The 288,358-nt window shown below is 37.2% G+C and overlaps 2 protein-coding genes, 1 long non-coding RNA gene and 2 pseudogenes across 16 annotated transcripts; all 5 read right to left on the bottom strand.

Moving 5' to 3' along the window:
* Positions 1-15,753: 15,753 nt before the first annotated feature.
* On the bottom strand, positions 15,754-39,374 carry LOC18427392 (uncharacterized). Of its 4 annotated transcripts, none has more exons than XR_002279834.2 (5): positions 39,213-39,374; positions 39,008-39,054; positions 20,927-21,065; positions 16,332-16,452; positions 15,754-16,228 (listed from the first exon to the last, which is right to left on the bottom strand). It is a non-coding gene; the product is annotated as an uncharacterized LOC18427392 (long non-coding RNA). The 4 variants fall into 4 exon arrangements; XR_002279837.2 differs by having other exon boundaries at positions 16,337-16,452; XR_002279836.2 differs by having other exon boundaries at positions 16,332-16,428.
* A 65,627-nt stretch (positions 39,375-105,001) lies between these two features.
* Positions 105,002-212,592, bottom strand: LOC18427388 (uncharacterized). 9 transcript variants are annotated; one of them, XR_016061459.1, is made up of 8 exons: positions 212,393-212,592; positions 208,973-209,098; positions 205,379-205,429; positions 195,145-195,215; positions 107,160-107,233; positions 106,426-107,064; positions 106,204-106,341; positions 105,002-106,095 (listed from the first exon to the last, which is right to left on the bottom strand). XR_016061459.1 is itself a non-coding variant. In XM_088874711.1 (5 exons), exons 1-4 carry the CDS (start codon positions 212,426-212,428, stop codon positions 195,189-195,191), a joined length of 240 nt encoding a protein of 79 aa, XP_088730837.1. In that variant the 5' UTR covers positions 212,429-212,592; the 3' UTR covers positions 191,406-191,540; positions 195,145-195,188. The 9 variants fall into 9 exon arrangements, 1 of the variants encoding a protein (XP_088730837.1); XR_002279820.2 differs by lacking the exons at positions 105,002-106,095; positions 106,204-106,341; positions 106,426-107,064; positions 107,160-107,233 and adding exons at positions 155,894-155,916; positions 193,171-193,294; positions 202,374-202,435; positions 205,672-205,898; XR_016061463.1 differs by lacking the exons at positions 105,002-106,095; positions 106,204-106,341; positions 106,426-107,064; positions 107,160-107,233 and adding exons at positions 155,894-155,916; positions 193,171-193,294; positions 202,374-202,435; positions 205,672-205,898 and having other exon boundaries at positions 208,973-209,088.
* Positions 147,986-151,284, bottom strand: LOC148780972 (protein FAR1-RELATED SEQUENCE 5 pseudogene; annotated as a pseudogene). The gene is made up of 4 exons (XR_002279809.2): positions 151,149-151,284; positions 148,735-151,003; positions 148,535-148,609; positions 147,986-148,399 (listed from the first exon to the last, which is right to left on the bottom strand). The product of XR_002279809.2 is annotated as a protein FAR1-RELATED SEQUENCE 5 pseudogene (transcript).
* On the bottom strand, positions 155,478-155,822 carry LOC148780971 (ras-related protein RABA1f pseudogene; annotated as a pseudogene).
* Positions 212,593-224,717: 12,125 nt separating the features above from the next.
* LOC18427386 (ras-related protein RABA1f) lies at positions 224,718-245,910 on the bottom strand. 2 transcript variants are annotated; one of them, XM_020663106.2, is made up of 3 exons: positions 245,477-245,910; positions 225,473-225,932; positions 224,718-225,077 (listed from the first exon to the last, which is right to left on the bottom strand). In XM_020663106.2, the coding sequence occupies exons 1-2, from the start codon at positions 245,692-245,694 to the stop codon at positions 225,494-225,496; spliced, it is 657 nt and encodes a 218-aa protein (XP_020518765.1). In that variant the 5' UTR covers positions 245,695-245,910; the 3' UTR covers positions 224,718-225,077; positions 225,473-225,493. The 2 variants fall into 2 exon arrangements, with proteins under 2 accessions (XP_020518765.1, XP_011620840.1); XM_011622538.3 differs by lacking the exon at positions 224,718-225,077 and adding an exon at positions 225,150-225,397.
* Between the last annotated feature and the right edge of the window lie 42,448 nt (positions 245,911-288,358).

Raw genomic sequence — 288,358 nt, 5'->3', positions numbered from 1 at the left:
AAAGAGGATGAGGTCTCATCGTCCCAGCATGTCCCTGTGGGCTAGTGACCTCACTTATTTCATGATTTTTTTTCTTTTTAATAGTTATGGCCCTATGCACCATATATGTATGCATATTTTGACTGTATTTCAAGCGTTTGTATGCTCTAATGACTTGGACTGATGTTATACTTGCAGTGGTTGATCTTTCTTTTGCTTGTGATAACATGCCCTCCTATTCCTTTTCATGCGATTGCTTGTAGGATTTGATGGGTGGCCACCAAATGCGCGCACACATAAAATCGAACACGGCATGGGTTTGATGGGTGCCCATCAAACGTACACACATGCACATGAGATTGAGTGACGTAAAAATTGGATGGGTGCCCACTGATCGCACGTTCATGGACATGAGATTCGGTGATGTGTGCACATGAGATTTACAGATGTGAGAATCCAATGGGTGCCAACTGATCACAAGCATGCACATGAGATCGAGTGACTTGCGAAAAGGATGGGTGCCCATCAATCACGCACAAATGCACATGAGATCGAGTGACATGTGAATCGGATGGGTGTCCACGGATTGCACATACACGCACAAGGTCGAGTTATATATGGATCAAATGGGTGCCCACTGATCGCACACACCATATGGATATGAATATATGCCACCCATGTATACAGATCAAACATTTATCCACTAAACACATAAATGCCATAGGGTTGAGCGTTAGAGCTTGACCCCCCTTACGGGTCATTTGCGATCTTATTTATAGGAAAGCACACATACACGAAGAACAAATAGCCCTTTTTTTTATTTTGCCTCATAACTTCCATGTGATATATGACGAAAGATTTTCATGACAGACGGTAGTTCTTGTCATCGGCAGGGAAACCATGTTTTCATAATGTGGTGGTTAACAATTTAGACTCATGCAATCATGAAGTATAGATCGATATGATAGGAAATCACGTACGTTTTATTAGGTTTGAGGGTTGATTTTCAGCATGTACACAGGGAAGGAAATCACGTAGCTGACTTTTTAACAAAGCATGGAGTTAATAGTTTGCAGTTAGTGATTAGTGATTCACTATCATTGTAATTGTAATGATACGTTATCTGTTATCAATAAAGGCTGAATGATCTTGTAAAAAAAAAAATCATGGAGTATAGATCTTCTTTATGAAAAAAGTCATTTTGAAGATGCTGGAAACGGTGTTGAACAAAGTTTTCAAAATTTCGGTGTTCAACCTATCCAAATATCAGTTGGAAACCTAATTTTGGAAAGAATTTTAAATTGTTAAAAGTTTTGCAAATCTTTTGTAAAGAAAGAGTTTTAGAAAAGAGATTTTTTCCATTAGGGACTTCGAATTCTCGAGCACCCCTCCCTTGCATCTAAGTCTCGTTCCAACTCTTCATAATCTGTTGGCTTCTCGTAGGTTCCTGACGTCGATGGATGTCACCCCTAGCATTTCAGATTTCCTTTAGGTTACCAAGCGGGATTTGAAATGTGCGGCGATGTGGAAGCCAAAGGTATGAAATTAAAAAAAAAAAAAAAACTTTTATTACAAATATATGTAGGGCATACCTGAATTCCACTTATATAAGGCACAATCTATTGCTGAAAAATTAATACACTTCCCTAAATACAACCTAGGATTTATAAGTTTACTGTTAAGAGAAATAGAAAATATCCAAGAACATTAAACTAATTTTTATTATAATTTTTAATACATTATAAGTGGAAATTTATAAAAAATAGAAAATAAAATAGAAAATAAAACTGAAAATAAATAAAAACTAATGGAAATAATTACTTGAAGATACCTGAAATAACCCAACCAAGACTTGGTGCACTCCACACCAGAGCGCATTTTTGCTTCTTAAAGTGTTGCTGAAAAGTCTAAGATAAGGAAGCTTTGTATGCAATCCGTCTTTTTCTAGGGTTTTAGAGCGCTCAAAATATATATTAGGATTTATAGGAACCTTATGGGATCAAATTAGGGTCAATCTTGAAAATTAATACCTCTCTAAGATAAGCTTCTCTCTTCTTTCTTAAAAAATTACGGAAGATCCTAGTCTTGGGTTTCTCCAAGAAAAGGCCACCTCTATTTTTCTTTTATGGTAAAAATATAGAGGAGAGAAAGAGAGATGGCTTACCAAAGTTGGGCTTTTTTTGGGGTAGAAAGTTTTGAATCAGCCCAACAGAGATGGGAATTTTTTTGCAACGATCACGGTTCATTTAGATGGACGGTCAACGGGCATAAGCAATTCTCCCTTTTCCTATGCTAGGAGCTTAAGAACTCTTATATATATATATATATATATATATATATATATATATATATATATATATATATATATATATATATATATATATATATATATATATATATATATATATATATATATATATATATAAATAAAATGATCACGGGTGTTCGATAGTGTTTGAACTTTTAATGTTTTTTCTATACACACCTAAAATTTCAAGTGGCTTGAATTTGTAGAAAAAAATTAAAATTCAAATACTATTGGGCATTCGTGATCGTTTGGGACGTTGGGCTCATTTTTACTTGTAAGCTCATTGACTCACGGGATCATTTTCTTATATATATATATGAAAATGTTATATATATGAAAATGTTAAGATTAGGTCGATTTGACGGTCACGACCTCATTTCATATTTGAATTTTAATTTTTTTTCTACAAATCTAAATAATTTGAAATTTTAGATGTATATTCTTAAAAAATAAGAGAATCTAATAAAAATATCAAAAACAATAATTTTAAAGAAATAAAATAACCAAAATACCCCTAAAACATTACAGAGGTATTCTGGTCAATTTATTTTTTATGAATTATTTTTAAAATATTTTTATTAGGTGTGCCTTAATGCGAATAATACATACCTAAAATTGAAATTTATTTAGATTTATAAGCCAAAATATTAAAATTAAAATATAAAATAAGGTCGTAACCATCAGGTCGACGACGGTCACAGTTGTCCGGTAGTATTTCAATTTTCATTTTTTTTCTACAAATTAGAATGATCTGAAATTTGAAGCGTGTGTACATAATTCACAAAATATAAATAGATCAAAATACGTCATAAATTTTCAGACGTATTTTGGCCAATTTATATTTTACAAATCATTTTTTTATATATTTTTATTAGATTAACCTATTTTTGATGAATAGATGCTTCAAATTTCAGATCATTTTGATTTATAGAAAAAAATGAAAATTAAAAGACTATTGGGTAACTGCGACCGTGCGATGAACTTTGGATGGTGATGAACATAGGCGAAATCACTATTCATTTTCGCCTATAGGTGTTGTGTAGTGTTTTCCATATATATATATATATGAGAAATGATCCTATAAGACCCTCTCCCACCCATGTGTGTAGGACCTCAAACGATCACCATTAAATTTGGCACGGATATAAAAAAAAGTCAAGTCCCATACATATAAGATAACTTTTCTAGAGATCCGTACCAAAAATAATGATGATCCTTTGGGGTCTTACACACATGGGTAGGGGAGGGTCATAGATGATTATTACTATATATATATATATGTCAATGATTTCATACAATCGTTGCATAGTAATATGATGCAACAACCTTAAAAGACCATCTTATAACCATTTGTTTGATCCAAAATATGATATATACACTCTTTTCATTCTAATGAACAATCACAAAAAAAAGAAAAAATTGAAAACATAACCTAGAAAGTATTTTTTAGCCAAATTAATATAGGTCATTCATTTTGGTGAGATGCTTAGATCTAGGCCTTAGAAATATTTTTTCATTTCTAATTTTTTTGGATGGCATTATTATCATTAGATGAACAATGTTAAAAAATAAAAAAATGATTTTGAGTTTATAAAGCCTAAGATCTTGAAATTCACAAAATGAATGGTCTAGATTCATTTTTGGAGGGGACTCATTTTGACCATATCTAGGTTTAAATTGAACCTTTTTTGGGGGAGATTGATTATTGAGATGAAGAGAGTATGTATGAAAAATTTGGGGTCATACAAATACCACAAACATGATTTTCTAAAAGTGTCGTCGTATTATACTATGATACAATCGTTGCATTGGATTATTGGTCATATATATATCGTCTCTCTAGTGGTCTCTCTATTATTCACCGTCTATTTCAATTTAATGAAATGTAGGGCATTGAACAAAAAAATATTGGCTCAAAAGCTTCAAACCCAAATTTCTTTCAACATGTATCCCTCTCTTTTGCTCGCTCTCTTCCTGCCATAGACACCCCTCTTCTCTCCTACTGCCAAAGACGCCCCAGAAACCCTCTTGATCTTCATGGCTGCCAAAGACGGCACCAAAGCCCTCTCGACCTTCCTGGCTGCCACAAAAGTTGGAGCTCCACCACGAGACATCAATTCAAGTAAATGCACCTCAAATCTTATCGTATTTGTGTGTTTTTTTTTTTGCTTAAATTGAACCCACAATTTCTAAATAAATTCCAACCCTAAATCAATAATAAAATCCAATTTGTTTTCCAAAAACCAACCCAAATTTTTTTGATAGATCCCAAAATAATATAAGCAAATAAAACCCTAAAATTATTTTTAGAATAAATCACCAAAAACGGAAGAATAAATCACAGTCACAGAAAATGAAAATGGAATACAAAACAATATATGGGATAAGAAATTTTGGGTTTGGTTAAAAAGATAAATAGGTGATTGCAGTTTATCATAGTTTAAATGACATCTTTATCACTAATAAACACCAATAATGTTATTTGATGTCTAAAACAAAGCTAAAATTTATGATTATATCCAAAAATGAAATTTGTGAATAAAGCCCTTTCTTTTGTTCTTCGTTCTTGTTGATAGATATTGAATTTTTTTCTTCTGGTATTATTTTTTTAATTTTAGTTTGATTTTTGGATTTTTTACTTATCGTTTATTGGGTCAAATGGGTGGTTTTAGTTCCTTTCTCTTTTGTTTGATATAGTCCTGAAGTGATTGTAGAGAAAAATTTTGGAGTGTTTTTTTGTTTTCCTTTTGCAAATCGATGGCTTGCTTTATTTTTTTGTTTAGAAAATTTGAAGTACCATTCTAATGTAAGTCTTTTGTTTTTTGTTTTAGGAACGTTCGCTTTGGGTTGGGTTCACAATAACCGGCAAGTTGGTTGGTCATCACGATCATGTCATCAAAGTATTCTAACAATAATTGATTTTTTCGTATGCTTCTTAGTGAGTTGTGTACAGGGACGTGCCTCTCAACTCCATAAGAGCCCTATAGTGATCATAGGATAGTCACATTACCATGTTTCTATTGTTCTTTTTTTCTCTTTTTACCATATCTCCTAACTTGAGTTTGCAGCAAGCTTCTCTTCTCTTACACACTGCATTCAAGGTAGCAACAAAACATGCATGCAAGCCTCTACAAAATCAGTGTGTTTCTTCTATGATTTGATTCCATTTTTTTTATGGGAAAGGTTTCCATACTTCTCCTACGTCATAGAAGTTCTATCCTTCCCCTAACATCCAGCCGTCCGATTTTGATCAAGAGAGCCACTCACTGTTTGATTTAGATCCGACGTCTCAAAGTATTTTATTTTTAGTTTTGTAATACAAATTGTCTAAATATGAAATTTGGTACGTGCCATCTTCTCATTGGGATGCACCTATAAAAATTATTAACAATAATTTTTCGATAAAAAATAAAGACCAAAATACCCCTTGAATGGTATTTTGGTCATTTTATTTTATTTAAAATATTTTTTTATATTTTTTGCTAGTTTGAGTTTAATAGAGGGATGGATGTCCAAAGTTTTGTGTCAAAATAGTTTATAGTAAAAAATTAAAAATAAAATAGGTTAGAGATGTGACATTGTGAATGGGGCAATCTTAGCCTTTCATTCAAAATAGACGATGGATAAGGGGAAGTATATAAGTTTTATGCTGCAGGGTAAGCATAGAAAGCTTGCCCTTTTTTTATCGCAAATATCATTTGAAATTTGGAAAATATTCCATGAGCAAGGAGAGAACCGGGGTCATCTCATTTGGCTCGAATCCCTTTGATAAAAGAGTTCTTTGGCTTTATGGGGTTGTTTGTTTTGTGCATAACGAGACAACATTGAATTCCATGAGCGTAGATTTCTTTGATTAAAGATACTACCAAATATAAGCTCTGCACTTTTGATATCCTTGCATTTGCAGTACATAGATAGTAATGCATCGATGAGATAGAGATTGAATTCCAGTCCAGTTTTGAGTACATATACATGAATCCATATGCCTAGGTTTAGAAGTTTGAGCTCAACACAAGCACTAGAAACACTCACAAGGGTAATAGGGTCAAGATTTACAGGTATAAGAAGCATTTGGTCAAAGGTCTCCAAGGCTTCTTTGCAAAATGCATTTTGTGGAAATCCAACTTTAATCGTGTTACATGAAACCACATCTCGTGCAAAAATGTCCTTGAACACTGAGAGCCTAGATTCTAAATCTCCACATTTTATGTACATGAAGATGGTGGCATTTTGGGCCGCTACATTTTGTGAAAGACCCGATTTGATTTCCCAAGAGTGGATTAATCTCCCAAATGCAAGTGACTCTAGACAGTCACAAGAGGAAGAACATCTATTATACTAGCTAGGTTACATCTCTGACTAGAATTAAAAAAATCTCGAAAAAGTGTAAAGTTCGCAATAAGAGTGGGCATGATAGGCGAAATTGTCCGGTGATAGCGCTTGGGATGTAAGTGCTTGTTTACTTTGTCTTGAACATAATAAGTATACTTGTCTTTATTTAGTTTTAGTTTTCATTTATCTTCTGCTTTAGTATGGGATTGATAATACATATTTCTCTTACAGAGCCATTGAGGATCTCGAATCGAGTTGAGGCATGACAAACGAAAGGGCTGTAATTGCATGGAGGATATGACAAATTGCAGGACTACATTCGCATGGAGGATACGGCAACTTGCAGGGCTTCATTTACACATATACCTAAAGGACTTTTTATATTGACTACTTTTTAAAATTTTGGATATATGTAAATACCTTTTTTGTAATCGACTTTCGGGGTTATGTGAATATTGAATAGTCATATAATTTTCGAGACATGTAAAGGACCTATTTATAGGGGCATGTAAAGGAGCTAATTATGGAGACATGTAAAGGATCTATTTTGGGATCATGTAAAGGACCTATTTATGGATAGTGGAATCCATTTATAATGAAATGTGGGTTTACTTGGATGTGACCTATTTATAAGGCATGTAAAGTACACTTTTTTGTAAAGGCATTTTTTTGTAAAAGCCTTATTTTTTTTTTATGACATTTATGAATGCAATGTGGGTTTACACAGATAGTGAAATGAATTTATATCCAGATAATTCCCACTTCACTTTATTTGTTATGTTGAGTGTTTGATAGTAGGTTTGTGACAGTGCGCCACGGCTCTACTAGAACTGTGACGGACTTTGCCCTCTCTTCGACAATATAGGCATTGACCAGAACCCTCCTCGACGGTTTCTAGCTGTCACAGACATAGCAGGTCCGTGACGACCTTTTCCCTCTCTTTGGCACTCGGCACTGATCAGAACCCTCCTGGAGGGTTTCCAGACATCACAGACATAGAGCAACCAAGCATATTTCTAAAACTTTGCTAGCCAGATAGGTTGTAGGTATAATGCATCTCACACAATAAAGCAAAAAGGAAAAAGCATCACTGAAAACTCTCTACCTTCTTAGGGCCATACCCATATCAAGACATGAAACGTGAGTAACACCAAAACATGATATGGTATCAATGTAACCACCCAACCTAATACCATATAGAAATAAGCAAATATCGAACCTAAAGATCCAGTACTCATTGCGTTCACAAACAAATAAAAGGTCAAAAGTAATACAAAAATGGCCACTCTTTCATTATCAAAAGAACCATCAAACACCATATACACATTAGATTGCTTCAAAAATATAGTTACTAGTTTATAAAAACTTGCCAAATTTACCATTAGTTCCAAAAATCAGTAACACTGCTCAACATGTACAATGCTCCACTAATTGTGGCCCTACGTATTGGCTTAAGTTTATGCTCCCTGCTTCCCCTTGCCTTTCTCCATCCACCATCTGGATTGCTGCTCTCAACTCCATGATCTAGGGATCTTCGAAGGTGCAACACCCATTCAACCTCCTCCGTTAAAGCAGACATAGGAACTGGCTGTGTCGGGATCTGATCCTCCGATCAGGAGCTACTCTCTCCAATGTCCCCAAGTACATCATCATTTGCATAGGAATGGGCAGAGTCGGGATCTGATCCTCCGATCGGGAGCCACTCTCTCCAATGTCCCCAAGTACATCATCATTCGCATTGTCATCTTGGGGTTCCTCTAATGGAATTGGACAATACTTTGATAGGTAGCCGAATGCCTCAATATTCAAATCCCAGTCTTTGGAACTGATACCATCTCTCAAGAGTTTTGTGCCACGACATTATAAAACCAAATGTTAATTGGCAAAAATAACACAATAATGAATACTACAACAATTCACCATTAATGATGGGATGTGGTGTGGGTGGTCTATCACATTGTTTTCACCTTGGTAACATCGATGATTGTATTTTGGAGCTCTTAGTTGGTCCTGCCCACCCCTGCCAAACTCATGAGTAAGAGTCTTGTCCAACCCTGCTAATCTCACCAGAAGATAATAGAGCTCCTCTATATTAGGAGGTTGCACTTCAAAAAGTGCAACATTCAAAAGACAAGTTCATTTTACTTTTATACATAAAATGAGGCCAGAAAATCATGTTATTCTAAATCCAAGTTAATTTGCCTAAGAAATTTTTTTAAGAAAGTTTGTAATATACATTAGAAACAAATCCATGATCATATGTTCAAAAAGTAGCCAAAAGCTTACAAATGAAACTAATTATAGCAATGAAAACCTAGAAACTATTTATTGAAGTCAAAATTTCTAAATTTAGGGAGAGAAAAAAGTATCATATGCATACCAACAAAGAGTGTTTTGTTTTTAGGAACCAACAAAGAGAGTACTATTTGCAAGAGAGAGAGAGAGAGAGAGAGAGAGAGAGAGAGAGAGAGAGAGGAACAAAATAGTACTAATGATAGTAATAATAACATCAACTCAGAATCACAAACGTTCCACATCGATGCATTTTAGAGAAATTGATGCTTGAAATACGATGATTTGGGGGTGCTTGCGTTGCCAAAATCCTGAAAATTCCATTGGGTATTTTAGAAAAATAGTATTATCCAATGCCATGCCAGATTCAATAACTCTATCAGTCACAATTTCAGCCTGCCATGATTTAGGGAACCCGAACATTGGAAAGTGTGTTCATTGTTGGGGATTCAAAAGAGCATTTGGGAATGCTCATATTTCTCAGTGTAATTCGTTCATTTTATTTTACTCGAAAATCAATGATATTGAATATGCTTGTAAGGTCTTTGAAGGATTGGTTGTTAGGGACTTGGTCTCTTGGAATTCAATGACCAATGCTTTCATATAGAATGAAAGACTTTCAAAAGCTTTTGACCTTTTGGAAGAGATGGAATTAGATGGTTTCAAACCTGATTCGGTTATTATGATGACTCTAATTTCATTTTGCTCAAAATCAAAACTGTTGGAACATGGCCAGTTTATACATGGATTTGTGATTCGAAGAGAATTGGATTTGGATTTGACTGTGATTAACAGTTTGATAGACATATACACAAAATGCTCTGATATAAGATCAGCAAGGTTGCTTCTTGAAAAGATGGCTGAGAGACATTTGATCACATGGAACACCATGATTGCGGGGTATTCAGATAATGGCTTTTCAAGATATACCATGATTCTTTTTCGAGATTTGCTGAATTCTAGACAAAGATGTAACCTAGCTACTCTAATAGTTGTTCTTTCCTCTTGTGATTGTTTCTGAGTCACTTGCATTTGGGAGATTAATCCACTATTGAGAAATCAAATCGGGTTTTTCACAATGTGTAGCTGCACAAAATGCCACTGTCTTGGTGTACATAAACTGTGGAGATTTAGAATCTGGGCTATCAATGTTTGAGGATATTTCTGTGCGAGATGTGGTTTCACAAAACACAGTTATAGTTAGATGTGCATAAATTGGATTTTGCAAATAAGCCTTGGAGACCTTTGACCAAATGCTTCTTATACCTGTAAATCCTGACCATGTGTGAGTGTTTCTAGTGCTTGTGTGAGCTCAAACTTCTAAACTGAGGCATTTGGGTTCATTTATATGCACTCAAAACTGGATTGGAATTCAATCTCCATCTAATCAATGCATTATTATCTATGTACTGCAAATGCAAGGACATCAAAAGTGCAAAGCTTATATTTGGTAGTATCCCTAATCAAAGAAATCTATGCTCATGGAATTCAATGATATCTGGTTATGCATGGAAAAAACAACCCCATTAAGGCAGAGAACTCTTTTAACAAACGGATTTCGAACCAAATAAGATGACCCTGGTTCTCTCCTTGCTCATGGAACATTTTCTGAATTTCAAATAATATTTACAATTAAAAAATGGAATAAAATCATAGAAGAAACACACTGATTTTGTAGAGGCTTGTATGCATGTTTTGTTGCTACCTAGAGACCATGAATGGAGTGTGTAAGATAAGAGAAGCTTGTTGCAAACTCAAGTTAGGAGATACGGTAAACAGAAAAAAAAAAAGAACAATAGAAACATGATATTGTGACTATCCTATGATCACTATAGGGCTCTTATAGAGTTGAGAAACACGTCCCTGTACTCAACTCACTACGAAACATAAGAGAGAATCAATCGTTGATAGAATAATTTGATGATACGATCGTGATAACAAACCAACTTGCCGGTTATTGAGACCCCAACCCGAAGCGACATCAAATCATAGAACTCATTGTGAATGTTCCAAAAACAAAAAATAAAAAACGGTATTTCTAATTTTCTAAAAAAATACAAAAAACAAGCAATCGATCGGTAAAAGAAAAACAAGAAAACCACTTCAAAATTTTGTGCTACTCTCCCTGTATGGAATAATCGGCTCATGGGACATAAGCTCGTATCTTAACATGAAATCGTTTCATGGCATGTGCACCCACAATCGTATGGGGAAGTCACTTTTCTATAGTATTATCCGACTTAGAAGAGCTAGTGCACGTGTGCTTTGAGAGGACCCATGTATTTGAGTAGGAACATGTCCCACAGGGGTGCACCAGTAATCCATTGAACCCCTCGTGACAGGAATTTCTGGCTCAACGATTTTGATGTGACCAACTGTGTCCCTTCCATAGACTGTGGAGCATAAGTCTACTGGGTTGGCTTGAGACACCAGTGGAATGCATTCGGGTTAGCGCAATAGAAGACTCCGACTAGTGTTATATGTCTAGAGATCTCATTTACCTTTGGTACAAATTAATCTAAAATTTATGATAAAAGATTTTATATTGATGATAAATTATGTAACAATGTTGAGAAATCATTTAGAAATTTGTTTTGGATTTTTGAAGAATTTTTCAGATTTTTTTAAACAATAAAAATATGATTTTCAAATTTATTTGACATAAATACCAATCAAAGACATTCTATGGGGATGCCACATGAATCCCAAGTGGCCATAGAGATGCCACGTGGCACCCCCATCTCCCCACTCATGGATGACATCATGCTAATGTCATATCCATGTGGGGACCTATTTGTCATTAATTATTTTGTTGGTATTATGTTATAACATGTTATCCTGTTTTTTAAAGTGTTATATATTGTTATGACTTAAGTTTGATTTAGGTCACATGTTTTTTTTGCTCATATGTATCATTTTTGGCATGTATAAAATCATGAGATTATGAGAATTAATTTAATTCATATTATCATCCATATATGATTTTATAGCATATGGGTATATCTTATGTGGCACCACCTTATGGGCTTTATCCATGTGAAAGTTTAGTGTTGTTAAAATCCTATTGATGGTGTCATAAGATATTTTATTCACATGTGTGGATATCTCATATTACCTTTATGTCTATGTCCTTATATTTTATTGACTCTTACAAATTATTCAAAAATTATGGGCATAAGTGTAAACATGAATTTAGGCTTAATGGGAAATAAAACATGGAGCTAAGAGCTTCAAGGTAAAATGACTATAAACCTAGGTTTTAACGAGTGAAGGGAGTCAAAAGCTCATCCATTGTTCTTAGTGATAAGATATGGATGAGTGGCTTGAATAAAAGCTTCTCATGTGCCAATGATCTAAAATATCAAGGATCAAGATCAAATCTGTTTTTATGATCAAAGTATAAAAATAACTTATGAGATTAATTATAACTCCAACTTGAGTATTCACTTTAAAGAGAGAGAGCCCCCGTGACAAAAATGTGGCCACCCATGAGACTATCTTCTTCCTTGAGCTTTCATTTTGAAACCCTTCCATAGAGTAGTCCATCATTTATGTGATCAAACCCATACTATTGCTTAATTAAGGTATTGATTTTTCTTCGTATATTTTTAATTCTTACCTCATTTCCATTATCACAGATTGCTGTCACCCTTTATTTACAGTAGCTTCTTTATTTTTTGGTCATGAAAACTTGATATTTGAAGAATCCCAAAGCAATAGTATAGTCCATACACATAATATGTGTAGACTAGCTTGCTTACTCCATGATCTTGAGTCGTTTCAATTTGATTTTCTTGATCTTATTTTTTTTTACTAAGAATATACAACTGATGAGAGGTTTATTTCATCATATTTGAGCATAAGAAATAGTCCATTGTGTTGTTAAAAAGTTCGTGCGGTCTTTTATAGACCACATGATATAGTTTCACCATAACTTCCTTATTTTGTGTAGTATCTCTCTAACTTTGAAGGGCTATTTTGATACATGTATCTCTCATTATTTGATCATCATTAAGTGAAATAAAAGTGATAATTTGCTTCCCATTGGATTGATCTCCTTGAGTTATTATTATTACCTGTGTCTTAGACAATGAGACAAAATTAAATCCTCAAAAGGCCTTTTCATGGCTCGGGCACAAGGGGTTCGAACCATGGTTTTCCTATGCATGTTTACATATTAATTTGATATATTTACAATTATTAAATTGATTTATGATTGGTTAAATTAAATATGTTGTGTGTATATTGAGATTGTTCTTTAACCTTGCGATATAAACTTTAATGCTATGCATTATTGTTTATGCGAATTGAAATCTTATCGAATTATTATGATCTAGTGTATGATGTGTATGAAACATTATGATATACGATGAGGATGAAGAATGAAGATGAAATTATCTTAATTTTGATATAATGAGGAATTGCGAGTGCAAGTCATGCAATATGTTGTAGAGATATACAATGTAAATATTTGAATATTGTATTAAGCTAATTGTATGTTTGAGTAAGGGATCTGTAGGGGACATATTAGGGTTGAATTTTACTATTCAAATGTGTATAAACCATGTTTGTAAGCTGAAATATATGTATTATGGTTTTGTATTGACAAACTCATACATTAAACCCCTGAGTTTTTATACAATGGAAAATTTTAAAAGATTGCATTTCTAGCCCATTGGTCTTATACCACCAACAAAATCATTATTCCCTATTGCCTATAGACATTGGGAAGACTTATATATATATATATGGTGATTTCATTCAACGGCTTCAAAAACCATGTTAGAGCCATTTGTTTGATTCAAATTTTGAAATATACACACTTTTCATATATATATATATATATATATACTTTTTATGTTCTCCCTACAATATAGAAGTTCTATCCTCCACCTTGTCCAACAGTCCATTTTTTAATGGAGGGCTAAGATTGCCCCAATCACAATGTCACGTCTCTATATTGTTTTTTTTTTTAATTGTTTTTCTATAAACTAATTTGAAACTAAATTTTGGATGTCCATTCCTCTATTAAAATCCCAATAACGAAAAATATAAAAAAGTATTTTCAATAAAATAAAATAACCAAAATACTCCTGAAAAATTCAAAGTGTATTTATTTTTTATCGAAAAATTATTGTTAATATTTTTTGTAGATGCACCCCAATGAGAAGATGGTACATACCAAATTTTATATTCAGAAAAATTTTATTAAAAAAACTAAAAATAAAATACTTTCAGATGTCGAATCTAAGATCAAATGGTGAGTGGCTTTCTTGATAAAAAATGGACAGTTGGATGGTATGGGGAGGATAGAACTTCTATGTTATAGGGGGAACATAGAAAACTTTCCCATTTCTGTATATATATATATATATATATATAAAACAGTGATTTTGTTCAACGGCTTCAAAAACCTTGTTAGAGTCATTTGTTTGATTCAAATTTTGAAATATAAAGTCTTTTCATTGTAATGAACAATCACAAAAAAGAAAATTTTGAAACTGAAATTTAGAAAGTATTTTTTAAAGCCAATTAACATAAGCCGTCCATTTTGATAAGATGCTTCGATCTAGGTCTTAGAAGGATTTTTTCTTTTCCAATTTTTTTAGATGGCTTTATTAGCATTAGATGAATAATGTTAAAAAAGAAAAAAAATAATTTTCAGTTTGTAAAGGCTAAGATTTTGAAATTCACCAAATGAATGGTCTTGATTCATTGTTGGGGAGGATTCATTTTAACCATATCTATGGTTCAAATCGAATGGTTATTCAAATTGAATGGTTATTACTAAAGTATTAGACAAGCCTGAAACAAGAATGCAAATCAGATAACTGAAAGTTACATCATGGTTATTACTAGATTGCATGTACTTGCAATGCGTTTTGATATTTTCTATAGAAGAAACAATGAATATTACCCAATTTTCAAAATAAAATTAAATAATCGGTGCAAGTTATCCTCTAGGAAACTTACTGTAATATTTGAGTTTCATCTCTCAACTAAGTCCCTTATAATCTGCAAAGCACCTTACATAAATGGCAACTCCCATCCCTCACGTGACTATTTGAATTTTGTTTTGCTCATCAATCATGATCTCATAGGCTGATAAAATATCAACAAAATTTTCTTGATTAGAAGAACAGAAAATAGAGAAATAACTAAAACCAACCACCAGTAGAATAAAGACTATCATGAGAATGAGATGGAATAGTTCCTTCTCCCAGTGTACATATTCAGCAGCTGTAGAGAAAGGAAGAGACCCACTCCTCAGCACCTTAAGAGAGATGCTAAAAAGAGGTAAGCCCGTTAAAATTGCAAGAATTCATTGATCTTTTAAGCAAATAAAATATGAAATTTACATTTATAAATTTGCACTATTTGTTACGTAGGTGTTCCTTGTCCTATAAAGGCAAGACACTAACCGGACCAAATATTCAGAATCAATCAAAAAACAAACAGGGAGAGTTCTTGAGAAAGCAAATCCAGAAGAGACAAAATTGACGTAGGTTTGGAAGATTGGGTGTTCTAGATTCTCATTGGCAAAATAGTGTGGCAAGTTGAAGCATTTCCCTCGAAACTAGGTTTCTAATTTTCCAGGAGATTATGTGCCTTCACAACATAAGCATGCAAACATTTTTGACACTGCAGGTCAACGCATAGACAGCAATCAGTAAATACTCTTCTAAATTTGAGTCTGAAGTTTCAAAGAGTGACCACCGAACAAATGCAAATAAATTAGTGATCTAGGTGCCAGCTTAGTATTCGAGTGTTACCAAATCAAATGCTGCTCTTGCTATGCACTTTAGTTAATTTAGATAGATGGTTTCATTCCATCAGCATGATGACCACCTAAATCAATATTTCAATATAAGGTAAATCAGTTAATATATGCTTTAATACCCTGTAAACAGAGTTCATATCCAATTTATAGTAAGTGCATTCTGTAAATCAGTTAATAAATATACTGAAGTGTTAAGCTATACAAGAAATTTTGAATACATGTAAATAAACGACCAATATGCTTGAGAGATATTCAATCTTCCCAAGCGATGGTAGTTTGGCTATTCCTCAAGAAGCAACGGCCTCTGCTACTCCCCATTCCATTGCCAATACAAATGGGTGCGAAGTTGGAGGTGTTAAGATTCAAAATGCACAACTGCTCAAGAGAGAAGGTCTAAAATGTTCACTGGCCAGACCCAAAGCTTTCTGATAAGCAAGATGGACATGGTATGCAGTATGATTTGGGTCCAGCGCAAGTGCTCCTTTAAAGTCCTCTACTGCTAATCGCAACTTACCCTTAGCTAAATTATCTTCAACCTGAGGAAAACAAATGAACCACACTGTTAATTCCAGAACATGTATGGCAGACTTAAACTCTGCGACCAGCTCTTAGAATGCATCTAGAAAAATAATTATGAACCTTACACTTTGTCTTCATTATAAGATTTTTCAATCCAAAATATGCTTTCTTCAGTCCACTGTGTTTCGCGTCAAGACGAACACCCTTTTGGTAGCGCCTTCACAAAGAATTATTTATGCAACTATTCAAGAAAGACATTGTGGAGCGTATATCACTTCCCAGAAACCCCTAGAATGTTGCAGATGATAACAAAAAAACTTTCTACCCATTATATTTGAAAGAGTGAACTAGCTGACACATAAAGAACTTCACCAATATAAATCAGAGTCTTTCCAGTAACTTTTTCAAAGAATAAGAAATTTGTTGATGGTCATTTAAATCAAGAAATGAAGAACCAGCATGTGGTACAATCATGTTTCCCATTGTAGCCTTAGTGATCCAAAAGAATTGACCTCACAGGACAAAGATCTGATCAAGAGGAAAATTACAGACGAGTGGGAGGCTGTGAGTTGAGTTATATTGGCCCCAGCCCATTGCATTTTGTGAACCACATGTTCCCAAATGGCAGCCCGCAAAGAGCTAGCCTTAAGAACAAGTGATGCGCTAATACTCGTGTCCCATGAATGTATTCACTCTAGATACTTAGCCGGTGTCCTTGGTATTGTAATCAAACTCGACCTGGGAAAAGGCTTATGACCATGTACACTGGGACATCCTTGAAGAAACTCAATCTAGGATGGGTTTTGGTATTAGGTGGAGAACTTGGATGAGAGCGTGTTACTCTCAGCCTCACTTCTCCATCCTCATTAATGGAACGCCCAAAGGATATTTTCCTTCTACAAGAGGCATTAGACAGGGCGATCCCTTTCTCCCTTTCTCTTCGCAATTGCAGCCAAGGTATTCAGTAGGTTCATTTCCAAGATGTACTCTGCTGGACCAGGATGTACTCCGCTGGACACCTGCATGGTTTTTCCGTCGGTCCTCAGGCCCCCACAATTTCCCACCTACAATACGCAGATGACGCCTTGATATTCTACAATGCCAACCCTGAAGATTTTTGCAACTTCTTTCTGTTTCTAAGGTGCTTCTGCAATGCTAACCCCGAAGAAATTCGCAACCCCTTTCTATTTCAAAGGTGCTTCGCAACCCCAAAATGGTGGGGGTCAATGTAGACTCAACCACTCTCTTGAACTTTGCTAATAGTTGGGGCTGCGGCGTCGAAATCCTGCCATCAAAGTACCTGGGGCTTCCTCTTTGCATAGGCAAACCTAAACAAAGACTTTGGTCTCATATTGTAGACAAAGTGGATCGCAAACTTGCCGGTTGGAAAGGGCGTTTTCTCTCTCCAGGAGGAAGGTTAACTCTAATCAAAGGCACGCGCTCTTGTTAATACCCTGGTCTATCAAATGTCCATTTTCCACATGCTCGCAGCGGTCAGCTCTAGAATCGAACAGTTAATGAGAAGGTTCTTCTGGTCAAGAGATGATTCAAGTAACAAATTCCATTTGATTGCTTGGGACAAACTTTACCAGACCAAAAAAAGGGGAGGTCTAGGAATTAAGAACCTCAGAACTCAAAAATTTGGCGCTGCTAGGTGAATGGAGTTGGCCAATGTCGACATTAAGTAACCAGCAGTGGATTGACATACTTAAACAAAAATGTCGTCTCCCGACCTCTCCTTGGCCACAGAATTGCAAGTCCAACCAGAGGTCCTTCGGTACTTGGAGGTCAATCTGCTCAACATTCAATACCTTCAAATTCCACATCAGATTTCATCCGAGGGTGGGAAATCGCATCCTCTTCTGGCATGACCTTTGGCTAGGTCACACTCCTTTCAGAGACAAATTCCCTGATCTCTTCTCTCTAGCTAGAGATCAAGGGGCTACAGTAGCTCAAGAAATGCTCTCGGCTGGACCTATCTATTCGTGAAGTCCCACTTTCAGAAGGGCTATTACGGAAATAGAAATTGAAAATTTTGCCACCTTAGCGGTAGAACTTCAAGCTTGTTTCCTACCCCCCTCAGGTCATGATCATATTATTTGGTCTCCGTCACCAATGGGGACCTTCTCAGTTTTCCTCATTCTTTCGTAGTTTATCTCTTCCCCCAACCTTCCCTCTAGCTCCTACTGCTGTCGCCGCTTAGGCCTGGGCGTCCTTTGCCCCCCCTCCCAAAATCAAGATCTTCATGTGGTTGGCCCTCTCCTAGAGAGTACTCACATCCCGAGAGTGATACTTAAGACTTAAAACATATGCCAAACATAGTTGAGAATCTCGATATCAGAACAAGAGGAACCTTGTTGTATGACATACTTAAACCACGATTCTTTAACCAAGGAAACTCATACTACTAGACAAACACATTTTTATGTATAGTGGAGCTTAGATTCCTGCTAGTCAAAACATCGAACCCATTGACATGGGATCACACTCCCACAAACCCAAGGATCTTGTTACTTGTCTTGATCATTGCACAGACGCCGATCCTAACCCCAGGGAGCTTCCACTATAGGGTGGTTCGACGAATCCCGAACTGATCCCGCTACCGTCTCCAACAACTATGTTCTCAACAATGCCAACAGATGCCAATAGAGTATACAATTGGCAGCATTGTCTTTAAAAATTTGTACCACATACTCTTCCCCAACTTCATCAACAATCTAATCCAACAAGTTGAATAAGTAATTTGCATCATGTGAATGGTCCGATATATAAACAAATTTCAAGAAAAATTCTAATTGCTGCCCAAATAATTAATAATTGAGCTCGTCCTTCTATCGAAGCAAATCATCATGCATAATTGTGATGCCATACTTGTTCCACACCACTATGGGAATTCAAAATCTTTTTAATGTCCTTCACTATGTCTCTCAATAAGGGATCCCTAAGCTTCTTAGATGTAAGACCACTGTGACAAAACTGTCCAATTGCCTATTATAAACTTCAAGTTATCAACACAAATGATATTGAGTTGAACACAGGTTTGGTAAAACTGTTTGGCAATGTGCTTAAAAACATTGTTCCTTTCTTCCTTTTTTATCGATTTTTAATTGTAGCATGTACAATTACTTTTCCTTCCACAACAACCACAGGGTACTAGGTGAAAAATGCAACCAAATGCAAGCCCCTTCTAATGGGGTCGCTTTTGCCCAGTACTGCCAATGTCAGTCATCCTCTGTCTCTCTTATAACTCCTACAACCAGATGCAACTTCATCATCATCTTATTTTAACAAAATATATTCAGACTTCATACAACTCTTGATGCTTCATTGCTCTCTTTTGTTTGTTTTTTTATCTTTCTTTGAATGGGGTCGCTTTTGCCCAATACTGCCAATGTCAGTCATCCTCTCCCTCTTAACTCCTACGACCAAGATGCAACTTCATCATCATCTTTATTTTCACAAAAAATATTCAGACTTCATACAACTCATATTCAGACTTTATACAACTCATATTCAGACTTCATACAACTCTTGATGCTTCATTGCTCTCTTTTGTTTGTTTTTGGATTTTTCTTCTAATTTCATCACTCGCTTTAGGCATGCATATACTAGCAAGACGTTCCATTTGCCAATAAATTCCCACGTATAAGGTTTTCCACAGTGTATAATAAACTCTATTTCGGTCTCCACAATAGGGAAGTTTCACATGTGTTTGTGTCAGATCTTTGTTACTCGAAGAATATGAAGACATTGTTCGTAAATAAGTAGTAATGAGACATACCAAGAAAATTGATTTTGGTTTCAATCTCAATCCCAAAACCGGAAGAAATTTTGATTTCTTGATTTGTTCTTCTTGCCTCTTAGTACCCTCGATGAACCGAAAAATATTTGTCCAAAATACTTTAAAAGATAGCACAAAATCAACTGGATGTTTTGCACTAAAAACCTAAAAGGTCTGTAATTTTCAAAATAAAAAGAAAATTTTCAGTTTTCAAATGACTAGAGGCCACATATGGGGCGCATCACATGGCATTATGTGCCCACATATGAGAGCTATGCACCACCTCGGCTGGCGAATCTTGCAAAATCTAGTCAGCTATATATGGTGCAGCGAAGGGCCGCACCACTTTGATGCAACCACATAGAATTATGCAGCTGCAACTGAAAATAAACGACACTCCAATATTGACATAAGTAATAATAATAAAATAAAATAAAAACTAGAATATCCTTTTTGTTATCCCAATCCAGCATCTTGTACAAACTAAAATTAAACTTCTATTTAGGTAAAAAAAAAATCACTTCAAAAGAGTTTATCAACAACACAAACATTTAACTCTGGTCATCATCTTCATGAGAAATTGAGTAGGCTGATCCAAGATGCTAGGTTACATTAACACAAAAACGACATGGCAAGCCACTCGCATCTCTTAGGAAATTGTGATTCCTTGAAATATCATTAGATCAGATTCCCACAACAAATCCTAGTAAATGTATATATCATTTGATTCTCTTGCCCTCACCACAATTGGGGGAGCTATGGAATAAAAATTTGGGTTGAACAGATAAAACAAACACAGCAGGAATCAGTCATCGGAAACATGGAAAACTATAAGTATGATACAAGAAAAATTTTGGAGACATACTAGATTCCGCCTAGGAGATGGTAAATATACAAGATGTAAACACACAAGCAAACTGGCAACATAGCTGACCTTGCCTCCAATGTTAATCCACCATTCGAGACATCCTCCAAAAGCCAAGGCATAATGGGTTGGTCCAATGAGATTTGAAAGATGAGGACCTCAATGAGGCATCCATATTGCCATCTTCTTTGCAGGAAAACACTAGCAACTAACAACGACGAGAACATAATAATTTAGAGAACCCAAATAGTGATGGTGACTTATTGTAAAATCAATCTACCTCAGCCTACTAGCATGTCCCTCATTAGCTGCAATATCAAGTGGAGCTTGGATTTGATCAGCCCCACCTAAGGCCCATGCCTTTGGTGGATAAATGAAAACAAATAAAATAAAGAATGAAGACAAAGACTAGAATGCAGAATAATATTAATACATACTAAAACTAATACAGATTACAATTTTCGAAATAAAGTACTTACATCAGATAGAAACCACACTAGCACACGCGCACAATCAGATAAAAACCACACCAGCACACTAGCACACTAATCTTCCAAACCCTATACACACTCTTACAATCTTAGAAAGAAGGACAAGAAGGTAGGGTAGAGGAGAGAAGAAAACTAAATGAGCTCTGAGGACTGAGGCCCTTCAAGGAGGGGGAGATCCTCATTTTATAGCTTTAGACTTCAAATTTCTTTAGTCTAGTTTTCTTCATTTGGGAATGTCGGTCCATCCATAATCTTCCATGTGGAAAGGTGAAGGATAATAGTTGTCGGTAGTGTCTGTGGTGCTTACCACTTGGAAAAGTAAGGAAATAGTGATAGTTGTCCCTTTTATTTCTGTCGGCAAGGTCTTAGCCGTAGGATAAAAGTTTTTCACTTTAGTAAAGAGTATTTTAGAGGACCACGTGTCCTGGAGTTTGGTGGAGTCGTACCGGCCCATTGATTAAGTGTTGGCAGGATTCCAGCACTATCATCTTCATTTTGATCTCGATCGTCGTCGCTTATTGACATGAAATCTTCCTCATCGTCAAACATGGATAGTAGCTTTTTCGAAGTTCTTCCTTTGATAATTTAGGATTTTCGGATTCTAGGAGCCTTAAGTATGAGGCAGTTCCAGCTGGTTGACCAAGTCTTGGAGTATTATTAACCTTAATCTTAATAATTTTGATGGTTTCAGGGGTCAAGTCTTTGGTATTAAAGTTGTCACACCATTTTATTTGTACATTTCTTTTAAGATGGGGAATATAGTCCCAATTTTCGTCGTTTTTAGAAATAGAATAGGTTCACCTGAGTATCCATGGGATTTCATATAAGGTGGTAAAACAGATTAATATTTCGAGTTTCGACCAGTTTCTATTGGCTGCCTGGAATTTAGACAAGGAACATTGTAATGGTTGAGGATATATATCTGGGGTAAGACCCCAATATAAAATCCATTTTTTAAACCATGAAGGAATTTCTTGAAGGGCTTCATTAAGCAGGAACATGATAAACCAGCTATGGGTATTCTGCTTTTTTTGAAGTAATAGAGTCTTTTCCCATGCTTCAATATAATCGTAATAATTGTAATAATTGTAACTCTTGATTTTAGAGTAGCTTTGTTTAAAATATCGAGGTTTAAAGGGATCAAATCCCCAGTCCTTTTAGGCCAAGACTTTCTTTATTCTAAAATTAGAATGAGCAATAATATCATGTCCCCTGTATTTCCGGATGATTTCTACTGATCATATTTCCTTTAGGTTCGTTTCGTAAAAGAGTTGTGGTTTAAACTCATCTCTTGGATGCATATGATTGACTTGATAAATTTTTACGATTTCATCTGGATTGAGATGAAGGTGAATATTATCGATTGGCATAATAGGGAGATATGATTTTTTCCAATATTCTGAATTTTCATTAGACTGTATTAAGTCTTCAGAGGTATTAGGACTATTTTCTTTAAGGTTGACCTGCCTTGAGGTCTCGTCTGGAATTTTCGTCTTATCTTTTTCCTTGGCTGCCCTGCAGGAATTCTCGTGTTAAAAAATCAAGTAGCGAGTTAGTATTTCCAGCAATATGTTGGATATCAAAATCGAAGGTGGCTAGTATGGCCTGCCATCTTGCAAATATCTGTTTTGAGACGAAGATTTTAACATCTTTTTCAATAACATCTTTGGCTGCTTTGCAGTCTGTTATGATTAAGAACTTTTGATTAAAAATATCGTCTTCGAATTTTAAAACACAACAAACAATAGAGATGATTTCTCTTTTTATTGTAGAATAATTTTTTTGAGTATCATTCCACGTTTTAGACATAAATCTTAATAACTGTTCATTTTTTGAATCAGGCATTTTTTGCTTTAGGATACCTCCAAAACCAATTTCAGATGCATCGGTTTCTATAATTTTGAAAGCTTTGGGATGTGGAATTGCAAGACATGGTAATTCTTTTGCTTTAAGTTTTATTTTACGAACAACAAAAGTATGTTCTTCCCCCCATTCTGGAGAGGTCTTTTTTCGGCGGTCATAGAGCATAGCACAGTCGTTTGCAAGATTTTTATAAAAGTCAGAAATATAATTAAGACTTCCCAGAAATCGTTGTAATTGGGTTCTATCATTGATTTCATTAGGAAAATGTTGTGCAAAACTTATTGCCTTCTCTATGGGAATGATAGAATGGTTATGGATATTGTGTCCTAAAAATCGAATTTTTGTTTGGAATAACTGGATTTTCTTTCAGGACAAAACTAGTCCTGAACTTTTAATTGCCTGCAAAAAGATTCTGAGATGTTTCCAATGTTGTTCTATTGAATCAGAATAAACTAACGCATCATCAATATAGAAAATCATAAATTGAGTGAATGGTGTAAATATATCGTTCATGATGTGTTGGAAGTCAGAGGGAGTATTCTTTAATCCAAATGGCATTACATTCTATTCATAGTGTCCAAATGGTACAGTAAATGCAGTTTTATATTTATCTTTTTTCACAATTTGAATTTGTCATAATACAGATTTCATATCAAATTTTGAAAATATTTGTGCTTCATAAAGTTGATTAAGTAAATCCCTCTTATTAGGGATTGGATATCTAATCCATTTCAAGGCTTTATTTAAAGGCTTATAATTAATAACAAGCCTTGGAACTCCTCTCTTTTTCAGAGGCTTTTTCAACATAAAAAGCTAGACAACTTCAAGGTGAATAAGAACTTCTAATTAGTTTCTTATTAAGAAGATCTTGGATTCCTTTTTTACAAATTTCTAAGAGGAGGCTATTCATTTGAATAGGCCTAGATTTGTTAGGTATGAATTTTTCATTGAAATCAGGTTCATAGGGTAATTCAACAATATGTTTTTTTCCTTCCCAAAAAGCATTTGGGATTTCAGCACAAACTTGCTTTTCAAGTTTATTTTTAAATTGTACAATTTTCTCTTGGATCAAGGGGCCGTTAACTTTTTCTTGTATCGTCTGGTTAAAATCTCTTGTTTAAGCGTATGGAGTAAAGATTCTTTATTTCTTTTTAAAACCATAAGTTGATTGATTTCTTTTAATTTTTGTTTGTCAATAAATTCAAACTTAACTTTATGACCTTGGATCTCAGATTCAATTCCTAAGGAGTCTAAAGATTTTATGGGAGAAGACTCAGAAAAGGAGTTCCTAAAATTATTTCTTGAGCTAGACCTTTAATAATAATAAATGGCATTAAGAAACAAGCTCCGTTGTTGCAAACGACAACTTCAGAAAGCTAATAATTGATTAAAAGTCTTTTGCCATTAGCAGTATTTAAGACTTGGGTGGTCTTATCGAAGAATCATGACTGGACAAGTCCTTCATTAATACAATTGAGATCCGCACTTGAATCAATGAGGGCTATGGCTGAAAAACTGTATTCTTTGGAGACAACAATTGTATCCTTGGTATGTCATTTTTGAGTAATAACTTTATTTATCATGTTAATATCATTTAGTTGTTTAAGATCAATTTTCTCAATTAGGCTAACAGTCTCATCTTGATTTTGGGCATTCTCGAATTCATTTATTAAACTCTCAAGTGATTGGAGATTTTCTAAACCAGAAGTCTCAAGAACAGTAATTCTATTGTAAAGCGCTTGTAATTCTTTTTTTAAATTTCTTATTTCAAACCTCAGCTCAGAAATAGTAGTCTCCCTTTCAGAGATTATTTGTTTTTTGTTGACCTTATCAATTATTTGTTTGAAGTCATAAGTAGGTTTAAATACTTGACTCTTTGTCTTTTCTTTAGCAAGGTATTTAACAAGAGCATCCATTTTCTCAAGGGGGTCAATAATTTTGTCAATAATATCTAAAACCAAATTTTGTTCTTCAGAGAGTACATTGAGGCTAAGACCTTGCATTTCTAATAGGGCTTAGTAATGGTCACATTTACAGTCCTCTTCAGCCTCATTACTATTAGAAGTTTCAATGTTGATTTCTAAAACTTCATCTTCTGAGTCTGTCTCATAAATGGATAATTCTTCATCAGAAGAGTCTCCTATTAGGAGAATTTGCCCTAAATGTCTCGAGTCCTTCATCAGAAATTTCATCGATTTTCTATTTTGTTTTACACCTATTTGCAAAATGTCCATAATGCCCACGTTTCTTACAAATAGGTATTTTCCCTTTTGGCTTCCTATTTCTGAGTTCAAAATCATCTTTATTTGATTTGAACATTTTTCTTTTTTGTTTTCTATAATATTTTTTGTTTTTCTTATAGTCACCTCTTTTAGAGTCACCCTTATATTTTTTGGAGTGGGTTTTTTCAGGAAAGGGGTAATAACCGAATTGTTCACAAAAGTCTCCCATTTCTCTTTTGCCAGTGATCTTTTGTTTTTCAAACTCTCTTAAGCTTGAGGTCAGTACAAAGCCGGTGGCACAAATCTCATTGTCTAGCTGGGCCTAGAGTATAATTCTCATAAGGGATTTATTTCCCTCCATTAGCATTTTTGAGCTTGGTTTTAACCTTTTCTCCGAATAGAGCTGGGAGTCCATTTAAGAATTGAGACTTCCAATGTATATCTCTGGCATCATTTCTGGTGAGTAACTGAGTATGAAAAACATCTTTGTACCATCTATAATGAGAGAGATCAGAACATTTGAGATTCTTTAAAAGTTCTCTGGTTCTTTCATTCCAGACAGAAATATCTCCTATGAAGTGTAGAGCAATGGTATAAACTAGTGTGTTGACACATTCATCATCGTGTGAAGGTATTTCTTGTTTGACACCTTGGTTATAGATGGGGGTAAGGGTCTGTTTTTTAGCACTTAGAACAATATTTCTCTCATCATCCTCAGGTAGAAGTCCCACCATCCTTTTAGTTGCCCTGTAAACCCATTGATTATAGATCTAGCAATGTCAAGGTCTCTATTTCCATGGTTAGCGGATGCTTGAGAATACATAGTTATATGCTTGATGAAATTCATCTTCTGATATTCTGACAGAGCATCATCACTTATTTTAAGAGTAGCAAGTCTGTCAACTAATTCATCAAAGAATTCATTTTCTTCTATGAGAGTTGGTCCAAGTTTAAAAGTTTTATTAGAAAGAGGAATAGCAGGTTTAAAGACGGGTTTAAGTTTCTCCTTTTCTTCAGGAGGTTGGATTTGTATTGAGGTAAGGGTCTATTATTTAGGCTTTCTTCTTTCCTTGTAGTCTGTTGGCCTATACTTTGTAGGAATAGGTTAGTATAATTATTTTGTTTAAATCAGGTGACTAAGGCTTTCTAAATTTACAGGCCTTTGTAATATTCCCTCTTCTTTAAGGGTATAGGTCTGATTATAAGGAACAACCATAGATTTAGGTAAATCCACAGCTGCTTCAGAAGGATGAATACTTTCTTGATCTCCATTTAGAGTCTTGCAAGTCTTATATATTTTTGTAAGGACAGCAATAGCTCCAAAATTCCTCTTTTTAAGAACATACAAGTTATCAGAAAATTTTTTATTTTTTGAGTCCATATAATATTTTAACCAGATAAAGAACCTTATATTAATTTTGTTCTTTATCATTGTTCTGATGTATTCGTCATCAAGGAATTTCTTAAGGGGCTTACTATGTTTAAGAAACCACTCTCTTATTTCTCTATTTTCCTTGGAGTAATTTCGAATTTTTCAATTCAAGCATATTAACAAATCCTTCAGGGATATTGGAACCGTATCCCATGTCAGAAAAAGTTGGTCCTTGGGAGCCATCAGAATCTTTATCATTCTGTGTTGAAAGGTTTTCTACCTTATAAGTAGGTTGAACAATTTGTTGATTCTTAAGCTGATCAAGTCCTTCTATGACCACATCCTTCCTATTTTTATTTTTTTCTTTTTCAGTTTCTGTTTGTGGTATAGAAGAGAAAGAAACTCTAGGAGAGGTTCAGCCATCCTAGATGATTCAGATCTAAAGGACAATCTTGGAGGCTGCCTAGGAATCCTATTTTGATTAAGGAAAGTCCCAAGGAGAGGAGAGAATTGAATTTCTACCTTTCCTTCAACGTACTTGGTTATTTGGCTGATTTCTTGTTTTTGTACAGGCTTAGGAGGGACAACACAAGGTAAGGTCCATCTTTCAGGTAGATTCACTTGATCCCATGAAATAGTTCTAAGGATAATCAAATTAGACTTTTCAACATTAGTTTGGAAAAGAGTACTCTGGCCCTTAGAGTCAATTCTCCTAACATTAGGACAGATAGAGGTCATGGCTTCAGCAATATTTTGTGACCCAGCATCCATGTCAAAACCATTAGTTAAAAGGTTAAGAGTAAGGACTTTCAAAAAATGAGGGTCAGTCAAAGAAACAGAGAAACCTGGGAAGCAGTTGAAATAAACTGGTCCCTCATAGAGGCTAGATTCAATAGCTCCTAATAAGGAGTCCATAAATTGTCTATGTCTACTATCTCTCAAGCACAAGAGGATAGCAGTTTGAAGCCCAGCCTTGGTTAAAGGCCTAATATCAACTTGAACAAGACCAATATGAAGATAATTATATTTTTTTCTCCTAAATTCTTCAATACGGTCTTTGTTTAACAAATTTATGGTAGTCTCAGTATTTAAGACAGATTTGGTTTCTTCTTCAGTTTTGATTACATAATCACTTCTGAATTCAAAAGTTCCTTTACTATATATTTCAGAAGTAGAGACCTTAGGGATATTCCAATTGTTTAGATCTTTTTCAATATTAGCAATAACAATTTCTTCAGAATTTCTTACTGATCTACCAAACGACCTAGCTTCAACATCAGACCTCTGAGAGCTGAGTCTGAAAAGTCCTGCCATCGAGTCAATAATGTAATTACGCACTCGAGTCAACCTAGTCAACGAATTAATAGCCTATCTTCGGCACAGTTCACGACTTTGGCGACTTATGATGGCTTATTACTATTATGACTGTGATGAACAACATTTTATCAGGACTTGGAAAGAGTGCTGATACAAAAATTGTTTATTCAAATAGGATCAGTGGCTCTGATACCATTTACAAGTACGTCAAGCGGATAAATGAAAACAAATAAAATAAAGAATGAAGACAAAGACTAAAATCCAGAATAATATTATAAAGACTAAAACTAATACAGCTTACAATTTTAGAAATAAAATACTTACATCAGATAGAAACCACACCTGCACACCTACACAATCAGATAAAAACCACACCGGCACACTAATCTTCCCAACCCTATACACACTCTTACAATCTTAGAGAGAAGAAAAAGAAGGTGGACAGAGGAGAGAAGAAAACAAAATTAGCTCTGAGAAGTGATGCCCTTCAAGGATGGTGAGATCCTCCTTTTAGAGCTTCGAACTTCAAATTTCTTTTAGGCTAGTGTTCTTCATTTGGGAATGTCGGTCCATGCATAATTTTCCATGTGGAAAGGTGAAGGATAGTAGTTGTCGATAGTGTCGGTGGTGCTTACCACTTGGAAAAGTAAGGAAATAGTGACAGCTGTCCCTTTTATTTCTATCGGCAAGATCTTAGCCGTAGAATAAAAGTTTTTCACTTTAGTAAAGAGTATTTTAGTGGGCCACGTGTCCTGGAGTTTGGTGGAGTCGTACTGGCCCATTAATTAAGTGGTGGCAGGATTCCAACACTATCATCTTCATTTTCATCTCGATCGTCTTCGCTTATTGACATGAAATCTTCCTCATCGTCAAACATGGATAGTAGCTTTTTCCAAAGTTCTTCCTTTGATAATTTGGGATTTTCGAATTGTAGGAGCCTTAAGTATGAGGCAGTTCCAGTTGGTTGACCAAGTCTTGGAGTATTATTAACCATGATCTTAATAATTTTGATGGTTTCAGGGGTCAAGTCTTTGGTATTAAAGTTGTCCCACCATGTTATTTGTACATTTCTTTCAAGATGGGGAATATAGTCCCAATTTTCGTCATCATTAGTAATATAATAGGTCCACCTGAGTAGCCATGGGATTTCATATAAGGTGGTAAAACGGATTAATATTTCGAGTTTTGACGAGTTTCTATTGGCTGCCTGGAATTTAGATAAGGAACATTGTAATGGTTGAGGATAAATATCTGGGGCAGGACCCCAGTATAGCATCCATTTTTTAAACCATGAAAGAATTTCTTGAAGGGCTTCATTAAGCCTGAACATGATAAACCAGCTATGGCTATTCTGCTTATTTTGAAGTAATAGAGTCTTTTTCCACGCTTCAATATAATCGTAATAATTGTAACTCTTGATTTTAGAGTAGCTTTGTTTAAAATATCGAGGTTTAAAGGGATCAAATCCCCAGTCTTGGTAGGCCAGAACTTTCTTTATTTTAAATTTAGAATAAGCAACAATACCATGTCCCTTGTATTTCCAGATGATTTCTATTGACCCTGTTTCCTTTAGGATCGTTTCGTAAAAGAGTTGTGGTTTAAACTCATCTCTTGGATGGGAAAAGACTCTATTACTTCAATCAAACGGGTATCAGAGGAACCCCAAATCAATCATGGAAGATCACGCAAGTTCTCGGACAGCAACAGGAACTGTTCTGGAATTTCACACATTGTTAGGCAAGGGCAAAATAGTCCTTTTGCACCCATTTTTAGAATATCTTTTAATTCAATTAAATTGTAATTATCTTCAATTTAGGTAGTTTTTGGGCATCCACCCATGTTTGGGGCCAATTCTATATAAACATGCTAAACCTAATTGTAAAGGGACCTTCAATCATTCAATAAAATTTCATTTTCTGGCTTAAGTTTGTGGGTACGTCTTGGAGAGAGAGAGAGGACAGAGAAGAAAAGAGCCAGTACCCCTCTGTAAGGTGATTTTCTCTCCTCTCTTATTTCTTTCCCTCTTATCTCTTTCTCTATCTTTTATTTCTCTCTTCTCTTTCTCTCTCTCTCTTTTCCTTCTCATGACTGCGATGATGGTCTGAGCCCTTCCCAGACGGTGGGCCCTGTATTCCGCACGAGTGGTAGGGTCAGCCATCACCTCTGTCTTTCTCATCTCTCTCCTCTCTCTTTCTCTCTCTTCTTTCAAAGACGGAGAACCCCCATCACCATCTGTATTTTTCTCCTTCTCTTCTTTCATATTTCCTTCCCTTGTGGTCTCACATGACCACGACCCTCCTCTTCTCTCATCCATGTGTCCCTCACGACCACAACTTTCTCCTCTCTTTCCTTGTGGTCTAGCAAGACCACAATTCCCCTCTGTTCTCATTCTTTTATCCCCTGCAAGTCCACCAGCTCCATGTACACCCTCGGGTCTACCTCCTCTATCTTTTCCTGGTGGTCCCTCGCGTCTACCTCTCTTTCTCTTTTTTTGCTATGATCCTTCACATTACCCTTCTTGGTGCACCTTCGCGTCCCTTCTTTCCCTCTCAAGTTTCGTGGTCCCGCGAGACTACCATTTCTAAAAACTATTTAACTCAACGCCATTTGTGCAAACATACCTTAGCGCCGCCTATGCAAAATATAACCTAGCGTCGTTTGTGCAATTTTCTTCTCAATGCCGTCCGTGCTAACCAAAACCTATTGCCACCAGTGTTAACCAAAATCTATTGCCGCCTGTGAAAACTCTATCCTATTGCCGTCTCACCTCACCCCACTTCATTCTCTTCCACATTTTGTCTTATTATCCAACACACTCCTCTTTCATTTATATAAAATCCAATGATTCATCTTTTTAATACTATTTTTATGTTATCCTATTCCAAGTGTCAAATCCTCCATCTCTTCCTCTTAACCAAATTATTACCCTTTGTTTTTATTATTATTATACTTCCTTCAACTCATTCCAATAACCAACCCATTTGTTTATTTTATTCTATTAAAACACTCCCTCTCTCTCTCCTAACTAATTAATTCACTAGTCTCATTTTATTAAAACATCATTCTCTCTCTTAACAACTTTACCCATTTCTTTCATCTCACATTATCCTCTTGCATACACGTAAAACTCAATACCCTTCCCTCTTTCTCTCTCATCCATTAACCCAACAAAAAGCTCCCTCTCTTTAAATTTTAAAAACCCATTAACCCAACACAAGCTTGCTCTCTCAACTATCCACTTCATTCTCTTCCACATTTTGTCTAATTATCCAACACACTCCTCTTTCATTTATATAAAACCCAATGATTTCCCTTTTTAATACTATTATTACTATTATACATCCTTCAACCCATTCCAATAACCCATTTGTTTATTTTATTCTATTAAAACATTGTCTCTCTCTCCTAACTAACTAATTCACTAGTCTTATTTTATTAGAACATCCTTCTCTCTCTTAACAACTTTACCCATTTCTTTCATCTCACATTATCCTCTTTCATACACGTAAAACTCAATACACTTCCCTCTTTCTCTCTCACCCATTAACCCAAGAAAAAGCTCTCTCTCTCTGTTTAAATTTTAAAAACCCATTAACCCAATTTTAAAAACCCATTAACCCAACACAAGCTTTCTCTCTCTCGACTAACCTACCCCTTTATTCTATCAAACGTAATCCCTCTTTACTTATATAATACCCAAATAGTTTAATAGTAAACCTTCCCTCCCCCTTTATTAATTTATCGTTTTTTTTTAATAATTTATTTTTCCTTAATCTCATCTATTCCATCATGTTAGTTTATTTTATTATGTATTTACATTCATTTTATTTATTTTCTGTCACCATATTTTATTTTTACTTACTTTATTTTATTTTACTTTATTCAATTTATCTCTTTTTATATTATTTCCGTCACCCCATTTTATTTTATTCATTTCATTTATTCTATCTTACCTTATTCCATTTACCCCACTTATTTTATTTTAACTTATCTTTATCTTCTTTATTTTATTTACCTTATTTATTTTATTTTATTTTTCTCACCTCATCACTTTATTTCATTTTCCTTTATTCCATTTTATTTTACTTTATTTATTTTATTCCACTTATTTTATCCTAGTATCCCTTACTCTATTTTTGTTCATTTATTTTATTTTAATTATTATTCAATTTATCTCTTTTTATATCATTTCCAACACCCCATTTTATTTTATTCATTTCATTTATTCTATCATACCTTACTTCATTTTAATTTATTCCCTTACCTTATTCCATTTACCCCACTTAATTTATTTTAATTTATCTTTATCTTTTTTATTGTATTTACCTTATTTATTTTAATTTATTTTATTTTTCTCACCTCATTCACTTTATTTCAATTCCTTTATTCCATTTTATTTTACTTTTTTTATTTTATTCCATGTATTTTATCCTACTATCCCTTCCTCTATTTTTGTTCATTTATTTTATTTTAATTATCTCATCTTATTTTATTTTCTTCCTTCTTTTTTATTTTATTTTACTTCATTTTATTTATTGCAATTCACTTCATTCCATTTTACTCCTAATTCCCTCTTCTAATTTTATTTCATTTTTTTTTTAATTCATCTCTCTTATTTTTATTTCATTCTGTAACAAGGTGGGGACCTTGCCCCACTTGTCGGTACTTCTAATGTGTGTGTGTGTTTGTAGGAAAGGAAAAATAGGTCAAGGGAGGTGATTCCAAACCGGCCATAAGCCTGGGGCGCATTCCAAAGTGATCTAAGAGGGCGCCCACTCGAGCTAGCCCGAGCGTGTCACGGATCCACGTGAGGTAAGTCCCGTCTCATGACCCTAATTCCTCTCTCGCCGGCCCATGTCTTCTTTGTGTGGTTCCCGAGAGAGCGATCTCAGGTCCCGAATCTATCTCGAACCTGGAACCACGCCAACAGGTCAATCCGACCAAAAGGGCGAGATCGAGGCACCAATGGTGAGGGAAAATGAAATAAAATGAATGTAAAAAAGTAATAAAATAAACTAAGATGATGGGATAGGTGAGATTAAGGAAAAAATAAAATAAAATAAAAAATGGTAAATTAATAAAGGAAGAGGGAAGGTTTACTATTAAACTATTTGGGTATTATATGAGTAAAGAGGGATAAGAGAGAAAGAAAGAAGGGTATTGAGTTTTACGTGTATGAAAGAGGATAATGTGAGATGAAAGAAATGGGTAAAGTTGTTAAGAGAGAGAAGGACGTTCTAATAAAATAAGACTAGTGAATTAGCTAGTTAGGAGAGAGAGAATAAACAAATGGGTTGGTTATTGGAATGGGTTGAAGGAACTATAATAATAATAAAAACAAAGGGTAATGATTTGGTTAAGAGGAAGAGATGGAGGATTTGACACTTCGAAGAGGGTAACATAAAATAGTATTAAAATGGGGAATAATTGGGTTTTACATAAATGAAAGAGGAGTGTCTTGGATAATAAGACAAAACGTGGAAGAGAATGAAATGAGGTGAGGTGAAACGGCAATAAGATAGAGTTTTCACAAGAAGCAATAGATTTTGGTTAACACGGACGGCAATAGGTTTTGGTTAATACGGGCGGCAATGGAAGAAAATTGCACAAACGGCACTAGGTTATATTTTGCATAGGCGGTGGCGCTAAGGTATGTTTTGCACAGATGGCACTGAGTTAAGGAGTTTTTGGAAATGATGGTCTCGCGGGCGTGAGAGGGAAAGAAGGGACGTGAAGGTGCACCAAGAGGGGTAATGTGAAGAATCACAAAAAAAGAAGAGAAAGGGAGGTAGACGCGAGGGACCACCAGGAAAAGATAGAGGAGGTAGACCCAAGAGTGCACATGGAGCTAGGGGACTTGCAGAGTATAAAAGAATGAGAAAAGAGGGGAATTGAGATCTTGCTAGACCACAACGAAGGAAAGGAGAAAGTTGCGGTTGTGAGGGACCACAGGGACGAGAGAAGAGGAGGGTCGTGGTCATGCGACCACAAGGGAAAGAAATATGAAAGAAGAGAAGGAGAAAAACATAGACAGCGATGGGGGTCCGCCGTCTGTGAAAGAGGAGAGAGAAAGAGAGAGGAGAGAGATGAGGAAGCCAGAAGTGATGGTTTAACCTACCACTCGTGCGGACTACGGGGCCCACCGCTTGAGAGGGGCTTGGACCATCATCAAAATCATGAGAAGGAAGAGAGAGAGAAAGAGAAGAGAGAAGAGAGATGAGAGAAATAGAAGAGAGAGAAAGAGATAAGAGAGATGAGAGGAGGAAAGAGAAAATCACCTTACGGATGGGTACCGACTCTTTTCTTTTCTCTCTTCTGTCTCTCTCCAAGACGTACCCACGAACTTAAGCTAGAAATTGAAATTTTATTGAATGATCGAAGGTCCATTTACAATTAAGTTTAGTATGTTTATATAGAATTAGGCCCAAACATGGGTGGATGGCCAAAAACTACCTAAATTGAAGATAATTACAATTTAATTGAATTAAAAGATATTCTAAAAATGGGTGCAAAAAAGACTATTTTGCCCCTGTCTAACAATGTGTGAAATTCCAGAACAGTCTCTGCTGCTGCTCGAGAACTTGCGTGATTGTCCATGACTGATCTGGGGTTCCTCTGACGCCCGTTTGATCGAAAGATGATTGTTTTCTTGGAGGGCTCAGCATGGCGATTGATTCGATACCAACTTCGAGCCATAAATCGTGTTTTTAAGCCACGATCATGCGACTTAAAATTTGGATGAATTTTAAAAATTTTGGAGCGATAGTGAGCTCGTTCCTTGAGGTTTTTCTGTGATTTCTTCGTCGTAGTACACTGAGCATGCCGTCACGATCGCGTGGCAACAAACGGGACACGATTTGGAGCCCGAACGAAGATTTCGTGACCTTTGGGTTTTAGCTGGAATCTAAAATCTAGCAGCCGGAATTTACAGTCACTTTATCAGCCTCATGTGCGAAATCCGACTGTTCATCATGTACAAGGGGTTTAGACCAGAAGCCCTAGACCTTACGCACACGATGGAACTGTTCTCGCATCAATCCGATGCTCGAACATCGTGATTTGGCCGCTAGAGCGAGGCATATCGCTGCTGATTTTCCTGCATCTTTCTTCACGGTTCAACAACTTCTCTCTAGCTCTTCTCCTTACTCGGGTGTCATTACGGGGCGTGCCATATATCGAACTCGTCTCGACGAGACGAACACACTCACAAATTTTGAGCGCAATCTGACTCGAAACGAGTGAGATATGGGTTTCTGAAGTTACTGCCCGAAATTGTGAAAATATTCATCATTAATGGTGATTTGGTGCAGTGAGGCCGCACGAGAATTAGTGTGCGGCCTACTTCTTTTCAGTATTTTGCTCATAACTTTGTCTTGAAGCACCCGATTAAGCCGAAACTTGACCCATAGAGGTTTTCGACTGTGCCAAATCCAATGGCAGTGGTCCCACACCAATTTGACGCACTAAAAATATAATAGGGTGCTAGGGGCCGATTTTTCTGAAATTGTTTCTTTGTGTCCACTGCCTTAGATATGTCGGATTGCGAGGAAACTTTGGCAAGTGACCTTTTGGAGTTCTTATGGAGATCTTGATCAGTTCTGGGGTCATTATGAGACTATTGAAATTTTCACTGTTTTGTCAGGATTTATTTTGCATCAGGGACCAAGGTGCTAAGAAATGTATTCAAACAGCCCTAAATAACTAATTCTTATATTATATACAATATACAGTTATATTTATCTTATTAGAGACTATATAGTCCTTTTTTGTTTCTACTATAGAACCTAGGCTCTAGGTGAGCTGGAGCCCCCAGGCCACCTAGGATCCGCCTAATGCTTTTTGAAACACTGTGATGGCATTGACCAGATAAAAAGGAAAGTGTCATCTACTCAAAGCTGAAAAAGATTAGGTTATAAAAAATCTTCCCGCCCAAAAATGGTTATGTAAAGAACTTCAGACAGTAGGGCTGGGGTAGGAGGATCACTCTTGAGTCTTACATCACTGTGACAAGTGTCCAATTACAGCAAGGAAAAAGAGTGAAACTTCTACTCTGGATTGTCCACAATGACAATCTACTCTTCCATATGTCATGAGAAGGGTCCTCATACACTAAATTGTCCCATGCATATATATATCATCTCTTTCTTTCTTGTCGAGCTAGTTGATCTAGGGTGTTCTCTGTAACTGAACTTTGATAATCATCTAGGCATCTGGAACTCTACCCGAACCCCAATTCATGTTCTAATAAAATTTGGAGTTATTTTCCCATTTGTATCCTTGTGCTCTTGTTTTGGTTGGAGTTATTTTGTTTTGTCATCTTTCTATTCTTGTCTTTATCATTCTCATAGGAACACATTTGGGCCAAAACAATAACCTTACCAAAAAAAATCTATACAATAAAAAAAAAAAAAAATGTATACCACTAGAATTTAACTAGAACTTATGAAAAATTGACCTAAAAAATAAACATGTTTTCCTTGTAATTCATAACATGTTTTCCTTGTAATTCGTAGCATGCCCTAATGTTGTATATGTTTGGTGATAAAACCTGAAAAACTGTCATAAGGTTTTATTCCCAATTTGAGAATAACCTCATGATAACCTCTCTCTCTCTCTCTCTCTCTCTCTCTCTCTCTCTCTCTCTATATATATATATATATATATATATATAAATTTATTATGAATTCCATCAATTTGTTATATATTCTAGTACCATGTGGCAAGAAGAAACAACTTCCAAGACTCAAATGCAAAAAAGCATATTTCATGGCCAACAACTTACTATAAGAGAATGACAAACGAAGACAACTGACACAAGCAAACCTTGACAACCTGATAATAATGTAAAAGTCCATTTTGCATATCAGCCATCCACCAAAAGTTAGCTTGAAGCAAAAGAAAATTGGAACAAACATTCAACCCTTACAAGGATGGAACAAGAGCAACTGTAACTTCAAAGAGATTATCTGAGAGGATGGAAAAAGCAAAGCTCTTGATTTTGTCCAAGTAATCTATGTGTTCATATTTCTTCTTCGCTTCCTCCAACCGAGTCAAGTATTCCCACATGAGATTATTTTCAGCATTAGAAAAACTAATATCGCCAACAACTTGACATAGACTACAAGAACAAATAAGGATAACAGGATAGAAAATTGAAGTTCCTAACTCAATCGTAGATTGAAGTTAGGAGGAAATGATTCAATGATTACTCCCAATATCTGTAAGAAAATGGTTCTCATCAGTACCATTCCACTTTTTGTATGTAACCTCCAGAAAATCAATTCCATTCATTTATTTATGTCGCTCTTAAATGATGGGTTTATGTCTGTTGTAATCTTTAAAAGAAAAAAATAGAAACCCACTTCTCAACCTTTCCCTTTGTATTTTCTTTGGAAGTAAAATGCCTAGTCTGGTCCTCTCTAATTTACATCAAAAACATTATACTAGATAACTCGAACAGAGAAACTTTACTGTACATCCTCACAACCTTCCAAATCACTACATTTTCATAAATTATCTGGTTCCTAACCATTGGAATTCAAATCTTATTTTCACCTTCTTCAAATGGGCTGCAGACCGTTGTCTTATTACTCTTTAAGTACCATTTTTGTCATAATTCTTGGAGAAAACTTTTGATCTTTCCTTAGTCCCTGAGAATGTCATGGTCTACTTCACTAATATAACTTTCATCATGGAAGACATGATCTATTGATAGAGTTGTGACAGAAAATGGATCGTTATTGTTTTGATAAGCAAAATTTGTACTACTGTGTGAAATTTTGTACAATTGCATATGGGCACATAAACAATTAACTAACAAGATTGAAAAGAAAAAAAAATACAATGTGAGTTTGCAAAAATTTGTGTGATAGGAAACTTGCCCCATCCTTAGTGTAATTTATGAGGTTGAGAAGGAGATGAAGAGAGATACGCATGATTATTAGGCCATACGATTTACTGGGGATTTTTTTAATTTTTATGCTTGATCATGTCTTATGCACAGAGATTACACTTGCGGGGCCATGCTTTTCAAGGGACATGGATTCTCCAATGTGGATTTCCAATGGCTTTTCGCTTATATTGTTTTGCCAATGGAGAGAAGGATTATATGCATGGTGAAAAGCAAATTTGTAATAGAAGAAAGCTCAAAATGATACCCTTTTTTGACAAATAGACAGTACACAAATTTTAAAACTTCAATTATTTTAAAAAATATGACTTATAGCTAGACAGTTAAAATGTTAAATAGATGCAAACATAACATGTTGCAATAACATATAATCATAAAATGTGGAAAGCCTATATAACATTCATAGCATTTTTCAAATTTCATGGTACTCTACATTTTATTTTGTCAACAGACTTTAAATTGTCCATGTAATACCGCTAGATGTATATTCTAAGAAATAAGATTTAGTAGCACTATGGAAGAAACAGTCATATCCATTACCTCCCTATAATGCAGCATTTTGAGTTCACTGTTCAGCTCAAGGAAACTAATTTGGAGAAAAGTATAACGGCAAATATGAGAAAAGCTAAATTTTCATAAAAGGAACCCATCTTTCCTGACAGTTCAGTAAGCCTTTAAACATTCAGAAAAACCTCACAAATTAGGTCTTGCCAACATAAATATCTAAAACCTCACAAATTAGGTCCTGCCAACATAAATAATCCTCTTAAATCCCATATAAAACATTTCAACCATTTGGTTCCCATATGCAAACTAAACCACCCAACTCACTAGACAAGAACTAGACATTCATTCTCATTCACTCAAATGCATTCTCTATCGCTCAAACACAACAAAAACCCACAGAGTTAACAGGAAAACATATGAAAGATAGTTGATCGCCAAATAATGGTATTATCGAAGAAACCTGCTTACCAGAGTACTCATGTACTAATAAATTACTTTGGCAATCCCCTATAACACTGCATAGCAAGACAATAATTTCGTATCATCTTAAAACCATAAGAAATAAAAAAATAAAATAAAATAAAAGAAACAAAGTAAATCCGATAACCAAGCAACTAAAATTTCAGAGAAGCATTCATCATAAAATAAAATAAACCCTAAAATTGTTTATTACCTCTGGTTTGGGAAAATCAATTGTGGCTGCTGCCATCTCCTCTTCCCGATTTTGCACAAAAACAACAACTCTAAGACTCTCAAGTGGGATCCAAAATTGGAAGCTCACCACAGTGAGAAGAGAGGCTCTCCTCTCTCTCTCTCTCACTCTCCCTCTGAGCCCGCAGACTTTTTGGGTTCCAAATGAGATAAAGATCTCGTTAAACGGTCATCTATTTTGGCCGTTGGATTTGTTTCATCCAACGGTCGACAAGGGGTAATGCTGAAACTATTTCGAACGTGACGATAACCGTTGGAGACGCAAAACCAAGTGACATATTGTCTCTAAGGTTTGTATTCCTCACACTCTCTACGTAACTTCTTTCAAAACTCTCTCGCTCTCCTTATCATTCATAGAATTAGAAAAGATGGTGATATACCAAAACAATTTGAAAGGTGGTGGTATCTCAAACAAAAATAAATTTGAGAAAGGAAAACGAATAGAAAGCCCAAACGATCAGGGTGCTTAGAATGGTACTCCTGTGGCAGTATAATGTACTTGTATTTCTTAGAGCACAAGATTGATTTTTTAGACATTTAGGATTTCACAATTCAAAAGTGGATGAAGTTGAAGGCTCAAACTATATATTCTCCTCTCTTTTTTCCTTTAAGGATCGAATTGTATTTTTTTTTATTTTAATTGCTTCAATTAAAGGGCCAAATTTAACCCTTATAAGTCGAACTATGCTAAACGAACCTTCAAGGATCAAACTAACATCGGTCAAGCCGCAAGCATTGAACCCACTTCTAGTTTGACCACATGTAGTTGAACTAAGCTTCTAGTTCGTTCCTTGGTCGAACTACCCTGTCAGAAGCAAATTCGACCATTGAAGGATCAAACTAGTTTTTGGTTTCTCCTGGTTTGACCGACGCTAGTTAGCTTGGCCCTTGAAGGGTTAACTTCAAACTATATGTGAAAGTGAAGAAATGTAGTTCTGGCATTAAGGTGTTGAACTACTTCTTAAGAAAAAAGAGGAAATTCACGCGCATGTATAGAATTCTTCATATTAAAAAGTAGGTGAGGTTTGTATAGAACCTAGGCTCTAAACAATCAAATTAGAGCCTACTTTCAAATAATATTGAGAAATGTAGTTTCAATACTGGAAATCTTTATTATCGTCGTAAAATATATTTTCATCTTTATTTATAAAGTTCAAAGCTTCAAAAAAGGGTAGATCGATAGATCTATGAAAACACGAAAAATCTTGAAAATTGACGGTCCAAAAATGCATTATAAAATACAAGCTTTCCAAAAATTGAAATCCATTTTTTCTATTGTCCATACATCTTGATGTCGAGATGATCAATTTGAGGATATTTGAGCATAAAAAAACAACCTCTTCTATTTTTGTGGTAGGCTCCAATTTGATAGTTTAGATCCTCTCTATATAAACTTTTCCTTTAAAAAATACCCTCTTTTTTAAAAATTCTTACCAAATTATCCTACTTTGAACATTGAAGGCCCAAAGTTTAATTTCCCAAAAAATTAGCAGAAAAAAAAAGAGAAAATAAAAAAATTGCCCTGCTTTGGACATTGGGATAGAGTTAATTTAGGAACTTCAGAAAAGTTTGGTTTTGAGAGCTAAATTTGAAACATTTAAGGTCTAAAGTAAGAGCAATTTAATTAAAAAATAAAAATAAAAAATGGGCGTGAACATAAAAAATTGAAATTTGGAAGGGATACTTTAAATAACAGGAATTTGAAGGGATCTGCGCTTAAATTTGTCCAAGAAAAGAAGCTAAAATTTAGTTCGACCCTTCAAAGGGAGCAAGCAAAAGAAAGAAAACGTGAAATAATTGTAATTCGATAGTTGAAGGTCGAACTAAGGGCAATTTTGAAAATAATAAGAAAATAAAAAATAAACCTTCGTGTAAATTTAAAAATTTCTATAGGTTTGGTCCCAATGGGAAAGTGTCACACCAGTGGAAGTGCCCAATCACAGAGTGGGAAAAAGACGAACAGGCGGACAAGAACAAAAAGACACGCAGCGAGAAAAAAAAAACAAGAAGCAAGCAAGCCAGTGCACCACTCCATTGGACCAACAATTCATAATCTAATTGTACATAAAATCCCTAAAAACTCCGAGAAAACCTACGCAATAGTCCAAACTAATCATCCTAGACCCTTGATCATAATAAGGGAAAATATCGTACCCCTAATTCACCATCTTATTTCACATTAGACCTTCTTTCTTTTTTTCTTTCAAGCGGCATAAAAACACTTTTGTGTATTTCACCATACCCCCTCATCCCTTATCTCCCACATTTATTAAATTTTGGCCACAAAAACTAACCCTAACAAATTATTTTATTTCATCTCAATTCGAAAGCCTTTTTAACCCTATTTTGTATTTTTTAAAAAGCTTTTGGATTGAGATAGAATAAAAGAATTTGTTTGAACTAGTTTTTGTGGCCAAAAGTGAATAAACATGAGAGAAAAAAAGATGATGGGGTACGGTGAAATACCTGAGGGTTTTTTTTATGCCTCTTGAAAGAAAAATAGAAGGAGGGTCAACCGTTTTTATACGATGGGAATTAGGTCTGTAAGAAATTCTCCCTCATAATAAATATAGAAATTAACTCAAATTTTAGTTTAACACCTAGAAACATAAAAACCGACATCCTATAGTCCTAGTGACCTGTCAAAACTTACTCAAATTGGATCAAATTTGATTCCAAATTGTTGAGGAGATCACAAACTTTCTAACAATTTAAGAATCTCTCAAATCCAACATGTCGTTTGAAAGTTATTAAGAAAAAATGATTTCTGTCCACCAAGAATTATCTGTGAATGTATCGCATGGCCCTCGAGACATCGCAAAATGTGTTGCATTGCCCTTTTTGACCTGTCATCTTTAGTTTTACGGGATAAAAACATGGGTTGATTCCAATGACGTATTTAGACACGTAGAAATGTCTATAAAAGGCCTAATTCGGGCTCTTTTGAACAGGAAGAAGCCATTTAGGGCCTCAAAAGATCAAGAGAGCGTAAAGCCCAATCCATCCCTAGTCTCCAGCCCAATCCAAAAAATCTTGAGAAAACCCTAGAAATCCACAATAAGCTTTAAACCCACTACAACTTAGAAATTTCAAAGAACCCTAGATCCAGTTAAACCCAAAATCTACTACAAATTTGATAAAAAGATCCCTACTAGCCTGTAATCCCTAGAGGAACATTCTTAGGTACAAATCTCTCCTCGGACTTCGAAAAAATTTTATAGATTAGAATTCTTGAATGAGAAAGGGATAAAGACTTGCCCCATCAGTCTAATCCAAGCCGCAACTTTGGGTGCTAGGCCTGAGTGCCCCGCCTCCAATTACATTTCTTTGTTGCATTTGTTTTTAGTTCTTGTTATTTGTCTTCTCTATTTCAAAATCTCATTCAAAACTTGCTCTCTTATTTTCCCTACCTTTCACTATTTCAAAAACCTTTTTCAAAACTTGCTCTCTTATTGTCCCTACTCTTTTGATATCTTCTTTGAGTTGTACACAAATCTGAGCCAATCTTTGGTCGACAATCTATGAGAGAGCGGCTCTTTCATGATCGATTTCTCATATATCAAAATTTGACAATAACCGTCTCTACAAAGTATTAAGTAACAAGTTTTCATGCAAAGCGGGTTGGGTTGGACTGTAAGTAGTCTACTTCATCTTAGATTTCATGTGTGGATAGTTTGGAACCACCATATGGCCCGCTAAGCTCAAATTTCTGTAAACAGATTAGCATGGCATTGGAGTAATTGCTTCCTATGATGAAATAGTCGTCATCGTAGTCTTCCAACCTCGAGAGTTCTCTAATCCAAGGTTCAGAGACCTACATGTGTCTGATCTCGATCTTTTGTTTTCGTTTGGTTGATTTGTATACTTGTTTCGCCGGTCACCAGCAATCTTATTTCAAGGGCAATCGAAAAGCATCTGTGTTTGGCATGTCCCAAACCCTTGATTCTAGGTCTTTGTGAGGCCTAAGCCTACAACTAGCTTTCTGGCACAATTCTGAAACCTACTTAAGAGTGGCTTACGAAAGCAAGTCAAGACCTCAAAGTCCATTGGAAATGTTCAAGCTTTGCGCTCTGCCTAGAGGCAGCAGCGCAAAGCGCAGTTCACCTCTTTGGGGCAAGTTGCTCTTGCAATGCACGTCGTTGTTAGTAGGAAACCCTAAATTCTCCAGTGGGCCATGTAGTATCCAATTGGCAGCTCCTTTTCTATTTTTGCTTTTTATTTTTTTGAAATATTAAAAAAATGTAAAAAAAAAAAATCCTCACTTTCCTCTTTATTTTGTTGTATAATTTCTTTATATATTTGGATTTCATTAAAAAATAAAAAATATAAAAAATTAGGTAGAAAATTCTTGTTTTCATTTTCTATTATAATTGCTTGTTTTGTGCTTACTGTTATATTTTTATTTTTAGTAGAAATTTTGACTTGTTATATTTTAGTTGAATAAGATATCTCTTGCATGTTTTATTGTGTTGCCACAACTCTTAGCACCCACTTCAGTGTGCTTCTTTCCACACTCCATTCACACACCTGTTGGGAAACCTCAAAAACCATTTCAGTTTTTCTAAAGCCCCCCCAAAATCGACGTTCATGCCATTAGTGTACATTTGAGTTACCCTAATTTCAGAGAGAAAACCTAAAATACCCTAAATTAGGTTTATTCTCACCAAATGTGTGGAAATTTTTTTAAAATAAGACAAAATACTGTAAATGTGTGGACGCTTTTTTTTTTACTTTTTTTTTTTAAGATCCTAGTTTCTAACTTTGTAAAAACCTAGAAAACCGTAATTTCAAAGAAAAAACTAAACGGATATTTTCTTAGGACAAAATATTGCAAGTTTTAGAATCGCAAAAAAAATCCCAGAAAAATTTATAAATGTTTAAAGGTTCGTTCTGTAAAATCCTAATGTCTAACTCGATAAAAACTTAATTTCATAAAAAACCATTATTTCATAGGAGAAACCTAACAAAAACTTAATTCAAAGCAAACTCTAACTTTAAGGAAAAACCATAATCTCTAATATTACCTTGATTTCACAAAAGGTGATTTCGGAGTGAACCACTAATTTGAGATAAATTAAGATTTTGTTTAACAAAAGCCTCTCTATAAAAGCCCTACTTTACATTGAAGAAAGGACGATCCTGACATGATGTTTTTACATCAATGGCAACAACACAATGCTTGGCCTCTCTAGAGAGTAAGATAGTATCAATATAAACTTTTATGGTGAGAGTTTATTTTTTTTTTAGCAAATTATGGTGATACAGTTTAGGGAGAGTCGGATTTGCTGGAAAAAGGAGAGAGAGAGAGAGAGAGAGAGAGAGAGCAGATAGTTGGATTCACTAGAAGATAACTGACAAAAAGAAAGAAAGAGTGGGTCACGCAATATAGTTTAAAGAAGAAATTTTATACAGAGCCAAGGCTCTAAACCATTAAATTAGAGCCCATCTCAAAATTTTCACAGAAGAGATTATTTTGATGAGTAAATATACTCAAATTGATCATCTCGATATCAAGATGCATGGACATGAGAAAAAAAAAAAAAAATGGATTTCAAGTTTTGAAAATAGTACATCTTATAACGCATTTTGGACCGTTAATTTTCAATATTAGTTTTCATAGATCTGCTCGATCTAGACTATTTTTTAAGCTTTTAATTTTATAATTAAATATGAAAATATATTTTAAGGCTATCACAAAGATTTTCAGTATTGAAACCATATTTCTCGACATTATTTGAAAGTACGCTTTACTCTGATTGTTTAGAGCCTCGGCTCCATACACCCTACCCAACTTCTCACCCGAATTTGCTAGGGAAAAGTTTATATAGAGCCTAAGCTCTAAACAATCAAATTAGAACCTACCTAAAAACTTTCACTAGAATAGGTTGTTTTGGTGCTCAAATATCATCAAATTGATCATCTTGATATCAAGATGCATGGAGATAAGAAGACAATGAATTTCAAGTTTCGAAAATAGTGCATCTTGTAACGCACACTTTGACCGTAAATTTTCAAGATTTTCTCATATTTTCATAGATATTCTTGATCTACACTATGTTTTATGTTCAGAGCACCCAACTTACTATTTTCTGATTTTTCCTTAAGCCGTACCACATGTCCGAAGCTGCTAATGTATTTCTTGAATGCCCACGTATTCGATATATATTAGTTTGTAATTATTCCGAACCACTTGTCACATTTTTTATTTTTCTTTATATATATTAAATAATAACTATATAATTATTACATATAATTACTATGTTAATTATATATTTTACGACACATTAATTCATATGGTATATGTTATCTATTTTTGGGTGCGGTTTCCATAAGGTTGCAACCTTAAACAATCCAATTAAGGCGCACCTCCAAATTTAATCATAACATGTAATTTTGTTGTAAAAAGATTATCTTAAAATCTATTTTCATATCTAAGTAGAAGATCTTAAACGCCAAAAATAGTGAAAATCAAGGAGATTTATAAACATATGAAAATCTTTAAAATGGATGGCCTAGATAATGTGTTGTAAGATGCACTATTTCTGAGATTCAAAAACTTTTGTTTTTATATTCATACATCTCGATGTCGAGATGTTTAAATAGAGGGCTTTCAACATTAAAACAACTTTTTCGATAGATTTTTGAGATGCATCTGTAATTTTACATTTTAAGATTGCAACCTTATATAAACTTTTCCCTCTCTCTCTCTCTATATATATATATATATTATTAATAATAATTATAATTGTCACTATTCTAGGGTTTGATGTCTCTTTTTATAATGCCCTCATGCCACTCTATAAAATATAACATACCACAAATATTCGGAGCCCGCAGCTGTCTTTTAATGCCTTGGAAATGTTATTTCCACTTATTTTGGTAGAATAACATTTCCACAAAAATAGGCTTAAGACATGGAATTAGTCTCCATGCAGAAGTGGGACTCTTGCTCTAGGAGAGCATCCAAAGAGCATTTATGGCCCGTTTCTATAGAAATGAGTCTGTTAGAGACCCGAGGAATCAAACCGGCCCTAGGAGGACAATAGAAACAGGCCTCCCAAAGACTCATTTCTAAGGAACCAAAAAGGGCTTTATGAAATTAGCCTTTGCACTAGTTCAAAAGATATGTTGATTTTTACTGTACAAAGACAAAAAAAAAAGAAAGGAAGATAAAATTACAAAAATCTCCTTGGGTCAGCTTTTTATGCAACTTCCCCCCAACCAATTTTTTATCACAGCTTTTACCCCAAACAATCTTTTCTAGCAAATATCCCCAAGTAAAAAAATCACAATTCTTTGGACCAAAGTGCCCTCCCCTTGATCATTGAATGCCGTCGATCCGGCACCTGTAAATGTGGTCCGGCAAATATGTTGCCTCGGTCCGATACTTGTCAATGCGGGGTCTAAATTGTTGCTATGGTCTGGTAGTTTTGTCGGTCCGGCGCTATGATGCCTCTGTTCGCAATAAGTGGCATGCAGTCCGACATATTGTTATTGTAGTTTGGCAATTATTGTGGTATGGGTACCATCCGGCAATAATATGTGTCAGACTGTCTACGGAAATGTGGCGCCTTCATGTATTGAGTGTCTACGGAAATGTGGCGCCTTCATGTATGAGCAAAGGTATTTTCATCTTCCAAACTATACCTTTTTTACTTAGGTAATCTTTGCCATAAAAGTTAGTTTTAAAGTAAAAGTTATGATAAAAACATTAGTTGGGGAAAGGTTGTAAAGAAAGTCAAGTCTAAAGGAAGTTTATGTAATTTTCCTATTAAAAAAAAAAAAAAAAAATTGTACCCCGAATTTTTCTTCATCCTTCAAGATGGGAATAAATAAATTGCAAGGAAATCCTTCAATTATAAAAATCATGAACAATACTTAAATTAGAAAGACAACACGTGAATATAAAATAATAAAGCAGATCATGGGCATGAATCTAAAAGTTTGTTCTTATTTGTTAAACATTAAGAAGCTACAAAAGCTTTGAAAAAATGTTGTGTGGAGAATTCTTTTGAGAATTGGGTCAGGAATTCATCCACTACTCATATACCAACCCTTCATTATGTTCCGGTTGAAAATAAACACATTTAGTGTAATTAAGAAGAGTGGAACTATTTTGCTTGTGCAAGCATGGGTAGCTATTCTATACTACTTGATTGTTCTTAGTGAAACGTCGAAACTAGTTGCAATTCATTAATCTGGATAGCAATTACCTTAGATTTAATTGAGCACAAACTACTTCGAAAGTTGAACGACATTGGAGGCTGAATAAGTTTTAATAGGCTCTCCTTACGGACATTCAAAATTGTCCAATATCCTCATTAAAGAGAAGCGAGACAACCCCCTTTATTGAATATAAAAAAAAGAAAAAGAAAAAAAGAAAGCTCATTGTGCTTTATCTGTTCTTTGTGTTCTTCAGTTTTGGCTTCTCTATCCTTCTTAAATTAAAAATCCAAAAATGGGGCCAACAAGCATTCTGAGCCCTTTGGACTGAAGGGGCCAGTTTAAAAGTGGGGACCTCAGACTGCCCATGTGCTTCGGACTTTCAACTTTTCAAACAGGGATGCAAATTTGGATAATAAGGACCTAAAGAAGTAGAGCGTCTACATAACATTTAGGACAAAGTTGGACTATATATATATATATATATATATATATATATATATATATATATATATAAGATTGGATTAGCTCACTAGCTCATATCAACATATGAGTCCAACGTCTTATATTGAATCTGGACCGATCTGACGATCATGGATGTTCAATAGTATTTGAATTTTTGTTTTTTTTCTACAAATTCAAATCACTTGAAATTTTAGGCGAGCGTTCATAAAAAATAGATGAATCTTCGAAAAATATCAAAAAATTATTTTACATGAAATAAATTAACCAAAATACCCCCAAAATTTTTTGAGGGGTATTTTGGTCATTTTATTTTCATGAATATTTTTATTAGGTGCGCCTTGATGAGAAGAATACACACCTAAAATTTTAAGTGATTTGGATATGTAGAAAATAAAATAAAATTTAAGCACTACCGGACATCCGTGATCGTCAGATCGGCCCAGATCCAATCTGGGCCGTTGGGCTCATATGTTCGTATGAGCTAGTGGGCTAATCTCATCTTTCCCATATATATATATATGCAAAACTCTTCCCAACTCCTAAAAGAGAAAATGAACAGTGATTTCTCTACCCTCCTCACCATCCAAACTTCTTCGCACTGTCACAGTTGTCCAGTAGTGCTTCAATTTTCATTTTTTTCTACAAATCCAAATTACTTAAAAATTGGAGCATGTGTACAAAAATATGAAAAACATAATGAAAATTATTTTTTTAGTGAATTAGTTTTTGCGAATTATTTTTTTTCATATTTTTATTAGGTGCATCTCACTAAGTTGTACACACGTTCCAAATTTCGGATCATTTCGATTAGTAAAACAAAAATAAAAATTGAAACACTACCTGACAACTGTGACTGTATGATGAAGTTTGGATAGTGATGAGGGTAGATGAAATCACTAGCAATAATTTCATGCAACAGTTGTATCATACTATAATACAACCACATTACAAAACCATATTAGGGATATTTATTTGACACAAGTTTTTAGTTGTATATCATTTTCATTCTAGAGAATAATCACAAAAAAGAAAATTTAGATAAAAACACCCTAAAAAGTGTTTTTCTAACCCAATTAATATAAGCTGTCCATTTTAGTGAGAAGGTTAGATATAGGCGTCAAAAGGATTTTTTTATTCCCAAATTTTTATATAGTGTTATCATCATTAGATTAACAATGCTAAAAAAGAAAAAAGTAAATTTGAATTTGTCAGGGCCTAGATCTTGAAGTTTACCGAATGGACGGTCGATATTCATTGTTGGAGGGTACTCATTTTTACCATATTAAGCGTGCAAATTGGTTTTTTTTTCCCATAAGATTGATTATGAGGATGAAGAGAATATGTGTGCAAAATTTGGAGTCATATAAATGCCAAAAACATGGTTTTCTAGAAATGTGGTTGCATTATACTATGAAACAACAGTTGAATGAAACCATTGCTCTCTCTCTCTATATATATATATATATGGAAAAGTCTTCCCAACACCTATAGGCAAAAGTGAATAGTGATTTTGCCTACCTTCATTACTGTCCAAACTTCATCACACGGCCACGATTGTCCAGTACACGAGCATGATCACGATGTTGGCATCAGTGTGGTCACGCAGCTCCTTGAGCCACCTCTCCACGTTCTCAAATGTTATGTGGCGGGTGACATCATAGACCAGCAGTGCACCAACTGCCCCTCGATAGTATGCACTAGTGATGGCACGATACCTGTTGGTTGTCATCAGGTGAATGAATCTACCAAACTCAGTTGTTTACAACGAAACTATTTCTATGAAATATCATGCTTAATCTTCCAAGACATAACTAGTATATGGAAATGACATTCCATATTAAAAAAGGCAGTGCATCTGCTATATTAACAACTTTCAGATGTACATTTATTGAAATGATCGAGGTCAAGCACATCATTAGAAAAAAATTATATATCCATGTACATGCACATGTTCTATGTATACCATAATAATTGTCTCAGTGCAAGTATAGAAATAATACCATGACGGCTAAAAATTTGTAAAGATTCCAGCCAGGACTTAACAAATCACAAAATGTAGGCATCTTCCGACTCCCAAACCACACAACATGAGGTTTCAGATAAGGCACGCTATTAATAACTAAGAGGTTCTGGCTTCCGAGTTCTAAATCATGGTTACCTGTTTTGTGATCATGGATTCATGGCCATACTCCACAGTTGAGCTTCACACCTTACTCAGTAAAAAAGGGGGGGGCAAAAGCTATCCAAGTCCATGTTCCAAAAATACAGTCCAGAATTTCATGGAGCACTGCCGATATGGGAATTACCATCTGAAGTCTTAACCATTCTTGAATTTAAAGTCACTCCCATAGATAGATTACCAACACAAGACTTAGTGTTGTCACTGAAGAAAGTTGAGGCTCAGACTTGCGCAAGTCAACAAAACAAGAACATGCAGAAAATGATGTAATGAATCAAACAAAAGGTGTTTGCATGTGATCAAACATCTCCAAGAACTGCATGTGATCATTCATCTCCAAGAACCCCAGTAGAAACAAATGCAACATGGAACCTAATATTTGAACTGCTGCATGAAATGAGGAATGCAACTATATACTTGTAATTTTATTTAGGAATTTTCGAAGCCTAGAAAACAAAGAAGTCAAATGGCCTATTGCAGTTTATGGTTTGATGCTAGGAAAGCATAATGCATGGACTCATCTGAGTGAGGAGTCCACTGAGTCTTTATTTGACCAAGAGACTCATCCAAGACTCTGGTTAGTTGTGGCTCCTGACTGTAAATAAATTAATCAAGCCAACTAAGGAATCCCAAGTTGACTTGTTGAGTCTATAAGGTACTTTTCCATGTGCACTAGTCTAGGAAACATGTTGAGAGAGAATAGCCAAAAAAGACAAATATGATTTTGGGTAATTTTAGAGCTCCATTATGGTATGCAAAAGAGTTTATCATTTTCTAAGGAAAATAAGTCACTCCTCTAACCTAATAAATAATATTGTTCAAGATTATCGTAACTAAAACACCTTATTCATTTATTTACTTTTTTATTTAATCATACTTAGAATACTAATGTCCATCCAAAGTGTTGCATGTATCATTTTCAACATTTGCATAGATCACCATGGGCTAGCATCTCTCACTATGCTTCCTCAGCCCCTCAAGCATGTAAACAAGTCTAGCAAGAAGCATATTTTTTAAAACTAACATTTCTTCAAGTATGAAAACAGACATATGGCATCATTGTTTCCTCCAACTTCGATAAAATACGAGGAATTCTATCTTGTCAACCCTGATGGGTCAACCACTGGTTTTACCATGCCCACAAGAAAATGTAGGCATCATCCCACTTCTACGAGGAAATCCGGTATTGCAAAAGCCACATATTCATTCCTCTTTTATTTTCTTTAATAAGTAGGCAGTAGGATTCAAACTTAATAGCCCTTGCCTATAGTTCACGAAGAGTAGGATCAATCAACTTCACCCACTTGGATAATGGACCTGATTTTTATTTTTCTTTAAAAATGTGCTAACTTGGACCTGATTTGTTTAAATCATGGGCATCGTTTTGACCCCGTTTTCTTTCAACAAGCAGAAAATAAAGTAAATTATATTAAAACAAGAAACCAAATCAGCTATAGCTAGTTTGATAAAAAAAAATCAGTTATGACGAACAACTTGAATTGGTTTTCAGATATGTCTTCCATTATATTTACAAGTTTACCAGCTTAAGCCATCCATTTCTTCTCACATAAGATATTAACGTCTTTGTGCCCTCTTAGCTATGTCAAAAAGGTATTTCAATGCCCATTCTACCAAGAGAAAGTCTTATACAAAACAAGAACATACACAGGTTGGTGAGTAGCCATATCTGAACAGAAAAGACTAGATAAAACTGTGGTGGAAAATCAGCAACCAAATCCAAATAGTTGTTGGGTGCAAACATGCAGGGAGCTACCTCATCTGTAGCACAGACACAAGTTAGCGAAGCATACATGAATCAATATATGCCACCCTTGTAAACATAAAGATGTGCCTATGAGTAAACTTACATAGAAAAATGTCCACTCCAGATGCACATGCATGCATTTCCAAGTACAAAAATGCATGCATGCCTAGTTTCTGAAATACAGAATGTGATAACAAGACCATAATCCCAGAATTGATATGCTGCAAACATATCCCTAGGTAGATGTTCGAGAAAATGTGTTTCCAAATATTTGCAAAATAAGGGACCAATTTTTATTTTATTTATTTTATTTTTCTTCCCCACTTAAAATGTATTTTCAAAAGGAACTTATATCATTTGTAGAGAAAACGGGAGAGGCACGTGAAGAGAGAAACAAGTGGTCATTGAAAGGCAAAACATGGCCATTCTCTCTCCGCAAGTATCTCTCTCATTTTTCTTTTTGTAGCTGTATATAGGAAAGGGTCTTCAGAGGCCATGAAACTTTTTCAGGAGCTCCCTCTTCTTAAGCTTCCTTGTGAGCTGGGTACAAGGGACGTGCCTTTCATCTCTTATGAGAGCCCTTTAGTGTCACAGGATACATTCTTGCACCGTGTTGCATCTCACAATTATTTCTCTCTTTAGATTATTTGTTAATCATAGTTTTGCAGGAAGCTTGTCTTCTCTATTATTTGGGTAATAGGTTGCACAAAGTATTTGAAAAGTATGATAATGCTAAGGACTTAGGGTTGCCATTGAAAAGAGACGAACCTATTGATGATTGAGGTCTTGTATTCTAAGGAAATAGATCTGCCAAGGTGGAGTAAAAATGATGACTCCGGAGGGCTGAAGGCTCGTACAAAGGTATTTCGATAATTTGTACCATCTATCTGAAACTCGATATATATTGTTGCGACTGGGGGTTTATCTAGGGTTAAGGGAAAAACGCAGATTGCTATGTAATTAGAGAGGCATGAGGAAGAGAGCTTTTTGTAACCCTATTCTCCATTTCCAGTAAAGAAGTTCTCATCTCTCGTGGACGTAGGCACGTTGTCGAACCATGTATATCATTGCATTGTGGTTGGTTGTCTCTTTCTTTTTTGTTTGTTTCTTCTTTTTAGTTTTCGTGTATTGCTTTGCTTTTCTACAAATTGGTTTAGAGCCTACAAGGTTATTCAACGTCCTGGGGTTTCCTACCACGATGACAGGAAAAGGCTCAAGCGTCAAGCATAACATTGAGAGGTTCAATGGAAAGAATAATTTCATCCTTTGGAGACGAAGGATGAAGGATCTTCTGCTACATCTAGGTCTGGCTAAGGCTTTGCCAGGGAAATCGAAGAAACCAGCAAAGATGGACGATGAAGAGTGGCAAGAGATGAAGGAAAAGGCGGTAAGTGCGATTCGTCTGAATCTCTCAGATGACACCTTGCGTTATGTGGTGGATCTCGAAACTGCTCCGGATGTTTAGACAAAACTCGAGAGTATCTACATGACGAAATCTCTAACGAACAAGTTGTTCTTGAAGAAGTAGTTGTATTCTCTTCGGATGGAAGAAGGCACAGATCTGCTTGAACATCTCAGCGAGTTCAACCAGATCATAAGCCAGTTAGCAAGCCTTGAGGTCGAAATTGAGGATAAAGACAATGGCCTACTTCTGTTGGCTGCGCTTTTAGGATCATACGATCACCTGATTACGACTGTATTGTACGGGAAGGAACTCTTGAGAAGGATGAAATTACTGCAACTCTTATGTCAAACAAGACAAGGAAGAAGACTAGCAGTATTAAATCTCAAGGAGAAGGTTTATTTAGAAAACACAAAGAGAGTCATGAACGGGGTAGATCAAATCAAAGGAAGTCTGGAAACAGAAGTCGGCCAAAATCAAAGGGGAAGGGCAGGTTTATTTGCTATTATTGCAAAAAGGAAGGTCATATGATGAGAGACTGTACGAAAAGAAAGGATGATATAAAGATGATAGAAATGGGAAAAACATATGATGAAGCTAACGTGGCGGATAGCTTTGACGAAGATGATGGAGATCTTCTCTCTATATCTTCAGGTAAGAATCAATTTATTGATTCTTGGATTTTAGATTCTGGATGTTCTTTTCATATGTGTCCAAATAAAATTTGGTTCAAAACCTACAAATCATATAGTGGGGGGTCTGTTCTAATGGGAAACGATGCGGTCTGCAAGACCATTGGAATATGAACTATCAGAATCAAGATGTTTGATGGGATAGTACGAACCTTATCAGATGTGAGGCATGTCCCACAATTAAAAAAAAAAAAAATTTTTCTGAGGGTTCGTGATTTGAATGGTTGCAAGTATACAACAATAGGTGGAGTCCTAAAAGTTAGTAAGGGATCTATGGTTGTCATGACAGGTCAGATGACTGGGAACCTATACAGATTGATAGGAAATACAGTTACAGGTGGAGCTTCTGTAAGCACAGATGTTGAGTCTAGCACAGATGAGACAAATCTGTGGCATATGCGTTTAGGGCATATGAGTGAACGAGGTATGATGGAACTTCATAAAAGGAAATTGCTGAAGGGTGTCAGAGCCTGTAAACTGGATTTCTATAAGTATTTTGTTTTCGATAATCAGTACAAGATTAGATTCAAAACTGCAATTCATACGAGCAAGGATATACTAGACTATGTACACACTGATGTATAGGGGCCTTCATCAATCAAATCCAAGAGTAGGGCAGAATATTTCATTACCTTTATTGACGATTACTCAAGAAAAGTCTGAGTCTACTTCATGAAACACAAAAGTGAAATATTCACGAAGTTTAAATAATGGAAAGCAAAGGTAGAAAGGAAGACATGAAAGGAACTGAAATACTTGAGATCAGATAATGGAGGGGAGTACAAGACTAGAGAATTTCAAGAATTCTATAAGGAAAAGGGGATTGTACGTCACTTTACCACACCAGAAGCTCCTCAGCAAAATGGTGTGGCTGAGAGGATGAACATGAATCTTCTGGAAAGAGCTTGGAGTATGAGATTGAATGCAGATTTGAAGAAACCTTTTTAGGCAAAAGCAGTTAACATGGCCTGTTTCATTGTTAATAGGTCACCATCTACAACGATTGATTGCAAAATTCTAGAGGAGATATGGACAGGAAAGCCGGTAGATTACTCTATGCTGAGGATTTTCGGATGTCCAGCCTATGTCGATGTTCAAGGTGGGTAACGTTCCAAATTAGACTCTAAGTCTAAGCAATGCATCTTTCTTGGTTTTGAGAAGGGAGTAAAGGGATTCAAGCTTTGGGATCCTACTTCACATAAAGTTGTTCTTAGCAGGTATGTTGTATTTGATGAATCTCACATGGTGAAGGCAATCAACATGCAAGATGACAAAATGCAAGTAGATGAAAGTGATGAAGAAAGATCGACAGTCCAGGTGGAGCTAAAAGAGTTTGAATCACCAGAAGAGGAAGAATCATCTAGCAGCACACCAGAACTGCAGCAATCACATGGTGAACCCTATAGTTTGGCAAAAGGTAGAAAAAAGAGTGTTCATAAAGCCTCTGTGAGATACGGCTTTGAGGACATAGTAGCTTTTGCTCTAACTATTGGTACTGGGGAAATCGACTCCTTCGAAGATGCTCTAAGTGATGCATATAGTGATAAATGGATGAAAGCCATGATGGAAGAGATGGAGTCTCTGAAAAAAAACAAGACTTGGGAGCTTGTCAAGAGGCCCAAGGGCAAGAAAGTGATGGGGTGCAAGTGGATCTTTCGGAAGAAAGTGACAGCAACAGAAAAGGTATGTGAAAGATTCAAGGTTAGGCTCGTAGCAAAGGGCTACACTCAAAAGGAGGGAGTGCACTACAATGAAATAGTCTCTCCGATTGTCAAGCACACTTAAATAAGGCTATTACTAGCCATGTTTGATTTGGAGCTAGAATGCTAGAATAGCTTGACGTGAAGACATCGTTTCTTCATGGTGCTTTGGAGGAACAAATCTTTATGGAGCAACCTGAAGGCTTCAAGGTGCATGGAAAGGAAGATCGGGTTTGCTTGTTCAAGAGATCGCTTTATGGTCTTAAGCAATCTCTCAGGCAGTGGTATAAGCACTTCGACTCTTTTATAGTGCAGATTGGCTATTCAAGAAGTGAGTATGATTGTTGTGTTTATTTTAAAGTTCTTGATGATAATTCCCTTATTCTCTTGATGCTTTATGTTGATGACATGCTCATCGCTGCCAAGAATGCATTTGTCTATGTTAAGTTCTGAGTTTGATATGAAGGATCTGGGGGCTGCTAATAGGATCCTTGGTATAGAGATTCATAGAAATAGAAGTGCAGGTAATCTCTGGGTAGCTTTGAAAAGGTATGTTGAAAAGGTGCTGGAGCGTTTCATCATGAAAAAGGACTTAGTTAGCACTCCATTGACGATTCACTTCAAGTTATTTAAACGACAGTATCCCACTACGGATAATGAGATAGAGCAGATGTCTCTGGTGCCCTATGCTAGGGCAGTCGGAAGTCTCATGTATGCTATGGTTTGTAGCAGGGCAGATTTATCTCATGATGTCAGTGTTGTCAGTCGATACATGAGTAATCTTGAAAAGGAGTATTGGAATGCTATTAAGTGGATTTTCAGATACCTGAGCGGGACGTCAGATCTCGGAATTATGTTCAATAGGAAGAGAAGCCATACAGAATTGGAGGGATATGTCGATTTCGACTATGTTGGTGATTTAGACTAGCGAAGTTCTACTACAGGGTATGTCTTCACATTAGCAGATGGACCTATTTCATAGAAGGCAATGCTTCAACCCACGATTGCCTTGTCTATGACAGAGGCAGAGTACATGACAGTAGTTGAAGCTGCAAAGGAGGCGATCTGATCGACTGGTTTGGCTCGTGAGTTGGGGGTGGAGCAAGAAGGTACTGTGTTGCATTGTGATAGTCAAGGTGCCAAGCAAGTGTTTCATATAAGGACAAAATACATTGATGTGAGATATCACAAGATCAGGGAACTTGTATTAGAAAGAATCATTCACCTGAAGAAAATTCATACGAATGACTACCCTGCAGATATGCTTACAAAGCCGGCACCACGGAGAAGTTCAAGCTTTGCTTGGACTTGCTTAATGTCTCTCATGCTTGAGAGTGAGGGAAGCAACCCATGATAGGTGGGGGTGCAGTTGCGTGCCTTTATGGAGGTACGGGGATGAAGATATCTTCAGGGTGGCTCGACAGAATTCAAGCCAAGGTGGAGATTGTTGAGGATTGATGTCTTGTATTTTGAGGAAATAGATCTGCCTAGATGGAGTAAAAAAGACGACTCCGAAGGGTTTATCTAGGGTTAAGGGAAAACGATATATCTGGGACTTAATATATATCCGTACAAAGTATTTCGGCAATTTGTACCATCTATCTGAAACTCGATATATATTGTTACGATTGGGGGCGTATCTAGGGTTAAGGGAAAAAAGCAGATTGCTATGTAATCAAAGATGTGTGAGGAAGAGAGCTTTTTTTAACCCTATTCTCCATTGTCAGTAAAGAAGTTCTCATCTCTCGTGGACGTAAGCACGTTGTCAAACCATATATATCATTGCGTTGTGGTTGGTTGTCTCTTTCTTTTGTGTTTGTTTCTTCTTTCTAGTTTTTGTGGATTGCTTTTCGTTTCTACAACATTGATGATAATTAAATTGCTGAATGTGAGCTATATGAAAGGTATAATATGTGTAAGATTAAAGATGGTCAATCGGTGGCAGAGTATTTTGATGATATGAATATTATGGCCAATCAACTTGCCGGTTATGGTGAGCCCATAAGAGAGCATCAACAAAATATGAAAATTATAGAGAACCTTCCAAATTCTTGGAAAGCTTTGAAAAAGAACTTGCGCCATAATGGTACAATCCATACCTTGGATGACCTTAGAGGACATTTGAGGATGGAAGAGAATGATAGAATTAAAGAGAATGGTGAAAGAGCTAAAAACCAAGCTTATTTAGTAATGGCCAAGAAAAATGATAACAAAGTTCCTAATAAAAATTCTAAGAAACCTTTCCATCCTACAAGTTTAAGAAGTCCTATAATTGTAACAAGTTTGGTCATCTTGCTAAATTTTGTACAGAACCGAAGAAGAAGAATATTGGACAAAGTAGTGGCTCCAAGGACTTCTCCTTTGTGGTTGAAGAGTCAATAGTGGTGAGCTCCCACAATGAATGGTGGGTAGACACCGGAGCTACTAGGCAACGCATTAACACCAAGAACAATATGACCTTTAATGGTTCATTATGTGATGAAAATCCCTCGGAAGGATATAGTCACGAACCAACGCCAGCTAGTGTGCATTTGCACACGTTTTGCCACTATCCCTAGTTAGAGGGAAGTGATGTGCTAGTGGTTATCCGGGCAATTGAGAATCTCTTAATGAGATGCATCCCTTTGTGAGATTTTGTGGTGACTCACTGCACCGATAAAATGGCACCACATGTGATGGGTGCATGTGTGGCATAACAACAGAGGTTATCCAATACTAATTGTTTCTATATACTTAGTGGAGAGATTATGTAGATCTAGAAGCATATACATGAAGTTCATGAAGTGGTTGATGATCATGCAATACGTCACGATTATGCTGAGCATGGGGAAGTGTGTGGTTGATTCCATTGAGAGAGTGGATTGTATGTGTAGTTAGATTGATCGCTTGAGGATGTAGAACTCAAGTGATCATGATAAACCTTTTTGCTTCAATGGATGGATGTTTTATTTAAGTCAAAACCATGTCAAAAATAGTAGGGGAATGTTAAATGTGAGTTTTCTCCACGCCCTTAGGGGCAGTTTTGAAATAAGTAAAACCACTTAGTACCTTTTTTTTTAATAACCAAAATATCCTATTATACTTGGCAAATTTTATTCCATGTTTTCTTAAAAGCTCCTCTACTCCCTTTTATTTAAATGATGAAGCAAGAGAGCTATAAATATTGAGGAAGGGGTTTGGGGAGTGTGGTGTGGTGCACCTCTCATTCTCTCTCAACATCCTTGTTCCATCTCTCTTACTAAGCATTTAGAGGTGTCTTGAGCCCAAAGGCGCATCCATAGCCTTGCAAGGGATACACTAATCATATATTGTGAAGCCATCTTGCTCCATCATATCTCTATTGCTTTCTCTCTCAATGCTACTAATCTCTTCTTGATCCAAAATTTCCAGCAAGGTTGGGGTTTGCTTATGATACTCTAAAGGTATAGATTCACTGTTCTCTACAAGCCTTAACATGAGCACTTTGGTGAGTTTGTTCCATACCTTTATTTGTTATCTTTGTGTTCTTGATGATTATAATAGAGCATGAAATAGAGGATAATAGATTGGGGATTTGAATAGACATTTGAGAAACTCTTATTGTAGAGATATGCTTATGCTTCGTATGTGATTGGACTTATATGTATGTGAAGTGTTTGCTTATATATAGTGAGATCTTGATCTAATATGATTGCATATTAATTCATATTAGTAGCCCACTTTAATCGATCCTAACAATATAACACATAGAAACAACGTAAAATAGGCATGAATTTTGAAACAAGTTGATGCAATTGTTTCGGTGTTGCATGAAGAGAGGTAATACCTAAGCACCTGTTTTCAAAAGAGTGCATTGATAGGGGTGTGATATCTTGTGCATTGATGTACTAGTACAAGACATGCTTAAGAAAATATTGACACTTCTTTGGGGTTTCATAGTAAAATAAAAGCAATGATCAATTATTTACAAGGCTACGCTATTTGACACAGTTATACCTGTGTAAGCAAGGTGCAACAACATATTCTTGGGAAGATACTAAATTGCTCAAAAAGTGATAAATCTTTTGCAAAAAATCCTTGATCCATTCTAACAAATTGGAATTATGCACCCAAAACACTATGTCTATGAACATTTTGAACCTTTCATATAGGTAATGCAATTTGATTAGGCTCCAACTACATGCAAAGTCTAACTTTTCTTCTTTTTTTTTGGAAGTTCCTGTATGGCCAATTTATTTGCCAAATTCTTAGGCCTTCTACTTACCTATTAAGGCTACAACATTTAGATCACATGATATAGAGTACCTTCAATCAAATGAATTAACAGTAAAAACAATCTCCTGAAATGGATTGTTCACCAGCATTGAAATCCACACTTGGAAAATTGAACACACAATGGAACTTTATTGTTCTTATAATAGTTGAACAAACCTCTGAACCTCAGTTGAAAAGAACTTGATAGTTTTTCTGCTCCTAGAACCAGTGGTCCCTTCACCAATCATATGAAGCACTAAGCAAAAGTAATCCTTAGGAGTTTCCATGGAATTTCAGTAGCTAAGATTAAAATACCGAATAATCAGTCAAAAATAATGTTTAGGTGGATTGGTTTCCAGGGCTCCCATCCTCTAGGCACTTCCGGAATCTAAGGACCACCCGTCAGACACCGCACCTAGATCTTCGACAGCAACTTGGTCCTTGAGCCTCAGTTGCGCATAAAATGATGCTGAATTGAAGATTTTGAAAGAATGCTTGCATAACTTCATGAGTTCTTTCCGTCACTGAGGAAAGGAGATAGGCTAATATAGGCCCATAAAGTAAAGGTGATTTTACTGTGAAGTTAATGTACAAACCATAACCTTGTGATGCAAGGAGAACTTATTTATTCCTGTAGCCCTAAAGATTTAGGCCCTTGAATGGCTAGTAGGATGGGATAATTTTCTGGCTACAGATCACTTAATACTATAGTCAGCCTATTACCAATATTTGCATGTTTGTGTAAGGAGATGACAAAAACTATTGATCATTTGTTTCTGACTTGCTCCTATCCAATGTACATAAGGTCTCACACTCTTAGAACCTAGGTCAGTGGATGCTTTAATGGTTCAGTAATCAGTGGTTCACTCTACCCCTAGCTGAAGGGAAATCAATCTTGCGGAGGCTGACCTTATTGGACATCTTGTGGATTACATGGCCAGAGATAAATAATTAGTGATTCGAGGACAACAATCAAGAAATGGATAGATTGGTGGTTCTAGTAAAATCCGCAGCGTTTAATTGGGAAAGGTCTTGGAAGGAGTTAGGGATACACATCTAATTATGAAAATCAATAGAAGGAAATTGAGTATTAACTTGAGGTCAAGAGGAAAGTTAGGATCTTGAAATAGCAGCCTCCACATAAGGGGACTAAGAAGAAGAATTTTGAGGGGAACCCCAGAGGGCGCAGCAGGAGTTTAGGGATCCTACAAGGAAAGTTTTTTTTGACCTATTGAGGTCCTTAAATAGCTGAGGTTAGAAAGATGTAGAGGCCTGGTCTCTGCTCTATGGTATAAGAAATCTGCAACCATGCAGGAGGAATATTATCATGGAAGGAGAATCCATGAATATCCTAGCCTGGGTAGTGGGTAGGGAGGTCTGCCTATGGCACTTAAACCAAAATAATTAAAACCAGCCTGGAAGGGTCAGTTTAAACAGGAACGAGTGAACAGGTTCCCTGCCCCAACTGGTCAGTTCAGGCATGTTCCGACGAAGCAATAAATCGTCAAAACTGTCCTAAATTGGCAAGTTTAGATCTGTTGAACCAGCATAACCCAGCAAGTCCACGCCAGTTTTGATAATACGTTTATTCATTTATTTTTTGTTTATATTTTCAGACTAGTTTTGATAGATGAACTGGCCACTCTGACCTTTTTGGACAGGAACTGTGCCCTCACCAAGTGGAAGACCGGCACAATCCTGACAATACTAAAACACAAACACATTGTTTAACTTCCTCAAAAAAAAAAAAAAAACAATGTGTTTGTGAAAAGTTAGGATCAGGTGTGAAAGCCACGATCTTTGATTGGGCAAGGTCTTCGAAGGAATATCAACAATATATACCAATTTTTAAAATCAGAGGAAGGAAATTGTGAGAATGAATTTGACATCTTGAGGAGAGGACGGGTGTTGAAATGGTAGCCTCCACCGAAGGGGACCAAAACGATGAATTTTGAGGGAAGAGCCAATGGCCCAACAAGAGAATGGGGGCTGTTTAGAATTCCTGCGAGGAAAAACATGTTGACATGTTCAAGTCCTTTAAATAATTGTCGCTTGAAAGATACAAAAGTAATACTATCAAAGGACTAATATTATCAAAGGAGGAGTAATATTATCAAAGGACTAATATTATCAAAGGAGGAGTAGTATTATCAAAGGTTTGAGAAATCTACAACCATGCAAGAGTAATATTATCAAAAGAGAATCCACAAAATGTCATCGCCAATGTAGTAGTAGGAGGTCTGCCTATGGCACATAAACCAATATAGTTAAGATCATTTTGGAGTGGCCAGTTAAAACATGAACAAGTGAACTGCTGCCCCAACGGATCGGTTCGAACAAAGCAAGCAATAAACTAGTCATGACCATTCTAAACTAGCCAGTTTAGACGAAGTGAACTGCTGTGAACCAACCAATACAAACCATCTTTTGACTATATATTTATTTATTTTCTGTTAATATTTTCAAACCAGGTTAACCGTTGAACAGGCCACTCCAACATTTTTGGACCAACCTGTGCCCTCACCAATTGGATTGTTGAAACAGTCCTGACAACACTAACTTGAACAATGATTTGGACAAAAGCAGGGATCAGGTGTGAAGGATGGAAGGAAGTTATAGGCAATCATGCATAGTAACCAATCTCCACGTGAGCCATTCACTAGGAAAGGCATACCCAAGCAATCTTTGGAAGTAACTCAATTCAGTAATTAGAGGGTATATTGATGTGAAAAGAAAATGAAACAATCTATTGTTTTGATAATAATTAAAGAGGAAGGCTACAAGCAAGGCTTCAATGCCTTGGCACCTGTAAAACTAGAAATACGATATCAAAAAACTCTTTATAATATATTCTCCACAGAGATTCTATATGTTGCGATTTGTGGCCTTTAAAGGCCGTAAGAGTATGTAAATATAAATTATATTGGATTAAACACTTCAGTGAGAGTGTGTGCATTAGTTGACTAACCTAGGGTTTAAGCAGTCTATGGCTCTTGTCATGTCTAAAACCCTTACCCTCGAGCATATGGCACTACCAACAAGGGTTTTCACTGGCCATCCCTTGTTAAGGTCACAAAATCTTTGTGATCTTTTGTATGTGGATGTAGGCCTGTGAGAGCGAAGGCTAAATCTTCACAAACTTTCGCGATGACATGTGCATATAATATATGTACAAGTACAGAGCAAAAAAAAGTGCGAAGCAAAAAGAGGATGTTCTCATGCCTGTAAGGGAATTTTACTTGGCTTGTCGCATTTGAAAGATAACATACAGTGGAATATTAATAATGGTCCGATGGTGGATTTATGAGTGGAACCATGGTTAGCGAATGAGTCATTATCAAAGTTGCATAGAGATACCATTCATGAGGATTGGGCTGCTGTTGGGAGAAGGGTTTCAGACTTTATAAGAGTAGCACTGCAGTCCTGGGTTTTGCCACCTCCCGCATTTGATGCTTTGAATATATGGAGGGAGATTGAGAATTACACTCTTCCTCTACCGCCTAAGAAGGATTCATAAGTCTGGATTCACCCTGCTGATGGTCTTTTCTTTATTAAAGGGGCTTGGGATTTAATTAGGTATCAAGGTTCTTCACAACTTATTTTCCATGCACTTTGGTCTTCTAAATGTCACCCACGGGCAAAATGGTGCTCATGGCTAGCCTTACATAATCGTTTACTCACTTTTTCTTTATTGCAATAGCTGGCATGCAGTTGAATTCTTTATGTCCCTTTTGTACCAACCATGATGACAACCTCTTTCATCTATTATTTAAATGTTCTTTTGCTCATGGAGTATGGAGGTCATTAGCTTGGATGTGGAAAACAGTTTGTCCTTGGCATTTCTACCCTTGAGTTACTTAGGTGGTGGTAGCTTTTCAGGTTTAAATCTCATGGTCTCCGTAATATATGGTCTTCTATTTTTTTTTACTACTATTTGGTTTTTATGGGAGGAGCGCAACAAGAGGGCCTTTGAGTCAAGGCCCACCAGGAGAGAGCCCATGTGAAACGGATTAAAAAGTGCTCCTTCCATTTATCAAAAAAGCCATTACAGGTAATCTTCAGATAAATTGGTGTCAACAAAAGCCAGAACCTCGTATTCCGATGGTGTGGTCATTTCTTGAGGTTCAGAATTACAAGCTCAATATTGGTAGAACTTCCTTGAGAAATCCAAGTCTAGCAGGTGGAGGTGGAGTCACCAGGAACAGTGAGCATGGTTTTGTTGATGCTTTTGTAAAGCATTTTGGATTTGATTCTAATAACCATGCAAAGTTCTTGGCCTTTGTAGAAGGCGTTCAGTTGGTTCATCAGAGGAGTTGATTTCCAATTCAGATTAAAAGCGATTCAGCCCTACTTGTAAATGTCATTCAAAATCGATGTCATGCTCGATGCCGACTACAGACAATTGCCGATAACTGATGTACTTTCTATGCAACAATGATCCATTGCACATATTTTCTGGGAGGCAAATATGGTTGTTGATGCACTGGCTAAGAGTGCATCTGTTGGCCTGAGTGCTATTGTGTGGTGTCGTAGATCACTATATTTTCTTTGTCCTCTTTTATTACATGATCTGACGAAAAGTGCCTTATTACATGGTTGTACATTAATTGTTCTTATTTTTACATCTTTTAATGAAAAATCGGGTAGGGGGCCTTCTCCCCCACTGACTTACCCCAAAAAAAGTACAAAGAGAGTCCCCCTTGCACTTTAATGATATGTACGTGTGACTTGCTCTTAAGGGGCGAATCTGAGATCGTGGTTCCATATTTATTGACCAACTTTAACCAATCAATCATGCACATCTGTATGAGAGTGTGGATCATGGGTCTCGTTGGGTTATTTTGAGAACATAATCGATGATCATGGTTACTAGGTTGGGTGGAGTGCCATGACAATCACTTTTCTTAACCCATTGACACCAATCTACTACTAGATTTTTGTTCTCTGGTGTAATAAATGTTTCTTAAATTTTAAAAAGTTTTTTAGAATTTTTAAAATTAATTTCAGCAAATAAAACCCTTAAAAGGTCATTTTCTAGGAATGTGGAGGGATAGAGTGGTACACATGGGGGCCCATGGTTCCAGCCAACATGTTTCCAACACCACACGGGTGGAGCATGGAGCACTTGGGGCCCACATCTCACCTGTGGGATGACACACCTCTTTTAATTTTAAATAGTGTTTTCAAGTTAGTTAAAGTAAATCTTTTTTAAAAAAGATTGTCCTTATTTTGTGGGAGTTAGTTTTTAAAATATTTTTTACCATATCTTTATTTTTAAAACATTTTTTACCATATATTTTATTTTGACTTTCTTCACTTTTGTTAGTGTTAATTTCTAGAAGATTATTTTAAGATCAGTTTTAACCAAGTTTGACTAGAAGCGGATATGGGTCAAAGATTCAAGGGACATGGATCCTACAATTCCTCCCTAGATCATAATGGTTGATTCATGGGATAGATGACTCAGATTTAATGCTTCTCAAATAAATCTTGATGAAAATATGCAAGTGTGCCACATGCTGAATTCAATGCCAAGCTCCTGGGAAGACTTTATCTTAGCCCTCATTACATAAGAGAGCACGAGAAAGCTGGACGAGATCATCACCAAGCTCAAGCTGAAGAAGAAAGAAGGACGTGTGATAGTGCACATTCTCATATATATATAAAAAAAGACTTGCGATATTGCAGCTTGGAATGAATCTGTGAACCTAGTAAATCTGAAACCCAACTCTGGTTTATTTAGGAAAACGAAGAGCGAGAGCAAGAATAAGAATGATGCAAATCAAAAGCGGGATAACGGGCATAAGAAAAAGGCCTAAAGAATACCCACTGCGATAATTGCAAAATTTTTGGGCACATAGCTAATTACCGCAAAGTACCTAAGAATACGACCCCAAGGGCGATAAGGAGCATGCTTGTGTGGTCCTTGACACTATTCTAGTTGACCTTAAGAAATGGTCATGGTGTTTTGTCTCAGGTCCATTGGCCATGTGTCTAACATTAATGACAACTTAGAAATTTCAAGCCTACTGCCCCTAGGGATTAACACATCTTTATGGAGTGGAAATTAGAAAATTGAGATTTCGGGTATTAGCGATTATATCAATTAGTTGAAAAATGACAAGAAACATGGTCTTAAAGAAAACTCTTTATGCTCCTAATATGATGAAGAGCTTAGTTCAGTAGCTAAATTGGCTAAGGAAGGATACTACATTTTAACTAGCAATAAGATGGAGGTGAAACTTGGAGAAGAATTAGTCATGAATGGTCGTATTTCAGATGGTTTCTTTTCAGTTGGAATAAAGAATTATATTTCTTATATCTAGTGCTATAATGATGATGATGATGCATTTATATGGCATATGAGATTGGGGCATATAAATCACAAAAGAATGGAGAGATTAAAGAGAGGAGGATTATTGATATACTTAAAAGGAGACTTAACCAGAGTTTGAAAATCATGTGTTCAAAGGAAAGCTAGATAAGAAATCCTCTACGAAAGCTCATAGAACTACTGACATTTTAGAAGTTGTCCATAATGATATTTGTGGATCTATGAAAGTGGCCATTAAGGGCTGTTAGAGGTACTTTATCACTTTAATTAATGGCCATTCCCATTATACATATTATGAAAATATTCAAAAGCCCTAGATTGTTACAAAGAATAACAAAGCCGAAGTAAAACAAACTAGACTATCAAAGTACTTAACATCGATAGGGGTGAAGAATAATCCACACGATCATTTAAAGATTTTTGTACTAAGCATGGTATCATTCACCAATATATTATGTCTTAAACTCCATAGTAAAATGGTGTTGCTAAACGATGGAATAGGACCTTGGTGACAATAGCCAAAAGTACAATGGGCCATGCTAAGGTCTCCCCAGATTTCAGGGGACAACATTTTGACAACCAATTATATTCTTAACCAAACTCCCACAAAGGCTGTCCCATTAACTCCTTATGAGATTCTCACTGGCCATACTCCGTCCCTTGACCACCTAAGTGCATGGGAATGCTCTGCTGTTGTCATAATATTCCATCAAAGTAGGACAAAATTGAAACCCAAGACTGTTAAGTGCATCTCCATAGGATACCCACCACATAGTAAGGGATGGTCTTACAACCATGATAGAGGGGTTGTTTTAGAGAGGAGGTATGCCCATTTCCTTGAGGACTAGTTCCTTGATGGTCGTGTCACTTGTAAACAAGTAGATTTCCATGAGATAGTGAATGAAAGAAGTTAGGCCTAGGATCCTGAACCACCTCTTCCTAGGAGAAATAACCCAATAAGGAGAAACCTGAATTCTTCACCCACATAAGTGAATATTATGAGAGAATAGAAGAGAAATCCTTTGAAAGAACCTTGCTCCTATCAAGAAGCTATTCCCTGTCCAGAAATGGCATAGTGGGAAGAGGACATGCTTGATGAATTTTACTCTATCAAAGATAACCAGGTTTGCGACTTAGAGAACCTACCTCTTGATAGAATACCCATAGGCTGCCAATGGATCTTTAAGAAGAAATTGAACTCAAAAGGGAAATTAGAGAAGTATAAAGCTAGATTATTTTCCAAATGGTTTACTAATAAAGAATGAATAGATTATGATGAGACTTTCTCCCCTATAGCTAAGTTTCCTTCCATTATGATCCTTATAGTCAGAGCAGCCCATTATGACTTTGAACTCCACCATATGGCATTTCCAAATGGGGAGCTAGAAGAACAAATTTAAATGAAACAACTAGAAGATTTCATACAAAATTGAAAAAGAAAACCCAGTGTGTAAACTTAGAAAATCCCTTTATGACCTTGCACAAGTATCGACGTTGACGAAAGCTGGTTTTGTGCCCAAGAGGATTATTCCATATATGTCAAGGTTGGTGGGAGTGATGTTCAATTCATCTCCCTATATGCAGATGACATGTTAATTGCTAGTAGTTCAGTGACTCCCGTATTGGCAACAAAAGCTTTATTGTCATATCACTTCGACATGAAATTTTTTAAAGAGGCTTCATAGTTGTGGTAGTTAAGATCACCAAAAATGGAAAAGAGAGAACCAGTCAGTTATCTCAAGAGACAATGCAAGGAAATACTGAAAATATTTGAAATAAAAAATTGTTGGCCCATTTTGACCCTCATTAATAAGAAGATGAAGCTAAGCCTAGCCTTGTGTCCCACAAGCCAAGAAGAACAAGAGGTGTAGCGAATTCCACAAAGAAGTGCACTTAGGTCAATGATATGTTATGTCAGGGACAACACCAGAATTATTATTTGCCATGAGTGTGATCAACAAGTCCCATAGTAATCCAGGCATGGAGCATTGGAAGACAATTAAAAGAAAAGATCCCTACGATATTTAAAGGGGACAGTTAATCACGTTCGCACTTATGGAGGAGGCTTGAACATGCAGATACACTTTTATTTAGATGTGGACTATCAAGATGATGTAAATGAGATGAAGTCCACATCCAGTATATATTTGCACTTGCCAATGGAGTTGTTTCTTGGTACTCAAGGAAGCAGGACGTGGTTGCATACTTGAGTATGGAGTCAGAATATATGACATGTTGTCTCGCAATTAAAGAAATAACATGGTTGAAGAAGTTCCTGAATCAACTCAGATTTGATCTAGTGAAATGCCCATGTAAGAGTCTTCAGCTACAACAGGGCAACAATTTGCACGGCTGAAGAGCCACATTTCACAATTAATTAAGGAAAATTAAGGCAAACTATTATTACAATCGCAACAAGATCCGAGTAGAAAGATCGAGGTTGTTACTTTTAGTGGGTCATCCCTTGTTGAGGTCTACCCACGGATGATTTGGAGGCGAGAAGAACTTCATGGTCTATTATTTGCGGATGTGAACTTGTGAGAGAAAGGGCTAAATCTACAAAAAACTGCCGTACTGCATGTACACATGGCAGCCACATTTTACTAGGAAGCAACCCTGAAAAGGATACGTGTAAATGTACATATATAGAGTCCCCATTGCACTATAGAGATATGTATGTGTGATTTTGTTTTTAAGGAGGAACCTGTAATCCATGTTCTAAGATTGTGGTTCCATTATTTGTTGGCCAACATTGACGAGCCAATCATGAGCCCAGAATCTGGGTCATGGATCTCGTTGGGTAGGTTTGAGAAGATTGTAGAGGATCAAAGTTACTTGGTTGGGTGTAGTGCCTTGACAGTCGTTTTTCTTGACTCAATGACACTAGTCCACTTTTAGATATTTTCTTTACAATTGTTAGGAAAAGTTGGATGGGGGGTAAAGTGCGTAAAAAGTCCATTTTGGGGGGGTTTTTTTAATTTTTCCAAATTTAAATTATTTTCAATAATTAAAACCCTAAAAAAGGCGTTTGAGAAATTCTAGGATTGTGGAGGAGTGGAGAGGTACACGTGGGGCCCATTGATCCAGCCCACGTGTGCCAACACTCAAGTGGGTGGGGCGTGGAGCCCATGGAGCCCTCACCTTATGTGGGGTGGCATGCCCCCCCTCCTCTTTTCTTTTTGTTTCTTATTTAAACTTTAAAAGGCATTTTTCAGTCAGTTAAGGAAATCGTATGAAGAAAGATTATCTTTATTTTTGTAGTAGTTAGTTTTGAAGAAAAAGATTTTTGACTTCCTATAATTTTGTTATATATAAAGGAAGTTCTAGAAGATTATCTCAAGATTAGTCTTATGCTAGTTTGACTAGAAGTATATATAAGTCAAAGATTCAAGGGATAAGCTTCCAAAAATTCCTCCTTAAATCATGATGGCTGATTAATGGGATAGATAGCTCAGATTTAATCATCTCACCTCAAAAAAATTTAAAATCCTATTGGACAAGATGAGTCATAATTTGGATAGGCATACCCAAGGGTCCTTGAGGCCCATTTATGGCCGGAAACCCCCCTCTCATTCTACACATCATTCTAGCTTCTCTCTCTCTCCTCCACACCCACTCTCTCCTATCTCCCGTTCGCACTGCTCTTTGTAGGTGGCACTCCATCCCCTATAAGTCTCTAGGGGTGGCACAAACCACTCATAGTTAGAGAGATAGAGCGCCCACCCAGCCCTAGCTCAAGATGAGGGAAGGTGCTGCACAGTGGCATATGGCCTCAAGGATTAGAAAGGGTCTTGAAAACCCTGGTTTTCTCATGCTCTCATAAAAGCCCTAGTTTGTAAGATAATGCCTAAGAAAGCTTCCTAGCTCAAAATATTCAACAAGGTCAAAATATTCAACAAGGCTCAAAATACTCAAAAAATCGGGTGTGCGGTGCAATAAATCCTATGGGGTGATCCTAGATGAATTCGAGTCAGTCTTCCATGTTGTTTGCTTTTATTTATCTATCAATTTTGTATAGTATTTGAATTTATATGAAAATTATTTGTATTAAAATTGTTAGTGGAAGCTTGTTTTTCATTCCTGAATTGTGTCTATTCTATTTAGCAGTAAAAGCAAAGCTCCAAAGTTGTATTTATTTACAGCAGTGCATTGTGACACTTGTAAGTGAAATTTAGATTTATTAATAAAAGAAAAGGATAATTTTTTATTTTACTCCCTCTAACTCCACAACTCCACAAGCCACTTTTTTCACTATTTATAATAAAAGGCCCTACTTAGAACCCAAAAGATCCTATTTTTAATTGAAATAAAATAAATTAATGATATTTTTACCCTTATAAGATAAATAATTCCATAAGCACTATGACTAATTTTTCTAAACAACTCCTAAAAATATAAAATAAGCTTTAGAATCCCTAAAACAAATCCTAAAAAAGTCCAAAAATATAGCCCTAAATTTAACAAGAAAAGCTCAAAAAATAAGAGGCATCTTATCCTACATCAATCTCTCTTGGTTGTAGAAAACCCGTCCTCGAGTATTGAAATAGGTTAAGATGAATTTGTCTCCTTCGGTATAGGTTGTCGTGGCTTGTTAGGTCCCAATAATCCAACGGCCCTTATTAAAAAAATGCTCCATGTACAAAACAAGAGTATAAAAGTTTCCAAAAATTATTGAGTACAATGATAAATTATGCAATAGTGTTAGCACCCTAACATAAATCTATAAGTATATGTATACTTATGTTTATATGTATATACATATATAAATATATATCTGGTAATATACATATATAAATATATATCATGTGATTACAAGGACCCAGTAGATGACGTCACACTCCATATAGATGGCGTCACACCCCTCCTAATGACTAAAAATATCCTTACTAAAAAAAAGCTCCATGTACAAAATAAGGGTATATAAGTGTCCAAATTTTGTTGAGTACAATGATAAATTACTCTATACTGTGAGCACCTTAACATAACCCATACCTATATATATATATATATATATATATATATATAATGTCAATAAAGTCCATTAAGGAACAAACGTTTTGGATCTTCCTAAATTTAGTCACTCAAACTTGCCGAAATTGCCTTAGCTTAGACCTAAAACAAACCACTGGTGCATCTTCGAGATGAGTATTAAATTTGATGGCCGAACGAACAACTTCACCTATTGATTCTCCTTGGAGCCCTTCATCTTTTTCTTTGTCAAATATTGATTCAACTACAAAATATTATTTATCATCATAGATTAGATCTCCTACAAGATCTTGTTCTTTATCTAAGCATGCGTCGAAGATTGGTAGCAAATCTCAGTCTACAAACTACTAATTTTGGATATAACTTGAGAAAAATCTAAATTCTCCATGGTCAGCCTCCTCAATACCACAACAAAATTTACTCACAAGTAGCGAGAATACCTCTCCCCTAATTGTGAGCCAAATTATTCTCGTCAAAACCGGGATTGTCTAATCCAAAACCCTAGAGTGATATCCCCCACATCTAGGTGATCTATCACTTTCCTCTTCACTCGACACTTTACGCCGAGCACGGTGGTGAAAACGGTTGCACTGATCTTTTCGAAGGGAAGATGACCATCTTGCCTATAATTGGTGTGCAAATTGTTGTGCAAGCTGTTGAACCTACCTCCTGAGATTCTCAATCTCTTCATTTCCAACATCATGGGATAGGTCAATAAGAGCCCCACTTCAACGACCGCTTCTTGCAGCCATAGGTTCACCAAAATAAAAAATCCTACGCAAATAAGTAAACCACAGCTGACATTGGCTAGACCTAGGCAGAAATTAGTGAACTTGCTATAGGCTGCCCAACCCTAGATCAATCAACCAACATAAACTCGCACCAAAGTGCATAATCAACAATTATTTATTGTATTTACGTGCCCTCACCTCCTTTAAAGGTAACACAACCTAACAATTATTCCCTTATACTTTTAAGGCTTTTATTTTCTTTCTATTATTCCCTTAAACTTGTAAGGCTTTTATTATCTTTTTACTGAACCTATAGTGTGGGACACCTAGGGAGTCCTTGCGAACAAAAGATTCAACTAAAGGAGGCAAAGGAGTACCGCCAAGACAATAAAAACGTTCACCATAGGTTATCGAACCCAAATTAGCAAGGGAAGCTGTGGCAAAATTTCCCTCGTGACATGTATGTGACACATACCAACGCACGAAGTTGCCTAAGATTGAGTGCAATGCAGGCCAATAAGGCCCACATTGCCACGAATTAGATGCTCCACGCACCATGGCTCGCACCAAATGTAGCGAATCCATTTCTAAGAGGACATTTGAATATCTTAGATTCCTACAAATGGTCAAACCGTCTAGCATAGCCCTAGTTTATGCAACTATCGCAGAAACACCTTTGTAATGGTGAGAAAAGGCAAACAAATACCTATCAAAATGATGCCTAAGGATTCATCCTCCTCCTGCGCGCACGCCGCCGCGTTTAGACGAGCCATCTGTATTTAACTTCAATGAGCCCATCTGTGGTGGTCTTCAAATGATGGGTATGCCATTACCTGTACACAAACAAAAATAAAATTTCAGATTAAAATGATCTACTCTCAACTAAAAAACTGTCAGTTTATGGTAAATTAGACTACTTTGTGCTAATAATCAGGTTAGCGTTCAGTTCGCTATTGTTATATGCCAATTTAGTGATGCAACACAAAGTATAGATGGACAAGATTAAAGAGAAAATATGGCTAGAAATTCAATCGATTATGTAAAAGTGAAGCTAAAGACGCTTTAATGGATAAAAGTCTCTCTACAAAGATAAAATCAGCAAAGCTAAACCCTGACTTTTGAAAAAAGTTAAAAGTAACCCATCCACTAAATATGAATCTTTCTTTAAGAAATTAAATTTAGCTGAAATGAGAGTCACACTTCAAAATACATCTAATAAAAACAACAAAACAATATTTTGAATAATTTGAAATGACTCAAATTGTAGTCGAATCCGATTCAAAAAAAAATTAAAAATTGAATACTAAAACCTAGTTTCAATTGTCCAATCAAGATCAGATGGTTGAGAGTGTATGAGAACACAATACTATTATTGAAAAAACATTGTGGCATCTTTTTACCTTCTTCCACATATATGCTATACGTCCTATTTACAATGGTATAAGAAGGTCACAATTACCCTAGTCATTACATGATAAAATCGATAGTTTAGGGTATTTCACAAGGTTCAAGAAAAAAAAATTGAAGTTTGAGCCTAGTTAATAACAGATTTCTGACCCCTTAATTTCAAATCTAACAGGCAAGAGCGACTGTGATGTCTTTATATTTAAGTTAAATGGTTGCATTGTATACATTCGATATGTACAATATGTACAAATTACATCCATGCCATATTATTTAAATATGGTAATTATGGACTGATCCAAATTTATGGAAAAAAATACGTGGAGGTACACTGGTCTGATGTTTACAACATCTTACTAGTGCTTTTTCTAGTCCTTTTTTATTTTTTCCAGTTTTTTCCCTCGGTTTGATGTTGGAAATGTCAGACAATTTTTGTTATATTCTTTTAACTTTTTTAAAGTGCATAGACCAGTCCGATGTCGGAAACTCCATAGTTTTTTAGAACTCCATAGTCAAAGACATCGGGATGAATTTATAACAAAACAAAAAAAACAAAAAAGCACATAGGGTAGGGTCCGAAACATGTATATTGGAAAATTAAGAGAGTGATCATGGGATCAAGGAAACAATAAACAATTTCAGAAACATTTGTTGTCCAAATGACCACTTAGAACACAATTTTATATTAGTGGAGGCATTAGTTGGTAGTAGGATGGTCCAATATTAGAGATATCGCACCGCACTTTTTTTATTAATATAATAGCGCACAACACAATTTGCTTTATGTTTGAAAATTTCAACCCATGTCTCCAACATCAGATCGTGTAGTGGCTGGTCCAATTTTTCAAACATCTAACAGGTTTTCGCCCTTCAAAGATTAAAACAAGTCAAATAAAAAAGCAATCCGGTGTCCAATATTGGACCAAAGGGAAAAATTGAAAAAAGAAACAAATGGACCTCCACATAAATCTTCCATTAATTTGGACCAGTCCCTAGTTACCATATTTAAATGTGATAATGACATAATCTACAAATGGACCTCCACATAAATTTTCTATTAATTTGGACCAGTCCCTAATTACCATATTTAAATGTGATAATACCATAACTATTCTCTCTCTTTATCTGCGTGTGTGTGCGTGTGCATGCATGCGTGGGTGCGTGCATGTGTCAAGTCAACCTTCCCCATTTCTTGGCTATAATTTCTTGGTTTCTCCTTGTTTCCAAGAAAACAACACCAAGAGGTAACAACTACAAAGGGTGAAATTATTTCTTAACAAGAAATAGGATGGGTAAAATAATAATATTTGGGATTGGATTCTTTGCTCATCTCTTCCATCCTCCGCTACTTTTTGATTATTGAAAGTGGATATGAATCCGTGTACATGAAAAAAGAGACCAAGAAATACAAGAAAACATATATCAATTGAAATAGGTAACATGCAAAAATCAGAACATAGATATTGATAAACTAAACTAAATGGAGAGTTACACATAATGGATCACCCAACAAAGAGTTATGGACATAACCACATGAACCAAGACAAATTGCTCATAGGTCGGTACACTAAGAAATTAAACTAAAATCAGATTGCCAAGAAAAGAAACTCACATCGAATATGTATATATATATATATATATATATATATATATATATATATATATATATACATATACATATAAAGAGAGAGAGAGAAAGAGAGACAGAGAGAAAGAGCGTTGAAGTAGAAGGGCCAAGAAGTGCATTTTCATCAAGTGGTTGAAAGAAAAAGTGCTAATCACTATGAAAATTTCTCTAACAATCTAATGAATGATGGCAATGAATGTCATCAAACTCAGCACCACAAAAAGGGACATAACCTATGTCTTCTCATTGTATGTAAAACCTTACCATGATGTAATGAATCTCCCCATTTCAGTGTTTGTATAGAAATATCATGTAGTTTGAAATCTAATAGAAAGGGGTATGTGCATAATTGAAGAGAGGAGGTTTACGTGGAGCAACCACTATGATTTAGTGAAGCAGATAAAATAGATTATGTACAAAAATTGAATCGCTCAATTTACAGAAAGAAGCAAGCATCAAGAACTTGGTTACAAAGCTTTCAAAATGCATTAAAGGAGCGAGGATTTAAGAGAGCAGCACTTGACCCCTCCCTGTTAATCAAAAGATGTGACGCTAGTATTATAGGTGTGCTATGTGACGCTAGTATTATAGGTGTGCTTGTGTATGCTGATGATATTACTATTATAGCTAGTTCATATGCATAGATTGTTGTTGTGAAGAGATTTCCAAACAATAAATTCCAAATGCAAGAATTGGGAGAACTAAGGTATTTTCTTGGGATAGAGGTAGATCGAGATGCTTATAAAACTAAGCTATCTCAACAAAAGTATATTGTAGATTTGTTACTAAAGACTAATATGCCATAAGGAAAGGTTGAGTAGGGAGAAGGGGAGAACCGAAGAGGTAGAAGTATTGTAGGGATTTTACAGTAATTCGTAATAACGCGACCAAATATATCACTTGTAGTGAATCAGGTACATTGATTCATGCATATGCCCACTTCTTCCACATAGAAGCCTTTAAGAGAATAATCTGATACATTAACGGAACAACAATCCGTGGCATATTCTATCAAGAAAATGACGTGAAGAACCTATAAATTGAATCAATAATGAGATACTCGGATGCTGATAGGGCTGGTGACTCCAATTCAAGAAGTTTAGTCTCTGGATTTCGTGTTTATCTTGGGAAAAAAGTGATATCATGGAGAAGTAAGAAGTACAAGACAATAGCTAAGTGTTGAAGCTAAATATCTATCACTAGGAACTAGAATATCAGAGATGTTATGGATCCACAGTATGATGACCACATTGGGCACAAAAAAAATATTAAAAAATCCAAAGTGTTTTGTGATAATAAGAGTGCCTTAGCCTTAGAAGCAAATCCAATATTTCATGATCGATCTAAATATCTTCAGATAGATTATCATTTCATACTGAAAAGAGTTGAAGTCGAAGAAATTGAAGCAAGATTGAGCACAGAAGATCAAATAACAGATAAATTTACAGAAGGGTTACGAAAGGAGCAACATTGTATTTGAAGGTCAAGTTGTACATGTCAAAACACGATGTTTAGCTTTAGGGGGAGTTTTAACCATAAGTGATCAAGAAAATATCAGCAATTTTGTATACTGCTACAACTTACTATTGTATTTATAGTTTTATTTTCATTATAAAAGACAAATATGTAATTTCAAGATTTAGTTGTATGCTTATCTAACCCTCAATTAATTAGAGTTAGAAAACATATATCTTTTGATAGCAGCCCCTCACTCAAAAATGAATAATGTGTCAGATCACTCTCCTTTAGCTTCCTCTCTATCCATCTCTATACACGTTACAACTTGTTATTCTCTTTCAAGTATTCAAGGTGATATTTCAACAGAGCTCACCACCCACAAGGGTCTTCCTCCAAGAGGAAGGGGCGGACTAGCACTTCATCCATTGATGGTCGTGATGAATCTCTATCAATCGTTCACTATGCCCAAGAATATCAAATCTCAGTAATCTTTAAGATGCCAACAACCCATTGGAGCTCAAACAGTATTTGAAGGAGAAGGATCTCTATATCAAGCATCTCGAGATTGGGCCGAAGAACATAATTTATACGTTTTGTATTTGAGACACAAGCTCAACGAGGGTGGGGGAGATGAGGCGCCAAAAGGTAGAGATACAACAAGAGCGCTAAATGCAAATTCATTCCCATCCTATAGTTAACAAGAGTTTTGCCCCAGCTACTGTAGTTACCCGGGCTCAGCAAGGTGGAAAGAAATATATTCTTCCCTTCAAGCCTGAGTCATCAAGGAGAGCTTCCACTCATTGACCCCGTGATGTCTCCAAAAAATCCAGTGAGGCACAGTGGGGTGAGTCCCTGGCTAAGCTAGAAGATGGGGTCAAAGCTAGAAGATGGGGTCATCTTACAAAAAAATTGAGTTGGAATAGGCCAAGAAATGGTGTCCAATGTCACATCGTACTATAATCAACCAGCTTATAGCTCGAACATGGTCAAGCCATCGAAATTAATGAAGTTGGCTAATTTCTAACCAGAATGGAGTCATGCACATTCTATTGTAAATCTTAATGCAAATAGAACCAACGAAATGTCCATTGTTATGATACGTACTCCTTTCAATAGCGATATTTGCATGCTTATTAATTTGATATGAGTAAGGATCTTTGTCCCACTACCGATCTTTGTTTCCTTCTTTTCCTTTTTTTCCCTTTTTCTTTTTGGAGAGATAGATACGAGGATGACATTTTAAGTAGGATATCTTTTCTTAAAACCACAATGCTCAACATGCGGAAAGAGGTGGTTTGAGAGAGGGTGGGGTTGCTAAGAACAATCGTAGTTGGATCATTCAGCCCTCCTCTTATAGATAAGACAAGCTTGCAACAGTGGTACTCAAGGGATTTGAAGTGCTATATAACTTGTCGAAGCCTTCCTGATAGAAAGAGAAAACGTCCCCTTCTCCATCACATGAGGACTTATGACCTGCTCCAACCTGGCATGGAGTTGATCGAATAGTTAGAGGTAGAACCTCTATCGATGGCCTTTGTAAATCAGAGGGGCTCAATGGTCCAGCAGATCACACAATGGAAGATGACAACCAGTGGTTGGCTAACTCTGCTAAGGAATGGAGGATCTCTATGTTTAGAGACAATATGGGAGAAATGTTCATGACTATGAATGTAGTGTGTGAGGTTGAAGAGATTGAGGGAGCATTCTAGGTTATTGCCATATGACATGGGTCAAAAAGGAGGACATGATAATAGAAGGCATGTCGGCCTGACGACCCAGTGAAGGAAATACATCAACAAAGAACCTGACAGCCTAGTGAGTCAAATTAATGGTGATAGAGTACATGTCATAGATGTGTAATCTAACAATGAGCACCTGCCTGCACATTTTCGCTCAAACACAATAAAAGGAACATGCTATATTTCCTTATGAAGATGAAGATATTCTGTTAGAATATTAGGGGCATGTTTGATTATAATTTGGTGGGTGATCTTCAATGGTGTGGTGCAGGAGAGTATAGTTTGGCATGATAGCTAAAAAAAATCTAATATCCTGGTACAATGACACGATGTAGGCAAAGTTCATTCAAAACCATGAATTAATTGACCTCCCTGTTTCCGGAGTAAATTACATATAGCCGAATAAGTGTTGTGAAAACCCTTTATAGTCAAACCTAGGAACATTTTTTATGACCCACCTCTTAATAAATGTTTCCAAAATCCTCATTAAGGGCAATTCCTAAAGTGGCTAAGGACCATAAGCACTTATTACTCACTACATAGAGACCAAAATATGGCACAACCCATTTCATTTTGAATTAGCATGGCTAGAGGACAAATCATTGCCAAGCTTGTTTAAAAGGGTTGGCTATTCCACTCAAGTTCAAGGCTGACAAGGGAGAAAATTATGTAAAAAATTGAAAGTCCTCAAAGAAAGATTTAGAGTGTAGAGGGAGAACATTGGAGATTTGGAAGAAAGATTAGAAATATACTAGCTTGAATAGATTAAAGGGAACAAGGACAAAGGGGTTTAAGTAATGAGGAAGTCTGAGTAAGATTGCGATTGAAAGCTACCCTGCAAGATTGACTCAAGTTGGAGGAAATACATTGGCTCCAAAGATCAAGATCTAAATGGATCGAGAATAGTGATGGGAACACAAAGTACTTTCATCCTTTAGCCAATGCATATAAAAATTCAAGCGGTGGAGGAAGAAGAGAAAAAGGGTTTGGAAAGAGAAATATTTGTGTAGCATGAGAAGGACTTCGTGGCAAAGAGACGACCAATTACCTCCACAGAAAGGTTGCATTTTCATTTGCTCAATGTTGCAGTCCTTGGAGAAAGAAAAACCATTTAGTATAGAAGAAATAAAATTACTAGTTTTTGCTTCACCAAGATAGAAGGCAACGAACCCTAGTGGTTACCCACTTGCCTTCTCTCAGACCTTCTAGGAGGTTTAATATGAGCTTATGTTTCTTTTTGAAGAATTTTTCCATAAAGAGAGGATCCACAAGACAATTAACGTTGCATTCATGACATTGCTACCCAAGAAAGACAGCATGGATTCATGCATGATATTATACACATAGGACTACTCAGGAGCATGTACAAGATAAGAGCAAAGGTCCTAGCTAAAAAGTTGAGATTGGTTTCGCAATTGGTGATCTTAGGACCACAACAAGCCTATGTTAAAGAAGTCCAAGAAAACCATGGATAATATATTTATATCCCAAGAATTCCTTCATGTAGAAAATTAGATAACATATCAAGAATGATGCATAAGGTTGACCTTCAGAAGGCATAGGATAAAGTAGAGTGGAATTTTTTGCTAAAGATCAAGGGCTAATTGGTTTTGCAAAAAGATGAAGTGGATTGAGGGATTTTTGCCATCAATGCAACTTTTAGTCCTAAAGTGGAAAGTCGTGGATTTTTAAGGCCACAGGAGGATTAGATAAGATGAACGATTGCCCCTTTCCTCTTCACAATTCTGGCTTATGCTTTAGTCTGTTGCTTAGGTCAGTTAACAATCAAGTTCTTCTAAAAGGTTCAAACTAATGTAGAATAAACTAAAGTTTTGCGCTTGCAGCAAATTGATGATACCTACTTTTATGAGGAATTAGATGCCGAAGGAAAAATTTGTTGTTATTTCTTCATTATGTTGAAGTGCTTTTGTGTCTTAAAGTAAATATGGATAAAACAAAAATGATCAGCAATTTTACAGCTACTTATTCGTTGTTTTGAAGTGGGTTTGTGCCTTAAAGTAAAACATGGATAAAACTATGCCACACTTGAATGCCTAGTGGAAGAAGTAGTTAGGTTAGCAAAGTGGGTTGGTTGGGAATTGACGCACTCCCAAATGGGTTCCCTGGGACTCCCTTGACAGTGTGTAAGATCCCGAAATCGGTATGTAAATCTAGAGATATGAGATATGAACCTTGATTTATGGAAAATTATGTATTTGTCTTTGGCAGGTGGGATAGCATGGAACAAATCAATACTTCTAATTTACCTATTTCTTTAACGCCTTTATCAAGGTCGCATTCTCACTAGTGGATGGGTGGAATCAAATCAACACTTCAAATGCCCTTGAGTTTGTTCACTTTTTTAGTATACAAAGACATACCCATGAAAGCAAAATTAGTGATCTTAGGACCACAACAGCCTATGTTAAAGAACTCTAAGAAAACCATGGACAAATGTCTATATCCCAAGAATGCCTTCATGGAGAAAATTAGATAACAGACCAAGATTGATGCATAAGATTGACCTTGAGAAGGCATACGATAAAGTGGATTGGAATTTTTTTGCTAAAGATCAAGGGCTAATAAGTTTTGCAAAAAGATGAAGTGGATTGAGGGATGTTTGCCATCAATGCAACTTTCAGTCCTAAAATAGAAAGACATGGATCTTTTAGGCCACAAGAGGATTAAATAAGATGAACGATTGCCCCTTTCCTCTTCGCAATTCTGGCTTATGCTTTAGTCTATTGCTTAGGTCAGTCAACAATCAAGGTCTTCTAAAAGGTTCAAAAGAATGTAGAATAGACTAAAGTTTTGCGCTTGCAGCACACTGATGATACCTACTTTTATGAGCAATTAGATGTGGAAGGAAAAATTTGTCGCTATTTCTTTGTCTTGTTGAAGTGCTTTCGTGTCTTAAAGTAAATATGGATAAAACAAAGATGATCAGCAATTTTGCAGCTACATATTTGTTGGTTTGAAGTGGGTTTGTGCCTTAAAGTAAAACATGGATAAAACTAAGCCACCCTTGAATGTCTAGTGGAAGACGTAGTTAGGTTAGCAAAGTGGGTTGGTTGTGAATTGACGCACTCCAAAATGGGTTCCCTGGGACTCCCTTGACAGTGTGCAAGATCCCGAAATCGGTATGTGATCGAGTAATCTAGAGATATGAACCTTAATTTATGGAAAATTATGTATTTGTCTTTGGCTGGTGGGATAGCGTGGAACAAATCAATACTTCCAATTTACCTATTTCTTTTATGCCTTTATCAGGGTCGCATTCTCACTAGGGGATGGGTGGAATCAAATCAACACTTCAATTGCCCTTGAGTTTATTCACTTTTTTAGCATACAAAGCCACACCCATGAAAGCAAAATTTGGACTGAAGATGAGTGCCAAACCGAGATTTGAGAGGGGTGTGCTCTGAGGTGGACTTACTATTGTCCTTATCCCTAGCAAAGTCTGCATCTGAATATTCTAGAACTTCAAGCTTATATGCTGAAAAACATAATATAAGATGCATTGTTCCCTTAATTTAACTTAAAATTTTTTGGATGGCTTTCCAAGTAGCTATGCCTAAATTACTTTAATATCAACTTTCAAGACCTACAACAAAGCTCAACTCAAATCTAGTCCTGTACATTGTACTATGTATACTAAGCTACCAATAGCTTGTGCATAAGGAACATTATGTTTTCTAGTTCTTCTACTGAACAATCCTTCCTATATAACTTCACTCTCTTTTCAACAGGAGTAGACAATGGTTTATAATTTTTCATTTTAAATCTCTTCAAAACAAGGTCAATTTATTGAATTGGAGATCTACAAAAGGAAATTTATTGAATTGGAGATCAACAAAAGGAAATTTATTGAATTGGTGATTAACAAAAGTGATCTATTCTTTGGTGCATGTCTGGTCAATTTACCTTAAGACTGGTGGTAGATGTTTTCTTTCAGGTCTCAATGGCAGCCAATCTCAATACTCCAAATAGGAAAGATGAATTCTGGATAGACTTGGAGTATACGAGCCTTGTCACATATGAAGGGACTACATTTAAATGTGCAAACAAAATTGTAACCCATATGGCCTGGCTTTCAGTTTTGATCAACAATATGAGTTGATGGAAGTAACCAAGGAATCTCACAATAACATGTTCCAGCCACCAATAAACAGTAAAGATCAGGTTGGCGGAACTACTCATATGGAGGATGAGGCATATATGTTTGCTAGAGCGAAGTAACATGGAATCCAAAATGTGGTTCAGATCATTGCCCAGTAATAAATATAAGTTTGATCATTTTCTTATAAATAATAAGAATTAATCATCTTGAGTTCATGCAACTAGCTTTGCTTTCCTTTCCCCTATAGTTTTAAATAGATACCACTGCATAAAAGAAACGATGACAGCAATAATGGATAACATTGTATTAAAAAGGTTATATATCAAAGGGAAGGTATATGTGAAGATATCTGACACGATACAGACAAACAGAAATACAATTCCCATGGGGGAGAAGAAAGGGAGAGGAAGAGTGGGAGGATGACAGGGTGTAAAGTCAGTGAATGTGATTATGTCCTTCATAGTTAAGGCAACAATCCCAGCACCCTCCTTGTCTAATCTATTTACCACATCATTTGCTTGCTACAAATATAACATTATTTACAACCGATTGAGTTGCTCTAAAAGAACACGTTTCTTGGTGGAATAGTGCAAGCATCAAAGATTTTGGCAGGCATCTCTAATATGAGATAACTCCAACATGTCCAGTTTGATATCAAAGTGTGGAATATGGACACTTTTGGTCCATTGAACAAGAAGGAATCTAAGGAGATTGTGAGCCTCATAGGAAGAATATTCTATCTCCAACATAGACAAGAGGTAAAGAACCGAGCTAATAAAACTTCAATGTCATAATATTCTTCTAGAGGGATCCCTAATCTAATGGCTCAAAAAGTGTGATATGAAGAAAGGTTCTTTTATAGGATTGCTAATGCTAGAAGGTTGGGTGATCTCATCAAAAGCATAAGAGTTTTGAATTACTCATTTGACAAAACAAAGAAGAAATCATTAACGACATCAATCGGATGTTCCGTGCCCAGAATAACTCTATTTTGGGGTTGTATTAGGACTTCAATTTATCCTTTTTTGGATTATTTAAGTGATCTCCTATAGTTAAAGGCTATTTTTATATAGTTTTAATAGCATTTAGGTTTGGTATATTTGTCTTCAGGAGTCGTTATTTTAGTTGTTTCAAGACAGGGAAACCACTAAATATGCGTCATACAGACCAGCGGCTAAATGCAATTAACAGTTGAAAAAAAATTTGGCTTTCAAGCTTGATGGTGCTGACTCCATTTTGGGGTTGTTGATGCCTCACTCTTTCAAGGTGTTCATGCCATGAGGACCTAGCCATGTTGGTGTTGATAATGAGACACTTGTGTCGCCCTATTTCATGTATCATTTTTATTCAATCCATGATTTAGGGCCCCATCTTTCTTGACATACCACATTCTTTATCCCTATACCCCATTATCGTCATCTACCAACCTTGCCCTCCCCTTTTTCAGCGTGCGTTATAGACTCTGCTACATACTTGACATCTTCAATCAAGCATTCGTTTAGAACGTACTTAATCTCTGTATGGGGGCTAAGCAATATATTTTCAAGGTGTTCATTGGAATGTATCTAGTCTTGTATGAGACTAAAATTACACCACTTACCAAAAAAAAAGACTAAATGCACACCCAACAATGGCTAAAAGATCCATTATAATGCATTGTTATGATCGCTGGTTATGGAAATCATGGGCGTGGAAGAGTCTCTCTCTTTCTCTCTCTCTCTCTCTCTCAATGAAAGAAAAAGAAATTTGGTTTCTCAAAATGCCATGGTCCCAGGTATTCTCAAAATGGGCTTCTAAATCAAACCGTGATAAGTGAGGAAGGCATTGAAACCTGAGATAGCTACCATCTAGCATCTTGTCAAATGGGTCTTCCAAAAAACTATGCGAACGATAAGTAATCATGTTGGATCTTTATATGTAAGTATGCACAAGTAGGTTCGGGTGTGTGTGCTTGCCCATGCATATGGAATGTATGTTTCTTTGTTACATAAAGCCAAGCTCTTTGACCATCTGAAATACAGAGCACGAATCATATTTCAAGGACCATAAGTTAACAGGGAATATAAAGGTAATCATATTGCCGCAGTATTAGCTTTGGAAAAAAAATTACGAAAACAAACTAATTTTTATGAGTAAAATTCATATACATCATCAGACAATTCAAAAGATATATTCGTTTAGCTATTGTTACACAATAATGGACTTACTCATAAAGGTGGAAAACAACAAGCCCCTTTTTAGATAGCATTCAAATTTTATGAAGAACGCATTAGTTATGAAGGGGTATTTAGATATCAACCTTCAAATACTCAAACAAGCTATCTCCTTGCTCCATTGACTAGAAAGAGTTTGTGACATAGGTCTAGTGAAAACTTGTGCCCTCAAAATCAAGAAAGAGTTGGCTGTTCGTTTAATTATTGAGATGATTAGACTTGCAATAACTATGGAAACTTTGGAATATGTGCATACAAAGGGTCCATAGGAAAAGTCAGTAATTTAACAATATAATTTGATATATTTATATCAGTTATGGCACATATCTGCAACAAAACACTTAAGTAAGATATGTCAACCAAAGATTACAGAAATGCACCTGTTGGAACCTCCAAACATGAGTTAAACCAATAAGGGCACCACTGAGTTCATTCCAATGCAAAACCCCAACCAGTACAGCACCACTGAGTTCGTTCTAATACAAAACACCAACATCTGTCATGTGCTTTACAAGGCCAATATGAGTCCTTGAAATTCTCAAACTAGTAAAGAAATATTCTCATACTAGTAATGAAATATTTTCATACTAATAATGGACAAAGTATCACTAATATGAAGAAGTTGACACTTTTCTTTCTAAAACAGTGATGCAAAGGTCACTATCAATCTACGAAACATTACACTCCACAACTGTGTTTCATGGATTTTTTATGTTTGGGTGTCATACCCATGTCAGACACGTAATGACCCACTATGGATTCAAATTCTTCTAGCTTCGATTGCACTTTTTTTTTTATTTGAGTAGAGGTATGCGAACTTTGAAAATGTCCATGAAATTTTAAAATAAGTTATGGACTCAGCCAATAAGTTTTGTTGATTATTTTGAGCTACTTATCATCATTAGATAAGATAGTAAACATGGTCAGAATTAGTTCTCTTCATAATATCCTCTTCCTCATGGCATGACGAATCCGACACTTCATGCCCATGTTAGATGCTGACATGCATACCCATAGTCATAAAACATAGATCCAAAACAAAGCATTCAAATCAAGTGCTAAATCAAAAGCATGAAGTAAATATTTATTTTAGGAATCCAAAAAAGTGAAGCTACAAGGCTAAAAATAAAGTTACCCCTATATGACTGAATTCTTCGTTCAAACATAAGACATAGGAAACCAAAACAAAGTAGCTGATGAAGATCAAGATTAGAATAGGAAACCAAGAAAGTTTAACCTAAGGAGCAATTTTAATGCAAAGGAAAAATTTTAATGGATAAAAACATTCTTAGAGACAACCAGGAAATGTGCCAACAAAAGTGCGTTTCCTAACAGACAAATCATATTGTGATAATGTGAAGCACAATCATGTATATAACATATTCCTTGTTTTCCAACCTACACAAAATACATGATGAAGATCAAGATCAGAATAGGAAATCAAGAAAGTTTAACATACGGAGCAATTTTAATGCAAGATAAAAACATCCTTAAAGGCAACCAGGAAAAGTGCCCACAAAATGCATTCTTAGTAGATAAATCATATTGTGATAATGTGAAGCACAATCTTGTATATAACATTACTTTGCGTTAAATATAATAAACATAAACTATTGTGGTATATAGTTGGGTAGCCACTATCCACTCTCAAGGCAAACAGTGAGGTGAACAGTAGTTTCAAAGATGGAATTTCTTAAAACTATATTGTATACCGTGCCAAGATGTAACCATTTCCCAATGTAACTATATTGTATACCGTGCACAAGAAGTAACAGTTTTGTTGTGTTTTGTAATGGTAAAAACATTTAACCGGGTGCCAATGGCATACAATGGACGATGAGATGAAGGGTGACAAAGCTACTAGTAAAGAAAATCTCCACAAGAGAAATAATTTCCAATGCGACAAATTGAAAAGCGACTTTCAAATTTCGAATCGGGTACTAGATAAGAAGATAAAGATCAAAAGATAAAAAACAATATGAAAATTAAAGCGAATAAATATGAATAAGGGGTTACCGTCAAAAGAAGGGACATGTGAAGTTCAAATTCAACTTTTAGTCGAGAATGAAGTGAATAGGATAGCGCTGTGTTTCAAAAAGTAGACTGCCTAGTGTTAGGGCAGCCTCCTAGGTGGTTCCAGGGGCCTGGGCACATCACCCAGGCCTAGGCACCAGAAAAAGGCGAAAATCCCTGGGCTCCCCCGCCTAGGCGTGCCCAGGGACTGCGCCCTATCTAGGCGCGCCCAAGGACTGCGCCCCACTCAGAGGAAGGAAACACTTTCTATTCTTGCCTTTATGATTCTCATAGGAACACATTTGGGGCAAAACAGTAACCTCACCACAAAAAATCTATACAATAAAAATAAATAAAATTGTATACCACTATAATTTAACTAGAACGGATGAAAAATGGACCTAAAACATAAACCTGTTTTCCTTGTATTTCATAGCATTCCCTGATGTTGTATATGTTTGGTAATAAAACCTGAAAAATTGTCAGAAGGTTTTATTTCCAATTTGAGAATAACCACATGATAACCTCTCTCTCTCTCTCTATATATATATATATATATATATATATTATTTTTGTATGAATTCCATCGATTTGTTATATATTCTAGTACCATGTGGTAAGAAGAAACAACTTCCAAGACTCAAATGCAAAAAAGCATATTTCATAGTCAACAACATACTATAAGAGGCCAAATTTGTTGTGTTTAGGTTTATTTGTAACTTAAAACATATTAGAGACCATTTTAGAGAGAGAAAAACCCCAAAAAACTAATTTTTTTATTTTTTTAGGATCGAGGTTTCTCAAAGTTATGAGAAATTGATCAATATATCACCCATTGATATTAGATTTACTTTTTGATGTTTTATAAATCTATTGGAGGGTTTTTTTAGAATATTTTGAGTCCTTAGAAGCATCCTTGAGGTGGAAGTATGGAGATCGAGCAATCAAAGTAAGTGATTTTTTTTAGGAAAAATATCCCCTTGTCCCCTAATTTTAACTTCTATATCTCATGAGACCCAAGAATTGAAAATATTACTTGTAAACAAAAGGTCTCCATCTTTTATATCTTACAACCCCCTGGCCCCCTTTGACCATAAATATTTGATCGAAACAAACATTAAAATGACACTCTATCCAACCTCCATCTCTCTCACATTACCGACTCTTTCTCAAAACTCCATCTTCCACCCACCTCCACCACCTTTTCCGGGGACGAGTCCTCCTCATCAGAGAAACCATCACCATCATGGATTAGAAAGAGAACAGGGAAATTCCTTTTTAGGGTTTCAACTGAGTTGCCAATAGTGGTGGGGTGACGACAATGCGGTCAGGACAGAGAGTGGTCAGAGGAGGCAGCAAAGAGGCGCATCAAGCAATCTCGGCGGCAGGCATGCCCACAGTGGAGGAGCATCAGTGTGTGTTCGCCCTTGTCGTAGGCCAATTGGCACACTGAGCAAGTTGGGTTTTTCATGGTGTGGGGCGGAAAGAGAGAGACGGGGCTAGGGCAGTAGACAGTGAATAGGCGATAGACAGTGAAGAAGGCGATTGCGAGACGAACTGGGGGGTTTAGGGTAGAGAGAGAAAGTGAGGGTGGAAGGAGATTCAGAAGAGGTAAGTAGGGTTTGGCTTAGAGAGAGAAAGTGGGGAACTATTGTCAGAGAGTGCGGATTTGGGGAAGCAGATCCATGGCAGGAAGGGGTCCCCTTAAGAAGGAAGCAGCCTCATAAGCCCAATCGTGCAAGCAAAAACCAGCTTGTTCATGGAGCATTAACGCCTCTTCTCTTTCTCTAACTCTCTCTCTAAAAAGCAACAGCTTCTGTCAATCTCATGTCGGCTCCCACTTTTCTTCTTCTTCTCGCCAAGTCTCCCCTCTATCTTCTCTCTCTTAACTCCCTGTTTCTTCTATCTCTCTAGCTACATTCTGGACTCCCTAACATACTATTTTGAGCATTTTCTCACTCCTCTTTTCCTAAGCTCCCCTCCCCTTCACTCTCTCTCTCTCTCTCTCTCTCTCTCTCTCCCTCTAAATATGCTTTTCTTTCAGCAAGCTTTCGTCCATCTCCAAGGACCAATTTTCCTGGAAATAAAGGAAAATCTGGCAATGAAACTAAGGTTTCTGGCAACTTAGAGAAGTTATTTAACGAACCCAATAAAGAATCAGAGGTCTGTAGTGAATTTTCAGTCAAATTATATGAGTTTTCGAGCAGATCGACCAAAGTTTCAGAGCTCAACAGTGATTTTGAGAGCACCCCATTGAGAAGCTTGGGTGATCCAGATAGAGTTGCAGAGAAATTTTCAGGTCAAAGAGATGAACTTTTCAGCAAGGTGAATGAATTTTCTGGCGACCCCACAAAGGTTTCAAACTGCTTAAGTGGTTTTGAGAGCCCCTCATTGAGAAGCTTGGGCGATAAAGTGAGGGACCCAGTAAAGGTTTTAGAGGGGGGAATTTCTCTTTGGGTCTTAAAGAGTGAGAGAGATGGAGTTTTGAGAGAGAGAGAGAGACGGTCATAGGAGAGAGAGATAGAGCTAGAGAGAGATGGAGTTTAGATAGAGTGTCATTTTAGTATTTGTTTGTGTCAAAAATTTATGGTCAAAGGAGTCTAGGGGATTGTAAGATAGAAAAGATGGAGACCTTTTGCTTACAAGTAATATTTTCAATTCTTGGGTCTCATGAGATAAAGAAGTTAAAAATAGAGGATAAAGGGATATTTTTCCGTTTTTTTATTGCTTGTATTAAGTTGTATTATTTTGAGATGTCTTGTTTGAGATCTAATCGGAGTGGTGATCCCGGTTGGAGATATAGCTACAACCCAGCTCCTAATGATAAAAATTGCACAAAATGCAAGTTTTGTGAAAAGGATACAAAAAGGGTGCATAAACCGGTTCTAGAAACATCTTATAGGCATCAGGGGGGATGTTGCCCCATGTAAAAAGATGCTTGACGCTATTAAAGAGGAAATAACGAATTTTTTTAGTATGGTAAAAATGAAAAAAGATGAGAAATTTGCCTCTATAGTAGAGATTAGGTCTGGGGTTTGAGTTAGTTATGATGATGGTGTTAGTGTTGAGGATGGGGAGGGATGTTCAGACGTAGAACAATCCATTATTAGGGAGAAGGAAAGGGAGTTGTAATTGCTTCTGGTTCTGGGAATAAGAAGCCTCAGGTTAGAGGCCCTATAGATAGTTTTTTGCCCTAGCCTGACCCTGAGATTGCAAGAGAGAAAACAAAGAAGCAAACCATCATTGAAAATAGAATGAAGAAGTAAGAGAGAGATAGAGCTCCTTTTTATATTGCTACATGGTTTTATGAGGCTAGCATTTCATTCAATACCGCTCGCCTAAGCTGCTTTTATCCCTTGGTAGAGGCAATTGGCAAATTTGGGCTAGGATGAAAGCCCCAACCCCATATGAGCTTTAAGAGCATCTTTTGAAAAAAGTAGCGAGTGTCACAAAGGATGTTGTCGAAGTTAAGAAGGATGCATGGGCTCAATATGGAGGTTTTATTATGACTGATGCTTGGAGAGATAGGAAGAGAAGAAGTCAGATGAATTTGCTTATGAATTGTCCTTTAGGGACTATTTTTTTGAGGTCTATTGATGCATTTGATTATAGCTATGATGCCCATCACACTGTGTTACAAAAAGGGGACCGCCCAACTCCTAGGCTGTCTAAAGGCCTGGACGCATCGCCAGGCCTAGGTAGCCAAACTGGGGGTAGTCCCTAGGCGGTAGCTTAGGCGTCACCCAGGCATATGCAGCCAAACTGGGGGCAGTCCCTGGGCGGCCACTTAGGCGGGCACCCAACGCCCAACATTGGGCGGCCGCCCTGGGCCTGCGCCCCAACTAAGGGTGGAAATTTTTATTTTTTTTGTTGTATTGATTTGTTTTTTAAACATAAAGGGTTTTAATGATGGGTTTTAGGTTCATTTGAAACCTAAGCCAACAAAAACTCATTTTAGAGAGAAAGAAGCCTCAAGAAAACTACGTTTTGTGATTTTCATTGGATCAAAGTGTTTCTCAAAGTTACGGAAAATGGATCCAAACATCACCTAGGTAGATTTAATTTAGTTTTGGAGTTTTATATTCCTATTAGAGGGTGTTTTTTAGTATTTTAGCACCAGAAAACATCTCAGTGGGAGTTTGGAGTTTGTGCAATCAAAGTAAGTACAAAAATTTATTTTTTTGATTGCTTGATTTATTTTGAGATGTCTTCTTCAAGATCTAGTCGATGTGGAGATCCGAGTTGGAAATATGAATATAGCCTGAATCCAAATGATAAAAATTTCGTTAGATACAATTTTTGTGAAAAAGACACGAAAGGGGGCATAAACCAGTTTAAGAAACATCTTGCCGGTATTAAGGATGATGTTGCTCGTTGTAAAAATATTCTTGAAGCTGTCAGAGAGAAAATTAAGCAATATATGAGTTCTGTAAAACAAAAACAAGAACAAAGTCCTTGTCATTTAAATAAGTCAATTTCTACTACTTCTAGAAGAAGTGATATGGGTTGGAAGTATGGTTATAACTCAAAATTAAACGATAAAAATTGTATAAGAAGTAATATTTGGGAAAGAGATACCAATGGGGGTATTAACCAATTCAAGAAACATCTTTTCGGTATTAAAGGGAATATTTCTTCTTGTAAAAAGGTTCCTAAAGCTATTCGGGATGAGATTAGACAACTTCTTAATTTAAAAGAACAAAAAAATGATGAAAATGAGCCTTGTTATGTGGAAATCTTCTCCAAGTTCTTCTAAAAGTGGTGATCCGGGTTGGACGTATGGTTATAACCCGAATCCGAATGACAAAAATCGTACTAAATGTAAATATTGTCGAAAGGATGCTAATAGGGGTATTTACCGGTTTAAAAAACACATTGCCAGTATTAAGGGGGATGTTGCTCCATGTAAAAATGTTCCTGAGGCTATCAGGGAGAAAATTATACAATGTTTGAGTTTAGGGAAGCACAAAATGATAGAAAGGTGTAGAGCAGCCAAGACTCCGAGGGCCTCATCTGCACATACTAGTAAGAGGGAGGTAGAAGAAGAGGAAGAGAAAGAGGTAGATTCAGAAGAAACAGAGGAGGACGAGCGTTATATTGAAGAGGGAGATGACTCTGATGATGATGACCTCAATTCTGATGCATATGATGAAGCTTATCTTATTCCTTCTGATGATGATGATGATGATGACTGAAGAGTGAAGACTGTTGGTGTTGAGTGTTGACTATTGTGCCATAGACTGTATATATTCCTAATTTCTGTATATTTTCTTTTTCTTATTTCTAGTTTCTAGTTCTACAATCTAACTTTTGTGTATACAGTCTACAGTGTATCAGACTATCAGTGTATGCTTGTATGGTTTCACTGTTTTAGCATTGTATGAAAATATGCATTATGGTCTTATGGATTATCAAAATTCTCTTCTCGACTTCTATCTTCTTTTTTTAACTGGGATTGTGGTCTTATAGATTATCAAAATTCTTATTGATTATGGTCTTATGGATTATCAAAATTCTTATGGATTTAATCATTTTCAATCATCATTCATTAGTTTTTTTTTTTTTTCTATTGGGCCGCTCAGGTTCTGGATGCCTACCTATTCGTTGGGCGGCCTGGACCCCCATGGCTGCCTGGGTGCCGCCTAGCGCTTTTTGAAATAATGCCATTACATATTCCAAGTTATGGAGAAGAGAATCAAGGAGGTTGGGGAGCATCTTGTTGTACAAGGTATTTTTTTCTCTTGTCAAAGTCCTTCGCATGGTTGATAGTGACAAAGTTTATGTGGGCTACATATATGAGGCAATGGAGACATACAAGAGAGAGCCCAAAATTTAGATGATGATGAGAGTCTAATGGCGATGAGGCAAAGGACCAAAATTGTTCCTAAAAATAATATTCTTAAGTTCATCAAGTTCATGTAATCAAGTTTCATTTTTATAATTTTATTAGTTATTTATGATTTTATTCTATATCTTTGCAGCCAAATGGTAGAGCCAACATGGATGTAGTTCTCCAAATTTACAAAAAAGGCCATTCGGATCTTAAATCTAACCACATCCTCGTTCGGTTTTTAATACAATTGGAGTACTTTTCCAGGGGTAAGGATAACTTGTATAATTGTATTAGTAATTTAGTACTTTAGTAGTTATTAGTTTTGATTTATTGATTGTTTTGTAGGCACACTATTATATATTTAATAATTTTAATTATTTAATAGTCACATTAGTTTCATTTGATTTTATTAGATTCATAGAAAGAAAACGAACATGCTTAAATCAAATAGGTTCAATGACCTAGTCCATATGTCAAGTATAATCGATTCTTGAAGGACAGGTTTGCTAAGAGAGAGATAAGAGAGACCCCCTCAGATCAAAAAATATGCTATGGAGTGGTTGGTTGATGATGATGAGGTCAAGGGGCATGAAGCATTGACATGGGACATAGTCATGGATGCTTCAGGGACATCAGCCAACCCTCCTAGGGCCACTACATCTTCTGAACTAAGGACAGGGGTGGCGGAAGAGGAGGAAGAAGAGACAGATTCAAAAGGGACAGATGAAGACGACCAATATGTCGAGGAGGATGATGACTCCAAAGCATATGATGCAAATGCATTTGACCCTACTTTTTCTGATGATGAGTGATGAATGATGATTAAAATTTGAACATTGATTGAAGATTCTTTTGAGTCTTCAAGTATTACTTTCATTTTTATTTTCTTCCTCTTGGTTGTGTATTACAGATAATGGATTTGTAGTTCTACTGGTTTGATACTTGCTTATTTGGTAACTTTGGTTTGGTAATTTGGTTAGTAAATTTTAAGTTTTTATTGGATATGGACCGACTTATGGTTAGGCTTATGGAGTGTGTGCTAATATGCACTATAGTTTTGAATTTTGATATGCACTAAAAAACTAATTCTTATATTTTATAAAATATACAGTTATACTTATATTATTAGAGACTATAAAGTCCTTTTTTGTTTCTACTGGGCGCCCACCTAGGCTCTGGGTGGGCTGGACCCCTCAGGCTATCTAGGACCCGCTTAACGCTTTTTGAAACACTGGGATGGCGTTAACCAGATAAAAAGGAAAGTTTCATTTGCTCAAAGCTGGAAAAAATCACGTTACAACAAATCTTCCCGTACGAAAATGGTTATGTAAAAAAACACTTCAGACAATAGGGCAGGGAGAGGAGGATCACTCCTGAGTCTTACATCACTGTGACAAGTGTGCAGTTACAGTAAGGAAAAAGAGTGAAACTTCTACTTTGGATTGGCCACAGTGACAATCTACTCTTCCGTATGTCATGAGAAGGGTCCTCATACACTAAATTGTTCCATATATATATATATATATATATATATATATATATATATATATATATATATATATATATATATATATATATATATATATATATATATATATATAAACAAAAAGAGTAATTAAATAGAAGAAATAATTAAGACATATATATTAACATTTATAGAACAAAGTTGTAACACTTACATGATAGTCTAGAAGAAACGAATGATATACCAACAGAGTAGTTCCTCTTCTTCAGAAGACTCAAACAACTTAAGCAAGTTTGCACTCAGACAATAAGCAAATACTCAGACAAGCAAACACTCAGACACTCCCAAGATAAAAGTGCTCTCTCCTTTGGTCTGGCCTCCTTATATAGAGAAGGAGGGGTTGGACTTCAAATGGTTTCAAAATCCGCACAGACACACAAAAAGTAAGATGCTTTAGAAAAGTAGAATGCTTTTAGGAAAAGAAAAAGTAAAAGTAGTATTCTTCTACAGTGACCAATTTGTTGGTGGCAATAATGCTCATTTTTCTGTAGAAATAGTGACCAACTTGTCGGTGCTCTGTACTATAGATTTAAGGACACGTGTCCTAAATGTATTTGGAGTCGTACCGTCCCTTGCTCTTAATTCAATAGGGAGAATGTAATCCCTTCACAGTTATCGCCATTTCACGGGCTATAATCTTCCGTTTCTTCCTCTTTTGTTGGAGTGAATATTGTGCCTTCGTTTTCTTTCAGGGCTAATAGCAGCTTCTTTCTAAGCTCAGCTTTTGATAGTGTAGAATTTTTTTGCAGTATAATTTTTTTATATATTTGGCTTTCATTAAAAAATAGAAAATATAAAAATATAAAATAAAAATATAAAATATTAGTTGCCAAATTTCTTGCTTTCATTTTCTATTATAATTGCTTGTTTTGTGCTTACTATTATATTTCATTTTTAGTAGAAAATTTGACCTGTTATATTTTAGTTGAATAAGATATCTCTTGCATGTTTTATTGTGTGTTGCCACAACTCTTAGCACCCACTTCAGTGTGCTTCTTTCCACACTCCCTGTACACACCTGCAGCGAAACCTAAAAAACCATTTCAGTTTTTATAAAACCCCCCAAAATCGACGTTCATGTCATTAGTGTACATTTGAGTTACCCTAATTTCAGAGAAAACCTAAAATACCCTAAATTAGGTTTATTCTCGCCAAATATGAGGAATTTTGTAAAAATAAGATAAAATACTGTAAAATTTAAAATTTAGAGAAAACCTCTAAAAGTTATAAATGTGCGAACGGTTTTTATTTTTATTTTTTATTTTTAGGATTCTAGTTTCTAGCTTTGTAAAAACCTAATTTTATATAAAACCGTAATTTCAAACAAAAAACAAAGCGGAAATTTTCTTAGGACAAAATATTGCAATTTTTAGAATCGCAGAAAAAATCCCAACAAAAATTATAAATGTTTAATGGTTCCTTCTGTAAAATCCTAATTTCTAACTCTATAAAAACTTAATTTCATAAAAACCCATTATTTCATTGGAGAAAGCTAACAAAAACCTTAATTCAAAGTAAACTCTAAATTTAAGGAAAAAGGATAATCTCAAATATAACCCTGATTTCACACAAAACCATTATGTCATAGGAGAAACCTAACAAAAACCTTAATTCAAAGCAAACTCTAAATTTAAGGAAAAACCATAATCTCTAATATAACCCTGATTTCACACAATAATATCTAATATAACCATGATTTCACCAAAGGTGATTTCGGAGTAAACCACTAATTTGAGATAAATTAAGATTTTGTTGAACAAAAGCCTCTCTATAAAAGCCGACTTTATAGAGATGGCAACAACACAATGCTTGCCGTCTCTCGATAGTAAGATAGTATCAACATAAACTTTCATGGTGAGATTTTTTTGTTTTTTTGAGCTAATTATGGTGGGACAGTTTAGGGAGAGTCGGATTTGCAGGAGAGAGAGAGAAAAAGAGAGAGAGAAAAAGAGAGAGAGAGAGCAGGTAGTTGGATTCACTAGAAGATAATGCATTAAGAGAGAGAGAGGAGGCCACGCCATATAGTTTTAAGCAAAACGTTTATATAGAGCCGAGGCTCTGAACCATCGAATTAGAGCCCACATGAAAAATTTCACTAGTAATTTTGATGCACAAATATACTCAAATTGACCATCTCGACATCAATTTGCATGGATATGACAAAAAAATAGATTTCAAGTTTTGAAAATAGTGCATCTTGTAACGTATTTTTGAACCACCAATTTTCAAAATTTCAAGTTTTCATAGATATGTTCGATCTACACTATTTTTGAAGCTTTGAATTTTATAATTAAATATAAAAATATATTTTAAGGCTATCATAAAGATTTTCAGTATTGAAACCATATTTTTCCACACTATTTGAAAGTATGCCTTACCGCACCCTAATATTAATGCAACATCTCACCCGAACTTGCTAGGGAAAAGTTTATATAGAGCCTAAGCTCTAAGCAATCAAATTAGAACCTATCTAAAAAAATTAAACTAGAATAGGTTGTTTTAATCAAATTTATCATCTCGACATCAAGATGCATGGACATAAGAAGAAAATGGATTTCAAGTTTCGGAAATAGTGAATCTTGTAACGCACATTTTGACCATCAATTTTTAAAATTTTCATATTTTCATAGATATGCTTGATCTACACTAGTTTTTAAGCTTTAAATTTTATAATTAAAAATGAAAGTATATTTCAAGGCTATTACAAAAAATTTCAATATTAAAACTATATTTCTCGACATTATTTGATGGTGGGTTCTAATTTGATTATTTAGAGCCTCGACTCTATACAAACCGCACCCAACTTGCTATTTTCTGAATTTCCCTTAAGCCATTCCACATGTTCGAAGCTGCTAAATATAACTTTAGCCGAGCCACTTGTCATGTATTCGATATATATATATATATATATATATATATATATATATATATATATATATATATATATATATATATATATATATAAATCAGATTGTAATTATTCCTTTAGCCGAGCCACTTGTCACATTTTTTATTTTCCTTTATATATATTAGATCATAACTATATAATTATTACATATAATTACTATGTTAATTATATATTTTACGACACATATTAATAGATATAGTATATGTTATTTAGTCATATCTATATATATTAATAATTATTATAATTGTTACTGTTTTAGGGTTTGAGGTCTCTTTTTATAATGCCCTCATCCCACTCTATAAAATATAACATACATCAAATATTTGGAGCCCGCAGCTCTCTTTTAATGCCGTGGAAATGTTATTTCCACTTATTTTGGTGGAATGACATTTCCACAAAATAGACTTAAAACATGCAATTAGTCTCCATGCAGAAATGGGACTCTTGCTCTAGGAGAGCATCCAAAGAGCATTTATGGCCCGTTTCTATAGAAATGAGTCTGTTAGAGACCCGGGAATCAAACCGGCCCTAGGAGGACAATAGAATTGGGCTTCCCAAAGACCCATTTCCAAGGAACCAAAAAGAGCTTTATGAAATTAGCCCTTGCACTATTTCAAAAGATATGCTGATTTTTACCATGCAAAGAGAAAAAAAAAAGAAGGTAAAATTATAAAAATTTCCTTGACTCAACTTTCTTTGCAACCTCCCCCCAACCAACTTTTTTATCACAACTTTTACCCCAAAACAAGCTTTTATAGCAAATACCCCCAAATCAAAAAAATCATAATTTTTTGGACCAAAATGCCCTTCTCGTGATCATTGAATGTTGTCGGTCCGACATCTGTAAATGTGGTCCGACAATTATGTTGTCTCGGTCCGATATTTGTCAATGCGGTCTAGATTGTTGCTACAGTTTGGCAGTTTTGTCAGTTCGGCGCTATGATGCCTCAGTTCGCAATAAGTTGCATGCGGTCTGACATATTGTTCTTGTAGTATGGGTAGGTATTCTATACTACTCGATGGTTCTTAGTGAAATCGTCGAACGTAGTTCCAATCCATTAATCTGGATAGCAATTATCTTAGATTTAAGGGGAAATTACGAAAATTCTCCTAAAATGAACTATATATGCAACTTACCCCCTAAGTTTTTCTCACACTTTTTTCCCCCAAATAACCTTTCTTCACAAAAACCCCCCAAGGCAAAAAGTTCTTATTTTTTGGACCAAAATTCCCTTCTCGTACAAACTAAATCAAATTACGAATCTCAAGTAGCGTAGTGCCGGTGCGCAGTATATTACTGCCGGAGCAATATGTCAAGAAGCACTGCTAGAGCGCGATGCTACATTACCGGAGCATTGTGGCTCCAGATACTTCATTGTCGGAGTGAACTACCGGAGCATTTATCATCACTACCGGAGCGCGTTTTCAAAATGTCGGAGCGCTGTAGGATAGACAAATCACTGTCAGAGCGCACAGTAGGATTGTCGGAGCGTGCATTCGAACCGCCAGAGTGCTGTCCTCCATTGTCAGAGCGCTTTGGCTCCAGAGGAGTCATCGCCAGAGCGCACTGCCGGAGCGTTCAATCTCATTGCCAGAGCACAGTTCTCTATATGCTAGAGTAGTGTGGGTCAAAATTCACTGTCGGAGCGCACAATTTGACTGTCGAAGCACCCATTCTCAGCACCGGAGCACAATCCTCAATCACGGGACCATTGTGGCTGTAAAAGCTTCATTGCCGGAGCGTGGTCGTCCATCGCCAAAGCGCTTTGGCTCCAGAAGCTTCATTGCCGGAGCACGGTCCTCAATAGCTGGAGCGCTGGGGCTCCAGAAGATTCATTGCCGGAGCATGGTCCTACATCGTCAGAGCGTTGTGGCTCCAGAAGCTTCATTACCGGAGCATATTGCCGGAGCGCCTAGTGACACTGTCGGAGTGCGTTATAGGTATGCCGGAGCGCTGTGGGTCAGCCAAAGCACTGTCAGAGCGCTGTGGGTTAGCCAAAGCACTGCCGGAGCGCACATGGTGACTGCCGGAGCGCGTGTCTTTACTACTGGAGCGCAATCCTTCATTGTTGGAGCGCTGTGGCTCTAGAGGCTTCATTGCCGGAGCGCATTGCCCGATCATGTAGTTTGACTATCGGAGTTTCTAGTTCGATTGCCAGAGTGTATAGTTTGAAGCCTAATTTATATTTGCATTCATCACAAGATAAACACATCAAACTCGGAGTACAGTAACTCACAGAAACAGGGGTAACAAATGCATAGGTCCACTTGATGAGAATGCACCAACTCAAGCACGAATGCATGCAAATCCATGAATATATGAAATCACGGATGAGAAAACGTTATCAGCACATATTCACAGTCCATAAAGGAGTCAATCATCATTCCAAAGGATTACAACCCACTAATTATCAGAGGCCAAGGTCCATAAACCATAGAACGCAAAAGTTACCCTTTGCATGATGTCTTAATCAAAATAATCAACATAAATGAACAAAAAGAGGAAACTTTGAGGGAAAACAAAGAACTTAAAGAGGAAAATAATCAGAGTAGACAAGATCAAATCGAAAAGAACCCGCATCAGGTAACCAAGTTACATTGTAAAAAAAATATACAATCTCCAACATGATGACTTCCTCATAATTGAAAAGGCAGATATAACATTTGCTTTAAATACACATATCCAAGAAAAAAAACAAGAAAGGTCATTTTCTCTGCAGCAAATTCCACCTTGATTCCTCTTGCAACATCGGCGCTTGAAAGTGATCAGCTTTTTTTTTTGTTCTTCTCTCATTTTCATGCTCACTATCACCCAATGTTCGCAAAATCAAACCGGAAGGGTTAACCGGTTTTGGGGTTGAGAGTGGTTTGAACCGGAACCGGACTAACCGGGGCGGTTAACCGTTTCAACCTATCAAGTAGTTTTTTTTGTTTAAACAAAGGAAAAAAACATCCAAAAAAATTAAAAAAAAATTGAAATAAACGGAAAAACTTAGATTAAGTGTATACTATTATATTACATACATTTATCGTATAAAAAAAATTGAAACAACTTTTTATATAGATTAATATTTGAATACTATGAAAATATGCAAGACACTTTAGAATTTGACATTAATTCAATTAATGAAGTTACAAAGTCCAATTAGCAATGATAGTAATAATGAGAGTGGCGAGGGGGATCGTGATATTGTTGTGTTTCACTTTCAGGATTTACAGGGCAAAAAATCTGAGTAAGGCTTGGTGAAATTTGTAGCCGCAATTATGCCCCCTCGCCAGTCAGGAATATTTCTTATGGTACCCCCTTGGCCAAAGTCTCCTAGACTCGTCCAGCCTTCATGCTCTCCCCCACCCTATTCTGTGTTACCCCTACCCTGTTCTGTGTTACCCGCATCCTGTTCTGTGTTACCCCCACCCTGTTCTGTGTTATGGCCCTCAACATCTTCAATATTGTCATCATCATGAATAACCAAGTCACGGTGACGGCTACAACTTCGTCTCTCCCTTGTTGAGTAACTCTTATGCCTCGATGCCTGGACTTCCTCTCGAGCCAATCTCATTAAATCTTCCTGTTCATCAAGGATTGCATTATGTTGCGCCCCTTCACATTCCTGGATGACTGGTTCTTGCCAATTGTTTTCCATTGTCCCATCGGTTTCATCATCCTGTGCCTCATCTTCATCCTGTCTATAATCGTCATCCATGTCCATTGCCTCGTCTCCTTCATTTGATACTGCAACATTCACATTATCATCTAATCGACAACTGCCTCACTAAGAAAATCTTGGTCTAGTAATGGGGTCCTTAGTGACACCCACTCATTGGCGAGGTCCCTCCGGAAGATGTAATCAAGGTTGATCGGCGTGTAGTCTGTGGGGGTCCTCCTTATATGTTTCTCTCAAAATTTCAAATTATAATGAACGTACACTAAGTTGTGCAGCGTCTGTGTCTTTAACTTATTTCACCTCCGGGCGTGTATCCACTGAAATGTACTCTAGTTTCTCTCAGAGCTCGAAGCTGTACAGGTTTGACTCAAAATTCTAACGACAATATTTTGCAATTGCTTTGTTCGAATTCCGTGTATCGTCCACCATTGTGCTGACATAGACAAACATAGAAATACTTAACAATAGAAAATAAATTGATTTAAAAAAAACCACAAATAGTAGTGCATTAAACTATTACATGTTTTAACTTAAAACTACTTGGGTGCAATTTTGTAACTGCTCTTTGGCATTGTTGTATGCAAATTCCTCATTTTTTTCCATGTACATGATAAGCCAGAAATAACAAGATGCATATAAAAGAAATTAGTACTACATAGAAATGTAATTCATTATTGTAAATTGAAATTTTATTACACACGTTTTGATTAAGGTTTACTTGTTTCATACACTCCATATGAGTTTCAAGATCAGGTTCAAGCCTGTAGATGCAGTTTCTTACCCCCTCCATAATATATACATCATCTAAAGTGGCATTGGAGTACAAATTTTGTGGATTAAGAAAGAACCCTACACATGGTTTGTTATATTATTAATTACGGTAACTTTTCTCGAAGTTGAGAAAGAGTCATGAATTGCGATAGTGAATCATAAATTACCTACTGCATGGATCTACTGGTGCAGTTGGTCTCTCCACCGATGATCAACAATCTCTAATATCTCTTTATTCCATATGTTATTCTCAAATGTAGCTTCCCTTGCACGTCTCATTGCAATGAACAGAAATCCCATTGCGGGTTTATCATCAGAGTCATTTAACTTCAATACATGTACTAAAGGTTCAGTTATAGAAACAACATGGTTACATTGAGCCCAAAACCTCCGCTTGAGAAGGGTGGTTTCAACCTGCCTTCTAAGTTGACTCATTGCTGCCCTATCAGTCTGGCATTCATTAGAGTGTATCATTGACCTCAATCCTGCCTTGTTTACCAATATCAATTGTATCATAAGGAACGCTGTAGCGAATCTAGTAGTGGACTCCCTAACAATCTCTCGCATGCAATGCTACCTCATCAAAGCATGAAGATACATGTGATTGTATATAAACCTTGTAATCAACTTGCTCTTCAAAATACAATATTTAAACCTCTTCAGCATCCCTATTTCCATGAGCATCAAATTAATACAATGGGCAGCACAAGGAGTTCAATAAAGATTGGGTCTTCTCTCCATTAGTAACAAGCCTACTTTTCTGTAATTCGAAGCATTATCAGTTACTACTTGGACCACATTTTTAGGCCCAACCTCATCTACAATTTTGTCTAGGTGTGAACATATCAGTCTCCCAGTATGTCTGTTTATTGATAAATCAATGCTAGAGTGGTAAACAATGCCTCTAGGGCAACCTATTAAAAAATTGACAAGATACTTATGAGACTTGTCCTTCCAACCGTCAGTCATGATAGTCACTCTTGTACCTGGCCAACAGACCTTGAACTGTGCGATATGCTAATCAACATCATGAACAACAACTTCTAAATATGGCCCTGAAAACTCTTTCGTAGTTGGACCTCCAACACCTGGCCCTGCCTTAGCTATAGAAGCTACCATCTGTGGGTAGAAGTGTGAGCTTGCAGAATTAAATGGCAGTGCATTAGCATACTAGAACATGCTAATCATCTTTTTCACTTTTTCTATTAATACACCTGCTGACGGAAATTTTAATTTTTTTTATGATATTGTGACTTGTGGGGATCAAGTCCAGAGGGTTCGCGGGTCATTGATGGCACATCTATGGTTTCATGTCGTTGAGTAGTAGATGACCTCTTATTAGAGAAAGTAAGTCTCAATCTACTAGATCTGGATCTAAGCAATTAAAGCCCACATCCTCCCCTACAAGGTACTACATGTTCTTGAGATTGACGGCTACTGGATGCACCATCCCTTCTCCCATACATCCCTTGAATTTTCATTTGTCTATAATTAAGCTTTTGAATACTGGCAATCCTAGCTCGTTTTATTTGAGCCTCAAATTCTGTCTCTTGGTCATCTTCCTCATCTATTGGACTTTCGTACCCCCTCCTTATCTCCTCTGCACCCCTTTCTCTCTGCACTTTTTTTTCTTTTCCTTCTGTAATTATTTTTATCATTTGTTGTTTTACTTTTAGTGGCACTTTTTTACAACCGGTGACATTACCCTTAACAAAGCAAGATGTTTTTTTAGGAGATAAATACCACCACCCATTTTCTTGTTACAAAAATTACATCGAACTCTTCCTTTATCATTCATTTTTGTACCATACTGCCATGTCACATCTCCCCTTCTCATCTTATTATTTTCTTCTAAATTTTCCTGAATATAAAAGTTCATTAAAAAAATATTCATTTGGGAAAATCACTCTACCAAGGGGACCTTGTAAGCATGGATATTTAAGCCCTACTTTCTCATGAAAATGAACAAGTTACAATAACATCCAATAGAAAAAAAAATTAAAATTAAGATGACCATGAATCACCATGCCATTCAATTAACATTTCTCAATACAAAACATGCATATGTGCCTCTAGACCATGAAAGCTAAAGAAACCATGCATGAGGGGAATGCATTAAGAAGGTGGTGCTTTTAAACCGAGATTGAAGTGATTTTCTCAGTTATTGGAGAAGCACGGGGTAATACTAAGAAATATGTTTTCTAGAGGGCTAAGGTCAAGTAAATCCTTCAATGGGGAATATAAACAAAAATAAGTGCCCAAACCTTTCCCAAAGCACATGGTACACCATGAAATTGAATAAGAGCATCAACCTATTAAATAAGAAGTAATCCGTATAAAGATACCTCACTTCTTGATGAGCAGTTTGCATTTCATGTGATAGTGACCCTTGCCATGAATATATATTAAAGGTAAAAAGTATGTCTCAAAATGTTCTAAATGGATGCATCAGAAGGGAAAAATACATCCACTTTCCAAAAGTGGAATTTAATACACTCCTTGCCATAAGTTTAAAATATAAAGCATGTATTGCTCAAAGGAGTTCTACAAGCTAGTACAATAGATCAATTATGTATGTTGATCAAAACTGAAGATCTGATAAGATATGCTGCCAAAACTGAAACCTCTATAAAAATGGGCTTTAAATAAAATTAAAGTTGAACAACTAAATATATCCATTTTTCATAACATTGCTGCATACATAAAGATATAAAATCTTAAGGCTTTATGACACAATTGCATAATGAAATATAGCCAACATGTAGTCCGATACTTAAAAGAATAGTTGGAATATTGAGTGTTTTTTGAATCAAAATGACTTCACAAAATCAAATCATTCATAAAAAATGTCTCCCTAAAATTTAAAGAATACTTGGAATACAATTTTTTTTTTATTGAATATATATATATATATATATATATATATATATATATATTATATAACATTAAATACAATTCTCACAAAAAGGATATCAAATTTATTTTTCATTCAATAAACCCTAAAATCCTGAAAATCCCCAAAATCGACCGCCAAATTATTATTTTTGTTCTAAAATTCGTTCATTTATTTTATGCAATCAATAATCTCACACAAATATTGTTCATATATATTCTCATATTCATCACAAAGAACATATTTTTGTAAATATATATATTATATAACATTAAAAACAATCCTCACAAAAAAATACCAATTTTATTTTATTTTCAATAAACCCTAAAATCCCGAAAATCCCGAAAATCCCCAAAATTGACCTCCAAAATTTTGTTTTTGTTCTAAAATTCGTTCATTTATTTTATAGAATCAATAATCTCACACAAATATTGTGTATATATATTCTTATATTCATCACAAAAAACATATTTTTATAAATATATATATTATATAATATTATAAACAAAAAAACCCTAAATTCTTAAAATCGAGCTCCAAAAACCCCTAAATTCCTAAAATCGAGCTCCAAATTTTTTTTTGTTGTTAAAAAAATAATTCTTTTATTTATTGCAATAAATAATACTAGTCAAATATTGTCTGAAAAATCCTAAAAAAAGCTGTAAAATTAAGAAAAAAATTAAAAAAAATTGGGTTCGGGCTTACCTTGTCTGCTTCAATCTCAAAATTGAGCCGCAAATCTCTCCATTTCAATGAAATCAGGAGTCTTGAAATATATGTATTTCTGTGATCATTAAAATCCTCAACTTTTTATCGAAAAAAACTGAAAAACTGGGCCAAAATCAAATGAATGGAAGATTTTTCATAAAAAAACTGATGAACACCAAAAAATACACCAAAACTTTTCCAAAATCGGTCTAATCTGTGAGTTTTGATTCAATATTGATGGATTTATAGAGGATTTGAAGGTATAGTACAATAATCGAGCAAAAAAAAAAAAAAAATGGCAAGAAAAAGCAACAAAAAGCTGCAAAAAATGGCGCATCACGGGTTCTGCCCAAATAACGTGCACTGTTACAAATAATGGCCGTTATTTTTTTTGGCCACATTATTTTGTTATATCACCCGATATAACGCCAAACCGGACCGACTAGTTTTTTAGCCGATTTTTTCAGGACAATGTGTTTTTTTACTAGTACACTAAAACCGAACCTCATCGGAATCGCCACCCCATTGGTAGCAAGCTAACCGACCGATTTTTTGACACTGCTGTCACTATTAGCGTTGCCTTCACCATCTTGTTCTCCATCATCATTATCTTCTCCATCATCATCCTCTTCTCTGTTATCATCGTCTTCTTCTCTTTCACTATCATCATCCTCACTTTCACTTTGCACTTCTCCACCCATAGTCCGCGATGTCTCCTTGGTACCTGTCTCTACATAAGTGCTATTCAACAGCGAATCATAAGCCACCTGTACATAACGCCTGGATTTCCCTGCTAATACTTCATTATTAAGTGCATCTTGTAGTAACTCTATACATGTATGTCACTACGCGTGTAGAATAAACATATAATAAATAGTATACCAATCTACTATCCTGGGATTGGCCTGCAAAGGTTTGTACATGGGATTGGCCTCCGGAGGTTCGTACATGAGATTGTGACTGCGACGAGGGGGAAAATGGGGTTTTTCTTTGCATAAACATGTTGCACCAGGCAATGTACTTTTATGTAAGTACCCCACCAGATTTATCTACAACTACCTTAACAACATTACGTTCTCGTTGTTTTCAATCTTTTATCTATCTACCCAATTCTATAGTCCAAGAAGTGGTGTAAACCAATCTTCTCCCTCCTATCCCACTTGGGTGGCATAACAGGAATGCCTTGCAACTTCCCAAATTGTCGCAACACGCGATCGAACATATAATGCTCTACAATGTTGAAACCGATGAGGTATGATCGACAGATGAAGTATTCTGCAATTTCATGCGACTCCTCATACGGTTGCCAGGTCACCTACAAAAATAAGCATGAGATATTAAAAACAAGGCAAGGCATTCCTATTAGATTATAAGCACAGGTTCATTATCTACTAGATTATAAGCACAACAGCCAATTACTAACCATATCAAACGAGATGCCATCAAATGAGATATTTTTGTGGTGTGTTTGTTTCTTCCACATGCAAGCCTTAGTCATTTCTGGGTTTATAACCAATGTAAACTTGATGGCTAGAGCTAAATAATGCTCATAGATCTAACACTGTGGAAAAAGTAAAAAGTAAGAAGCCAAAGATAGTGAGAAATTGAAATATTCTAAAATTTAATAATAAAGAGAGAGAAATACCTGTAGTAAGGTTGCTGACCCACTAAAATGATTATTTTCCCCACCGGTGACGTTAGACAACGAACGATACAAGAAAGCAAGTGCCGCAACACCCCATGCACATTTCCCTGCCTCATCAAAATCTCAAAACAATTGCAAGTATATTGAAAGCGTCGATCCTTTAGATGAGTCGACAAATATAGTTGTATCGACTAAATAAAAGAGATATGCTCATATGTGTTGCATGAGTTGTAATTTGGTCGGCTTTTTTGGCAGTTGGCCTAATCGACTCATCAACCATGTATGTTTTAGACGTATCGGGGTGACATCCTTAGGGCAATCTCCCATATACTCCTTGACGAAAGCAACATAGTCTTCAGGCCTGATGCAGATTATAGGTTCACATGTCACGGGTATCCTTAATGTCTACCACACATCGTATAGGTTTGAAGCCATTTCACCGATGCTTAGAAATGCAGTATTCGTGTTCTTGCACCATTTTCCTATAAATGCCCTCACTAGATTACAATCGATATGCGATACCCCAACATCCATCAATGGGCTCAACTTGGTCTTTTGAATTAGAGGTACTTGTTGTTGATCGATCTTCCATTTTACTAGGGCTGGAGTTGATTCGTCAATACGAAGTATATTTTCCTCCTAAAATGAAAAATAACAAGAAATTGTAATAGTCAATAACATGAGAAATACCTAATTAATGTAAATCATTAACTAAAACAAATAAACAATCATACCTCTTGCCTTTGACTTGAGGAAGTCGATGGCTCCCCTGTGCCTCTTAGTTGTTTCGGGTCTTGCATTGCTAATTCTATTTTCATAATTGGCATAAAAAATTAACCACAAGTAGCATATCCAATAAAAAAATAGATAGAACAGTGACATATCCAATATATGTGTGCTAATCCCACGAAATGAATTAAACTGGAACAAACACTATAAACAAATCACTAGCATATCCAATAAAAAAGAGAGACGAAAGTGGCATATCCAATATATGTACTGACAAAATTTCCCACAAGTGGATGCTACAATTTAAAAAGACAGAACAATCAAGATAACTAAAAAATATGCCTTCAAGTGGGTGCTTTACAAATTGTCCTGTTGTGACCAGTTCCTTTGCACCTACTACAGTGAATAGGTCGTACTGATACTTCCTGTGACTCAATGCGTTTCTTTTTAGGTCGGTCAGGGGGTCATCTTGAGTGAGGTGGAAGTACTCTTATTCTATTTGAAAGAAGTTGTCGATGTATATGCCCAGATAGATCGATCAAGGTAACTGACATGATAGGTTTGGAATATGTTTCACAAAACTTTGTAACCATGAAATAGTCTTCACAATAGTCAACGAGATCCCTATTCATCCATTGAAGACTTTTACAAGTATGTTTGCAGGGCAAGCCGGTTATTTGCGAACCCTGGCATTCACATTCTCGTGTAATTATAACTACCTTATAATTCATGTGATCACCCCTTACTTCAAATACTGCTCCACTTGATACAGTGACGCTAATGGAAAGGGATTGTTGTATGATCTTTCTGAGTTCGTTTTACGCATGCATGGTAAGTGTTGTAGTCTGGTTCCAGCTTCCAAGCTGCTGGTGGCCATTAGTTTCATGATTTGTCTTCTAGTCAAGTCAATGCACTGGAGAATTAACATATCTTGTGCTTCTAGAATCCACTTTTTATATGACTCAGCCACATTGGTTGTTACTTGATTATATCGTTTACCCTTGAAGGTGACGTGACCCAATGGTTTGGCGATGCTTCCATGAACCACTTGAATGCGTCCTCAGAAATTGACCTAATTTCATTCATCTTTCAAATTACTCTTGCGGCCTGTATGCTCTACTTGCTCCGACAAAGTATTTTACAACTGCGTTCTTAATATCATTAGGTATGTATTTTAATTCTTTCTCGAAATTCTCCACTAAATGACACTTACAGAAGGCATGATGAGCATTCTCAAAAACTTGATAGATAGTATCAACTAGGCCAGAGTGTCTATCAGACAAAAAAGTTTCACGATTTGTCCCAATAGCAATCTTTAGAGATTCCAAAAGCCATACCTAGTTGTCGGTACTTTCGGCATCCACAATAGAAAATGCAGCAGGAAACATTTGTTCTTTCCCGTCGAGTGAGTTGGCAGCAAGTAAAGTTCCAAGGTCTTGTACCTTCAGTGATGTCCCGTCGAGAAATAGAAGTGGACAACATCCACTTGTGAAGCCATGTATTTAGCCATAAAATCTTAAGAACATTCGACAAAATCTTCCATCTTACCATACTTATCTTGTCGCATGACCACCAGGTTTCGCCTTTGTTTGAAGATATTTTGCAGCACCATGAGTCCCCGATACGGAATAAAAGGGATAAACTGGTCAATAAAGCCTTACAAACAGCAGAAATTTTGATAGTCTCAGAATGGCCTCAAAACTGGCCAAGATCTTTCTAAAGACTCCAAAAAGCCTCCTGCCAAGTTTTGTCGCATTCCGACATGTCTAAGGCAGTGCAGAGTAAGAAACAATTTCGGCAGAATCAACCTCTAACACCTTGAAATGGACCCCTATAACTACAACCGTACCTTTGGAGAATCAAACGGCCGTGAGACTATCACCACTAGATCTAGAACGGTTGAAAAGCCCCAAGAGAAAGTTTTAGCTTAAACAGACGCTCCAAGAAGAAGTTATAGGCGAAACATCAAACCAGGAGGAGTCACACGCTATTCCTGTGTGGCCACTCTGCAACTAAATTCCATTAAAGGAGTAGTCACGAATAGTGACTTGCAGGCGCTATTTCTCCCTTGTCCCGAATCGGATCGCACTCAAATTTTGTGTGCGTGTTCATCTCATTGAGACGAGTGTTTGATATGTGGCACGACCCGTGAAGACTCTCGAGTGCGAAGAAAAGCTAGAGAGAAGTTGCTAATCCATGACGAAAGTTGCAAGAAAATCAATAGCAACATGCCTTGCTCGAGCGGCCGAATCATGAAGTTCATGCATTAGATTGACGCAAGAACAATTCCATCGTGTGCGTAAAGTCTAGGGCTATCGCTGGCCTGAACCCCGTACATAATGAACGGTCAGATTTCACACACGAAGCCAGTGAAGTGACTGTAAATTCCTGTGCTGGAATTCCATATTCCGGCTAAAATTATAAAGTTGCAAACTCCTCATCTCGTCATGAAATCGAGTTACATTTGTGGCCACGCAATCATGACAGCATGCTCAGTGTGATCCAACGAAGAAATCACAAAAAAGCATCAAGGAACGACCACACTAACGATCCGAAGTTTGCAAGTATCATCTAAATTTCAAGTCTCACGATCATGGCCTAAAAACACGATCCATGGCTCGAAGTTGGTACCAAATCGATTGCCATGCCGAGCCCTACAAGAAAACAATCATCTTTCGATCAAACGGGAATCAAAGGGATCATCCACGAAAGATCACTCAAGTTCTAGGACAGCATCAGGGACTCTTTTGGAATTCCACGAATTGTTAGGAAGGGGCAAATCTGTCATTTTGCACCCTATTTTCTTATTTTATTTAATTCAATTTAATCTTAATTTTCAGCAATTAGGATTAATTTTAATCAATCCACCCATGTTTGTGCACAACTATATATATATCATGTACTATCATTGTACTCAAACCCTTGAAACCTTTAGTAAAAAGAGAACTTTGCTTAGTAAAAATTATTATTTCATCTTATTGTTGGGTCATGCTGTGAGAGAGAGAGAGAAGGAGAAAGAAACTTTTGTGCGATACCCTTAGGCTCAAGGTAAATCTTTCTCTCTCTACTTTTCTTTTATGTTCTTTTCTGCTCCTATGCTCTTTCTTTTTCTCTCTCTTCTTCTGTTTGTTCTTTTTCATCTGAGCTTCTCTTAGAGGCCAGTGGCAGTGTCGTGCATGCCTCTTTCTTTTCATTTTTTCCTTTTCCTGTGGTTTCACAGGTCGCGCATAGTGATGGCAGTGCCATGCGCGAGCTTCTTTCCCCTACTTTTCGTTCGTCTCTGTCTCTCAACGAGGTTTACAGATGACACTACTCATTGCCGTCCGAAAATGTGTTCTTGACACCTCAATGAGCAGTACAGATGGCAAAGCCTATCGCCGCCCGTAGGGATCTCATCCTTTTGCGTGCTTATCGTAGACGTCGATGCCTATCGCTGCCCGTGAAGGGTCGTGGCAATAACTATCGTTGTGTGCAAGCTCCTCTCTTACACCCTATGTCTATCGCCACCCGCGAAGCGTCGCGGCAACAATTATCGCCATCCCCAAGCTTTCTTCGTGCGCTCAGGGCTTATCGTTGTCCGTGAGCTTTCTTCGTACGCTCGATGCTTATCGCCATTCGTGAGCCCCTTTAATGTGCTCGACGCCTATCGCCGTCCGCAAGCCTCTTTCTTACTTCCCATGCCTATCGTCGCGTGGCTCAGAAGGAACTATCACCGTGCGCGTCACGATGGGTTATCGCTGTGTGCTTCATAAGAGGCTATCACCGCCAGCAGGGGTGTGCTGCCTTCACGTGTTGCTAAATGGCCATGCCTAACGTCGCCTGTAGTTCACTGTGAGCAGTAGTGTCTAGCGCAGTCCAAGGGCTGTGATACTTCTACTCCACGGCTGAGGGTGGTGAGGCTTAGCGTTGTTGGGACCTCATTTCTTCGCCATCTCACACCTTCTTTCCATCCTCTTTTATTCTCACTTGGCTGAGGGTAGACCCAGTCTAGCACTGTTGTAGCAGTCTGGCTGTCGAGCAATATTGTCGTCGTGCTGGTTCTGAGTACCATACCCATCTTACTACCACTCCGAGTTGGTCACTGTCCAGCTATCATGCTAGTCTCGTCCTTTCATCAAGTTTTCTTCTCTTTTCTATCTCTATTTGAACCTTCCACTCCATCATCCTCACATATGATGTACATTGCCCTAAGACAAGGGTGGGTCCCTTTGGCCCACTTATCTTGAAAGTTAACCATGTTAATACAGTGCAGAAAACAAGATGATCACAGGTCAAGGGAGACGAATCCAAACCAGTTGAAGCGAGCCAGCCCGAGTAAGTCTCGAACCCACCTTAAATTCCTCTCTCGTCGGTTGGTATACCTGCCCTTACTCTTGAGCAAGGTTCCTGAGAAAGCGATCTCAAATCCCGGGTTCCTTAAAACCCGAGATACGTGCTGCCAGATCATCTACATCCGAAGGGTGAGATCGAGGCACATAACCAGATTGGCGACTCCACTGGGGACTTACTACCCCTCCTTCAGTTCGCTCTTGTTTGATTAATTTCATCTTTTATTTCTGCATCACATTTCATGGCATCTGGGTTGTTCAACCCATTCATCCGAGTTGGGGATATTCTTATCCCTTCATTGTGACTGTCCTAGTGAAGCGAGCCTCTCAGGTCTCATTCCCTACACTCCTCTTGAGCTAGGACTCACAATCCGGTTCCCAGGTTCTCTCGTGGATGGGCACGAGAAGGGACTTTAAGGCCTCTGACTCCCCGCTTGCTAGCCCTTGGGGACCCTCCCACAAGGCCCCTCGCATTAGTAGCATGCCTACCACCCACAACATGCACCCTACTACTGGCAAGTCCCTTGCCAGTCATATTGCTGGGGTACGCTGGAAGGCTGCCCTACCCACTTCTGCGAAAGGCAAGCCAATTGCCCTTGCTTCTGAGGATCGCCGCAAGGCCACCACATGGTCCTTCATCACCTCGAGCTCCTATTTCTAGAAGTTCGATGTACCAAGTCAGAGACCCTAAGGCCTCCACCTCTCGCACACACCCAGAGGCTAATGGTTCGCCCACTCGAGCCACACCTTAGGGCAACTTACACCCTTCCCTAAGCTCGCATCCAAGGATAGGCCCAGTCAGGCTGAACCCTATGCACACCATGCATCTGCATCCCACAACTCTGGAAAATGTCGGTTCTGCGCCAACTCGAGCGCAGGAGGGTCGACCACCTCGTTCTCCCTCTCAGCACACATAGCTTCACCTTGTGAGAGATAGGTTCCTACCTAGTCCCTCACAGACACAAGCTCATAGGTCTCGACTTTCTAAGGCCGAACAAACTAACTGAGCCCGGGCTGACCCCCAAGTCACCCGGACAACTAACTCTGAAGGTGCACATGCACCGAATCTGTAGGTTCCTTCTCGACCCCGACTTAGGCAGAGTTGCGAACCAGCTCCTTCTCCTATCATCCCTCCTTCACAAGGTAAACATCTGAAGACCTAGTACTCAAAGGTTTTCTTTAAGAGTACCATCTTGAGTCAGCCGCCCTTGTTCAAGCATCCACTGGAACCCCACAAGGGAACTCGGGGCAAGGGTCTAATGGTAGATAAAGGCCTACAGCCTCCCAGGCAACAGTTCAGATTACCTTCTATCACTGGACCGCACTCTTTGGCCTAGCTGCTAGACATGACCTTCATGTGCTCAAGAAAGACGGGGCAATCTAGATCCCAGGCTCAATTCTGGAGTGGAGTTTACTACAACCTCAAGATTAAACAGAAGAGAGGCCTGCAGCTTCTGACTAGAGAGCCTCTCAAGGTAGTCGAGGTTACCCTTCTTGATAACCTCCTGCCCTATAACCCCTTTTCCCCTCTTCGACTTCTTGAACCTAAACCAGAGGTTAGAGAACATTGCTCGGTGGTGACCGTCACAGAAAAGAACCGAGCTACCAAGAAGACACGGTTCCAAGACAGTCAAGAACAGGTTCTCATGTGGCCAGTTTACAAGACCCAGGTCAAGTCGGGGCATGCTGAGCCCCTACGGACCGACTTGCCACAGACAACTCGCCAACCTCGGTAGTCCACTACTTCACCTAGCTCTGACCCTTCGAAAGAAACAGTCAGTGTCATGGTGATTGACGACCCATCTGACGCCTAAGAGGAGCATATGAATAGGTTCGAGGCATTGGTACAATCCATCCTCGAGTAGATGGATCGCCTAGAAGCTTCCAGATCCTCTTCTCCTCCCCATGAGACCGACTCCCCGCCTGGTGAGGATGCAGCTCCCAAGCAAGCCTCTGCACCACCCTCCCAAGATAGCTCGACTCCTCACACAGTCTCACAAGCCGACATAGACGCCATGGTGACCCATAGCCTCACGAACAAGGTCCTGAGCATCCAAGGGGCGCCGCTTTATCAAAAGCCGTAACTCTCATACATTGACCAGGTGTCGTTTCCCCTGAACTATCAAAAAGGGAAACTCCCCCTGTTCGATGGTACTACGTCGTTGCAATAACATATCGCCCACATTCAAGCAACTTGTAGAGAAACGACAACTGATGAGTAACTCCTTATTCATCAATTCATTGAAACTCTCGAGGGGTCAGCCTTTCAGCGGTATGCTCGGCTGCCTCCAAGCTCGGTACGCACATGGTGGGAAATGGAGAAGTTGTTCTACTAGCGTTTCTACGAGGTCTAGAGAAACGTAGAAACCATTAAGCTCCTTACACTGACTCAAGATCTTGGTGTGCCAGTCGACAAGTTCATCGTCCGATGGAGAGAGTTGGCCACCTATCATGCCACTCCCATGACAGAAAAAGAAGCGGTTCAGACTTGCATACGAAATATGCTGCCTGAGATCGCTCTGCACGTACAGGCTTCGAATCCAACCTCCATGTCAGAGCTCATCTCTAAGGAAGTTTGTATTGAGGACTGTCCAAACACCATGGTGGATCCCAGCAACAGTCCTCCAGCTCGGGAAATGGTCGGGGCAATGGCAACTCTCGCGGCAACAATCGGGGCAACCAATAAAAAGGGGTGATTAGCATAACTGTTACTGTGACTTACACCAATAAAGCTGCCCCTTGAACCTTGGATCTCTCCAAAGGGGTAGTCATGACCAAGGCACAGGCAGCACTATAGTCCTATAACAGAGTCTCGCCTCCTAAATATCCAAATCTAAGCGACTATTGCATTCAACACTAGAACAAGATGTACCCTTCGAGAAGGAGTGTGTTCCGGCGCTGCTATGGCTAGTATTGGAGTAGAACATGAACCAGCTGCCGGAGGTTAAAGCCCCAGAGCAGGTTGGATAGGAAACAAATGAGAGATATTGTGCCTATCACAGGAGAGTAGGTCACCCCACTCAAGAATGCTATACTCTCAAGGACATCATCGAAGCCCTCATCAGCAAGGGCCGAATAAAACTCGAGGAGCTAAAGAGAGAATTTGGGGCAACTGAGGCCTCTCATGTGGTGACAATCCATGAGGATGATGAAGCACCCACTGTCCTCCATACAATATTCTCTATGATGATCGAAGAGGCCATGACCTCTACAAATGTACTGGCTTCCATGAGGTCTTGGCAAAGAAGATGCAGCAATGCTAAGAAGCTCATGGCAACCCCGAAGGACATCCTCAGGTCCTTACTCCACCAGTACAAGAAGACCTCTTGACACAAGCCTAGAAGAGTACTGAGCCTGACCCTCTACCGGACCTCTTCGAAGCGATGCACCAATAGGGTCTCGTCACACCCAAGCCCTCCAGGCAACCTAGATGTCTAGCCCAGGGGACAGAAGATCTCTAGAGTCCATATCACTAGGTACGGGGCCACGAGCTGGGGGAATGCTCTGACTTCGAAGCTGTAGTTACGGAGAAGGTTCAGAAAGGTCACATTATTTGTGCCGTCCTCCCAGAATGCCTCGAAGCCATCACCCCCGTCTAAGAGAGAGTTCCACTACAAGCCCCTTATGAGGATACTCTAAACCCTTATGAGCCCTCAACCTCTCAGGCATGGGAAGTCTACCATGGGCAAAGCAGGCTCAAGTCCTTAAAGCGTTAGGCAGTCCGCCAAGCCAGGGCCACACATCAACTTGTCATGATGGACCGTACGCCTCTCAAAGGATCCAGAAGGAGATGAACGCCCAGGTCGGCTCGTCGAAGGAACCACATCCCTCAACCACCAGTCGAGGAAGAATTTCTCAGACCCTTCCTCCACTCCCAACCTTGCGGGACTTCATCCCAGGCACAGCTCGCCTTATCTCTTCATCCAATCAGGAGGACGTCCCTGAGTCATCAACTGCTCAGGGCACATCCGATATGGGTGAGGATGTTAAAAGCATCCCAGTCAGAGCCGGGGCAAGACCTAAAATATTTCCCTGCATACGTCCAACCTTGGTGACAATGTAAAAAGCTGCCCAGAACCTAACTATGCTTCTTTTTCTTCTCCTCCCTCTTTTAATCTCTTTCACAAGTGCAACTCGACAGTGTCCAGACTTCGACGCTCTAAACAGAGAACTCGAAGGGACCAACATCAGCAAGTTGCATCGGAAGCGCCTTAGAAAGATGCTTGCCCAGGCGGCTGGCTTCCTAACATTCGCCAGCGCCCTGGCAGCCCAAGCCAAGATCGAGCCATCTTCAAGCTCCTATTCCCATGAGGCCTGCCACATGATCCAAGTTCACGAGGCACAATCCAACTCGGGGCAAGTCCTGAGTGAGCCTGTTAGGACACCATGGAATCCACGATCATTGAATCCCAAAGCCAACCTCTGTGGCTCGAAAGGACAACCATGTGCGAAGCTGACCCTTTCATTATCTGGTCTGATAAGGGGACGAAAATATCCTCCCACGTTGGGACCCTCCTAGAAGTCGAAATGTCAGGGTCATGGGTCTCTGCACTCAAGGTTGATAAGGAGTAACCTGAATCCCCTAATGAAGAGTTGCAAGAAGCTCCAGAAGAGTGGGAAGAAGGTGGTCAGGCCATAGTTGACGAGCATGAAGAAATAAACTTAAGGGATGAAGCCGACTTAAGGCCAACTTTCATCTCGGTAAAAATGTCCCCCGAAGAGAAAGAAAGTTATATCTCCCTACTCCGTGCAAACCGGGTCGTCTTCACTTGGCATTATCGTGAGATACCAAGTCTAAATGCTCAAGTCGCAGTCCATCGTCTCGGTATTGATCCATCCATCAAGCCCATAAAGAAGAAATCAAGAAGGTTTAGACCCGACCTCGAGATGCAGATCGATGCTGAGTTGAACAAGCTCAAGCAAGCCAGATTCATACAAGAACTCAAATACCCAAAGTGGCTTGCGAACGTTGTCCCAGTCAAGAAGAAAAATGGCCAAATCAGGGTTTGCATTACTTTCATGACCTGAACACTGCCTGCCCGAAGGACGACTTTCCTTTGCCATTCATGGAGATGCTCATTGACTCCATGGCTCATTGCCAAATTTTGTCCTTTATGGATTGATATTCCGGTTACCACTAGATCAGGATGGCACCGGAGGATGAAGAGGCCACTGCATTCTTGATCTCAAAAGGTGTCTTTTGTTACATTGTGATTCCTTTTAGTTAAAAGAACACCGCTGCCACATACCAGCGAGCCATGATGACCATCTTCAGGGACATGATGCACAAGGAGGTCGATTGCTACGTGGATGACTTGGTGGTGAAGTCTGAAACAAAAGACGCTCACATGAAGGGCCTTGAAAAGGTATTTGAGCAACTGTGACGTCACCAACTCAAGATGAACCCCTTGAAATGCGCCTTTGGCGTATGCTTGGGTTGGAGATTGAGCCGGTCAAAATCAAGGCGATCCAGGGCATACCACCACCTACAAATCTATGCGAGCTTCAGTCCCTCCAAGGACAGCTGGCCTACATTCGAAGGTTCATCATGAACTTCTCAGGATAATACAAGCCCTTTTCGCACCTCTTGAAGAAAGACACCCCCTTCATATGGGATGAGGAGTGCTAAGCTACACTTGATGATATCAAGCTGTACTTGCTGAATCCTCCAATACTTTCCACTCCGGTGTTAGGGAGGCCTCTAATTCTATATGTGACCTCTTTGGATGAGTCACTTGGGGAACTCCTAGCACAAAACAATGACGGGGTAAAAGAAAAAACACTCTATTATCTCAGCCGCATGATGCAGGGTGCTGAGAAGAATTACCCTCCCATCGAGAAGATGTGCCTAGCCTTGATCTTTGCGGTACAGAAGCTTTGCCACTACTTGTTTGGTCACGAGGACAAGCTAACCTCAAAGGCGGACCCGGTCAAGTTCCTTATGACTCGCCCATGCCTGTCAGGACGCTTAGCCAAGTGGGCATTATTACTGATGGAGTTCGATGTCACGTATATACCATAGAAGGCCGTCAAAGGTCAAGCTTTAGCAAACTTTCTTGCAGCTCACCGATCCCTTCGGAATCTCCCCTGTCAAGCGATCTCCCGGATGAAGAAGTTTTTCTGTGCAATGCTAACTTGGCCGTGGGAGATGTACTTCAATGGAGCATTTCAATCTGATAGAGGGGGTGCCGGAGTCATGTTCCTGACACCTGATGGTGGAATGATTCTTCTATCCTTCTCGCTCGTGAAGGCATTTTCTCATAATGAAGTTGAGTATCAAGCCCTCGTAATCGAATTGGAGATCGCTCAAGAGCTAGACCTAGAGCAGCTAAACATCTTCGGTGACTCTGAGCTCGTCATCTGACAGCTTAAGGGAATTTATGACATAAGGAAGGATAGTCTCAAACCTTATCATGACACGGCCAAATCTTATCTGGCCCAGTTCGACAATTTCTCCTTAAGTCATGCTCCTAGAAGGCTAAACTCATAGGTCGATGCGCTCGCAAAGCTCGGGGCAATCATTCAATTGTCTTCACCTGAGCCCACACCTGTTTGGGTAATAGAATGGAGACATGTTGACTTGCAAACTAAATTTGATGCAGATGAAGAGAGAGATGTCTTCCTTGAAGGTCCCCCTTACCCATTTGGAGCACTCCTCTCAGCCAAGGATGCCATTAAGGTAGAGCAGAAATATCCCGAGGAAAAGAATCCAAGGCTGAGATCCAGGAGCCCGATTCTTCTACCCAATGTGTGTAGAGGTTGAACAAGCAGAAGACTGGAGGGAACCTTTCATCAACTTCATAAAACATGGAAGGCTGCTTGAAGATCGAGCAGAACGCAATGGTATACGATGGATGTCTACCAAGTATACCCTTCTTGATGGGGATGTTCTCTTTCGTCGATCATTTGATGGAATCCTCCTCAGATGCGTAGATACAAGAGAAGCAAATAAAGTACTTGAAGAAATGCATTCAGGTACCTGTGGGCTGCATCAATCCGGCCCTAAAATCTATGAGCACTGCTTACATCGTAGAATCGAGCGATCTAACTATGTAGATCACCTCGATCTGACACTTCAAAATGATAAAAATGAAAAGGAAAATATATGGTAGAGAAAGTGGAAACAGCCAAATTCAGATCTGAGATCAAATCTGCCCGAAAACAAGCAGACGTGCTCTCAGATCTGTGGTGGAGCCAGTGTGATCCGAAGTAATTCAAAACAAGATTTTCAATGGAAACAAATCAAATCAGATCAAAAATAAATAAATAAAATAAAATAAAAAGAAATGAAGGGATAATGAGTACCTGACCGGACGGGATGGTCCAGGACTCTCGAGCCCCTGAGGGCTCGCCCGTATCAGAACCGGTTCCTCTTTGCCCTTCTGATCTGACCATGTCAATCTCTAGGGTCTCATCTTCGTCATACTTGTCCCACTTAGTAGGGTCATCAGAGTTCGGGGACGAAGAGTTTCCTCTAAGAAGACTCAAAAGATCTTCTTCAACCTCTTGGAGGTGAAGATCGCCAACGAATATGAATTGACTGGGATCATCCTCTTCGTCTCCATCCTCAATCATATGAATGATAACATCATCCTTTGAGTTACTCGGAGCTCCCGTTTCTTTGGTCGTTGTGGCCGTATACTTGGGGAGAGGGTTTATGAAGATACCCATCTTTTGATTAGATTCCTAAATAGGTTGATTTCTAGGTTGATTTCTAGGTCCGACACTGATGTCACCCCTATTGATCAACCCTTGAATCACCCTCTTCAAATAGAAACATTTTTGGGTATCATGAGCATGGTTTCTATGCCACTTGCACCAGTTGTTCTTATCCTTAACCACAAATTATGGTTCAGATGGTGGCAGGAGTTGAACTATGTTTTTCTTCAAGAGTGACTACAACACTTTTCTAACGGGTATTTGAAAGGATCGAAGTTGTCCTCTCACCATCGATTGTTATTTTGAGCATTAGCTCTAGGATGACCCCTTTGATTTTGATTCCTGTTGTTATGATGGGTGGCTGAACCTTGAGCCGGTCTGTTAATGACAACCTCATTAACATGACCGAAAACATTACCGTTACCATTACTCTTGCTCTTATTCTAGGGATTCGTGATGGGTTTGTTATCGGGCCTAGTGTTGAGGGGTGTCCCTCTTGCCCTTTCATGTCATGCCACCTGCTCAATCATAGAGTCGAAAGGGTGGGGGACAATGCCTTGACTGAAGAAAGTCCTATATTCAAGAGAGGCATTTTTTAAGGCCATGGAGATTTTAGCTGGGTCTGTAAGTGGACATTCAATGACCCGCATCGCTGCCTCGAGGAATCGACCGATAAAATCCTCGAAGGATTCTCCTGGGTTTTATTTGGTTGCACTGTGCTCGCCCAGGGAAAGAGAACTTAGTGTCGACCCACGGCAATGAGAGACGAACTGGTTGAACATTTCATCTGGAGTTGTGTGGTTGAGCGGTCATTATTTTTCGATGCCAGTTTAAAGCCTCACCTGTCAAAGTTTTTGAAAACAGGGCCTTCAACTGGTTACGCTTGTCTCCCAAGGCTCAGATGGAGAGGTGGTACACGTTGACGTGAATACCTAGGTCATTCTTCCCATTGAATATGTTTTTAAACTCTGGGATGACAAATCCCGAGGGCAGGTCCTCCAGGCCTCCAAGGGTCCCCAGAACATAGCCCTTTGGCGGTAGGACTTCATGCATACCCATCCTTACAAGCATATCTTGTATCACTTTTAAGGTGCCTTCTTGCCGGGTATTTGGTATGAGAGTAGGCCCACCGGTTGGCGGGTTCCCAAGCATAGACTGATGAGTCGGGACTTAGGGTAGATGTTGGCCCGCTTGTGCCTGAGATTGATGAGCCGCGGTCATTAGGGTGGTTTGACACATTTGTTCTTGCTGGGCATAGTGACCCATAGGCATCGCCACCCGTTGCGAAAACTGCATGGTTTGTTGGACCGGATGTACCAGAGGGATCGATTGAAGAATCGGCTGACTCAACTGTGCTAGGGGTTGACCTATGCTATTAGGCTGGTTTAGGACCGACCCATGAACTGAGGCCCGGACAGTGTAACCAAGATCAACTAGACTATTAAGGGCGGCCTACTCCATCTCACCTAAGGTTCGGTCTAGATTGGCACCTCTACTGCGTATCGTATTCAGGACGTCATGGGCTGTACTATGGTGACTCAAGGTTGGGTTAGACCTCCTAGACCTAGTTGGGTCTAGATTTTGAGACCGTTGAGCCTCAAGGTTATCTGGGTGCGACTTTTGGGGGGCATTAGATACAACATGAACCTCTCCCCTCGCATGACTCCTACTTTGGTTGTCTAAGGTTACACGGCTCCTACTGTGGTTACGTAAGGTTCCCTGTATGACAATGCCAGATCGGACCCCCTGGCTATTCAATGTTTTCCGAGTAGAGTCCGCTTTTCGGACCATACACACCTCGGGATTGAGAGTAGATCCTTGGGACTCTTCCTCTAGTTGGAGACAGGGGCATCGGATTATGGACTGGGTTAAGTTATGACCGTAATCCAAGGGATTGCGGCATAGTGGTCCCTAGGTTTTAGAAGGTTGGGCTTAGAGTCGGTCGTAGAACAGTCATCATAGTCGCCTTGGGTGACTGACATGGTGATTACTCTTGGCAGGGTCCTAGGATCTAGACTTGGGTATGATCTAGATTCGACGAACTAGGGTGGACCTAGCCTGACTCTAGGGGTCAACCTTGAGTAAGACCTATGCTAAGACTAGACTAGAATCTAGACTCACTAGGTTTTGGTTCAGACCCTAAGCTAGGGTGAGCCTAATCTATCCCTAGCCTAATCTATCCCTAGAGCTAACTCTAAACTTAGACCTATAATAGAACCTAGACAAAGATCTAGACTGGATAGGTCCGAATCGAGGCTCGGGCCAAGAGTAGGTTTAGGTTCGGACCTGGGAGTAAACCTGATCTGGACTTAAACTGAGCTAGGTGAAAGCCTAGGTTTGGACTCAGAGAATTTGTGAAGATTAGACCGGGCATAGACTTGGACTAGATCGGAGATGAACCTGGAATGAGGTTTTGGCTCGGACAAAGGGGAAGCCAAGGTTCGGACCAAGGCGAAACTTGGTTCGGACCTGGGGCAAGCTGAGTACAGGCCTAGACTATGGACCCAGAGAGTTTTGATGACCAAACCAGGTGTAGACCTGGACTGGATCAAAGACAAGCAAGGAAAAGCGTTCGGCTCGGACCAAGGGGGAAGCCTGGGTTCAGACCAAGGCAGAACTTGGTTCGAACCTAGACTAAACTGGGTACCAGCTTGGGCTCGGACCTAGAAGGTTCAGCTCGGACCCAAAGTAGGTCCAGACTGAGATCTAAGTTAATCTACCAAAAGTAAGCAAACAAGCACATGAAAATGTTTGACCTAGAAGAATATAAGACTATAGGTAGGCTAGGTCTGGAGTGAGTTCCTAACTATTGAAATGCGGCTAGGCTTATATGGGTCCCCACATAGGTCATGGCCTCCTGTTATAGGATGTTCACCAGGTCCTACTATACGTGGAGTTGCTTTGAGGCAAAGGATTACGGAGGGGCGCTCACAGTTAAAGTTACGTGAATCCCAACCACCTCGACTCTCAAAGCTGGGCTCCCCTCACGCCGTTAACACAAATTTTGGGAGCTTTCAAAAATATATAGGGAGAGTGCAAGCAACCCTCAACAATATATACATATATATATATATTATTTCCTTTTAAATTTGATGGGAAATAATTAAACTAAGAATGATGAAAGCAGGTAAAACAGGAATTCAACCAAAACTAACTAACTAGAATGAAATAAGAAAGTCAAGAATAGAGCAGACCTACCTAAAGAAAAATAAGTTTTTTGTATTTTTAAAGTTTTATTTTTAAATGAAATTTTGTGAGCATGCAGCTAAGAGTCTCTGGAAGAGACATATATAGTTTCAGAACAATCTAAGACTTTTTAGTTTGGGCGACATAGGGTGTGTCATCCGAGCGACATAGATAGTGTCGCCCTTGTAAGCACCAGGTGTGTGCAAAAAAAAACTATATTTATTTTACCTTTTTTATATTTTTTTATGATATATTTTGATTCAATTAAAGTTATTTAAACTTTCAGAAAAAAGATAAATAATTTTTTTGCTGAAATAAATTAAAATAACTTGAAAACAGGGAATTTCAGGTAGGACAAAACTGTATCAAGTAAAATATTTTTTTTGTATTTTTAAAATTTTTATTTTGCTCTGAAATTTTTTAAGAAGACTACAGAGAGTTCATAGAATATATTTAAAAAATTTCATAAAAATAAAAAATGTCTTGGTTTGGGCGACACGGGTAGTGTCGCTCTTGAAGCTGGGCGACACATCTCCAAGTTTTTACATTTTTTATAGTTTTTTATTTTATTTTTTTTTATGTTTTTTATAGTTTTTAATTGTATATCATGATAAAATAAGATTACTTTCAACTTGGATAAACATAAAATAAACTTTTTTTTTATGAAAATAAATTAAAATAAAGCAACAGGTGGGAACTGCACATCTAATAGTAAAACATTTTTTTTATTTTTAAATATTTTATTTTGACCTGAATGTTTTTGTGTAGTCACAGGAAATCGTCTGGGACACAACTGAAAATTTTCAAAATATTCTGATATTTTCGATATTTTGTTGCTCGAATCACTCTCGATCGCCCCACGGTGGGTGCCAAACTGTTTACATTGCAAAGTCAGGCGATCTAACGATGTTGATCACTCTGATATGAAAATTCAAACTGATAAAAATGAAAATGAAAAGATATGGTAGAGAAAGTGGGAACAATTGAATTCAGATCTAAGATCAGATCTGCTCGGAAACAAGTACACCTGCTCTCAGATCTGTGGCAGAGCCAGCGTGATCCAAAGCATTTCAAAACAATATTTTCAATAAAAAAAAATCAAATCAGATCAAAACAAAATAAATAAAATAAAATAAAGAAGAAATGAAGGGAGAATGAGTACCTAACCGGGTCGGATGGCTCGCGACTCCTGAGCCCCTGAGGGCTCGGCCGTATCAGAACCGGTTCCTCTTTACCCTTCTGATTCAGGTGTTGATGATCAAAAAGTCTTTGTAGTATTGGGGTGGTTGTAACCTAATTTCGGATCTAGGGTGAGTTTAGATTTGAGGTGCAGAGCAGGGTAAAGTTTTTCTCTGTATCTCTCATGTTTATCTTTCCAACCTAAAGTTTCTAAAGTCTCTCATGTTTCTAAAGTCTCCTAGATTTTTTGTTTCTACCCCTCAAATGACCACCGAGATGGTTTTTATGAACAAGGGATTTGTTGGGGCAGTGTTATCCTCACAACCAACAAATCCTCGGTCAACACCATTCCAATTTTTTAAAAAAATGAATTTTGGGAGGTACGGATAGCTTTCCCTGGGCCCTACGCTTAAGATAAATAACCTAGACAGTAGGGGAAACGTGTTTAAGTGGAAACGTGTCTGGACGGCATGGGTAATGTCGCCCAGGTGACACGAGTAGTGTCGCCTAGACCTGTGCGACCAGCCTATGTCGCCCGGGCGACACACCTTGTGTCGCTTAAGCCAAAACACCTCTGATTTGAAAAATTCTTTTTCACACGTGTTCTTGAGCCTGTTATGAGGCTCCCAAAAAACTAATGGGTCAAAAAAAAAAAATTTACTATTTTTAATGATTTTTTCTGTAAAACAAAGTGTTTTTAGGGTTTGGGTCAAAACAGGGTGTAACAGGGTATCTGGGCTGGCAAAATGGTTCTGGGTCCAAGGGTAAGTTGTGTGACCTATGGATTTTAGGTTCACTAAGTGAATGAGATCCTAACATAATTTTCCAAATTTAAAAAGGGGTGCTTACAAGCACATACGCAGACTCGGGTATTATTGGTCTTCAATGGTTGTTGAAGCCAAAAACTACGCTAAAAGATGCCAGGTGTGTCAAATGCACTCCAGCCTCATTCATCAGCCTCCAGTACCTCTCCATCCAATAGTGGCATCATGGCCCTTTTATCAGTAGGGTATGGACATTGTAGGACCTATCGACCCTCCTTCTGCCCTAGGTCATGCCTTCATCCTAGCAGCGACATACTACTTCTCCAAGTGGGCTGAAGTGGTCTCTCTCAAGAAGGTTCCAGGGGCCACGGTGGCCAATTTTGTGCTTCACCATATCTTATATCGGTTTGGAATCCTGGATCGAATAATCTCTGATAATGGCCCTCAATACAGAAGCCATCATATTGATCGCCTCATTAACCAGTTTGGCTGAGTGGAAGTACTGAACCATGTACCACCCTAAAGCCAATGGGTTAATTGAGGCATTCAATAAGACCTTGTGCGGAGTGCTCCGAAAATCAATCTCGATGTCAAGGAAGAACTGGCATGAAAAGCTGCCTGAAGCTTTATGGGCCTACTGCACTACTACACGAAATGCTACAGACTCTACTCCGTTATCAAATGTTTGATGCCCTGAATGAAAAGAGGCTAGATGCCCAGCAGAACCTTGAGATCAATCAGGGAAAAATGAAGAGAGCCTTTGATAAATCTTTCAAGGTTCACTCATTTGCCTGTGGGGACCTAGTTCTAGCAGTCAAGAGGCCAATTGTCATGCATGGGCATCGTAGAGGAAAGTTCGAGCCCAAGCACGAAGGTCCCTTCATAGTAAAAAAGGGTCACACCAAATGGGGCCCAAGTACGAAGGTCCCTTCATAGTGAAAAAGGGTCACACCAAATGGGGCCCAAGTACGAAGGTCCCTTCATAGTAAAAATGGGTCACACCAAATGGGGTGACATCTAAAGAAGTACTATCCCTGATGTGCTCTCGAAACGTAGTAAACAGAAAGAAATGAAAAAAAAGGAAAACTAGCAATTCGCGAAAAAAAAATTCATCTCTTTTATTACATTAGAAAAGGTTACAAGCAAACAGTCAAAAGCCCATTATCAAGAAGGTTACAATTATAATAGTAATAGTTGCTCTTGCTTCAGAGGACGATCGACTACTCACAAGACAACTAACGAGTACTTTTCCAGTAAAGTGGTACTCCGACAGGACGGTTACAGGCCAAAAAGCTGCCCTCATGAAGAAGAAGCAAAACCACTTGGAGAAGCTAACCATCTCCGAGCCAGCTTCAATTCATCTGACAAGGCACGGCTAAGGCCTATTTCCCTAGCAAGGAGCTGGCCCATGATAGATTCCCTTCCTCCAAAAACAACATGGATCTCACTGTTGTGCTGGAGGACTTGGCTTCCCACAGACGACACGCGGTGGGCCTTCTCTTTGCCATCACTCTTGGCCCCCACGAGACGTTGCCGTCAATGGTCATTGCCACGCACCACCCAAATGTCGTGTGCAACCATCGCCGTGCGCAACTCAATGTCGTGTTTTACCATCACCATGGGCATGCCAAACACAACGCACGACCATTGCCGCGAGCAGCATGCTATCGAGCATGGCTGTCGCTATGAGACGCTTAACGCCACGTGAAAGAAGCACTGCATGTGAATTAATGTCGCCCATGCCCTTGTCGGCCTCTGGTTCCCACCATCCCCAAATCCCAGGAGGCATTAACCCTTCCGTCTCCTCGATCTCCCCAACTGTCGCTCCTCTTTGATGGTCCACCTTCCCAGAAGCTTTCGCCTCCCCTACAGCCCTTCGGGTTTCGTTGGAAATGCTCCTCTGTCCGTTAGAAATCCCCGTCTGACCCTGTTCTTTCCCCCTTCCAATGGTCAGGGATATCGGGAAACCACCGGAACTCTTTGAAAGTTCCCTATGATCATGTGGATTTCCCTTCTCCCTTCTTCACACTTCTGCAGTTCGCCACAACTCACCGGAATTCCATTGTGTTTCTAGTGAACCTACTACTGCTCCTCCTTCTCTCTTGATAACCAGAAGATCGTCAAAGTCCCCTGGCCTCCCTACAACCTGCCAACAACCACAGGACCACCATAAAATCACCGAGGATTCCTAGGACCAGCTGGTGACCCCTGGCTTGCCTCCCTCCTCTTTCGCAGTGCCCTGTAACTCGCTTAAGCTTCTCTGCAACGCCTGCAACTCCACCAAGAAGTCCCTGCGCACACTGGAAATAGCTTCAATGGCTACTATTCACTGAAAAAATCTCAGTGAAACTCTGAAAATCTCCATGTTCCCTGCTCAAGAGGCTTTTATACTCTTCGAAGAAGTTTTCAAACACTCCATGAAGGCTTACAACTTGCGGAGTTGGCTGAACAACTCCTGAATACTTACACACTGCAAGTTTTAGCCGGGAAACTCTTGTTGAAAGTCTTGACGGAAGCCCCAGCTCTGTCTCTCTAAAAATTTCCTTCACTGTTTTACCTTTTGGTGAAACAGTAAAATGGGGATTTTCCCCTTCTATACTCAGCACTACCGCGAAGTGCCCCTCACAAATCCGAAATGATGGCCAAGTCCTGGTCTTCAAACGACGATAGGTTCAGGCCGGGGAGGGTCAAGCCCGAGACCTGGGTACAAATCGCCACCGTCAGTGCCTCACGAGCCCGCTGCTGAAGCCATGCCCTATTACCGCACGCTTCGCGAAGACTAACGCCGGGCGCTTCACCAAGGGGTATCGCTGCACACTTCGCAAAGGGGTTATCACCGCGCGCTCCTATCAGAGGCTATCACCGCACGCTTTGCAAGGACTTAACACCGTGAGCTCCTCCAAGCGAACTAACACCGCACGCTTCACCAAGGGGTTAGTCCTCGTTGCACGACCCTAAACTGTATAGTCCTCGTTACATGACTTTAAACTGCATAACCACGGTCTAAACTATATGACCCTAAACTGTAGCGATGGTCTAGTTGCACGACCCTAAATTGCATAATCCTCGTTGCATGACTTTAAACTGCATAACTATGGCCCAAATTACATGACCTTAACTGGTAGCGATGGTATTGTTGCACGACCCTAAACTGCATGGTCCAAACTATATGACCTTAAATTGTAGAGTATGACCTTAAACTGTAGCGAAGGTCTAGTTGCACAACCCTAAACTGCATAGGCCTCGTTGCATGACTTTAAACTGCGTAACCACTATCCAAACTATATGACCTTAAACTGTAGTGATGGTCTAGTTGCACGACCCTAAACTGCGTAGTTCTCATTGCATGACTTTAAATTGCATAACTGCAGTCCAAACTATATGACCTTAAACTATAGCGAAGGTCAAGTTGCACGACTTTAAACTGCATGGTCCTAGCTGCATGACTTAAAACTGCATAGCCATGGTCTGAGCTACAAGATCTTAAAACTGTAATGAAAGCGATATAAATAGTCCATGCGAATGACTTCAATCTATAAAATGGACACCCCTCCCTCCTCCCCAGTAGGAGTCACATCCGTATATAAGCCCATTATCCCCACTGAAGTTGCATTTAGCCGTTCCACCCAGGCCATGACTAGTCATCCCCAATGGAGCTACCTGCAGGCTACTCATCCCCAGTAGGGGTCACCCTCGTATTGGGCTTATTTTTCCCAAGTGGAGTTAGGGTCATTCTTGCCTCTTCCATCCCCAATGGGGTTGCATTTGTGCTCCGGCATACCATCCCCAGTGGAGTTACATGCATACCATTACCCATTATCCCTGTGGAGTCATACTTATCCCTCCAATCCCTTGGGGGTCAGGCGCGCACCAAGCTATCCCATCCCCTAGAGTCGGGTTACTTTTCATGAGCCATGGAGTTCCATCTTTCACCTTAGGGAGTCATACCTGTCCCCTAATCCCCAGTGAAGTCTCTTCACTTAAACCTCTTACTGGTCTTAACCATTTTATCCCTAAGGGAGTCGGATTGCTATCCACGGACATATCCCCTTAGAGCTTCACCAACATGGCGACCCTCACAATGGTTCATGCTGCATGACTTTAAACTGCATAGCCATGGTTTAGGTGTACGACCCTAAACTGTATGGTCCGAACTATATGACCTTAAACTGTAGCAGAGGTCTAGTTGCATGACCTTAAACTGCATGGTCCTAGTTGCATGACTTTAAACTGCATAACCAAGGTCCAAGCTATATGACCTAAACCCATAGTGCATGTCCTAATCGTATGACGTTAAACTGCTTCGCATAGGTCCAGGAAGCATGACCTTAAAAGATGCCCCCACACATACGCACATGCCTTTTATATTCATTTTCACGCACGTCTTCCCTAACCCCCGATCGTGTGCGCGCCATCTTCATTACCTCCTCAGTGAGTCCACCTTCCTTCATTACCATTATCTATCATTCCTCAGTGAGTCTCACCCATGCTCACAAAACGGTGAGTCATTCCTTCATCCATACTCGCCATCAGTTAGTGAATCACCACTCTCCACCTTCCATCCTTACATCATCCATCAGGCAGCCTCGTGCCATCTTCCCCAAGTGAGTCAAACCACAATCAATCCATGGCCTCCACAGATTGTCATCCATCTCCATCATGGTCCAGTTGTATGACCCTAAACTATAGTGTACATCCTAGCCACATGACGCTAAAAGGCTTCGCACTGATCCCAAAGGCATGACCTTAAATACGCCTTCAAAAAAAAACTTAAAAAATAAAAAAAAATAACGAGCATAGTGTATGCCTGGATAAGGGAATGCCATGAGTAAAAATGGCTGACGGGCATAGTCACGAAACCATAAGTAAAAGAGTTTTGTGAAAATAAAACCCGAGCAGGGCGAAAACCCAAAACGACGCCGTGAGAAAAAACGGATGAAAAGGGTGGACATGGCCAAAAGGTCATGGGTAAAAGAGCCCTGAATAAAAGGAAGTTGGTGAAAACTGACTTTTTGACGCCACTTCCCCAATCCAAGTGAAAACCAGCAAAGGGCACTTGGACCAATAAACAGGTTGATGCAGCGTTCGCCTCTATAGGCAACGTCAACCCACATTCAAAGAGAAAAATCCTTGATGTCACAATACTAGGACCCCAAAAAAATGAGCTTTAAGGAAAAGATTTGGACAGCCTGAGTCTATTCGCAAAAAGGACCCGAAAGATATAAGACTCGCCAAGAAGGCAAGACAAGTCTCATGAATGAAAGCACCATTCCCAAGAAGTCAAAAAAAGTAAGAAAATCATTTTGACAAACCAAAGATACCTCCAAAGGCAAGAAACTAACAAAGTCAGGCCCTCGAGAGACGCAGGGTGATGCCTAATCATGCAGTTTCCTTGCTTAAAACCTTCCTTAGTTGATAGGCCCAGACCTTCGGGACAGGCCAACAAAAAGCCCCTGACTGGACCGGGTAGGATGGGGTCCACGAGGCTACTTCACCAAAATCCCTTCCTAGCCGATAGGCCCAGACTTTCGGGACAGGCCAACAAAAAGCCCCCGACTGGACCCTGCTAGAAGGGACCCACAGAGGTACCTTGATTGTCAAAAGAAAACCCGGCATAGCAGTAAACAACGCCAACTAAAGGATCTTTGGCTATCAATTCAAAACAAAGAAACCCAAACCAAATGGGAATAGTTCATTAAAGCATGGCACTTGGCCGCCCGATAGGCCTGATTCTGACCAATGAGGTCCATACAAAATCCTCACCCGCTAGAATCACAAATAGTCCCTTGAGGGTGAGAACTCCGATCGATCCCTCAAAAGTCTCTTGTACCCCCTAAAGTCTCCATGAATGGATCTGTACAATGCGCCTAAACATCTGAGCATCTTAGATTGCTGCATGGCGTTGATCTCCTCGGCTTTCACGTGGTCCTGTGGCTAAGAAGAAAAAAGAAATAAAGCCACATGAAATTTTTCGAATGTTGTACTTCTCTCTTCTCTCGAAGAAAAACATTCAACAGGGCATGCTGTTTGAAGACATTTTGCGGCACTATGAGTCCCGATGTGGAATAAAAGGGAGAAGTTGGTCAATAAAGCCTGACAAATAGTGGAAATTTCGATAGTCTCATAATGTCCCTAGAACTAGCTAAGATTTTCCTAAGAAATCCAGAAGGCCTCCTGCTACGTTTCGTCACATTTCGACATGTCTAAAGCAGTGTAGACTAAGAAACAGTGTCGGTAGAATCAGCCTCTAACACCCTGAAACGGACCTCTATAACTACAACCCTACTTTTTGAGTATCAAACGGCCATGAGATCGCTGCCATTAGATCCGACACAGTTGAAAACCCCCAGGGATCAAATTTCAGCATAAACAGATGCTCCAGGAAGAAGTTATAGGCGAAGCATCAAAACAGGGGGAGTCGCACCTTATTCTTGTGCGGCCACCCTATAACTAAAGTCCATTAAAGGAGCAATCATGAGCAGTGATTTGTAGGTGCTATATCTCCCTCGTTCCGAGTCGGATCATGGTAAAATTTAACAAGCGTGTTCGTCTCATCGAGACGAGTGTTTTGATAAATGGTACGCCCTATGACGATGCCCGAGCGTGAAGAAAAGCTAGATAGAAGTTGCTGACCCGTAAAGAAAGTTGAAGAAAAATCAGCAGCGACACGCCTCTCTCGAGCGGCGGAATCACGACGCTCGCGCATCGGATTGACCCAAGACCAATTCCATCGTGTGCATAAGGTCTAGGGCTATAACTGGCCCGAACCTCGTATATGATGAACGATCAGATTTTGCACACGAAGCAGGTGAAGTGATTGTAAATTCCCGTGCCTGAATTTTCGATTCCAGCAAAATTTCCAAAGTTGCAAAATCCACATTCGGGCATGAAATCGAGTTGTGTTTGTTTTCATGCGATCATGATGGCATGCTCAGTGTGATCCAGTGAAGAAATCACAGAAAAACATCAAGGAACGACCACACTAATGATCCGAAGTTTGTAAGATTCATCCAAATTTCAAGTCTCATGATTGTGGCCTCAAAACACGATCCATGGCTCGAAGTTGGTACTAAATTGATCGCCATGCTGAGCCCTATAAGAAAACAATCATCTTTTCGATCAAATGAGCATCAGAGCAACCCCGGATCATCCACGAAGGATCACACAAGTTTTAGGGCAGCAGCAGGGACTGTTTTGGAATTCCACAAATTGTTAGGAAGGGGCAAATCTGTCTTTTTGTACCCTATTTTTTTATTTCATTTAATTCAATTAAATCTTAATTTTCAACAATTAGGGCTAAATTTGATCAATCCACCTATGTTTGGGCACGACTATATATATATCACGTACTATCATTGTACTCAAACCCTTCAAACCTTTGGCAAAAAGAGAACTTTGCTTGGTACAAATTCTTATTTCATCTTACTGTTGGGTCACACTGTGAGAGAGAGAGAGAGAAGGGAGAGAAAATTTTGGAGCGGTACCTTAAGGCTCAAGGTAAATCTTTCTCTCTATTCTTTTTTGCTCCTCTCCTCTTTCTTTTTCTCTCTCTTATTCCATTTCTTCTTTTTTGTCTGAGCTTCTCTCAGAGGCCATGCACTGCAGTAGCAGTGCCTTGCATGCCTCTTTCTTTTCGTTTTTTCCTTCAGTTTCACAGGTCGTTCATGGTGATGGCAACGCCATGTGCGAGCCTCTTTTCCCTTCTTTTCGTTCATCTCTATCTCTCAGCGAGGTTTGTAGACGGCACTACTCATCGTCATCCGCAAATGTGTTCTTGACGCCTCAGTGAGGAGTACAGATAGCGAAGCCTATTGTCGCCCGCAAGGATCTCATCCTGTTGCGTGCCTATCACAGATGCCTATCGCCTCCCGTGAAGGGTTGTGGTAATATTTATCACCATGTGCAAGCTCCTCTCTTGCGCCCTATGCCTATCGTAGATGGTGATGTCTATTGCCACTTGCGAAGGCTCGCGGCAACAACTATTGCCATCCTCGAGCTTTCTTTGTGCACTCGATGCTTATCACCATCCGTGAGCTTCTTCAAAGTTGTAAAATCTTTGTTTGAGCTCCAAATCGCATCCCATTTGTTGCCACATGACCTTGACGGCATGCTCAGTGCACTACGACAAAGAAATCATGGAAAAATATCAAGGAACGGGTGCACCTTCTATCCAAAGTTTTCAAAGTTCATGCAAATTTCAAGTTTCATGATTGTGGCCTAAAAATGCTATCCATGACTCGAAATTGGTATCAAATCCATATCCATGCCGAGCCCTAAAAGAAAATTATCATCTTTCGATCAAATGGGCATCAGAGAAACCCTAGATCAGTATTGGAAGATCATGCAAGTTCTAGGGCAGCAGCAGGGACTATTTCAAAATTTCATGAATTGTTAGGCAGGAGCAAAACAATTATTTTGCACCCTATTTTCTTAATTTTTTTTAATTTAAAAATTTTAATTATCATAAATACATATAGTTTTTGGGTATCCACCCATGTTTGGGCCCAATTCTATATAAGCATGCTAAACCTAATTGCAAAGGACCCTTCGATCATTTGATACATTGATCAATAAAGTTTTAACTTTTGACTTAAGTTCGTGAGTGCATTTTGGAGAGAGAAGAAAAGATCCGGTACCCCTCGATAAGGTAATTTTCTCCCTCCTCTTTTCTCTCTCATCTCTATTTCTCTCCTCTTTTCTCTCTCATCTCTATCTCTCTCCTTTTTTTCTCTCATCTCTATTTCTCTCCTCTTTTCTCCCTCAACTCTATTTATCTCTTTTCTTTTCTCTCTCATCTTTATCTCTATTTCTTTCTCTCTTCTTTTATCTCTCATCTTTATCTCTCTTTCTTTCTCTCTCTTCTTTTTATCTATCTCTCTCTTGTTTTTCTCTTCTTTCCCCCTCGTCTTGATCTCTCTCTCTCTTCCTCCTCTAGTCTATCACGTCTTTGTTCTTCCTTCTTTCCTCCATCCATCCATGGCGTACCTCTTGCCTGTGGTTAGGTGCCTCGATCTCGCCCTCCGGATCTGAATGATCGGGCGGCATGCGTCTCGGGTTTCGAGGAGACCTGGGTCTTTTGAGATCACTCTCTCAAGAATCTCGTTCAAGAATAAGGACAGGTATTACCAACCGATGATAGAGGAATTTAAGGTGGGTTAGGGACTTATTCGGGCTTGTCCACGTGAGTGCTCTCTTAGATCACGAAAAAAGCCCCCCACAAAAAAAAACCTCCACAAAGGCACCCTGCATCACGAAAAAAACCTCCACAAAGGCACCCTGCATCACGAAAAAAACCTCCACAAAGGCACCCTGCATCACAAAAAAAACCTCCACAAAGGCACCCTGCATCGGTGGCATACAAGCCACCATTCACAATATGCACCCTGTCACCGACAGGTCACTTGTCGGTCGTATTTCCGAGGTATGCTGGAAGGTTGCTCAGTCCCATGCTGCAAAAGGTAAACAAATTGTCGTTGCTTCTGTGGGTCGCTGTAAGGTCACCCCTCACAATTCTGCACCTTGAGTCTTTGTCTTCAGAGGCTCGACACATCAAGCAAGATACCCTGGGGCCTCCACCTGCCGCACAAGCCCTAAGGCTCTTGGGTCTCCCACTCGAGCCACACCTCGGGGCAATTCTCATATTGCCTCAAGCCAATGCTCAAGATCCGGCCTCCTTGAGTTAGGTCTTGTGCACGTTATGCATTCGCATCCCACTTCTCAAGGCAAAGCTATTGCTGCGCCCATTCGAATACACAGGGGACGACCTCCTCGCCCTCCTACTCAACACACACTACTGCACCTTGTAAAGGGCAGGTTCCCACCTACGTCCTTACAGACACTTGCTCGTGATTCCAGGCCTTCTAAGGTCAGTCAATCTGCTCGAGCCCGGGCTGACCCCAAAGTCACCCGTATTCGTTCTTCAAGGAGCGCACACGTGCTGCCTCCCAAAATTGTTGTTCCCCACTCCGGACTCTCGCGTCAGCACGAGCTGGACATTCCATCTCCTACCCCGTCTTTTTTGAGCAAGCCTCTCGAACCTTGGCACTCAACAACTTCCCCAAGAGTACTGTTCTGAATCAGCCATACTATCTCGATCGTGTCCCTGGAGCACATAAGAGAGCATGGGGCAAAGACCTCGTGAGAGACCCCATCCTTCTTCCCCCTCGACTCAGGCTGGCTCCAGTCCTTGACCCTCATCCTATGCCGCACCTGATGGAGACAACTCTCTCTTACGCAAGAAGAGCTGACCATCCGCAGTCCCGTTCGCAATTCTGGCGTGAGTTTCATCAAAGTCTCAAAGCCAAGTGCAACAGGGGTCTTCAAACTCTAACCAGAGAAGCGGTTAAGACAATCAGGGCCCCCAGCTCTGATAACCTTCTTCCTCAGAATCCCTTCTACCCTCTTCTGACGATAAAGCTCGAAGAGGAGGAACCCGAATCCTGCATCGTGGTCAATGTCATTGAAGATGACCCGGTCACCCAACAACCACGATCCTAAGACCGTCGAGAACCCATGCTTACATGCCCGACATGCAAGAGTCGGGTCCAGTCAGAGCATGCTGAAGCCCTACTGACTGATCTACTGGGTGCAACTCGTAAAGCATAGAAACCTTCAACGGCCTCTAAGCCTGACCTCCCTGAAGAAATGGTTAGTGTCATGGTCATAAATGAACCTGCCAACTCTCAGGAGGCCCGGATGGAGAGGTTCGAACAGATGATTCAAGAAATGATGGACAAGATCGATCGTATGGAGATTGCTCGACACTCAACTAACCATGAGGTAAATTCTCATCACTCAGAAGATGGGCCTCCCAAGAAGCCTCCTCCTCCTGCCTCACAGGACAATTCTGTCCCTCATGCATTCTCTCAAGCTGATATTGATGCTGTGGTAACCCACATCCTGAAGAACAAGCAGATCCCAGGCATATAGGGTGGGACGCTTTACCACAAGTCGTACCCTTCTTACATTGATCAAGTCCCATTTCCCTCAGACTACAAGAAAGGGGAATTTCCTCGTTTCGATGGGACAACCTCCCCTTATCAACATATTTCTCATTTCCAAGCAGCATGCCGAGAGATAGCGGCAGATGGGACACTCCTTCTCCATCATTTCGTTGAAACCCTTGATGGCCCTGCATTCGAATGGTAGGCTCGGCTATTGCCCAACCATTCTTATCTCAAGAGAGTCAGATTGCCAACTACAAGACCTACCCCTCATTCAGCTTCACCTACATGGTGACCCACAGCCATGGTCTGCAATGCATGACCTTAAACTGTACAGCTTTGGTCTAGGTGCAAGAGTCTAAACTTCATGGTCCGAACTATATGACCATAAACTATAGTTGTGGTCTAGGTGCACGACCCTAAACTGCATGGTCCAAACTATATGACCATAAACTATAGCGGTGGTTTAGGTGCACCACCATAAACTGCATGGTCCAAACTATATGACCTTAAATTATCGCGGAGGTCTAGTTTCACGACCTTAAACTGCATGGTTCAAGCTGCAGAACTTTAAACCTTATAGCCACGGTCCAAGCTATATGACCTTAAACTATAATGCACGTCTTGACGTTAAACTTCTTAGCAATGGTTCAGGAGGCATGACCTTAAACTCGCACCACAACACAAGCACATGCCCTTTATGTGCATCTCACGCACGCCTTTCCCTAACCAACCAGTTCGTGTGCGCACACCTTCTTCATTACCTCCCCAGGGAGTTCACCTTCATTATTTTCCCATGAAAACATATACTTCATCAATGCCTTCCATCATTCCCCAGTGAGTCTCACCCATGCTCACAAAACGACGAGCCATCCCGCCACCCATACTCACCGTCAGTTAATGGGTCATCATTTTCCACCTTTCATCCATATATCATCTATCTGACACATGTAGCTTTGTGCCATTTTCCCCAAGTGAGTCAAACCACCACCATACTCACTCCATGGCCTCCATAGACTATCATCCATTACCACCATGGTCCAGCTGTATGACCTTTAAACCACAGTGCACATCCTGACCGCAGGACGTTAAAAGGCTTTGCATAGGTCCCGGAGGCATGACCCTAAAGACGCCCTTGCAGAAAAAAAAATGAACGAATAACGGGCATGGTGTACACCTGGACAAGGGAACTCCATGAGTAAAAATGATGGATGGGCATGGTCACAAAACCATGAGTAAAAGAGTTCCGTAAATAAACCCAGGCACGATGAAAACCTGAAAGGGCATCGTGAGTAAAAATGGATGTAAATGGTGGACATGATAAAGAGCCCCGAATGAAAGGAAGGTGGTGAAAAACCGTTTCTACGCCGCCCCTACCCATTGCAAGTGAAAATCTGCAAAGGACCCTTGGACTTATAAACAGGTTGATACTCTCCCCTACGAGTGGCTTCAGCCCGCAATCAAAAGAAAAATCCATGTGTGCCAGGACCCAAAAATATGATCTTCAAGGAAAGATTTCGAAAGCCTGAGTCCACTTACAAAAAGGTTTCGTTGAGCAGAAGATTCGCCAAGAAAGTAAGACAAATCTCATGAGAAAGAGCATCATTCTCACAAGGTCACCGACACACACCAAAATGTTGAAGACGCCCCAAGAAAGCTAAGTCAACCATGACTTTGGAGTGGAAATCAGGATTGAAGCCTCTCTCAAAAAGAAGAGGGGGATCATGATTGTCGTAGCTACCTAATAGTGGTTACGGGTTATACTCAAAGCTGGTCACTTCGATAAACTGAGGTACCCTACTCTCCAAAGAACAACTGGTGCACAAAGCAGATGGCGCCGACAGAGGGCCCTTCAGCACACCAACAAACAAATTAAATCCTCGAAACGTGGCTCAACATCAGAGGATACAAACAAACACAGACCAAATCGAAATAATGCCCTTTGACATGACAGTCAATTACTAGACGGGCTTGATTCTGAGCAACGAGGTTTGTACAAAATCCTCAGGTATCAGAATCACAATTAGTCCCTTGAGGGTGAGGACATCGATAGGATCCCTCAAAAAAGTCTCTTCTCCCCCTAAATTCTCCACATACGGACCAGCGAACAATGTATCCCTATGTCTGCGCATCCTAGTTTCAACATTGCGTGAATCTCGTTGGCGTTCACGTTGTCCTGCGGCTAGGAAGAAAAAAGTAATAAGACTTAAGGAAATTTTTTGAACTCGCTTCTCTCGAAGCACAACATTCGACGGGGCAATCTGTTTGAACACATTTTTTAGCACCTTCCCCGATGCGAAATAAAGAGGAAGCAGGTCAATAAAGCCTAACAAAATAGTGGAACTATTGACAGTCTCAAAATCGCTCCATAACTGCTCAATATCTTAACAAGTACTCTAAAAGGCCACCTGCCAAGTTTCGTCGTAATCCAACATGTCTAAGGCAGTGAATACAAATAAACTGCTTCGAAAAATAGGCCTCTAACACCCTGAAATGGACTTTATAACTGGAACTAGATTTTCTATGCTTCAAATCACTGTGGGACTATCACCATTGGATTTGGTACAGTTAAAAACTCCTATGGGTCAACTTTCGGCTTAATCGGACACTCCAAGATAAAGTTATGGGCAAAAGATTGAAACAGGAAAGGCCGCACACTATTCCCGTGTGGCCACCCTACACTAAAACACCATTAAAGGTGGTTGTCTTCACAGTCATAAGCCGTGATTTTTGAGGCCCATACCTCACTCATCCCAAGTCGGATCGCTCTCAAATTTTGGGAGCGTGTTTGTTTCATCAAGACGAGCATTTCGATATGTGGTACGCCTCGTGACGACACCCGAGCAGGGAAAAAAGCTAAAAAGAAGTTGCCGATTCGTGAAGAAGTTGCAGAAAATTCAGCAACGACACGTCTCGCTCGAGTGGCCAAATCACGATGCTCGCACATCGGATCGACGCGAAACCAATTCCATTATGTGCGTAAGATTCAAGGTATCATTGGTCCGACCCCCGTACATGATGGACGGTTGGATTTTGCACATGAAGCCGATGAAGAGACTTAAATTCCGGTCGTCGAAATATTAGATTCCGGCCAAAACCCAAAAGTTGTGAAATCTTCGTTTGGGCTCCAAATCGCGTCTTGTTTGTTGCCACGCGACCGTGACGGCGTGCTCAGTGCATTATGATGAAGAAATCACAGAAAAATATCAAGGAACGAGTACATCATCGATCCAAAGTTTTCAAAAGTCATGTAAATTTCAAGTCTCATGATCGTGGCTTAAAAATGTGATCCATGGCTAGAAATTGGTTTCAAATCGATCATCGATCATTAATCGTCATGCCGAGCCCTATAAGAAAATGATCATCTTTCAATCAAACGGGCATCAGAGAAACCCTAGATCAGTCATGGAAGATCCCGTGAGTTCTGGGGTAGCAGTAGGGACCATTTCAGAATTTCATGAATTGTTTGGTAAGGGCAAAACAGTCATTTTGTATCCTATTTTCTCAATTCTTTTAATTTAAAAAACTATAATTATCATCAATTTAGATAGTTCTTTTGTATCCACCCATGTTCGGCTTAAGTTCATAGTGCATCTTAGAGAGAGAGAGAGAGAGGAGAGAGAAGAAAAGGGCAAGTACCCCTCATTAAGGTAATTTTCTCTCTCATCCTCTTTTCTCTCTCATCTATATTTCTCTCTCCTCTTTTCTCACTCATCATTATTTCTCTCTCCTCTTTTCTCTCCCATCTTTATCTCTCTCCTCTATTCTCTCTTATCTCTATTTCTCTATCCTCTTTTCTCTCTCATCTCTATTTCTCTCTTCTTTTCTCTCTCATCTCTATCTCTATTTCTTTCTCTCTTCTTTTCTCTCTCATTTATATCTCTCTTTCTTTCTCTCTCTTCTTCTTTGTCTATCTCTCTCTTTTTTTCTCTTCTTTCTCCTCGTCTTGATCTCTTTCTCTCTCTTCCTCCTCTGGTCTATTACGTCTATGTTCTTCCTTCTTTCCTTCATCCATCCATGGTGTGCCTCTTGCCTGGTATGATGCCTTCTTGTTTATGAGACACAAGTAGTGGGTCGGGTCCTAGCCTGAATGGCGGGTCGGGCCTTTGTCAAAATCCCCTCTCCCTCTCCTATCCCAAACGGCGAAAGTCCATTTCCATCTGTGCTCTCACTCTCGTCTTTCTTCTGTCCCAAATGGCGAAATCTTAGTGCAGCCTGAGTTCTCTCCTTTCTTCTGACCCAGACAGCAAAGCCCTGGCACTGGCTGTGTTTTCTCCTCTCTCCTTTCTCCTAACCCAGACAGTGAAGCTTGTGTTTTCTCCTCTCTCTTTCTCCTAACCGAAGCCCTGGTGCCACTTGTGTTTTCTCCTCTCTCCTTTCTTCTAACCCGAACGGTGAACCCCAAGCGCCGCCTGTGTTTTCTCCTTTCTCCTAACCCATACGGCGAAGCCCTGGTGCCACATGTGCCTTTCCTTCCCTCTTCTTCTGTCCAAGCAAACGGAGGTCCATTACCGTGTGAGTTTCTTCCTCCTTCCTATCTCATTGTCGTCTGTGTCTCTCTCCCACTTCCTTCTCTCTCTTACTCCTCTCTGCTCTTCTCTTGTTTCTTCCTCCTCTTTCTTTCTTCCTTATCATCTCTTATGCTCTTCTTTCTTCTTCTTTCTATTCATATCTTCTTCTTCTCTTATGGTCCTCTGTCTCACCTCTTTCTCTATTCCGTTTTATTTTCTCTTCTCTTCTCTTCTCCTTCTTTAATTCCCCTTATTTCCTTTCTTTTTTATATTCTCTTCTCTCTCTCTCTCTGATCCCTCTTCTTTCTTTTACTCTCTCGTTTGATCAAGAGGGGTTCAGACTAGCCTTGTAATGGTAGTCATGTCATATAGCAGTAATGTTGTTGTGCCGGTCATTGTTACTGTGCCCGCTTTATTGCCACGACAGATAAGCCATCATGTCAAGTTAGTCGGTATTGGTACGGTCGTCTAGTGGTAACTCTGTCGAGCTGGTCTGAGCTACCGAGCCCGTTTTACTACCATGACAAGTCAATTACCTACTAGTCAGGTCACTGTATCGGTCTCATCGCTCGATAAAAATCTTCTCACCCCAATCTTCATCCTCTCATTCTTCTCCTCTTTTGAATGTGCATGCCTGTGTACGTTCACCCAAATGCAAGGTGTGGTCCCTTGACCCACTTGTCTTGTAACATTTGCCATATGTGTGTGATTTCAGAAAAAGGAGAATATAAGCCAAGGGAGACGATTCCGAACCAGTTTTACAACTGGGGGGCTTTCTTCGTGATTTAAGAGGGCGCCCACGTGATCCAGCCCGAGTAAGTCTCGAACCCACCTTAAATTCCTCTCTCATCGGTTGGTAATACCTGTCCTTGTTCTTGAGCAAGGTTCTCGAGAGACAAGTCCTGGTTTCCCTAAAACCCTAGATACGCGCCTCCAGATCACCTAGATCCGTAGGGCGAGATCAAGGCACCTAACCAGCCATGACATTGCTACTCCATGTTTGAGGGTGGCGATTCCTAGCGCTGTTGGGACCCCATTCCTTCGCCGTCTCGCGCCATCTTTCCATCCTCTTCTCTTGTCACTTAGCTGAGGGTAGACCCAGCCTAGCACAGCTGTAACAGTCTGGCTGTCGAGCAGTATTGTCATCGTGCTAGTCCTAAGTACCATGCTCGTCTTGCTACCACTCTGAGTCGGTCACTGTCTAGCTATCATGCTAGTCTCATCCCTTCATCAAGTTTTCTTCTCTTTTCTATCTCTATTTGAAACTTCCACTTCATCATTCTCTCATATAACGAACATTGTCCTAAGACGAGGGTGGATCCCTTTGGCCCACTTGTCTTGAAAATTAACAATGTTAAAGCTGTGCAAAAAACAAGGTGATCACATGTCAAGGGAAGCAAATCCGAACCAGTTGAAGTAACTGGAGGGCTTTCTTCGTGATCTAAGAGGGTGCCCATGCGAGCCAACCCGAGTAAGTCTGGAACCAACCTTATATTCCTCTCTCATCGGTTGGTATACCTGCCCTTACTCTTGAGCAAGGTTTCCGAGAGAGCAATTTCAAATCCTGGGTTCCCTAAATCCCAAGATACATGCCACCAGATCATCTAGATCCGGAGGGCGAGATTGAGGCACCTAACCAGTCTCCATCACACAGCTTATATATGCGTGTAACTGGTTGTATGCCTCCTCTTGCGAACGATGTATATCTTTGATGGCTGTTTCTTTCCCTCGCCAAGCATTGCAATAGGATATTCACAGCCTATAATCTCGCAACAAATCATTCATGATTTCTGTAGCCTTGTAATGCACAGTGTCACTTAATTTATCCTTGATTAAAGATGCAATAAATTTTTATGACGCTCTTCTTTATATATCATTGCTTGTCTCAATATTACATGAGTGTTCTCTTTTCTATGTTTTGATGCTAAAAACATTCGTCTTGCCAAACTTTGAAGAATATATCTCCAATTTGCATCTATCACCCTTGCATTTTGCCCTTATGTGATACTAACAAGACGATAAGTGAAATGGTGCGCCATAGCGAACTTGCTAAAGGCTTTTCAGAAGTCTTCTAGATATTTAATTGTTGGTCTATACCGGTAAGTGCATCCTCTCATGAACTAAGCAACCTTGGTGCATTGCTTTGTTCAGAAATAGAAACCAAATCATTAGAGGATTGACGTCTTTGATTGCCCTTGTATTATGTGAAGTACTTGCACCTCTTTGTTCACTCCCATCTAATACATAAACCAAGATGTCATTCTTGCCTTCATGTGCATTCAACATTCTCTCAATATCATCGTCAATGAATAGATTTACAATAAATCTTCTATTTCTCGGGACAAAATACCTCAATGATATCAAATGTATATCTAGCGAGGAATGCTCTGCTACATATTTTCGCAGGTCATCTAACCTAGTTCTACTTTCAATCATAAATGTACATGCATCACCATCAATATAATCCAAAGTCCCATGGATATTTGATTGGAGTTCTCAACCAAAAATACAATAAATTAATCTTCTATCACTCATTTTCTTTTGTCCTATACAAGATTTGTAATAATTTACACCCCACAAATAAACAAACCCAAAAGAGTTAAAATCAAAATTGTTGCAATGGCAACAAGAAATGGAAGCAATTGTGATGCAAAGGAATTGCTTCAAGGAAATAATTGAGTATAGGTGTTCACACAAGCAATTCTTCAGTTAATATATACAATCATTGTCAAATGATCTAAAACCCATTTCCAAAGCACAATAATAAATTCATTCATCTGTTCTCTTCTAGTGAGTTCGCTTTCAACACTTTTTGTATTTCTACACAATGTGCATACAAATTTTTTTTTTTTTGAGAACTAACATATAATTAACTCTACAATGCGCATACAATTAGAATTATAAAATGGTAGAACTAAACAGAAATAAAATCCAATTAATATTTCTTATAGTCATTATACAACGGCTATCTCACCCTAATCTTCACTCTCGCCATCAACTTCATCCTATCTCACCCTAATTCTCACTCTAAGAATTATAAAATAGTAGAACTTAACAAAAATAAAGTCCAATTAATATCTCTTCTAGCCATTATACAAATGCTATCTCACCCTAATCCTCACTCTCAGTATCAATTCTCACTATACAACAAAGGTGTATGTTGAACCTTTGAAAATGAATAACATGCTTCCCATACAAAATTTATAGTGCTTATAAAGAGTAATTCTGGCAACTAGAATCTCATAGCATATTCATTTTTCATTTCAGTTGGAGAGAGAGAGAGAGAAATATGCTTCGTGATATGAAACAAGACCTCGATTTTATATGCTAAGCAAAATAAAAATATGCAAAGAGACCAAAAGATAATAATACAACAACATATCTTAATTATTTATGCCCGATTTAATCGATGTAATAGAACACTCAAGGAAGAAAAAGACAATGCGAGGATAGGAAGAAACTGGGACCTCCTCTTCCACAACATTCCCATTACATTCAAGAACTCTTTGAATACAATTACAAACCAATGCAATCACCCATAAAGAAGAAATAGTGCCTCCTCATAGGAAGATGGGGAGCAAGCAATCACCAAAATGACAAGATCAAATAATACCACGAAACTAAAAATAGAATATATCAATTTGGACTGGCATTGCTACTAAATTAGAACTTAAAAAGAAAAAACAATTTAGAGAAATGTCAATCCCAGAAAGATACAGAAAAAAACCAAAGCATTCATTGTCACTGCCGAATCAAATACAAAATTTCGAAGAACAATAACCAACCAACATATTCGAGCGATTTTATTAAATACAACAAATTTCGAAGAACAACAGATTCATTGTCAATGCCAAATCAAATACAACCCATCAACAGATTCATTATCAACGCCAAATCAAATACAACCTAACAATAGATTCATTGTCAATGCCAAATCAAATACAACAGAATTCATTGTCAATGCCAAATCAAATAACTCAATGCCAAATCAAATACAACGGATTAATTGTCAATGCCAAATCAAATACAACAAATTCGAACAATTTGTTTTATATTCGAGCAATTTTAATAAATAAATATGCTTTGTTTTATATGAAATAAAATAAATTAAAATTTACCTTAGAAGGGGCTGATTTGGGGTAAGCTAAAAATCAAAATAGGGCTATTGTGTTTGGGCTGGGATAGAGATTTTGAGAGCCCAATGGTATCTTTCATAGAGAGAGACGGAGAGAGCTCGAGCCTTAGCTTGGGCGTTCCTTCGAAGAGAGAGAGGAAGAGAGCTTTAACCCACAAGAGAGAGCGTGAGAAGAGGGGGCTCGGGCCGGAGAGAGAGAGCGTGACAGGAGGGGGCTCGGACTGGAGAGAAAAAACGAGAGATGGAGAGGAGCTCAGGCCATGAGGGAGAAGGCGTCGGGTGAAACAAAACTAACAGAAGGCGTAGAAAAGGGGTACGAAGAGAAAATGGTATTTTGGACCCTTTTTTACTTTTTTTTTGGGTTGGAGGGGTTTTTGCAAAGATAACTCATTGAAGGGAAAAAGATGAGAGAGAAAGGGTAGAAGGGGGTAAGTTGAGTGAATAATGTATATTGGGGGGGGGGGTTTATAATTTTCCCTGAATTTAATTCACTGCAAACTACTTCGAAAGTTGATCGACATCGGGAGCTTGAATAAGCTTTAAAAGGCTCTCCTTATGGACATTCAAAATTGTCCAAGATCCTCATCATAGAGAAACCAGACAACCCCCTTTATTGAATATATAAAAATAAAAAAGTTCATTGTGTTGTATCTGTTCTTTGTATTCATGCGCTTTGACTTCTTTATTCTTCTTAAATTAAAAATCCAAAAATAGGGCCAACGAGCAATCTGAGCCCTTTGGCCTGAAAGGGCCAGTTTAAAAGTGGCGACCTCAAATTGCCTATGTGCTTGACTTTCAACATTTCAAATGGGGATGCAAATTTGGAAAATAAGAATCTAAAGAAGTAGAATGTCAACATAACATTTAGGAAAAAATTGGAATATATATATATATATATATAGAGAGAGAGAGAGAGAGAGAGAGAAATAGAGAGAAATGATCCTATAGGATCAAAATAGTGGCTTGTCGTCTAACCGGCTTCCCACCAAGTTGCTGGTGTTTTCCTCTGCCTCTCTCTCTCTAAAATACTTTTTTGAAACTTCTGCTCGTCTTTGTGAAATCTCTGCCCCTCTCTCCCGCTCTCTTCTGTGAAAGAGAAATGCCCAAAACCTGCTTCCCCAAGCCCTAGCAGGGTTATTTTCTCTCGTTATAGTACTCTTTTACTCAAGGCAATCAAAGGTAGCCCGCTCTCTTCTCTGCGGAACTCTATGCCGCAAGCCCTAACAGAGTTACCACAACTACAAAGGCCGTTTTATCTCATGCTAAAGTGGAATATCTTGGTCTCTTTATTTCATATTGGGGGCTCGATTCATTTCTAATTTTTTGCATCACAAGGTTTGGATGTTATCTCCCTAGCAATAATTGGGTTTTTTTATTTGCCTTCTCTCTCTATCTACCTAAATCTCTTTTTTTCAAACGAATCAATACAAGAGATGGAGTTCATTTGCTTGATTCAAGTGGGAGATTTGGGGGATCGATTCATTGCCATTAGGTTTTTTTTTCATTTGGTTTTTTTGTTGCTTTCTCTTTCTCTAAGTTAATCTCTACTTATCTCTACCTAAAAGAAATGCTCTCTCTCTCTCTCTACAACATATTTTATTTCAAAATTGTAGGCATTTTTCACCTTGAAAGACAAGAATTTCAATTTGCAGTTTAAGTTTTTTCTTTTTCCTGATTTTTTTTTTCAAATTTCAAAGGCAAAAAGATTTTTGCAGGACTGTCTGGAACAAGGCGTGAGCACTTTTCCCCTCTCTCTCTCTTTCTTTCTCTAAGTTTCTCTCTCTAATATGAGTGTTTCTCCATCTCTCTCTTCCCCATATGAGCATTTTTGCCTTTGCCTTCTCTCTCTAACTCTCTCTGTCTCTCTGTTTCTCTCTATCTCTATGGGTTACTTTCCCATAACACATTCAAGTGAAACAGCCATCAAACCCCCTGCTGAAGAACCAAATCGAGAGAAGAAAAGAAAAGTCCTATAAATCAACAAAATGTAGTTAATTAAGTTGGATTTTTTGCATTAATGTAGTTTTTGGGGTTTGAATTTTTCCTTGAGCACTGCTGATTACTTTTTCCAATCAATAAGTTTTTCCATTGCAATATATTATTACCATGATAAATTATTGAAAATTATCTCCTATTTATGTTGATTTGCTTTGAAAATTTATTGTAAATTATGAGAATTTGCTAATTTGAAGCAATTGATGAGTTGGGATATTCATTCTCTTAAAATTTTCCTCGAGTATTGTTAATTATTTAACTGTTCTCTCTCTACATTATTCTTGTCAAGGGTTTACTGTATTTTCACTTTGGTAAATTTATGGTAGTGTTGGATTATTACTATTGATTTTCTTTGGTAGTTTGATGCTATGCAAATAATTGGGCTATTGGTAAATTGAAGCAAATGATGGGCTGTTGATTATTTCCTTTAATATTTCCATGAGTCATGTTGATTCTTTCCTCTCTCTATCAGATTATTCACACATGATGGGTAATTGTTTTTTTTGACTTTTGAATTTGAGAACTGAGTCGTGGTGAGCTAATTTCTATTTAGCTCAACGTTTTTGCTACAAATTTTGGGTTTCTTACAATTTAATTTTGAATCTAATGATGTGCTATTGTAAATTTGAAGCAAATTATGAGCTGTTGTTGCTTATAGTATCTAATCTATTTTTGTAATTTGATCTCAGTAGTTATGAAAAGAATTTCATGCTATTTGTTTTGTTACATGGATCTAGAGGAAGAGTGGTGGGTTAAATAGTTTAATACTTTGATGCTTTCTTTTTTCTTTTCTTTTTTTCGGTTTTTGCTAATTCGAATCAAATTATGAGTTGTTGCTATTTATTCCATTTACTTTTTCATAATTTGATCTTATTTATTGCTAATTTGCTAGTTTTTTATAAACTTTTTGGTTTTGTTACAGGGATCTAGAGTGAGAGTGGAATTTGCCGATGCTACAATTGCTTCAAATCCTTTGGATTTGATCAGTCGATCATTTCTTTTGACATATGGGCAACCACTGCTTCATTTTTTGTAGCCAAAGAGACTACAAAATATATCCTTTTATCTGTGTTTAAGCACGAGAAGTTACAATGTCATAGTGAGATGATTGCTCTTGCATGTGCACCCCACAAGGTACCAAACATAAGAAAATGATTACATGAGAAAAAACAAGCTTGAGATCACATTCCCTGTAAATTGTTTTCATGGTAATTCCGTTTCATATTAGCAATTTGTTTTACATTAGCAAATTATTTTCGCTGCTTAAATAATTTGTCTTTTAAAGTATATGTGTTTTTATGGTTGAATTGATGGATTTTGCCAATTGGTGATGATAATTTATTCTTTAAATGTAGTTTGATGCAACTACAATATTTTGTTCCCACCTTTTCGGTTGGATCCCCCTTTTTGTTATGCAGCTACTTATTGGGAGAGCCCAACTCAACATGTGATGCTCTCACTAAAGAGGGAGCAACACAAGACAACAAACAAGCGACTTTTTTCAAGCGCATTTTTTACCACATGGTCCCCATTTTTTGTATCTTAACTTCTTGCTTATATTTTAAATGTAAACCATTTTTTAGCCCCTTTGCAAGTTTTTATATAGAGCAATCTATTTGTGGGTAGAGATCTACATTGTAATTTCCTATAGATGGATTTATGGATTTATATAGAGCAATCTATTTGTGGGTAAGGAACTAAATTGTAATTTCTATCTTGATGTATCGCCTTTTCAAGGGTTTGTAAATGACATTAGCAATTTTTCCATGCGCACATACTCTTATAAGCGATACATAGTGAATGTGTCTGGTGTAGACTTCATCATAAGCATTTCTTCATAGACTTGCAGGGAATATTTTGGCTTCCTTGCATGTTCAGCCAAGGGGAAATGAGTGAGATAGGGTTCCTATTTAGACAACACCTAAGCTAACAAATTAGGACACCTGATTTTCTAGTTTTTTTACAATTAGACAACCCATAAGCTCATCAAGTCAGCGATGCAAAGATGATCACTATTCACATTAGAATCAATTAAAAATGTGAAATAGCTTGCAATCTCTCTCTCTCTCCCTCTCTTTCTCTCTCATGCTATATTGTATAATACATTGTTGCATTGCTGATAAAAGTCACATTTTCACATCTGTCGACTTTCAATAAACAAGAAAAGATTTGTGCACAAGTACATTCATAAAGTCCCCTTCTTCTTCACCATTCTCAGCATTAACCAAATACTCTACTGACCCATAACTCGTAAAGGGGCTCAAAAAATACTCCATTCATCCTTTGGATTTCTAAGCTTAGTGGTTCTATACAAAAACCCGTAAAGGGGCTCAAAAAAAGCTTTACATCAAAAATATAAACAAGAAATTAATATACAAAAAATTGAGGGACCATGTGCTAAAAAATATACCGTATTTGTTGCTTTGTGTTGCTCCCTCTTTAGCGAGAGGATTGGATGCTGAGTTGGCTATACCAATGACTACTTCCATAACAAAAGTGGGACTCATCCACAAAGGTGGTAACAAAATGTTATGGTTGCATCAAACTGTAAGTAAATCAAAATTTCATGGGCAGAATAAATCATAGATATATATAAAAGAAATGATTATATGAAACAAAATATATTTAACTAGCTTGCACGTATGCCATTGGGAAGAGTACCATAATAATAAAATCTTACCTAAAAGGCACCACTATAATCTTGAATCATAGCATTCGAGGATTTATCTGTGCGCATGACATCTATCATTGAAATCTGTAAAGTAAGTTAGAAAATAAAAGACCTTTTCATACCACTGGTGAAAGTAAGAAGAAAGTAGACAGAGAGAGTACAAGTACAAAATAATCAATATCTTACCCCTGTAAGCTGTGAATCATTACCTGTTGACAATGAATAAGTACGCGAATTATGTCCCACTTTGTTGCACATACGACATGTAACAAGCTTCCGCGGCGACTTCTCTACTGGTGATTTGATTCTTGTGGTCGAAGGGCGGCCCTTTGTTGTTGTCAGTAATGGATTTTGCAGTATAACATTACTTGCTAAACAATCTTGATTTATTTCACTTGTTGTCATAGTTATTCCCAAGTTACTTGCATTGCCCATAAGGCAAACTTGTGATGCATTTTCAATACTTTCCTCATGAATAGCTCTTTTCCTCGATTCTTGAAATCCTAACAACACCACATCAAAAACACGTGCAGATTTCGCCCCAATCCCTGCAAGGTTAATTGCTTCGTGACTTAAATAGTTGAATCGTGAGAATAGAGAATCCATGGAATTTCCCATCGCTCCTTTTCTGTGCTCATTTACTATAGTCCATTTCTTGGCATTCCTTGTCCATCGCTTCAAAATATATTAGGATGGAATTTCTTGAACATGCTCACAATGGAAAACTGCTAATATATGTTTACAAAGAAACCCGGAAAACTCAAAACATTTTGCAGCGACAAGTTGCTTGTGTTTTAGAGGCATCAAATACAACTATATATTCTTTGTTATTTTTTTGATATGTTGTCAACTTGTATGTGTTGATGAAGCCATCCTCAATTTTCTTTGCCACAATTGATATCACTTCATCCAGTTCCTTTTGAAACTTAAGGAACACTGTCCTGGTATAAGCATCTGCTGCTTGTTTCTCCATAGGTAGTCTTGTGTTCAAAGTTGGTGTAGAGTAAGAGGTGACTTAATCTAAATAGGATTCATCATTGTACCGGTGATCGAGGGCCTCTTCATATTTAAGAACAAATTCTTGCAAGGTAGTTTGAGAGTTAAGAAACCCGTGAAAAAAATGGTTCATACTTCCACTTCGCTGGATAGTAGAGCAATTTGTAAAGAATGTACCACGCAAATAGACTGGTATCCATTTTTGTCGAATATCATATAACGATGCTAACCAGTTATTTTTCTTTAGCTCATACTTATCAAAAATTGATCTCCATGAACTCTCGAACTCTTCAATTGTATCGGTCCAATTAATACAATTAAGGAACTCCCTAACAAAAGTAAGATGTTTTACGCAAATGCTACCTAACTTCTCGTTGACCTTTTTTAAGATGTACCATTTGCAAAACAGTGGACACTGTTTGGGAATGAATACATGAGCAATAGCTCCTTGCATGGCCTTGTCTTGGTCGATGATTATTATAATTGGATGTTTACCATTCATTGCTAAAAGCCATCTCTCAAATAGACAAATAAATGACGATTCGGTTTCATCTCCCAAAAGTGCACAACCAAATAAAGTAGAACTTGTATGGTGGTTGACTCCTGTAAATGGGGTAAAAGGCATTTTAAACCTATTTGTCTTATAGGTTGTATAAAAAATCACCTCATCCTCAAAACATAGATATGCATTCCTTGACCTAGCATCAATCCAAAAAATATTTGCTAAATGGGCCATCATCAGTTACATCAATTTCATAAACGAATGAAGGATTTTCACTTTGCATGCGCTTTAAATAATTTAAGAGCAATTGAGCATTATTGTCAAGGATTTTCTTTTTAAGCTTTCTAAGCTCATTTCTACAATCACGATCCATTAGGCCTAAATTAAAGTCTCCACCAGACACTACTCTAAAGACATTCATAATCTTATTAGTAGGAATCCCGACTTTATGAAAAGTATCAATAATACTTCTCTTACATTCAGAAACAGCCTGATGCGATCGGAGACGATGCACCTTACTTGAGCTCACAAATACATGATTGTGGTTCTTGTCAAATCGTGTAACAACCCACTTGTTAATACCTTTCTTCCATATTTTCATCATTGCTTTGCAATCAACTCTTGTGTGTTGGAACTTCTGAGTAGGTTTTCCACTATCAACTTTCTTTGAACAAAATCCTTCTCTTGAACATAGAAATTTACGAGCACGCACGACCCCTTCATGTGATTTTTTTGTATTTCCCATGCGCATGCTAAATCACATTTGCCTCGCATATTCATTATAGAATAATTTTACTTCTTCCTCAAGTGAAAATTCTATACCCACAAATGGTTCACAAGCAATATTTCCTTCATTTGGATAGCTTCCCAATCTTCCATTTTCATCTTCCTCACTGCAAGTGTTTATAGCACAAAAAACCATCATTACTGCTCCCTTTTGCATGTGATTCCACTAGTTCATGTACACTTTTTACAGGTGCCTGTTGCCATTCAAATGATTGGTCAGACTTCAATACAAGCAAAAAAAGATTGGTCAAATTTCAACATGAACAAAAAAACTAACCAATTTTTTTTGTATTTCCCATGCGCATGCTAAATTGCGCATGCGCATGCTAGATATTTCACCTTGATAGAACTATCGATTTCTTCCGCATTGGCACCATACCATAAGGAATGATCCTCAATGGTTGCCTCCATGGTAAGGAGGAAACCCCATCACTTTTTGGTATCTCTTTCTGGCTCAGCAGCATGGAATGAGAATGACAAAAATGACTTATCATGTGTCATATTCTATTCCACCACAATAATAACAGGCTCAATATAGAACAGGATAAAAAATCAATATCAACGGGTATGGACGACAAGGGCTCAATGAAAGTGATTTAATACATGTCATTAGATGAAAAAGAGAGCTAAAATTGAGAATATAGAAATATTAAAGGATACAATTACAGTCTAATTTGAGAGCAAAAACAAAAAGAGTTATATGTTCCATCATGTTTTAAAGTAAAAAGCATTGCTAATGAGAGGATAGACAGAAAAGAAGCATTAGCATGTTTAACAATACTCAAGGAAAATTTCAAAAGAATAAATATCCCAACTCATCAATTGCTTCAAATTAGCAAAACCCCATAATTTACAATAAATTTTCAAAGCAAATCAACAGAAATAAGGGATCCATCCAAAAAGGTGGGAACTCAATTTTGTGGTTGCATCAAACTGCATTTAAAGAATTAAAATATCATCACCAATTGGAAAACTCCATCAACTCAACCATAAAAACATACATACTTCAAAAGACATTATTTGAGTTGCGAAAAATAATTTGCTAATGTGAAACAAAATGCTAATATGAAACTGAATAACCATGAAAACAACTTACAGGGAATGTGATCTCAAGCTTGTTTTTTCTCATGTCATCATTTTCTTATGTTTGGTAACTTACTTGTGGGGTGCACATACAAGAGCAATCATCTCACTATGACATTGTAACTTCTCGTGCTTAAACACAGATAAATGGACATAATTTGTAGTCTCTTTGGCTACAGAAAATGAAGTAGCGGTTGCCATATGTCAAAAGAAATGATCAACTGATCGAATCCGAAGGATTTGAAACAATTGACACATCGGCAAAAATCCTTGTAACAAAACAATTAACATCAAAAAGTTTATAAAAAACTAGCAAATTAGCAATAAATAAGATCAAATTATGAAAAAGTAAATGGAATAAATAGCAACAGCTCATAATTTGATTCAAATTAGTAGCAGCCCATCATCAACTTCAAATTAGCAAAAACCCAAAAAAATAAAAGAAAAAAGAAAGCATCAAAGTATCAAACTATTTAACCCACCACTCTTCCTCTAGATCCCTATAACAAAACAAATTGCGTCAAACTCATTTCATAACTAGCACTACTGAGATCAAATTACAAAACTAGATTAGATACTATAAACAGCAACAGCTCATAATTTGCTTCAAAGTTGCAATAGCACATCATTAGATTCAAAATTAAAATGGCAAGAAACCCAAAATTTGCATCCAAAAATTTGCAGCAAAAGCGTTAAGCTAAATAGTAATTAGCTCACCACTGATTCAGTTTCTCAAATTCAAAAGTCAAAGAAATAGCATTAACCCATCATGTGTGAATAATCTGATAGAGAGAGGAAAGAATCAACATGGCTCATGGAAAAATTCAAGGAAATAATCAACAGCCCATCATTTGCTTCAATTTAGCAATAGCCCAATTATTTGCATAGCATCCATCAAACTACCAAAGAAAATAAATAGTAATAATCCAGCACTACCATTAATTTACCAAAGTGAAAGAACAGTAAACCCTTGACAAGAATAACGTAGAGAGAGAACAATTAAATAATTAACAATACTAAAGGAAATTTTCAAGAGAATAAATATGCCAACTCATCAATTGCTTCAAATTAGCAAATCCCCATAATTTACAATAAATTTTCAAAGCAAATCAGCAGAAAGAGATAATTTTCAATAATTTATCACGGTAATAGTATATTGCAATGAAAAACTTATTGATTGGAGAAAGTAATCAGCAGTGCTCAAGGAAAAATTCAAACCCCAAAAACTACATCAATGCAGAAAATCCAGCTTAATTAACCACATTTTGTTGATTTACAGGACTTTGCTTTCCTTCTCTCGATTTGGTTCTTCAGCAGGGGGTTCGATGGGTGTTTCACCTGAATGTGTTATAGGGGAAGTAAACCCAAAATTGCCAGTGCCCTCTCCATAGAGATAGAGAGAAACAGAGAGACAGAGAGAGTTAGAGAAAGAGGGCAATGGAAAAAATGCTCATATGGGGAAGAGAGAGATGGAGAAAGACTCATATTAGAGAGAGAAAGTTAGAGAAAGAAAGAGAGAGAGAGGGGTGGAAATGCTCACGCCCGTGCTCCAAACACTCCTGCAAAAATCTTTTTGCCTTTGAAATTTGAAAAAAAAAATCAGGAAATAGGAAAAACTTAACTGCAAATTGAAATTCTTGTCTTTCAAGGTGAAAAATGGCTACAATTTTGAAATAAAATCTGTTGTAGAGAGAGAGAGCATTTCTTTTAGGAAGAGATAAGTAGAGATTAACCTAGAGAAAAAGAGAGCAAGGGAAAAACCAAATGAAAAAAAAACCCAATGGCAATGAATCGATCCCCCAAATCTCCCACCTAAATCAAGCAAATGAACTCATCTCTTGTATTGATTCATTTGAAAAAAAGAGATAGAGGTAGAGAGAGAGAGAGAAGCCAAATGAAAAAACCCAAATATTGTTAGAGAGATAACATCCAAACCTTGTGATGAAAAAATTTGGCAATGGATCGAGCCCCCAATCTGAAATAAAGTGACCAAGATCTTCCACTTTAGCATGAGATAAAACGGCATCTGCAGCTGTGGTAACTCTGCTAGGGGCTTGGGGCAGAGAGTTCCGCAAAGAAGAGAGTGGGCTACCTTTGTTTGCCTTGAGTAAAAAATTACTTTAGAGAGAGAATGTAACCCTACTAGGGCTTGGGGCAGCAGGTTTGGGGCATTTCTCTTTCACAGAGGAGAGCGGGAAAGAGGGGCAGAGATTTCGCAAAGGCAAGAGGGAGTTTCAAAAGAGTACTTTAGAGAGAGAGAGGCAAAGGAAAACACCGGCAATTAGGTGGGAAGCCGGTTAGATGGTAAGCCACCATTTTGATCTTGAGATTCCCACAAGAGCTATTTACAGGGGTCCTATGCAATTGGGTGGGGGAGGATCCTATAGGATCATTTCTCATATATATTTATATATATATATATATATATATATATATATATATATATATATATATATATATAAATCCTCATAATGCTATACCCATCCATCGAATCTAAATGAAGGTTGGGATAGCTTCAGTTATAATGTGATCTGAGATTGTTTTATTTTTAGGTTTTTGTATAAATCAATTTGGGAAGCTCCCACTCCTTATGGGGCACACCAAAAAAAAATAAAAAATATTTTTATAAAACTAAATACCCAAAATATCCCTACAAGCTGCAAAGGAATTAGGTCAATTTTAATCAAAAAACTTCCAGGTGCCCAAAGAGATGTGGGTAGAGCCCAACTTGAATGTCAAAATGATTTCTAAAATAAAAATTAAAAACAAAATACTATGAATTGTCCAATCAAGATCAAACACACAAAGGCTAACATGTGACATTATGACTAAAGCTATCTCAAAGGTCCATTCAAATCAGAGCCGAGAATAGCAACCACAAGTTTATATATATGGGTTGAGCCACCTGTACAGGCTTCCCACTTCAAAGTACCAAACATAGGGATCCATGCATTCCCAACATAGGAAAGCTCGATGCACCTTCACTTGCCCTTGCAGAAAACCTACATTAACATATTCACGTAGAGGAAATTCATTTGAACGAATGGGATTGTGAAAATCGTCATCCAGCAGCACAAAGGCATATGTTTTCCAGCCAAAACCGATTGATCCCACAAACCCTTCACCTTATCACACATCCCCAGCCTAGTCTGCAACTGAAGCAATGCTTACTCTTGTATCATACAAGATCCATATTTTGGCTTGGGAGCAGGCTTGCCAAAGGGGGTAAACAAATCTAAAAAGCATTGACAAATAAAATGGACATTTCCTTCTGTGCCCCTCTTTCATGACAAACAACTATGGGTTCAACTGCACTTGTAGCAATGGATTTTATATATAATACATCGAAAAAAAAAAAAATCTGAAGACCTAGTAAGAGGTCGAAATAAAATATAGACTACTATCAGTGAGGAGCAAAATACATCCTTGCAAGGAAGCTCCCAACAGAAGTCTGATCCCAATTTGTGGAGGCCTAGAAATCTTAAAAATCTGCACAACAGACTAGTATGGAGGGCCTACAATGCAAAAAGAGTAATAAACACTAAAAGACGCATACTGTCTTACCTAGTCTGGCCAAGGATGATGCTACACTGAGCAGCAGCCCACTTTCTTCACTGCAGAAACATCATCCTTGCCACCCATGTTGATGGTCTGGCCTTTCAAGGATGACGCAGCAACAGGATCTTCTCCAACATCAAGGGCTTTCCTGCTTAAAACTCGATATATTTGTGTGAGCACCTCGGTGAAGGCATTCTCAACATTAGTAGATTCCACGCCTGATGTCTCCATGAAATATGTCGACTCTCTCTCTGCAAAGGCCTTGCCTTCCTCGGTGGAGATAGCCATCAGGTGGCGAAGGTCAGCCTTATTCCCCAAGGGCATGATCACGATGTTGGCATCAGTGTGGTCATGCAGCTCCTTGAGCCACATCTCCACGTTCTCAAATGTTATGTGGCGGGTGACATCATAGACCAGCAGTGCACCAACTGCCCGTCGATAGTATGCATTAATGATGGCACGATACCTGTTGGTTGTCATCAGGTGAATGAATCTACCAAACTAAGTTATTTACAACGAAACTATTTCAATGAAATATCATGCTGACTCTTCCAAGACATAACTAGTATATGGAAATGACATTCCATAATAAAAAAAGGCAGTGCATCTGCTAAATTAACAACTTTTAGATGTACATACATATTGAAATGATTGAGATCAAGCACATCATTAGAAAAAATATATATATCCATGTACACGCACATATGCTATGTATACCACAATAATTGTCTCAGTGCAAGTATAGAAATAATACCATATCGGCTTAAAATTTGTAAAGATTCCAGCAAGGACTTAACAAATCACAAAATGTGTGAATTGTGATGGAGCACTGCCAATATGGGAATTGCCATCAGAAGTCTTAACCATTCTCGAATTTAAAGTCACTCCCATAGATAGATTACCAACACAAGACTTAGTGTTGTCACTGAAGAAAGTTGAGGCTCAGACTTGCGCAAGACAACAAAACAAAAACATGCAGAAAATGATGTAATGAATCAAACAAAAGGTGTTTGCATGTGATCAAACATCTCCAAGAACCGCATGTGATCATTCATCTCCAAGAACTCTAGTAGAAACAAATGCAACATGGAACCTAATATTTGAATTGCTGCATGAAAAGAGGAATGCAACTATACTTGTAATTTTATTTAGGAATTTTCGAAGCCTAGTAAAAAAACAAGTCAAATGGCCTATTGCAATTTATGGCTTGATGCTAGGAAAGCATAATGCATGGACTCATCTGAGTAGGAGTCCACTGAGTCTTTATTTGACCAAGAGACTCATCCAAGACTCTGGCTAGTTGTGGCTCCTGACCGTAAATAAATTAATCAAGCCAACTAAGGCCAAGTTGACTTGTTGAGTCTAGAAGGTACTTTTCCATGTGCACTAGTCTAGGAAACATGTTGAGAGAGAATAGCCAAAAAAGACTAATATGATTTTGGGTAATTTGATAACTCCACTATGGTATGCAGAAGAGTTTATCATTTTCTAAGGCAAAAATGTCACTCCTCTAAACTAATACAATAATATTGTACAAGATTATTGGAACTAAAACACCTTATTTATTTATTTACTTATTTAATCATACTTAGAATACTAATGTCCATCCAACATGTTGCATGTATCATTTTCAACATTTGCATAGATCACCATGGGCTAGCATCTCTCACTATGCTTCCTCAGCCCCTCAAGCATGTAAACAAGTCTAGCAAGAAGCATATTTTGTAAAACTAACAAGAATGAAAACAGACATATGGCATCATTATTTCCTCCATCTTCGATAAAATAAGAGGAGTTCTATCTTGTCAACCCTGATGCATCAACCGTTGGTTTCACAATGCCCACAAGAAAATGTAGACATCGTCCCACTTCTACGACGAATTCCGGTATTGCAAAAGCCAAATACTCATTCCTCTTTTATTTTTTTTTAATAAGTAGACAATAGGATTCAACTTAATAGCCCTTGCTATAGTTCACAAAGAGTAGGATCAATCAACTCCACCCACTTGGATAATGCACCTGATTTTTTATTTTTTAAAAAGAATGTGCTAACTTGGACGTGATTTGTTTAAATCATGGGCATCGTTTTGACCACGGTTTCTTTCAACAAGCAGAAAATAAAGTAAATTATATTAAAAAAAGAAACCAAAGCAGCTATAACTAGTTTGATCAGAAAAAATCAGTTTTGACCAACAACTTGAATTGGTTTTCAGATATCTCTTCCATTATATTTCCAAGTTTCCCAGCTTAAGCCATCCATTTCTTCTCACATAAGATATTAACCTCTTTGTGCCCTCTTAGCTATGCCAAAAAGGTATTTCAATGCCCATTCTACCAAGACAAATTATTATACAAAACAAGAACATACACAGGTTGGTGAGTAGCCATATCTGAACAGAAAAGACTAGATAAAAGTGTGGTGGAAATCAGCAACCAATTCCAAACAGTTGTTAGGTGCAAACTAGCAGGGAGCTACCTCATCTGTAGCACAGACACAAGTGAGCTAAGTATACATGAACCGATATATGCCACCCTTGTAAACATAAAGATGTGCCTATGAGTAAAATTACATAGAAAAATGTCCACTCCAGATCGACATGCATGCATTTCCAGTACAAAAATGCATGCATGCCTAGTTTCTGAAATACAGAAGACCAAAATCCCAGAATTCATGCTAACAAACATACCACCAGGTAGATGTTAGAGAAAATGTGTTTCCAAATATTTGCAAAATAAGGGCCCAATTTTTATTTTATTTATTTTCTTTTTCTGCCTCACTGAAAATGTATTTTTAAAAGGAACTAATATCTTTTATAGAGAAAAAGGGAGAGGCATGTGAAGAGAGGGACAAGTGGCCATCGAAAGGCAACGCATGGCCATTGCCTCTCTATAAGTATCTCTCTCATATTTCCTTTTGTAGCTGTATATAGGAAAGGGTTTTAAGAGGCCAAGGAACCTTTGCAGGAGCTCCCTCTCTCTCTCTAAAGTATCTTTCTCTCTCTTAAGCTTCCTTGTGAGCTAGGCACAAGGGACGTGCCTTCATCTCTTATGAGAGCCCTCCAGTGTCACAAGATACATTTCTGCACCGTGTTGCATCTCACAATTGCTTCTCTCTCTAGATTATTTGCTAATCATTGTTTTGCAGCAATCTTGTCTTCTCTATTATTTGAGTAATAGGTTGCTCAAAGTATTTGAAAAGAATGCTAATGCTAAGGACTTATGGGTTTCCATAAAAAAGAGGCACACCGATGATAATTATATTGCTAAATGTGATCTATATGAAAGATACAATATGTGTAAGATTAAAGATGATCAATCGGTGGTAGAGTATTTTGATGATATGAATATTATGGCCAATCAACTTGCCGGTTATGGTGAGCCCATAAGAGAGCATCAACAAAATATGAAAATTATAGAGGACCTTCCAAATTCTTGGAAAGCTTTGAAAAAGAACTTGCGCCATAATGGTACAATCCATACCTTGGATGACCTTAGAAGACATTTGAGGATGGAAGAGAATGATAGAATTAAAGAGAATGGTGAAAGAGCTAAAAACCAAGCTTATTTAGTAATGGCCAAGAAAAATGATAACAAAGTTCCTAATAAAAATTCTAAGAAACCTTTCCATCCTACAAGTTTAAGAAGTGCTATAATTGTAACAAGTTTGGTCATATTGCTAAATTTTGTACAGAACCGAAGAAGAAGAATATTGGACAAAGTAGTGGCTCCAAGGACTTCTCCTTTGTGGTTGAAGAGTCAATAGTGGTGAGCTCCCACAATGAATGGTGGGTAGACACCGGAGCTACTAGGCAACGCATTAACACCAAGAACAATATGATCTTTAATGGTTCATTATGTGATGAAAATCCCTCGGAAGGATATAGTCACGAACCAACGCCAGCTAGTGTGCATTTGCACACGTTTTGCCACTATCCCTAGTTAGAGGGAATTGATGTGCTAGTGGTTATCCGGGCAATTGAGAATCTCTTAATGAGATGCATCCCTTTGTGAGATTTTGTGGTGACTCACTGCACCGATGAAATGGCACCACATGTGATGGGTGCATGTGTGGCATAACAACAGAGGTTATCCAATACTAAATGTTTCTATATACTTAGTGGAGAGATTATGTAGATCTATATACATGAAGTTCATGAAGTGGTTGATGATCATGCAATACGTCACGATTATGATGAGCATGGGGAAGTGTGTGGTTGATTCCATTGAGAGAGTGGATTGTATGTGTAGTTAGATCGATCGCTTGAGGATGTACAACTCAAGGGATCACGATAAACCTTTTTGCTTCAATGGATGGATGTTTTATTTAAGTCAAAACCATGTCAAAAATAGTAGGGGAATGTTAAACGTGAGTTTTCTCCACGCCCTTAGGGGCAGTTTTGAAATAAGTAAAACCACTTTATTACCTTTTTTTTAATAACTAAAATATCCTATTTTACTTGGGCCATTTTACCACGTAAAAGCTCCTCCACTCCTTTTTATTTACCCATTGAAGCAAGAGAGCCATAGATATTGAGGAAAGATTTGGGGACTGTGGTGTGGTGCACCTCGCATTCTCTCTTAACATCCTTGTTCCCTCTCTCTCACTAAGCATTTGGACGTGCCTTGAGCCCAAGGGTGCATCCATAGCCTTGCAAGGGACACCCTAATCATATATTGTGAAGCTATCTTGCTCCATCATATCTCTATTGCTTTCTCTCTCTACAATGCTAATAATCAATTCTTGATCCAAATTTTCCAATAAGGTTTGGGTTTGCTTATGAGGCTCTAAAGGTGTAAATTCACTTGTTCTCTATAAGCCTTAACTTGAGCACTTTGGTTAGTTTGTTCTATACCTTTATTTGATCATCTTTGTGCTCTTGATGATTATAATAGAGCATGAAATATAGGATAATAGATTGGGGATTTGAATAGACATTTGAGAAACTCTTATTGTAGAGATATGCTTATGCTTCTTATGTGATTATGTGAAGTGTTTGACTATATATTCAAAGGAGATTTAAAGTAGTGAGATCTTGATCTAAATCTGATTGCATATTAATCCATATTAGTAGCCCACTTTAATCGATCCTAACAATATAACACATAGAAACAACGTAAAATAGGTAGGAATTTTGAAACAAGTTGCTGCAATTGTTTTGGTGTTGCATGAAGACACAGGTAATACTTAAGCACCTGTTTGCATTGATAGGGGCCTCATGTCTTGTGCAACTATACTTGATCATTCATCTCCAAGAACTCTAGTAGAAACAAATGCAACATGGAACCTAATATTTGAATTGCTGCATGAAAAGAGGAATGCAACTATACTTGTAATTTTATTTAGGAATTTTCGAAGCCTAGTAAAAAAACAAGTCAAATGGCCTATTGCAATTTATGGCTAGATGCTAGGAAAGCATAATGCATTGAGGAGTCCACTGAGTCTTTATTTGACCAACAGACTAATCCAAGACTCTGGCTAGTTCCTGACTGTGTAAATAAATTAATCAAACCAACTAAGGGCAAGTTGACTTGTTGAGTCTATAAGGTACTTTTCCATGTGCACTAGTCTAGGAAACATGCTGAGAGAGAATAGCCAAAAAAGACTAATATGATTTTGGGTAATTTGATAGCTCCATTATGGTATGCAAAAGAATTTATCGTTTTCTAAGGCAAATAAGTCACTACTCTAACCTAATAAATAATATTGTTCAAGATTATCATAACTAAAAAAACCTTATTTATTTATTTACTTATTTATTTAATCATACTTAGAATACAAACGTCCATCCAACATGTTGCATGTATCATTTTCAACATTTGCATAGATCACCATGGGCTAGCATCTCTCACTATGTTTCCTCAGCCCCTCAAGCATGTAAACAAGTCTAGCAAGAATCATATTTGTTAACACTAACATTTCTTCAAGTATGAAAACAGACATGGCATCATTATTTCCTCCATCTTCGATAAAATAAGAGGAATTCTATCTTGTCAACCCTGATGCATCAACCACTGGTTTCACAATGCCCACAAGAAAATGTAGGCATTGTCCGGTATAGCAAAAGCCAAATATTCATTCCTCTTTTTATTTTTTTAATAAGTAGGCAGTAGGATTCAAACTTAATAGGATCAATCAACTCCACCCACTTGGATAATGGACCTGACTTTTTTATTTTTTTTTAAAAATGTGCTAACTTGGAACTGATTTGTTTAAAATATGGGCGTCGTTTTGACCCCAGTTTCTTTCAACGAGCAGAAAATAAAGTAAATTATATTAAAAAAAGAAACCAAATCAGTTTGATCAGAAAAAATCAGTTATGACCAACAACTTGAATTGGTTTTCAATTATCTCTTCCATTATATTTACAAGTTTACCAGCTTATGCCATCCATTTCTTCTCACTTAAGATATTAACTTCTTTGTGCCCTCTTAGCTATGCCGAAAAGGTATATCAATGCCCATTCTACCAAGACAAATTCTTATACAAAACAAGAACATACACAGGTTGGTGAGTAGCCATATCTGAACAGAAAAGACTAGATAAAACTGTGGTGGAAATCAGCAACCAAATCCAAACAGTTGTTGGGTGCAAACATGCAGGGAGCTACCTCATCTGTAGCACAGACACAACTGAGCTAAGCATACATGAACCGATATATGCCACCCTTGTAAACATAAAGATGTGCCTATGAGTAAAATTACATAGAAAAATGTCCACTCCAGGTGCACATGCATGCATTTCCAAGTACAAAAATGCATGCATGCCTAGTTTCTGAAATACAGAATGTGATAACAAGACCATAATCCCAAAATTCATGCTGACAAACGTATCACTAGGTAGATATTAGAGAAAATGTGTTTCCAAATATTTGCAAAATAAGGGCCCAATTTTTATTTTATTTATATTCTTTTTCTACACCACTTAAAATGTATTTTTAAAAAGAACTAATATCTTTTGTAGACAAAAAGGGAGAGGCACGTGAAGAGAGGGACAAGTGGCCATTGATAGGCAACACATGGCCATTCTCTCCACAAGTATCTCTCTCATTCTTCCTTTTGTAGCTGTATGTAGGAAAGGGTTTTAAGAGGCGTTGGAACTTTTGCAGAAGCTCCCTCTCTCTAAAACCTCTCTCTCTAAAGGTTCCTTGTGAGCCGGGTACAAGGGACGTGCCTGTTATCTCTTATGAGAGCCCTCCAGTGTCACGGGATACATTCCTGCACCATGTTGCATCTCACAATTGTTTCTCTCTCTAGATTTTTTGTTAACCATTGTTTAGCAGCAAGCTTGTCTTCTCTATTATTTAAAAAGTAATTGAAAAGTATGCTAATGCTAAGGACTTATGGGTTTCCATCGAAAAAAGGCACACCAACGATAATTATATTGCTAAATGTGAGCTATATGAAAGATACAATATGTGTAAGATTAAAGATGATCAATCGATGGTAGAGTATTTTGATGATATGAAACTTATGGTGAGCCCATAAGTGAGCATCAACAAAATATGAAAATTATAGAGAACCTTCCAAATTCTTGGAAAGCTTTGAAAAAGAACTTGTGCCATAATGGTACAATCCATACCTTGGATGACCTTAGAGGACATTTGAGGATGGAAGAGAATGAGAGAATTAAAGAGAAGGATGAAAGAGCTAAAAACCAAGCTTATTTAGTAATGGCCGAGAAAAATGATAACAAAGTTCCTAATAAAAATTCTAAGAAACCTTTCCATCCTAAAAATTCCTACAAGTTTAAGAAGTGCTATAATTGTAACAAGTTTGGTCATATTGCTAAATTTTGGACAAAGTAGTGGCTCCAAGGACTTCTCCTTTGTGGTTGAAGAGTCAATAATGATGAGCCCCCCCAATGAATGGTGGGTAGACTCCGGAGCTACTAGGCACATCACTAACACCAAGAACAATATGGTGGAGTTCAAAGAAAACGATGATGGTGTTGGGAAACTTTTTATGGGCAACTCATCTAGCATTCACATTCTTAGAGAATGGACAATTAAGCATCCACTCCCATCTGGTGCCAATTTGACTTTTAGTGATGTTTTGTATGCTCCTGACATGAGAAAAAATTAGTTTCTCTCTCTAGGATTGATAGGGGTGGGGGTAAAAATTTATGTAAGGGATGGAAAGATGACTATAGAGAAAAATGGTGCTTTTGTTGTAAACGCCACAATGGTTGGCAACATGTACAAACTGGACCTTGATAATAGAATGAAAAGACCATTTGCTTATGATGAGTGTTTTAATATTTGGCATAAAAGGCTTGGTAATATTGGTTATGAGAATTTTTTTTTTTTTTGAATTGGTTATGGTTATTGGTTATGAGAAATTAAGTAGATTAAAGAAATAAAATGTTATCCCTAATCTAGAAGAGAAAAATGTCAACTGTGAAACTTTCTTAAAAGGAAACATGCATAGAAAACCTTATCTAGGCCATATCCAGGTATGAGGCTCTATGACACATGTTCATATTCCCCATGAGAAGAGGGATAAACTAGGACCTAAAACAATTAAATGCACTTTTGTTGGGTACTCTAGTCACTCTAAGGGTTATAAATTCTATGATCATGAAACTAAAACTATCATAGAAAGTAGAGATGCTCATTTCTTTGAGGATGGAGAAATGCCGTAGGGAAAACAACCAAAAATTATAGAAATAGGAGAAGATGAAATGCAGCAATCTAATTGTTCTTATGAGAACCCTAGTAGTATTTAACCGTATTCCTATTATGATAGAGCCTAAGAGAAGTACTAGGGAAAGAAAGAGACCTAGTTACTTGGATGACTACTATGGGTGTAATGTAGAACTTGAAGATGAGTTCATAAGCTTTAAAGAGGTCATAAGCTCATCTGAGGCATCCAATTGGATGGAGGCAATGCAAGATGAATATAACTCATTGATGAAGAATGAGACATGGATGCATCTCTCGCGTGCACGTCCCCTCGACCGCCGCGCATGCTCTTTCTTCACCGCCGCCCATGCTAGCGTCGTGCATGCTAGCGACACTCATGCAAGCGCCATGTGTGCTACAGTTGTCTATGTTCGCGCCGTGCTTGCCCTTATGCCAAGCCTTGTTACCATCGTGTGTGTTCTACCACTATCCCCAATGGAGTTACAACTGTACCGCAGCCCATCATCATCGCCTATGGAGTTGCATCCAGCCGTTCCACCCAGGCCATGACTGGTCATCCCCAATGAAGCGACGTGTAGGCCACTCTCCCTCATCCCCAGTAGGGGTCACACCTGTATTGCAGCCTATTTTTTCCAAGTGGAGTTAAGGTCATTCTTGCATCTCCAATCCCCAATGGCTTGCATCTGAGCTCCAACCTACCATCCCCAACGGAGATACACACATACTGTCGCCCATTATCCCCGTGGAGTCATGCTTATCCCTTCAATCCCCCTGGGAGTCAGTTGTACACCAAGCTATCCCATCCCCAGGAGTCAGGTTACTTTCCATGAGCCATGTAATTCCAACTTTTCACCTTAGGGAGTCATACTTGTTCCCTAATTCCAAGTGAAGTCTGCATGTCCACCTAAACCTCTCGCAGGTCTTAACCATTTTATCCCCAAGGGAGTCGGACTGTTATCCACAGACATATTCCCCATGAAGTTTCACCTACATGGCGACCCACACAATGGTCCGTGCTGGACCATAAATTGCACAGCCATGGTCTAGACGTACGACCCAAAATTGCATGGTCCAAACTATATGACCTTAAACTGTAGCGGAGGTCTAGTTGTACGACCTTAAACTGCATGGTCCTAATTGCGTGACTTTAAACTGTATAACCACGGTGCAAGCTATATGACCTTAAACCATAGTGCACGTCCTGGTCGCATGACGTTAAACTGCTTCGCACAGGTCCAGGAGGCATGACCTTAAAGACGCCCCCACACATGCACACATGCGTTTTACGTGCATCTTCACGTATGCCTTCCCAAACCGACCCGTTCGTGTGCATGCACTACCTTTATTATCTCCCCAGTGAGTCCTTTCATTACCATCATCCATCATCCATCATTCCCCAATGAGTCTTACTCATGCTCACAAAACGGCGAACTATTCCACCATCCATACTCACCGTCAGCTAGTGGGTCACCACTCTCCACGTTACATACATACATTATCCGTCTTTCACGGGTAGCCTCGTGCCATCTTCCCCAAGTGAGTCTAAACCACCACCATACTCACTTCATGGCCCCCACAAACGGCCATTCATCACCACCACAGTCCAGTTGTATGACCCTAAACCATAGCGCACGTCCTGGCTGCATGACATTAAACTGCTTCACACAGGTCTCGAAGGCATGACCTTAAACACACCTTCACAAAAAAAAAGAAAAAAGAAGAAAAAATAATGGGCATGAGTAAAAATGACGGACAAGCATGGTCATGAAACCATGAATAAAAGAGTTCCATGAAAATAAAACCCGGGCACGGTGAAAACCCCAAAAAGGTACCATGAGAAAAAACGGATGAAAATAGTGGACACGACCGCAAGGTCACGGGTAAAAGAGCCCGAAAATAAAAGGGTTAGTGAAAATCGTCTTTACGGCGCCACTTCTCCAATCCAAGTGAAAACCCGCAAAGGGCGCTTGGACCAATAAAAAGCAGGTTGACGCAGCATCACAGTCTCAGCCAGCATCCAATCACAACACAAAATGGCTCACCCGGGAGTGAGAACGTCACAAGATCTCCCACACTTCGACACCAAAATAAAAAAGAATCCTTGAGGGTGAGGACGATGACCGAAAGATCCCTCTAAAATAAAAAAGAGTCATTGAGAGTGAGGACGATGACCAAAAAATCCCTCCATAATCAAAAAGAGTCCTTGAGGGTGAGAACGATGACCGAAAGATCCCTCCAAAAATGAAAAAAGTCCTCGAGGGTGAGGATGATGATCGAAAGATCCCTCCAAAATGGTAAACAACCCCACAAAGGCAAGAAACTGACAAAGTCAGAACCCAACTTACCAGAGATTTCAGGACGATGCCTCGCCATGAGGCCGCCTCGCCAAAATTCCCCTTAGCCGACAAGGCCCAGACCTTCGAAACAGGCCAATAAAAAGCCCTCATTAAACCCCGCTGGATGGGACCCACTGAGGTACCCGGATCATCAAAAGCAAACCTGATGTAGCAGCAAACAATCTTGATCGAAGGCTCAAACAATGCTGACCGAAGGCTCGTAGCACTTGGCCTCTAGATAGGCCTGATTCTGACCAACGAGGTGCCTACAAAATCCTCGAACTATTAGAATCGTAAATAGTCCCTTGAGGGTGAGGACTTCGATAGATCCCTCAAAAGTCTTTTCTCCCCCTAAAGTCTCCACGGATGGACCTGTACATTGCATCCAAACGTCTGAGCATCCAAGTTACAAAATTGCGTATGAGGTGCCTACAAAATCCTTGAACTGTTAGAATCGCAAATAGTCCCTTGAGGGTGAGGACTTCGATAGATCCCTCAAAAGTCTCTTCTCCCCATAAAATCTCGACGGATGGACTTGTACATTACATCCAAACGTCTGAGAATCCTAGTTACAAAATTGCATGGATCTTCTTGATGTTCACGTAGTCCTGTAGCTAGGAAGAAAAAAGAAATACAGCCAAAGGAAATTTTTTGAATGTTCTACTTCTCGTATCTCTCGAAGCACAGCATTTACCGGGGCATGCTGTTTGAAGACATTTTGCAACACCATGGGTCCCCGATGCGGAATAAAATAGTAAAGCCGATCAATAAAGCCTGACAAGTACCGAAAATTTTGACAATCCCACAATGGCCCCAGAACTGACCAAAGATCTTCCAAAGGACACCAAAAAGTCTCCTGCCAAGTTTCGTCTCATTCCGACAAGTCTAAGGCAATACAGACTGAGAAACAGTTTCGGTAGAATCAGCCTCTAGCACCCTGAAACGGACCCCTATAACTCAACCCTACTTTTGGAGCATCAAACGGTCGTGGGACCACCGCCATTGGATCCGACACGGTTGAAAACCTTTAAGGGTCAACTTTTAGCCTAAACAGACACTCCAGGAGGAAGTTATAAGCAAAAGACCAAAACATGCGGAGCCGCACACTATTCCCGTGCGGCCACCCAGCAACAAAAGTCCATTAAAGAAGCAGTCACAAACAATGACTTGTAGGCGTCATATCTCCCTCGTCCCGAGTCGGATCACTTTCAAATTTTGTGAGCGTGTTCGTCTAGTTGAGACGAGCGTTTTGATAGGTGGTACGCCCCGTGACGACGCCTGAGTGCGGAGAAAAGCTAGAGAGAAGTTGCTGATCGGTGAAAAAGGTTGTAGGAAAATCAGCAGCAGCAGGCCTCACTCGGGCGGTCCAATCACAGTGGCCGCACTCCCGATTGCAGAGAGACCAGTGGCATCGCGTGCGTAAGGTCCGTGGCTATCACTGATCCTAACCCCACACGTGATGAACTGTCGGATTTCACACACGAATGTGTCGAAGTGACTGTAAATTCTAGTAGCCAAAATTCAGATTCCGGCCAAAACCCAAAGATGGCCAAAAGTTCGTTCGGGCACCAAATCACGTCCCGTTTGCTGCAACGTAATCGTGGTAACATGTTCAGTGCGATCCAACGAAGAAATCACGGAAAAACATCAACACGAAGATGTACTATCGATCAAAATTTGCCAAGAAGTTATGTGATCATGCCCTTGAAGTGTGATTCATGGTTTCAAATTGATATCAAAATGATTGTAGCATCGAGCCTTACACGATGGAAATCATCTTTTGTTCATTCGGACGTCTGATCGCCATCGGATCATCCCAAGAAGATCAAAAACGTCCCAAGTTCTCAACAGTGATTGTTTTGGGATTCCATAGTTGTTAAGCAGGGGCAAAATGACGATTTTACCCCAATTTTTTGATTTTATTTAATTCAGGTTAATGCCTAATTATTAACAATTAGGTCAAAAATTAGTTGTCCACCCATGTTTGGACCTCCATGCTTTATATATTCACGTAGTGCTCATGTAAAGGACCCTTCACTTGCTTAACAAAATTTTTATCTTGCCTATAGTTGGATCACGCTTTTTGGAGAGAGGAAGGAGAGAGAAATCTTTAGCCGATACCCCTTGGTCTAAAAGGTAATTTTCCATTCTCTTCTCTTTCTTTCTCTCTCTTCTCTCATTCTCTTTCTTTCTCTCTCTTCTCTCATTCTCTTTCTTTTTCTCTCCTCTCTCTGTCTAGCTACGGTCTCAACGTCGAGCACGACATTTGCTTTCCTCTTTTTATTTTTCTCTCTTTCCATTGTGGTCTTACATGACCACGGTCTCTCTCTTCCCTCCTCATGGTCCAGCATGACCACTTTCCCTTTTCTTTCTCTTTTATTCCCTACACCACCACTTCCTCCATGTGGACCCTCGGGTCCACCTCCTCTTCTTTTCTCTAGTAGTCCCTCGTGACCACCTCCCTCTCTCTTCTTTTTCTGTGCACCTTACATCACCTCTTCTTGGTGCACCCTCATGGTCAATTCCTCTCTCTCAAGTCATGTGGTCCCACGAGAGCACCTTTGTAAGCCCTTACCAAAAGCCGTCTGTGAGCCCTTTTCCTAACCCTTTCGTCGCGCGCCCCTTTCCAACTCCATCGCCATCTCACTCTTTCCAACTCCATCGCCGTCTCCCCTTTTCCAAGTCCATCGCCGTCTCACTCTTCCTAACCCCATAACTCTTTTTTTACACTATTTTATGTTACTTCTTTCATATGTCAAACACCCACCTTCTGTTCTTTCACCCATGTGTCAAGTCCCCTCTTCATCTTCCTCAATAAAATAAACCAATTAAGGTACCCTCTCTCTCATAAAAAACCAATGCTCTTTCTCTTTCTAAACTTTTTTTTTTTCTTTTACCATCACTCACAGAAAACCCAACATACAGCTCACTCTCTCTCTTTTGGTAAGGAAATGGGCAAAGGTGCTCTATGGGACCACAGGACGTGAGAGAGAGGAAGTGACCATGAGGGTGCACCAAGAAGAGGTGATGTAAGGGCACAGAAAAAGAAGAGAGAGGGAGGTGGTCATGAGGGACTACCAGAGAAAAGAAGAGAAAGTGGACCCGATGGTCCACATGGAGGAAGTCGTTGTGCAGGGAATAAAAGAGAAAGAAAAGGGAAAGTTAGTGGTCATGCTGGACCACGAAGAGGGAAGAGAGAAACATGCTCATGCAAGACCATAAAGGAAAGAGAGAAAAAACAAAAAAAAAGAGGAAAACAAATGTCGTGCTCGGCGTTGAGACTGTCGAGCTAAACAGAGAGGAGAGAACAAGAAAGAGAATGAGAGAAGAGAGAGAAATAAAGAGAAGTAATAAAAAATTACCTTTTAGACCAAGGGGTACCGACTAAAGATTTCTCCCCCCTTCCTCTCTCTCCAAAAAACGTGATCCAATAATAGGCAAGATAAAAATTTTACTAAACAAGTGAAGGGTCCTTTACATGAGCACTACATTAATATACATAGCATGGGGGTCCAAACATGGGTGGACAACTAACTTTTGTCCTAATTGTTAATAATTAAACATTAACATGAATTAAATAAAATCTAAAATTTGGGGGAAAATGATGATTTTGCCCCTGCCAAACAATTATAGAAATCCCAAAATAGTCCCATCTGAGAACTTGGGAGGTTCTTGATCTTCTTAAGACGATCCGATGACGATCTGACGTCCGAATGAACAAAAGATGATTTCATTCATATAGGGCTCGATGCTACGATCATTTTGAGATTAATTTTAAGCCATGAATCACAGTTTAAGGGCATGATCACATAACTTAAAATTTGAATAGATCTTGGTAACTTTCGATCGATAGTGCGTCTTCGTCTTGATGTTTTTCCATGATTTCTTCACTGGATCGCACTGAGCATGTTACCATGACCGCGTTGCAATAAACGGGACGCGATTTGGTGTCTTAACGAACTTTTGGCCATCTTTGGGTTGTGGTCGGAATCTGAATTCTGGCTACCAGAATTTACAGTCACTTCGACGCGTTTGTGTGTGAAATCAGACCGTTCATCACGCATAGAGTTCGGACCAGCGATAGCCACAGACATTACACACGCGATGCAACTAATCTCACGTCGATCGGGCTTGCAGGAACTGTGATTTGACCACTCAAGTGAGGCATGTCGCTGCTGATTTTCCTGTAACTTTCTTCACCTATCGGGTGTCGTCACGGGGCGTGCCACATATAAAAACGCTCGTCTCGACGATACGAACATGCTCACAAAATTTGAGAGTGATCCGACTCGGGACGAGGGAGATATGATGCTTGCAAGTCACTGTTTATGACTGCTCCTTTAATGAACTTTAGTTGCAGGGTGGCCGCACGGAAATAGTATACAGCTCCTCTCGTTTGGTCTTTTGCTTATAACTTCCCCTTGAAGTGTTCGTATAAGCTGAAATTTGACCCATGGGGGTTTTGAACCGTGCTGGATAATGGCGGTGGTCCCACAGCCATTTGATCATCTAAAAGTAGGGTTGTAGTTATAACGGTCCGTTTTAGGGTGCTAGAGGCTGATTCTGTCGAAAGCGTTTCTCAGTCTGCACTGCCTTAGACATATCGGAATGCGACGAAACTTGGCAGGAGACTTTTTTGGAATCTTAGGAAGATCTTTGATCAGTTTTGAGGCCATTCCGGGACTGGCGAAATTTCCACTACTTGTCCAACTTTATTGACCGACTTCTCTATTTTATTCCGCATCGAGGACCCATGGTGCTACAAAATGTCTTCAAACACGTACACCTCATACTGGCGAGTGCCACCTCGTGGCATCTTGAGACACCTCATATTGGTGATTGCCACCTCATAGACACATCATACTGGCGATTGCCTCCTCGTAACATCTCGAGACACCTCGTACTGATGATTGCCACCTCGTGCCATCTCAAGACACCTCATACTGGCGATTGCCACCTCGTGCAATCTCGAGACACCTCATACTGGCGATTGCCACCTAATGCAATCTCGAGACACCTCATACTTGCGATTGCCAACTCGTGCAATTCGAGACCTCGTACTAGAGATTGCCACTTCGTACTGGTTCCTTACTTCACAAATCTTTTCATGCTACAATAATGATGTTCCCATAGTGAGTCATAACACAATGAACCATCATTTAAAGTCATTCATGTATATAAATTTTTATTTATTTATTTCATTATTTTATATATATATATATATATAGTCTTAAAGCCCAATTATTTGAGATACTCCAAATAAAAGAAGAAACTTCTGATTCAAAAAATGAAATGTTAATTGGAGAAATCAATGATGATGAAGATATTATCATTAGAAGTTTTGATTCAGACTCTGATGATGAAAATAATCCAAAAGAAGAAAATTGCCAATGTAATTTTTATAAGGCAGTCATTGATATGAATAGGCTAAGTATCAACACTCTTACAAAAGAAGAAGATCTGATTAGGTCTCCCCTATGTACGGTATCTCCCCTTCAAAACCCTTTGGTAAAGAAAAACATGAAAATTTTAGATAGAAAAAATTTAAACAATCTTCAAAGAAAAGAGAAAAATTTTCCAGAAAATTTTTACATGAAAAACCATCCTTCAAAGGTAAGGGAAAAAGAAAAATTCCTGTTTGTTATAATTGTGGCAAAGTAGGCCATTACAAAAATAAATGTAGAGTTAAAAAGAAAATTAACTCTCTAAAAATAGATAATAGTCTTAAAGCCCAATTATTTGAGAGACTCCAAATAAAAGAAGAAACTTATGATTCTTATGATTCAGAAAATGAAATGTTAATTGGAGAAATAAATGATGATGAACATATTATCATTAACAATTCTGATTCAGACTCTGATGATGAAAATAATCCAAAAGAAGACAATTGCCAATGTAATTTTTACAAGGCAATCATTGATATGAATGGGCTAAGTATCAACACTCTTACAAAAGAAGAAGATCTGATTATAGATCTTATCGACAAAATAACGGATCCACAGGCTAAAAGGGAAGCCTTAGTTCAATATATCAACATGTCCAAAACTCCATCTAAAAAGGCAAGATCTTCTCTTGTTCCGACAAAAGAAGATTATAGTTTTCATGATATCCTTAGTAGAGTGCAAAACAAAACCCAAGTTGATAGAGAACCCTCAATCTCTGAATTAAAACATGAGATAAATGAGGTAATAAACGAGTTAATAACTCTAAAAACAAGGGTTCAAATCCTAGAAATAACCCAAAAACCTCCTAAAGAAGAAATTGAAGATGAAAACATAGAATTAGAATTCGATAATCTGGTAACTGAATATGATATTTCTTTACCACCCGAAGTGGAAGATACCCTTCCTAAAACAAAGGAAGGATCTGAGACCTCTAAAGCTAATATGAATATGCTAGAAAAGGTGCAGAACTGCAAGTTTGTAAACCTGGTCGACAAAATAATAACTCAAAAATGGTTTACTAACATCAAAATCGTAGTACAAAAGGAATACAGTTTTCAAACTACTGCCCTGATAGACTCAGAAGCTGACCTGAATTGCATTAATGAAGGATTGTACCAACAAAATACTTTAGCAAAACTACCCAAGTACTAAATACTGTCGATGGTAGTAAAATACGTATAGTTACAAGTTATCAGATGTTGCAGTATGCAATAATGGTGCTTGTTTCAGATTCCCCTTCATAATGGTAAAAAGTTCAAGTCAACCTGTTATACTAAGAACCCCCTTTTTAAACATGCTCTATCCAATTAAAATTGATGACACAGTGATAGAAGCTAATATTGAAGGACATAAGGTTAAATTCACCTTTATTGACAAGCCTAGAATCCATGAGATTAATAATATCAGGGATAAGATTTCTTCTAAAGAAAAATTTCTTTACCATCTAAAAGAAGAAATAAATTATAAAAATATAGAAGAAAAATTACTACTTCCCGAGATACAAAATAAAATTAAATCTCTAAGAATAGATATTGAAAAGAACATATGCGCTGATATCCCTAATGCTTTCTGGGATAGAAAATTGTTGAACTTCCTTATGAACCGGATTTTAGAGAGGAAAAGATTTCCTACTACAGCAAGGCCTATTCAAATGAAAAATAGGCTACTTGAGATCTGTAAAAGGGAAATAAAAGAATTACCAGACAAAAAACTTATCAAAAAAAGTTCATCACCCTGGAGTTGCTCAGCCTTTTATGTAGAAAAAGCCTCAAAAATAGAAAGAGGAGCTCCTAGGTTGGTTATAAATTATAAACAACTCAACAAAGTTCTTATATGGATCAGATATCCGATCCCAAATAAAAGAGACCTTCTGGATAGACTGGCTAACGCTTGTATCTTCTCAAAGTTTGATCTCAAATCAGGTTATTGGCAAATCCAGATTACTGAAAAAGGACAAATACAAAACTTCTTTTAATGTGCCATTTGGACAATTTGAATAGAATGCCATGCCCTTTGGATTAAAAAATGCACCAACAGAATTTCAAAATATCATAAATGAAATTTTTAATCCATATACTAAATTTATGATTGTTTATATTGATGATGTACTTGTTTTCTCAGAATCTATTGATCAATATTGGAAACATTTAGGTACATTTATAAAAGCAATAAAGAATGTTGGCTTAGTGGTTTCAGCAAAAGAGATAAATCTATGCCAAACAAAAATAAGATTTCTAGGACATAATATTTTTCAAGGAAGAATCATTACCATTGATAAAGCAATAGAATTCGCGTCTAAATTTCCAGATGTAATAAAGGGAAAAACTGAATTACAAAGATTCCTTGGATGTTTAAATTATATTTTTGATTTCTATACAGCTCTGGCCCTGGATGCAAAACCTTTATTTCAAAGATTGAAATAGCATCCTCTAGAATGGAATAATGAACATATACTAAGGCGGTAAAAAAGATTAAAATAAAAGCCAAAGAATTACCATGTTTAGCCCTATCCAGTCCTACAGCGTTTAAAATAGTAGAAACAGACGCCTCAGAACAGGGACTTGGTGTTGTATTAAAACAGAGAATCGATAATCTAGAGCAATTGGTCCGGTTTACTTCTAAACCTGGAACCCGGCCCAACAAATTATTCAATAGTGAAAAAGGAGATACTTGCTATTGTCCATGCTATCAAAAAATTCCAGAGTGATCAGCTTAACTAGTCATTTCTTATACGAACCGACTGTAAGGCAGCCAAGGATATTCTTCAGAAAGATGTAAAAAATTTCGTTTCAAAACAAAAATGGCATGGTATGCTCTATGCTTTTGAAGAACATATTAATGGTAATATTAATTATTTGCCTGACTTTTTAACACGAGAATTTTTGCAAGGAGGGCAGAAGGAATCAACAAAAATGATCAATGGAAATAATCCTAGCCCGGGGAAAACCCTGGCATCACCATCAACATCAAACGCTTTAATAAGAAGGCAAATACAAGATATTGATATATCTCCCCTTCAAACACCAATAAGTACTCAAAATCCTAGTACTAAAACCACATATTTGGAAACAACATATATTCCTTTGCTGATTATAAAAAATGACCACCAGTCGAAAAACCCGACTGAAATAGTTGCCATATATTTAAGGCAACATATGCATCCCAATATGAATGAAAGATGCAGGGAATGGTATATAAATATCCTTGTGAAAACAGGTTCGGTATTTATAATATACCATTATCGAAACAATGATACAGAAATAGCATACTCCAAATTCCTAATCAAAAAGGTTATTTCTTACCAAGAATGTGGACTAGATCCTTTAAGCCAAGGATCACCAATACGAAAGGATTTAAAATCAGATCCTATCACTACTTCGAATATATAAAAATTTGGAATGAAGTTTTTGCATACCAGAATTAAAAAAATTCACATAGCTGGTATATTCAGTTTAAATTAACTGAGCCAAATGAGTTTCCCAAATGGTTTAAAAATTGGTTCTCTATATGGGGATCATCAAGCCAAATTCTACTTACAAATCTACAAATTTCATGGAGAAAATTCTCTGATTACAATAGTCAAAGTCTTAAAAAAGAATATCATATATATTTGATGACGTTATATCAGGTCCCGTGCATTTTAAAATGGGATTATCAATCTCAGAAGATCCTATGGATAAGTGGGATTATATTCCCGAATTAAGGAGACAAATATACATCAAATAGTGGGACAGTTATAAAAATGAATCCCTCTGTCCAAACAAAATAAAAATGAAACTTATACCTTCAGTTTCATCTTAAAAAGAAAAAATAGAAATAGCAGAATATGTTGCAATATTACAGCAACAAAACCTTAAACTATCTAAAGAAAAGGTTTAAAAGGAAGCTTTGGAGTGCTATAGAAGACAATGAAAAAATGTCCACCTCTACTCAGAGTGATGAACAAGAAGACTACAGTCCAATGAACGGTGATGACTGTACAAGCATTGAATTTTCTTCAAAGTAAAGAAAATTCATAGAGGGACCTAGACGACTCCACTCATATCCATGACACGTGTCCTTTCACCTACAGAACCAACTTTCTACTGTAGCCATCACCGATAGAATCTACTTTTTACTGTAGCCATTATAAAAAAGCTGACAAAAGCATATAAGCATCTTGGGAAAGATTGTCGGTGCGGATTTCAAAGAGATTACAAATCCGCCTAACTCCTCTGGCTATAAGAGGAAAAAGCTGAGTTGTTTACAAGGCATCCTTTTGCGTCCTTCTCTTTCTCTCTCTTAGTGGATATATTTGGAGGTGTATCCAACCATCCAACTTCTCTTTTCTGAGTCTGTAAATGTGTGAGAGATTAAGGATTTCTATTATGGAAACTCAAGATAAATTTCAATTACTTTCAGAAAGAATGATCGAAGATCATAAAAAGAAAGATTATAAATATTTGCATATTGGATTAGTTCAAATAGCTGTCAAACCATTGACAAGAATGGGATTAAATAATTTTGTTTTACTCTGTTTAAGAGATAGCCGACACAAAAGATTCACTGATTCATTATTAGGAATAGTCGAATCTAGTTTATGTAATGGCCCAATATACTTTAATTGTTTCCCAAATTTCTCTGTAGCCTTAACCGATCCAAATCTGTTAAAAGTCCTACCTCTAAACCTAAAAACGCAAGGTTTTGATATGGACCCAGGCACTCCAAACTTAGCATTTGTTTATAGGATCTGTTATAAAGTAATGAATACTTTATGCCCAAATGCCAGACAAATGGACTTAAAAGGACAAACTATATTTTTTCAGACAAATATGGAAAAATCAAATTTAGTCATACCCAAATCAGTGCCATGGTCTCAGATAAGACTACCAGAGCGTTGGGTTTTACAATCTGAAACTCAGATTAACGTTCCTGAAAATAAAGATCCAGAACAAATAATAGAAATACACTGACGGAGAAATAGAAATCCGCTTTCCATCTTCAAGAAGGACTACACTAAGGATTGATAATTCAAATATTAGAGATCCTTCTAGAAGTTCAACCTCTTCAGTTCCACAATCTGAATATGAGAGAATACCCACTCATAGGAGAACTATTATTGAAAGACACAATAGAACTCCAAACCAAGTTCAACAACCAATCTACAGAGTAGACACTCCGGAATCTTTTGAATTAGGAGAACCGACACCTTCTGATCTTGATTTTGATATATGTGTGATACAGAAGCAAGAAGAATTCAAAATTGATAAAGAATGGATCAAAAAGGATTACTTCTCTGAAGAAAATAGACAAATAAGAGAATGGTTCTTCAAAGAGTTTAAAGAACCTCTTCAAGATGCCTTCCATTTAAAATTTAATATGTTCATGACAAAACATAAGGCAAATGTCAAATTCTTTAAATGGTTAAAATACATAGCTAAAGGCTATGCAAAAAAAATTCCAAAATTTGAAATAAATACGGTTGAAAAATCTTTTCAGACTCTTCAAACCACGAAAGGAGAGACAATTGAGACTATTTATCCCTCTGAGACTAGCTTACAACTTAAGGGAGAAAAGTTCGGGGAGAAAATTGAACTTAAAGCCTCACCCTTTAAAATAGGACCTAAAGAAGCTGACCATAATATGGCCAAGCTTGAAGGAATACCACATATTATTGAACAAAATAATTATACAAATGTTTTACTCCAAACAATAGGAAAACAAGCTACAAGAATAGAAAATGCAGCGAATAAATTAAAACCAACTGCAAAAGATAAAAAAATTGATAAGCATAAAGAGGCTGTTCTATTTAAGCCTCCTCCAACTATTGAGACAGGAAAGTTTAGCTTACAAGGAATAAAGAAAAAAGAAGACAATAGGGAATTAGTCGATGAATTGGTTAAAAGATTGGAAAATTAAAAATCAATGAAAAGGAGAAAGGTCAGTCTTCTAAAACCAAAGAAAGAGATATTCAAGTCCTACAAAAGGAACCTGACCAAGAGATTTCTGATATAGAAAAAATTTTTAAAACAGAAAGCTTAGAAGTTAATAGAATTGATTATGGGAGAAAAATTAGACCAGTATCCCAAACCAGAATGTACTATCCTAAACCAACCTCAGTAGATCGTCAAATAGAAGAAGACCTAATTTCTACCTCGGTCTCCTATTCAGGGAAATCCATAGTAAACTGGAATATAGACGGCATGGCTGAAAATCAAATCTTAGATCTTATGAAACACATGACTATGTATGCCACGGCCGGCAAGGCGAGTGGAAATCAAGACCACGAGATAGCCAAGGCCATAATATGTGGATTTATAGGATGGTTAAGAGGTTGGTGGGATTTTCATATGGATGAAGAATCAAAAAATCAAAAATATTGAATGCCTCAAAACAATGGCTAGTCAAGACTGAAACTGGCCAAGAATAAGATACAGTCAATACACTAATATATACAATCACCCTCCATTTCGTAGGAAGCACTGCTTTGTTGGCAGCAAGATTGAAGATTTGTTATCAAATCTAAGATGTCCTACACTTTTTCATTATAAATGGTATAAAGATGTATTTTTCTCAAGATTACAATCAAGAGAGGATAGTAAATCAGATCATTAAAAAGAAAAGTTTGTAGCTGGACTACCACACCTTTTTGCAAAAAACAGGAAAAATAAGGCTTAAAAATAAGCATGGTGGAATTATTCCTTATTCTCTGTAGGCCCTAAGAGAATTATCAGCCGAAATCTGTGCTGAAGGTCTGGCAATATGTACAGACCTAAAGCTTCAGAGACAATTGGAAAAATAAAGAATAACGAGGAGTAAGGAGGAGATTTTTGTGAACAATTTGTTTATAATACCCAAACCCCTTTCAAATTTTCGTAAAGAAAAACATGAAAATTTCATAAAGAAAAAATTTAAACAATCTTCAAAGAAAAGAGAAAAAATTTTCAAGGAAATTTTTACAAGACAAACCACCCTTTAAAGGTAAGGGAAAAAGAAAAATTCCTGTTTGTTATAAATGTGGCAAAGTAGGCTATTACAAAAATAAATGTAAAGTTAAAAAGAAACTTAACTCTCTAGAGATAGATAGTAGTCTTAAAGCCCAATTATTTGAGATACTCCAAATAAAAGAAGAAACTTCTGATTCTTATGATTTAGAAAATGAAATGTTAATTGGAGAAATCAATGATGATGAAGATATTATCATTAGTAGTTCTGATTCAGACTCTGATGATGAAAATAATCCAAAAGAAGACAATTGCCAATGTAATTTGTACAAGGCAGTCATTGATATGAATGGGCTAAGTATCAACACTCTTACAAAAGAAGAAGATCTGATTATAGATCTTATCGACAAAATAATGGATCCAGAGGCTAAAAGGGAAGCTTTAGTTCAATATATCAACATGTCCAAAACTCCATCTGAAAAGGCAAGATCTTCTCTTGTTCCTACAAAAGAAGATTATAGTTTTCATGATATCCTTAGAAGAGTGCAAAACAAAACCCAGGTTGATAGAGAACCCTCAATCCCTGAATTAAAACATGAGATAAATGAGGTAAGTAACGAGTTAATAACTCTAAAAACAAGGTTCAAATCCTAGAATTAACCCAGAAACCTCCTAAAGAAGAAATTGAAGATGAAAACATAGAATTAGAATTCGATAATCTGGTAACTGAATATGATATTCCTTTACCATTCAAAGTGGAGGATACCCCTCTTAAAACAAAGGAAGGATCTGAGACCTCTAAAGCTAATATAAATATGTTAAAAAAAGTGCAGAATTGCAAGTTTGTAAACCTGGTCAACAAAATAAGAACTCAAAAATGGTTTACTAACATCAAAATCGTAATACAAAGGGAATACAGTTTTCAAATTATTGCCCTATTAGACTCAGGAGCTGACCTGAATTGCATTAATGAAGGGTTAGTACCAAGTACTAAATACGGCCGATGGTAGTAAAATGCTTATTAATTACAAGTTATCAAATGTTGCAATATGCAATAATGATGCTTGTTTCAGATTCCCCTCATTATGGTAAAAGGTTTAAGTCAACCTGTTATTCTAAGAACCCCATTTTTAAACATGCTCTTTCCAATTAAAATTGATGACACAGGGATAGAAGATAATATTGAAGGACATAAGGTTAAATTCACCTTTATTGACAAGCCTAGAATCCATGAGACTAATAATATCAGGGATAAGATTTCTTCTAAAGAAAAATTTCTTAACCATCTAAAAGAAGAAATAAAGTATAAAAATATAGAAGAAAAATTATTACTTCACGAGACACAAAATAAAATTAAATCTCTAAAAATAGATATTGAAAAGAACATATGCGTTGATATCCCTAATGCTTTCTGGGATAGAAAACAACATATTGTTGAACTTCCTTATGAACCAGATTGTCGATAGGAAAAAATTTCTACTAAAGCAAGGCCTATTCAAATGAACAATAGGCTACTTGAGATCTGTAATAGGGAAATAAAAGAATTACTAGAAAAAAAACTTATCAAAAAAAGTTCATCACCCTGGAGTTGCTCAGCCTTTTATGTAGAAAAGGCCTCAAAAATAAAAAGAGGAGCTCCGAGGTTGGTTATAAATTATAGACCACTCAACAAAGTTCTTAGATGGATCAGATATCCGATCCTAAATAAAAGAGACCCTCTGGATAGACTGGCTAACGCCTGTATCTTCTCAAAGTTTGATCTCAAATCAGATTACTGGCAAATTCAGATTGCTGAAAAGGACAAATACAAAACTGTTTTTAATGTCCCATCAAAATTTCACCATAAGAATTTCAAAATATCATGAATGAAATTTTTATTCCATATACTAAATTTATGATTGTTAATATTGATGATGTACTTGTTTTCTAAGAATCTATTGATCAACATTGGAAACATTTAGGTACATTGAATTTACTATAGAACATATTAATGGGAATACTAATTATTTGCCTGACTTTTTGACACGAGAATTTTTGCAAGGAGGGCAGAAGGAATCAACAAAAGCGATCGATGAAAATAATCCCAAGCCCGGGGAAAACCCTGGCATCACCATCAACATCAAACTTTTAATAAGAAGGCAAATACAAGATATTGATATGTCTCTCCTTCAAACACCAATAAGTACTCAAACTCCAAGTACTAAAACCACATATTTGGAAACAACATATATTCCTTCGCCGATTATTGAAAATGACCACCAGTCGAAAAACCCGACTGAAATAGCTGCCATATATTTAAGGCAACATATGCATCACAATATGAATAAAACATGCAGGGAAAGGGAATAGTATGAAAATATCCTTATGGAAACAGGTTCGGTATTTATAATACACCATTACCGAAACAATGATACAGAAATAGCATACTCCAAATTCCAAATCAAAAAGGTTATTTCTTACCAAGAATGGGAGACTAGATCCTTTAAAACCAAAGATCACCAATACGAAAGGATTTAAAATGAGATCCTATCACTACTTCAAATATAATCCCACTTATCCATAGGATCTTCTGAGATTGTATTCGAAGTGTATAGGAAGTAGTGACAGAATCTGATTATAAATCCTTTCATATTGGTGATCCTTGGTTTTAAAGGATCTAGTCCCCATTTTTTGTTAGAAATAACCTTTTTTATTTGGAATTTGGAGTATGCTATTTCTGTATCATTGTTGCAGTAATAGTGTACTATAAATATCGAACCTGTTTCCATAAGGATATTCTCATACCATTCCTTGCATCTTTCATTCATATTGGAATGCATATGTTGCCTTAAATATATGGCAGCTATTTCAGTCGGGTTTTTCAATTGGTGGTCATTTTCTATAATCAGCAAAGGAATTTATGTTGTTTCCAAATATGTGGTTTTAGTACTAAAAGTTTGAGTACTTATTGACGTTTGAAGGGGAGATATATCAATATCTTGTATTTGCCTTCTTATTAAGCGTTTGATGTTAATGGTGATGTCCGGGTTTTCCCCGGGCTAGGGATTATTTCCATCGATTGCTTTTGTTGATTCCTTCTACCCTCCCTGCAAAAACTCTTGTGTTAAATAGTCAGGCAAATAATTAGTATTACCATTAATATGTTCTATAGTAAATTCAAAAGCAGAGAGAATACCTTGCCATCTTGCGAAGATTTGTTTTGAAACAAGATTTTTTACATCTTTCTGAAGAATATCCTTGGCTGCTTTACAGTCAGTTCGTATTTGTCTAGAAAAATATAGTTTGTCCTTTTAAGTCCATTTGTCTAGCATGTGGGTATAAAGTATTCATTACTTTATAACAGATCCTATAAACAAATGCTAAGTTTTGAGAACCAAGGTCCATATCAAAACCCTGCGTTTTTAAGTTATATATATATAGGTCATCACATTCTCCCCCCCTTAAAGAAATTTAGTCCTCTAAATTTTCGTACCTGATTGTTGAAAAAGATGAGGGTATTTTTCCCGGATCTCATCTTCCCGTTCCCAGGTTGATTCCTTCCTTGAATGGTACTGCCACAACACACGGACTAGAGGAATCTCCTTTTTACGTAACACCTGCACCCTTCTATCTAGTATTTGAATCGGTATAGGCTCATATTTTAAGATATGGGACGAGTCGGGCTGATACTTTCGTAATAAAGATACATGGAAGACATTATGGATGTTAGCCTGCTCGGGCGGCAAGGCAAGTCTATATGCCACGCTTCCGATCCTCTCCAGGACCTCGAAGGGTCCGATATAGGACGGGGTCAGCTTTCCTTTCTTGTCGAACCTCATTATGCCCTTTGTTGGTGACACCTTTAGAAAGACCCGATCACCCACAGCAAACTCAAGGTCCCTCCTTCGGTTATCGACGTGACTCTTCTACCGACTCTGGGCTGTCCTGATCAATGTTATCTTATCTGAAGTTATTTGGACGATTTTTGGCCCTACAAGTCTTCTTTCGCCAACCTCGTCCCAACAAATGGGTGACCTGCATTTCCTTCCATACAGGGCTTCGTATGGTGCCATTTGAAGACTGGCTTGGAAGCTATTATTATAGGCAAACTCAATCAGAGGTAAATGGTCATCCCAGCTTCCTGTAAAGTTAATAACACAAGCCCTTAGCATATCTTCCAAGGTCTGGATAGTTCTCTCTGATTGCCCATCAATATTAAAGGTGAGTTTGTTCCCAAAGCTGATTGTAGACTAGCCCAAAATCATGAAGTAAATTGAGTGTCCCCGTCGGACACAATACTGACCGAAACTCCATGTAACCTCACTATTTTCTTAATGTATAACTGGGTCAGTCGGTCCAAAGTATAGGTCGTGTGAATCGACAAGAAGTGAGTAGCTTTGGTCAACCGATCCACAATGACCCAAATACTGTCATGTCTTGAACTCGTTCTAAGCAAGCCAAAAAAAAAATCCATAGAAATATGCTCCCATTTTTATTCTGGAACTGGTAAGGGTTGCAATAACCCAGTGGGCTTCTGATGCTCAATTTGTACTTACTGGCAGGTTAAGCACTTAGATATAAATAGTGCCACCTCCTTCATATCATTCCACTAAAAGGCTTTCCTCAGGTCTAGATATATCTTAGTACTTCCGGGATGTATAGTATATCTGGAGTGATGTGCTTCTTCCAAAATTGCTTTCTTTACACTCTCATCATTCGGGGCGCAAATCCGACCTTTGAATCTCAACAAGTCATCACTGCTTATAGAGAATTTTTCTCTTTTTCCCAGTTTTATCTCTTCCACAATTTTCCTAAGCTGAGAGTCCCTCTTTTGTGCCAGTCGAACATGCTGAACTAGTTGGGGTTCCACCTTTATGCTAGCAACCATACATACCACCCCATTAAGGGGCGGAGTTGGAGGCAAATCCACTATTTCTTTCAATAACTTCATCTCTCGAATCATTAGATAAGCCACTGATGCTAAGGGTTTCTTGCTTAAAGCATCTGCTACCTCATTAGTCTTGCCCGAGTGGTATTGGATAGCACAATTATAATCGTTTAACAGGTCCATCCATCTCCTTTGCCTCATGTTCAACTCTTTTGGGAGAACAAGTACTTGAGGATTTTATGATCCGTTAACACCTCAAATTTGGCTCTATAGAAATAATGCCTCCAAATTTTTAAGGCAAATATTATAGCCGCAAGGCTCCAAATAGTGTGTTGCATATTTCTTCTCATACGGCTTCAATTGTCTAGAAACATGGGCGATGACTTTCCCTCATTGCATAAGCACACATCCGAATCCTTTGTGAGAGGCATCGATGCAAACTATAAAATTCTCATTTCCTTCAGATAAGATCAGTATCGGAGCCGTAGTTAGTCGCCTTTTTAGCTCCTAGAAGCTCATCTCACAGTCATCTGACCATGAAAACTTCACATTCTTCTGGGTCAGTCGAGTTAGAGAGCGTTATCTTTGAAAGTCCTTCTACGAAGCGCTTGTAATATCCGAGCCAATCCCAGGAAACTACGGACTTCCATAGCGTTCGTTGGTTTTTCCCACTTGATCACGACCTCAATCTTAGAAGGGGTCGACTGCGATTCCATCTTTAGAAAAAATATGCCCAAGAAAGGTCACACTAAAAAGCCAGAATTCACACTTGCTTAATTTGGCATATAACATTTTTGATTTCAGAGTATGAAGCACTTCTCTCAGATGCTGCTCATGCTCCTCTAGACTCTTTGAATACACCAAAATATCGTCAATGAAGACCACCACAAATCTACCCAAAAAGGGGCTAAATATTCTATTCATCAGATCCATGAAAACAACCGGAGCATTGGTCAACCCGAACGGCATTACTAGAAATTCATAGTGACCATATCGAGTTTCGAATGCCGTCTTGAGGATATCTCCCTCCTTCACACGCATTTGACGATAACCTGTTCGGAGGTCAATCTTAGAGAATACTTGAGCCCCTTGAAGCTTGTCAAAGAGGTCGTCAATCCTAGGTAGAGGGTACTTGTTTTTCACAGTTACCTGATTCAACTGCCTATAATGGATGCAAAGCCTCATGGATCCATCCTTCTTTTTCACAAAAAGGTCGTCAATCCTAGGTAGAGGGTACTTGTTTTTCACTATTACCTGATTCAGCTGCCTACAATCGATGCAAAGCCTCATGAATCCATCCTTCTTTTTCACAAAAAGGATCGGTGCACCCTAAGGAGACACACTGGGTCGAATGAACCTCTTTTCTAATAGCTCTGGCAATTGTACTTTCAACTCTTTCAACTCCACTAGGGTCATCCGATATGGAGCCTTAGAGACGGGAGCAGTGCAAAGGGTCAAGTTTATTTCAAACTCTATCTCCCTCACTGAGGGTAAAGAAGACAACTCCTCAGGGAAAACCTCGGGGTATTCATTAACTACTGGAATTTCTACTAGCTTGGACTGCACATCTTGATTTTCTACTACATAAGCTAATACCCGACACATCTTTTAGTTAGAAGGCGATGAGCTTGAAGAAAAAAAATAAATTGTATAGGGGATGCATGCCTGATACAGAGGAAGCGTAGCTCAGGCTGGGTAGGTGGTTTAAAGGTCACACTTTTATCATAGAAGTCAACAGTAGCATGGTGTGTGAACAACCAGTCCATACCCAAAATAACATCAAAGTTTTGAATATCTAATAGTATTATGTCTACAGGTAGGACATGCCCCTCAAGTAATACTCCACACTGTTTAAACACTGTATTACTTACCAAAGAGTTCCCCATAGGTGTGCACACTTCTAAAGTATATAATCAAGAGGTAAAGGTTTAACATTTAAAGGACATGTAAAATAAGGTGCAACAAAGGAATGAGAAGAACTAGGATCTATCAAAATCCGAGTAGAAAGTATACCTGGGATTACTGAGGTAGAATTCTTAGCCTCCTACTCCGTGAGTGCAAATACCTGACCCTGAGCCGTTGATCTGTTCTGCGGCTTCATCTTCTTGTAGCATTCAGCTGCAGAATGGTTGCTCATCCCACAGTATGAGCATGTTCCCTTACATCGCCTAGGAAAGTCTTCTTGGTCTTCACACTGCCCTCCTTAGTCTTCCCATTAAAGCCTCTCCTAGGTAGCAGCCGAGCCCTTTTTCCAAGGTTGCCAGATGGTGGGGACGTAATTCTATCTGCCTTCCTAAGCTGGTGCTCGTCACAGTCCTTCTCGATCTTCATAGCTAGGTCCATCAATGAGGAGAACACCTAAAGAATGGAAGACATCACTCTTCCTCGGATATCTGGTCCGAGGCCCCTCTCGAATTTGCTCGCCTTACGAGCCTCTACGTTGATAATATGCGGCGCATACCGAGAGAGTTCCGCAAATTTGGCTGCGTACTGCTCTACTAACATTCTCCCTTGCTGTACTTCGATGAATTCTACTTCCTTCATTTCTCGAATAGAGTTGGGGAAGTACTTCTTGTTGAACTCTACAAGAAAATTCTCCCATGTGGGCCGTAATCCCTGATTCTACCCAAGTCTATATCACAGGATTCCACCAATGCTCGGCATCCCCTTCCAGCATGAAGACCTACAATCTTATTTTTTGCTCGTCTGAACACTGTAAGACTTCAAAGATCTTTTCTACTTGCCTCCTCCATCTATCAGCCTTTTCAATTCCTCCTTGCCCCGAGAATGCAGGTGGTGCAAATTTCTTGAATCTTTCAATTATTCCATCATCTAGATGATCTGGAGCAGGGACAGGTGGGGCTGGCACACAATCTTTCATGACTTGAGTCATGGCCTCGAGCGTCCCAAATAACTCCCCAAAAACTTCAGTGGTCCTATCATTCTCATTTGAGTTGCTACCACGAGTCCTTGACATCTTATCCTCAAACAGGAATATTCAAACACTAGTTACTAGTCTACCGCTACTCTACCTAAGGGTCCTTCTACGATGCTAGGCCAAGAATCCTATCCTGGTGCTCTGATACCATGATTGTCACACCCCAAGTTTTATAATACTAGAATTCCTGAGATGTGACAGTCTTATTTTAACAAACAAAAAAAACAAATTCCAAATTTTCACAAAATATTACATCAAAATAAAAATTCCACTTAACTTTCCAATTTGTATAGTGTTTACTTCACATTTATAATTGGCATGAAGAACTATGTGTATATACAACTGCAATAAAACAAAAATACAAAAGGGAATTCATCCATGACTACAACCTTCTTCCAACTACTTTTGCTGTACATACGAACCATGCGGCTGCGATTACTTTGAAAAACATTTCAAAATGGTTTGAGGAGTTTGACTACTCAGTCAGTACCATCATTATCCCCACAAATCGTGTTTAGAGAGTGTAAATACTTTCTAAAAGAACATATATTAAGCAGAATTTTGACATACTGATTTCATGCATTCTAATATATGTTATTAGACCGATTCACTTCTAATCTTACACATATCATGTATTCCTTATTAAACAAACAAAATAAGCATAATTCATAGACAACATGCACATGATCATATCAAGATCATATTACTACAATCAAGTATTATATCTGGCCAGATAAGTATTCACAACAACATAAGTTTTGCAATAGAAGCACTAACCTCGCATTCCAGGCCATGGTTTCAAGGTTAGGACTTCTATTATCTCACAGGATGAAGCACCACCAACGGGTAAATCCATTGCGTAGTACCTCACACACACACACAACTTCAGCGTACATTGGGGCTTTTGATAGCCACTAGCCTTGCAAGACACGACCCTCTCATGTGCCCTAGCGAGAGAGCGTTACACTACCAAAAGGGGTCCCAATGAGTAGTGCCTCACATAAGTTTTGAGGGTGCGACCGCCCAAACACAATCCAATCCTAACTCTCATTCTATCATAGAGACTAAGGATAAATCACAACTGTCGGCATAAGTACCCTATAAGATCATAACAGACGCATGTCTCTATGCGCTCATATTTTATTGATAGCATGTTAACATGCACACCTATTTTATTAGAAGCATGCTCCTTTGCACACGTATCTTATCAGAAGCATGTTGTCATGCACACATATCTTATCAAAAGCATGTCTCGTATGTAATTATAAGGAACCTCAACATTTATGTGCTATACCTATAATCACGAGGGGCATCACTATGTCATACTATCATGCATATCAGTTCAAACGACCTTATATGTCAATTGCAGGCTATATATCAATGTAGTAGATGTCAGACAACAACGCTTCTCCATAAAACAATTCAAAGTAATTACTTTCACATAACACTTATACATAAAAACACCGTCTAATATTTGCATATATAAAACACTTTCAGTATCTAAGATTTATGATGCAGATATTATAGTTATATATGGAGGTACGTAAAACTTATAGTTTAAGAGATATTATGATTAAATGCAGAATTATTTTTGGAAATACTATAGGAACATTAGTTTTCTTCAAATAATGATTTTACAGAAAAAATGAAGCCACTTACCTATGGGTCACTTTGAGATGCTATTATCGTTGGCGAAGTGGAGCTGGAATCAAAGGTGCTTAGGTCGAGAGAGAAATTCCCATTGGAGAGGAGAGAGAAAGAACCAGTTGATGGCTTAGTTTATGGGCTGATGGCGTATTTATATGTGCTAGGCTCAACCTAGACTCGACACGTGGCATCCATGTGTCATTTTTAAGGGCCCCTCATGCTATCATGGGACACCTCGTACTGGTCGATTGCCACCTCGTAGCATCTTGAGATACCTCATACTAGTGATTTCCATCTCGTAGACACCTCATACTGGCAATTGCCACATCGTGGCATCTCGAGACACCTCGTAATGGCGATTGCCACCCCGTGCCATTTAGAGACACCTCATACTGGCGATTGCCACCTCATGCAATCTCGAGACACCTCATACTGGCGATTGCCATCTCGTGCAATCTCGAGACACCTCGTACTGACGATGACCACCTCGTGCAATCTCGAGACACCTCGTACTGGCGATTGCCACCTCGTACTGGTTCCTTACTTTATAAATTTTTTGATGCTACAATAATGATGTTGCCATAGTGTGTCACAACACAATGGACCATCATTTAAAATCATTCATGTATAAAAAAATTTATTTATTTATCTAATCATTATATATAGAGTAATGATCCTATAAGACCCTCTCGAGACACCTCGTACTGACGATGGCCACCTCGTGCAATCTCGAGACACCTCGTACTGGCGATTGCCACCTCGTACTGGTTCCTTACTTTATAAATCTTTTGTTGCTACAATAATGATGGTGCCATAGTGTGTCATAACACAATGGACCATCAATTAAAATCATTCATGTATATAAATTTTTATTTATTTATCTAATCATTATATATAGGAGTAATGATCCTATAGGAACCTCCCCCACCCATGTGTGTAGGACCCCAAATGATCATCAATAAAGTTGGCACGGACCTCTAAAAACGTTTTCTCATGAGTATGAAACTTGACTATTCTAGAGATCCATACCAATTTTAATGGTGATCCTTTGGGGTCCTACACACATGGGTGGGAGAGGGTCCTATAGGATCATTTCTCTTATATATATATATATATATACATATATATATATATAATTTTTTTTTTTTTTTTTTTTAGGTCATCACTCTACTGGACAAGATGAGTCACAATTTTGGATAGGCATACCCAAGGACCCTTGAGGCCCATATACAAAGGGAAACCCCCTCTCATTCTACACATCATTCTAGCCTCTCTCTCTCTCCTCCACACCCACTCTCTCCTATCTCCCGTTCGCACTTCTCTCTCTAGGTGGCACTACATCCCCTATAAGTCTCGAGGGGTGGCACAAACCACTCATAGTTAGAGAGATAGAGTGCACACCCAGCCCTAGCTCAAGATGAGGGAAGGTGCCACACAGTGGCATATGGCCTAAAGGATTAGAAAGGGTCTTGAAAACCCTGGTTGTCTCATGCTCTCGTAAAAGCCTTAGTTTGTAAGATATTGCCTAAGATAGCTTCTCAGCCCAAAACATTCAACAAGACCAATAGGATCCGAATGGTGCAATTTTGGATAGGCATACCCAAGGGCCCTTGAGGCGCAAATATGGAGGGAAACCCACCTCTCATTCTACACATCAATCTAGCCTCTCTCTCTCTCTCCTCCACACCCCCTCTCTTCTATCTCCCGTTTGCACTTCTCTCTCTAGGTGGCACTCCATCCCCTATAAGTCTCTAGGGGTGGCACAAACCACTCATAGTTAGAGAGATAGAGCCCACACCCAGCGCTAGCTCAAGATGAGAAAAGGTGCCACACAGTGGCATATGGCCTAAAGGATTAAAAAGGGTCTTGAAAAGCCTGGTTGTCTCATGCTCTCATAAAAGCCTTAGTTTATAAGATATTGCCTAAGAAAGCTTCCTAGCTCAAAACATTCAACAAGGCCAATAGGATTAGAATGGCACCATCACTCAGAAAATCGGGTGTGGGGTGCAATAAATCCTATGGGGAGATCCTAGACGAATTCGAGTAAGTCTTCCATGTTGTTTGCTTTTATTTTTCTATCAATTTTGCTTAGTACTTGAATTTCTAGGAAAATTATTTGTATTACAATTGTTAGTGGAAGCTTGTTTTTCATTCCTGAATTGTGTCTATTCTATTTGGCAATAAGAGCAAAGCTCCAAAGTTGCATTTAGGGGTTTATTTCTTATTTACAGCAGTGCATTGTGACACTTGTAAGTGGAATTTAGATTTACTAATAAAAGAAAAAGAGAATTTTTTATTTTACTCCCTCTAATTCCACAACTCCACAAGCCACTTTTTTCACTATTTATAATAAAAGGCCCTAGGTAGAACCCAAAAGATCCTATTTTTAATTTACCCTTATAAGATAAATAATTCCATAAGCACTTTGACTAATTTTCTAAACAACTCCTAAAAATATGAAATAAACCTTAGAATCCCTAATAAAGGTCAAAATCCCTAAAAATAATCCTAAAAAATTCAAAAAATATAGCCCTAAATTTAACAAGAAAAGCTCAAAAATAATAGGCATCTTATCCTACATCAATCTCTCTTGGTTGAAGAAAACTCGTCCTCGAGTATTGAAATAGGCTAAGAAGAATTTGTCTCCTTCGGTATAGCTTGTCGTGGCTCGTTACGTACCAATAATCCTAAGGCCCTTATTAAAAAAATGCTCCATGTACAAAACAAGAGTATAGAAGTGTCTAAAATTTGTTGAGTACAATGATAAATCATTCCATAGTGTGAGTACCCTAACATAAATCTATAAGTATATATATACTTATGTTTATATGTACATTCATATATAAATATATATCTAGTAATATACATATATAAATATATATCATGTGATTACAAGGACCCAGTGGTTCACGTCACAGTCCATGTAGATGACGTCACACCCCTCTCCTAATGACTAACAATATCCGTTCTAAAAAAGAGCTCCATATACAAAATAAGGGTATATAAGTGTCCAAATTTTGTTGAGTACAGTGATAAATTACTCTATAGCGTGAGCACCATAACATAACCCATACCTATATATATAATATCAATAAAGTCCGTTCAAGATCAAACGTTTTGGATTTTCCTAAATTTAGTCACTCAAACCTGTCGAAATTGCCTTAGCTTTTCCCTAAAACAAACCACGGGTGCATCTTCGAGATGAGTATTAAATTCAATCGTCGAACGAACAACTTCACCTATTGATTCTCCTTGGAGCCTTTCATCTTTTTCTTTGTCAAATATTGATTCAACTGCAAAATATTGTTCATCATCATGGATTAGATCTCCTACAAGATCTTGTTCTTTATCTAAGCATGCGTTGAAGATTGGTAGCAAATATCAATCTACAAACTACTAATTTTGGATATAACTTGAGAAAAATATAAATTCTCCATGGTCAGCCTCCTCAATATCACAAAACAAAATTTAATCATAAGTAGCGAGAACACCTCTCCCCTAGTTGCGAGCCAAATTATTCTCGTCAAAATCGGAACTGTCTAATCCAAAACCCTAGAGTGATATCCCCCACGTCTAGGTCATCTATCAGTTTCCTCTTCACTCAACCTTTACGCGGAGCAAAGTGGTGAAAACGGTTGCACTGATCATTTGGGAGGGAAGATGACCATCTTGCCCATAATTGGTGTGCAAATTGTTGTGCAAGCTGCTGAACCTGCCTCCTGAGATTCTCAATCTCTTCATATCCAATATCATGGGATAGGTATATAAGAGCCCCTCTTCAACGACCGCTTCTTGCAGCCATAGGTTCACCGAAATCACAAATCCTACACCAATCAGTAAACCCTAGCTGACATTGGCTAGATCTAGGCAGAAATTAGTAAACCCCGCTGCAGGCTGCCCAACCCTAGATCAATCAACCACCATAAACTCGCACCAAAGTGTATAATCAACAATTATTTATTATATTTACATGCCCTCACGGCCTTTAAAGGTAACACAACCTAAAAATTATTCCCTTATACTTTTAAGAATTTTATTTTCTTTTTATTATTCCCTTAAACTTGTAAGGCTTTAATTATCTTTTTACAAAACCTACAGTGTGGGACACCTAGGTAGTCCCTATGCACAAAAACTTCAACTAAAGGAGGCAAAGGAGTACCTCCAAGACAATAAAAATGCTCACCATAGTTGATCGAACCAAAATTAGCAAGGGAATCTGCGGCAAAATTTCCCTCGCGACAAGTATGTCACACATACCAACGCGGGAAGTTGCCTAAGATTCGCAGTGCAGGCCAATAAGGCCCATATTGCCACGAATTAGATGCTCCACGCATCATGGCTCGCACCAAATGTAGCGAATCTGTTTCTTAGAGGACATTGGAATATCCTAGTTTCCTACAAATGATCAAACCGTCTAGCATAGCCTTAGTTTCTGCAACTATCACAGAAACACCTTTGTAATGGTGCGAAATGGCAAACAAACACCTACCAAAATGATCCCTAAGGATTCCTCGTCCTCCTGCGCGCACACCACTGCGTTTAGATGAGCCATCTATATTTAACTTCAATGAGCGAATTTGTTTCTTAGAGGACATTGGAATATCCTAGATTCCTACAAATGGTCAAACCGTCTAGCATAGCCCTAGTTTCAGCAACTATCGTAGAAACACCTTTGTAATGGTGCGAAATGGCAAACAAACACCTACCAAAATGATCCCTAAGGATTCCTCGTCCTCCTGCGCGCACACCACTGCGTTTAGATGAGCCATCTATATTTAACTTCAATGAGCGAATTTGTTTCTTAGAGGACAATGGAATATACTAGATTCCTACAAATGGTCAAACCGTCTAGCATAGCCCAAGTTTCAGCAACTATCGTAGAAACACCTTTGTAATGGTGCGAAATGGCAAACAAACACCTACCAAAATGATCCCTAAGGATTCCTCCTCCTCCTGCGTGCACACCGCCGCGTTTAGATGAGCCATATGTATTTAACTTCAATGAGGCCCATCTGTGGTGGTCTCCAAATGACGGGTCTCCAAATGACTGGTACGCCATACACCACAAACAAAAATAAACTTTCAGATTAAAATGATCTACTCTCAACTAAAAACTGCCAGTTTATGGTAAATTAGACTACATTGTGCTGATAATGAGGTTAGTGTTCAGATCGCTATTGTTATATGCCAATTTAGTGATGCAACACAAAGTATAGATGAACAAGATTTAAGAGAAAATAGAGTTATAAATTCAATCGATTCTGTAAACGTAAAGCTAAAGGCGCTTCAATGGATAAAAGTCTCTCTACAAAGATAAAATCAGCAAAGCTAAACCCTAACTTCTGAAAAAAGTTTAAAGTAGCCCATCCACTAAATATGAATCTCTTTTTAAGAAATTCAATTTAGCTGAAATGAGGGGTAGTCACACTTCAAAATACATCTAATAAAAACAATAAAACAATATTTTAAATAAATTGAAATGACTCAAATTATAGTCGAATCCGATTCAAAAAAATTTAAAAATTGAATACTAAAACCTAGTCTCTATTGTCCAATCAAGATCGGATGGTTGAGAGTGTATGAGAACACAATACTATTGTCGAAAAAAACATTGTGGCATCTTTTTATCTTTCTCCATATATATGCTACAAGTCCCGCTCACAATTGGTATAAGGATGTCACAATTTCTGTAACCATTACATGATAAAATAGACAGTTTAGGGTTTCACAAGGTTAAAGAAAAAAATTTTAAATTTGAGCCTAGTCAATAACTGATTCCCGATCCCTGATTTTAAATCTAACAGGTATGAGTGATTGTGACCTCCTTACAATATGTACAAATTACATCCATACCATATTTAAATACAGTAGTTATGGACTGATCCAAATTTATGGAAAAAAATACGTGGAGGTACACCAGTCTGATGTTTACAACATCTTACCAGTGCTTTTTCTAGTCCTTTTTCATTTTTTCCAATTTTTCCTCTTGGTCTGATGTTGGAAACGTTAGATAGTTTTTGTTATATTTTTTAAATTTTTTTAAACTGTACAAATCAGTTCGATGTCGAAAACTCCATAGTTTTTTAGAACTCCATAGTCAAAGACATCGGGACGAAATTTATAACAAAATAAAAAAACAAAAAAGCACATAGGGCAAGGACCGAAACATGTATATTGGAAAAGTAAGAGAATGCTCTTGGGATCAAGGAAACAATATAAAATTTTAGAAACATTTGTTGTCCAAATGACCCACTTAGAACACAATTTGATATTAGTGGAAGCATTAGTTGGTTAGTAGGGCGGTCCAATATTAGAGATATCACACCGCACTTTTTTTATTAATGTAATAACGCACAACACTATTTGCTTTATATTTGAAAATTTCAACCCATGTCTCCAACATCAGACTATGTAATGGCTGGTCCAATTTTTCAAACATCTAACAGGTTTGTGCCCTTAAAAAGATTAAAACAAGTCAAATAAAAAAGCAACCCGATGTCCAATATTGGGCCACAGGGAAAAGTTGAAAAAAGAAACAAATAGACCTCCACATAAATTTTCTATTAATTTGGACCAGTCCCTAATTACCATATTTAAATGCGATAATGACATAATCTACAAATGGACCACCGCATAAATTTTCCATTAATTTGGACCAGTCCCTAATTACAATATTTAAATGTGATAATGACATAATCTGTGTGTGTGTGTGTGCGTGCATGCGTGCTTGTGTGCGTGCGTGCGTGCGTGCATGTGTGTGTCGAGTCAATCTTCCCCATTTCTCGGCTATAATTTCCTGGTTTCTCTTTTTTTCCAAGAAAACAACACCGAGAGATAACAACTACAAAGGGTGAAATTATTTCTTAACAAGAAATAGGAAGGGTAAAATAATATTACCTGAGATTGGAGTCTTTGCTCATCTCTTCCATCCTCCGCTACTTTCAGATTATTGAAAGTGGATATGAAAACTGTGTACACGAAAAAAGAAACCAATAAATACAAGAAAACACATATCAGTTGAAATAGGTAACATGCAAAAATCAGAACACAGACATTAATAAACTAAACCAAATGGAGAGTTACACGTAATGGATCACCCAACAAAGAGTTATGGACATAACCACAAGAACCAAGACAAATTGCTCATAGGTGATTACACTAAGAAATGAAACTAAAACCAGATTGCCAAGAAAAGAAACTCACATCAAAAGAGATTGATATATATATAAAGAGAGAGAGAGAAAGAGAGAGATCGCGCTGAAGTAGAAGGGCCAAGAAGTGCATTCTCATCAAGTGGTTGAAAGGAAAAGTGACCAATCACCATGAAAATTTCTACAGCAATCTAATGAAATGATGGCAATGAATGTCACCAAACTCAGCACCACAAAAAGGGAGATGACCTATGTCTTCCCATTTCAGTGTTTGTACAGAAAAATCATGTAGTTTGAAATCCAATAGAAGGGGTTTGGGCACACTTGAAGAGAGGAGGTTTACATGGAACCACTATGATTTAGTAAGCAGATAAAATAGATTATGTATAAAAATTGAATCGCTCAATTTATGGATAGAAGCAAGCATCAAGAACTTGGTTATAAAGCTTTCAAAATGCATTAAAGGAGCGAGGATTTAAGAGAGCAGCACTTGACCCCTCCTTGTTAATCAAATTATGTGACACCAGTATTATAGGTGTGCTTGTGTATGGTGATGATATTACTATTATAGGTAGTTCATATGTATAGATTGTTGTTGTGAAGAGATTTCCAAACAATAAATTCCAAATGAAAGAATTGGGAGAACTACGCTATTTTCTTGGGATAGAGGTAGATCAAGATGCTAATAAAATTAAGCTATCTCAACAAAAGTATATTGTAGATTTGTTACCAAAGACTAATATGCCATAAAGAAAAGACGGAGTAGGGAGAAGGGGAATTGTTAAGAGAACCAAAGAAGTAGAAGTATTGCAAGGATTTTACAGTATCTCGCAATAACGCGACCAAATATATCAATTGTAGTGAATCAGGTATTGATTCATGCATATGCCCACTTCATCCACATAGAAGCCTTACAGAGAATAATCTGATACATTAACGGAACAGCAATCCATGGGATACTCGGATGCTGATTAGGCTAGTGACTCCAATTCAAGAAGTTTGGTCTCTGGATTACGTGTTTATCTTGGGAAAAACGTGATATCATGGCGAAGTAAGAAATACAAGACAATAGCTAAGTGTTGAAGCTAAATATCTATCACTAGGAACTAGAATATCAGAGATGTTATGGATCCACAGTATGATGACCACATTGGGCACAAAAAAAATATTAAAAAATCCGAAGTGTTTTATGATAATAAGAGTGCCTTAGCCTTGGAAGTAAATCCAATATTTCATGATTGATCCAAATATATACAGATAGATTATCATTTCATGGTGGAAAGAGTTGAAGCCGAAGAAATTGAAGCAAGATTGAGCACAGAAGATCAAATAACAGATATATCTACCAAAGGAGCAACGCCGTATTTGAAGGTCAAGTTGTACATGTCAAAACACAATGTACAGCTTTAGAGGGAGTTTTAACCATAAGTGATCAAGAAAATATCGACAATTTTGTATACTGCTACAGCTTACTATTGTATTTATAGTTTTAATTTCATTATAAAGGACAAATATGTAATTTCAAGATTTAGTAGTATCCTTTTCTAACCCTCAATTAATTAGAGTTAGAAAACATATATCTTTTGACAGCCACCCCTCACTCAAAAAAGAATAATGGGTCACATAACTCTCCTTTGGCTACCTCTCTATCATCTCCATACATGTCACACCTTGTTCTTCTCTTTCAAGTACTCAAGGTGATATTTTAACCGCACTCACCACCCACAAGGGTCTTCTTCCAAGAGGAAGGGGCGGACTCTTCGATCTGTTCACTATGCCCAAGAACCTCAAATCTCAGTAATCTCTAAAATGCCAACAACCTATTGGAGCTCGAACAGGCTTTAAAGGAGAAGGATCTACATATCAAGCGTCTCGAGATTGGGCTGAAGAACACAATTTATACGTTTTGTATTTGAGACACAAACTCAAGGAGAGTGAGGGGGAGATGAGGGCCAAAAGGTAGAGATACAACAAAGGCGCTAAATGAAAATTCATTTCCATCCCGTACTTAAACAATAGTTTCACCCCAGCTACTGTAGTTACCCGGGCCTAGCAAGGTGGAAAGAAATATATTCTTCCCTTCACGCCTGAGTCATCAAGGAGAGCTTCCAGTCAATGACCCTGTGATGCCTCCAAAAAATCCAGGGAGGCACAGTGGGGTGAGTTCCTGGCTAAGCCAGTTGATGAGGTCATCTTCAAAAAATTGAGTTGGAATAGGTCAAGAAATGGTGTCCAATGTCACACCGTACTATAATCAACCAGCTTATATAGTTCGAACATGGTCAAGCCATCGAAAATTAATGAAGCATGCACATTCTATTGTAAATCTTAATGTAAACAGAATCAACGAAATGTCCATTGTTATGATACATACTCCTTTCAATAGCGATTATTTGCAACGTTTAATTCTTATTAATTTGATATGAGTAGGGATCTTTGTCCCACTACCGATCTTCATTTCCTTCTTTTCCTTTTTTTTCCCTTTTTTCTTTTTGACGAGATAGATACGAGGATGACATTTTAAGTAGGATATCTTTTCTTAAAACCACAATGCTCAATATGCGGAACGAGATGGTTTGAGAGAGGGAGGGTTTGCTAAGAACATTCGTAGTTGGATCATTCAGCCCTCCTCTTATAGATAAGACAAGCTTGCAGTTGTTCAAGGGATTTGAAGTGCTCTATAACTTGTAGAAGCCTGCCTGATAGAAAGAGAAAACGTCCCCATCTCCATCACATGAGGACTTATGACCTGCTCCAACTTAGCATGGAGTTAATCGAATAGTTAGAGGTAGAACCTCTATCGGTGGTCTCTGTGACTAAATTAGAGGGGCTCAATGGTCCAGCAGATGACACAGTGCAAGATGACAACCAATGGTTTGCTAACTAGGCTAAGGAATGGAGGATCTCTATGTTCAGAGACAATATGGGAGAAATGTTCATGACTATGAATGTAGTGTGTGAGGTGGAAGAGATTGAGGAAGCATTCCAATTTATTGCCAGAAGAGATGGCTTAAAAAGGAGGACATGACAATAGAAGGCATGCTGGAAGCAAAAAAGGAAATACATAAACAAAGAGCCTGACGGCCCAGTGAATCAAATTAACTATGACAGAGGACATGCCATAGATGTGTAATCTAACAATGAGCACCTGCCTGCACATTTTCTCTCAATCACAGTAAAAGGAACATGCTATATTTCCTTATGAAGATGAAGATATTCTGTTAGAATATTAGGGGCATGTTTGATTATAATTTGGTGGGTGATCTTCCATAGAGTATAATTTGGCATGATGGCCAAAAAATCTAATATCCTGGTACGATGGCATGTTGTAGGCAAAGTTCATTCAAAACCAAGAATTAGTTGACCTCCAAGTCTCCAGAGTAAATTACATATAGCCGAATAAGTGTTGTGAAAACCCTTTATTGTCAAAACTAGGAACATTCCCACCTCCTAATAAATGTTTCCAAAATCCTCATTAAGGGCAATTCCTGAAGTAGCTAAGGACCATAAGCACTTATTACTCACTACATAAAGACCAAAATAGGGCACAACTCATTTCGTTTTGAATTAGCATGGCTAGAGGACAAATCATTTCCAAGCTTGTTTAAAAGGGTTCGTTATTCCTCTCAAGTTCAAGGCTAGCAAGGGAAAAAATTATGTAAAACATTGAAAGTCCTGAAAGAAACATTGGAGATTTGGAAGAACGATTAGAAATATACTAGCTTGAATAGATTAAAGGGAACAAGAACGAAGGGGTTAAAGTAATGAGGAAGTTTGAGTAAGATTACGATTGAAAGCTACCCTGCAAGATTGACTCAAGTTGGAGGAAATACAATGGCCTCAATGATCAAGATCTAAATGGATCCAGAAGAGTGATGGGAACACAAAGTACTTTCATCCTTTAGCCAATGCAACAAGGACCAATAGTATTCAGCATATAAAAATTGAAGCGGTGGAGGAAGAAGAGAAAAAGGGTTTGGAAAATGAAATATATGTAGTACGAGAAGGACTTCGTGGAAAAGAGACGACCTATCACCTCCACAGAGGGGTTACATTTTCATTTGCTCAATGTTTACCTATCACCTTGGGGAAAGAACTTCAATATAGAAGAAATAAAATTAACACTTTTTGCTCCACCAAAATAGAAAGCATCAAACCCTAGTGGCTACCCACTTGCCTTCTCTCACACCTTCTAGGAGGATATTGAATATGAGCTTTTGTTTCTTTTTGAAGAATTTTACCATAGGATCGACAAGACAATTAACGTTGCATTCATCGCATTGCTACCCAAGAAAGACAGCATGGATCCATGCATGATATTAGACACATAGGACTACTCACGAGCCCATACAAGATAATAGCAAAGGTCCTAGCTAAAAAGTTGAGATCGGTTTCACAGTTGGTGATCTTAGGACCACAACAAGCCTATGTTAAAGAAGTCCAAGAAAACCATGGACAAGATGTTTATCCCAAGAATGCTTTCATGAAGACAAATAGATAACAGACCAAGAATGATGCATAAGGTTGACCTTGAGAAGGCAAATGATAAAGTGGATCGAATTTTTTGCTAAAGATCAAGGGCTAATGAGTTTTGCAAAAAGATGAAGTGGATTGAGGGATGTTTGCCATCAATGCAACTTTCAGTCCTAAATGGAAAGACGTGGGCCACAAGAGGATTAGATAAGATGAATGATTGCCCCTTTCCCCTTCGCAATTGTGGCTTATGCTTTAGTCTATTGCTTAGGTCAGTCAACAATCAAGGTCTTCTAAAAGGTTCAAAATAATATATAATAGACTAAAGTTTTGCGCTTGCAGCACACTGATGATACCTACTTTTATGAGGAATTAGATGCCGAAGGAGAAATTTGTTGCTATTTCTTCGCTGTGTTGAAGTGCTTTCGTGTCTTAAAGTAAATATGCATAAAACAAAGATGATCAGCAATTTTGCAGCTACTTATTCGTTGGTTTGAAGAGGGTTTGTGCCTTAAAGTAAAACATTGATAAAACTAAGCCAAACTTGAATGCCTAGTGGAAGAAGTAGTTAGGTGAGCAAAGTGGGTTGCTTGTGAATTGACGCACTCCCAAATGGGTTCCCTGGGACTCCCTTGACAATGCGTAAGACCCCGAAATCGGTATGGGATCGAGTAATCTAGAGATATGAACCTTGATTTATGGAAAATTATGTATTTGTCTTTCGCAGGTGGGATAGCATGGAACAAATCAATACTTCCAATTTACCTATTTCTTTTATGCCTTTATCAGGGTCGCATTCTCACTAGGGAATGGGTGCAATCAAATCAACACTTCAAATGCCCATGATTTTGTTCACTTTTTTAGCATACAAAGAGCCACTCCCATGAAAGTAAAATTTGGAGCAAAGAGTGCCAAGCCGAGATTTGAGAGGGGTGTGCCCTGAGGTGGACTTACTATCGTCCTTATCCCTATTAAAGCCTGCATCTGAATATTCAAGAACTTCAAGCTTATATGCTGGAAAACATAATATAAGATGCATTGTTCCCTTAATTTACCTTAGAAATTTTTGGACAGCTTTCCAATAGGCTATGCCTAAATTACTTTAATATCTACTCACAAGACCTACAAAACAGCTCAACTCAAACCTACTCTTGTACATTGTACTACATATGCTAAGCTACCAATAGCTTGTGCATAAGGAACATTACGTTTTTCTAATCCTTCTACTGGACAATCCTTCCTACATAACTTCACTCTCTTTTCAACAGAAGTAGACAGTGGTTTATAATTTTCCATTTTAAATCTCTTAAAAACAGAATCAAGATTCTTGGCTCCAGTATAAAATTCTAGATTTTTTATGTCTAGTTATTTTTTTGACTAGGATATAAGAGGCTTCTCCCATATCTTTCATCTCGAACCAAGAAGAAAGCCATGAGAGTATTATACATCATTTTTAAATCATTTCCCGCAAATAAAAAAGCATCTACATATAATGAGAATATTGTGAATGGCTAAGTCTTTAGCCATAAATAGCATTTTCTCATTTCCCAACAATGGCCAAGTCTTTTGCCATAACTACCATTTTATTTACGTTCTCCACTACAATATCACCCCCATTCATTTTAAATGAGTTATATTGCTCCAATAGCAATTGGAGGTAAGTTTCAAATGTTGTGTCATATTTTGCTTTTATTGCATCTAGCATTTTCTTATATGTTTCATAATATTCGAATATCTTAGTAAGGTCATCTTGCATAAAAGTTAGCATTAACGTCTTAGGTATGAGGTCATCCTCTAAGAATTTTTCTAACTTTTTTTTTTCTCTTCTTCAATTGATTTATGACAAATTACGAGTGTATCTTCTTTATGACAAATTGAAACAAATTGATTTATGACAAATTATGGTCAATTCTTGCAAAGAGAGAGCTACAATTACTTGATAACCAATATCAGTTATTTAGCGATGCCTTAAAAAAAAAAAAATAGGCAAGCTCCCAATTAAGAGTAAATAAGTAGGCACTACATGTATCAGCAGTATGAACAAACCATATAGTAACATGTATAAGCAAATATATGAGAGCCTTTATATTTTTTTTAGAGAAAGTTAACTTCTCGCCTTTATATTAAAGGAAATAGTAGTCCAACTAAAATTGGGCTTCTAGCCAAATTAGGCAGCAAAATAATAGCAGGCTAAAAAATGACTGCTCTCAAATTTTAGTGGTTAAGAAAAATAATAGTAGCCAAAAAAAAGAATATGAAACCAATGTAGCATCACTAACGATACTGAAGATAGGAAAACTACCCGAAAAACAAAAAAAAAGGTATCGATAAACTCATGTTTGTGGGTTTTCAGTGAGCAAGATTAGAGAGAGAGAATGATTTCATTACCTTTAGAGAGAGAGGGAGAGAAAACCCAAAAGTAAATCTATCAGAAACATGGGATTTTACTACATGTTTACTATAACAAGGCTTCATAAACAAGTATAGGGTTAGGATTTGTACCTGCATCAAATACTTTTTATCTCCATGAGACGCCGATCCAGAGATTGATGATACTTGGTTATCTATGAGCGCAAAAGAGAGAGAGGAGAAAAAGAATAAAGGATCTTTTTTTTCAAAAAAATATTGAATCGTAAACCGTAATTATTCTTGATCGAAAGAGAGAAGAGAAAAAATTTGAAGGATCTTTTTTTCAGAAAAAATATTGAATCGTAAATTGTAGTTATTCTTTATCGATGGCAGCAATATCAACAGAAAGCTTGAAAAAGAAGTCAGTCAGAGAACGAACAGACAGCGAGAGTGGTTTTGGAGGGAGCCCTTGAGAAACTTAAAAGATTACATGAACGTGCGTTCTCGTAACTAAAAAAACAAAAGAAGGGTTGACAATGAGGATACCCTCGATACATCCTCCAATTTAAGTGTTATTTAGTTATGAGTGAGTAAGATTGGAGAGAGAGAACGATTTTATTACCTTTAGATATAGAGGGAGAGAAAACCCAAATGTAAATATATCACAAACATGGGATTTTATAGTAAAAAAATAATAAGGCTTCGTAAACAAGTATAAGGTTAGGTTTTGTACCTGCATCAAAATCTTTTTCATCTCCATGAGACGCCGATCCAGTTATTAATGATACTTGAATTCTCATGAGAGAAAAAGAGGGAGAGGGGAAATATTTTAAAGGATCTATTCTTCAGAAAAAATATTGAATCGTAAACTGTAATTATTCTAGATCGAAATTGAGAGAGAAGAGAAAAATTTTAAAGGATCTTTTTTTCAAAAAAATATTGAATCGTAAATCGTAATTATTCTTTATCGATGGTGGCGATATCAGCAGAAAGCTTGAGAGAGAAGTCAGTCAGAGTACGAATAGAAAGCGAGAGTGGTTTTGCAAGGAGACCTTGAGAAATTTAAATGATTAAATGAACGTGCGTTCTAGTAACTAAAAAAACAAAAGAAGGGTTGACAATGAGGATACCCTCGATACATCCTCCAATTTAGGTAGAAGGGTTGACAATGAGGATACCCTCGATACATCCTCCAATTTAGGTGTTAGTTAGTTACTAGAACGCACGTTCATGTAATCTTTTAAATTTCTCCCTCCAAAACCACTCTCGCTTTCTATTCGTACTCTGACTGACTTCTCTCTCAAGCTTTCTGCTGATATCACCACCATCGATAAAGAATATTTACGATTCAATATTTTTTTTGAAAAAAGATCCTTCAAAATTTTTCTCTTCTCTCTCTCCTTTTCGATCTAAAATAATTACAGTTTACGATTCAATATTTTTTCTGAAAAAAAGATCCTTTAAAATTTTTCCCCTCTCTCTCTTTTTCTCTCATGGGAACTCAAGTATCATTAATATTTGGATAGGTGACTCATGAAGATGAAAAACATTTTGATGTAGGTACAAAACCTAACCTTATACTTGTTTACGAAACCTTGTTAATTTTTTACAATAAAATCCTATGTTTCTGATAGATTTATACATTTGGGTTTTCTCTCCCTCTCTATCTAAAGGTAATAAAATCATTCTCTCTCTCCAATCTTACTCACTCAAAACCCACACACATGAGCTTATCGTCGTCGTCTTTAGTGACGCTACTACACTGGTTTCATATTCATTTTTTTTTTTTCAAGGTTCTTAACGTACTATTATTTTTTCTAACCACTAAAATTTGAAAGCAATCATTTTTTAGCCTGCTATTATTTTGCTGTCTGATTTGGTTGGAAGCCCAATTTCAGTTGGACTATTATTTCCTTTTAATATAAAGGCTCTCATATATTTTCTTATACGAGTTGTAAAACTCTCCCTTATGGTTCGTTCATACTGCTGATATATGTAGTGCTTACTATTTTACTCTTGATTGGGAGCTTGCCTATTTGTTTTTTTTTAAGGCATCGCTTAATAATTGATATTGGTTATCAAGGGATTGTAGCTCTCTCTTTGTAGGAATTGACCACATATTAAATAATTTTGGTGCCTTATTTTGTTTTTCTTACAATCTTATTTGTTTAGAACTTAAAAAATATTTGGTTGCTAACTTAGAAAATATTTGGTTGCTCACATATAACTTAGCACATGACTAGTAGAATTGTTACGGTTGAACTTTCAGAACTAGAAAAACTGAATAGGTCAATTTTGGCAGGTGGGAGAGGAAGATGAAATATCTCTTCATCCAAGATAGAACTTTGTGTACTATCTTAGCGTGCGGTCATGTCCACCTTCCTGATGGGTAAAAGTCAGATAGGAAACATTAAGTGCACGCCAACTGACCAACGCTGGCTCCATACGGGGATTGATATCTCATGCACTAGTTAACTTGTTTCAACCTACTTCTACCCCTTTTCCTTGAACTCTCATTATATGTAGATGTTTTTCTATTTGCTGAAAATAACTTAGAAATGATTGACAAGCCTAAGTTATGGCTTTCTTCTAGGTTCGAGCTAAAAGATATGGGAGAAGCCTCTTATGTCCTGAACATAAAAATAACTAGAAATAGAAAATCTAAAATTTTATACTTGAGCCAAGAGATGTATCTTCACTCTGTTCTTAAGAGATTTGAAATAGAAAATTATAAACCACTGTCTACTCTTGTTGAAAAGATAGTGAAGTTATCTAGGAAGGATTGTCCAATAGGACAAGAAAAACGTAATGTTCCTTATGCACAAGCCACTGGTAGCGTAGTATATTACGATGTACAAGACTAGATTAGAGTTGTGTTGTAGGCCTTGTAAGTAGATATTAAAATAATTTAGGCATAGCCAATTGGAAAACTGTCTGAAGAATTCTAAGGTAAATTAAGGGAACAATGCATCTTATATTATGTTTTCCAGCATATAAGCCTGAAGTTCTAGAAAATTCAGATGCTGACTTTACTAGGGATAAGGATAATTGTAAGTCCGCCTCAGGGCTTGGGAGTGGCAATTGTTTCTTGGTCTAGCAAGAAGCCAAAGTGTGTTGCTAGGTGCACACATAAAGCAAAGTACATTGCATGCACTTACGCCGTTTAGAGAAAGTTCTTCATAGATGACTTGAAGCTGCAAATAATCAAGCTGCAATTAAAGTAATACAAAGTAGATCAGATAGCTCCAAAGGAAGACATATCATAAAGGTACAATACTACAACATTCAGGATGTAGTTGAGAAAAATGAAGTAATTTATATCCTTAGTTAAACCATAGGTTTAACTCTAATAATTCAATAAAGAGGAAATTTACTGAATTGGAAATTAACAAAAGGAAATTTATTGAATTGGAGATCAACAAAATCATTGGTGCATGTCTGGTCTCTTTACCTTAAGACTGGTGGTTGATGTTTTCTCTCAGGTTGCAATGGCAAGCAATCTCAATACTCCAAATAAAGAGGAATTCTGGATAGAGTTGGAGTTTACGAGCCTTGTTACATATGAAGGGACTACGTTTAAATGTGCAAACAGAATTGTAACCCATATGGCCAGGCTTTCAGATTTGATCAACAGTATGAGTTGATGGAAGTAACCACGGAGTCCCACAATAACATGTTCTAGCCACCAATAAACAGTCAAGATCAGGTTGGCAAAACTACTCATATGGAGGAAGAGGCATATATGTTTGCTAGAGTGAACCAACATGGAATCCAAATCCTGGTTCAGATCATTGCCCAATAATAAATATAACCTTGATCATTTTCTGATAAATAATACAAGAATTGATCATCCTGAGTTCATAAGCAACTAGCTTTGTTTTCCTTTCCCCTATATTTTTAAATTGATACCACTGCATAAAAGGAACGATGAAAGCAATAATGGATAACATTGTATTAAAAAGGATATATATCAAAGGGAAGGTATATGTAAAGATATCTGACATGATAAAGACAAACAGAAACACAATTCCCAATGGGGGAGAAGAAAGGGAGAGGAAGAGTGGTAGAGAGGGACGATGAGAGAGGATGACAAGATGTAAAGTCAGTGAATGTGGTGATGTCCTTCACAGTAAAGGCAACAATCCTAGCACCCTCCATGTCTAATCTATCTGCCACATCATTTGCCTGCTACAAATATAATATTATTTACAACTGATTGAGTTGCACCAAAAGAACACGTTTCTTAGTGGAATAGTGCAGGCATCTCTATGGTGAGATGACTCCAACATGTCCAGTTTGGTATCAAAGTGTGGAATATGGACACTTTTGGTCCATTGAACAAGAAGGAAGCTAAGGAGATTCTGAGCCTCATAGGAAGAATATTCTATCTCCAAAGGCAAAGAACCGAGCTAATAAAACTTCAATGTCATAATATTCTTCTAGAGGGATCCCTAATCTAATGGCTCAAAAAGTGTGATACGAAGAAAGGTTTGTTTATAGGATTGCTAATACTAGAAGGTAGGGTGATCTAATCAAGAGCATTAGAGTTTTGAATTACACCTTTCACAAAAAAAAGAGGAAATCATTAACGACATCAATCGGATGTTTCGTGCCCAGAATAACTCTATTTTGGGGTTGTGTTAGGAATTCACTTTGTCATTTTTTGGATTATTTAAGTGATCTCCTATAGTTAATAGGTTATTTTTATACATTTTTAATAGCATTTAGGTTTGGTATCTTTGTCTTTAGAGGTCTTTATTTTAGTTGTTTCAAGACAGGGAAACCACTACATATGCATCATACAGACCAGTGGTTAAATGCAATTAAGAGTTGAAAATAAAATTTGGCTTTTGAGCTTGATGGTGCTGACTCCATTTTGGTTGATGCCCCACTCTTTCAAGGTGTTCATGCCATGAGCACCTAGCCATGTTGTTGTTGATAATGAGATACTTATGTCGCCCTATTTTATGTATCCTTTTTATTCAATCCATGATTTAGGGCCCTATCTTTCTTGACATATCACATTCTTTATCCCTTAGCCCCATTATCATCATCTACCAACCTTGCCCTCACCTTTTTCAGCGTGCGTTATAGACTCTGCTACATACTTGACATCTTCAATCAAGCATTCATTTAGAATGTACTTAGTCTCTGTATGGGGTCTATGCAATATATTTTCAAGGTGTTCATTGGAATGTATCTAGTCTTGTATAAGACTAAAAGTACACCACTTACCCAAAAAAAAGACTAAAAGTACACCCAACAATGGCCAAAAAGATCCACTAGAATGCATTGTTATGATCGCTGGTTATGGAATGGAAGAGTGTCTCTCTCTCTCTCTCGATGAAAGAAAAAATAATCTGGTTTCTCAAAATGCCATGGTCCCAGGGTATTCTCATAATGGGCTCCTAAATCAAACCGTGATAAATGAGGAAGGCATTGCGACCTGAGATAGCTACCATTCCCTAGCATCTTGTCAAATGAGCCTTCCAAAAATCCATGCAAACAATAAGTAATCATGTTGGATCTTTATATAAGTATGCACATGTAGGTTCGAGTGTGCGTGCATGATGCCCATGCCTATGGAAGGTTCTGCGTTATAGACTCTGCTACATACTTGACATTTTCAATCAAGCATTCGTTTAGAACGTACTTAGTCTCTGTATGGGGGCTATGCAATATATTTTCAAGGTGTTCATTGGAATGTATCTAGTCTTGTATAAGACTAAAAGTACACCACTTAAGGTACACCCAACAATGGCAAAAAGATTCATTAGAATGCATTGTTATGATCGCTGGTTATGGAAATCATGGGCATGGAAGTGTCTCTCTCTCTCTCTCTCTCTCTCTCTCTCTCTCTCTCTCTCTCTCTCTCTCTCTCTCAATGAAAGAAAAAAAATCTGGTTTCTCAAAATGCCATGGTCCCAGGGTATTCTCAAAATGGGCTTCTAAATCAAACCTTGATAAATGAGGAAGGCATTGAAACCCGAGATAGCTACCATTCCCTAGCATCTTGTCAAATAAGCCTTCCAAAAACCCATGCAAACAATAAGTAATCACGTTGGATCGTTATATGTAAGTATGGACATGTAGGTTCGGGTGTGTGTGCATGCCCATGCATATGGAAAGAATGTTTCTTTGTTACATAAAGCCAAGCTCTTAGACCATCTGAAATACAGAGCATGAATCTTATTTCAAGGACCAAATAAGTTAACTGGGAATATAAAGGTAATCATATTGCCGCAATATTAGCTTTGGAAAAACAATTACAAAAATAAACAAATTTTTATGAGTAAAATTCATATACATCATCAAACAATTCAAAAGATATATTCGTTTAGCCATTGTTCCACAATAATGGACTTACTCATAAAGTTGGAAAACAACAAGCCCCTTTTTAGATAGCATTCAACTTTTATGAAGGACACATTAGTTAAGAAGGGGTATTCAGATATCAACCTTCAAATACTCAAACAAGCTATCTCCTTGCCCCATTAACTGGAAAGAGTTTGTGACATACGTCTAGTGAAAACTTGTGCCCTCAAAATCAAGAAAGAGTTAGCTGTTCATTTAATTATTGAGATGATTATACTTGCAAGAACAATGGAAACTTTGGAACATGTGCATACAAAGGATCCATAAGAAAAGCCAATAATTTAACAATATAATTTGATATATTTATATCAGTTATGACACATATCTGCAACGAACACATAAGTAAGATATGTCAACCAAAGATTACGGAAATGCACCTGTTGGAACCTCCAAACATGAGTTAAACCAGTAAGGGCACCACTAAGTTCATTCCAATGCAAAACCCCAACCAGTAGAGCACCACTGAGTTCATTCTGATGCAAAACACCAACATCTGCCATGTGCTTTACAAGGCCAATATGACTCGGTGAAATTCTCATACTAGTAAAGAAATATTCTCATACTAATAATGGAATATACAAAGTATCACTAATAGGAAGAATTTGACACTTTTCTTTCTAAAAGAGTGATGCAAAACTCACTATCAATCTACAAAAAATTACACTCCACAACTATGTTTCATGGATTTTTTTTGTTTGGGTTTTCATACCCATGTCAGACACGTATTGACCCACTACGGATTCAGATTTTTCTAGCTCTGACTTGTTCATTAAACATTATTACATCATTTTAGAGACTTGCTTTTCTTTTTTTATATGAGTGGAGGTATGCGAACTTTAAAAATGTCAATGAAATTTTAAAATAAGTTAGGGACTCAGCCAATTAAGTTTTGTTGATTATTTTGAGCTACTTATCATTAGATAAGATAGTAAACATTGTCAGAATTTGTTCTCTTCATAATATTCTGTTCCTCATGGCATGACGAATCTGACACTCCGTAACCGTGTCGGATGCTGACATGCATACCCATAGCCATAAAACATAGGTCCAAAACAAAGCATTCAAATCAAGTGCTAAATCAAAAGCATGAAGTAAACATTTATTTTAGGAATCCAAATATGTGAAGCTACAGGGCTATATGACCGAATTCTTTGTTCAAACATAAGACATAGGAAACACAAACAAAGTAGATGATGAAGATCAAGATCATAATAGGAAACCAAGAAAGTTTAACCTAAGGAGCAATTTTAATGCAAAAGAAAAATTTTAATGGATAAAAACATCCTTAGAGACAACCAAGAAAAGCGCCAACAAAATGCGTTCCTAACAGACAAATCATATTGTGATAATGTGAACCACAATCATGTCTATAACATATTCCTTGTTTTTCAACCTACACAAAATACATGATGAAGATCAACATCAGAATAAGAAACCAAGAAAGTTTAACATATGGAGCAATTTTAATGCAAAAGAAAAAAAAATTATGGATAAAAACATCCTTAAAGGCAACCAGGAAAAGTGCCCACAAAATGCATTCCTAGTAGATAAATCACATTATGATAATGTGAAGCACAATCATGTATATAACATTACTTTGGGTTAAATATAATAAACATAAACTATTTTGGTATATAGTTGGGCAGCCACTATCCACTCTCAAGGCAAACAGTGAGGTGAACAGTAGTTTAAAAGATGGAATTTCCCAACGTAACTATATTGTATACCGTGCACAAGACGTAACAGTTTTGTTGTGTTTTGTAATGGTAAAAACATTTAACCGGGTGCCAAGGGCATACAATGGAAGATGAGATGAAGGGTGACAAAGCTACTGGTAAAGAAAATCTCCGCAAGAGAAATGATTCCCAATGCGACAAATTGAAACGCGACTTTCAAATTTCGAACTGAGTACGAGATAAGAAGATAAAGCTCAGAAGATCAAAAACAACATGAAAATTAAAGCGAATAAATATGAATAAGGGATTGCCGTCAAAAGAAGGGACAGGTGAAGTTCAAATTCAACTTTCAACCGGGAATGAAGTGAATAGGATGGCACAGTGTTTCAAAAAGTAGACCGCCCAGTGCCAAGGCAGCTGCCTAGGCAGTCCAAGGGTTTCTCTTAAATGATGGGTTTCTGCCTGTTGTAATCTTTAAAAGAAAAAAATGGGATTACTAGAACCCACTTCTCAAACTTCCCTTTGTATTTTCTTTGGAAGTAAAATGCCTAGTCTGTTCCTCTCTAATTTACATCTAAAACATTATACTAGATAACTCGAACAGAGAAACTTTATTGTACATCCTCCTCGCAGCCTTCCAAATCACTGCTTTTTTAGAAATTTTTTGGTTCCTAACCATTGGAAGTCAAATCTTATTTTCACCTTCTTCAAATGGGCTGCGGACCAGTCTTATTGCTCTTTAATTACCATTTTTGTCATAATTCTTGGAGAAAACTTTTGATCTTTCCTTAGTCCATGAGAATGTCATGGTCTTCTTCACTAGTACAACTTTCATCATGGAATACATGATCTATTGATAGAGTTGTGACAGAAAATGGATCATTATTGTGATAAGCCAAAACAATTGCATATGGGCACATAAACGATTAATTAACAAGATTGACATGAGTTTGCAAAAAATTGTGTGATAGGAAACTTGCCCCATCCTTAGTGTAATTTATGAGGTTGAGCAGGAGATGACGAGAGATACATTGGATTATTAGGCCATACAATTTACTGGGGATTTGTTTAAATCTTATGCTTGATCATGTCTTATGCACAGAGATTACACTTGCAGGGCCTTGCTTTTCATGGGACATGGATTCTCCAATGTGGATTTCCAATGGCTTTTGGCGTATATTGTTTTGCCAATGGAGAGAAGGATTATATGCTAGGTGAAAATCAAATTTGTAATAGAAGAAAGCTCAAAATGATACACTTTTTTGATAAATAGACAGTACACAAATATTAAAACTTCAATTATTTTAAAAAATATGACTTATAGCTAGAAAGTTAAAATGTTAAATAGATGCAAACATAACATGTTGCATTTATATATAATCACAAATTGTGGAAAGCCTCTATAACATTCATAGCATTTTTCAAATTTCATAGTACTCTATATTTTATGTTGTCAACAGACCTTAAATTGTCCATGTAATACTGCTAGATGTACATTCTAAGAAATAAGATGAAGATGGGCTTAATCTAACACCTTAGATTACCTCCCTACAATGCAGCATTTTGAGTTCACTGTTCAGCTCAAGGAAACTAATTTGGAGAAAAGTATAACGGCAAATATGAGAAAAGCTAAATTTTCATAAAACGAACCCATCTTTACAAACAGTTCAGTAAGCCTTTAAACATTCAGGAAAACCTCACAAATTAGGTCTTGCCAACATAAATATCTAAAACCTCACAAATTAGGTCCTGCCAACATAAATAATCCTCTTAAATCCCATTTGGTTCCCATATACAAACTAAACCACCAAAATCACTACACAAGAATTAGACATCCATTCTCCTTCACTCAAATGCATTCTCTATCACTCAAACACGACAAAAACCCACAAACTTAACAGGAAAACATATGAAAGATAGTTGATCGCCAAATAATGATCTTCTCGAAGAAACCTGCTCACCAGAGTACTGATGTACACTAATAAATTACTTTGGCAATCCCCTATAACGCTGCAGAGCAAGACACTACTTTTTTTCATCATCTTAAAACCATAAAAAATAAAAAAACCCTAAGAGAAGCATTCATCATAAAATAAAATAAACCCTAAAATTGTTTATTACCTTTGGTTTGGGAAAATCAATCCTGGCTGCTACCATCTTCTGTTCCTGAGTTTGCACAAAAACAACAACTCTAAGACTCTCAAGTGGGATCCAAAATTGGAAGCGACTTCTCAATGGGGGTTCAAAATCAGCATTCACCACAGTGAGCAGAAGGGCTCTCCTCTCTCTCTCTCTCTCTCTCTCCCTAAGCTCGCAGACTTTGGGTTCCAAAAGGAGATAAAAAACTACGGTCATCTATTTTTGGCCGTTGGATTTGTTTCATCCAACGGTCAGGACGGGGTAAAGCTAAAACTATTTCGAACTACTGTGGGTAGAAAATAACCGTTGGAGTGGCAAAACTAACATATTGTCTCTATGGACGAGTTTTGCAGTCCTCACTCTCTCTACGGAACTTCTTTCAAAACTCTCACTCTCCTTATCATACATAGCAATTAGAAAAAATGGTGATATACCAAACATCTCAAACAAAAATAATTTTGAGAAAGGAAAAAGAATAGAAAAGCCCAGAAAAGATGACGGTGACTAGAATGGTACTCCTGTCCGAGTATAATGTACTAATATTTCTTGGATATAAATTTTAAGATAAAAAATAAGTCTGAGTTCTTAGATATTTAGGATTTCACAATTCAAAAGTGGATTAAGTTTCACAAATCAAAAGTGGAATAGGTTGTTGACAGCTCAAAATATATATTCTCCTCTCTTTTTTCCTGGTCGAATTTCAATTTTTTTCTTTTAATTGCTTCCCTTAAAGGGCCGAATAACCCTTGCAAGTCGAACTATGCTAAACGACCTTTCAATGATCAAACTAACATCGATCAAGCCACAAGCATTGAACCCACTCTAGTTTGACCACATGTAGTTGAACTAAGCTTCTAGTTCGATCCTTGGTCGACCTACCCTGCCATAAGCAAATTCGGCCGGAGCAAACTAGTTTCTGGTTTTTTATGGTTTGATCGACGCTGGTTAGCTCAGCCCTTAAAGGGTCGACTTCGAACTATATGTGAAAAGGAAGAAATGTATTTCTAGCATTACGGCATTGAACTACTTCTTAAGAAAAAAGAGGATATTCATGCGCATGTTCTTCATATTGAAAGATACCAGCTTTCAAAAAAAATTTACCAAATTACCCTGCTTTGGACATTGAAGGCTGAAGTTCAATTTCCCCAAAAATTAACCCAAAAAAAACGAGAAAAATCAAAAAACATTTCTGCTTTGGCCATTGGAATAGAGTTAATTTAGGAACTTCAGAGTTTGAAGCTTTGGTTTTGGGAGTTAAACTTCAAAAGTTCAAGGTTTGAAGTAGGAGGAATTTAATTAAAAAAAAAAAAATGGGTATGAACATAAAAAATAGAAATTTGGAAGGGATACTTTAAATAACCGGAATTTGAAGGGATCTACGCTTAAATTTCTCCAAAAAAAAAAAAAAGCTAAAATTTTGCCCGACCCTTCAAAGAGAGCAAGCAAAAGAAAGAAAACGTGAAATAATTGTAATTCGACCCTTGAAGGGTCGAAATAAGGGCAATTATGAAAATAATAAAAATAAAAATAGACCTTGGTGTAAGATTGAAAATTTTCTATAGGTATGGTTCCAATGTGAAAGTGCCACACCAATGGAAGTGCACGGGAAAAATACAAACAGGCAGCCAAGAACAAAAAAGACCGCAGCGAGGAAAAAAGAAGCAAGCAAGCCAGTGGACCATGAAAAGATGTTGTTTTGTACTCCATTGGACCAACAAATTATAATCTAATTGTACATTAAATCCTTAAAAACTCCCTGAAAACCTACCCAATATTCCAAACTAATCATACTAGAGACCCCTGATCATAATAAATATAGAAATTAACTCAAACACTAGTTTGACACCCAGAAGCATAAAAACTGATATCCTATAGTCCTAGTGCCATGTCAAAACTCACTCAAATTGGACCAAATTTGATTTCAAATTGTTGAGGAGATCACAAACTTTCTAACAGTTTAAGAATCTCTCAAATCCAACATGTTGTTTGAAAGTTATGGTTTGAACATAATTGTTCGCAAGAAAATTTGATTTCTGTCCACCAAGAATTATATATGAATGTGTCGCATGGCCATCGGGACATCACAAAATGCGTTGCATGCCCCTTTTTAACCTGTCATCTTTAGTTTTACGGGATAAACACATGGGATGATTCCAATGACATATTTTGGACGTGTAGAAATGTCTTTAAAAGGCCTAATTCGGGCTCTTTTGAATGAGGAGAAGCCATTTAGAGCCTTAAAATATCGAGAAAGCATAAACCCTGGTCTCAAAGCCCGATCCATCCCTAGTCTCCAGCCCAATCCAGAAAATCCTGAAAAACCCTAGAAATCCACAATAAGCTTTAAATCGACTACAACTTAGAAATTTCAAAGAATCCTAGATCCAGTTAAATCCAAAATCTACTACAAATTCGAGAAGAATATCCCTACTAGTTCGTAATCCCTAGAAGAACATTCCTAGGTACAAATCTCTTCTTGGATTACGAAAATTTTTACAGATTAGAAATCTTGAATGAGAAAGGGATACAGACTTGCCCCATCTGTCTAATCCAAGCACCAACTTTAGGTGCTAGGCCTGAGTGCTTCTCCTCAAGTTACATTTCTTTGTTGCATTTGTTTTTAGTTCTTGTTATTTGCCTTCTCAATTTCAATATCTCTTTCAAAACTTTCTCTCTTATTTTCCTACTCTTCTGATATCTTCTTTCACTATTTCAAAAATCTCTTTCAAAACTTGCTCTCTTATTTTCCCTACTATTCTGATATGTCCTTTCAATTTTACACAAATCTGAGCTAGTCTCTGATCGACAATCTGTGAGAGAGAAGTCTCCTTCATGATTGATTTCTCATAGATAGAAATTTGATAATAACCATCTCTAAAAAGTATTAAGTTACATGTTTTGATGCAAAACGGGATGGGTTGGACTTTAAGTAGTCTACTTCATCTTAGATTTCATGTGTGAATTGTTTGGCGCCATCGTATGGCTTGTTAAGCTCAAATTTCCTTAAACTGATTAGCATGGCATTGGAGTACTTGCATGTTATGATGCAATAGATGTCATCGTAGTCTTCCAACCTCGAGAGTTCTCTAATCCAAGGTTCAGGGCCCGACATGTGGGTGATCTCTGTTGCAAAGATTTTCTTTGCTACTTCCATTCCTTATTTCTATCTTTTATGTTCGTTTTGCTGATTTGTATACTTGTTTCGCCGGTCACCAATAATCCTATTTCAAGGGCAATCGGAAAGCATATGCTTTTCGCATGTCCCAAACCCTTGATTCTAAGTCTTTGTGAGGCCTAAGCCTTTAACTAGCTTTCTAGAACAATTGTGAAACCTACCTCATTGTGGCTTATGAAAGCAAGTCAAGACCTCAAAGTCCATTGGAAATGTTCAAACTCTGCGGCCTGCCTAGAGGCAGTAGCGCAGTTCACGTCTCTGGGGCAATCTGCTTTTGCAATGCACTTCGTTGTTTGTAGAAAACCCTACAATTCTCCAATATGTAGATATTTATAATTCTTATTTTTATGTTATTGTAATATTTTATTTGATAAGAGTTCAAAGTCTTCCTGGTTTGTAGTAACAGACAAAGTTTGTTCTGCTGTTTTTATAGCATAACCTATTTTTAAATCAAATGTTCTTTTTTTTAAAATATTTGAGATGGGAACTTTTGATATATTCCAATTTTGTATTTGGTTTTCAATATCATTTATCACTACTTCTTCTTTGTTCTTAATTCGTAGAGTATTACTAGTTTGACTAACAGCTTTATCTGTGAGATTTCTAATAAAATTTTCCATTTGTAGGTTGCCGATGAGTGTTATCTGGACAGTCCTCTTTGACTACCTCTTATGTCTGTTTCGACCTCAGCAACTCTTGTGGCCTTAACGGTCTTTAGACTAGGTGTCTGAGCGTCTCTAACCCCAACTCTCGGACTAACTTTCTTAAATGGACAATTTTCTTAGATTTCCTAAGATGAATATGCATACCAATACATCTCAAAAATCTAAGGGGAAAACCTCTATGGACTTGGTTCCTTTACATCCCTCTGAGCTCCCAGTGCTCAGCCAACCTTTTTTACCACTACAACCCATGTCTCCATTACGATCTACCAATGTACCCGAATATTTTATCCAAAGTCCACAACATAATACATCATCTAGTCCTGTTTTTTCTCCAACCCAAATCCCATATAAATCATCCTCATCTTCTACCAAGTCAGTATATATTGACAATGCTTTCATTGCCGATATTATCATTGATGACAAACATGTTCATATCAACCCAAATAAATTAGCCTCCCTGTATCTGCAAAACCACTTAAGTCCTCTTAATGGCATCAAAACTGGAGAATGGTATGAGTCTGTTTTAATGGAAATAGGTTCAGTATCGATTGTTCACTTTTTCCAAGGCAATACCAATTTATATGCCTACTCCAAATTACAAATAAAACAGTTCTTGACCTATGAAGATTGGGGTAATAACCCCACACAAGGAAAAAATTTATCAAAAACAGAATATCGATATAAATATTATCGATATGCAGAATATCTTGAAGCTTGGCATAAAGTCTTCTTTTACCAAAATCTAAATAATTCCCACTCATGGTATATTCAATTCAAAATGCCCATACTTGAAAGGTTCCCCAGTTGGTTCCGTCATTGGTTCTTTATTTGGGGATCTTTTACCCAAATCCTACCTGATTCTTTTCAAGCTTTCCAAACTAAATTCTGTGAGTATAATACTTGTTCTGATCAAATCGACTATCATTTTTATTTTATGGCCATATACCAGATCCCATGGATTGTCAAATGGGAATATACTATTAATGAAAATACTTCAAATAATTTTGAATACATTCCCTGTCTCGGGAAAACTATAAAAATTAGATGGTGGGATATATTTAGCACTAACCCACAATCTCTTCCACTCAAGAGGATTCCTCCTTCCTCAGAGTTTTGTGATAATACTCATGCTAATAATACTGTCACCCTAAATACATTCTCTTCATATATTCAAAAAATGAAACAAGCTCATCCCCATGCTACACTCTAAGATATCGAAAAACAACTTTTTGCAATCTTTGCTAATCCTTCAACAATACCTACCACATCAGAAGAAACAGTTCAGTTTGGTAATCCTCTCCTCGAAGATTTTAGCCAAAAACCAGAAGGCTGAACCAAAGACCCGGCGCATCGAAAGACCCGGCTCATCAGAAGACAAGACCTCAGTTTTATCTTTACTTTGGATATGACTAAAAGCAGATTCCTTTTTAAAATGACAAGACCCCAACTACAGTAAATATTCCCTTGCATAGTAACTCCTTACTCCAGCGATCACCACGTAGCAAGAAAAGACCCCAACTACAGTGTCAAAGATTCCGTTTTGATTTGACTAAATATTTGTCACATCAATGCCTTCATCGATCCTTAATAAAGTAATTACTCAAAAATGGTTTGTATTAATCAAAATTGTAATCAATAATGAGTATGACTTCCAATCTTTAGCCTTAATAGACTCTGGAGCAGATTTAAACTGTCTCGATGAAGGATTAGTACCTACTAAATATTTTGATAAAACAACTCAAATCTTAAACACTGCTGATGGTAGTCGATTATATATTAAATATAAACTATCAAATGCCATGATCTAATAATAATGAACATTGTTTTCCAACCCCGTTTATCATGGTTAAAGGATTAAGTCAAGCTGCTATTCTTGGTGTACCTTTTCTGACTTTACTTTATCCCATGATAATTACTCATATAGGGATAGAAACACATATACACGGTACTCAATCCAATTTGAATTCTTAGATAAATCCAAAATCAAAGAAATCAACACTGTCAAAACAATTATAAAACAAAAAGAACACTTTCTATGTTCTTTACGAACAGAAATCCGATATAAAATAATATGTGAGAAATTACAAACCTCTGAAGTAATACAAAAAATACAGTCCCTTAAAACATTAATAGAAAAAGAAATATGTAATGATTTACCTAATGCATTTTGGAATAGGAAGCAACATATTATTAGTTTACCCTATGAGCCTGATTTTGATGAAAAGAAAATACCAACAAAGGCTAGACCAATTCAAATGAATACTGAACTAGTACAAACATGTAAAACAAAAATAGAGTATCTATTACAGAAAAAACTCATAAGACCTAGTCAATCTCCTTGGAGTTGTTCAGCTTTTTATGTAAATAAAAATGCTGAAAAAGAAAGAGGAGTTCCTCGTTTAGTTATTAATTATAAACCTCTTAATAAAGTTCTACAATGGATTAGATATTCAATTCCTAATAAAAAAGATTTATTAGATAGACTTGTAAATGCAATCATCTTTTCTAAATTTGATATGAAGTCAGGGTTTTGGCAAATACAAATTAAAGAAGAAGATAAATACAAAACAGCATTTAATGTACCATTCGGCCAATTTGAATGGAATGTCATGCCTTTTGGTCTTAAAAATGCTCCATCTGAATTTCAAAAAATAATGAATGATGTATTTAATCCTTATCATAAATTTATGATAGTCTACATTGATGATGTATTAATATTATCTGATTCAATAGATCAACATTTTAAACATCTGAATACTTTTATCAATACCGTGAAACATGCTGGATTAGTTGTTTCTGCTAAAAAGATCAATTTATTTCAACAAAAATAATATTTTTAGGACATAATATTGATGAAGGCACTATCATTCCCATTGATAGTTCTATTTTATTTGCTGATAAATTCCCTGATAAAATCCTCGATAAAACCGAACTTCAAAGATTTTTAGGATGTTTAAATTATATTAGTGATTTTTATCAAAACCTTGCTATTGATGCAAAACCTTTATATGATAGACTCAAAAAGAATCCTACACATTGGACGGATCTTCATACAACTGCTGTTCAACGACTTAAGTTGAAAGCTAAAGAATTGCCTTGTTTAACTTTACCTAATCCAACTGCCTTTAAAATAATTGAATGTGATGCTTTTGACATAGGATTAGGCGGAATATTAAAACAATCTATAGATTCCAAAGAACAACTCATTCGCTTTACCTTGAAAGCATGGAATCCCACACAAAAGAATTATTCTACTGTCAAAAAAGAATTACTTGCTATTATTCATTGCGTTACTAAATTTCAAAGTGATATTCTTAATCAACATTTTCTTATTCGTACTGATTGCAAAGCTGCTAAAGATATCCTGCAAAAGAATGTTCAAAATCTCGTTTCCAAACAAATCTTCACGGTGCTTCTAACTCTTTACCTGATTTTCTTACCCGTGAATTTTTGTAGGGGGGCCGTACATTACCACCTCTTCCACCTGAAGAGCCACTCCCTTACGGATTGCAACTGTTGAGAATAAGAATATGCATACCAATACATCTCAAAAAGCTAAAGGGAAAACCTCTATAGACTTGGTTCCTTTACATCCATCTGAGCTCCCAGTGCTCAGCCAACCTTTTTTACCACTACAACCCATGTCTCCATTACGATCTACCAATGTACCCGAATATTTTATTTAAAGTCCACAACATAATACATCATCTAGTCCTACTTTTTCTCCAGCCCAAATCCCATGTAAATCATCCTCCTCTTCTACCAAATCAGTATATATTGACAATGCTTTCATTGCTGATATTATCATTGATGACAAACATGTTCATATCAACCCAAATAAATTAGCCCCCCTGTATTTGCAAAACCATTTAAGTCCTCTTAATGGCATCAAAACTAGAGAATGGTATGAGTCTGTTTTAATGGAAACAGGTTCAGTGTCCATTGTCCACTTTTTTCAAGGCAATACCAATTTATATGCCTACTCCAAATTACAAATCAAAAAGTTCTTGACCTATGAAGATTAGGGTAATAACCCCACACAAGGAAAAAAATTATCAAATACAGAATATCAATATAAATATTATCGATATGCAGAATATCTTGAAGCTTGGCATAAAGTCTTCTTTTACCAAAATCTAAATAATTCCCACTCATGGTATATTCAATTCAAAATGCCCATACTTGAAAGGTTCCCCAGTTCGTTCCGTCATTGGTTCTTTATTTAGGGATCTTCTATCCAAATCCTACCTGATTCCTTTCAAGCCTTCCAAACTAAATTCTGTGAGCATAATACTTGTTCTGATCAAATCAATTATCATTTGTATTTTATGGCCATATACCAGATCCCATGAATTGTCAAATGGGAATATACTATTAATGAAAATACTTCAAATAATTTTGAATACATTCCCCGCCTCGGGAAAACTATAAAAATTAAATGGTGGGATATATTTAGTACTAACCCACAATCTCTTCCACTCAAGAGGATTCCTCCTTCCTCAGAGTTCTGTGATAATACTCCTGCTAATAATACTGTCACCCTAAATACATTCTCTTCATATATTCAAATAATGAAACAAGCTCAGCCTCATGCTACACTCGAAGATATCGAAAAACAACTTTTTGCAATATTTGCTGATCCTTCAACAATACCTACCACATCAGAAGAAACAGTTCAGTCTGGTAATCTTCTCCTCGAAGATTTTAGCCAAAAACCCGAAGGCTGAACTAAAGACCCGGCTCATCAAAAGACTCGACTCATCAGAAGACAAGACTTATGTTTTATCTTTACTTTTGATATGACTAAAAGCAGATTCCTTTTTAAAACGACAAGACCCCAACTACAGTAAATATTCCCTTGCATAGTAACTCCTTACTCCAGCGATCGCCACGTAGCAAGAAAAGACCCCAACTACAGTGTCAACGATTCAGTTTTGATTTGACTAAATATTTGTCACATCAATGCCTTCATCGATCCTTCATCGACCAATGAGAAACAACCTCGTTCCCGACAAGTCCCCGACATTTTTGGGTCACGACAACAGCCCTTATCCATACATCTTTACATCACATCACTGACGCGTCCTCACTCCTCCTTCGGCCATCACCTTCAGCCAACTCACCTAAAGATAAGGATGAATCACAGACGCATCCCAGTCGTCCACCTGTTGCACATCGACACATCCCTGCATCTATAAATACCACCTCCTTCAAACAAAGAAACAGGTCGAGTTTCAAGGACGCCATACGAGAAAACCTACTTCATCACATCCCTGAGCTATCTCTTTCTCATCTCTTTCTCTTTTTTCTGTCTTTACTACTGTAAAATCTCATACAGTAGGTTTGCTTTCATAACAGTCTTGTATAAGCGACATACAGTTGGTAACCTCTATTACTCTGTAATTTTAAATGTGTGATTGTAATATCCCTTCTCTTCCCTCTTACTGTCCTTCTGAATGGAGTATCTTCTCCAGTTATTGTCTTTGTAAACAGTGAATTGCAATATTCTATTAAGTTTTTGTATGATCACTCTGTTTTCATGCAATTTAAACGTTTTTATATGATCACTCTGTTTATTCTTCATGCAATTTAAAATAGTATTCAGTATTAAAATTAGGAATTCAACGCATATGTCGTGGATTGTCTTAGATATTTCTTTAATCTCTGCTGTCTTTCTAATCATTTTATTCTTTTATTATATAGGAATCTTACAACAATTAATCAATTATAATTATACTCTGTTCATGTTTTTAAGATAGAGTGGTAAAAATAGATGTGTAGGTTATAACCGAAACTGGTTGATCTTGGCGTGTTTATATATATATATATATATATATATATATATATATATATAAGATAATCTAAACTTCACAACCCTTCAAATTACAAAGGTTAAAGATAGAGAGAGTTGTGAAGGGTGAATTTTCTAATTTTGTAGGCTATTATTTTTTTTAAAAAAAGTACTTTTTGTGATATTTTCATCATTAAGTAAGGGCATTTTTGTAAATATTACTACAAAACAAGGGATACTTTTGTCATCTCTATAAAGGGTAAAGTTGAAATTTTTACTAAAAGACAAAAGTACTCTATAAATAAAATTCCAGAACACTAACTTCCACAATACCATTGTACTTTTGCAAAAATTTCAAAGTTGTCATTACTTAATAGTTAAGTTACCTATTAAAATAATTTTTTAAATAAGAAGTAATCATCTTTTTGGTATAGACATCAATCACAACCCCTTCTAACTTTAACCTCTGCATTTTGAGGGTTTGTTAACTAGAAAACGCTATATATATATATATAGATATATATATATCCAAAAACTCTAGAAATAAAATGGTCTAAACCCACTCACAAAGAAAGAACTAGGGGATTAGGATCCAATGCAATGCAACGGTATATACATAGGATCCAATCCAATGTATATATAGAGCAATGATCCAATGCAACAACACTTCTAAAAAACCATGTTTGTGGTATTTGTATGACCCCAAATTTTACACACACACTCTCTTCATCTCAATAATCAATCCCCAAAAGAAAAATTTTCAATTTGAACTCTAGATATGGTTAAAATGAATCGAGACCATTCATTTTATGATTTTCAAGATATTAGCCTTTACAAACTCAAAATCATTTTTTTATTTTTTAACATTATTCATCTAATGATAATAAAGCTATCCAAAAAATTGGAAATGAAAAAAACCTTCTAAGGCCTAAATCTAAGCATCTCACCAAAATGAATGGCCAATGTTAATTGAGCTAAAAAAATACTTTCTAAATTGTGTTTTCAATTTTTGGTTTTTTTGTAATTGTTCATTAGAATGAATAGAGTGTATATTTCAAAATTTAGATCAAACAAATGGCTATAAAATGGTTTTTTGAAGTTGTTGCATCATATTACTATGCAACCGTTGCATGATATCAGTGCTTATATATATATATATATATATATATATATATATATATATATATATATATATATATATATATATATATATATATATATATATATATATATATATATATATAGAAGATACTACAAAATACCTATAGGCGAAAATGAACAGTGATTTTACCTACCCTCATCACCATCCAAAGTTCATCGTACAGTCACAATTATCCGGTAGTGTTTTATTTTTCATTTTTTTTCTACAAATCGGAATGAGCTGAAATTTGGAGGGTGATGAGGGTAGGCAAAATCACTGCTCATTTTTGCCTAGGAAGAAATGAATAGTAATTTTGCTTAGCCTCATCACCGTCCAAAGTTCATTGTACGACCACGATTGTCCGGTAGTGTTTCAATTTTCATTTGTTTTCTACAAATCAAAATGACTTGAAATTTGGAACGTGTGTTCATAAACAATAGGCAAATCTGTAAAAAATATCAAAAAAATATCTTATATGAAATACATTGTCCAAAATAGCCCCCAAAACGTTTCAAAGGTATTTTAATCAATTTTTTATATATTTTTATTAGATGTGTCTCACTAAGATGTACACACGGTCCAAATTTCAAATCATTCAAAATTTTAAAAAAAAAGTGAAAAATAAAATACAACAAAACAATCGTGACCGTACGATGAACTTTAGAGAGTGATGAGAGTAGGCATAATCACTGTTCATTTTCGCCTATAGACGTTGGGAAGACTTATATATATATATATATATATATATATATATATGGGCGTGGTTTTTATAAGGTTGCAACCTTAAACAATCTAATGAAAGCGCACCTTAAAATTTATCATAACATGTAATTTTGTTATAAAAAATTATTAGTATTATCTTAAAATCTATTTTCATACGTAATTAGAAAATTTTAAATTTCAAAAATGGTTAAAATCAAGTTGATCTATAAATATATGAAAATCTTGAAAATGGACAGTATAGATAATGTGTTGCAAGATGCATTATTTCTTAAATTCAAAAACATTTTTTTTTTATATTAAAAGATCTCGCTGTCGAGATGATTGATTAGAGAGCTTTTTAACATTAAAACAACATTTTCGATAGATTTTTGAAGTACATTTGTGATTCTCCATTTTAAAGTTGCAACCTTATATAAACTTTTCCCTATATATATATATATATATATATATATATATGTTGTTTAAATCTTCATAATGCTATATCCAACCATCGGATCTAAATGGAAGTTGGGATAGCTTCAGTTATAATGTGATATGAGATTGTTTTATTTTTAGGTTTTTGTATATATCAATTTGAGAAGCTCCCACTCTTTATGAGACACACCAAACAAAAAAAAAAAATAATTTAAAAACAAAATACCCAAAATATCCCTACAAGCTGCAAATGAATTAGGTCGATTTTTATCAAAAAAAATTTCTAGGTGGCCAAAGATGTGGGTTGAGCCCAACTTTAATGTCTAAATGATTTCTACAATAAAAATTAAAAATAAAATACTTTGAATTGTCCAATCAAGATCAAAACACACAAAGGCTAACATGTGGCAATATGACTAAAGCTATCTCAAAGGTCCATTCAAATCAGAGCCGAGAATAACAACCACAAGCTTATATATGGGTTGAGCCACGTGTACAGGCTTCCCACTTCAAAAAACCAAAAATGGGGATCCATGCATTCCCAACAAAGGAAAGCTTGATGGCACCTTCACTTGCCCTTGCAGAAAACCTACATTAACATATTCACGTAGAGGAAATTCATTTAAACGGACGGGATTGTGAAAATCGTCATCCAGCAGCACAATGGAATATGTTTCCCAGCCAAAAACGATTGATCCCGCAAACCCTTCACCTTATCACATCCCCAGCCTAGTCTGCCACTGGAGCAATGCTCACACCTGTATCATACAGGAACCATATTTTGGCTTGGAAGCAGGCTCGCCAAAGGGGGGAAACAAATCTAAAAAGCATTGACAAATAAAATGGACATTTCCTTCTGTGCCCCTCTTTCATGACAAACAACGATGGGTTCAACTTGCACTTGTACCAATGGATTTTATAATACATCGAAAAAAAAAAAAATTCCGAAGACCTATCTTTAGTAAGAGGTCGAAATAAAATATAGACTACTATCAGTGAGGAGCAAAATACATCCTTGCAAGGCAGCTCCCAACAGAAGTCTGATCCCAATTTGTGGAAGCCCAGAAATTTTAAAATTCTGCACAACAGACAAGTATGGAGGGCCTACAATGCAAAAAGAGTAATAAACACTAAAAGACCCATACTGTCTTACCTAGTCTGGCCAAGGATGATGCTATGTTGAGCAGCAGCCCACTTTCTTCACTGCAGAAACATCATCCTTGCCACCCATGTTGATGGTCTGGCCTTTCAAGGATGACGCAGCCACAGGATCTTCTCCAACATCAAGGGCTTTCCTGCTTACAACTCGATATATTTGTGTGAGCACCTCGGTGAAGGCATTCTCAACATTAGTTGATTCCAAGGCTGATGTCTCCATGAAATATGTGGACTCTCTCTCTGCAAAGGCCTTGCCTTCCTCGGTGGAGACAGCCCTCAGGTGGCGAAGGTCAGCCTTATTCCCCACGAGCATGATCACGATGTTGGCATCAGTGTGGTCGCGCAGCTCCTTGAGCCACCTCTCCACGTTCTCAAATGTTATGTGGCGGGTGACATCATAGACCAGCAGTGCACCAACCGCCCCTCGATAGTATGCACTAGTGATGGCACGATACCTGTTGGTTGTCATCAAGTGAATGAATCTACCAAACTCAGTTGTTTACAACGAAACTATTTCAATGAAATATCATGCTGAATCTTCCAAGACATAACTAGTTTATGGAAATGACATTCCATATTCAAAAAAGGCAGTGCATCTGCTATATTAACAACTTTCAGATGTACATACATATTGAAATGATTGAGAACAAGCACATCATTAGAAAATATATATATATATATCCATGTACACGCACATATGCTATGTATACCATAATAATTGTCTCAGTGCAAGTATAGAAATAATACCATATCGGCTTAAATTTTGTAAAGATTCCAGCAAGGACTTGACAAATCACAAAATGTGTTCATCTTCCGACTCCCAAACCACACAACATGAGCTTTCAGACAAGGCATGCCATTAATAACTAAGAGGTTCTGGCTTCCGAGTTCTAAATTATGGTTACCTGTTTTGTGATCAGGGATTCATGGCCATACTCCACAGTTGAGCTTCACACCTTACACAGTAAAAAAGGGGGGGGGGCAAAAGCTATCCCAGTCCATGTTCCAAAAATACAGTCCAGAATTTCATGGAGCACTGCCAATATGGGAATTGCCATCAGAAGTCTTAAGCATTCTCGAATTTAAAGTCACTCCCATAGATAGATTACCAACACAAGACTTAGTGTTGCCACTGAAGAAAGTTGAGGCTCAGACTTGCGCAAGTAAACAAAACAAGAACATGCACAAAATGATGCAATGAATCAAACAAAAGGTGTTTGCATGTGATCAAACATCTCCAAGAACCGCATGTGATCATTCATCTCCAAGAACCCTAGTAGAAACAATGCAACATGGAACCTAATATTTGAACTGCATGAAAAGAGGAATGCAACTATACTTGTAATTTTATTTAGGAATTTTCGAAGCCTAGAAAACAAAGAAGTCAAATGGCCTATTGCAATTTATGGCTTGATGCTAGGAAAGCATAATGCATGGACTCATCTGAGTAGGAGTCCACTGAGTCTTTATTTGACCAAGAGACTCATCCAAGACTCTGGCTAGTTGTGGCTCCTGACCGTAAATAAATTAATCAAGCCAACTAAGGCCAAGTTGACTTGTTGAGTCTAGAAGGTACTTTTCCATGTGCACTAGTCTAGGAAACATGTTGAGAGAGAATAGCCAAAAAAGACTAATATGATTTTGGGTAATTTGATAACTCCACTATGGTATGCAGAAGAGTTTATCATTTTCTAAGGCAAATATGTCACTCCTCTAAACTAATACAATAATATTGTACAAGATTATTGGAACTAAAACACCTTATTTATTTATTTACTTATTTAATCATACTTAGAATACTAATGTCCATCCAACATGTTGCATGTATCATTTTCAACATTTGCATAGATCACCATGGGCTAGCATCTCTCACTATGCTTCCTCAGCTCCTCAAGCATGTAAACAAGTCTAGCAAGAAGCATATTTTGTAAAACTAACAAGAATGAAAACAGACATATGGCATCATTATTTCCTCCATCTTCGATAAAATAAGAGGAGTTCTATCTTGTCAACCCTGATGCATCAACCGCTGGTTTCACAATGGCCACAAGAAAATGTAGACATCGTCCCACTTCTACGAGGAATAACGGTATTGCAAAAGCCAAATACTCATTCCTCTTTTATTTTTTTTTAATAAGTAGACAATAGGATTCAAACTTAATAGCCCTTGCTATAGTTCACAAAGAGTAGGATCAATCAACTCCACCCACTTGGATAATGCACCTGATTTTTTATTTTTTAAAAAAAATGTGCTAACTTGGACGTGATTTGTTTAAATCATGGGCATCGTTTTGACCACGGTTTCTTTCAAAAAGCAGAAAATAAAGTAAATTATATTAAAAAAAGAAACCAAAGCAGCTATAACTAGTTTGATCAGAAAAAATCAGTTTTGACCAACAACTTGAATTGGTTTTCAGATATCTCTTCCATTATATTTCCAAGTTTCCCAGCTTAAGCCATCCATTTCTTCTCACATAAGATATTAACCTCTTTGTGCCCTCTTAGCTATGCCAAAAAGGTATTTCAATGCCCATTCTACCAAGACAAATTATTATACAAAACAAGAACATACACAGGTTGGTGAGTAGCCATATCTGAACAGACAAGACTAGATAAAAGTGTGGTGGAAATCAGCAACCAATTCCAAACAGTTGTTAGGTGCAAACTAGCAGGGAGCTACCTCATCTGTAGCACAGACACAAGTGAGCTAAGTATACATGAACCGATATATGCCACCCTTGTAAACATAAAGATGTGCCTATGAGTAAAATTACATAGAAAAATGTCCACTCCAGATCGACATGCATGCATTTCCAGTACAAAAATGCATGCATGCCTAGTTTCTGAAATACAGAAGACCAAAATCCCAGAATTCATGCTGACAAACATACCACCAGGTAGATGTTAGAGAAAATGTGTTTCCAAATATTTGCAAAAAAACGGCCCAATTTTTATTTTATTTATTTTCTTTTTCTGCCTCACTTAAAATGTATTTTTAAAGGGAACTAATATCTTTTATAGAGAAAAAGGGAGAGGCATGTGAAGAGAGGGACAAGTGGCCATTGAAAGGCAACGCATGGCCATTGCCTCTCTATAAGTATCTCTCTCATATTTCCTTTTGTAGCTGTATATAGGAAAGGGTTTTAAGAGGCCAAGGAACCTTTGCAGGAGCTCCCTCTCTCTCTCTAAAGTATCTTCTCTCATTTAAGCTTCCTTGTGAGCTAGGCACAAGGGACGTGCCTTCATCTCTTATGGGAGCCCTCCAGTGTCACAAGATACATTTCTGCACCGTGTTGCATCTCACAATTGTTTCTCTCTCTAGATTATTTGCTAATCATTGTTTTGCAGCAATCTTGTCTTCTCTATTATTTGAGTAATAGGTTGCACAAAGTATTTGAAAAGAATGCTAATGCTAAGGACTTATGGGTTTCCATAAAAAAAAGGCACACCGATGATAATTATATTGCTAAATGCGAGCTATATGAAAGATACAATATGTGTAAGATTAAAGATGATCAATCGGTGGTAGAGTATTTTGATGATATGAATATTATGGTTATGGTGAGCCCATAAGAGAGCATCAACAAAATATGAAAATTATAGAGAACCTTCCAAATTCTTGGAAAGCTTTGAAAAAGAACTTGCGCCATAATGGTACAATCCATACCTTGGATGACCTTAGAGGACATTTGAGGATGGAAGAGAATGATAGAATTAAAGAGAAAGGTGAAAGACCTAAAAACCAAGCTTATTTAGTAATGGCCAAGAAAAATGATAACAAAGTTCCTAATAAAAATTCTAAGAAACCTTTCCATCCTACAAGTTTAAGAAGTGCTATAATTGTAACAAGTTTGGTCATATTGCTAAATTTTGTACAGAACCGAAGAAGAAGAATATTGGACAAAGTAGTGGCTCCAAGGACTTCTCCTTTGTGGTTGAAGAGTCAATAGTGGTGAGCTCCCACAATGAATGGTGGGTAGACACCGGAGCTACTAGGCAACGCATTAACACCAAGAACAATATGACCTTTAATGGTTCATTATGTGATGAAAATCCCTCGGAAGGATATAGTCACGAACCAACGCCAGCTAGTGTGCATTTGCACACGTTTTGCCACTATCCCTAGTTAGAGGGAAGTGATGTGCTAGTGGTTATCCAGGCAATTGAGAATCTCTTAATGAGATGCATCCCTTTGTGAGATTTTGTGGTGACTCACTGCACCGATGAAATGGCACCACATGTGATGGGTGCATGTGTGGCATAACAACAGAGGTTATCCAATACTAAATGTTTCTATATACTTAGTGGAGAGATTATGTAGATCTAGAAGCATATACATGAAGTTCATGATGTGGTGGATGATCATGCAATACGTCACGATTATGATGAGCATGGGGAAGTGTGTGGTTGATTCCATTGAGAGAGTGGATTGTATGTGTAGTTAGATCGATCGCTTGAGGATGTACAACTCAAGTGATCACGATAAACCTTTTTGTTTCAATGGATGGATGTTTTATTTAAGTCAAAACCATGTCAAAAATAGTAGGGGAGGAATGTTAAACGTGAGTTTTCTCCACGCCCTTAGGGGCAGTTTTGAAATAAGTAAAACCACTTTATTACCTTTTTTTTAATAACCAAAATATCCTATTTTACTTGGGCCATTTTACCACGTAAAAGCTCCTCCACTCCTTTTTATTTACCCGTTGAAGCAAGAGAGCCATAGATATTGAGGAAAGATTTGGGGACTGTGGTGTGGTGCACCTCGCATTCTCTCTCAACATCCTTGTTCCCTCTCTCTCACTAAGCATTTGGACGTGCCTTGAGCCCAAGGGTGCATCCATAGCCTTGCAAGGGACACCCTAATCATATATTGTGAAGCTATCTTGCTCCATCATATCTCTATTGCTTTCTCTCTCTACAATGCTAATAATCAATTCTTGATCCAAATTTTCCAATAAGGTTTGGGTTTGCTTATGAGGCTCTAAAGGTGTAAATTCACTTGTTCTCTATAAGCCTTAACTTGAGCACTTTGGTTAGTTTGTTCTATACCTTTATTTGATCATCTTTGTGCTCTTGATGATTATAATAGAGCATGAAATATAGGATAATAGATTGGGGATTTGAATAGACATTTGAGAAACTCTTATTGTAGAGTTATGCTTATGCTTCTTATGTGATTATGTGAAGTGTTTGACTATATATTCAAAGGAGATTTAAAGTAGTGAGATCTTGATCTAAATCTGATTGCATATTAATCCATATTAGTAGCCCACTTTAATCGATCCTAACAATATAACACATAGAAACAACATAAAATAGGTAGGAATTTTGAAACAAGTTGCTGGAATTGTTTTGGTGTTGCATGAAGACACAGGTAATACTTAAGCACCTGTTTGCATTGATAGGGGCCTCATGTCTTGTGCATTGATGTACCAGTACAAGACATGCTTAAGAAACTATTGACATTTCTTTGGGGTTTCACTGTAAAATAAAAGCGATGACCAATTATTTACAAGTCTACGCTATTTGACATAGTTATACCTGCGTAAGCAAGGTGCAGCAACATATTCTTGGGAAAATACTAAATTGCTCAAAAAGTGATAAATATTTTGCAGAAATCCTTGATCCATTCCAACAAATTGGAATTATGCACCCAAAACACACTGTCTATGAACATTTTGAACCTTTCATATAGATAATGCCATTTGATTTGGCTCCAGCTACACGCAAAGTCTAATTTTTTTTCTTTTTTTTTTTTTTTGAAAATCCTGTATGGCCTATTTATTTGCCAAACACTTAGGCCTACTACTTACCTATTAAAGCTACAGTATTTAGATCACATGATATAGAGTACCTTCAATCAAATAAATTAACAGTAAACACAATCTCCTGATATGGATTGTTCACCTGCACTGAAATCCACACTTGGAAAATAGGACACACAATGGAACTTTATTTTTCTTATAACGGTTGAACAAGCCTCTGAACCTCAGTTGCAGAGCACTTGATAGTTTTTCTGCTCCTAGAACCAGTGGTCCCTTCACCAATCATAGGAAGCATGAAGCAAAAGTAATCCTCAGGAGTTTCCATGGAATTTCAGTAGCTAAGATTAAAATACCGAATAATCAGTAAAAAGTCATTTTTAGGTGGATTGGTTTCCAGGGCACCCATCCTCCAGGCACTTCAAGAATCTAAGGACCACCCATCAGACACCGTACCTAGATCTTCGACAGCAACTTGGTCCCTGAGCCTCAGTTGTGCATAAAATGATGATGAAATTGAAGCTTTTGAAAGAATGCTTGTGTAACTTCAGGAGTTCTGTCCATCACTGAGGAAAAGAGATAGGCTAATATAGGCCCATAAAGTAAAGGTGATTTTGCTATGAAGTCGCTGTACAAACCATAACCTTGTGATGCAAGGAGAACTTATTAGCTGCTCAAGTGCATTTATTCCTTGAAAGGCTAGTAGGATGGGATAATTTTCTGGCTGCGGATCACTTAATAATATAGGTCAGCCTCTTACCAATATTTGCATGTTTTTGTAAGAAGATGACAGAAAATATTGATCATTTGTTTCTGACATGCTCCTATCCAATGTACATAAGGTCTCACACTCTTAGAACCTAGGTCTGTGGATGCTTTAATGGTTCCATAATCAGTGGTTCACTCTACCCCTAGCCGAAGGGACATCAATCTTGCGGAGGCTGACCATATTGGACATCTTATGGATTACACGGCCAGAGAGAAACAATCAGTGATTCGAGGACAAGAGTCAAGAAATGGATAGATTGGTGGATCAAGTAAAAGCCATAGTCGTTTAATTGGGAAAGGTCTTGGAAGGAGTTTGGGGATACACATCCAATTATGAAAATCAATAGAAGGAAATATACTATTAACTTGAGGTAGGATCTTGAAATGGCAGCCTCCACATACACGGACTGAGAAGAAGATTTTTGAGGGGAACCCCAGAGCGCCCAGCAGGAGTATGGGCGCTGTTCAGGGATCCTGCAAGTCAAAAAAAATTTGACCTATTAAGGCCCTTAAATAGCTGAGGTTAGAACGACATAGAGGCCTGGTCTCTGCTCTATGGTATAAGAAATATGCAACCATGCAGGAGGAATATTATCATGGAAGGAGAATCCATGAATGTCCTAGCTTGGGTAGTGGTAGGGAGGTCTGCCTATGGAACTTAAACCAAAATAATTAAAATCAGCCTGGAGGGGCCGGTTTAAACAGGAACGAGTGAACTGGTGCCCTGCCCCAACTGGTCAATTGAGGCACGATCCGAGGAAGCAATAAACTCGTCAAAATGTCCTAAATTGGCCAGTTTAGATCTGTTGAACCAATGTGACCCAGCAAGTCCACACCAGTTTTGACAATACGTTTATTTATTTATTTTTTGTTTATATTTTCAGACCAGTTTTGACAGATGAACTAGCCACTCTGACCTTTTTGAACAGGAACTGTGCCCTCACCAAGTGGAAGACCGGCACGGTCCTGACAATACTAACTTAAACAACGTGTTTGTGAAAACACAAACACATTGTTTAACTTCCTCAAAAAAAAAAACAATGTGTTTGTGGAAAGATGAGATCAGGTGTGAAAGCCACAGTCGTTGATTGGGCAAGGTCTTCGAAGGAGTATTAGCAATATATACCGATTTTTAAATCAGAGGAAGGAAATTGTGAAAATGAATTTGACATCTTGAGGAGAGGAAGCGTGTTGAAATGGCAGCACAAGAAGGATTCATTAGTCTGAATTCACTCTATTGATCGTCTTTTCTCTATTAAAGGGGCATGAGATTTTATTAGGCATCAAGGTTCTTCACAGCCTATTTTTCGTGCACTTTGGTCATCTAAATGTCACTCACGGGCAAAATGGTTCTCATGGCTAGCCTTACATAATCATTTACCCATTTCTTTTTTATTGCATTAGCGGGGCATGCGATTGGATTCTTTATTTCCCTTCTGTACCAACCATGATGACAGCCTCTTTCATCTATTATTTCAATGTTCTTTTGCTCATAGAGTATGGAGGTCATTAGCTTGGATGTGGAAAACGGTTCGTCCTTGGCCCTTCTGCTCGTGAGTTACTTAGGTGGTGGTTGCTTTTCAGGTTTAAATATCATGGTCTCCGTAATATATGGTCTTCCATTTTTTTTTACTACTACTTGGTTTCTATGGGGGGGGCGCAATAAGAGGGTCTTTGAGTCAAGGCCCACCATGAGAGAACCCTTGTGAAACGGATTACCTTACATGTTTAGGCACTAACAGAAATTAAAAAGTGGTTTTTTCATTTATCATAAAAAAGCCATTATAGGTAATCTTCAGATAAATTGGTGTCAACAACAATCAGAATCTCGTATTACGGTGGCGTGGTCATTTCCTGAGGTTCAGAATTATAAGCTCAATATTGATAGTGCTTCCTTAAGAAATCCAAGTCTAGCAGGTGGAGGTGGAGTCATCAGGAACAGTGAGGGTGGTTTTGTTGCGGCTTTTGTAAAGCATTTTGGATTTGTTTCAAATAATCATGGATTTGTAAAGCAGTTCTTGGCCCTTGTAGAAGGTGTTCAGCTGGTTCATCAGAGGAGTTGCTCTCCAATTCAGATTAAAAGAGATTCGGCTCTACTTGTGAATGTCATTCAAAATTGATGTCGTGCTCCATGGTGGCTACAGACAATTGCAGATAACTGTCGTACTTTCTATGCAGCAATGGTCCATTGCACATATTTTCTGGGAGGCAAATATGGTTGTTGATGCACTGGCTAAAACTGCATCTGTTGGCCCTAATGCTATTGTGTGGCGCCGTAGACCACTAGATTTTCTTTCTCCTCTTTTACTGCATGATCTGGCACAAATGACTTATTACAGGGTTGTTCTTCTTTTTACATCTTTTAATGAAAAATCGGGTAAGGAGCCTTCTCCCCCACTAACTTAGCCAAAAAAAAGTGCAAAGAGAGTCCTCCTTGCACTTTAATGATAAGTAAGTGTGACTTGCTCTTAAGAGGGGGGCCTGTAATCCACATTTTGAGATCGTGATTCCATATTTATTGACCAACTTTGACCAATCAATCATTTGCATCTGCATGAGAGTGTGGATCATGGGTCTCGTTGGGTCATTCTGAGAACATAGTCGATGATCATGGTTACTGGGTCAGGTGGAGTGCCGTGAAAATCACTTATCTTAACCCATTGATACAAATCTACTACTAGATTTTTGTTCTTCAGTGTAATAAATATTTCTTAAATTTTAAAAAATATTTCAGAATTTTTAAAATTAATTTCAGCAAATAAAACCCTTAAAAGGTCATTTTCTAGGAATGTGGAGGGATGGAGTGGTACATGTGGGCCCATGGTTCTAGCCCACATGTTGGCAACACCACACAGGTGGTGTGCGGAGACCTTGGGGCTCACAGCTCACATGTGGGATGGCACTCCTGTTTTAATTTTAAAAAGTGTTTTCAAGTTAGTTAAAGGAAATCTTTTAACAAAAAAATTGTCCTTATTTTGTGGGAGTTAGTTTTGAAAATAGTTTTTACCATATCTTTATTTTTGAAAAGATTTTTTACCCTATCTTTTATTTTGACTTTCTACACTTTTGTTAGTGTTAATTTCTAGAAGATTAGTTTTATCCTAGTTTGATTAGAAGCGGATATGGGTCAAAGATTCAGGGGACAAGGATCCTACAATTCCTCCCTAGATCATAATGGTTGATTCATGGGATAGATGACTCAGATTTAATGCTTCTCACCTCATAGATTTCTTAAAATCCTATTGGTTACGAGGAATCGTAAATTTGGATAGGCAAACCTGGGGAGGCATACAAGGACGAAAAAGTTGGCCACCGTAAGCAAACAATTCGCCTAAGTGGTGGGAGGGGGGGGGTCCAATTGAGATTGTTCAAGGCGGGTGCCTAGGCAACTCTGGGCACCCGCCTAGTGCCACCACCTTAATTTTTTTCTTTTATTTAGGTAGAGAGAGTTAGGTCTATAGAGAGATTAGTTTTATTGTAGTTGTACTTTCTCTCATTTATCTTATAAAACAAAAGTATCCGTTTTCAATACTGGGAAGAGAGCATATGGCTTTCTATCTGAGCGAGAACTTGGCCTTTGGGCTTTAGGGATGGAGAGAACTTTTATTGGAGTTGCACTTTTTTTCATTAAAAAAGTAAAGTACCTGCCAAGGTTCTTAAAAAAGTTAAGTATCCTTTTTTTATTTAGTAAAGTATCTTTCTTTAATTTATGTCCATTAAGAAAAGTAAAGTATACAACTCTTAAAAAAGGAAAGTATCCTTTTTTTTAATTTAGTGAAGTAACTTTCTTTATTTTGGATGAGAAAGAAGGTACGGTTCTTAAAAAAGCACACACATGCACATTTACACAATAACACATTCATATAACCATGATATTAATATTACTTTTTTATACAACTGCACATTGCTTGGCACTAATAAAAATTCTTATAGAAATCAAAACTCCACCATCTTGAACACTGGGCCTATATAAGGAGGGGAACTCCACCTCTCATTCTACACATTGTTCTAGCCTCTCTTCGTTCTCTTTATCTTCCACTCCCCACTCCCTCTCCTTTTTTCTCTTGTTCTCTCTTCTCTCTCTAAGTGGCACATCATCCCCCCATAAGTCTCTAGTGGCTATGTGCCACCTATAGCTAGAGAGATAGTGGGCACGGACACTCCAACTCTATCTTAAGATTATGGGAGGCGCCACATAGCAGCTTGCCCAAAAGGCTTAGAAAGGGGTCTTGAAAATCCTAGTTGTCTAAGGCTCCCACAAAAAACCCTAGTTTGTGAGGTATTGCCTAAAGAAGCTTCCCAGCTCAGAATTTATTGAGGCCAACAAGATCAGAGTGCGCCATCAGTCTGGAAATTAGAAGTGGGGTGTACTAAGTCCCATAGGAGTGATCCTAGGTGAATTTGAGCCCTCCCAGCTGTTTGCTTTTGTTTTCAAACAGTTCTAATATATTCCTTTCGAATTCTATTCCTTCTTGTCTTGTCAATCATCCATTTAAACATATTCTTATCTCAGCTACCCTTATGGTAATGTTGTTTCTTGACCGCCCAACATTCTGCCCCATAAAGCAAAGTTGGTTTCACAGTTGTCCTATAGAACTCCCCCTTCAGCTTAATTGGTATGCAGTGATCACATAAAACTCCAGTTGCGCATCACCACTTCGCCCACCTAGCTCTAATTCCATGTGCGACATCTTCCTCAATATCTCTATTTTCTTGGATTATCGACCCAAGATATTGAAAGTGCGCTCTTTTTATTATTTCTTGACCGTCAATCTTAACTACTTCCACATCTTTGCTCCTATTATTACTAAACCTACATTCCATATGCTCTGGTCTTAGTCCAGACTAATTTTAAAACCCTTAGATTCTACAGCATCCCTCCAAAAGTTTTTACTTTCTGCTGATGCTGCTTCGGGTTTGATAGATAAAACTATGTCGTCCGCGAACAACATACACCACGGTACCTCATCTTGTAGGTGCCTACTTAAGTTGTACTCTATCATAAGCTTTCTCTTCAATAATATTTGCATAGTTATTCGAATTTCCATGAACATTATTTGTATTAACATTTTTTTTGGAAATTTGTTTATCATTCCTAAATTGTTTATTATGTTTGGCAATAAAACCAAAGATCATAGGCTGTATTTAGGATTTATTTCTTATTTACAGCAATGTGTTGTGACACTTGCAAATGTAATTCAAATTTATTAATAAAAGAAACAGAGAAATTTTTTTATTTAACTCCTTTGAATTCCACATAGCCACTCCTGGGAAGCCTTTATCTCAGCCCCACTACACTAGAGAGCACGAGAAAGCTGGACAAGGTCATCACCAAGCTCAAGCCGAAGGAGAAAGAAGAACAACTTGTGACATTGCACATTCTCATATAAAAAAAACGACTTGTGATAATGCATCTTGGAATGAATCTGTGAACCTAGCAAATCTAAAACCCAACTCCGGTTTATTCAAGAAAACAAAGAACGAGAGCAAGAATAAGAATGATGCAAATCAAAAGCGGGATAATGGGCATAAGAAAAAGGCCTAAAGAATACCCACTGCTATAATTGCAGAAAATTTGGGCACATAGCAAAATACCGCAAAGTACCTAAGAATGCGAACCTACCCCAAGGGCAATAAGGAGCATGCTTGTATGGTCCTTGACACTATGCTAGTTGACCTTTAAGGAACGGTCACGGTGTTTTGTCTCAGGGTCCATTGCCCACGTGTCTAACACTAATGATAGCTTAGAAATTTCAAGCCTGCTGCCCCAAGGGATTAACATATCTTTATGGGTGGAAATTAGAAAATTGAGATTTCGAGTATTAGAGATTATATCCATTAGTTGAAAAATGACAAGAACGTGGTCCTAAAGCAAACTCTTAAGAAGAAATTGAACTCAAAAGGGAAATTAGAGAAGTATAAAGCTAGATTAGTAGCCAAGCTGTTCACTAAAAAAGAATGAATAGATTATGATGAGACCTTCTCCCCTATAGTTAAGTTTCCTTCGATTATTATCTTTATAGTCATAGCAGCCCATTATGACTTCGAACTCCACCATATGGCATTTCTAAATGGGGTGCTAGAAGAACAAATTTACACGAAACAACCATATGATTTCATAAAAAATTGAAAAGGAAAACCTAGTGTGTAAACTTAGAAAATCCCTTTATGACCTTGCACAAGTATCGACCTTGACAAAAGCTGGTTTTGCGCCCAACCAAGAGGATTATTACATATATGTCAAGGGTGGTGGGAGAGATATTGTATTCATCTCTCTATATACAGATGACATGTTAATTGCTAGTGGTTCAATGACTCTCGTATTGGCAACAAAAGCTTTATTGTCACAGCACTTTGATATGAAAAATTTTAGAGAGGCTTCATATGTTGTCGTCGTCAAGATCACCAAAAATAGAAAAGAGAGAACCAGTCAGTTATCTCAAGAGACATTGCAAGGAAATACTGAAAATATTTGAAATAAAAAATTGTTGGCCCATCTTGAACCTCATTAATAAGAAGATCAAGTTAAGCCTAGCCTTGTGTCCCACAAGCCAAGAAGAACAAGAGGTCATGCAGAGAATTCCACAAACAAGTGCACTTAGGTCAGTGATGTATGTTATGTCAGGGACAAGACCAGAATTATTATTTGCCATGAGTGTGATCAACAGGTCCCACAGTAATCAAGGCATGGAGCATTGGAAGACAATTAAAAGAGTCCTACGATATTTAAAAGGGACAGTTAATCACGAGCTCACTTATGGAGGACGCTTAGACATACAGATACAAGGTTATTTAGATGTGGACTATCAAGATGATCTAGACGAGACGAAGTCCACATCCAGTATATCTTTGCACTTGCCAATGGAGTTGTTTCTTGGTACTCAAGGAAGCAGGATGTAGTTGCATATTCGAGTACGTAGTCAGAATATGAGGCATGTTATCTCGCAATAAAAGAAATAATATGGTTGAAGAAGTTCCTGAATCAGCTCAGATTTGATCTAGTGAAATGCCTGTGTAAGAGTCTTTTGCTACAACAAGGCAGCAATTTGCACGCCTGAAGAGCCACATTTCACAAGAAATTAAGGAAAATTAAGGCAAACTATTACTACAATCGCAACAAGATCTGAGCAGGAAGATCAAGATTGTTACTTTTGGGTCATCCCGTGTTGAGGTCTAAGAGATACCCAGGAATGATTTGTAGGCCATAAGAGCTTTGTGGTCTGTTATGTGCAGATGTAGACTTGTGAGAGAAAGGGCTAAATCCACAAAAAAACATCCGCACTGCATGTACACATGGCAGCCACATTTTACCAGGAAGCAACCCTGAAAAGGATACATATAAATGTACTTATCGAGCGTCCCCATTACACTATAGAGATATATATGTGTGACTTTTTCTTTAAGGAGGAAGCTGTAATCCATGTTCTAAGATTATGGTTCCATTCTTTATTAGCCAACTTTAACGAGCCAATCATGAGCCCCTGCATAAGAATGTGGGTAATGTATCTCGTTTGGTCGGTTTGAGAAGGTCGTAGAGGATCAAAGTTACTTGGTCGGGTGTAGTGCCTTGATAGTCGCTTATCTTGACTCAATGGCACCAGCCCACTTCTAGATATTTGCTTTACAGTGTAATAATGTTTCTATGAATTTTAAAATTTTATCCAGAAATTTTAAATAATTTCAACAATAAAAACCCTGAAAAAGGCGTTTGTGAAATTCTAGGATTGTGGAGGAGTGGAGTGGTACATGTGGGGGCCCATTGATCCAGCCCACGTGTGCCAACACCCCTGTGGGAGGGGCGTGGAGCCCATGGGGCCCACACCTCATGTGGGGTGGCACGCCCCCCCTCCTCTTTTCTTTTTGTTTCTTGTTTTAACTTTAGAAGAAAATTTTCAATCATTTAAGGAAATCTTTTGAAAAACGATTGTCTTTATTTTTGTAGTAGTTAGTTTTGAAAAAAAGATTTTTAACTTCCTATAATTTTGTTATATATAAAGGAAGTTCTAGAAGATTATCTCAAGATTAGTCTTATGCCAGTTTGACTAGAATTATATATGAGTCAAAGATTCAAGGGATGAGCTTCCAACAATTCCTCGCTAAATCATGATGGCTGATTAATGGGACAGATAGCTTAGATTTAATCATCTCACCTCAAAAAAATTTTAAAATCCTATTGGACAAGATGAGTCACAATTTTGGATAGGCATACCCAAGGGCCCTTGAGGCCCATACACGGAGGGAAACCCCCCTCTCATTCTACACATCATTCTAGCCTCTCTCTCTCTCTCCTCCACACCCACTCTCTCCTATCTCCCGTTTGCACTTCTCTCTTTAGGTGGCACTCCATCCCCTATAAGTTTCTAGGGGTGGTACAAACCACTCATAGTTAGAGAGATAGAGCGCACGCCCAGCCCTAGCTCAAGATGAGGGAAGGTCCATAAAAGTGGCATATGGCCTAAAGGATTAGAAAAGGTCTTGAAGACCCTGGTTGTCTCATGCTCTCACAAAAGCCCTAGTTTGTACGATATCGCCTAAGAAAGCTTCCCAGCTCAAAACATTCAACAAGGCCAATAGGATCAGAATGGCACCATCACTAAGAAAATCAGGTGTGGGGTGCAATAAATCCTATGGGGTGATACCAGACGAATTCGAGTAAGTCTTCCATGTTGTTTGCTTTTATTTTTCTATCAATTTTGCATTTTATTTGAATTTCTAGAAAAATTATTTGTATTAAAATTGTTAGTGGAAGCTTGTTTTTCATTCCTGAATTGTGTCCATTCTATTTAGCAGTAAAAACTCCAAAGTTGTATTTAGGGGTTTATTTCATATTTAAAGCAGTGTATTGTGACACTTGTAAGTGGAATTTAGATTGTTTAATAAAAGAAAAAGAGAATTTTTATTTTACTCCCTCTACTTCCACAACTCCACAAGCCACTTTTTTTCACTATTTATAATAAAATACTTAGAACCCAAGATATCCTATTTTTAATTGAAAATAAAACAAATTAATGACATTTTTACCCTAATAAGATAAATAATTCCATAAGCACTCTGACTAATTTTCTAAACAACTCCTAAAAATATAAAACCTTAGAATCCTTAAAAAAACGGCAAAATCCCTCAAAATAATCCTAAAAAACTCCAAAAATATAGCCCTAAATTTAACTAGAACAGCTCAAAAATAAGAGGCATCTTATCCTACATCAATCTCTCTTGGTTGAAGAAAATTCGTCCTCGAGTATTGAAATAGGCTAAGATGAATTTGTCTCCTTTGATATAGGTTGTCGTGGCTCGTGACATGCATGGATCCCAAATTTCATGTCAAACGAATTTGAAGAAATAAAAAAAGAAATTTCATCGTCGTTAGGCGTACAAGGTGAGGTACACGACTTGGTGTACCTCGTCTTTTTCCAAATTCACACACACACATGTGTATATATATATATATATATATATATATACATAAAGCTACACCACTATAATAATGAACTTATTCCCGACTCCAAAAATTTTCATCATAAAATGCCCTCATATGTATTTCCTTTAACGTTAACTGTTAGTAGTGGGGTTGCAATTTTTTGAAACAGTTAGTAGTTTCTCAAAAGGGGTTAGCATAGGTAGGAATGGAAACCGAGACCAGTAGATTCATAGGTGGTGCTACCACCTTGACCTCAACCCTCATATGTTCAAAATGACTTTTGTCAATAGATAGTTCAATATTTTAGGAAGCACACTTTGTCAATTCAAAATCCCTCCAAAAATCAATTTCCAATTTAAAAGATCCCACTGATTTTTTTAATCATGTTCGAATCTTAGAAGCAATTTAAAATTACACTCTTTTCAAATTTTCAACCAAATTATTGCTAAGATAATTTTTACATTTCTAAAGACACTTTGCACTGTAGCCAAGAGTTTCTAAGTAGGAAATTCTATATCACCATTAGAGAGGTGTATCTTAGAATAATAATTGCTTCGACATTAAATTGGAAAACTTGTCAGTAAGAAATTTTTTGTCAAAAAATAAGAAGTCTATCTCCCACTAGACTACCCCAATATTTTTATTTAAGCATCCCCAAGAAGGATAAGTGCTACTATTAACAGTCTTGAATGGACATTGATAGAAGGGGATGTCTCATGGTTAACTAGTAAAGACGTTTATGATTACTCCACCCTCTTCAAAAGATAGCATATATAATATGTGTATATATATATATATACATATATATATATATATATGTATATATATATATATAAAAGCTTTGTATGTGAACCCACCAACAAATAAAGGATATCTAACCTCAGTTCTCAGCCGTTCGATGTGAATAGATGGCTTGGCTTGCTCATGTTACGATTTCATGCAAAACATTGTTTAATTTTAAATTTTTTTCCTACAAAATATTTTTTGAGGGAAATTTGGGGAATTCACCTCTTCTTATTGGGGTGCTCCTAGCAAACACTAAAAAACTATTTCTGATGAAAATAAATTACCAAAAGCCCCCCTGAAAGTTTTAGGGGCATTTTGATAATTTTCCATCACCTAAAATAAATTTCTATTACTTTTATCATGTTGCCCCCGTTATGCACGTGTTGCAAAATGATTTATAAAATAAAAATTAAAAATAGAACACTGAGTTGTCGGATCAAGATCTAACACTTAAGAGCAACAATATATATATATACACACACACACACACACATACACATATACAAACAATTAACAAGTGCAATGTGAAGCTCAACCTCGATTCATATGTCCAAGACAAAGTGTCTATGAAAATTGACTTGTATCTGAACTCCATGGGGACATGACCCGGACGTTGCAATAAAGCAAAGCATGAAATTATTTTTTTTTTAGATGAAAAAGATGAAATATATTTATGTAAGTTGATGACATATTTGTTAATTTAAGTTCATACTTCTTACTTCTAAGTTCTAAGTTCTAAGTTTTGACTTCCAAATTTGTAGCTTCATGGTGGTCCAACCATGGACAAAGTGCATCTCACTTGTAGAGGATGGCTCAATAGATTTTAAAGTTGATTTGTACATCATCTAAATGCAAGCGCAATTTCAGCATATTCGAGATGGTAGATTCACCATTTGTCCTCATCTCCGACCACCCTTACTCTTTTTGTTTAAAACAATAAAAATCTAATAGCGCAATGATGCATTATGAAACAAAGAAATAGACTCAAGCAAAAGAGCTTGAACAACCTTGTTTTCGTTTAGTATAATTAGAGGCTGAAGGAGCACCATTTAGAGCAGAATCAAATAATCGACTCCATCCTCATGAAAGATATGGATGAATCGAGCAAATGGTTGCTTGAGGAGGATGTTGTAATGAACCCGTTTTCACCAGAGAAAGCTTGACAAGGACCCAAGTACATGAGGTCGCTGGCATGGTGTCGAGCCCTGTGACGGCGACTAGATCTCAAACACAAAGGAAGGGGACGGGGAAGGGGATGGGGATCGGGATGGGGATGGGGATGGGGAAGGGGAAGGATAAGGTGAAGGCAAAGAGGTTGATGGGAGTAAGAGAAGAGGAGGAGGGGGCAGACTCAAAGGAAACAAGGGAAGATGGACGTACGGAAGATGACTGCTATGATGATGATGATGATGGAATCATCATCATCAGATTCAGGTATATTTAATGCTGGTCATGGAGGTGGACATGATGTTGCTAGTGATGATGAAACTCAACCTCACATTTGAGTACATCGTATTTGTTGTCTACTTTTGGGTTTTGTTGGTTTATTCCCTTTGAGTTGTGAATTTTTTTTTGTGAGCTGTGAGGTGTAAGATGTGATTTGTAATGGAAAATTAACAATTTCTAGAAATTGAGATATTCTGATATTGGCTTACTTCACTTGTTACATAGTGAATGAGTCTCGGGTAATTTTCATACTTTTAATGTTTCTAGTCATTCAATTCACTGTTCGAAGTCATGTAAGTCCTAGTTTGATCTACACAATAAAACGATACACAGAAAAACTATAAACAATGTTCTTTACCCCAAAAAAATAGTTGTTCCATGCACAAACCCCCCCCCCGAAGAGGTGCCCAAGTATCTAGGCGACCACCTAGGTGTCTGAATCTGCCTTATTGAAAATTGTTAGCCTTTAAGTCTAGACATGCATTTTTTAATGGGGTTTGGCAAAGTTGATGTGTGAGTTTCCCTCTAAATAGTGATAGATAAAGTTGAAAGTAAATCTTAGGGCTTACAATTCTAAACTTCACTACATTTGGTTTTATCAGGGTTAGTACAATAGAAAAAGTGTATATTTGTTTTGATTCTTTTGTACTCCAGAGAGATCTTGGAAGTGGTCAAGGTTGGTTTTGAGGGATTGGTAAGTTTTTGGTCATCCAAAAATAAGGTCATCTGCATAGAGGTTCTCTAGGCATCCACGGGAGATCAGAGACTTTTCTTTTGATATAGTCATCTGAAGCTCCTCCATGGCTTCCAGGTAAAGTTCTGCATCGCGCACGCCTATACCCGATTACATGAGAGGTCGTTAAAGACTAGAAGTAATTCAGAATCATAGGCAATTGAAATCCCTTCCTCATGCCTGATTTATAATGATGTTGTTGAAGCATTCCATGGTCAGAATGAAGAGATAAGGAGGGTCACCCTATGGTAACCCATTTTGTTCTTTAAATGACCAAAAGGGGTCTCATTTAGGATTATTATTAAAATACGTGTGGATAGTGTGCATATATATGGGTGAGATTTATATAAGATGTCCACCTCGGTTGTGGTTTCTATCATATACCCACCTTAAACAATCAAAGAAAAACACACCTTCAAACTCCACCAGAAGATGCGATTCTGATGCCAAAAACCCTATGATGACCAAAACAATTATTTCTGCCCCTAATTATAAACTTTAAAGTCCCTAATTATATAACTTTAAAGTTCTAAAAAGGGCACAGATCAAGCAGGTCTATAAACACATGAAAAAGGTCCAGAAAACTTACGACAAGATGCACAATTTTTACGACTTAAAATCCTTTTTTTCATTTCTATATATCTTGAGGTGGAGATGATCGATTGGAGGGCTTTCCAGTGCCCAAACAACATTTTCCATTGGGTTTTTGAGAAATGGGTTTTCGAGAAACCGTGCAAGCGTGGAGGGTTTTCCAGCGCCAAAACAACCTTTTCCATTGAGTTTTTGAGAAATGGTGCAAGCGCAGAACTCATAGACGAGCTCAATACCAACCAAACAATCCAAACAGTCAAGAGCGACTTATGAGACATGGATCAATAGATCACAAGCACCTAAAATGCTCTTCTAATATCTAAAACAGAAAAAAGAATGAAGATACACCCAATCTTATATTCATTATCAGAAACTAGGCCCAAAAAACAGCTCAGAAAAACGAGACTCCATCAAACTTCAAGAAATCAATGTACAACGAGAAGGGATATACTCAGAGAAAAAAGGAAAGGGGAATCATGGGGATGGGGTGTTTACCTCTCCTGACCTGCAGTGTCCCATATCTGGGCCTTGATAACCTTGTCCTCCACACGAATGCTGCGGGTCGCAAACTCAACACCAATGGTGGACTTGGACTCCAGGCTGAACTCGTTGCGAGTGAACCTCGACAGCAAGTTTGATTTCCCAACCCCTGAATCTCCGATCAAAACCACCTTGAACAGATAATCGTAGTCATCATCCGCCCTATACGCCATTCTCCCCCCTCTCTCACTCTATAATTTCTCTCCGTCTGGAAAGGAAAGGAAAAGAAGCAGCAGATCTCCACTTTCTCGAGCGAGCTTGTGGTTTTTGCTTTAGTCTCCACTTTCTCGAGCGAGCTTGTGGTTTTAGCTTTAGTACAAAACTCAAAAGCTGATAAGTAAAGAGAAGAAGAGCAGCTGCGCTTTGAAAAGGCAAAAGACAACCATCTCCCCTCTGAGCTGCTTCTAAAGGCAGTTGGAGGCAGCGCCCGAGACACGAGATGGACACCGACCGGCGTTATTGATTGTTAGACCAACTATTCTTACCGTTTGGCGCGCCGTGACTTTTCGCCTTTTATTTATTTATTTATGAAGGTGACAGCGAAACTCGCCCCGTTTCCGTTATATAATTTAAAAATATGAATAACGAGACCATTTATATAGGAAAGGTAAAAAATCTGACTTCCATTCTACTTTAAAAAAAGAGGTACGGCCTGTCTTCCCCGATGAATTATCTAAAAAAGAAAATACCATTTATGTCAAAATATATAGGGGTCATAACTATTTTTTATTGTTGGATATGAAATCGGATGGTTGAAAATCTATCCGACACAAAATCGAAAATAAGATGTTTTGTATGTTATTATGCTTTCAATCTATTGGATTTGATCCTATAGTTTAAAATGATGGTAACATTTTTGTGTTAAAAGCAAATGGTCTCGAAATATACAATCTTATATTGTATTTCCCCTCTATCAAGATATACATTAACTCCTTCAGGCAAAACATTTATTGGAGAAATTTTTATTTAATTAAAATTTCATGATTCATATCATTATAGAAGAAGCAGTTTATGTGTCCAAGGATGTATAACTACACTTGTGTCCCTGGAGGCATCACGTATGTGTCAAAGCATGCATAACTACATTTGTGTCCCTCGAGGCATGGATAGGTTGATTGTGGTCTCTCCAAAAAAAGGTGAAATGAATGGTTTGAAAAAAAAATTCAAAAACTCATCACTTTTAGTACTGAGAGTTTATTTTTTACTGCATTAAAATTAGTGTCCAAAATCTATCTTGAAAACCAATCACAAAGAGAAGACTCAAAAATTGTGGCCGTAATTATAACTAGATGATTATTTTTCTAGAAGAAAATTGGATTTTGAGCTCTTAAAAATTTAAATGATTCCTCCAAAAATTGTATGGTTCAAGTGCAATCTTGGATGCTAGTTTTTCAGGCACATAGAAAGTGGTAGGTGATTTTATTTTATGTTTTCCCTTTGAAGTTGGTTGCATAGTTGATAGCACCATAATATAGAATCTTCTATAATTTGAATCACATAAGTTTGTATTCCCCGTCTGATAGGATCAAATTGTATCCTCTCATATCCAAAAAAAGGCTCTAACATCTTAATCCTCAAAAATACAACTCCTAGTTGAATTTTGTAGTGCACTCATCTCCCTCCTTTTATCTCTTTCGCTCTCTCGTATCTTGCATCTCTAAACCATCCTCCCATATTCTCTCCGGAAAATATCTGACAGCAAGCCTCTTGAGCCGCCTATCCTTTGAAAACCTTGCCAAATATTAAAACTCCAGCCAATCTTTTGAAGCCCCACAAGACCCACGACTTAGCCTGGGAAGCAATTAAAGCTGCAAAAATCAAGCATTGGGGGCTTGATTTCAGGTATTTTAAACTAATTGGAAAGTTGGCTTTAGGCGATATTGCACTATTTATCTCTCTAGATTGAGAGGAGGGGATTCTTACTACGCCATGAAAGTTGTGGACAAAGAGGCTTTAGAGGAAATGAGAAAGCTCCACATTGAAGATATGAAGAGGAAGATTTTGGGGATGCTTAATCATCCATTTATGCCGATTTCGAGGCCTCCCATTTCCCTTGTGTGGTGACGGAGTTTTGATCTCCATACTCCCTCTGAGGCATAGGCAGAAAGGGAAGAGGTTCAACGAGCTCAGCCAGGTCACGGGCCTAGAAAGACAAAATGTAGAGAGAGATGAATTGCATTGTTGGTTGTAGCTGAGAAAAAGAGTATTTGGGACACATGGTTTGGTCCTGCTCTTTTGGAACTAAAGTAGAAAGACAATCGTGTGATACATATTGCTTGTAACATATTTGTCTTTATAAAATACAATTAAACATGTATAAAAGTATATTATCATTATAATATATAATTCATATTTAGCAATAGCATTTAGATTTCTATAAATTTGAATATTCAGATTGTGTTTTGTTAAACATAAAATTTATAGATATATATTGAGTAATGATCTTATGAGACCCTCCCACACCCATGTAATAATTTTTCTAGATATCTGTGTCAAATTTAATAGTGATCCTTTAGAGTCCTAAACCCCTGGATGTTGGAGGGTCACATAAGCTCATTAATATATATATATATATATATATATATATATATATATATATATATGGCAATGATTTCAAGCAACGGTTGTATCATAGTATAATGCAACAATATTCAAAAACCATGTTAAGACCATTTGTTTGATCCAAATTTTAAAATATGCACTCTTTTCATTCTAATAAACAATCACAAAAAAGAAAAATTTGAAAACGCAACCTGGAAAGTGTTTTCTTAACCTAATTAATATAGGCCATCTATTTTGATAAGATACTTAGATCTAGACTTTAGAATGATTTGTTTATTTTCCAAATTTTTTAGATGGCTTTATTATCATTAGATGAACAATGTTAAAGAAAAAAAAATGATTTTGAGTTTGTAAAGCCTAAGATCTTGAAATTCACCAAATGAATGGTCTAGATTCATTGTTGAAAGGGGGACTCATTTTGACCATATCTAGGCTTCAAATCAAACTTTTTGTTTTTTTAGATGAAGAGAATGTGTGTACAAAATTTTGGGTCATACAATTACCACAAACATGGTTTTCTAGAAGTGTGGTTGCATTATACTATGATACAACCGTTGAATTAGATCATTGCACATATATATATATATATATATATATATATATATATATATATATATATATATATATATATATATATATATATATATATATATATATATATATTGGACATGGGTAGAGTATTATATCCTAATTGTTCGCAGAAATCACCCAATTCTTTCTTGCCCGTCATCCTTTGTTTATCCAGTTGCCTCTTTAACTTCAAGTCAGTACATATGGCAAGTCCTTCCGCACATATTTCAGCTAATAATTTTCCCAATGTATATAAGGAATATAGAATTATACCTCCATGTTTATTTTTCAATCTATTTTTTACTTTCGCGGCAAAAAGATATGATAATCCGACCATAAACTTCTCTTTCTAGTGATCAGCTCTACTGTCTTCTCTGGAAAGGAGCCGGGAAAAGAATACGTCTCTATACCACTTATAATGTGACAATGTCGGACACCTAAGATTAGACAGGAGGTCTTCAGATCTGGCATCTAACAGGGCAGTACTCCCAACAAAATGGAGAGTTATTGTATATATGAGAGTATTTACTGCATCGCTTTCACTATTAGGAACGTCTTGTCCATATTCATTTTTTACTGTCCATTGTCTTGTGGCGGTTAATATTTCTCTTTTGGCAGTTTCATCCATATGAAAATCCCACCATCCTCTTAACCAGCCTGTAAATAAGCGGTAATCATGACCAAGAAATAGCTAAGGCTATTGTGTGTGGGTTTACCGGCTGGTTAAGAGGATGGTGGGATTTTCATATGGATGAAACTGCCAAAAGAGAAATATTAACCGCCACAAGACAGTGGACAGTAAAAAATGAATATGGACAAGACGTTCCTATTAGTGAAAGCGATGCGGTAAATACTCTCATATATACAATAACTCACCATTTTGTTGGGAGTACTGCCATGCTAGATGCCAGATCTGAAGACCTCCTGTCTAATCTTAAGTGTCCGACATTGTCACATTATAAGTGGTATGAAGACGCATTCTTTTCCCGACTCCTTTCCAGAGAATACAGTAGAGCTGATCACTGGAAAGAGAAGCTTATCGCCGGATTACCATATCTTTTTGCCGAGAAAGTCAAAAATAGATTGAAAAATAAACATGGAGGTATAATTCCATATTCCTTGTATACATTGGGAGAATTATACGCTAAAATATGAGCGGAAGGACTTGCCTTATGTACTGACTTGAAATTAAAGAGGCAACTGGATAAACAATGGATGACGGGCAAGAAAGAATTGAGTGATTTATGCGAACAGTTCGGATATAATACTCTACCCATGTCCAATAAAACTGATAAAAGGAAAAATAAAAATAAAAGATACAAGTGTAGTCATAAATATAATAGTACAAAGAAATTTACTAAAAAATTTGAAACTAATTTTAAAAAATTAAGGGGCAAAAGAAAAATACATGTATGTTATAACTGTGGAAAGGTAGGGCACTATAAGAATAAATGTCGAATAAAAAAGAAGATTAATGCCTTACAAATAAGAAAAAATATAAAAAACCAGTTGTATCAAATTTTACAAATAGATGAAGATTCTGATGATAGTTCATCTAATATTGAGTCTGAACCACTTGTCGGAGAAATTGAAGATGAAAGTCTAATATTCAGTAGTTCTGATTCTGAGGAAGATAATAATTGTTTTTGCAACATGCTTTCCGAGGAAGAAAAATTAATCATAGAAATAATTGACAAAATAACATATCCAGATGCGAAAAAAAAAGCCTTGACTCAATATATTCAAGTAGCAAAAACAAAACAAAAACCTCCCCGCTGTTATTGATCATTTGTTTATCCCTTTATCTGATTATTAGATTCATGTATTAAGTTATAGGAAAAGTCTTCTCAACGCCTATAGGAAAAAATGAACAGTGATTTAGCCTACCATCATCATCGTCCAAAGTTCATTGCATGGTCACGGTTGTCCGGTAGTATTTCATTTTTTTTCTACATATCAGAATGGCCTGAAATTTGGCGTGTATGTTCATCAAAAATAGACAAATCTATGATAAATATTGAAAAAATATTTTACATGAACCAATTGATCAAAATATCCCTGAAAAGTTTTGGAAGTATTTTGGTCAATTTATTTTTTACGAATTATTTGTTTTATATTTTTCCTAGATTCGTCTATTTTTTATGAACACTCTATCCAAATTTCAGGTCATTTCGATTTGTAAAAAAAAATGAAAAATGAAACACTACTGGACAATCGTGACCATGCGATGAACTTTGGACGGTGATGAGGGTAGGCAAATCACTATTCATTTTCGCCTATAGGCGTTTTGTAATATCTCCAATATATATATATATATATATATATATATATATATATGGGAGTGGATTCAATACGCCCATTAGCTGACCGCTACAGTAAACGCCAATGGTCCAAATTGAATCTGGGCCAATCTGACGGTCACGACCTCATTTTGTATTTAAATTTTAATTTTTTTTCTATAAATCCAAATCACTTGAAATTGTGGGTGTATGGTCTTCTCATCAAGACGAACCTAATAAAAATATAAAAATAATAATCCGTAAAATAAATTAACCAAAATACCCTCGAAACTTTACAAGGTATTTTGGTCAATTTTTTTTCATGTGAACTATTTGTTTTATATTTTTGGAAGATTCGACTATTTTTTATGTACACGTGCTCCAAATTTCAGATCATTCTGATTTGTAGAAAAAAATTAAAATTAAAATACTATTGGACATCCAAGATCGTCAAATCGGCCTAGATTCAATCTGGGCCATTGACATTTACTATAGCGGTACGTCATTGGGGGGGGCGAAATATTTTCCCTATATATATATATATATATATATATATACTCGCCAACGCCATTGGGGTGAGCCGAACGGATGGGATCACTTTGGAAATTTTTCAATGCTAACGGCATTCACAATTTTCTCTTCATTCATATGCTGTTACCAAACCATAGAAGTAGCAATATCGGTAATCAAAAGAAGCCCGAGCACAAGATATTCACAAATTAAATAAATAGAAATTTCAAATTGAAATACACCTAAAAGGCCAATAATAACATACTGTCTTATTTTCAGAGAGAAGATATTTTCCGGCTAGCCTTGTGTGCTATCATGAAGGGACAAAGAATATGCCATCAAATGGACACATGTATTCAAAACCCATGGGGTCGGAAGTGTCAAAGAATAGTATATACTAGGAACGAAACTGAGAATTCATAAGAAAAGACAAGACATGGAAAGCAGAATACCACAAATATATGCCCGATATTACCAAAAAAAAAAAAAAAAATCAATAAAATCAGACCAGTTTAATGCCAAAGAATAAAATTTCCATCCAAATAACTACAATCAAAAGCCCCAAATACGTTTTTGCAAGCTTACAGTTTATTCAACAACAAAATGATAAAGATGTTCCCAACAATATATGCCCAATGGATTTCCATTGAGAAACGGAGAGAGAAAGGGCACAAACTCCAAACGCACACAGCTCCACCATATCAATCGAATCAATTCTAGCAATGTGAATCAATTTCTTTGGCATCTTTGTATCCTTAATTTTCACACGACACAGAGGTATATTTCCTGGAGAGATAGAGTTTGTACCTTTTTCTCCTTGCTTCGTCTTCTATGTTGAGAGAGTGTGTGTGTGTGAGACCAGGCTGCAGAGGGCACAAAAACGCATGAGAGAGAGGCAAAACCGCGTGAGAGAGAGAGGGCAGGCCCGAACCAGAGATGAGAGAGAGAGGGGGCAGCAGAAGAGCGAGAGAATTGGGTTTTTTGTCTGAGAGAGAGAAGCCCCGCTGCCTCTAGAGCGAGATTTGGTTTTTGTTTGAGAGAGAGGCCCCGCTGCCCCACGACGCTAGAGAGATAGAACTTTATGGTCCGTCAAGCTATTTGCATAAGTTGAGTTTGAGATTAAGTCAAGAGGGATCACAACCATTTAAATTTCCAAAGTGATCCCATCCATTCGGCTCACGCCAATGGGGTTGGCAAGCCCGCCAACAGTTTCATTTTAAAAAATCGTCGATCCGATCCGGAATCAAGCGATCCAGATCGGGTATCGGTGACCGCTCCAAATACATTATCGGTAAAACCGGGTGCGGTTCCTATTTTTTTATTTTTCAATCCGGCTTTTTTTTTTTGCGCCCTGGTTTTTATGAAATGTGATTGACAATTTTCATGCTAGTTGGCACTTCACACCTTCCTCCTTACACTTGATTGACAATCCTTCGTTCATGCCAGTTGGCATTGCCAGCTTAAAAAGCTTCAACATGCAATATGCACGCTTCACAAGGCCAAGACAACATTCAATGTAAGCCGAACGTTGGGCTCTTTTATAAAATTCGTTATTCTCACATGGGATATATCTGTGAGTAGAAAAAAGGCTGGCAAATATTATTAGCTTGGGATAAATTGCAGTGAGATAGTACATGCGATGGTGTACGCGCAACGATGTATGCTTATCATGAATAAAAAAGTTGAATGTTCAATTATGGCAATGAAATTTGGGGATAAAAAAAGAAAAAAAATATTAAAAATAATAATTGGGTGCCCATCACCTCTATCTTTCACCAAAAAAATTTAAATTTACTTACCAAAAAAACATAAAAACTCTATTAAGCTATTATATCATGGCATCATTTTATTATATGAGTAATAATTAATTAATTAGTTAATTATGATTAAAAAATTAGTACTAGCTCATAGGATAATAATAATAATAATAATAATAATAATAATAATAATACCATTTTTAGTCTATTGGATATTAAAAAAAAATGGTTTAAAGGATATTTAAGATAGAAAAATAACATTCTCATACCACTTTAGAATTTATTTCAAGTTGCTTTATCAATTATCCCACATTGCAAATATAATTTTATTAATTTATTAATAACAAAATCTTTTATATTATTTATTAATTTATTTATATTATAAGTTTTATAATATATTATTTTTTCTTATGATTGTAAATAATATTTTTTAAATTAGATGATATATAAGACATTTTATATTTTTATTCGTATAGTAAAATAATTATAAAATATAAAGTTACAAACTAACAACCTCAATTTTCATATATATTATTATAGTTAGTTAAGTTGTAATAAATTTGGATAAGTAAAACAAATTAATAAATGTTTGATACTTTGATGTGATACTAATTTATGTGGGAAATTAATTTTTTTAATCTTTTAATATGGAAGTGTTTGTAACTAGTGACCTTATATTGCAAGTATGAATTTTATTATTCATTTTTTAATTTTGTTAAAATATTATTGTAACTTTATATTTCTAAAATTTATATTTCTATCCAAACTAATTATTATATATTAGATTTATTTATTTGTGAGGTCATAACCTAATTTTTTGAATCACCTTTATTATAATATTGTAATTAATAATTATACTAATTACAATGATAACTAAGTCTTATATTTTATTTATTAATTTATTTATTTTAATTATACAGACATCCAGATAGAAAAATAGCGTATCAATAATCACCTATTTTTACAAAGTAATGAAAATGCATAATGCACCTCTCCTAAATTCATTTTCAAATTAAAATAACATTATTTTTTGAGATTTATAATGATTTTTTAAAGATTTTTTGAGACAAAAACCGATTCCGCCTGATTCCCGATCCGAAATGCCAATTCACCAGTTCGGATGAGTTTTTGGGGTGCCCAATCCGGGGCACCAATCTGTTTTTTAAACCAGTGGTTGAAACAGAAGATGTACCCTCTTCACTTCTACTTAACTGCAGCTAAAGGTCTGAGTAAGAAGTCCAGGACTCGGTTTGACCCACTACTGATTGACCCTTTGGCTATTGTGGTCATAGAAGAAGAGGAAGTTCATGAAATTCCACATCTCCTAGCGGATAAGTCCTTTGTGAGTGAGGAGGGTGGAGATTTGTTAGTCTCAAAATCATTGGAGTGTTCCCTTGGAGGTGCTATCTCAGGAGGTGGAGCTTCAGCCGTTTCTTCTTCCTGGACCTTGCCCTGGTCAGACGCTGGTAAGTGAACCTATGGTCCTTGATGATTCACTGGTGGTGAAAAAACTGTTGAATGATATGAGCATGGATGATGTGCCTTTAAGAGTGGTGATGGAGGAAATAAAGGAGCGGCGTCGTGCTGGGGTTACTCTTGTCAATGAAAGGGGATTGCCAAAGGTAATGCCACCTCTAATCTTGAACTAATCTCTATCTCCAAGATTCCGGTGAAAGCCATTGGTAGTGGAAAGAAGATGAAGGCTGTTGTAAAGGCTATTGTGAAGGGTACTTGCTCTTCAGCAAGGCTCCAAGCTCGGGGTGTCTTCAAAGGTGGTTCGTTAGCTGCGATTGTGTTTCGTGATAACTTGGTGGGGGAGATGGACTCGGCCTCAAGCTCATCTTCTGGTGATGAAGAACGGGGTGCAGCTATGATGATGGAGAACCAGTTCTTTAGCTTTGGTCCTGATGGACCAGGTTCTTCCTCAAACCCTACTCCTTTCTTATGAATTTCATTTCTTCGAACGTTAGGGGTTTGGGTAACCCCAGTAGGAAAATAGATGTTTTTCTCTTGGTTTTTAAGTTCAAACCTGTGATTTTGGTTTTGCAAGAAACAAAACTCCCTAGCCCCAATTTTCTGGTATAGATGCTTGCGATGCTCATGGTGGCCTGTGGGTCCTCTGGGATCCCACGGTTCTTCAGAATTTTGATACCATTATCAAGGACAATTTTTTGCTGCTGGGCTTCCGTGGTCCGATAGTGGGGTTGAATTGGGTTTTGTGAATGTGTATGGACCCTCTATTTTGGCGTTGAAAGAAGTCTTTCTTTTTGAATTGAACTCTATCATTCAGTCTTTCTCTTTTCCTGTGGTAGTTGGTGGGGATTTTAACTTAATTCGATGGCCGGATGAATGTTTAGCTGGTAATCCTATTAACACCTCTATGACATTGTTTAATAGATTTATTGAGAATAACTACTTCATGGATCTCCCTATTATTGGTGCTAAATTTACTTGGTCTAATAATAGTATTTCTAATATGGCCATGTCTAAGTTGGATAGATCTCTTATTTCGATGAAATGGTTGGAAGAGTTTCCCTTATCTTCTATTAAGGCTCTTCCCAAACTTTTGTTGGATCACTGTCCTATATTGCTTAACACATGAATGTTAAAAGGGGGGCCGAAACCATTCAGGCTAGATATGAGATGGCTGGAGGAGAAAGAGGTAGTTAATCTAATTAGAGGTACATGGGTGAATATTGTAGTGGAAGGTAATATTGTGGTGGAAGGTACTTTGGATTTTCAATTGCATAGAAAGCTGTTAAACATCAAGCATAAATTGATTGCTTGGAAGCGACATAACAATTTCGACATAAAGGCCAAAATTGATGGGGTGCTATCAGATATTGAAACATTAGATCTTGGCACCCAGGTAGCTGGTGTGCTATCCGAACAACTTTTCTTGGATTGTAACTTAAAATGTACAGAGTTGGAGGAGTTGCGTAGATCTCCTCAGGTTTATTGGAGGCAAAGATCCATATTTAAATGGTTAAAATAAGGAGATCTTAATACAATTTTTTTTCATGCAATGGCCAGTGCGAGAAGAAGACAAAATGACCTCTCTGGATTATCAATTCTTAGTATTGACTCTGAGAATGATGCTCCAGTAGATGGTGTAGTGATTAATCATTTCAAAAAGGTGTTTACGAACGAAATAAATGTTACCCCTTATTTGAATAGAGCCCCTTTCAAAATTCTGTCGATAGAGATGAAAAATCAGTTGGAAAGGGAGGTTACTAGTAAGAAGTTACAGACTACAGTGTTTGGATTACCAGGAGGCATGGCGTCAGGACCTGATGGTTTCCCTCTAGCTTTTTTCAATAAATTTTGGAATGTGGTTAAATGGGAATTATTGGAGTTTGTGAAGTGCTTTATGATTAGGGGGGATATTTTTAAAGGGGTAAATTCCACTTTCTTAGCTCTTATTCCTAAGAAGTCAATGATTTTTAGCCTTTCAGATATCAGACCGATTAGCTTATTGACCAGTCTATACAAGATTATTGCAAAAGTTTTGGCAGAAAGGCTGAAAATTGTCCTCCCTTTTCTCATCTCTAGTAATCAATCAACCTTTATCCAAGATCACCAAATTACGGACAATGTACTTGTTGCCCAAGAATGTATCCTTTCGAGGGTTTTGAGTAAGAAGCCGGGTATTCTTCTTAAGGTTGATATGGAGAAATCCTTTGACTAGGTGGAATGGGGTGTTCTCCTTGAATTTCTAAGGGCTATGGGTTTTGGTAAAAAATAGAGAAGTTGGATTTTTTTGTCTCGCCTCAGCACATTTTTCGGTTTTATTTAAGGTTAGTCCCATTGGCTTCTTCAATGCCTCTAGAGGATTGCATCAAGGGGACCCCCTCTCTCGTATTTATTTACAATCTATGCTGAATATTTCAGTTTGATGTTAAGTAGGGTGGAAATTTTGAGTCATTTTGTAGGGTTTTAGATTCCTAACTCTGGTATTCTTATCTCCCATTTACAATATGCTGATGACACTTTAATTTTCTATAATGCGGAGGTTTTCCAAGTGTCAAATATCACAAGATTTGTGAAGTCACTATTGGCCTTAAAGTTAATTTTCATAAGTCTTCCATGGTTGGTACTAACTGCTTTAAGGAAGTGATAGTGGACTTGGTAAATTTGACGGGTTGTAAACTAGGTTCGTTCCCTCTTACTTATCTTGGTATTCCCATTTCCGATTCGAGACTTTCTATTGCAGTTTGGGATATTGTCCTTGAAAGAGTCTAAGTAAAATTAGATCTTTGGTAGCACAACTATTTGTCGTTGGGTGGGAGGATAACTATGTTGAGATTGTGCTTAGCTAATCTCCCTGTCTATCAAGTGTCATTGACTCATATGCCTGATCGGTTGCAAAAAACTTAGAAAAAATGATGCGGGATTTTCTTTGGGATTCCAGTATTGATAAGAGGAAATATCATTTGCTAAGATCAGATAGAGTTGTACCTTGAAGAAAGAAGGTGGTTTGGGCATGAGAAGGTTTAGAATGGTTAACCAAGCGCTTATGTGCAAATGGTGGTGGCGTAGTTTGCATTTGGTTCAAAGTTCTTTTTGCTAAGTATGGGATTGATAGATTTAATGTTTAGCTTGGAAGTGGACGAGGTAAAGAGGTATCTCAGGCATGGAAGGCTATTTACAACTATAGGCCGATGGTGACGGGCTACTGCAGATGGAATATAGCCTGTGGTAGCCAAGTCTCTTTTTGGCATCATAAATGGTTGGGGGATTACCCATTGAAATCGGTTTTTCCAGACTTATATGGGATAGTAACCCGACCTAATCTGAAAGTTAATGAAGCTTTAGAAAGAAGGGGTCATCTTATGTCATGGAACATTTTTCTAGCATATGGTCGTTTGAGCAATGTCCTTTTATCCCAATGGTGTGCTTTGATGGAGCTACTGGATAAAGCTTATATGTCAATAAATGCAAAGGATGAAATTATTTGGGAGATTGAGAGTGATGGGTGTTCTCTGTTAAATCGTGTTACAATCTCCTCTTTCATAATCGGTGGAGATGGTCCTGTACTCAGATTGCCCAAATTTAGAAATAGCCCATTCTGCACAAAGTTCAAGCCTTTATTTGGCTGACATCATTGAATAGGATATTGACCATTGATAATCTGATCAAAAGGGGGAATATTTTGTCGAATGTTTGTTTACTATGTAAAGCAGATGGGGAATCTAGTACGCACCTTCTTATTCATTGCTCTTTCACTGTAAGAATTTGGTGTTGGCTTTTTGGCGTTCTAGGGATTAATTTCGTGCTTCCTCATAGTCTCACAATTTTCTATCTCCCATCTGCCTACGATTGGCAAAACTATTTGGAAAATATCAAAAGGTGTCATTCTATGGGAAGTTTGAAAGGAAAGAAGTAGAAGGGTCTTTGAAGGTAGCTCTTTGCCTTTTGAGAGACTATTAATTACTATCAAACAATCAATTTGGTCATGGTTGTCTGTGACAAAAGAGGGATGGGTTATCTTCAAGGTTGATGTTATGGCTAATCTCAGTAGTATTTTTCTTCTTGGGTGTGTTAGAAGTAGACCACGAAGTTTTTGGACTGCACCTTCTAATGGAAGCTTGAAGCTTAACTTTGATGGTAGTTCCATAGATAAGCCGGGTGTAGCTGGGATTGGTGGTGTTTTGAGAGACTGTTTGGGTAACATTCTTTTTTCCTATGCTGGTCTGATAGGGGTTAAAACTGTAAATTTTGCTGAACTGAGTGCCCTACTGAGTGGGGTGAAAATTATGGTTGATAGGAATTTAGTAGAAATTTCTCGATTGAAAGGGACTCTTTGAATGTCATTAGATAGTGTACAAAGGAGCATAAAGTTCATTGGGAGCTTCGTTACCTATGGTTGCAGGGCATGGATTTGGTGGAACTTCTGACAGTCTCCTTCTCCCATTCTTATCGTGAAGCTAATTCTTTGGCCGATTCCTTGGATAAATGGGGTGCTTCCCTGCCTTCTCTTGTTATCTCCTCTAATGTAATTTCTCTTTCTTAGTCATTAATAAAAGGAAAAAGTATATATAAGGATGCAAGCTTATAATGTAGAACTATAGATGCACCTCAAAAATCCTTTGGAAAAGGTAGTTTTAATGTTGAAAAACCGTTTGATTGATCATCTCGACATCGAGATGCATGACCATGAAAAATAAAAAAGATTTTAAGAGTGCATTTTACAACATATTATCTACACCGTCCATTTTCAAGATTTTCATATGTATATAGATCTACATGATTTTAACCATTTTTTAAATTTAAAATTTTATAATTCGATATAAAAATAGATTTTTGGACAATTCTAAGAACATTTTACATCAAAATTATATACCATGATAAAATTTAAAGGCGCACCTTACCTCTACAGCTACGGATGCATCTGTATGCCAACTGCACCCTTAATAAAAGCTAAGAATATTTGTCTATATATATATATATATATATATATATATATATATATATATATAGATAGAGAGAGAGAGAGAGAGAGAGAGAGAGAGAGAGAGAGAGAGGTTGCAGTTTCTATCAGGTTGCAACCTTAAACAATGCAATTAAAAACGCACCTCCAAATTTTATCATAACATGTACTTTTGTTGTAATTTTTTTTTTAGGATTATCTTAAAAACTATTTTCATATCTAATTATAAAATTTTAAACTCCAAAAATGGCTAAAATCAAGTAGATCTATAAACATATGAAAATCTTGAAAATGGACGGTCTAGATAATGTGTTGCAAGATGCGCTATTTTTGGGGCTCAATTTTTTTTTTTTTTTAATATTCATACATCAATTAGAGGGTTTTTTAACATTAAAACAACCTTTCCGATAGATTTTTGAGGTGCATATGTGATTCTACATTTTAAGGTTGCAACCTTATATGAACTTTTCCCATCCATATATATATATATATATATATGAAGATACTACAAAATGCCTATAGGTGAAAAGGAACAGTGATTTCGCCTACCCTCATCACCGCCCAACGTTCATCGCACGGTCACGATTGTCTGGTAGTGTTTTATTTTTTCATTTTTTTTCTACAAATCACTGTTCATTTTAGCCTATATATATATATATATATATATATATATATATATTTATTTATTTATATATATATATATATATATATATATATAAATATATATATATATATATATATATATATATATATATATATATATATATATATATATATATATATATATATATATATATATATATATATATATATATATATATATATATATATATACATCTGGTGAGTTCCTTGGAGTTTTTCTTCCTTTTATTGGTTCTCTTTAGCATATGTTTATTGAGTTTTTTTGTAGATTTCTACCATATTCACATGCCTCATTTGATAATTTCTCTCTTATGGGTTATTAATTTCTCATAGTTACTACTGGTTAAATGGACTTGTTATTACATTCATTTTTATTCAATAGTTTGTTTATGCTAATGGTGAATGGTTACTGCTGGTTGAATGGATAAGTTATTGGGTTAATGGTGATTTCTCTTTAATAGGATCCCTAAAATATAAATGAGAATAGATTACAGAATGCATTTCTTTTTTCTTTTTGACGACATTAAATTCTCAGTCCACTGCTTTGTGTATCATGTTGATAATTACAAGCCACATTCTGATTTTCCCTTTGTTGTGTTCAAATAGATGAAAAAGGTACACGTCACATGGAGACGTTCATCACACATTCAGTCCCATTCTCAGATATTAAAAAAATCTCTTTTCTAAAACTCTTTCTTTACAAAAAGATTTGCAAAACTTTTAACAATTTAAAATTCTTTTCAAAATTAGGTTTTCAACTTATCTTTGGATAGGTTGAACACCGAAATTTTGAAAACTTTGTCCAACACCATTTTCAGCATTTTCAAAATGATTTTTTTCATAAAGAAGATCTATACTCCATGATTTTTGTTTTTTTGACAAGATCATTCAGCCTTTATTGATGACAGATAATGTATCATTACAATTACAATGATAGTGAATCACTAATCACCCACCGCAAACTAAATCACCCACTGCAAACTATTAACTCCATGCTTCGTTACCTATCATATCGATCTATACTCCATGATTGCATAAGTCTAAATTGTTGACCACCACATAATAAAAACGCGGTTTCCCTGCCGATGACAAGAACTGCCGTCTGTGATGAAAATCTTTCATGATGTATCACATGGAAGTTATGAGGCAAAATTAAAAAAAAGGGCTATTTGTTCTCCGTGCATGTGTGCTTTCCTATAAATAAGATCGCAAATGACCCGTAAGGGGGGTCAAGCTCTGTCGCTCAACCCTATGGCATTTATGTGTTTAGTGGATGAATGTCTGATCTGTATACATGGGTGGCATCTATTCATATACATATGGGGTGTGCCATTAGTGGGCACCCATTTGATCCATATATAACTCGACCTTGTGCGTGTATGTGCAATCCGTGGATACCCATCCGATTCACATGTCACTCAATCTCATGTGCATTTGTACGCGATTGATGGGCACCCATCCTTTTCGCAAGTCACTCGATCTCATGTGCATGCTTGTGATTAGTGGGCACCCATTGGATTCTCACATTTGTAAATCTCATGTACATGTACGCACATCACCGAATCTCATGTCCATGAACGTGCGATCAGTGGGCACCCATCCAATTTGTACGTCACTCAATCTCATGTGCATGTGTGTACATTTGATGGGCACCCATCAAACCCATGCGATGTTCGATATTATGTGTGTGCGCATTTGGTGGCCATCCATCAAATCCTACAAGTAATCGCATGAAAGGGAATAGGAGGGCAGGTTATCACAAGCAAAAGAAAGATCAACCACTGCAACTACAAGTATAACATCAGTCCAAGTCATTAGAGCATACAAATACTTGTAATACAGTCAAAATATGCATATATATATATATATATATATATATATATATATATATATAGTGCATAGGGCCATAACTGTTATAAAAAAAAAAAAGATAATGAAACAAGTCAGGTCACTAGCCCATAGGGACATGCTAGGACGATGAGACCTCATCCTCTTTGGTATGCAGCAACCCCACCCCCCTCCCCTCCCCTCCGCCCCCTTCCCCCCCCCCCCTCTCGATACCTGAATATCACTCGGCGCCTACTATAGAGGTAAAGGTAGGGGAATTCAATCCAAAACGGCCGGTGCCAATTGTGCTGGATCGCCCCCATGTCCATGAGAGCTCCTTTCAAGGCTGCAACCAAATGACTATAATTCATAACCTCAGTCTCGACATGCTGTTAAACCCCTTCGCCACGTTCTGCAGTGATGAGACAAATCAGAGTTAGAAACACAAAATATGCATATGAAGAGGACAAAAAGAAAAGAGTAAAAGGAAGAAAGTGATGGGCCTCGCCTGAAAGCGCTTAGCCTGGGCCTGGAACAACTCAACACCACGTCCGGCAACTTTGAACTTCATCGCCTAAGAGCTCGATGGCACATCTTGCAAGGGAGCGTCGGGCTGAAGAGGTGTCATGCATATATCTGGGTAAGCTTCGATCTTAATGTGTCCCATTCACCCTCCAAGTGGGTCCTGACTTGGATAGACTCCTCGTACTAAAGCCTCAATGCCTCAAGGCTCGTCTCCATCTGTCAGTGGATCTCCTCACCTCGTGCCAACTCCGCCCTGAGCATCTCACTCTCCTGTGCTGAACTCTCAAATAGGGTCACACCTCATATGCCTTTGCTATTTCTCTAAATTTTGCCTCTGTCTCTTCTCTATTGTTTACATTATTATCTGGATGTCAATGCAAAGCAATTTTCTTACAGGCACATTTTATCTCTGCAATGGATGTAGTCCTTGGGATACCTAGAATCTTGTACCAATCTTGAGATACCTCAGCTTTAGTGACTTTTTGGCCTCATCAATACTTCTCGAATGCTCATAGTCTGCAAAATTGCAAAATGATCAATACAACCAATTTGATAAGTTTTGGAAACAAAAGAACTTGGTTCGGAAACAAAAGAACTTGGTTTACTGATGAGAGGATTTTACGATGGGAATGAACAAGAATCATGTTATAAAAATGTAATCCATGAAATAAATTAATTGAAAATGTTTCATTTGAGAAGAAAAAGCCTGAGTTATTGCATTCATTTTGTTTTGTAATTTTTACTAGTTCAACAACATTAAAGATTTAACATTGCAGAAACAAACTGCAAGTTAAGAGATTGGTAGTCATTAAGTATCCATTTCAAATAATGAAATAGATATAACAAAACAGCAAGGAGGATGACTCAGTTTAAGAGTTGTTGTGGCAGAAAATGTTCACAAGAGTCCCTACCTGCTGAAGAAGAGACAAATTTATCCTAACTCATGACGGAACATTAGCGTCATCAATAAAAGCGATCTATTCATCGGTGCATGTCTAATCTATTTACCTAAAGGCTGGTGGCAGATGTTCTCTCAGGTCGCAACAGCAGGCTATCTCAATGCTTCAATAGGAAAGAGGAATTCTGGATAGAGTTGGAGTATACGAGCCTTGTTACATATGAAGGGACAACATTGACATTTAGATTATCCTATAAAATATGTGCAAATAGATTTGTAACCCCATATGGTCTGGCTTTCAGATTTGATCAACAATATGAGTTGATGGAAGTAACCAAGGAGTCTCACAATCACATCCTACCACCAATAAATGGTCAAAATCAGGTTAGAGAAACTACTCATATGGAAGATGAGGGATATATGTTTGCTAGAGAGAACCAATATGGAATCCAAAATGTGGTTCAAATCATTGCCTAGTAATAAATATAACCTTGATCATTTTCTGATAAATAATACAAGAATTGATCATCTTGAGTTCATAAGCAACTAGCTTTGTTTTTCTTTCCCCTATATTTTTAAATAGATAACATTGCATAAAAGGAACAATGAAAGCAATACTACATAACATTGTACTAAAAAAAGGATATATATCAAAGGGAAGGCATATGTAAATATATTTGACACGATACAGACAAACAGAAACACAATTCCCACAGGGAGGAGAAAGGGAGAGGAAGAGTGGGAGAGAGGGAGGATGATAGGATGTAAAGTCAATGAATATGGTGATGTCTTTCACAGTAAAGGAAACAATCCCAACACCTTCTTTGTCTAATCTATCTGCCACATCATTTGCCTGCTACAAATATAACATTATTTACAACGGATCGAGTTGCTCCAAAAGAACATGTTTCTTGGTGGAATAGTGCAAGCATGGAAGGTTTGGTAGGCATCTCTAAGATGAGATGACTCCAACTTGTCCAGTTTGGTATCAAAGTGTGGAATGTGGACACTTTTAGTCCATTGAACCAGAAGGAAGCTAAGGAGATTGTGAGCCTCAGAGGAATAATATTCTATCTCCAACATAGATAAGAGGTAAAAAACCGAGCTAATAAAACTTCAATGTCATAATGTTCTTCAAGAGGGATCCCTAATCTAATGGCTCAAAAAGTATGACAAGAAGAAAGGTTTTTTTATAGGATTGCTAATGCTAGAAGGTACGGTGATCTCATCAGAAGCATTAGAGTTCTAAATTATTCATTTGACAAAAAAAGAGGAAATCGTTAATGACATCAATCGAATGTTTCGTGCCCAGAATAACTCCATTTTGGGGTTGCAGCAGGACTTCACTTTGTCATTGTTTGGATTATTTAAGTGATCTCATATAGTTAATAGGTTATTTTTATATATTTTTATTAGCATTTAGGTTTGGTATCTTTGTCTTCAGGGGTCTTTATTTTTAGTTGTTTCACAGCAAGGAAACCACTATATATGCATCATATAGACCATTGGCTAAATGCAATTAAGAGTTGAAAATAAAATTTGGCTTTCGAGCTTGTTGGTGTTGACTCCATTTTGGGGTTGTTGATGCCTCACTATTTCAAAGTGGTCATGCCATGAGTGCCTAGGCATGTTGGTGTTGATAGTGAGATATTTAAGTCGCCCTATTTCATGTATTATTTTTATTCAATCCATGATTTAGGGCCTCATCCTTCTTGAGATACCACATTCTTTATCCCTTTACCCCATTATCAACATCTACCAACCTTGGCCTCACCTTTTTTAGTGTGCGTTACCGACTTTGATACATACTTGACATCTTCAATCAAGCATTCATTTAGAACGTACTTAGTCTCTGTATGGGGGCTAAGCAATATATTTTCAAGGTCTTCATTGGAGTGTATCTAGTCATGTATAAGACTAAAAGTACACCACTTACCCTAAAAAGAAAACACTAAAAGTACACCACTTACCCAAAAAAAAAGAGACTAAAAGTACACTACTTACCCAAAAAACAGACTAAAAGTACACCCAACAATGACGAAAAGATCCATTAGAATGCATTATTATCATCGTTGGTTATGGAAATCATGAGCGTAGAAGATTCTCTCTCTTTCTCTCTCTCTCTCTCAATAAAAGAAAAAAAAAAAAAGGTTTCTCAAAAGGGTGCAGTTGGCATACAGATGCATCCGTAGCTATAGAGGTAAGGTGCACCTTCAAATTTTATGATGGCATATAATTTTGATGTAAAATGTTCTTAGGATTATCTCAAAATATATTTTTATATCTAATTATAAAATTTCAAATTTCAAAAATGGTCAAAATCAAGTAGATTTGTAAACATATGAAAATCTTGAAAATGGACGGTGTAGATAATATTTTGTAAAATGCATTATTTCTAAGAATTAAAATCATTTTATGTTTCATGGTCAATCAAAGGGCTTTTCAACAAAAAAACTATCTTTTTCGATGGATTTTTGAGGCGCATCCGTAGCTGTCGAGGTAAGGTTGCACCCTTATATAAACTTTTTCCTGCTCAAAATGCCATGGTCACAGGGTATTCTCAAAATAAGCTTCTATAAATCAAACTGTGATATAAGAGGAAGGCATTGAAACTCAAGATAGCGACCATTCCCTAGCATCTTGTGGAATGGGTCCTCCAAAAAACCATGAAAACAATAAGTAATCATGTTGGGTAGTTATATGCAAGTATGCACATGTAGATTCCAGTGTGTGTGCATGCCCATGCATATGGAAGATATGTTTCTTTGTTATATAAAGCCAAGCTCTTGACCATCTGAAATACGGAGCATGAATCATATTTCAAGGACCAAATAAGTTAGTAGGGAATATAAACATAATCATATTGCCGCAATATTAGCTTTGGAAAAAATAAACTAATTTTTATGAGTAAAGTTCATGTACGTCATCAGACAATTCAAAAGATATAGTCGTTAAGCCATTGTTCCACAATAATGGACTTACGCATAAAGTTTGAAAACAGCTAGCGCCCTTTTAGATAAGCATTCAACTTTTATGAAGGACACATTAGTAGCTATTCTGATATCAACCATCAAAAACTCAAACAATCTATCTCCTTGCCCCATTAACTAGAAAGAGTTTGTGACATAGGTCTAGTGAAAACTTGTGCCCTAAAAATCAAGAAAGAGTTGGCTGTTCATTTAATTATTGAGATGATTAGACTTCCAAGAACTATGGAAACTTTGAAACATGTGCATATAAAGGATCCATAAGAAAAGCTAGTAATTTAAGCTTATAATTTGATATATTTATATCAGTTATGATACATATCTTCAACAAATCAACCAAAGATTACGGAACTGCACCTGTTGGAACCTCCAAACATGAGTTAAACCAGTAAGGGCACCATTGAATTCATTCCAATGCAAAACCCCAACAGTAGGGCACCACTGAGTTCATTCTGATGCAAAACACCAACATCTGCCATACGCTTTACAAGGCCAATATGAGTCGATAAAATTCTCATACTAGTAAAGAAATGTTCTCACACTAGTAATGAAGTATTCTCATACTAATAATGGAATATTATACAAAGTATCACTAATAGGAAGAAGTTGACACTTTTCTTTCTAAAACAGTGATGCAAAACTCACTATCAATCTACGAACCATTACACTCAACTATGTTTCATGGATTTTTTTTTTTTGGGTGTCATACCCGTGTCAGACACGTATTGACCCACTACATATTCAAATTCTTCTAGCTTTGACTTGTTCATTATACATTTTTACATCATTTTAGGGACTTGCTCTTCTTTTTTTATTTGAGTATAGGTATGAGAACTTTGAAAATGTCCATGGAATTTTAAAATAAATTATGGACTCAACCAATTAAGTTTTGTTGATTATTTCGAGCTACTTATCATTAGATAAGATAGTAAACATTGTCAGAATTTGTTCTCTTCATAATATCCTCTTCCTCATGGCATGACGAATCCAACACTCTGCACCTGTGTCGGATGTAGACATGCATACCCATAGTCATAAAACATAGCTCTAAAACAAAGCATTCAAATCAAGTTCTAAATCAAAAGCATGAAGTAAATATTTATTTTAGGAATCCAAAAATGTGAAGCTACAGGGCTGAAAATAAAGCTACCCCCATATGACTAAATTATTTGTTCAAACATAAGACAATGCATAGGGTAGTTCATCAGCTATAGTGCAAATTCTTATTTTTCAAAACAAACAAAATAGCTGATGAAGATCAAGATCAAAATAGGAAAACCAAGAAAGTTTAACCTAAGGAGCAATTTTAATGCAAAAGAAAAATTTTAATGGATAAAAACATCTTTAGAGACAACCAGAAAAAGCGCCAACAAAATGCATTCCTAGCAGCCAAATCATATTGTGATAATAAGCACAATCATGTACATAACATATTCCTTATTTTTCAACCTACACCAAATACATGATGAAGATCAAGATCGGAATAGGAAACCATGAAAGTTTAAAATAAGGAGCAATTTTATGATGCCAAACCCTCTGCAGATTTACATGATAGTGTCTTGATATCTAAACTCTTTCTACTTAAGCTTCACACCAATCAATAACCCATAATTTATATGGACACCTAGTAGAATATATTATCATATTATCCTATTTCATCTAATGTGTGAAATACATATCCCAAGCACATAATCAATTTAAGTAGACCAAAGCATACAATCCCATCTCGATTATAAAGTAATATTTCTTTCATTAGTTTTGTACAGTATCAATCTAATTCTCAGATGCCAGAATCATACATTTGATATATACACCTTTTTTCTAGGCAAAGAGGTAACCATCTCACCTAGTGCTATTTTTGGACCATTTCTAGGGCGTGATGAGGTGGTTCCCGCTTAGGGTATATCAAATGTTTGGAGTGCCATCTCACATTAGTATGATACGTATTCTGTTACTTCATGAGCTGACTAGGATTTCACCACGTGAAAATGATAACCATGTAACACTGCCAATTATTCTTTCAAACTCAAAGCAACTCAAAAACAAGGGAGAGTCAATATATTATCTAAGCCGGGGGCCTATCAATACAAGATATCGGCATGAAAAAGGCTACTGTTTATCCTAATAAGGTGAAGAATATGGATGATGACATGGCAAGCGAATCCCTAGTTCTATCATAGGATCAATGAATACTACTAAGGCAGGAAACTGATGGTTATATTGCTTCATGGGGGGTTATGCGATGTTGGGAATGATGAGATATAGGTCTGTGGGTCTTCATGTTGGAGCCAGACAACATTCAAGACATAAGGATGATGCAGAGACGTCAGATAAAAGAATGCTAGACACAGTAGCCCTTGTTATCAGAGATGACCTTCTGGACCAGTATACCTTGCAGCATGTAGGTGGATATATTAAGTTTTAGAGAAAATTACATCCATATCCGTTATACTTTACGTTATTACGGTTACACCGAATAGTTTCGTTATTACACAACTGTCTGGTTTTTACCTTTCCTAATGGCTATTTTCTTAAAAAAGATAACTTTGCCCTTTTTCGGATATTGAACATTTGAAAATGTGAAAATTTTGGATGTTCAACATCAGAAAATGCACTTGAAAAAAAATGTTCAATTTACTATTTTCAGATGTTCAACATCAGAAAATATCATCCGAAAATAGCGCGGACAATGTATTTCACTTGTGTTTCACTTCATCTTCTTTTTTTTCTGCAGTTTTGTTCATTGTTTCAGAGTGCTTCATGTGTGAGTGATTTTGTGTGACTATTTGATCTTCTATTGGTAAATAATAGTAGATAGTTCTTAGTTATTGATTTCAACAATGTACGTTACAACATTTCTTGGATTTTGAAGCAATTTCACATAGTGAAGGTATGTGGGTCGATTTTTTATATTTAGATTGCCACCTGATTTTTTGTTAGGGTTTATACTCAAGCATAATAGTTATTTCTTATGATTTGGGTACATATTAATTTCATTTGTGGCTCCATTGTGATTTAATTTGATATTTAAAATTTGGTTTTGAGAACTTGGAATTTTGTGGTCTCTGTGGAACTGTAAGTTACTTAAATTTGGGGTTTATACTCTTAGATAGTCTTAAGCACAGATATGTATTAGATTTAGTGATATTTTAATAAATTATTGATTTTTGTAGTTGATAGATTGAGTAGCTTAACAATTAAAATTTGTATATGATTTATGATTCAAGTACATATTTACTTTGAATATTTTGCAAAGTATTTAGTGAGTAAATTTATTTGAATTGTGATTTATGATTTAGGATTCAAGTAAGAATGACTACATTTTACAAAAGAATTTGTATCTAGATTTATGATTGAAGTAGACATTTACTTCGGACATATAATTGTGAAATGTATTTATCTATATTTTTTGTTAACTCAAGAAAAAATTGTGTATTGATCCTAGGGATGTTAATCATACATAGAAAGACATTCTAACTATGAATCAATGAAACATTTCATAAAATGGCACCATTTACGGATTAATCGAGTACTTATTCTTTTGGATACTTGTCAAATAGGTTATGTGATTCCGATCTTTTATCACTATAATTTGTCTCATTAGGACTGATATTCATATCTGTAGTTAGGAAATTCGTTTTCATGTACCTTGTGATCATGATCCTTTCTAGTTGATCTCTGATTGTGGTTGTCTTATCAGACAAATCCTATATATTTTGTGACTAGATTTATGATTGAAGCATGTATTTAGTTTGAACATTTGAACATTGTATGTGATTTATGTGACTTATATTTTGGATAGAATAGTTCGTGACTAGATTTATTTGAGAGTTCATTTGATTTGTGACTTAGAATTATTTCATTGATTCTTTATGCAAATGCATTATGAGATATTACTGTCTCGGATTAATTCTATTGATTATTTATGCAAATGTATTAGGTTATGGTCTATAACACCAGTTTATGGTCTAAAATTTATAAATTTTTTCGTTTAATAATAGCATGTCATTATTGTTTGTTCATTTGTTATCCAGTAAATATCTATATATGTAACCTTATGATTAACATGGTGACCATATGGGATTTCAGTGAATATGAATCTTTTACATCCCAATGGAGGATACCTAGGAGTTCCTCAGGACCCTAGTTTGCTACAACATTATCCTGAATATGCATCATATTTTATATGGGAAGGACAAGTATATGTATATATTCATTTGCCCTTTCTATTAATTTGTTATTTTACAATAAATTGTATTCAGGTTTAAACATTTTATGAGAAGTACATGTATATGTATTGGGACTAATATGTTGTATATTTGTTGTATTTCAGGAGAAAGAAAAAATTAAAATTGATGAGAAGAGTTATCAATTAAATGAATGCAGAATAACAGAAGAGGAAGTTCAATTAGTAAATGCATCTGGGTTGGGTCCCTTGTCTATCATTTGGTCAGGCCGAATTGATCATCCTTTGGTCTCAGCTAATGTAGAGAGGTGGCGTTTTGAGACCTACACATTTCATTTCAACATTCATATTGGTGAGATCACACCAACGCTATTTGATGTATACAAGATATTAGGATCGGCTGTGGATGGCGACCCAGTTACATGTCGTCCTATCAGTGACCTGCGACAGTATATAGAAGACAATTTGGGTATAGTCCTTGATGGCAACCTGACAAGCCTGAGGCATACATGGTTGAAGGCGAATTTTAGGGAATTTCCACCTGATGCAACCCCCTGTTCAAGTTTATAGATATACTCGAGCATATATGCTCTTCTTCATCAGTGTCACCATATTTGCTGATGCATCAGTTTCAACAGTGCCAACAAGGTACTTGCAGTTTTTTGAAGATTTTGAGGGAGCCATCACATATGCATGGGGTACTGTAGCCCTTGCATTCGTCTATCGCTCACTTGGAAAAGCTTGCACTTTCAATAGAAGACATTTTAGTGGTTTAGCCACTCTCATGCAGGTAACCTTTTTTTTTGGTATGTGACATAAGCGTAATAGTTTAGACTGCTTTGCTAACATATTTAATATTTATCGTATCTTAATTTATTGCAGTGAGGCCCATATGAACATATTATGCATATGAGGCCCATATGAACATATTATGCTGGTCGTATGAACATATTATGCATATGAGGCCCATATCGCGTAGTATCTCTCCAAATATGCCTAGGGCCAAAAGATTGGAGCCACCGAAGAAATATCATGGCAATCCACATAACCTAATGCCTCCCATCAGACAAGAATTTGATAACCTCCAACCTAATGAGGTTAGTGTACAATTTGATATTGATTACTTTCAAATGTATTTAACTATTTGTAATTACTTTTATTGACTGATTGCATACCATATAACAGGTAATCTAGAATCCCTATTTCAAGCCTGATGAGGTCATTTCAGATGATAGGCAGCAGCCATATCAAACTGCAATGTGCATTATAATATTGATATTTGACGATATTGCCGAGCCGTACATACCAGATCGAGTACACCGGCAATTTGAAGCTAAACAGAGCATTCCTAGGAATCCCATGGTTGTTAGTAAAAGGGTTAGCAGACAAGGTGAACAATGAGATTGGCGAACTGTGAATGTAGGCAAAATCGCTCACTGGTTATCTCACCATGACTGCATGATGCTTGAAATTGTAGAAGATACTGACAATGGGTTGCCCTCAGAGGAGTACAAGGCTTGGTACAACCTGGTGTCCCAACCTCCAATACATAATATCGCTAACCCACCCAAAGACATATTGCAACCTCCTATCCAAGAAGAAGAAGATGTGGTTCCTGCTCATGAACCACAATATATAATGAGACCTCGAGGTTATGAGGACCAGTTGGTACGTTTATATTGACCTACAAATTCTTATAGTATTTTATTTACCTATTAGTTCTATGAAGTTGTTTAAATATATTAATTATGCAATCTTGTTTGTGCAGGTTAGTGCAGTTCAGACATCTATAGTCATGTTAGCAGAGGCACTTACACTTAGACAGAAGTGGTACTCTGAAGTTTATAATCACGTTAACAACACATTTGTAACGTTATCTAAGTTTGTGCCTGTGGATATGGGTGACGTAGAAGCCAGGATGGAAGTTTTGCAATGTCAATATAGTGACGAAGGTGTACTTGACGAGGCCGGACATGATTTTGTGGGTGAAAGTAGTCGGGCTGTAGAAGACCTAGCTCTATGCACACAACCTGCAGTTGAGGAACTCAGAAGATATAACACACGAAAGAAACAATATCAGCCTAAGAGAAGGTGACCAGTGTAATGGGGTCTTGACCCGTGTAATGTGTTGGAACACTTGGTCATTTTGACCCACCCAATTTGTTGAATGAATTTTGTATTGGTCGTTTCTACTTTCACTCAAGTCTTTCTTTCTACTTTCGTTTAAGCGTTTACAGATTAATGGAGTGTGTGGCTTGTTGCGTATTAAAATTGTTTAATAATTTGAGTTTCTCAAAGTGCACATGTGGTATGAACATGACAGGAAAACTGAACTAGGGAAAGTTGAACATGTGACAGAAATCATGTAAACTAGGGAAATTGAACTAGGGAAATTTGAACATGTGATAAGAACAGAACAAGTGACGTGTGTTAGAAATCACTTTCGGATGTTCAAAATATCACTGTAAAAAATCCATGAGCTTTCTGTTAATATCATTGTAAAAATCCATGAATTTCCTGTATTGCAGTCAAATTTTCATATGTTTAACATTTGAAAATATCAAATTTTCGGATGTTCAACATCCGAAAACCTCACTGTCACAATCCAGTATCTTATTGGATTGTGAAAGTAATAGTTTCGGATGTTACACATCCGAAAATGTCATATTTTAGGATGTTGAACATCCGAAAATGTGACTGTCAAAATCCAGCAGCTTCCTAGATTGTAACAGTGATATTTTCGGATGTTGATATTTTCGACATCCAAAAATATCACTATCACAATCCAGGAACTTACTGGATTGTGACAGTGATATTTTCAGATGTTTAATATCCGAAAATGTCATATTTTTGAATGTTCAACATCCCAAAATTTGACTGCTAAAATCCAGATTGGTTCATCTAGACATCCAAAAATTGTTTAGACATCATATTGTTCATCTAGACATCAAGATGCATGGACATGAGAAAAAAAAATGGATTTCAAAGTTTGGACATCATGAATAATGCATTTTTTAGGCCTTTAATTTTATAAGTGAAGATGAATATTTATTTTAAGGTTATTACAAAGATTTCAAATATTAAAATCATCTTTCTGAACACAAAGATTGACAAACTCATAATCGTTTCAGAAGGGGCTGCAAATTCTCCATGAGAAGATTTATGACATAAAGAATTCCAATTGCACTAACACAATTTTGACAACAAAAACAGAATATTCACTCCATTCATTAATTCATCAAATTCATAATTCGATACAAGAATTTAATATTAACATCAAGTAATTCACTTTATCGGTTATCTGCATGTCATCCTATTATGACCCTCTGTGCCACATCGTTTGCACTTCAAAGGCCTGGTGATCGGATGTTTCGTCTTAGATATTCTTCATTGTTTTTTTGGCCTACCTGAAAGGCGTGTAGTCCTTAGTGGCAACACTGTCCAGTTGTAAATACATGTCAGCTCAATATCATCCGGGATAGGCGCAAACCAATTAGTGGCCTGCATCCATTAACAAAACCCATAATGCATTGACGATAAGTAATAAATAGTCGTTTGAACCTGCCTTCATTTGTGTGGATGCGAACTTCGGTTCCCGGGTTGGTTCTTCTGATCTTCTCAATATACTGGGGGAGGTCATGGTATTATTGTTCATGTGACCCATCTATCATCTATCTAGCAACCTCTTTTCCCCACCAAGCTTGCATGTAGGAAAACCTGAGCCCGTCATCACGTTGAACATCCTTTACAATGTCTTTTGCTTTAATTTTTGGTTGGTTAAGAAGGAGGTCTTTAATCTTTTTTGCCACCTAATCACTACGAGCTAGTGGCTGATAGACTACATGTGTGTTCCTTACTACATGTGTGCTCCTTAACTATAGACTTCACTTTAAAGTATGCGGTACTGCCAACTCGTAAGTACCGCACTTGCCATGTGCATCCCTCTGCTTTGCAACTTGCCCACACCTGTAGTAATTCACTTTTGTCAAATTTTAAAACAAAATTGTTGTGGATTGCAAAATCAATTAGATGATGCCAGTATTCATTAATATTTTCAAAAATTGCCCAACTTTTAATTGAACCTCGTTACCAACTCCTCTATATGGACTCTCTAGTGGTTCAATATCCTTCATATCACTCTCTGGTATGAGCTCAGGGTTGGGCGCCACTTCAATATTTTGATCTTGCTTAGGTAAAGCATACGCCGACTGTTGACAAAAGATAGAGTGTAAGATGAAGCAACAATTTATGCATATATAAGATTAAAATAAAGCAATTTACAGATGAAAAAATAAATTGTAGATATACCTATTCTTTGAAGATGGGCCCTCAGCAACATATTCTTATTGTGGCTCGGCAACATATACTACAAATATTGAAGGTTCCCCTCCCAACATAAAAGATACATTAACATCATCACTAACATTAATAAAATCAAGCCCACTAGATTGACTTGTGTTGTGGTACATAATAGCTAATTTGCTTGGATCACACTTGGTTAAATTAGCAAAATGACTTTTTAGTTCATCCAAGGAACTATTCCCATTATAGTTGGTGATCTTCCATTTTCCTCATTTATAAATAACACGTCCGTTATCTGCATTCGTCTCAAATGATTCCCAAATATTGGAATAATAGTTGCACTCCCACAGTAGCCATCGTCAATACTACTGTATTAAATGAATAGCAAAGTTTGTGTACAATCAATAGAAAAAAATTACCAAAAATTCAGATATTTCTAACTACTTTAGGGTTCATAAAATCTGAGTATTACATAATAGATTGAAATAGTGTAGTATCAAAATTGTAAGTAAAAAACATTAAACAAAAGAAACAACAAATACTCACATAAACACAAAATAAACAACAAATTTTAATACAAACAAACAAGTTTAACAATTATTTAGCCAAAACAAAGAATACAATGTATCAACACGATACAAACAACAAACAATTATATAAAACAAATAACTTCATCAATATTAAAAAAATTCATTTTATTAATAAAAAATACACAAAAAATATTATTAACAAAAAAAAAATCCTAAAAAATAACAAATAATTGACTTCAATTAATCAAACCGTAAAAAGAAAGAGTAAGAACGGTACCAATCAATTCCAAATAGTGAGTCACTTCAACTTTGTGGGTTACTATATTAAGAGATGGTAAATGGGGTATGATGCTTCAATGATCGGTTTTTCCCAACTTTATAAAAATAAAAATAAATAAGTTTCCGCTTGTTGGCATGAAATGTTGGCTTGAAAAATTTTGAATGTTCAACATCCGAAAATCTCAAAAATTCGGATGTTGAACATCTGAAAATGAGAAAAATCATTGTTGGAGTTGCGGCTATTTTCGGATGTTGAACATCAGAAAATTGCAAAAATTCGGATGTTGAGCATCCGAAAAAGGGCAAAGTTCCCTTTTTTTTAAAAAAAAGCGTTATGGAAGATAAAAAACGGACAGATGAGTAATAACGGAAACTATTTGGTGTAACTGTAATAACATAAAGTATAACTGATATGTATGTAATTTTCCTTAAGTTTTATGGTGTGGTATCTCAACTTCAATAGAAAAGCCATAGGGGGATATTATTGGCGGATTGCAGACAAGGGCCTCGAAGGAAGTGGCTATGTAGAATTCAAGGGAGTAAAATAAAAACACTTTCTTTTTTTGTTTTATTAACGTATCTGAATTCCACTTACGAGTATCACAAAAACTGTTGTAAACAAGAAATGAAACCCCAAATATAACCTAAGATATTGCATTTTATTGCCAAAAAAAAAGAAGATAAAATCCAATATTGAAAAACAAGCTTTCACTATCAATTTTAGTACAAATAATATTCCTGAAGAATTTAAATAAACAAGTTAAGAATGACTGAAAATTAAACCAAACAGCCGGAAATACTTACTTCCATTTACTTAGCGTCATCCCTTAAGACTTAGTACATCCCATAAACACCATTTCTTGACAGATAGCACACTCTGATTCTATTGACCCTACTAAATTTTTTGAGTCGGGAAGCTTCCTCAGGCAGTACCTCACAAATCTAGTGTTTCTAGACTCCTTTTGAACCTTTGGAGCATGCCACAGTGTGGCACGTCCCCTAACCCAGACAAGGGCTAGGCGTACCCCCTCTCTCTATCCATAGGGTGGTGCGTATCACCCCTAGATTCTTATGGCGGGGTCATATCCCACCTAGAGAGAGAAGAGAGAGCTAGAGAGTAGAGAGAATGGGGCGTGTAGGGGAGAGAAGGCAAAGAGCGAGAGAGAGAGAGAGAGAGAGAGAGAGAGAGAGAGAGAGAGAGAGAGAGAGAGAGAGAGAGAGAGGGGCTAGGAATTGTGGTGAAGCGAATGAGGGGGGTCCCCTCCTTATGTAGGTCTCAAGGCCCTAGGTATGCCTATCCAAATTTTTAGAAAAATTGTGAGGTGTGAGAGGATTAAATCTGAGTCATCCATCCCGTGAATCAACTGTCATAATTTAGGGAGAAATCTATGAACCTTATCCCCTGAATCTTTGACCCATATCTAGTCAAACTAGGATACGACTAATAAAAACCCTAATCGTCTAGAACTCTCCCATCTCTCACAAGGTTGGAGGAATTCAAATGATAAAAGATTTAGTCAAACAAAAAATATTCTTATCTTCTGCAAAATTAAGACATTCTTTTTCAAAAGATCTCCTAAACAATCAAAAACACCTTTCATTTTTTAAAACAAAATAAAAGAAAAGAGGAGGGGAGCGTGCCACCTCCATGTGTGAGGTGTGGACCCCATGGGCTCCACGCCCCACCCATGTGAGTGTGGTGCATTTGGGACTAGATCCAAGGGCCTCATAAGTGCGCCTAAAACGCCCTCCATTAAAAATTACTAAAATGCCATTTCAAGAGAATTTAATGCCCTGAAAGAAATTTAAAATTCACAAAAACATATCTTACGCTGGAAATAATATATCTAGAAGTAGAATGGTATCAATGGGTGTCAGGGCACTCCATCCTACCAGATAATTGTGATCCTCGAGTATCTTCTCAAACCAACCCTATAAGACCCATCTCTTAAAATGCCCTAGAAAATTTTTAAAGCTCACCAAAACATCTCTCAAAAAAATTTATCGAGAAGTGCAATGGTACCAATGGGTGTCAGGGCACTCCACCCTACCTAGTAACCGTGATCCTCGAGTATCTTCACAAGCTAACCCTCAAGACCCATGATCCACAGTCTCAAGCAGGGGCTCATGATTAGCTCGTTAGAACTGACCAATTCATAATAGAACAAAGGTCCCAAAATGTGGATTACAGGTTTCTCCCCCTTAAAAACAAGACATGCATGCATATCTCTCTTTTACAAAGGGGACTCTCTTTATACATATGTACATGTATCCCTTTCCAGAGTTACTTTCTTGTAATGCAGTTGTTATATATACATGTCATGTGAAAGTTTGTTGAGGATTTAGCTCCCATTCTCATAGGTCTACATATCCAAAACATAGATTCATATCCAAAAGGAAAAAGCAGTGCAGGAGTTGGTTTATCCATTTAAATCAAATATAATGAGATGGTGTACTTGTGCACAACATTAGAAAAGAAAGAGAAAAAGGGAATACAAGGGTATAGGTTCATTTTTGGTCTTATTTTCATGCATCAGTGGCAACATTCAGGCTAGCCTTCAAGCTTGATTTGATGGAAATTCAGGCTAGTCTTCAAGCTCAATTTGAGGGAAATTCAAGTTCAGCAAGAATTGGTGGTGGGTTGTGAAAGGTTTCTTGGTGTCTGCACTTATGTAACTTCCCAGCTCCATTGGAAGTCTCTTATTCAATAATGGAAGAAGCAAAATAACTTCTCCAATGACTTAAGTATTGCAATTGACCATCCTTGTTTCCCCTTTATGGAGAAGGTGATTCTTTCAATGTTATTCAATGTATTAGAAATATTGGACTGCCTGTAGAGAGTTAGACATTGTGGAGGAGAGGAAGTTATAGGAGTTGTGCAATCACCGGCAGGTCCCTTTTTGCCCAATCCCACATCCCCCGAGGGCTAACAAAAAGGCGAAGATGTCGACAGTGGAAAGAGTGGGATGCTCATATCTAGTTCTTTGCAGTCTTTTGTCCACTAGAGATGTCATCTTGACATCTCTCAGCCCCAACATTTTTTATGCAGTTGTATCACTTTGTTTTATATAGCAAAATGACAATTTCCCATAAATAATAATAACAATAACAATCAAATAATAATAATAATAATAAAGTACTATCCTGATTTCATTCTGCAATAACAAATTGCACCATATATCAAGAGTCAATCAACAACATTCATCTAGCTAGATTATCATGCCCAAGGCTGATAAGTACTGGATGCAACAACTAGTTTCTAAAGATCACTTCAGTGTTCAGAAAAAAAAGAAGAGAAATTCAATAGAGAGTTTAGTCAGTCCGTGGTTACTGAATGACAGAAGATCTAGTTGAGAGTCACATAGTTTGGATAGAAAATCTATCTAAGCCACTTCCTAGAACTTCTTGTTCTGAGAACTTCACTACACACTTGGAACAAAACACATCTTAATAAGACTCCAGCTCCCAATATCACATGCTATACTTAAAACATTCCATAAGAGTACACAGTGTGCTTTTGCCACATAAGCACCAAGAGAGCCACCTCTCACACGAAGATTTATTTGTGAGGACTCTCAATGCATACTAGAACATTGTGATGCAAATTTCATCATTTTTTTGTACCAAATAGAGCGCACCCAAGGGGCTCAACCTTTTTACCAGAGGAAACGACAATTTATTGCGAATCTCTCTCTCCCCATAACTTGGCTCATCAAGGAAACTACAGAAAAGGATATTTGAACCGCAAGGTATCTCAGCAGCAAATTAAACCAAAACACAAGCTTAAAATTCCCATTCTTTCCACTGCAAGGTACATTCGCAACTCATTCAATATTTGAAGTACGATGCACACAAAGAAATTCAAAATAGCAGAAGGAGCATATATGAGCACGATCTCCAGAAACTGAATTCCAAACTAGCAAACATTCAGCAAACATTCTCCAATCAGAAACTCAAGATAAACTCCATTAAACTCAAGATAAACTCCATTAAAAGAGACCAAGATAGGAATATTTAGCTTGTTCAAACTCAAGATAAACTCCACTAAAGAGCACTATAATCAATTTAAGTTAGTCCGAAGGCAGATGTTGAGAATAGTCTCGGATTGAAATTTGGGTATGGGCATAACATGACAAGAACCTGAAATAAAAGCTCCAGCACATGAACCCCATTTGGAATTTAGCTCCTAAAGTAAAAATACCATATATTTTTCTTTGATGGAGCTATAGTGACTGCCCTAAGTTGCACTGGTTCCCTGCTTCTCCATTGAAATCTAAATGCTTACTGCACTGTTAGCAATATCACTTTGTCCATTCAAATTGCTTAGGAAAGCTTTTAACTGTCACTATCTTCTCAAAGTTTGCTCCTTAGGCATCCTTTCATGTTAAAACGAACAAACATAGAGAAAATCTGGACCGAATTAGTCATTTGCAGTACCACATAGGATTCACAATGCCATGTCCAATCTAAGAGTAGTAAGCCTTCAGTTCTAGCCAAGATGGATGCTTTACTTTGTTCTTTTTTACTGATAACAATGCTTATTATTTATAAGGAGAATCCTCCAAAGCTAAATACTGCTTGTTCTTCCCCACCATCAATTATTTTGTTGCCATTCGACAACAAAACAAGAGAGAGAGATTGATGGGGAGAGAGACGTAGGTGCAGGGGGCTGCTGACTATGGGTTTCAACAGGGCCTTTGAGGCCTTTTCTTGGGTGTGAGAGAGAGAGAGAGAGGTTTATGCGGAGGGAGATGCCCAACAACTTGCATGATAGTTTTGTTCCTAATTTTTTCTGCCGAAAAAGAAATTAATAGGTGACATTACTTGAGATTTGTACCAAGACCAACGGTGACTCAATGGGGTCTCACGCCACATCTTTTTGTTTTTTTTTTTTTTTTTTTGAGCGTTAAAAATAATTTCATTGAGAAAATAAAAAATTATAAAGAAAGTAACAAAAGAAAAAAGAAAGAAAGAAACAAAGAAGAAGAAAGAGAAGAGACAAAAGGGGAAAAGAAGAGAGAAAAGAGGGAGAAAGAGGCTAAGACCACCCTAATTTTGCAAGAACATCAACATCGCCATTTCTTTATTTGTTGATATGACTGAATTGAAACTCCTTGGCTAAGATAGCCAAAGAAATCTCGTCCAAAATGGAGGTTCATTGCTAAGAAATAAAAGGAGGGGTGGGTACACCACTTGATAACATTAGCCGAACACCCTCAACAATGATGTGACCATGATCATCATGTAGCTGAGCGACACCTTCTTTGACTGCCCTTAATTCAGCCTCATTGATATCACATAAAGGTAAGCTCCCAAAAAAGGAGAAGATAATATTTCCCTCATGGTCTCTAAAAATCCTACCATAACCAACCTTTTGAGTTTCATGCCTTACATTTCCATCAAAGTTTAGCTTCAACGAGCCATCGGTAGAAGGAGCCAATCTAAAGGCTTAACATATTTATGCGGATGGTGAAAGAGAAGGTCCACAAAGTTGGTGAAAAAAGATTATTTGGGGTTACTCTTGAGGCAAAGAGAAGCATGGGCCCAATGAACTATGACTTTAATCATGCTCCTAGAGATGTCGGCCGTATCAGGAGTAACACCTTCAAAATCCTCAAATTTCTCTCTTTCCACAAAGACCAAAGCACTACAGCATAAAGAAGTCACTAGTAGTGGATACCCTTTTTGGAGAAAGGAGGGTTAAGCACAAAAGCAAAAAAACCCTTGAATATTTCAAGGCAAAATCCACTACCATTTAGAGATAGTAGACACCCAATTCCAAAAAAAAGTAACAAAGGTACAATAAAGGAATAAGTGGTGACAATCCGCAGCTTCTTATTTACAAAGAAAACAAACATTAACCAAAATATTTCCTCTTTTTCTCAGCTAATCCCCCATCATTACCCTGGCATGTTCCAACAGCCATAAGAAAGCTTTGACGTATTTTGGAGCCTTAATCATCGAAACCTTGGTGTTTTTATTGCTTAAATAAAAAATTTGTCATTGCTAACCTCTTGATACAAAGATTTTAGTGAAAATTTACAATAAGTAAACCTGAGAAAATAATAAATATTTGTGAACATGGATTATTCATGTACCTCTTCCTTGTAGATGGACCATCACCATCAGGTTTTGCTAGATGAAATTCCATTCCTCTAAAAATGATAGAGGAATGCTCATAGGATAGTACTATTTCGCGAAAATTTAGCGCAGAAATTTTGCCAAATTTTCGGATGCTGAATGACCAAAATCGTAATTCTGGATTTTTTAATGTACGAAAAATATGAAAAAATATAATGAGTAATGATCCTATAGGGCCCTCCCAGACCCATGTGTGTAGGACCTCAAAAGATCACCATTAAATTTGGCACAGATCTCTAGAAAAGTCAAGTCCCACACCCATGTGATAATTTTTTTAGAGATCCGTGCCAACTTTAATGGTGGTCCTTTGGGGTTCTACACACATGGGTGGGGGAGGGTCCTATAGGATCATTACTCAAATTTAATATACAAAGCCCTATATTTGTTTTAGAAGTCTTTTTTATTTTTATAATAAAATCCTATGCATGTTCCTTTACCATTAGATAGATTTACTTTTGGGATTTTTATCCCTCAATCTATATTGTTTTCTTTCTCTAAAGTTAGGAAATTAAATCTGAAGAGGCCAAAAGGGTAGGGGCCCAAATCCTCACTGACTTACCATTTTTTGGAGAATGGTTTGAGGCTTGACGATAGTATTGACGAACCCTATGATGAGGTATCTGACTTGATTCTCACTAAAGGGTGGGGACCCAATCCCCACTGACTTACCACTTGTTTTAGAATGACCTGGGGCCTTAACGGTAGTATTGCCAAGCCCTATGACGATGTATCTAACTCCATTCTCACCAAAGTATAGGGGCCCAAATCCCCATTGATTTACCACTTTTGAGATCGGATTGGGGTCGTGGTGGTAGCATCATTTATGCTCTGGCTAATGTCTAGGCTTCCATTCTCATCTAATACATTAAAAAACCACTAATGATTTAAAAAACATATAGGGACTTGTTATCCCCACTGAATTACCCAAAACAAAATACTAAGGGTTGTGGTGGTAGCATCACTTGTATCCCAGCTAACGTCTTGGCGTCTATTCTCACCTTGCGCATTAAAAAAATTACTAATGATTTAAAAAACGAGTAAGGACTCATCATCCCCACTAAATTACCCAAAAAAAAATAAAAAATAAAAGAAGGGTTGCCAAGGAAATGAGCCTCAAGGTGCCTTTGACATTGACAATGAGGATACCCTCGATATATCCCCCAGCTTAGGTGGTATTTAGTTATTAGGACGCGCGTTCATGTAATCTTTTAAATTTCTCAAAGTCTCCCTCCAAACCCACTCTCGCTTTCTGTTCTCACTCTAACTGACTTCTCTCTCAAGCTTTCTAACGATATCGCCATCATTGTTAAATAGTAATTACAATTTATGATTCATTATTTTTTTTTAAAAAAGATCCTTTAAAAAATTCCCTTCTCTTTCTCTTTTTCGATCAAGAATAATTACGGTTTGTGATTCAATATTTTTTCTCAAAAAAATATCCTTTAAAATTTTTCTCCTCTCTCTCTTTTTCTCTCACGAACACTCAAGTATCATCAATCTCTGAATCGGCGTCCTATGGAGATGAAACCGTTTTTAATGCAGGTACAAAACCTATTCTTATACTTGTTTATGTAGCTTTGTTAATTTTTACTATAAAATCTCATGTTTCTGATTGATTTACTTTTGGGTTTTCTCTCCCTCTCTCTCTAAAGATAATAAAATTGTTCTCTCTATCTCTCTCTCTCTCTCTCTCTCTCTCTCTAATCTTGCTCACTGGAACCCTACAAACGTAAGCTTATCGGGAGTTTTTTTTTGTTTGTTTTTTTGGGTAGTTTTCTATCTTTAGTGCCTTTAGTGACGCTACACTGGTTTCATATTCACTTTTTTTTTTTTTGAGGTTCTTAACCTACTATTATTTTTCTTTACCACTAAAATTCGAGAGCAGCCATTTTTTACCCAACTATTATTTTGCTGCTTGATTTGGTTGGAAGCCCAATTTCAGTTGGACTATTATTTCCTTTTAATAGAAAGACTCTTATATATTTTCTTATACGAGTTCTAATACTCTCCCTTCTATTGTTCGTTCATACTACTGATATAGGTAGTGCTTATTTATTTACTCTGGATTGGGAACTTGCCTAATTATTATTTTTTAAGGCATCACTTAATAATTGACATTGGTTATCAAGTAATTGTACCTCTCTCTTTGCAGGCAACTTATTAAATAATTTTGATGCCTCATTCTGCTTTTTTTAGAATCTTATTTGTTTAGAACTTAGAAAATATTTGGTTGCTCACATATAACTTAGCACATGACTAGTAGAATTGTTACCGTTGAATTTTCAAAAATAGAAAAACTGAATAGGTCCAATTTTGGCATGTGGAGGAGGAAGATGAAATGTCTCCTCATCTAAGATAGAACTTTATGTGTACTAAAAGAATCCACCAGTAATTTGTGATAAATCAGTTGAAGATGAAAAAAAAAAGTTCAAAAAATTATTAGAAGATGACCTTATAGCTAAGACAATGCTAACTTTTATGCAAGATGACCTTATTAAGTTATTCGAATATTATGAAACATCTAAGAAAATGCTAGATGCAATGAAAGCAAATGTGACACAACATCTGAAACTCACCTCCAATTGCTATTGGAGCAATATAACTCATTCAAAATGAATGAGGGTTATAATGTAGTAGATAATGTAAATAAAATGCTAGTTATAGTAAAAGACTTAGCCATTGTTGGGAAATAATAAAATGCTAGTTATGGCTAAAGACTTAGCCATTCACAATACTCTCATTAAGGTCCATGTCTCATTTTTCATCAATGGGCTATATTCATCTTGCATTGCCTCCATCCAATTGGATGCCTCAAATGATCTTATGGCCTCTTTAAAGCTTATGAACTCATCATCAAGTTCTACATTACACCCATAGTAGTCATCCAAGTAACTAGGTCTCGTTGTTTCCCTAGTACTTCTCCTAGGCTCTATCATAATAGGATTACGGTTAATACTACCAGGTTCTCATAGGAATTACTAGTTTGTCGCATTCTTCTTCTCCTATTTCTATCATTGTTTGTTGTTTTCCCTTCTGCATTTCTCCTTCCTCAAAGAAATAAGCATCTCTATTTCTATGATAGTTTTAGTTTCATGATCATAGAATTTATAACCCTTAGAGTGACTAGAGTACCCAACAAAAGTGTATTTAATTAGTTTAGGTCCTAGTTTATCCCTCTTCTCACGGGGAATATGAATATGTGTCATAGAGCCTCATACCTTGATATGGCCTAGGTAAGGTTTTCTATGCATTTTTCCTTTTAAGCAAGTTTCACAGTTGAAATTTTTCTTTACTAGATTAGGGATAACATTTTGTTTCATTAATCTACTTAATTTCTCATAACCAATAACCATAACCAATTCAAAAAAAAAAAATTCTCATAACCAATATTACCAATCCTTCTATACCAAATATTAAAACACTCATCATAAGCAAATGGTATTTTCATTCTATTTTCAAGGTCAAGTTTCTACATGTTGCCAACCATTGTGGCCTTTACAATAAAAGCACTATTTTTCTTGATAGTCATCTTTCCATCGCTTACATAAATTTCACCCCCCCCTATCAATCTTAGTGAGAGAACTAAATTTTTTCTCATGTCAGGAGCATACAAAACATCACTAAGAGTCAAAATAGCACCAGATGGGTATGGAAGCTTAATTGTCCATTCTCCAAGATTGTTAAGCTAGACGAGTTACCCATAAAAAGTTTCCCAACACCATCATCGTTTGCTTTGAACTCTTTGTTTTTGGTATTAGTGATGTGCCTAGTAGCTCCAAAGTCTACCCACCATTCATTGGGGGAGCTCACCATTATTGACTCTTCAACCATAAAGGAGAAGTCCTTGGAGCCACTACTTTGTCCAATATTCTTCTTCTTGGGTTCCCTACAAAATTTAGCAATATGACCAAACTTGTTACAATTATAGCACTTCTAAAACTTGTAGGAATTTTTAGGATGGAAAGGTTTCTTAGAATTTTTGTTAGGAACTTTGTTATCATTTTTCTTGGCCATTACTAAATAAGCTTGGTTTTTAGCTTTATCATCCTGTTTTTTAATTCTATCATTCTCGTCCATCCTCAAATGTCCTCTAAGGTTATCCAAAGTATGGATTGTACTATTATGGCACAAGTTCTTTTTCAAAGCTTTCCAAGAATTTGGAAGGTTCTCTATAATTTTCATATTTTGTTGATGCTCACTTATGGGCTCCCCATAACTGGCAAGTTGATTGGCCATAATATTCATATCATCAAAATACTCTACCACCGATTGACCATCTTTAATCTTATACATATTGTATCTTTCATATAGCTCACATTTAGCAATATAATTATCATCGGTGTGCCTCTTTTCGATTGCATCTCATAAGTCCTTAGCATTAGCATACTTTTCAGATACTTTGTGCAACCTATTACTCAAATAATAGAGAAGACAAGCTTACTGCAAAACAATGATTAACAAATAATCTAGAGAGAAAAATAATTGTGAGATGCAACATGGTGCAGGAATGTATTTTGTGACACTAGAGGGTTCTCATAAGAGATGAGAGGCACGTCCCTTGTACCCAGCTCACAAGGAAACTTAATAGAGAAACAGAGGTTTTAGAAAGAGAGGGAGTTCCTGCAAAAGTTCCTTGGCCTCTTAAAACCCTTTCCTATATACAGCTGTAAAAGGAAAAATGAGAGAGATACTTGAGGAGAGAGAATGGCCATGTGTTGCCTTTCAATGGCCACTTGTCCCTCTCTTCACGTGCTTCTCCCTTTTTCTCTACAAAAGAGATTAGTTCCCTTTAAAAATAAGTTTTAAGTGGGAAAAAAAAAAGAAATAAATAAAATGAAAAATGGGCCCGCATTTTGCAAATATTTGGAAATACATTTTCTCGAATATCTACCTAGGGATATGTTTGTCAACATGAATTCTGGGATTATCGTCTTGTTATCACATTCTGTATTTCAGAAACTAGGTATGCATGCACTTTTGTACTTGGAAATGCATGCATGTGCATCTGGAGTGGACATTTTTCCGTGTAATTTACTCATAGGCACATCTTTATGTTTACAAGGGTGGCATATATCGGTTCATGTAGGCCTAGCAAACTTGTGTCTGTGCTACAGATGAGGTAGCTCCCTGCATGTTTGCACCCAACAACTGTTTGAATTTGTTGCTGATTTTCCACCACAGTTTTATCTAGTCTTTTCTGTTTAGATATGGCTACTCACCAACCTGTGTATGTTCTTGTTTTGTATAAGACTTTGTCTTGGTAGAATGGGCATTGAAATATCTTTTAGGCATAGCTAAGAGGGCACAAGGAGATTAATATCTTATGTGAGAAGAAATGGAAGGCTTAAGCTGGTAAACTTGTAAATATAATGGAAGAGATATCTGAAAACCAATTCAAGTCGTTGGTCATAACTGATTTTTTCTGATCAAACTAGTTATAGCTGATTTGGTTTCTTTTTTTAATATAATTTACTTTATTTTCTGCTTGTTGAAAGAAAACAGCGTCAAAACGATGCCCATGACTTAAACAAATCAGGTCCAAGTTAGCACATTTTAAAAAAAAAAAAAGAATCAAGTCCATTATCCAAGTGGGTGAAGTTGATTGATCCTACTCTTTGTGAACTATAGGCAAGGGCTATTAGGTTTGAATCCTACTGCCTACTTATTAAAAAAAATAAAAGAGGAATCAATATTTGGCTTTTGCAATACCGGATTTCCTCGTAGAAGTCGGACGATGCCTCATTTTCTTGTTGGCATTGTGAAACCAGTGGTTGACCCATCAGGGTTGACAAGATAGAATTCCTCGTATTTTATCGAAGATGGAGGAAATAATGATGCCATATGTCTGTTTTCATACTTCAATTAGTTTTACAAAATATGCTTCTTGCTAGACTTGTTTACATGCTTGAGGGGCTGAGGAAGCATAGTGAGAGATGCTAGCCCATGGTGATCTATGCAAATGATGAAAATGATACATGCAACATGTTGGATGGACATTAGTATTCTAAGTATGATTAAATAAATCAGTAAATAAATGAATAAGGCGTTTTAGTTACGATAATCTTGAACAATATTATTTATTAGGTTAGAGGAGTGACTTATTTACCTTAGAAAATGATAAACTCTTTTGCATACCATAATGGAGCTATCAAATTACCCAAAATCATATTAGTCTTTTTTGGCTATTCTCTCTCAACATGTTTCCTAGACTAGTGCACATGGAAAAGTACCTTAAGACTCAATAACTCAACTTGGGATTCCCTAGTTGGCTTGATTAATTTATTTACAGTCAGGAGCCACAAGTAGCCAGAGTCTTGGATGAGTCTGTTGGTCAAATAAAGACTCAGTGGACTCCTCACTCAGATGAGTCCATGCATTATGCTTTCCTAGCATCAAACCATAAATTGCAACA

The sequence above is a fragment of the Amborella trichopoda genome, chromosome 8 (genome assembly GCF_054954075.1).
Source record: "Amborella trichopoda isolate Santa Cruz 75 chromosome 8, AtrichopodaSantaCruz75HAP2 v2.0, whole genome shotgun sequence".
Classification (NCBI taxonomy): domain Eukaryota; kingdom Viridiplantae; phylum Streptophyta; class Magnoliopsida; order Amborellales; family Amborellaceae; genus Amborella; species Amborella trichopoda.
Note: the sequence above shows the minus strand (reverse complement) of the source record. Positions and strands in the feature narration are given on the sequence as shown.

What these genes read in the sequence shown, in the direction of transcription:
- LOC18427388 (XM_088874711.1), bottom strand. Translation starts at nt 212,428, where the DNA reads ATGGTAGCAGCCAGGATTGATTTTCCCAAACCAAAG. An exon ending in TTGATTTTCCCAAACCAAAG is followed by an intron (nt 209,099 to 212,392) that starts GTAATAAACAAT and finishes GGCCTTGTAAAG; the next exon opens with CACATGGCAGATGTTGGTGT. An exon ending in ATGTTTGGAGGTTCCAACAG is followed by an intron (nt 205,430 to 208,972) that starts GTGCATTTCCGT and finishes CTTTAATTGCAG; the next exon opens with CTTGATTATTTGCAGCTTCA.
- LOC18427386 (XM_020663106.2), bottom strand. Translation starts at nt 245,694, where the DNA reads ATGGCGTATAGGGCGGATGATGACTACGATTATCTGTTCAAGGTGGTT. An exon ending in GACACTGCAGGTCAGGAGAG is followed by an intron (nt 225,933 to 245,476) that starts GTAAACACCCCA and finishes GACAACCAACAG; the next exon opens with GTATCGTGCCATCACTAGTG.